Source organism: Furipterus horrens, unplaced genomic scaffold (genome assembly GCF_987537825.1).
Source record: "Furipterus horrens unplaced genomic scaffold, mFurHor1.1.pri manual_scaffold_5, whole genome shotgun sequence".
Taxonomy (NCBI): domain Eukaryota; kingdom Metazoa; phylum Chordata; class Mammalia; order Chiroptera; family Furipteridae; genus Furipterus; species Furipterus horrens.
This window is the reverse complement of record NW_028327175.1, coordinates 168,551,307-168,809,409: the sequence shown is the minus strand read 5'-3', so window position 1 is coordinate 168,809,409 and position 258,103 is coordinate 168,551,307. Positions and strand designations below refer to the sequence as shown.

Below are 258,103 nucleotides of genomic sequence, written 5' to 3'. Positions count from 1 at the left end.
ATTACATGATTAAAGAGCTCTCTACCCACCAGGGAAAATGTCTGTTATATATGTGTAACTTCAGTATTAAAATTGTTGATTAAAATCAACAACAATACAACAATAATATTGATGTCTCTATAGAAAACACACAGAGAAAATGATCAGGCAATTCATAAAATGCAAACAACAAATGGCCAGCAAGCCTAAGAAAAAGAATGTTCAAACTCACTGGAAGTGATGGAAAAAACATTCCTACAGGGTGTGGGATATTATTTTAGCTCCATCAGCTTTGTGCATTGTTCCATCATTTAATCCCTCACGCCTCATGCTTTTTTGTAGTTCTCCACTGTGGGCCAAGTCTCCCTTCCTGACTGCCCCAGTGTGGCAGCCACGAGAAATCATTGCTCAGATCTCTGCCTCCAAAGTGTAGAGTTGGCCCAGGCTGCTGCACTCTGAAATCCATCTTCACCTTTGCCCCTGAGCCATCCTCCCAGCCAATGACTGAGTGTGTGGCAGGCATACTAAGGCAGCCCCCACACTCCTGGGAGAGGCAGACACCTCTGATGGCTGATTTTGGCTAGAGGCTCTCCAAAGAGCTGTGCAAGAGGCTTCCATCCAACCAATCCTCTTTCCTCCCCCACCCTTCCCTTCCCTCTCTTCTTCAGTCAAGGTCAAACTTGCCTGACATTCTGACAGCTGTCCCAGCCTCCCCTTTCTCTCATTTATTTCCTTTCACAGGTATTTCCCTTAATATATTTCTTTCATATCTAATCTTGTCAGCATCTGCTTCCTGAAGATGCCCAACTAACACCTAACCAAGGCTCCTCCACACAGACTGGGCTCTTACCTCGTGGGCTGACTACTCCCAAATGTAACCTCCTCCCTCCCTGAACAGCAATGGTGTCACTGTGCTTTTACAGTAGAGTGTCTACCCCGACCTCACCCCGACCTCACCAGGGTGGCCATACCCAGAAGATTATACTATTGATGGTATCTCAGATTCTACCTGAGATAGGTACTGAGACCCGCTACAACTGCACTCCCTGCAAGCTGTCCTGCTCCAACCCCTCAGGGGAGGTTTCACATGTACCCCAAGCCAGTCTGCTCCTGCTGAGGGCTGGCCCTGCTCCAACAGGTGGCCTCCTCAATGGGTCAGGAAGACCTGCCTTTCACTTGTTTGGGGCCTTCATTTGTTTGCTAGAGCTGCCTTAGCTGCCATTACAAAGTACCACAAACAGAGGGCCTTCGACAACAGAAACTCATCCCACAGTTCTGGAGGCCACAAGAATCAAGGCATCAGCAGAGTTGGTTCTTCTGAGGGCTGTGAGGGAAGGGTCTGACCCAGGCCTCTCTCCTCAGCTTGTAGATGGCTATCTTCTCCCTGTGTCTCTTCACGATGTTTTCCCTCAATGCCTGTCTGTCTCTGTGTCTCAATGTTGCCATTATAAGGACTCCAGTCATATTGAATTAAGGTCCACCCCAATGACGTCATTTTAATTAATTACAACAGCAATGACAGTATTTCAAAATAAAGTCACCTTCTGCGGTACTGGCGGTTGACTTCAACACCTTCTGAGGGAACACAATTCAATCTGTAACAAGGCCTTACAACATGGTAACTTGCGCCTCAAGGTCTTACGAAGAGTTTGAGTGAAGTAGCTGTTTCCTCTCTTTCTTTTGTACTTGCAACTTCCCAAGACTCAGTCATGAGCCTGACAGAGGCAGGACTCGGGGACAAGTCCCATTTACAGATGCCAGAATGAATCTAGAATTGGCCCCTTCTCTCCTGACAGGTTTCTTACTGGTCCAAGGTGGTCCCAGTTTCCAAACAAGAGGTTCCTCCACCTCCTATGAGGAGGGCTTGTGTAGACCAGGGCTACCAGTTCACTAGACAGCTTCAGAAGTGGTCAAATCACATGGAGATTCCAGCTGGGAACCTAATTCCTAGATTTGTTTTACACACATAGGCCTAGCTGTAGCATGCAGAGAGACCTCTGCTTTCAACGTCAGGAATCATTAAGAGATAATGTCTGAAGGCACTTTGTCTGCTGCACTAAACACTCAGTGCATAGTAGTTATCACCATCCTGCTTCCAGTACCACTATTATTTGGTGATTTTCTCAGTGATAGGAACCATGTCTCCTTCGCTTCTCTACCCCTGCTGTGCATGGCATGTGTGTATGCTCAGCTGCACACATCAAAGAATTCGAGTCTGGAAACTCTCAGAGCATCCAGGGCCCCACTGAGTGATGCAGGGCACAGTGAGGGGGCCTCCCACGACTTGGAGACCTTGCACCCTTCTCTGACTTGATAACCCAGGCTATTATTAGAGGGATTGACAGAGAATTTGGCCCCTGTTGGTGCCTGTTCTAGAGAAATACCCACAGGCCTGGAATGTTCTGGGCTATGATTTCACAAACTGAAGAAGCTTTATGGTGGCTCTGCCATTGAAAGTTCAAGGTTTCCAGTCTGCAAGGCTCTAAGATGGCAACTGAGTTATTAGCATGCACCTCCTCCGCATCCTCACCTCTGCTCATCCCTCAGCTCATTGCCCTCTGGCTTTCACCCTCCCACCCACCCATTCTCTGCTCCTTGACAGGCTCCTCATGCATCCTTGCAGCCACTTGTCCACTTCAAAAGAGCCTCATCAGAGCTGCTCTCCTGGACACTAGGTTGTCCTAGTTTCCCACGGACCCCTCCAACCACCCTTTCTCACTGTTTTCTCAGTCCTCCCTCCACCTGCCCAACCCTTTTGTGTGCATTTCCCAGGCCTTTATCTTTCCCCCTGTCTCTTCTCCATCTGTGCTCTCACCTGGACCCAGGGCTTCTGAGCTCTTCCTCCCAACTTCTCAACCTCTCAAACTTAGGACTCCCAAATCTTCCATGCACACAAGGGTTAATCATGGAGGACCCTTGGGATGGGGCTGTGATGGAGGAAATCCAGCGAAGCTGAGCATCTCTGGATGGACAGGTATGTGAGAGTCCAAACAATAGCTGGCATCGGAGAAGGCCTTCCGGGGTGGAGGTCCTGAATAACCTGTGGTAGGGTCTTGCAGAAGACTTGACTGGAGTCTCCACTGGCAGGTGATGGTCATTCATAACAGGGTTTCTGACTGCAGGACCGCAAGCCTAGGGCTAGGGCCAGATTCCAGGCTAGTCTCTTAAATGACCCAGTATAGTTAGGATACAGAGTTAGCGAAGCCTGGGGGGCCAGGCATGCTCCTTTTTTATTTTAATTAATTAGTTTTTTTTTGTCTTTTATTGATTCTAGAGAGAGGGTAAGGGAGGGAGAAAAAGAAGGAGAGAAATATTGATATGAAAGAGAAACATCAATTAGTTGTCTTGCACGTGTCCCGACTGGGGACCAAACCCGCAACTCAGGCATGTGCCCTGACTGAGAATTGAGCCAGTGACCTTTCAGTTTGCAGGACGATGCCCAACCAACTGTGCCATACCGACCAGGGCCAGTCATGGTCCTAATTGTGAGAGCTGTCCAGCTGAGCCCAGGCAGTCCTAAGAATCATGAGAAAGGATCATAATAAATAGTTGCTATTGTTTCACACCACTAGCTTTGGGGTGGTTAGTCAAGCAGCTGGAGTTCAACAGAACAGCTGGTGGGAGGTGTGGTGGATACCTGGGAGCATGACAGGAGCCCTAGTGGGGCACCTGCCTGGTGGGTCAACAGGATTTTCAGATACCATCACCCTCTTGCCCCTTCCCTCCTCCTGACAGATGTTAGATAACAGCACCATCATCCACCTAGGCACCCCAGCAACAAAATGTGTGTCACCTTTGATCTTTCCCTCTCCTTGACCTGTTTCACCTAATTTGCTCCCATTAATTAATAAACCTTTATGGAACACCCACTCTGTGTCAAGCTTTGTGCTGGCTATGCTGGAGAGCAAGATTAACCTGGTCTCTGTCTTCAGAAGCTTCCAGTACAGCAAATTAATCACTACAAGTAAAATCTTATTACCTGTGCGCACTCATTAACCTAAGCACAGTGCTGAGTGCTTCGCACTCATCCAACCACTGAATCCCCATAATAACCCCGCGAGAAAGGGATTATTAGCTCCCAAGGTAATTAGCTCCATTTTTCAGATGAGGAAACCAGGGCACCCACACACAGGCTGATTGGGGTCCCCGAGGTGATGTGTTGGTAAGAAGCCCTGAGATGCAGTTTCTTTCCCATCCACCCCCTCTCCCTCCCTCCTACCGCTGCTGAGGTCCCATAGATCCTCTGGAAAGCAGAGGCTGAGAGAGGTTTCCTGGGGAAGAGGTGCCTGTGAGAGACAGAGGAGGGAAGCGGGATTGAGCAGGGACTGTCCCAGACTTTCATGCAGATGTGCCCCAACCTGGGCCCACTGAGTGGGAGCTCTGGGCCACAGGTGGCTGTTAGAGCAGCCTCACAGCGCTCCGAAGGCCAGGCCTTCCTATCCCCACTGTGTGCAGTTGCTTGGGCTGTTCAGAGGAGGTGGCCTCCGGGCTCACTCCACTCCTTGCTGCTGAACACAGATTTTTTTTTCCTAAAGGAGAGTCCAGGGTGCCTCCCCCCCCCCCCCATGGCTGCCACTTGGATTATCAAGACTGCTCTCTGGTCCCTCTCTCTGCCCAAACTGTGTCTCAAATGATCATTCTAAAACAACCTGTGTGAGGGGTGAAACTTGAGCAGAGAGGTGGAGAGAGGGAGAGGACACTATAGTGGGACCGCTGTTCTATGCCTGGCCCTGCCCCCACCCTGTAGGCTTCTGTATAGGAGACCTTGTTTGTAGAGGCTCCTGGTCCCAGCTGGCGCCAGCCTGGCCTGCTCATCGGAGTCCCTCCTTGGGGCATCCCCCCAAGCCATCTCTTCCAACAAAGGGCCAGTGTCCTCGGGTCAGTAGTTGCTGTGTAGGCAGGATGGCAGCCAAGCCTGCCAGGGATTCTGGGTGGTCAGATCACAGAGGAGGTGACTAGGGCCTGGCTAATTGGGGCCAAGGCCAGCGGGCTTTCAATTTATTTTTGTTGGTTTGAGCCAGTGTCCCTAAGAAGGGGTCAGGGGAGGAAGGCAGGCAGAGGCTCAGCCTGGGAGCGGAGGTACATTTGCCAAGTCAGTGTCTAGAGGCAAGATGAAGGCCCCCAGAAGAGATGCAGGCTCTCTACTTTCCCCACTGCTAGCCCCAGGTCTCTCCTCAAGCCCTAGGCCCTAGCTTGACCCAAGACCTAGCAACAGAGAGTTAGAATCCACTCCTTTTAGCCTGGAAGGAGACCACCATTTTGCATGGCAGCTTGAGCCTCTACCCCCACCCCAACCTTCATTTCCCTGCTGGCCAGTGCTACCAGACTATTGACACTCTTGCTCAGGCCCACTGCCTGCCTCTTTGTTTGCAGATTGGACCACCTGCTGGTCCCAAAGGCCTAGCTTTCAAACATCCACTGATGGCCAATCAGCCCTGGAAGTGGTGCCCTGTCCCCCCCCCCCCCCCCCCGCCACCAACTGGGGAATACTTCTCTTGAGTACAGGCGTTACAAGCAGGATTTAAGCCAATGTTGTGTCAGGGATGCCAACCATCTTGGGCTGTATCAATAAAAGCCTAGTATCTAAAATGAGGTAGGTGAGAATCGCCTTTGCTATTTGCAGCTTGGACTTGTGGCAGCAAGACTATCTTGAAGGAGTGTAACAGAACAAGGACAAATAAATGGAAGTTTCAGGAAGTAACAAATGAAAACTACAGATTTCAGGACAGTGTGAGTATAGACAGAAATCTGTCAAGGATTTTGTGTATGTTGTGTTTTTTCCCACTGATCAAAAGACCTTGGGGGTATTGTTCATTTCAGGAATTCTGCCACCATCTCAGTTTCTTACTACCTGTCCTCATTCAGCTTATAGTGATGGCAATAAATACTGGAGAGGTCAATGGGTAGATGGATGAATGAGTGTGGTGGCAGAGGATGAATTCGGGGTGAGTGCGTGCGTGAATGGATAGGTGGGTGGGCAAACTGATAAGCAGCTAGCCTCGCAGACAGCACTGGGTAAGTGAGTAACTGTGAATTCTGCATAGAAAGCAGGCCAGAATGGAAGCCAGCATGACTCTTACTAACAAAGCACTAAACATAAAAAAGAAAAGATGGGACTTCTGGTCAAGATGGAGGCATAGGGAGACACACTTCACCTTCTCGCATGATAGAAAAGATCACAACCAGATCTGAAAACTGATAACACTCAGAACTCTCAGAAAATTGAGCTGTATTGAAATTCTGACAACCAAGGATTTAAAGAAGACACATTCATCCAGATGGGTAGGAGGAGCAGAGTTGTGGAGATGGGGGGAAAGGCGGTGTGGTGTGGAAAGGCAGTGGCAGTGGCAGAACAGATGGGAGGGACATGTTGGGAGCTAGTGATCCCAGCTCCAGGCCAGATCGCATACCCCAGGGTTCCAGCACCAGGAAGATAGACCCATGTTACCTCTGGCTGTAAAAACCAGTGGAGGGTTGGGGCAGTGGAAAAAACTGCGGATTTTCACTGTTTAAAGAGCCAACGTGGTCTTAGAACATATGCAAACCCACCCACTCCTGGGTTCACCACCGGGCAGCACCTGGAAGGGTGCCAGTAACACATGGGAGGAGGGTGAAGTGACTGGAAATGGGGAGAGTGTCAGGTGAACCACCAGAAGTCAGGAGGGAGCATTGTCCCCTCTCTGAGCCTCGCCACACAGCCACAGAGCAGTGAAGTGGGTTGCCCCGCCCTGGCTCTGCCCAACACAATTTACAGGAGCCTTTTCTATATAGACCACACTGCTAAGACAGGGAGTAAAAGCAACTCTACCTAATACACAGAAACGGACACAGGGAGGCTGCTAAATTGAGGTGAAAAAGAAATATGGTCCAAATGAAAGAACAGGACAAAACCCCAGAAAAAGAACAAAGTGAAATGGAGAAAGCCAACCTATCAGATGCAGAGTTCAAAATGCTGGTGATCCAGGTGCTCAGAGAACTCCTCGAGTAAGGCAAAAAAATAAAGGAAAAAATGAAGCTTACAGTAAGTGAAATAAAGAATAATCTTCAGGAAACCAACAGAAAAGGGAAGGAATCCAGGATTCAAACCAATAATTTGGAACATAAAGAAGAGATAAACATTCAACCAGAGCAAAAAGAAAAAACAAGAATTCAAAAAAATGAGGATAGCCTTAGAAACCTGTGCGACATCTCCAAACATACCAACATCCAATCATAGGGATGCTAGAAGGAGAAGTGGAAGAGCAAGAAATTGAAAACTTACTTGAAAAAATAATGAAAGAAAACTTCCCTAATTTGGCAAAGGAAATAGACATACAAGCACAGGAAACACAGAAAGTCCCAAACAAGTTGGACCCAAAGAGGACCACACCAAGATACATCATAATTAAAATGTCAAAGGTTAAAGATAAAGAGAGAATATCAAAAGCAGCAAAAGAAAAGCAGAGAGTTACCTACAAAGGAGTTGCCATAAGACTACCAGGTGATTTCTCAAAAGAAACCTTGCTGGCAAGAAGGGACTGGCAAGAAGTATTCAAAGTGATGAAAAGCAAGGACCTGCAACCAAGATGACTCTATCCAGCAAAGCTGTCATTTAGAATGGAAGGGCAGATGAAGTGCTTCCTAGGCAAGGTAAAGCTAAAGGAGTTCATCACCACGAAGCCATTATTAAAGAAAATGTTAAAGGAAATTATTTTAAAAAAAGAAAAAGAAAAGAAAAAGAAGATCAGAACCATGAACACCAAAAAGGCAACAAATTCACAATTATGAACAACTGAATCTAATAAAAAACAAACTAAGTAAACAAGCAGAACAGGAATAGAATCATGGGTATGGGGATCATTTGGAGGGTTATCAGTGCAGGCGGGGAAGGGGGAGAAAGGGGGAAAAGATGCAGGGATTAAGAAGTATAATTGGTAGGAACAAAATAGACAGGGGAATGTTAAGAATAATATAGGAAATGGAGAAGCCGAAGAACTTACATGCATGGCCCATGGACATGAACTAAGAGGGGGGATTGCTGGAGGGAAAGAGGGTACCAGGTGGAGGGGGAAGAAGGGGTCAAAAGGGGAAAAACTGGGACAACTGTAATAGTATATTAATAAAATATGCTTAAAAATAAATGATGGATAACTTAGACTTCACTAATAACTTCCATTCATCAAATGACATCATTAAGAAATTGAAATAAAGAAGTGAATACAAAACTGGGAGAAGATATTCATAGTACGTACATCTTACAAAGTTCATATCCGGTACATATAAAGAACTCTAACAGATAAAGGCAAACAGCCCAGTAAACCGTGGTAAAAAGGCTTGAACAGGCATTTCACAAAAAGGGATGTAGAGGAGATATCCAAAAGACCCATAGCATATGAACATACACCCAGGCCCATTAGTCATCTAGGGAAAGCCAACTAAAGCCATGGTGAGATATCATTCATTACACAGCCAATAGAATGGCTAGAAATAAAAATGGTGTTGAGAGACTTCCAGCCAAGATGGAGGCTTAGACTGACACGCTCGGTCTCCCTCCACAACTAGAAAGAAATACAACTACCTCAAAACAAAAGATAACTAGGAATTCCAGAAAATAAGACTACACAGAAGCCCAAAGTATCAAGTTATAAACCAGCAGCGCTCGTTGGACAGGTAGGAAGAGCAGAAATTGGGCGGTGCTGTTTGCGGTAGCACCAGGGACAGCAGCAGGGAGAGCAATTCCGGCTGCAGTTGAGCCCCAGAAGCTCGTGACCCCAATGCTGGGAAAGGCAGCCACCGCATTGCCTCGGAGGGTGAGACCCAGAGGGCGGGAGGACGGATCCTGGTCTCCCAGTGGAGAATAACGGCAGGAATCCATCTTGGATCCCTGCTCCCACACAAAGCGCCACAGCCCTGCAAAATAGGTTGTGGATAGCCACCGGTCACTGGGTAGTGACGACAAAGTGCCACAGCGCGGCAAAAAAGGTTTCAGATCGCTGCCAGTCACCGGGTAGTGAGGACAAAGCGCCACAGTGCTGTGGAAAATGTTGTGGATTGCCGCCGGTCCCTGGGTAGTGATGACAAAGTGCCACAGTGGGGCAAAAAAGGTTGCAGATTGCCGCTGGTTGCTGGGTAGTGAGGACAAAGTGCCACAGCGCGGTGAAGAATGTTGCGGATTGCCACCGGTCACCGGGTTGTGATGAGTACATGGCCTCTGCCCCCTTTAGCCTGCTCAAAAAGCAAAGCAAAACACAAGTGTGTCAAAATGAGGCAGACAACTATAGAAATCCCGGTGGTACAGCTCACCAGGCAACAGATGAAGAATTTGACAGACGAACAAATAAGAAACCTTTCAGAGGCTCAATTCAGAGCTATAGTCATTAGGTGGCTTACAGAATTAACAAAGATTTGGAACAAGACGAGAAAGGATTGAAAGCCACTCATATGGAAAAGAACGAAAACACATACAAGTGGTGAGGAGATAAAATCCAGAGATTAAATCAACAAACCGAAACATAAGGAAGGAACAAACAGTCAATCAGTGCAGAAAGACGAAACACAAAGCAAGGAAAGTGAGGTGAGGATCAGAAACCTCTGAAACAGCTATAAGAGATCGAACATACGGATTATAGGATTGCCAGAGGGCGAAGATGAAGAACTAGAAATTGAAAAATTATGTGAAAAGGTAATAAAGCAGAACTTCCCAAACTTGGGGAAGGAAATAGACTTACAGGTCCAGGAAGCACAGAGAGTTCCAGAAAAACTGGACCCCGGGAGAAACACTCCAAGACACATTATAATCAAATTGTCAAAAATTAAAGATAATGAAAGAATCTTAAAAGCAGCAAGAGAGAAGAAAAGAATCATGTACAAAGGGGTCCCAATTAGACTATCAGTTGACTTCTCAAGGGAGACCCTGCAGGCAAGAAGGGACTGGCAAGAAATATTCAAAGTAATGAAAATCCAAAACCTACAGCCACGAATGCTCTATTCAGTGAAATTGTCATTCAGAATAGAAGGGCAGAGGAAGTGTTTCCAGGACAAAATAAAATGTAAGAGTTCATTAGGTCCAAACCACTATTATATGAGATGTTAAAAGGACTGACTGGTTTAGAGAAAGGAGGATCAAAACTACGAACATTAAAATGAACATTGCATCACAAGAATCAACAACAGAAGCTAGGGAATCGAAACAAAGGCAAACTAAATAGGCAACAAGAGTGGAAAAAGAACTATAGGTATGGGAAACATACTGGGGGGAAGTCATTAGGGAGGGCGGAGGGGGAGAGGGAGGGAGATAGTACAGCAATTAAGAAGCATAGTAGGAGGGAATGGAATAGACAAGAAGAGGTTGAGAAGAACTATATACACAACCAATGGACATGGACTAAAAGGGGGGGGGGGACAACTGGAGCGAGGGGGGCCACCGGGTAGAGGGGAGCAGAGGGAAGGGAAATTGGGACAACTGTAAGAGTATAATCAATAAAACATATTAAAAAATAAAATAAAACAAAAAATGGTTGTTGAGGATGTGGTTAGCTTCAACTTTCATATGTTGTGAGTAGGAGTGTAAATTGGTACAAGGACTTTAGAAAACTGTCAGTTATCCAGTAAAACTAAAAATATGCTTATCTATGACCCAGAAATTTCTCTCCAAGAGAAACAAATATACATGCCTGCATAAATACTTTATATGAATGTCTATAGAACCCCAAACTAGAAACAATCCAATGCCCATTAACAGTGAAATAGATACATATACTGTGGTATATCCATATAATGGAATACCACTCAGCCAGAAAAAAGAACAAACTGCTGATACATTATAAGTCAATATCACAGACATAATAAGCAAAAAAAATCAGAGTGTGTACTGTATGGTTCCATTTAGAGGAAGTGCAAGAGTAGATGAACCTAATCTTTGATGAGAGAAGTCAGACTAGTGATTACTTCTGGGGTGGGGTTGGTGAGAAAGGGGGTTTAAGGAGCCTTCTAGAATTCTAGAAATGCTCTCTATCTTGATCTGAGTGGTGATATGTGTGTAGAATTCATTCGACTCTGCATTGATGATGTGTGCAGTCATTATGTATATTTTATGGTATACCTCAATAAACCATTTTAAAAAGACATCCAAGTTTCATTTATTCTGAAAGAATTCAGCATGCTATAATGGAAGTGAGGTAAAGGAAGGAGCCCAAAGGAAGGGCTGCCATGTCCCTTGAGGGGCAGCAGAGTTTGTCACCCTAAAGTATGCCCCTTTGGGACATTGATTATTTCAGTCTGGGTCATTTTAAGAAACAGCCTGTATGGGAGAAGCTCTGAAAGCAAATAGAAGTTCCCCTTTGTAAAGAACATGTACATTTGTGAGGAACATTCCTTCTGTAAGGGTGTTCCCCTCACTGTACCTGGGCCTGCCTTCCATCAGGGGAGGAGTCTGCAGAACATGCTTAGCCTTGTGACTTCCTGTAACTGCTCCCCCCCCATCCCCACCAACGTCTTTTGTTATTAGTTGAAGGTGGTATTTCCTGTGAGAGCCTCTGCCATGTTGGCGAATTACTCAGTTTTCCTGTGTCTTTCCCATGTATACAGATGGTATACATCTTAATAAACTTGAATTGCTTTCTTCTCCTGCTAATTTGTTCATGCCAATTAGATTATTATACCAGCCAGAAGAAACTTATAGGGTAAAGGAATATGTTTCCCTCCATCACCCTCAAAAAGGCACACTCCTGGAAACTTGAGATAAAACATCTCAGCGGAATTGTTTGAGAAGAGGCTGAGTTCTTGCTGAGGTGAGGGGTTGGATCAGAGGAGAGGATGCTCCTAAGGGAAGTCCACAGGGCGGGGTAGATGTCAAAGTGACACACCACTGGGACTTTCCAGTCAATTCTGCCCAGGCCACTGCACAACTCACCTGCTGAGGCACAGAGGGAGCTGGCTTCTTCTGTGCCTCATTGCCCTACTGAGCTGTTTTCTGAGGGGCAGTGAAACTCCACATGAGCTTTCTGCCCACAGGTATCCAGGAGGGAAGGGTCTGTTTCGGCCACTGAATCAGCAGCTGCCCACTCAGCTAAAATCAGAGGTGTGTGGGAGGAGGTAGGAGAATGAGGGCCTTGAGCTAACCTCCTGCCCCATGAGGCCTTGCTCTTTTCCTCTCTTATGTGGGGAGGTTGGGCTACACCTCCCAAGTGGTTCTTACTGGAGGTTCTGATGGTTCTCTGGGTGTCCCAATCACCCACAAGCTGAGGTGGCTTGTCAGGCTCACACCTTCCTCCCCATAGTGCAACAAACACATCTGAAAAGCCTGAGGGCTATGCTCTGCTTACCTCACAGAGCTGAAGTCATCTGTGTGCTGCTTCTCCCATGAATCAGGGAACATCACACGATGCTGACAGATGACAGCTGGTGAAGCCTCCAGGCAGGGCTGGGTACTCTGTACAACCAGGAGTGCAGCAGCCCTGGCAGGAAGCTCATGGGATGGAGTGGGAACAGTCTGGGAGCTAACCTCATGACAAGTGCTGAGAAAGGAACCCACAAGTCACAGGTGCTTCCTTCTTCTCTCCACTGTTCCAACTCCTGCCTATCAGGAGTGCGCTCTCACCTTCTTAGCATCCCTCTCATCCATGCTCCCTCCTCATTCTGTTGCCCCTGTCCTAGGTTCAGGCCACAGCCCTTCACCTTAGCAACTGCAGGCGGGCCCTTTATGTGTTGTTCTAGCCTGAGCCTCCCAGTCCATCTTCCTAAGTGCTTCCAGGAGCCATTCTTCCACCAACTTTCAAGTAATATTTTCACTCAATAAAATGCACAGGCCTTAAGAGTAGAGTTTGAAGAGTTTTGACAAATATATATCCCTATGCCACCAACACCCCAAATAAAGGTACAGAACATTCTCATTACCCAGGAAAGTTCTCTTGTGTCCCCTTCCAGTCACCCACCCTGCACAAAAATAATTTCTGTTATCTCTTCTCTCCCCACAGATAAGTTTTGTAGGTTCTTGAATTTCACATAAAATGGAATTTCACAGTAATTATACTTTATGTCTGACATTTTTCACTGACATATTTTTCACCCTCATCTATCTTTTGTGACTTATTGAATAAGATTCCATTTTATGAACTTAATTTGTTTATTTTCAGGCTGATGGACAGGTAAGCTGTTTCTAGTTTTTACTAGTACCAAAAATGCTACAAGTGTTTGTGTGGACATATATTTTATTTCTCCTGAGGAAATACTGACAAGTTGAATTGCTAGTGTATGTAGTAGACATGTATTTATCTTTATAAGAAATTGTGAAACTTAGTCACATAGTTGTACCATTACAAACTTTCACCCCTAACATACGAAAGTTCTGGTTGCTCTACATCCACGTCAGCATTTGATATTGTCAGTCTTGTTCATTTTAGCCGTAAGAAGATCTTTTTAGAAAACCACATCTAAACAAATAATGCCCATAATAGATGAACAAAATGCAGTAAGTCCATACAATGGGATATTATTCATCAACAAAAAGAAATAAGGACCAAGACATGATACAACACAGATGAACCTTACAAACATGATGCTAAGTAAAAGAAGCCAGTAACAAATGACCACTTATTGTATAATTCCATTTATAGACCACATATTGTATAATCCACATGTTGTATAATTCACATATTGTATGTGTATAATTCACACATTATATAATTCCATTTATAGAAAATGTCCAGTATAGGCAAATTTATAGAGACAGAGAGTGTGTTAGTGCCTGCCTAGAGCTGATGGGATGGCAGGATCAAAGGCATAGCTAATCAGCACTGGGTTTCTTTTTGGGGTAATGAAAATTGTTCTAAAATTAATTGTAGTAATTCACAATTCTGTGAATATACTAAAAGCTATTGAATTGTATACTTTAAATAGGTGAATTACACTGCCTGTGAATTGCATTTCCATAAAACTATTTTAAGATCTCCACTGTGTTTAAGTGGCCAGTGACCCCCTATATCTCCCCTGAGTCCTTAGGTTTAAAGACTCAGGTTCTTCGACCCAGACTCATCCACATCATCTTCCTCTCCTACAGACACAGGGGAAATTCTATTCTTTCCAGATGAGCCATGAGCTGCATGCCTCTGAGTGTGTGCACATACTGTTTTTTCTTTCTAATTGTTGTTCACCCTCATTCTGACTCATTCTTTATGGCCCAGTTAACCTGGCCAGCCTTCGCTTACCCCTCTTCCCTTCCTTCCTTCAACAAGTCATTATTAGGCAGCTGCTACACACCAGGCTCTATTCTAGGAACTGGGGATACAGCAGCAAAAACAGACCAAAACACGGCATTGCCCTCATGGAATGTATGAGACCATCTGAGTGAACAAATGCTTACTGAGCATTCTGCAAATGTGAAGCCTGTGTCCCTGTCCCTGCCCTGGTGGGCTCCTCTGTGGTCAGTGTCAGCACTAACCCCTACGGACTTTCACAAGTCAATGGTGGGTGTGCCTCCTCCCATGAGGTTGGGGGCTCCAAGGGGTGGGGACCTAGGACTAGCTCTTCTGAGCATCAGATCAAGGCCTACTCCATGTTCATGTCCCTCCGCAGCCCATAGAACCCTCTCACAGCCCAGGTCTCATCGGCCTGCTCACCTCCCCTTCAGCAAGTGAGGAGCTGTGGATGAAGAGGAGATGAGAAGGAAGGATGCCCACTGCCCTGAAGGGGTAGCCCAGAGAGGCACAAGGTCACACCGTTATAGGGCTTCAACAGTAAGCTGGCTTCTCTCTCTGCCCTGGGCAGGTTTCTTGTGGCCTGGCCAGCTCTGAAGGCTGAGGATTGTTGTCCCCACACTGGGAAGTCATTCCAGATCCAGGAGGGACCAGGCCCAGGGGCTGGTGCTGTGGGCCACCTGTGGGCATTTCCATCACTCAGGCTGGCGCAGCATGTGGCAGGGTTGTCGGGGAGCAGAAGTGTGCCTCCTGATCCTCCTTCCTTGGCCTCAACCTGGCTCAGGTGAGCCACAAATACCTGAACAAGAAGTCAGCCTCTGGGCTTCCTCTCCCCAGGAGGTATGCAGTTTACAAGGGGAGCCACAGGAGAGGAACCTGAAAGCAGCCTCCTTAACGGAATGATTCATGCTCAGGTGGCTCAAAGCACCGTTTGCAGTGACATCTCCAGGGTCTCACACTCCTCTTTGTACACGTTCCTTCTGATCTGTTCTGGCAACAGCAGGGGCAGGACTGGGTCTTCAGGAAGCAGTGTGGGGGTAGCTGAGGCTTCCCTGTAACCTGCATTCTCAAGCCTCTCAGTCCATTTCTCTTTTGCTGCCTGGGGTTAGGCCCCCAAGGGCTGGTGGGATTGCTTGCCTGGGGTTCTGTCACTGTCTCCATTTCTCATGCTGTGGCAGGAGGGCAGGGAACTCCCATGGCACCAACTGCCCAGTAGTTCCTGGGGCTCTTCCCTCCTCTTGTGGGCACCAAGCCCTGGCCCCTTCGGATTGAAGCTGCCACCTCTCTGGACTGAGGAGATACTTCTCCTGGGTGTAGAGCTGCAGCCCCTCACCAGCTTTTCCCCTGAGTGTGAGGCCCCTGTGAAGGTGCCGAAGGGGGTTGAGTGAATGTTTCTAAGTCTCAGAGACCTTGAGGGTGGACTAGGAATCAGGCATTGTGCCCATCTTAGCACCAAAGTGGTGTCTTCACAGACAAGTTTCGGGCGGAGGGGGGTCCTCCCCAGCCTCTGAAAAGCTGCCTGCAGACACTTCCTGCCACTTTCTCCATCTCATTCCACCATCCTCTCACTCTTTCCCCTTCTCCTGGGACATCTCATCTTTTCCCAAAGCCACAGTGAAACCTGGGCCCTTTTTAAAAATACTCACCCAAGGACATGCTTATTGATTTTAGAGAGAGAAGGGAGGGAGAAAGAGAGGGAAAGAAACATCAGTGTGAGAGAAAAACATCGATTGGTTGCTTCTTCTACATGCCGTGACTGGGGACCAAACTGTGACCTTTCGGTCTGCAGAAAGATGCCCAACCAACTAAGCCACATGGGCCAGGGAAACTTGGGCCCTTCTGGAATCCTCGCACTATTGTGGATCCCAGGGGTCCTCTCTGTACTGGTCCTGGGGACGATATGTGGGAAGGATGGCAAGGGTTTACTTCTACCCCTCCATTCCCAGATCTTGTCTCTTCTTAGATAATAACAAGTCTAGCACATCTTGGATGGCAAAAATGAACTCTCTTTACTCTGATGGTTTGGTGACTTGTGGCCACATGACAAATCGGCCCAGAACAGCAATTTCAATCAATAACAATTGCTGATTCTGCTCATGGATCTGGAGGTCAACTGGACCCAGCTATGCAGTTCTGCCTTGGGGTCTCCTGGCCTCAGCCAGATGGTAGCTGGGCTGGGGTCATCTTGAAGGCTTCCTTACTCCCATGGCTAGTACTTAAGCTGAAAAGATGCAGACAGATGGCGCTGGAGTACCTGGGACTCCAAGGGCATCTATCACTTTCTCTGTAGTCTCTCCATGTGGTTTTTCCACATGGAGGATTCAGATAGATGGATTTAGTACATGGTGGCTGAAGGCTCCCAGATCTATAAGAAACATCTATGTTTGCGCATCTTACATAAACTTGACATTTTTCCAGACAACGACCTTTTTAAAAAATTATATCTTATTGATTAGGCTATCACAGTTGGCCCAGTTTTCCTTTCTGGGCCCCCCTCCACCCAGCAACCCCCATTCCCTCAGGCAATCCCAATCCCTTTTTTCATGTCCATGGGACATGCATGTAAATTTTTTGGCTACTCCGTTTCCTATGCTGTACTTTACATCCCCATGGCTATTCTGTAACTATCTATTTGTACTTCTTAATCTCCTCACCTCTTCACCCATTCCCCTACACCCTCTCCCGTCACGCAACCATCAAAACCCTCTCCATACCCATGATTCTGTCTCTCTTCTTGTTTCCTTAGTTTGTTTTTTAGATTCAATTGTTGATAGATATGTATTTTTTTTGCCATTTTATTGTTCATAGTTTTGATCTTCTTTTCCTTAAATAAGTCCCTTTAACATTTCATATAATAATGGTTTGTTGATGATAAACTTCTTTAGCTTTTTCTTGTTTGGGAATCTCTTTATCTGCCCTTCAATTCTAAATGATAACTTTGCTGGGTAGAGCAATCTTGGCTGTAGGTCCACACTTTTCATGACTTTAAATATTCCTTTCTAGCCTGCTATGTTTCTTTGGATATACTGTATCAGCTGACAGTCTTATGAGAACTCTCCTATAGGTAACTAACTGCCTTTCTCTTGCTGCTTTTAAAATTCTCTCTTTATCTTTAACCTTTGGCACTTTAATTAGATGGGTCTTTGAGTGGGCCTCTTTGCATCCATCTTGTTTGGGACTCTCTGTGCTTCTTGGACTTGTATGTCCATTTCCTTTGCCAAATTAGGGAAATTTTCTTTCACTATTTTTTTCAAATAGATTTCCAATTTCTTGCTCTTTCTCTTCTTCTTCTGGCACCCCAATAATGTGAATGTTGGAACATTTGAAGTTGTCTACACTATCCTCATTTTTTTTTTTAATTCTTTTTTCTTCTTCTTGTTCTGATTGGTTGTTTTTTGCTTCCTTATGTTCCAAATCATTGATTTGATTCTTGACTTCATTTACTCTATTGTTGTTTCCTTGTAAATTGTTCTTTATTTCAATTAGTTTATCCTTCATTTCTGACTGGGTCTAATTTATGCTGTTGAGGTCCTCTGCATCTGATAGATTTCTTATCTCCATTTTATTTTGTTCTTTTTCTGGAGTTCTGTTCTTTCATTTAGGTCATGTTTCTTTGTCTCCTCCTTTTGGAAGCCTCCCTGTGTTTGTTTCTATGTATTAGGTAGAGCTGCTATGACACCCTGTCTTGGTAACATGGCCTAATGTAGTAGGTGATCTATAGAGTCCAGTGGCACAGTCTCCCCTATCACCCAAGCTGGGTACTCAAGGTACACCCTTTGTGTGGGCTGAGTACACCCTCCTCTTGTAGTTGAACCTTGATTATTGCTGGCATGTCAATGGGAGAGATTTACCCATGCCAGTCAGCGGCAAGGACTGGCTGTGACCCCATTGACCACCAACCTCTACTCTGTGGAGGATTAGCTGTGCAGGGGCAAGGTGGTGGTGCTCCTATGTAGTCTATAGCCTTCCATTGGGTGCACTGGCCCTGGGGTTTCCTGGGTGGTGCAGGTCAAGGTCAGCCCCCCCACCTGTGTTCTGCCCAGAGCCACCCTGCATGAACTATAAAGCAATCTGCAGATGGCTTCTGCTTGTGTTGGGCTTGAATATTCCCACGCAAAGCTACGCTATAAAAATAGGTTAGCTTCCAGGTCTGGGGCCATTTAGCAAGAGGTGTGAAGGCTGGGGGTTCGCTAAAGCTGACTGTTGCTTGTTTGAGAATATTTAGAAAATTGTGAAGCATGAGACAAGACCAGCCACGCATATGGAAAAGCCATTGTTAACAGCTTGGGTGGGCCTGTAGTTGGATGGGATGGGGCCTCAGAGGATCTCTAGGGAGGCACAGAGATTGTTAGCCAGGTCGATGGAGTCTCAGATACGGTCCCTGCATGCCAGCTGTGTGGCTGTGTGGGTGAGGGTTCAGAAAAGGAACAATGGCCCCTTCAGGCCTCTCTGTCTGGGAGAAAGCTGTCCCCCAGCTCTCACCTTGATGTTAGGTACTTTAGTTCCTCCCTGTAAGCCACTGGTGCCTTTCAACCTGCAACCCCGGTGCTGGAGCTCAGAGGGAGTGAGTCTGAGTAAGTCCGCACATGGGTACTTTAAGAGGAACGGCTTGGAACTCCAGAAGTTTCTTCCATCAACTCAATCCCCACTGGTTTTTGCAGCCAGAAGTTATGAAGACTTATCTTCCCAGCACTGGACTTCTGGGCTAGGGAGTCTGGTGAGGGGTTAGGAATCCTCACTCTTGAGATATCCCTCCTGAATTTTTATCCACTGCATGTGGGTGTGGAATCAGCCCGTTCTGCATCTCTGTCCCTCCTACCAGTCTGGATGGGTGTGGTTTCTTTAACTCTGTAGTTGTCAGACTTCCATTCAAATCGATTTCTGATGGTTCAGAGTGATGGTTGTTCTATAGTTTAGTTTTAATTTTGAAATGGCTATGCAAAGAGGTGATCTGTGTTTACCTACACTGCCATCTTGACTAGAAGTCCTCATTAAGATCCTGACAATAACCTTGATGCTACTTGATGTTTAGAGAGTTCCTTGCTTTGAATTGCATTATGACACATCTCTTCTGTTAACAATGACAATGACAATGAAGGGCATCCTGTGCAAATCACTTCTCTTTAAGTCCTGAGTTTCTTCCTAGTCCACAGAACTGGTGGGGAGGCATCTCAGTTTGAAGACAGATACACAGAAACACACACATACACCTGGGATCTTTGTCATGTCTGGCTTCTCACTAGTCTCCCCCTTCCTAACAACACTCTGGAGACTTCTTTTGGAAGAAAACTTTCTCCCTCTACATCTATCTTTCTGGATCAATGTATCCAGATGCCTGAGCCCTACTGTGTAAGCCAGGGGTCTGTAAACTTTTTCTGAAAGGGCCAGGTAATAAATACTTCAGGTTTTGTGGGACAAGAGGCAAAATTGACGCTATGATGTAGGTACTTATATGATTTAAAATGTAATCAGTTAAAAAGATGAAGACTGTTCTCAGGCCCTAAAAACAATAGTAGCCTGGTTGGGTTTGGCCCACTGCTTGTCATTTGCAGGCCCTGGTATAAACAAATCAAAGGGGTCCCTAAGGCACCTTCTAGCAGACTCTTTCTCAGATGTCTGGGGTGGGGGGATGAGGTGGAGGACACTGTTCTGTGACCACAGCTTGACCAGTCAGTTGCTCTCTAGCAGGATGTGATACTAGGACAGGAAAAAAAAAACTTGGAATTCATTCATTTTTCCCTAGAGCTGTGCCTGATAAAGCTACTGTTTCTGCTCCCAAGCCAGTCTGGAGCAGTGCTTCTATGTGTTATAAGCTCCTTTTCCTTTCTTTCCTCTCAGCCTCTCAACTCACCCGCACCCTACCAACAAATGCCTTTTTCCTCCCTTTACAGCAATCAGAGATGCTTTCTGTTGCTGGCACCCAGAGCCCCTGGCTGACATACACATTAGTAGTGCAGCCACACCAGAATTTTCTGAGTATGCATTCTGGGTGCAGGGACTCAAAAAAGCCCACGGTGCCAAACCCTATGATCCCTAGCCCTGGGATGTTTGTTGTGGTACCAGGCCCAGAGGCTCTACCAAATTAGACCCTGGAGTCTACAAGTCCCCAGGTTTCCTCTCCTATGGGCCCTCAAGAAGAAGCGTGAGCTTTAAGAAGCTTTGTACATTTCTTTTTTTATCTCTCAGAACCTGGCACTACCATTTGAAGAAGCCCAGGTCAGTCTGATGGGTGATGAGACACATATGGCCCTGTTACCCCATCACCCCAGTTGACCACAAGCCAGCTACCAAACACATGAGTGAGACAATCCTAAACCAACCTCCCCTGACTGCAGAGAAATGGCAAGCCAACTGAGATAAGATGAGCCTGACCCAGATCCGCAGAACTGCTCACTCAACCCACAGACTCATGGGCAAAAACAAAATAGCCATTTTAAGTCATTAATAATAAATAGCTGTTTGTCATGCAGCAAAAGTTAACTGGCTAAGTAGCCATCAAATCCATTCAAACTGACACATTTCCTTCCAGTCCACAATGACTAGTCTAGGGAGCAGGTTCAGAATCCAGCTGGACCAACCAGAATCTTTCCCTAGGAGTCTCTCTTCTAGACTGCATTTCCCTTCTCTCTGAACTCCTTCCCTGTTACATTTGAACTTAGGTATAGCCATGTGATTGAGCTTCAGTCAATAGAATGTGAGCTTGGCCCACAGACATACTCCCTATGAAGCACCCTTTGTCTTTCTCTATGAGCCAAATATAGAGAGCTCTAGAACCTAGAAGAAGGCAGAGCTACAAGATGAGAAGAACTTGAGCTCAGAAATGACCACACAGATGATGTCCAACTGGGAACAGCCATATTGAGCTGTGATATGAGCATTGTATTAAGCCCCTGATAGTTCAGTGTTTATCTATTACAGAAGCATAAGACCAGCTCTCATATCAGAGAGGGGCAGAAAGAGGAGCAGATTAATTCCCAGGAAACAAGGTGCCTCTCCCTTCTTCTGTGGCCAGAAGAAAGGAGAGGTACTGGGCAGGCAGGACATTAAATATACACTCCAGGACCCAGGACCAGCCTTAAGTGTCAGACTATAAAATAAACCCAAAGACACAGTCTAGGGAGCTGCTAAGGACAGAAATTGTTATCACATGAGCAGTGCTCTGGCTGGGGCAGTCTTTCCTGCCTTGCAGGAACCACACTGGGTCCTGGACAGTGAGCAGTAGTAATGGAGAGAAAGGGCCGCTGGTGGGACCTCAGAGTCTCCCAAGTCCACTGAAGCTGGCACCTTATCTTTGACATGTATTCCCATTGTAACAGGCATCTTTCTTATTAAAAACAAGATGTCACCTTTTGGTCTAGTGATGGGTCAGAAGGCATGACTTTTGATATCAGAAAATTCATAAGAAGAAACAAGTAGACATGTAGTCTGGAGGGGAGGGAATAAGTCCCAAGAAAATAGGAGCCTAACAACAGCCTTTATGAGCAGGAAGAGTTCAGATAGGAGGCCCGACTTACAGCCCAACCGGGCCACAGGTGGCCATCCTGCAGTTTTTGCATCTCAAGCTAAATTTTCAAGTGAGGAAAATAATATGATTGGTCCCTGGCCAGCTAATCTTTTGGGTTAGGTGTCCATCCTGGTCTAGCTGACTGAGGGCAAGGGGAGTTTGGTCATGTGGACCAAACATGGCCACCCGTCAGCACAGGCAGGTGGCGGTTTCTAGGGAAGGACAGTAAGGGTGGGGCAGGAGCTTCCAGAAGTCTAGTGTGGCATTCCAGGACAGGGGGCAATCTATCCACATGCTTCCTTCCCAGTCCTCCTGTCCCTGATAGTCTAATATTGCTTCTTCCAGGCTTCTGACCAAGTAGCTAAGCCATTTGCCACTGTCTATAATTGCTGTGCACATATGTCCTTTTCTCAGGTCACTTCTCTTCCCATGCCAAGTGGATGACCAGGTGCACTGCCCACATATCTACTTATTGAAAGGATTCTCGCTCAGCAAGGCCTTTCAGGCCCTCCCCGGAGTGAGCTGCACTGCAGGCTCAGCCCACCTGTGGCTTGCACTTACATACCAAGTTGCCTCAGCCCTGAATAAAGCTTGGGAATTTTCCGTTGGTCAGCTGGTTATAATAAACCTTCCATGTGGGTGTTGGTATAACTGTCCCCATCCCAGGTCTTGAGGTCCCCTCCTTCTCTACCAGTGGCCTGCTTTGGGTCTAGGAGGCCTGTCTTAACAGAGCACTCAGCCCTTTCTGAGGTTCTGCCACTCTTACTTGAAGTTCTCATCTGATATTCACGCTGCCTTCTAGCTGTAGAAGATAAGTGTGTTTCAGTGCTTCCTGCAACAGTTTTTCTCAACCTCTCATACTTTGTTGTAAATCACCAATTGAGATCTGGGACTGTAGTTTCCTTACTTTAATGAACTCAGTGACACTTAGCCATAGCCACTCAATTCTGTGGTCTACTGTTATCCTTTCCTTTTATCTCCCAAATGCCAGAGACACTGTACCAGCTGGCATAGCCCCTTCATTTGTGTGCCATCCCTGTTAACTGCAGGTTAAAAGTCATAGCTGTTGCATGGCTACCCCACGCCCGTGACTGTCAACAGTGATGGGCCCTCATTCCTACCTGGTCAATGATCCACCTCCAGCATCCTATCAGAGGTCTTCCAGGCCCATGCCTGGCACCCACTGTTTTTGTCTGGTGTTCAGGAGCAGAGTCTGAGACAGGCCTTCCCAGGAGAAACCTGAGACTAGGGAGGGAGTGAGACAGAACAGGGAAGGAGAAAGATTTGAGCAAGCTGTAACCTCAGGTGAAGTCCTGCCCAACTTGATCCATAGGAAAGACTCTGGAACACTAAGCACACTGCAGCACAGAGCAGTCCTTTGGTGGCCTTTATTCTGTGGGCCTCCTGGCAAGGACATCTGTGTACATGTGCCTCTCTGTGTGCTGAGGGCAATTCTCTGGTGAAGAGAAACAGTGAGCTACTGGCAGCCAACACCCTTAGTAGCAGAGGGGACATTTGTCAACGAGTGAAGAAGAGCTTGAAGGATGTCCCCTGTACCTACAATAGCTACGACAGGAACCTGTAACAATGACAAAGAAGGCATGACCACAGAGACTCAAGCAGAACTGAAGACCCCAAAGATGGAGATGTCCTAGAACCTCAGAGAAGAAAATATCAAGGAAGAAATGGCAGCAGTCAAATGCAGCGGTGAGGCCTAGTCTCCAAAAGCAGCATGAACCTTAGTAACCAACAGGTCACAGGTGAGCTTGCAAGAGAACTTCAGAGACATAGGCTGCTGGGCATTGAAGATGATGGGTGATCAAGGAAAGACAACAGTAAGCATGGGCTGTTTCTTCAACTGAGAAGTCTTTGTAAGAAGAAGCAGAAAGGCTGGAGAGCAAAGAGTGGGGATGGAGGCTGTTAGACTTCATAATACCAGGGCCCAAAGCTTCAGACCTGGGAAGGGGTGAGGGGGAGGGTATAGGAAGGAAAGGGGCTGGCTGATGGAGTGAAGTCCCTTCTAAAAGAGAAGGAGGTGATGGTGTCAGGGGCTAGGGACGGGCTGGCCCTGACTGGGGAGAGGATACCACATCCTGTGGGCCTTGGCAGAAGAAGATAAGGCTGGGGGAGGACAGCAGTAGGTTTGTGGGTAGAGGGGAGTTAGTGGGGTTTGTGTGATGAGTGGGTAACCTGGTTAGAGTGAAGTGGGCATGGTTGAACAGGAGGCTGGAGCAGAGAACAAGGGAAATGGGTGGGTGGGCGAAGAGACCATACCCTAAGGTCTCAGTGGCGCTGCATATTCCAATTTGCCCTGGCATTCACCTGTAGGGCCAAATGACCTTCTCCAATAGCACCCTATGGCCTTATGTGGAGGTGCAGCCATTGGATTCAGGGTGGAAGCTTTGTGGGGTGGGGTGGGAAGAACAGAAACCCAAGAGGACCCATGAGCTGGAGGATGTGATGTGTGGTCCCAGGTTTGCGGGGGAGGGCAGTGGGGGGTGGGGTGGGGGAGCTGAACTCCAAGCAGCCCTGAGCTAGGCCCTCTGCTGGACTTTTCCCATGGACTTTTCTCATTCCAGGCCCACGGGAGGAAGTAATGGGTCTCAGTGGGCAGCGGGGCGGGCAGCCGGGTCTCCAGGCAGCCTTGAGTGGCAGCCACAGGTCTGTATTTAGTTGCATTGCTGGTTTCAGGCTCTGAAGCTAGAATCCAGGCAGCTTTGCTTATCTTGAAGTTAAGGGAGCACACTGCCCTGGCTCTCCCTCCCCACCCCTCTGCCTATTTCCTGTCTTTAAGGCGATGACACTCAAACATTTTGTTTTTAACCACAACTCATGAGGAAGAATTTTACATCATGATTCAGCAGACACACGCACACACCCACAACTGCAATGAGATTTCATGAAGCAATTCTCACCCTTATTTTTCAGGGTGCTCTTGATGTTTTTACTATTCTCAACTACCCATTAAAAAGTACTGGTCACAACCCACCAAACCGACTTCATGGTCACTCAGTGACCAGTGGAGAAGCACAGCTCCAAGGCAATGGGGAGCAGCGTGGGGACACAAAAGGGGCCACACACCAATCTGACCAGCTCAGGAGAGGCCCGCATGGCAGCCCCCCACACTCAGAGGCTGAAAGCAGCCACAATGGTTGGTCTGAAAATAAAATTCCTAAGTAAAAGTGAGTCATGGCAGGTAGTCATGTCCTAGACTGGTATCTTCCTTGACAGAGGTCAGTCTTTACTTTACCTGAGGCTGCCTATTGTCTTCTGGCATCTGCTATAACATACTTTTGAAATGTTAATCTTTTCCAGAGCCCCTCAGGGCACAGCCTTCCACCAGAGCACATGACCACTGAACCTCTCATTTTTATCTTGTCCCCTGAATGCCATCTTTATGTTCTGTATATGTTAGCTATCCTGTACCCACCCACATAAAAGAAATGCCTATCTAGTTTACTTTTTATCCAGTCTCAGAGATTTCCTTACTTTACGTTCTCCTGCCTATCTAATCTACCACCAACGGATTTCATGTAACTTATGTCTTCTCCTTTGATTCTGATGTATAAAATAGGTGGTAACACTGCCATTTTCTGGAGCATTTTCTCAATCTCAATCTGTTGTGATTTTGCTTCCCAGCAATTGTGGTCCAGTTGGCTTATATAAACTCACAAAAATTCTCTGCAGGGTTGGACGTTTCTTACAAAGCTCTCTGTTATGCCCCTGATCCCTCCTCTCTGAGGAGTGTCTGTTCTCAGAGAAAACGCTTCCTGCCCTGGAGACACTGGCAGAAGACATTGTCTGTAGTTAGCAGTGACCAGGATTCCCCTTGTAATGGAAATTATCCTTCTCCACTTCACCTTCTGTCTCCCACCAAAAGAGAAACTAGCCGCTTGGAGAAGCCCCAGAGATAAACATGGCAGTTCAGTAGCTGACGCGACCATGCACCCTACACCCTGCACCCCGGTTCACTCCTGCACAGACACACATATTTTGGGGTGCCCGCCAGCTCTCACTTCTATTTTTGGACCTGCCCTCATCCAGGCCCTGCAGAGGGAAGGCAACAGCAGCTCCGTTTTTCCCCGTCGCAGGAAGCCAGAGCCAAGTGGAGGAGGGGCGGCAATCGGCTGCTGGGCTCTGAGAATCAGATTCACTTCTCCAAACTGTTACAGAACCCCTGGGCTGCTCCAGTTGAAAACAAACCCGCGGGCTCTTTAGTTAGGGGCCCGATTGCCCGCCGCCAAAATTATAACTCTCAATACCAGAGTTTAGTGAAAAGAAAAAGAATAGTTTATTTAACAGTTATATAGATTTAGTTATTTGCGGATTTCTGTTAAGTCTTATGTTCTTTAAAACACCCATAAACACATATCCTTGCCTCCCCCCTACCAAACCAGGCTAGTTTTAGAAAAGTCAGAGAAACCCTTTCCCTACTTTCCAAACACAGTTCAGCTTTACCAGTAGCTGCCAATCATTCAATCCTGATTGGGGAGACCTCGTCTGTGTTATGGGATCCACCAGCTTTTAATCCAGAACCTCATGGATTCTCAGCCTCCTTGTAAACTGTATAGTTAGTCCTATTGTAATCCGCACAGTCCGCCTTAACCTTAGTTAAATCCGCACAGTCAGTTCGCCTAAAATGTCTGCCGCTTATTTTTAAATCCCTGACTACATCCTCTGATGCAGTGGGTGCGGTAACCAGTTCTGACCATTCACAGAACCTCACGCAGGCTCTGTGTGCTTTCTCCATACCATCCCCTGGTTCAAGACTCCTCCCATCTACCTGAGGCTTTGGATGCATTAAAGCCATTTTGCATAAAAAAGACACTAGCCACCGGCCTCAGGCATGTGGAGGCATTCTGAAAAGCTGCTTCCTTCTCCCCATCCCCCAGCTGCAAACTCTGGGGTTTTTTGGAACACCCCTGTTTCTGTAACAAAACCTTGACGGGAAGGGCAGTCCGTTTGTGTCGGGCACCCAGGCCATAAGGACAGTTAGAACCCTGGCCAGAGAAAGACAAACCCCAAGGAAAGCGCAGTCACAGGAAAAGAGAGAACCCAAGGTTCCCTTAGAGGAGAGGGGGAGGAGTGCAGAGAAGTTGAGTGGCCAGAGAAAGATGGTAGGGACAGTAGAGAGACAGTCAACAGAGCGGCTGAATCAACACTAGAGGCTCTGCAAAGCTGTGCTTCCAGTGTTTCATTTCTGACTGCTGTGGACAGCGCCCTCTGGCGCTTAACAGGAGGAATAGGTTCCTGCTCCTCAAACCCAGAAAACCCGCAAGGTTTCTTGCTGCCAAAGCCTGGCCGGCACCGACATAGAGCCTAGCCCTGTTTAGGCCTCTGCTCTTCACCCGCATGTCCCACCGCCAGAGGCAGGGCCTGCTGGAGACTGGGGCTGCCCCAGGAGGAGGCGAAAACCCTGGGCTCTAAATACTCTCATGTGGCCCCAGGTTTCAGTGCCTCTTCCATGGACACCCATGGCAGGGGCTCCCCAAACTCAACTCCCAAAGCACCTGCTTTCTTTCTTTTTTTCTTTGCAGAGTGATTGGGCAAGGGTAGTGGTTTAAAAGCAAAAACAAAAAACATCCAAACCACTCCTTAATGGTCACAAAATAGCTAATCCGCCAAACCTTCATTTTTGTCAATTTATTTAGAAAAAAATTAACATGGGCAAATGAGATAGATACCTCAGTGTTACAACAGAGTATAGAAATGTCTAGCAATAGTCAAATAATTTGATCTTTAAATACAAAATAACCACATGAACACCTAATATACAGGTTTCATCTGAATACATATTTATTAGATAAATATTAGAGGTTGTCACATCATCTAACTACATACAGCTTTGCAAGACTAGAAATCACAATTACTTTTCTGACCAGTTTAAAGTATGAAATGATTGCATTGTACATAGATGTACAAAGACGATGAAGATTTCTGTGGGAGTACTTCAGGCTGCACTGTGGGTGTGTTTATGTGTGTACGTGTGAATCACCTGTGATCATGATATCAAAAATTATACAAAGTATGAATTTGGTTACAATTTTCTTCTGAAATCCCCATTTCTTTTAATTATTTCCATAGCACCCTAAAAATACACAGGTGGCAGGACTAGTACACTGAAGCTAAATAGTACATGAAGGTAAAATAAAAACAAAACAACAAAAGTTCCTTTCCACACAGGGTCAGAGTATATTACATGAGTGAGACAGCTGCGGAGAGACCTCACAAATGCTAACAAACAGGATCTAGTTTTTCCACGTGAAGATGGAGTTCCAAGCCTTTTGTTTTGTAAAATAAAAACAATACACATTCCAAGGGAAATGAATGCATCTGTTAACATGTCTCTATTTCTCATTTACATATGTACACACGTCCCTTGAGTTGCTGCTGCTGACATCGTCCTATCTGGATGTGTCAGGCCAAGGGAGCAGATCTGTAGCTCTCAGGGCGTGGGGGGAGGGGGGAGCTTAGGGCTTCCATTAGGGAGAAAGTATTAGAAGTTTCATAAAAAATAAAATGGTTACAGGGAACATGATACATGGGTAAAGCTTCAAACCAAGAAGATGGGGTGATTGCCTGTATTTGGGCCTTCCCGCCTGCCAGCCAGCCCCTGTCCGTCGTGCAGAGTGGCAGCAGAAAGGTGCCTATGGCCTGGTGGGTGCCTGTCATGGAGAAGTGGCTTGCTGAGGCCTCGTTTTTGCTGAGGTTACTTATGGCTCCAAGTGGTCGTCCAAAAAGGATCAGGGTAGCGTCTCCTGAGTTCAGAACTGCCCCTGCTAGGGGAGGCTGCCATCCCCTGAATCTGTCACCAGCTGGGGCTTTTCTAGCCCAGATGCCTTTATGCCTCCCTCACTCCCTGGCCTGGCTCCAAACTCGCTCTGGAAGAGGATGCCCCCAGAGTGCAGCTTCAGGCTCCATGGGTCAGGAAAGTTCTTTGCTGAACTTGCTGGTGGAGGCTCACTTGAAAGGGGACCCGGAAACCTGCCTCAGGTTGAGACCACGGCTTCCTCACAAACGGCTGAGGGAGGTGTCTAGAGCCTAGGCTGTGGGGGGCACATCGGCCTTCCACACTAGAAAGCTGTGGACAGACAGGTCAGTGAGCAGAGTAGGGACACCCTGCTAAGAACCAGATTGAACCCCAGGCCTTCGGGGAAAAAGCACGGCATGAAGCAGGAACTTCTAAGGAAGGCATCTGTAAGTCTCTCTGGGGTGGAACATTCCCACATGGCCCAGCTGGGGCTATTGGCCATTGGGCAAAGATGGCCACGGGCTACCGGGTGCTGTCTCGTCCCCACCAGACGGCTGGGGATGGCTCTAAACAGTGGACAGCCTGGTCGTCCAACTCACAGTACAGCCACCCATGCATGCTCTTCGTCCCTTCATCGGTACAAATAGCCCTGGTTGCTTTTTTGTTTTTGTTGTTTTTTTAAAAAAAGGACTCGGTCTTTGTCGTTGAGTCAAGGTATTTTAAAAACACCAGCAAAGGCTATAACCAGGTCATGAAAATGTTGCATATTATCAAAGACAATACTAAAATATTCACAAAGATATTTACAAAAGCAATTCTTAAAATAATTGATTTGCATACTGAACACCACACTGTTTGAAAAAACTTCAACAACGGGACAAAGGAAAAAGGTGGGGGGACGGACAATGGCAGCTTTCCTTCAGAAAACCTGGTGCTGGCCGTCTGGTACAGTGACTGAAAGTCAGCAGCTGGGGCCACCGTTCCGGTCAAATCCAGAGGAGTGCTGGGGACCACCCGCCACAGAGGAGGAGATGGCGGCTGAGAACACAGACGGTGGACAGGAGAGTAGGAGAGGGCCCCAGGCAGCAGCAGGGACGGGTGCAAAGGATGTAGAGATGGGGCACAAGTGACCCAAGGCCCAGCAGCATCCCAGGCCATGTGGCTTAGGGGAGCAGAGGAGCCTGAAACAAAAACGGACACACAAGCTGCCTGGGAGACTTGGGGAGCAGTAAGCTGAACAGGGCAAAGTGGTGGAAAGAAAACCAGAGCTGCTTCTGTCTGAACCAGCAGGAGTGTGCGGGGAGCTTTCGATAGCAGAGGGACAGAGGGGAGAGGCTGGCGGTCAAGCTAGTGGCCGAGGCAGCCACAGAAACAGCCCTTGATGCTCATGGGTACATCCCGGCACACACGGGCAGCCCTGAGCACAGGGGCAGACATACTGTGGGGGCTGGAGATACCAACACAGGGGTTCCTGTTGCTAAGCCCACGCATGCGCCCAAGCCTGAGTCTCCCATCTCTTTCCACCATCCTGTCTTGCTGTCTGGGGGGACAAAGGGAAACCAGTACAGAGGGAAGTGGGTGTCCTGCGCAACAGTCTGGGAGAGGAGGCTGAGGAGCAGGAGGAAGGAAACAAAACGCATGGAGTTTTGCTGTCCAAGTCCATGTTCCTTTTCTCCAGATGACTTCGTAGCTTTAAATTGTTTAAAAGCAGGGAGTTGGCTTGGAGGAAAGTTTTAAGTTGCTGTTTCTATTGACCACCTGGTGGCACTCCCCCTACCCCGCCCCCCAGCTAAGGGCACAATAATATCCACTGGGTACTTGCTCTCTGTTCCCCCACAAGGCTTAGCCCAGGTCCGAGTCCAAAGGTCGTGGAGCCACGTGCTGCGTTGTCCTGGCTCTGAAGAGGCCCTGACCCTTTTCCCACCAGTCCCCAAGCAGGAATGGCACACTCTCTCTCAAACACAGAATCTTGTCCTTTATCTCTGCTTTCTGAGAGTGTTCACAGGGTATCTTGGCTTAGAGGTCAGGGGTCAAAGTGACAACCTTGGCCTCTAAGAGAGTTCTCTTTCCCAGAGGTTTGTGCTTTTCTGTGGTGGGTGGGCTGTTCTCACTGCAGCCACCGTCACTGCTCCTCCAGGACTCGGGCCACCTGGGTTCGGGAGGGAAGGGGGCTTCTTTCGGGCTCAGTCACATGAAGGACGCTCTGGGCCAGGAAGCAGAGAGGCAGGGTTACAGTTTAGAAACGGGAAGAAGGGCAGGGGTGGGGAGAGCGGCACTGAAGGGTCGTTTGGAATCAGCACACACAGAGGGACCAAGAAGCTGTTGTCAGCAGGTGCCCTCTCACTGGCTGGCTTCCCATCGTGAGGGTCATCTTCGGGGCCTGCTCTGGGCATTGAATTCAGACCCACACAGGCTTCACAGTGCGGCCTCCCGCCCCTGCTCTGCGAGAGCCGAAGCAGGGGTGGTCTGAGGACACGGCTCCCAGTGGGGAAGTGTGTGTGGGACAGACAGGGAAGGAGTGGAGTGGGAGGGATGGCCCCGAGGGAGGGTGGGCTTCAGTTGTTCTCAAAGAGAGACAGGAGGTCATCGTTACTATTGCTCGGCAGGTCGGGGGGGTCCAAGTATGAGAGGAGCTCGTCAGGATTTGTGAGTTCTGGAAGGAGCTGGAAAAGAAGTGCAGAAACCCAGATGAGGTGTTGGCTGAGGGGCTAGGTGAGGAACACAGGGCACCCCCAGGCCTGTTCGCATGTCATCTCTCTGCCTCCCAGGGTCCTGGCCCAAACAGGGGAAACTAACGGTGCTGGCTGTCCCCCAATGCATGTAGGCCACTGTGCTGGTCTGGGGCACAGCATGCTTATGTCAAGCCTAACAGCTGCAAAGGCCCATGGCAGGTCAAGAGGCTTCCTCATGATCAGTTCCCCTGGACCCCCTGACCCCTGACACCCTGTCCAAAGGAGCTGCAGGTCAAGTGGGCCTCACAGCACAGACCATGTTGCATGCAGGCGGGGCGGCCCCTGCAGCTCCCACCACCCTGGATCTCTCTCAGAAGCTCTCAGCTCCTTGGCAAACCTGCGGCTGGCTGACAGCACTGTCCCTCCCTGTGGCCCCTGGGCAGAGGCTGCAGACTGTCCCTACCCTCTACCATGAGGTCCCTGGAGCCTTCTTATCATATGGGGTACCCTCATAAATCTAAAGGCAGTCCCCCTCCCCCACCAGCAGGGTGTGTGGAGGAGAGCTGAGTGAGAATCCAAGGTGACCTCACAACTGAATGAGCCCCATTCACTACAAAGACTGCCACTGTGGGGGCCAGGGGTGACAGTGGGGCTGGGACAGGAAGGACAGGAAGAGTATTTGGGAGGGCAGGCTTCTTTCTAGAAATCTAGAGCCGAGGGGTTGGGATGGGAGGGGAGAGTTCTCTACTTTTTCCTGGCCAGCCGCCCAGCCCCCATCATCCAGAGCATCTCTTCCCATCTTCTAGGACATTCAGGTCTCCAGGCAGGAGACCTCTGAATCTCAACCACCCACTTCTGTCTCAGTGACCCGCAGGCGGCGGGAGGATGATGCTACTCCCTGCCCCCCACCATGTCCCGGGGCCTCTCTCATAGTAAGCGATGGAGCAAGCAGAAGCACAGGGCATGGATAACACATGGACAAGAAACTGGAGACAGACACACAGCAGTGAGACAGAGGGGCTCTGTCATCCCAGCTCCTCCCCTGCCTCGGGCTGGAGAGTGTGGCAGGCAAGGAGATGGCAAACTCAGTGTGGGGGGAGAGGAGGGGCCGGAAGAAGGGCAGGGAGCCTCCTACGCGGCGGGGCTCTGTGAGGGCCTTGGGGGGAGGTGGGGCGGGGCTGGGCTGCAGGGCTGTGGCCAAGGGGAGGAGGGGGCAGGGGCTGGCAGAGAGGGGTGGGGACACGGATCCCCTGAGGCTTCTCCGCTGTGGGGTTCTCTGGTTCTGGAGCCAGGGGAGGCCAGCTGCTAGGGCCCACACACCACCCGCCCGCCCCTCACAGCTACGCCTCCTCCACCCGGGCCTTGAGCCCTCAGCACCCACGCCTGCTCTTTGGGCAGGTTCCGGGCGCCGGGCCTAGCCCCAAGCCGAGGCAAGTGGGGACCCCAACTTACATCCAGCGAAGGCTCCGGCATGTCAGATGCTCCCTGCGCTCCGGCCTGACCCTCTAAGGCTGAGGAGGGGTTAAAGGTCAGGTCGCTGTGTGGATGGTTGCCGGGAGCGGCCTGTGGCGGTTGCCGGGGAGGCTGGGAAGGAGGAGGAGGAGCCCCACTGTGATGTAATGGAGGCCCTGACTGGCTGCTGGGGTGTGGGACGTGCAAACCTTGTTGTATGGAGGGATGGGGCTGGTCAGAACTGCCAGCGTGTGGCATCTGTGGAGGAGGAGAGAGCAGGAGAAAAGAAAGGTGAGGTGACGAGGCACAGCGACGAGATGCCTGGAGAAATGAAAACCAAACAAAACCAGGAAAATAACAAACCCCCAAAACAAAGCCACCCCTTTACAAAGCTGAGTGCTTTTTTTCTTCTTTTTTTTTTTGGTAGAGAAACAAAATCTTCCCCCAAAGCTGCCAGTCAGGGAGGCTGTGGAGAGCAAGGCTGGGGAAGGGCCTCTGAGGCTGCGTGAGTCTGGGGGGGTAGGGTGGCCAGCGCCTCTGAGGTGAGCAGACCCCTGCACGCGGGGCCAGGCCCCTTCGAGCCCCTCCGCCTCCCCAGCCTGGACACCACCACCACAATGAACAACAGTGAGGGCATGATGGAGAAGCAAAATGGGCATGTTTCCAGGAGTGGGAGGTGGGAGGGTGCTGCTGGCAGCATGGCGCAGGCCCCCAAGGGCCAGGGTGGCGGAGAGCAGACACGGACAGACAGAATGGGGCGGGCGTGCAGCTCAGGAGTGGGTCTGTGCCCCCCGTGGGCCCTGGGCAGGGGCAGCGGTGGGCACACAGGTTCCTTCCAAGAGTCTTGGTACAAGCCCTGCCTGATGCCCTAGGGCGGGGTAGAAGTGAGCCGAAGAGTGGGGGCCTCAGCACTGCCAGACTCTTCTTCCTGGCCACACAACCTAGGCAGCTACAGGCTGCACCCCCAGGGTGCTGAGGAAGACAGACACCTCCATACCTCCCAGGGCACCAGGGCTCACCAAGGGGCTGCCTTGCTTCAGTGGGGGCAGGTGGTGCTTCTCTGACAGATGAACTAGAGGACCCACACCCTCCCATGTGCATAAGCATGGGAACACGGGGGCTGTGGGTGGGCACGGGGCAGGTGGTGGGTGGGATTTAAACCTTCCTTGCTAGTCCTAGTCTGTTTCCTGTCCAAAGTACCCCTCCTTTAGAGCTGAGGTCTCAGAGGGAAAGGCGGAGTCCAGCCCTCACCACACTCCCAGACCTGACTGGCCCCCAGCCCCATTCACACTCTGCTGGTGAAGGGAGCTCACTGACTCACCAGGCTGCTGCTGGCTTGGAAAGGGCAGCCTGGAGACCAAATGTCTCCTTGGCCATTAGTATGCTCTCCCCTCCCCATCTTCTGGGCCACACGGAATCATTCCTTTTTCCCTTTGTGGGTTTGAAAATGGCAGTTGCAGCTTCCCTGATTTTCTCTAGATCCTAGTTTCTCCTCTTTGTTCTTCCTAAAAGCTGCTCCCCAGGCCTCTTCCCACGGTCCAGGTGGCCCCTGGTAGCACAGTGCCCTCCAGCCAGGGCCCTGAGATCAGGGGACGACCCGAGGGCCCTGAGGTGGGATGCACATGAGGTAAGAAGGACCAGGTGATGCTGGAGGGATGGCTACCACTGCTGTCAGTAGAAGGCCAGCTTCTGACTCTCACCCACGCCTGTGGATGCCCCACAGAACCCATGCTGAGGGGCAAAAGGGGCCCACACTCCTGGGGCACCCCAGCCCAGGACACAGTCTTCAGATGTGCTGACACAGCAGTCCCCTCTGGCCCTGGCATCTTGCTGGAGTCTCAGTACTCAGAAAGGCAGGCAGGTGCTCTCTGGAACCTGCTGATAACACCCGTCAACCTGGCACCTGGATGGCAGAATCCTTGAGCAAACCGGTGCCTGTTTGGAGCTATCCTGCCAATCCCTGCGTGTATGGGAACCTTTTCCAGCCGTGTGCTCAGCTAGGGGCAGGCTGCTCTGGTTGGGCAGGTGTGGGGGGAGTTTATCTGTGACTGCACCACCCCACCTTGCACAGCTGTATTTCTGGGTCCAGTTGTCATCTATAGAGAGCCCAGAAATGAGGAAGGACAGTGTATATCTGGGGGCACCATAGAGAGCAGTGAAGTCAACTCACAGGCTTAGGTACCTGTGAAGAACCCAGGTGCAGGGCTAACAAGGTAAGAGAAAGCCTGGTTGGACACTGGAGGTGTACAACATCCTGCTGCCATTTGCCAGCGCTGGGAGTTGTGGAATGGTGGGCATGGAATGCTAAGGTCCTGTGGAGCAGGTCTGGGAAAGGGGGCCCAGGAGAGAGCCCCCCAGAGATCAGAAGCGCCATAGGGCAGGAAGCAACTTGCAAAATGTGGCAGAAGCCCTGAGAAAGCAGCTATTTCTGACTTGGCATTCTGGGGTCCTGCAGGGAAGTTTCCGTAGTGCCCTCACCTAGATTCCTGATTGACTGCCACTAACTGCCCATAGGACAGCCCATCTCAGTGGCAGGGCCAACTCCATGTCAGGTGTGTGGAATACAGTCCAATCCAGACGCCCCTTCCTTCCGGGCCATGTGATGAAGGACTGGAGGGTCTGAGTGGCACCTTCTGGTGTAGGACCATCCAACCCTGCTGCCAAACAGGACCCTTCTATGGAAGCCCTGGGCCCTTCTCTCTAGCTGGTGTGGCCTGGGACCCACAGCCAGGCCCTCACTGACCCCTCCCGCTCCTCCTGCTCATCAGGAAAAGACAGAATCACTGAAGCCTCGGGCTTCAGTTTCCCCAAAACCCCAACTGTTCTTCCTCCCTCCAGGCCCTGCCAGAACTTTGGTTCCTTCAGTGCAAGGCCTGCGTCTGTTTCCTCAGGGACAAGGCCCAGCCCAGAGCACAGGCTGAGAGAGCGTGTGCTAAATCGAATGGATCCATCGAGTGCACACTGGCCTCCTCCCCTGCTACCAGGGCCACGGGAAGGGGAGGCCTCTGGGTGGCAATGGGTACCTTGCCTGCAAGGGGCATTCTCAGCAGTGCAGGGTATGTGTTAATAGGTGAAACAGGACAGGAAGTGAATACTCGCAGGATTAGTAGATTCCTGGCATTTCTTGTTGCAGGAGGTGGTGACAGCCCCAAGATTCAGACCCCTGTGGAGTAAGTGCCTGGGTCTGGGACAAAATTCTGCATGGCCGGGGCTACCATAAGATAGTGTAAGAGTATGTGTAAGTGGGGGAGAGAGAGGGTGGGAGATGCATGTGGGTGTGTGTGCAGGTGTGTGTGAGGTTGTACATGGAAGTGTGCATATCTGCATGCAGGAAAGAGCCTGTGGCTTCCATCTCCTGAGAATCTGATGTGCTGGGTGAAACAGTGGGGTCCCAGGACACCGAGGGGGCATGACCCAGCCTCAGTCGGGTCCCCCACTCCTTTCTGAGCCCCCAACCCAATTCTCAGTCCTTTTTGCCTGGGAGGGAACTAGGCAAACATTAGAAAGGTCCCGGGGAAGACCTCTGCCCCATTAGCCCTGTGCAGAGGCTGGGGGTGTGGAGAGGTGGGGATGAGGAAGAGGTACTCACAGTTTCCTGCATGGGGTGGCTGAGGGGTTTCTCGAGGGCAGCCATGTTGTTGGGCATGTCCGGGGGGTGGGAGAGCTGGGGGGGACCGTGCATGAAGTCGTTCATGGACGTCCCGCCGGGGTTCCCATGGGGGAAGTCAAAGTTGCCATGGCCCTGGTAGTTGTTGCCTGGGAGGTATAACACGCAAGGGGGTCACCCGGAGGGAACACAGCCACCCCTGGGGAGCAGGCAGCGTGTAAATTGAGAACCAAGTCCTGTCCTTCTCTGAGGCCTGAGATGGCTCTTGCAGTTTAGTGTCTGGGCTGTGCAACGGGCAGCAATGCAGCCTCGGCCCCCAGGGCATGAGGGGTGCAGTGGGAGAAGGGGGTGGGCAGGGGGATGTGGAATGAGGCCCAAGTCTCAGCCTTCCACAGGATGTGCTGAGCGAGCCCCCTAGACCTGTTTCTCTGCTGCCCCCTCCTGCTGGCACCTCATCACTGGGATGACCCAGGCCCAGAGGGGAGGTCAGGGTCTGCCCGGTTCATGAAGAAAGCGGCGTCAGAATCAAGATGACACCATTAGAAGCCAGCTGTCTGGCCTCCCCAGCTTCTGTTTCCTCTAGCACGTGACTTTGGTGAGAGGTCAGAGGATCAGCACGCTGGGAAGCTGGGGCCCTTGGCAAGCTGTGGGACCCAGATGGGTGAACTAACATCTCTGGGTCTCTGTTATCCAGGAACTCTGGGGACCCAAGAGCAGGATCCTACGGGGAAGCTGCCACCCACTGTGTTTGAGGGGGTGGGGAGTGGGTACTTTCTAGGAATGGCCATATGGTGAAGCTTGGTCTGGGCCGCAGAGAGTAAGAGGGCAGTGACGGTGACATTGGTGGCCAAAGGCTGGAGCTCCAAGCCCCTGGATTCTGTCTCTGACAGAATGGGAGAGCTGCAGAGATAGGGGCAATACAGATATCACAGAGAAATGGGAGGGCCGGGGGCAGGGCAAAGAACTCCAGGTGAGAGTATTCTGTTGGTCCCAGTGCACACTCAGGCTGCTGAAGAGGTGGCAGTGTGCCCACAGCAAAGCGGGCTCTGAAGCCCCTGAGCTTGGCGCCTGCTGCCTGGAGTCAAGGAGCCGATGTCTCTGGCAGCTCCAGGAGTCAGGAGAGCAGGCCAGGCAGGGTGGGGGTGGGGGAGGGAGGAGGCTGGCCACATGGGGACACAGGCCCATGGGGCAGCTCCTCACTCATGCTTCCCAGCTGGGTCCCAACCCTCAGGGCTGGATGGAGCGAGGCAGCTGGATGGAGATGGGAGGATGGTGGTGCATGGGCTGCCACACCCCCAAATCTAATGATGTGGGGAAGTTTTTGGAGGTGTTTGCCACCTCTGCCCCTTCACAACACCCCCTCCCCATCTGCCACCAACAGCAAAGAAGTCCTGTGCCCACACTGGGACCTTGGGGATGCCCTCCTTCAGCCCTCCTTGTCGAGTGTCACTCACCTTGGCCGCTATAGTCGTTGGAGTTGGTGGCCCCAGGTGGAGGCGGGAGTGGGTAGGGGGACGGGCCAGGGCCCAGGGCTGCGATCATCTCCATGACATTGGGCATGATCATCTGGCTAGGACTCATGGTCTTGAACCGCTTGGAGGGGATGCCGTCGGGGTCATCCTTAATGTGTAGGTCTGACTTGATGGGCACTGGCCGCCAGCTGCACGTGGGGTCAATGGTGACTTCTTCGAATTCGGAGCTGTGGGAGCAAGGGGGCAGAGCTGAGGCACCAGGGAGCTGAGCCTCTAGCTTGTTCAGACATTGAGGTGTCCTTGTCCAGGTCCCGTGCCCCTATTTCCCCGAGACTCTGCCTATGATAGAGGTATGGGGAATTTTTACATTTTGTGAGAGATAGGGAGACGGAAGCTAGAAAAAGCAAGTGGCTGGGCACAGGGCAGCTGGCCCCAGGATCTCCCACGCAGGATGTGGCTGTTGGGGGCACTGGCAGCTTCCTACTCTGGCTGAGTTTGGTGCTTTGTGGAAAGTGCATTTGCTCCCAGTACAGAAGCCCCAGAGGTCCAGTCACAGAAAGGTGAGAGTGTGGGTAAGTGGTTTTCCAGCCTTGGGGCAGTCTGGGATGTTCACATGCTCACCTCATTCAATCCAGGCTGACATTCCTGCCACCCTGTCCCACATGCCCCTGGCTGGGGAGGCCCACTTACTGTTGGATGGCATTCAGGATACCCCACATGTACTGATCCACCTCCAGGCCCTCGAGCAGAGCGGTTTTACTGGAAAAGGAGAGAACAGTGCTTGGCCATTGCTCCTGGACCCTAAGAGGTGGGGACACAGGCCAAACCCGCCCCACTGTGTCAGCAGCACCGCCCCTGCTGCTGGCGACCACTGAAGGACCTGACAGCAGAGGGCGGCATGGTGACCGCCTGATACAAAGGCATTATGATCATGTCAACTGAGCCCCTCTGCCTTATCTGCATTCTCTCTCATGCTTTTACAACAGGTAGAGGCGGCTGAACCCCGAAGAGCAGGGCCAGAGGGAGGCCAGAGGAGCTCCGCTGGGGTAGGCATCACTCACTTGCACACTGGACACCTCCAGGTCCCTCTCTCGCAATTCAGCTGCAGGTATGATTCCAGGTCAAAGCACTGCGGAGGCCGACAGACAGACAGATGAGATCAGGGCTCTCAGAAACTGCTTCGACACAAGTGCTGGTGTTTCTGAGACCCTTATGAAGACCTCCCACCAGGGAGGGAGACAGGCGAGGGGAGAGACCCAGGGCTGGTTGCTGTGTGGGCTCTTCCTGCAGGCCTCTACCCAGCCCTCCTCACACCACCCCTGTGCCCATGTGCTTGCTCTGAGAAGCCGTCCTGGTTCCCCCGCAGCTGCGCCTCACTGATCATGCCCATGACAGCCCCACAGGCTGGGGGCAGCGTGGGCCCAGGCCTTCCTATCGGCCTAGCCCAGGCACCAGGACACACGTGGTCCAGTTCACTGGAGTGCCAGATTAAGTGACCAGATGTCCATCTCGCCCACAACGTTCTCCCTGAGGCAGGGAGGGAGCCCTCTAGGAAGCCCTCGGGAGGGTGTGTGGGAGGGTGCGGCAGAGAGTGTCACTGACCTGGCCCTGAAGCCTTTTCTCCCTCCTGCCCACCCTTCAGGTGCATACCTAGGCCCCCTCTGAGAAGGCTGCTCACACCCCTCTTCTGGTATTCCTTCCCTGAGCAGGCCCAGCTCAGTGACTTGCTCACCCCAGACTGCCTGCATTTGCAGTGCTCTGTTGTAGCCACCTAGACCGTGACCATCACTCAGTCCACTCATTTTCTGAGCATGTGTTTGAGGTAGGGCCCTGGGACACAGCGGTGACAGGCAGAGGTGTGTCTGTTCTCAGGTCCTGAGCCAGCCATGGCCGTATGCGTGGTATTTCCAGCTGGCATCTGACATCTGTCAGGGCAGGACCTACCTAAACCCAGTTCTGTAGCCTCCTGGGTCCTAGCCCTGAGCATGCAGAGAAGATGCTCCAAGGATAAGCGATGGCCAAAGTGACTGAAATCAGCTGCTAATGGCTACTGTGCCCTTCAGGGTGCAGAAACAGGCCCCGCCGCACCCTCTGCCTGCCCCTCCCCATCCTAGCCAGACGCCAGTGGCTCCTGCAGGATAGCTCACCTGGACGTGCTTGCAATCGTGACCTCGAGCAGGCAGCTGGATGCGCCGGAATGTGATGGGGCACTTCAGAGATACTTTGATGGCTGTCTGCTCCACACCGTCCTCCCCATTGAGGGTTGTGTTTCCTGATGAGGCTGCCACGCTGCTGAAATTCCGCTTGACTGTGGGGTGGGAGGTACAGGTGGATGAGGAGGGCATTGCCCCATTCCCACATCCCCCGACTCCCTCATGCAGCTGAAACACTCTGGTTCTCTACCCCTACCCCTAAATTGGGAGGTCCTGTGAAGAACTATAGCGAAGGTGAGTTCAGCTTGCCAGGTGTCCCAGGCTGCCCAGCACTGAATGGCAGCCCCCACGTATAACACGTGTGGAGTGCACGTGCACCTGGAGGCGACCGCATCAGTTCCCCGGTCTCTGCAGAGCAAGTTCTGCCTTCCTAGGAAGGGGACTTTCTGCACAACTTGCAGAAACCCCATCTGGCGCTTCTCCACTGATTTTCTGGGTCAGCAGAGCCCCCTCAGGCACTTCTGCACTTAATTCTGCCAGTGTGGAAATGAGAATGGACAACTAACTACCTGGGGTGACAGGGAGCAGGAGGTAATGTGAAGAAGTAAAATCGAAGCGGGGAGCAACAGTGCACCTCCATGCGTGGCGCCCCCCCCCCCCCGAGTTGTCACATGGGGTCTCCTCCAAAGGAATAGACTCTGAGCCAAGTCCTTTCGTCTAGAGTTAGGCATGAGCTATTGGGGCTGGGAGGCCAGCCTTGAATCTACTCCATGCCTCTTCTCCAGTTCTTCCCATCCTTCCAAGTGATCACCTCCTCTAGGAAGCCTGCCTGGCCTGTCTACACCATGATGTTTTGCGTTAATCTGCCTCAGATCCTGTCATGGGAGCCAGGTGGGTCAGGATTCCCACTGGATCTTACAGTACCCTACTCATCTGATCATCCCCATGGCCCCAAAGGAAGGGCAGGAGTCTGGGCTGGGATTTGGTGCTAAGAAACACTCAGGACCCTGGGGTGTCGCACATGGAGCCAAAGGTCCCAAACGGATGGTGACCCTGGAAGGCTGGGATCTGGTTCTCATACTCACTTTTGGTGATGCAGTGCTCCGCAGGCAGGAGACGCTTCTTGAGGAGGCCTTGCAGCACGGAGCGCACGGACGGCCGGTGGACCAGCTGCAGCACGAAGAGGTGGGACTGCAAGGAAGAGTGCGTGTTCAGTCCCTGTCCCATGGCCCCCATGACCCACCCCACAGGCAGCCGCAGCAGTCCGAGGCTGCCCCTGTCTGAAGGCCCCTAGGAGGCCGTCTATGTCCACAGTGATGCACTACATTCTGGGTGCCCCAGAAATGTAGGGAAGAAAGCCCTCAAGGACCAGGACACATCCTGGTCCTATGAGCTGAGAGACTCAGGCTGGGGACACCACCTGGGAGCAGCTGCTAGAACAGACACTGTAATACCTCTGGGATGGGTTGCGGGGACACTGGGCATCAGGACTGGAGCCTACCACACTTCCTAACCCTGTCCACCACTGTACCCCACCATGTATCCTCCACCCTTTCTGGCTGAGAATGGTGTCCCTGTATTTACTCCTCCAGGAAGCCTTCCAGGACTGCACACCCCAACATGTCCCTACAGGCTCTTCACTCTGACAGCATTCCCAGTCCTGTGGCGCCTATCTCCAGGAGGCCTCAGAGCCCCAGTGCTCATAAGGGCAGAGCTTTTCCTTCTCCTATACTCCCAGAAAGGCTACCAGAACAAGGTAGGCAATCCACTTCCACGCAAGCCCTGTGTGCCAGGCCCTGATCTCTTGGCGACAGGGATGTGGCTCAGAGGTGGCCCTAGAGCAGTGAGTCACAGGTCAGAGACACATACACATGTGTGATTCTCAGATAGTGGGTTGACTGAAGATGGGAAGAAGTAACTCCAGACTTGGTGAAATTGGGTCTGGGGGAAAAGGGGATTAGAATATAGAAATTTCTTGCTGATGAGGCCAGAACAGAGCCTAGCTTTGAGGTGCACACAGAACTTCACCTGAAGAAGGCGGAAGAAGGTGTCCAGGAGAAGAGGCCTATGGGAGTAGGTGGAGGTGAGAGTGCAGACCAGATGGAGGTTGTGGTGAAAGGGGAAAAGGCCAGAGCACAGTGCCTTTGGAGGTTTTTATTTCATAGCCCTGGGGGACCACTGCACGTTTCTGGAGAGCGTTTCTGAAAGATTGCCTCGGTGGATGGGGGGCAGAGACCTGAGGACAAGGCTGCAGAAGGAAGGTCACGACCACGGTTCCCTGCACTGTGCCCTCAGCCTGCCCACACTCACACAGCAGCAGGCCGTGACGGTGATCTGGATGGTGTTGCGGCCCGGCTGGCACACGTGCTTGAGGTGCAGGGGCTTGTGGGAGGTCTTGTTGTCACCACGCTCGATGGTGAGGGGCGTGGCGTTCACGCTGACCTGCACTGAGGCCGGCCAGTTGGTGTTCATCTGCCGGTCCTCGTGGTGGTAGCACTTGAACTGTAGCTCCAGGTCAGACCTGGGGGCAGGGAGGGACAGGGAGAGACAGGGCTCAGGTTGGCTCTGCCAGGGGGCTGCTCGTGGCCTCCATGACACCTGGCCTGGCCACACATCCCTAACTCAACACAGTCCCATGAGTCTCTCAGGACCCCATTCTTGGCTTTTACTGCTTCATCAGCCTCCCCAGGCTCTCCTCTCTCACCTTGGATATTCCTCCTGCCCTTATCTCCATTCAAAACCCATCCTAACAACCCAATTTCCCCCCATAACTCCCACATACTCATTTACTCCAGCCACCCCAACGGCTCTGGCCACAATCTCCCCCAGCCCCCTGACCTATAACGGTGATGTCTACTCCCCCAGGGCAGGGACAGAGGGACAAAAAGACACTAATTTGACAAGACCACCTGAGAGTCTGATTATGCCCATCCCCAAGGCTCCTGCTGAGTCGGAGAAGCACCCCAGGCCAGGGCTGTGTCTGGTTCAGGCCCCTGAGTGGGCCTCGAAGACACAGCACTAAAGCGAACCAGCAGTGCTCACATTTGCATGAAACCCAAGCAGGGCCAGTGTCCAGGGCCACAGGAAGCCTCTTAGATGAGGGTACTCATGGGTAAGGAAGGGTGGGTGAGCAAGGTCTCTGCACAGGGGTCTCTCTGCCTTCCTGCCTTAGCATCTGAGCTCCCATCCTCTGGCACCCATCCCAGCTGTCTCTGGCCCTCACTGCAGCCTGCTCGAGGTAGCCAGCTGTGTATGCAGGTATGTGTGTGTGCATGTGTGCCATCTCAGACCCATCTCTTGCTCTCAAGGTGCTCACTGGGCAGCTGAGTGGCCCTGGTCACAGGCATGGCATAGCACCTGAGTCCTGCCTAAGGAGGAAGGATTGAGGGTGGAGACACCATCAGGTTCTGGTATCCAAGAGACCCAGGCCCATATCCCAGCTCTGTCCCTTGAGAGCTATGAGAAGTCCCCAACGCTAATCAGCTCCTCTAGCCTCAGTTTCCTCATTGTTAAGAAGCAAGCATTGCCCACTCAAAAGATCAAAGAAGATCAGGTATGGAAGGCACAGGAACACAGAACACGGGGCCTGGCCCAGCAGGGGACCACCTAACCTCTCCTAGTGTTTGAGCAGCAGCCCCCTTGGTGGCCAGCCCCCTGCAATCTGCAAGGTTAGTCGGTTCTGCCCAACCCAGGCCTGTTCCCACTCTAGTTCTTCTCTCCACTTTCCTGCTTGGCCACAACCAGCCATCTGAAGTTCCTCTTGCCAGCTCAGGGCCTCTGCTGGAACACCTCCCTGCTCAGTCCTTAGGTCTGAGATAGCCACCTTTTCCTCTGGGAAGTCACCCCTGACCACTCTCTTGGGACAGGTGTGAGTGATAGCTGTTCCCTGCCCTCGGGCCACTATGCGAAGTTTGCTTGTTTGTCTCTCCTGAACCTGCAAGTTCCCCATGACACCCCCAGGGCCTTGCACACAGAGTGCTCAGTCAATGTTGCTGTAACCTAAAGGTGGCAGGCAGATGCTGGTACCATGGGTCCAGAGTTGTCACCGTAAGGGCCTTCTGCAGCCAGCATAGGCCCGTGTCCCTGCCCTGACACTCACCTCCACATCAGCGTCTGGTGGACAGTGGGCCGCAGGTGAAAGACATGGTTGCTGACAGCCAGGTTGTGCTCAAGGCGGAAGGGCTCCAGCACCACGCCGTCCCGCACGGGGAACGTGAGCCGCAGCTCGTCATTGTGGGTGGCTGGGTGGGGGAGGAGCTGATGAGCGATGTGCCTCTGGCCACCATGGGCACACAGAAGCATGGGCTCTGGGGCCATGCATGGGGCTCACTCACCTACTTGACATGCACCCTTGGCTGCATGCTCAGAGGAACACACAGATGTGGGTGCAAATGGCCATAGCCGCTGGGCTGTGTGCCCTAGTACACATCAGGGAGCCCATGGCTTCTTCCAGTCTACCCGACCCCATCCCAACCATCCCTATGTCCCGTGTCCTACTCATCCTGGCTTTGCATCCCCTCTCGCCCACAGGGTCCCTGCTCTGGAAGCCCCAGCTTCCTCCTCCGAGGCCCTTTCCCAGCTGCTTTTCTTCCCAGCCTCCAGCTGCTCAGGCAGGGGATGAGGGCTCCTGGCAGTTCAGCCCCACCTCAGATTTCCCTTCTGGGTGTGGCTTACCTGCTCTCAAGCCTTCCTGCCCTTTCTATGTGCCCAGCCCCAACAGGTAGGCCAACTTCCACACACCCGGGCTCCTGGCCGAACACAGGGAGGGAGAATGGGGCACTCACCTGGGGGTGGTGGCAGAGCACTCATATTTGGCTTGATGTCAGGTGGGAAGGGTGGTTTAACATCTTGGCTGGGGGACAGGTATGGGGGGATGCTGCTCCCGGGGGTCATGGGGGGTGTGGGATTCCCTGGAACAGGTGAGTGGGGGTAATTTGCCACAGGAACTGGCCTGGGAGGCTAGAGGAAAAGAAACCACAAATAGGTTATGGGGTCACAGAAATAGAAGGAGCCACGGTTGTGGCCACATACCCCACCCAACCCAGGGTCCCAGGGTTATTGTCTCTGCTCCCCTTAGGGAGGAGAGCCCCCCCAACCCCACCCCAGGAAAACCACTCCCTCCCTCCTGGCTACACTCAGGCTTCTGTCCTCATCAGAAAACAGGTAGACCTGGGAAAGGACCTTCCCACACTTCACTTAGGGGGTGCAGGGTCCCACAGCCCATTTGACAAATGGGAACCCAGGCTCAGGGTGATGAGTGCTGTATCGCTAGGAGGAGAGAGCTGGATCAAACCAGGGTTCCTGCTGCCCACATCATGACTCTAGGCCACACTCTCCATTTCCACCCCAGCCCACTGGAGTCTCCACATGGAGTCAGGCGTGCGGCATCATGAGGCCATTGGCTAACCAGGAGCCCCTCTCCCTTTCTTAGTTCCCACCTTGCTTTCTTCCAGGACTGGCCAGGTCCACACTTGTCCCTGACCGACCCATCCACCCAGAGTTGTGCGGATTCTCCTACCGGGCATCTCTGTGCCCCAGAGAAGACAACCCGAGAGGGCACCCCCATACATGGGCCCTGCTAACTCCGGAGGCTGGGGTGGGAAGGGTACGTGGGTTATAGTTCCTCAGATGAGAACTGGAACGTACCCTGTTGACATTCCCTTGGCTGTAGTTACTGTAGCTGCTTCCCGAGAAGGTGTTATTTTGTCCATTAAACTGCTCTGGCTGTTAAAGCAAGATAAACAATGACATGAGTAGAAGACAGAAAAGCCCGCTCTCCCTCCTGTAATGAAAATCTGCTTGGAGTACAGGGCATGCTGAAGAGTCCCCCTGACACCCCAAGTGCCGGGGATGGGGGTGGGCGGAGCAGAGCAAGTTACCCCCTGGGGACAGCGTTTCACCCCTTTCTGTCCACAGTTATTAATTTAGCAACAGAGTTTCCAAAAATAGAAACACCTAGTGTGCTGAAGTTACAGCAAGAATAGTAATGCCACATGGAGGCAGTCATATAAGTTGGCATAATTCCTTGGCAAATAAATGTAAAATATTTCCAGTCTTCTTCACTCCTGAGAATGTACTTTATCACAATCCCAAAGAAGGAAAAAGCTATGTGCCTGAAGATATTCATCATAGTATTATTTCAAAAGTGAAAAATCAGAAAAAAATCCAATGTCCAACAGAAAGGGAAGGACAAAATATGGCACAGCTATCTCAGAGGAATGATACGTAGCCACTGAAAGTGGAATCCATGGCATCACTGTAGCAGCAGACAGCATGCTATGAGCTCAGGTCAAGTGAAAGAAACAGATTAAAAAAGTACAACCACAATAATTATATAGCATGTTAGTGTCCACGTGCATGTAGAGAAATGAGGTTTAGAATGAAATGTTAATATATTCAGGTGATTTTCCTTAAAAAATGTATTCCCTTTATTGTTATTATCTTGTGTGTTGCTGTAAATAGTAAACAGAGAAGGTGGTGATCTGAGCCCCTGAGAACAGAAACCAAGAGAAGCCAGAATGAAGTTCTGGTCACTATATGTACAGCTCTGGGCACAGAAGGACACATCCAGAAATCTCTGCATATCCCCTGGTGACTCAGGGAACATCCCCGGCCCAGCACAGTGAGGGGAAGGATGTGGGGTGTTGGGACTCACCTTGTAATACTGCCCCATGTTGACCGTGGGGGGCGGGTACTGCCCGGTGCTTGGCTGGCTGGGCATCCTTTGCCCGGGGTAGCTGGGCGAGGTGAGCGGCCGTGGGGGGTTGGGGGTGGGGTACTGGCCTGGCTGTGTGGGGAACTGGCTGTTTGGTCCATATTGCTGGTTTCCATAGTTGGGCTGTGGCAGCAGAGAAGGGGAGAAAGCTGTCAGTGTCTCGGAGGTGAGCCACTCACTGGAATGCCAGGACTACCCCATTGCCTCTCCTTTGTCCCCGCTGGCTTCCCCAACAAAATGCCCTTCCCACCTGGAAAAGGGAGAGGTGAAGCTGATGATGCTTGGGGCCCCTTCTTGCCTGGACATCCAGGGACATTGCATTCTGTCCATCTGACTCAGAGCTGTCTTTTTCAAAGCACCATGCCACCTGAACTTCGGGGGTACTTTTAAAGCCTCTTGTTCACACCATTATGGGGTTGGGGGGCTTGATACTAAAGCACCCTTTGTGTCTCTCCTAGTGCTTGGCATGTGAGGGAACACAGACAACAGGCTGCAACTGCAGAAAGGTGACGCCACCCTTGCATTCTGAGGCTGAGTCCGGAGGGCACTGTCTGCATACCCCACATTGTGCATAACACACTGATGTTCAGTTCTGAGCCATCTGTACCTGGTCCGGAGAACTAGGCTGGTGAAGGGCAAGAAAACCCCTCTCAGGAGAGGCACTTGAGAACAAAGGGGAGACAGCTCCAGGGAGGGGGAGGGACAGAGTCACTATCTATCCTCATAGGTCTACGAGGTGGCACATGCCACTTCTGACCATGCTGGTCTCTACCTTTCAGCCTCCTTCCCCATCTGTAAGATCAAGTGACCCTCAGGGCCACCTGCTGCTCAGACACCCAGGCCATTTTGTCCTGCAGAGTCAGTGGTTTCTTCTTCCCTGTGTGTTGAAATTCCTTGTCTATTAATCGTCTCTCTTGCCCTCTGGCCTCAGAGGTTCAGGGGACGGCTGCTTTGTCCCAGCATCCGGCACAAAATAGGCCCTCAATAAATACTTGCTCAACGAATGAAAGCAGGACCTGGGGACATATGTCTGTCAGTGCTGAAGAACTTTGTCTAACTCAGTGTTGTGACCCGGTGGCTGCTGTGTGATAGTGAGGTTCCCATCACATCACTGGCGGAGAGGAAATGGAGATTGCGGCCTGCCCACCAGGCTACAGAAGGGAATCCAGGATGGGACCAGGGGACCTGACTCCAGCCCCAGCCCAAGGGTCTGGCAATCCAAAGATTCTACGAGTATGTCATTGCAAAGTGAAGCCAGTCTTCCCAATCAGGGACAGGCTATGCAGGTTGTGACCACCCAGTGTGACAGCCCAGGGTCAGGCGTTTTGTACTGGGTAACATCAGCATCCTAGAGGAGGGTGATTTCATAAAAATAATCGAGAGCCTTTGGTGTGCCCTGCTGTGGCAGGCAACAGCCAAGGGGTCGGATGCTGGTGCAGGCACTGGGTTACATCGGGCTAATGACAGGGAGTCCCACTGCCTTTTCCACAAACACCTCCTTGGGCGCCAGCAGCCACACTGGCTGGGCTGCAAATGCATCTGTAGCCCAGACTGCAGGGATGATAGGCGTCTGGGCACAGAGAAGGCTGAGAGGGCTGTGCATGGGAATGAGGCCAACAGCTTGAGGTCCCCCAAGAACAGCCAGAATCTTGGGGGCCAGTTTCCTCCTTTGGACCCTCCCTGAGCTGGTGCCAACCTGAGGGTGTATCATGGCTTGACCTAGGTTCCTTGGTGTTTTCGGAGATCCCTGACCTCTCCTCTTGAGGACTCAGGACACCTCCACCAGTGGCCAAGCCACCTGCTAGCCCAAGCTAAGATGAATGCTGAGGGGAACCCCACAGACCTTCAAGTAACAAACATAAGGTCTTTGGGCTTTATTTTTTAATTTTTATTTATTGATTTTAAAGAGAGAGAGGAAGGGAAAGGGAGAAAGAGAAACATAAATTTGTTGTTTTACTTATCCATGCATTCACTGGTTGATTCCTGTATGTACCATGACCAGGGAGGGATGGAACCTGCAACCTTGGCATATAGAAATGACACTCTAACCAACTGACCTACCCAGCCAGGGCAAGGACTTTGGGCTTTAAACCATTGTGAGCTCAAGTTGGAGGCCACAGTTCTGAGACAAAGCGGGGTGAAGCCGGTCTGAGAATGGGCATACAAGCAGAGCTCTAGGGGAAATGCTCAGGAAGGAACTTTGTCCCGGGGAGGAATCGAGGCAGACTTCCTAAGGGAAGTACTCTGGGCCAGGACTCTGGGGCCTCTGTGTCTTCTGCAGCTGACCCAGACAGGCTACCTGCTACCAGCTCATTTTCTGAGTGCTGATGGAAGGCCATCCTTCTCCGACCTTATACAGAGTTCTGTACACTCCAATGTCCTGCATTTCATTGTGGGTTCTTGCTTAGACCTTATCTTTCCTGCTACAGTGTTGGTTCCCAGAGGGCAGGAGGTGTGGATTTTACTTCCCTAATCTTCACAGATACCTTGGCTGAACTGGGCAGCCTAAGAGGCAGCATTCCTCCCAACGGGGCAGCTGACTTAATGACAGAAACACGCCATGTGCCTTCCAATCACTTCTCAGCTATACCTAGCCTTTAGGTATTTATAGGGTTTTGTCTCATCTCTCACTCTTGGAGGGCAGTGGGGACGCCATCGTGTGGGTGTGAGGACTGTGGCCCTGTGGAAGGATGGTTCCTTACCCAAGTGACCCAGCTAGTGTCTGAACCTAGACAACAGTAAACACTGACAGAGGCAACTGCTTGCTAAGTGGCCGCCCACGCAGCCCAGGTCAATTCACTTCATGTGTCTCCTCACTCAAGTCCCCCAAGCAGTGCTAGGAGGTAAGTTGGAGTGCCATTGCCTTTTCCAAATGAAAAAGCTGAGCCTCTGAGAGGTGATGTGACTTGCTCAAGGTCCCCCAGCTGGGGAATGGTAGAGCTGGTCTTAAACCCAGGAGCACCTGACTCCTCAGGCTCTGTCTCTTGGCCCAGGTTTTCCACACCATTTCCAAGGTACTTCCCACAACCCGTTTCTTTGAGCCCCAGGATCCTCCCCCCCCCCCCCCCCCACCACTCACTTCTTGCCTGTTGTCACACTCACCTCTCCTGGGTATGGCCTCTTTATGCTCTGAATGGGAAGGGACTGGGGCCGGGGGCCCGGGTAGGTCTGCTGGGGCATCCGTTGCCCATGTGTGCCAAAGGGGCTGATGCCAGGTGGCCGGGGCTGGTTCATGCCCATGGGAGGGCCGCTCATCCCCGAGGGTGTCATGCCAGCCGCCATGCTTGCAGGGTTCATGCTGCCCCCCATGGAGGCAGGACCCCGCGGCCCGGGCTGGTTCATGAACTGGCTGTTATACGCCTGCGTGGGACCCATCTGGAAAGAGGAACAGACCTTCAACAGGAGAAGAAGAAAAAAAAAGAATAAAATGCCACATGCATTGAAAGTGCAGGGAGGGAAGTGTAGGGAGGTGGGGGGCTTGGGGTGGAGGGCACTTTCCTGTGTGGTTGCCGCTGGTGACCAGGCCCCTAGGAGCAGCAGTCTCCTGGGTTCCTGCTGCCCTCTGCAGGCCGCACAGGAAAGATGGAGCCCAAGGAGTGTTAGGGGGTGGGGCACGGTCACTCCAATGCACAGGCAGCATTTCCAGAGAGGCAGGCAGGGAATGGGTCAGAGGGTGCAGGGGCAGGGAGGGCATGGGAGGATGGAGAAGGATGAGAATGGAGGCAGGAGCCCCTTTCCTGGAAGCCCTGGCCCACCCCTGGCTATTAGCCAACGGAGACACACCCTCCATCCACAAAGTCTGATGTGGCCCCAGTTCCCACTTCTGCAGAGCTAGGTCCTGGGCAGAATTCACAGAAAAGCTGACTAGGAGAACACTGGCCTTTAGGCCACCCAGTGGACAGGCTGGTGACAAGGCTATTTTAGACACTGAGGCGCTCTTCACTGCACAGGAGGCCAGAGAGCAATTTGAAACCTCTTTGCCCGTATGCAGATACGTAGAAGCCTCTGACCCATGCAGAATAAACACAAGCACCAACCCCCCCACACACTATACCCAGACACATCCACATCCTAACACACAACCTCCATGTGCTTCCAGGAAAACCCAAATGTACCCTGACACCATCAGCTCCCTCAGCATCCACAGCCCCACAGACACCAACACCCCAACTCTGATTCCTGGGGTGGGGGGCTGTCTGCCAGGCTGGCTGGGTGAGGCTGGATGAGGACTAGAGGGGCCCTTACCGGTCCATATTGGTTTATATCCTTATTCTGTGTCTCCTGCAAGGCTGCCACAGTGGCAGTGGCTGTGGCCGTGGCCGTGGCTGCCGCTGCTGCCACTGCAGCTGCTGCGGCGGCAGCCGCCGGCTGACTGAAGTCAGCAGGCGGCCTGGTGTGCGGAGGGATGCCCATGCTTGCGGGGGCATTAGGACCCCCAGGGTAACTGTGAGGGAGAGAAGGGAAGAGTCAGATATGACCTGAGCTGGGAGGGAGAAGATGGGGCAGTTCCAGGCCCTCCTGCCCTCAGCTCATAGATGGGGGATGTGTCCAGACTCAGAGCCCAGAGTGGACAAGGGCCTTCTGCAAGTTGACAGCCATTCATGTCACTCGGTGACAACTAAGGTGCCGTGTTCCTGGAGCCCCGGCCAGGTGCCGACTGGCGCTGGCTCTCATGTGCATTAAATCACTGCACCTTGGTCGCTCTTCTGGGCCCATCTTCTGGAGGCGAACTCGGAACCTCAGTGCTGGGTGGTGGGCTAGGGATGCAGCTTTAGGTGTGGACGGTATGTGTGTTTAACTACCTACTTCGCTGATACCCAGCAGGCCTATGGTCAGCTCTGGGGGCTGGGAAGGGATGAGGCCAAGGAAGTGGTCTTGGACAGAGCAGGGTGGCATGAGGAGTAACGGGGTGCCTCTGCCCCACCTACGTCTCCAGAGCACCCTCCTGGGGCTCCTTGCCCTTCCTTCCTTCCTCTTGAACTGGGGGGTTCTTAGCCTCTGCATAGCTCGGCTTCTGTAACCAGCAAGACAGGGCTGTTCTCCCTGAAGCCCACCTACGAGATGCTCTTGAACCCCCCTGATCCAGGAGGAGGAGAATTATCTTGAGGAGTGTGATCCTCTATCACCACGGGCCTGAGGCTGTCACAATGCCACCCAGCTGCTACAGTGCCAGGGAGCAGTGGCCCCAGGAATGGGGGATGACTGTGTCCCTTCAACTGGTGGGACAGCTGAGGATGACAGAAGTGCCAGGGCTCGCCCACACTTTGTAGGTCAGGAAGCATGGCATTGGGATTTAAATCCAACTCTTCCACCTGGGTGGAAGGGAAGGCCAGGGCTGTCCACCGACTCTGAAGGATGTTGCCCTGAGCAGCCCTGCTCACCTGGCCCCGAAGCCCCCGCTGCCGGGGTAGTTGGGCCGGCCGTACATGCCCTGCTGGATGTAGGGCTGCGCAGGACCAGCCTTGGCTGAGAACTGCTGCTGCTGCCCGGCAAACTGGGGCGAGTTCAGGCCGGGGTTGCTGGTGGTCATGCCCGACGCCATGGGGTTGCCGCCTGGATTCATGGGGTTGTTGGCATTGGCCATAGGGTTCCCGAGGACCTGCGGGCAGAAAAGTGGTTGTCACCGAAGTGGGTAACCCCAGGTGACATGGAGATGAAACAGGAGAAAGTGGGGGGCATGGAGAAAATGAAGCACAGGGAGGGCAACAGAGGAAAAGGTGGAGAACAAAGGGGGACCTTTATTGTTCCCAGAGTGCACAATGATTAGAGAGGGCAACCCAGCCCAGAAGCAGGCGGCACGGAAGAGGAGACCCTGAGCCAGTGACTGATGAGGAATGGCTGGGCCTGTCTCAGGTGGCTGGTGGGAAAGCACTGACCTCTAGACCCTCCTGCCCTGCAAAGGGGTCTGGATGCCCAGAGGGTTGGCCACACAAGGCCCTGGGTAGCTACTCTGTGAGGGTATAGAGAAGCCCAACTTGCCAGCATTGGAGCACAGCAGAATCTTGGCTAAGGGGCTCCCGAGACCCAGGTAAGCTCAGTGGTTCCCTCCACGGCAACAAGCTGCCCTGAGCCTGCCTCATGGCCATGTCAGAGACAGAAGGGGGCGGAGGGGCAGAGAGGAAGGAGTAGAGGAAAGAGGAAGGCACAAGAGAGTGGGAGGCAGGGTTGACTAGGGGTTTCTCATAAGTTTAAGCTCAACATTTTGCTGAAATCTAACCCAGGTCATCCAGGTTCAAAGACCACAGATATTGGAGCCCCCTGAGCCATGAACATTCAGGAAGCTCTTCCGTTTATTCAAACAAAGTTAACATGGGTTAGGGAAGAACCCCTTGCTGTTTGTCTGTGAAATGAAAGCTACTCCCCCAGAAAGGCCCTAGGATAGGGCAGTGCCCAGGGGCCAGCTGCTGCCCTCCAAGGCAGGTTTGGGCTTATCCTGGGTGAAGGTGTGTCCACAGCTGGGTTTGCCCTCAACATTGGTCTTTCCAGCTGGGCAGAGCCTGGGAGAGCAAGGAGGACTGGCACAGCAAGGTGACCCGAGGGCCCCAGGGCTTGAGGGATGGTCTCACCTGGAAGTGCTATGGCTGGGGCAGGACAGGCTCTTACCTGGCTCTGGGATGTGTTGGTTACTCCCCAAACTGTGGTGACCACGGAGAGGGAGCCGGGAGGCTGGTTGGTGTTCTGCTGCCAAGGGACAGGGTCATAGGGGAATGACCCATCACTGCAAAGAGAGACAGAGGGGCGGTCCTCAGGGGCTATAGACACCACGCGGACAGAGGAGTGCCCTATCACCCCACCATGCTCTGTGGCTCCCAGCCAAGCCTAGGCAGCTCTGTATCCCCAGGGCCTGGCATGGTGTCTGGTGCAGAGTAGGTGCACCTTGAATGATGACAGACTGTGCAAGGGTGACCACCTTTCCTCTCCACTCCTGTCACTAAAGAGGTGCCGCCCCCATGGCTGTCTGTCTCACCCTAGCCTAAAGTCCACAGGCCACACTAAGGAGGAGGAAGAAGAGAGACTGCCAGCACAGTCTAGGCTCCTCCTTCAACCACACTCTGACTCTTAAGTGGCTCTCTAGAAAGAGTGCTTCCCCCACACCAGCTTCCCCTCGGAACTTCCCGGTCCCTTCTCAGAAAAGGTTGGAAGGTCCCCAGTCTGAGTGCTGGCTCTTCCCCATTCCTCCTAGCTGCCCAGCCCAGCTGAATTGGCCTTTGGAAGGAGCTTCCTTTTGTCACTCTTTCTTCCCAACCCCAGATCACAGGTACAGGCTTACCTGCTCCCACCCCAATTTCTTGTGCATACCCCCCACCAAGCTAATCTCCCCTCCAGCACCTAAGACACTGGGCACAATAAGAGATTTTTAATTGTTCTAGTGTTACAAGGCAAAGTCCCAATTGACACTGCAGAATGATTTACCCTGATCCCATCCCACCCTACTTCCCGCCTTGACCACCACCCCTCCCAGATCAGCCCCAGCCATTGCCCCGTCTCTCCAGTCACTTCGCTAGGCCCAGCAGTACCCGCCTTGTTTGGTGACATCTCCTGAGAAATCCCCAAACATCAGAAGCCAGGACTTAACTTTAGGCCCTGCCCTACACACAGTAAGAGTAAGTGCTCCATAATGGCTTCCTATTGGTTGCCATGGTGCAGGTGGAGAGGGACCCAGTGGGGAGGGCCAGGTTCACAGCTCCAGAGAGAGAGGCTGGGGCTGTCCCAGCCCCTGAGAGTGCCAGGCTGGGGCTGCCTCGTCCCTCAGCCAGTCCTGCGTTGACTCTCCGGCACCTTGCACTGACAAGAGAATCCCAGGCACGGCCCCAGAAAGGGCAAAAAAGCAGAGTGCACACTTATGTGGTCCCACTTCAGTGCACGGCATGCCGACAGGGTTGAGGTCTGCCAGACAGTGCTGTGGGGCATGGAAGGGTGGGGCCCTGGAGGAGGGTGGTGTGGCAGGAGAGCATCTCGTGCCTCTGTCTGGCTTGTGCCTTCATTTTCAGTAGGTCAGCAGAAAACAAAGACCTTCACTCACCCTGGCTGAGCAGGCAGGCCCAGCCCTTGAGGCCGGGAATACTGGGGGTAGAAGGTTAGCACTTCCAGGAGGGAGTGCCTGTACCATAGGCATGAAGGGTGCTGGGAGCCTGGGTTCTGCATCTGCTCCATGTGGGTAGTCAGGTGGGCACCCTGCAGAGGTGGTCAGACTGGAGGGCAGGACCGTGTCACTGTGTGCCCATGCTTGCTCCTCCTTTGTCTGGATTCCCTCCCTGCCTGGCCAGTCCCTGGCTTCCTTCTCGTCTCTGCTCACCAGTCACCTCATTGGTGGGGCCTGTCCTGACATCCTGGTACAACAGTAACCCCACTTCATTTACTTTTCCTCTTATTCTGGCTTTTTTTGGTACCCTGGCTACAAGTCCTGGCCCTAACTGCATGCAGTCTCCTCATCTGTAAAAATGAGCCTATGAGTGGCACCCTCCTCCCCTATCAACACCCACTCAATGTTTTCAAGATGCTGGTCATGAAACACGAGCGGGTCATGACATCAAACTGGCATAAGGGGACAAGAGAGGGAATAAAACAAAGCAATCAAGTGTGATCACGTAGTAAGGATGAATGTTATCCTTGAACTTAAGTCTTGATTTCACCTGCAAGTAAACGTGCATCCTGGGTCATGGTGTAAGATGTGCATTTACTGTGGGTCAAGTAGGTCTGAACGACACAGGCCTTGGATGCATACACCTGATGTGATTCAAAGAGGGGAATGCAGACAAAGAGGCTTTCTAAACTGGAAGGTGACACAGACAGACCTGAGCATTAATCATGACTTCGGGGGAAAAACAGCAGGCTGAGAATTGGGGTGAAGGAGCTGTTCTCAGGGAACCTGGCCCTCCTCCTGCCTGCTCCTTGCTGGCCAGATATGATATGGGTCATCAGAAAGGGGTTGAAGACCAGAGGCATAGGCGGAAGGTGACAGACAGCTCACAGTGTATCTGGGGGCGCCGAGTGGGAACCCAGAGAACATGGGCAGGGTGGAGATGCTCAGGAAAGTAAGCAAGGAGCCTGCTCCTCAGTGCAGCTGGGCTGGAAGAACCTCTGCTCTCCAGGGGAGGTCATCAGAGACCTGGGACACTGCTTTGTCCCAGGGCCGGCACATTAGAGTCTCAAAGGGAGGTCCTGTAGGTTACAGTTCTAAACAACAAAGAGGAAACCCCTGGACACCCTCTTTCCATGGGGCCTTCGTCCTGGGTGTGGCTGAATTGAATTCAGGTCCCTAGCAATTGCACAGAGCACAGGCCCGAGTCTGTCCTCTGTCCCCAGAAATCCTGCCCTACAAGCTCCCACATCAACCCTGCAGGCTGGCTGATGTCTGCTTCTGACACCTGGCAGGTTCAGGAAGTAAAGCCCCCTGGGAGTCCCCAGAACCCAGCAGGGCCCCTTCTGAGCCCCCCAGGGCCAGCAGCTGCTGCCTCACCACCTCAGGCGGGGAGGCCCCAGCTCACCAGGATACTTCACAGGCCCACAAACAAGCTCCAACTGCCTGCCACTCCGTGGGTGGGCCCTGTGGGCGGAAACCAGCTCCTTCCTGTTTCTCCCCCTCTACCCCAAACTCGATGAGAAGCAAACTTAACCCATGTTCCCGAACTGGGCATTCTGCCGTCTGGCTGGTAGGCTCACCCCACAGCCCAGGCACATATCAGTGTGCAAGCACGTGTGGTGGACATATGTGTGCATATAATGAGCCCCGCTGGCATGTTGCTGTGTACACCCGGGGGAAGACACAGGCACATATATATAGGGGTGGTCTCAGGGACTTGCTCGCCTCCACTCACACCTGCTGCAGAAGCAGAAGTGGCAGCCGCACCAACAGGGCTGTGACTCATCTCCTGGGCAGACAGCTCCTGCTGTCACAGTGAAGGTTCTCGCCCCCACAGGCGCGGCAGTCAGCCCTGCCTAGACTCAGAGGCTGTGTGCCCAAGGATCAGGACAAGCCAGGCTTCTGGGCTTCACCAGGGTAGGTGGGGGCCCAGCGTGATAAAGAGAAAACCTAGGGACTTCTTTGTGTGTGTGTGTGCATGGCGGGATGTGGTGTGTGCTGAGGCCCCTTCCCTCCTCTGGCAAGTGCTATTTAACCAGCAGACATGCTCAGCCCAGGCCAGAGGTTCCTGGCATTTCAGAGCTGTCCACTGGGAACTACTTCTCTCCTCTTGCCATACCTGGCTGCAGTTCAGAGGAGGGGCCAGAGCCCCTGGGAATCTGAGAATCCTGCTCTTAGTAATCCTGCCAGCTCTGTACATCCTCTCCAGCATGACCCGGCCTCAGGCCATGGGCTGCCCCAGCCCCAGCCCCAGTCCTGTCCAGCTACAACTGCCTCAAGAATCCTGTTTCACCTACAGAGGCACCTGTGCCAGGAGTCACTTGGAATCTCAGCAGCGTTCTCCTGCCAAGCACCTTCTGACACAGGGGGCAGCTAGATGCTTTCCCACCTCTGAGTCTTCTCAGTTTGGGATGCTCCATCCCCATCCCTGAAAATTGCCACAGATCCTTTCGAGGACCCTCCTGTGAAAGCCACTTTCACCAGGAAGCCCATGCCATGTCCAATGGCCTGAAGTCCACTTGCTCCTCACGTTTTTGGCGCCAGAACGAGCCCTCCTGACTCTTTCCTCCTGCCCAGGAGCCCTGAGTTCTCAGGCTCCCTGTGCCTGGCAAGATGCCCTCATATACCTACAGGACTCAGGAGCCTTTGTTAATCAGATTGCCAGGGAGGGACACCACCGATCTGTGCTCATCCTCAGAGGGCTGTCAGAGAATGAACGAACATGTCTGTATGTTAAGTCTGATTGCCGACCACCTACAGTGTGTTTGTGACCACAGGGGCACAGGGAAGTGGGAGGTCCTGCCCTCCAGAAAGAGGGACAGAGGGAAGCAACCAAAGCCACTATTCACTCTCTCTGTGCCTCAGTGTCATCTGCAAAATGGGGATGATAGTGGCCCCTCTCAGATGTTGTCATAAGGATTAAGTGAGCCACGTGTAAGGCACAATGACCGTGTCCGGCACACCTCGGGCACCTAAAAACTGTTGGCTGCTGTTATTGCTGCCCTTGTTATGATTTATTGAGTGGCTTCTAGACACAAGGAACAATGTGAAGTGACTTTCACTTAAGGACTCATTTAATCCCTTTAAGTGGGCTCAACAGAAGCATTTCTCAGAGGCTGAGGCTCCCTGGGTCCCAGAGCTCATCAAAGGCCAGCTCGCCAGTGGGCCTGCCCACGTCCCCCCACCTCAGGAGCTCAGGATGCAGCAGGGAGAGCTGTCCTATACAGAGATGGCTACAACGCAAGGAAGCCACACTATGAAGGGACAGAGGATATGTTAAGTTTGGCCTCAAAGTCTGGCTACAGAGAACACCTAAATAGTGTCCCAGGAAAAAAGTTTATACATCAAATCATTAGCTTTGGCCTGAACTCAGTATATTGGCAATATTCAGGGACTGTGACTTAACATTTTTAAGGGTAACATTCAAATGGCAAGTCAGTGCTGAGCGACCTGGGCTCTGAACTTAAGACTCTTCGGGGAGTCTTGGCTCTGTTATTGGTGATTTCTATGATCTGAGACATGCTACTTAAGTCATTCTCAACTTTCTCATCAGTAAAACAGGACTAACCCTCTCCTAGGATGAAACATATAGAGGTAAAGCTTAGCACGGTGCCTGGCAGACGGCCCCTGTTCAACTATACTTACACTTTACTCTCCATTTCTCCAGTCTCAATGCCACGTAAGTACTGTACCCATATTTACTTGATGGTAGATACAAGGAAGGTGCTTAGAAGTTTTGCAAAAATGCTATCTATCAATGGGAGGGGGTGTTATTATCATTCCTGACTGTTGAACATATCTCCCAAGCCTCTGAGGTTTTGCTCAGTGTTCCTCTGTCTTCCCTTTTGTATCTAGTGAACTCCTATCTATACATCAAAGCCCAGCCTGGATACTCCCTTTTGCGACTCTTCTAAAAAGAACTAAGGAAATTTTCCTCAGTTCCCTCAGCACATTTTTCATATATGTTATAAAGAGCTCTTCACACTACAGTTAGAGTAGATGGTTTCCATGTCTGTTCGCCAGCTCCATGGGCAGTGATCAGTGTTTGCTAAATGTGGGAAAATGAATCAAGCCTAGGAAGAGGGAGGGATGATTCCTGGTTCCTGGGTACCTCCTATGGCAGTGTCTGCAGACATTTAAGGAAGAAAGAGGAGGAAGGCTGAGTTATTTCTTCCCTTGCACTTCTAACAGCCACTTTATTTGGGAGAAATAACAAATTCCGATTAAGGGCATTGTCAGACCCTAATGAATTTCCCTGATCCAGCTATATTGGTCCTGTCTCTGTGCAAGGCTGTAGTGTTACCACTAATGAAACACAAGGCAGTGAGGAGCTGAAGCGCCCACCCTCTTTAATTTAGGGGAACCATTAACAGCGTTCTTCATCATCGCAATTACTGGAGCCTGCTTTCTTTCCTCCCTGCGGTGAAACTTAGAAGAGAGGAACTTGTGCAGCTAACTGCATATTAGAGGGCTTTAAATTTTTCCAATAGGAAGGAGGAAAGGAAAAGATCCTTGCATCTTGGCAATATAGAACTGATGCAGCAGGATATATGGATCCTTCAATCCCCTTCTCATTGTTTTTTAATTTTTTACATTTTCTGGGGGCAAGAAGAAGAGTTGGTTACAAACCAAGCTTTGGGTACAGCTGTGCAAAGAGCTAAACATGAAAGTGGTGTGATGTACCCAAGGCAAAAAGATGGGGGGGGGGGGCCGGTTCTGACCAACCCCTTCTTTGTCAGGTAATGGGAGATCAATGACTAGTTCATGGGGCTTTCTGTGAGCCAAGCCTGGGGACAAGTATGGAAGTCCTGTACTGCTGTTTTTTCTGCTTCTACAGATGAAGAAACTGAGGCACACAGAGGTTATGGAACTGCTCCAAAGTTACCGAGCTAGAAGATGGCAGAGCTGAAACTCGATGCCTGCAGCTAGGTTCCTGGGCTTGTGACCCAACCTGCTGCAGGGGAAGCACCAGCACCCTGCCCAGGAGCCTCACCTCTGGGGGTCGCCCACCCCTCACCTGGAAGAGGAAGGTTGGCACCCCTTGGCCTCAGAGTCTTCCCCAGCAATTTCAAGCTTTGATTGTAATCAAATTAAGAGTGTAAACAAGATTTATTAGGCTTTTAATTACCTTTGCAGCACTGATTTGCATATGGACAATGTGCTAATTGTAAATGGCGTTTTTAACCACTCATTACAAATCTGGGAGTGAAAGGCAGAAATATTTGTTGGTGTCAAGTCTGGGTCAGTGAAGGGACTGCAAAGGGGTTGTGCTGCCCGGTTGAAGGCCCGAGTCCCTGCCTGCCCTGACCTGGCCTCTCCAGGTTTCCCTTTTCCTGTACAGGGCTGTGTACCTCTGTGGTGGAGGACGGCGTCCACCTACAGCTCCGCGGTCAGGACCAGACAGGGAGTGAGTCCAAACACTGCTCTACCCAAGCATGTGGGTGCTCAGGATTCGTCCTGACCACTATCATCCTAAGGGATGCCTCAGGGCTGCAGTGGCCTGACCCTTTCCTGACACCTCCTCATGGTGCTGACTACTTTGTGCTCAGTTGCTCGATGGGTCATGGGCCTCACCTGGAGGCACAGGCCCCAACTCACGACCTCCATGATCTCCAGGGCCTGTAATAGACGTGACTGTAACACCTGAGGTACGGAAATCCAACAGTCACAGGGTCCCCGCAAAAACAACCTGAAGCTTCAAGCTTCCAGGGGTTCCTCACCCTCTCTCGTTTGCTTCTTCAGAGCCTTCAAACGGGACCTGAATCTTCAAAACAGCCAGGCACCTTCCAGCACCAAATCCTGAATATCCCAGTGTCTCCAAGCTCACTCCAGCCTACCATCTCCTTAGTGAAAAGGCAAAAGGAGCGTACTTCTTTCAAGTCGCTCAGTATGGTTATGGAGGATGATGGTCAGAATGGCTTCTTATCTGTGTAAGTGCAGGTGACCCTTGAACAACATGGGTTTGACTGCACAGGTCCACCTCTACACGGATTTTTAAACTCACCCATGCAGTTCAAACCTGCATTATTCAAGCTGTCTTCTGAGCAGCCTCCTGACAGTCAGCCTGGCCATCTTCTTCCGTCTGAACCTTGAGGCCTATCTGTCACCCAGTCCTAACTCTGCCTCAACCTCCCAGTTTTGCCTCACTGAGTCCTATTTCCCCAATGAGTAGGACTCAGCCCTTGAAGCACAGACACCCTTTGTCTGTTTAACCCCAAGACTAATAGTCTCGTGACTTTAGCTCAACTTGGCAAAGACCTGGCAAAGGGCTGGCCATGGTCCAGATCCATGGTACTCTGCAACCCCAGTGGTCATGGCCAAGCAGGTCTGAGGCAGGTTTCTAACGGGGCTGCAGGGACTTGGCCTGCCATCAGCAACATCTTTACTGAAATGACTTGGAGGCGAGAAGGTTGGGAAGGACATGAGGTGATGAGAAGCGGATGATTCTGGCAGGACAAAGAGTTACAGGGCTAAAACATCACAAGCTAAATGCAAAGCATGTAACTTGGGTTGCATTTAGCCATGGCCTGCACTCAGCAGCCGGGCAGCAGTTCAGATGGAGGAGACCTGAGACCAGGAGCAAAGGGTGGGAGGTGGGTGAGGATGTGTTTCACTTCTCTAAAGCAGAGGTTCCTAACCACCCCTACTAGAAGACATTAAAGGATCTGAAAAGCCCTGCACCTTGAAAAATTCACCTGCCCGAATGCCAAAAGTATTCCCCGAGAAACACCCACAGAAGTGGGGTCTGGTCTACGAGCTGGAGTTGTCCTAGGCCCGGCCAATGGTGTGGTGAGGCAGTGATCCTGGGTGGAGGCAGTGGGCTTGCTGCTGTGCAGAGTGTTTCTGACTGAGGCTGGGAGCCATGAGTCGGGGCCATTCTGCCTGGGCAGTGCTCTGGCCCAGGAGCTGTAAGGTCCTCTGGCATTGAGAGCCAACAGCCTCTACTTAAGATTTATAAAGCACGGCCAATACCCCACTTGCAGGTAGTGTGACTCTGGTCTCCTGCCGTGAGCTCCGGGCTTCAGGTGCCTTGGTCAGGCTGGGTAATGAGCTGAGCTCTGCTTGCAAATGCCCCTCCCGGTCATCAGTGGGCACCCCCATGGGGAGAACATCCCCAGCTCAGAAAGGGATTGGCAAGAAAATTAACTGGGGAACTTAAAGGCCTTGACCATGTGCTCCTTCTGAGGCTGGCGCAGGGCAGGCTGACCAGCCCCTCGGTGCCTGGTGGCCTCTGACAAGCCCATTCCTGCCTGGGACCCTGAGCTTCCGGTGGCCCAGCCCAACTCAGCTCCTGCCTGGTAGAGCCTGGACTGGCTCTGTCCCCATGTGGGAGTGGGACCAGCAGCCCTGTGACCTTTCTGAGCCCCTTCCTGCCCCAACACACTGCTCAGGAAAGAGAAAGTTGCTAGGTATGGGACTGCTAACTTTCTACCAGAAGTCTGGAGGCAAAGAAGAGACAGCCCTCCCCGCAAAGGGACAAAGCAGTCAGGCTGGGGAAGACCAGCTCTCCAACCTGTTTTTATGGGGGCGAGGGGAACAGTGCTCACCCATGAGGAGTTAAACAACAGCATTTTAGAAAATATACTGCTCCCACATCTGCTTAGAGACCCCCACTCAGTTCTCCACCTGTGAAGTGTTTCTAAGACGATCTGTGGCCTGAGAGGTGGCTGCCCTGCATCCACCCAAGCAGCCCCTGGCCCGGCCCTGGGGACACGGCCCGCTTACCTGTGCGACAGAGTGGGTTTCATGGAGCTCATGGAATTGAGGGGGGGCTGCATGGGGAGTTTCCCAGGGGGGTCGCTCTGGCGGCTCTTCTGATGTCGGAGCAGCAGCAGGCGGCCGAGCTCCTCGCACCAGGACGACAGCAGCGCTACGGGGAAGGAAGGAAGGGTGATTAGCAGGCGCCTTGGCCACCACGCCCTGACAGGCCCACCGTCGTCTCCCTCTCCCAGTGTTACCCACGCTGGCTTTGCCGCCCCCCTTTGTGTGACACCAGGAGAGTCACCAAGCCCACTCAGGAGGCTTCTGTGCTCTCACCTGTAAGGTGGGACCAACACCCCCGAAAAGCTTCAGCTGCTGTAGGAGCAGGTCAAAGGGCGGTTTTAACGCAAAGAGGAGAGTCAGGCTAGTGGAGGGGACAGTGGAGACGGTGCCGAGGGGAAACCAGGGGGTGCCAATCAAAAACCTCGTATGGGGCAAGTTTAGGAACTGCCAGGCGCCCCCACACTTCTCAGTGAAGTCCAACCCCCAGATTCTGGACAAGCAGCTTGACATGGCTTTTCTCCATGGGTGAAGTCAGAATCACAAGTGTGAAACAAAACCCTGCGCCTTCCTGGAGCCTGCGGACAACCCCAGGAGGGCAGGATTCTCCCTGAAACTCCTCCTACAAAGGGCACGTGTGCACCCGGCTCCCGGTCTGACTGAGCCTGGCCCTGCACCACTGGGCACAATGCTGGAGACGACAGAGGACTTCAGGGCAGAGGAACGCCCAGGGGTGGGGTGGGAGCTAAGCTACAATCTCCCAGGGGCACCAAAGGCAGGAACACACACGAACCCTCCACATCCAGGCTTAGAGAGGTTTTAAAAACCTAGAATTAACAAGGTGCTGGTAGAAACACGCAGATTTTCTTTCATCCTTCACTGTCTCAGTGTGGCCACCAGGGGCCCAAAGCACCCCTAGGGTCAGCATTTCTGGCCAGTCTTTCCAAAGTGCGAGAGGGAGCTGAGTTTGGGGAGGGAGTGAGGAGTCAGGAAGCGGTCATCAGCTTGCTGTGTGATCCTCCGGAGCTCACAGACCCTCTCTGGGCCTCAGTTTGCTTGCAGGGGAAGAGGAGTAACGATTCTTGCCCTGATTTCCTCCCAGGGCTGTGGCGAGGGGCAGATGGAGGAACTGCAGAGAGTGTGCAGAAGCTAAAGGGGGTGACCACACCCCAGCCAATGCCCCACTCCTGCTAGAAGTGCCTCAACCAGACTCATCTGAGAGTTCTGGAACTAGTCAACTAGATCAGGTGGCCAGGAGCCTTTTGAACCCATAAATGCTTCAGCCACTTAGCTGGACAGAGAGCTCACTGCCCCATTTCTGGGGTCTCCCATCTGAATGCTGTGCGACATGCTTCTACAACCTTTCTTTGAATCTGCCTCACACAACCCAGGACGTCCACTGTTATCCCCATTCTACAGATGAGGAGACTGAGGTGCAGGCAGGCAAAGTGACTTGCTCACGGTAACCAGAGAAGGGCAGAAGGCCAGCGACACAGATGGTGCCCCTGCCCCACACCCTGGTGATAGAGCCTAACGCTGGACCAGAATGTGGGGGAAGAGATGAAACCCTGCAGAAGGCAAACACCGAACAGCACGGTCTCTAGTCCCTCCAACTGAATCACAGGCCTCGTCTGAATCATACCCTCCACCACATTCAGGTGGCACTGGGGAAAGACGCCCAGACACACACTCCCGGGAGAGACTGGGCAGGGCTGCCACTTCAAACCACTCAGATCCTGAATAGTCCCCCCACCTCCCATCAGCAGTGCTGGAGACCCTCTGAGACCCTGCCAGGCTGTGCCCCTGCCTATGCCCAGAAAAGCTCTATCAGGAGTGAAGAACAAGTGGGGCCCAGCATCATGGAGCCCAGCATTTTCTTTCCCTCCCCTCACTGAGTGGGCAGGGGCCAGGAGGTGGCTTTTAGGACCAGCAGAAGAACCCCGCCCATCCAATCCTCCTGTGAGTTGCCTGGGAGAGGTGCCCACATTCCCATGTGCTGGCTGGGGGCCCAAGGGCAAGGGAAGGGCAGTGGTTCTTATGGTGGACAGGGTAGGATGGCGAGGGGTCCCAACAGGGCTGCTGGGTGTATCTGCGTGGCTTGTGTGGTACACAAACATGCCTGATGAAAGTGGTATGTGGGGGCCAAAATCCAGCCTGTGCCCTCTCCCAAGAGTACCTGTTCCTCTCTCTAGGCTGGGCTGCCAATGGGCAAGCTGTGTCTTAAAAGATGGGTCCTGCCCCTGACTGGGGGGCTCGCCTTGCCATCACTGCACAGGGAGTGCTGGAGAGAAGCCCCCACCCTGGCATGTGTCTGCCAGAAACCACGGCCAAACGCCCCTGCAGTGGGTGCCCAGCACACATCTGCTGCAGCTGGAGGGAGAAGCAGCCTATTCAAAGAGGTTGGAACGAACAGAAATGAATTTCTAGATTGCTCCATTCTTCTCCCAGGCCCCTAGTTACTGTGTCTTTTGCGGGGGGCACTGGGCATCTGGAAACTCATTTGCACGCCAAGCACGAGGTGCTGGATCACAGCAATGCAGGGACTGCTCGGCTGCCAGCACAAAGGACGGCCACAGATGGTGCGCCTGCTGCCTGCGCCAACCCCAGCCCTCGTTCCTCCCTGGGCCACCACGCCACGCAGGAGGGATGGGGGGCACCAGGGGGCAATCAGAGCTTCCCTCCAATGGCACAGGCCCACCCCCTGCTTGGTCAGGGATAGCTGTCATCTTCCTATCACTACTGGAGTGTTTTTCCTTAAAGGGAATAAAATAAAGGGAGGCCGGTGGTGTAGCAGGGCCCAGGATGCTAAGCAGATGGGGTGTGTGTTCTGGGCAGCCAGTGTGCAGCACAGATGCCAGGACAGCTACGCTTCTACAACAAGAAGGGACGGGGTGGGAAGCGAGGCGGCACCACCCTCGCCCCTCACCCTGAGCACAGAGGCCACGCGGGCAGACACGGTGGGAAGATACATGGCAGACAGACCCAGTGTGTGCTGTCATCGCAGCTTAAACCAACACAGGCTGTTCTGCAGCAAATGCGAGTTAATGACATGTGGGAATTGGCAGCCAGAGAGGGAGTCTGGGCATTGTCAAGAACCAGGAGGACCAACAGACAGAGAGAAGCAGGTAGGGGGTTACACAAGCACAGAAAGACAGCCCAGTGGGGTGTGTGTCTGTGTGTGTGCCCGGGTCTGGCTGTCACGGCAGAGCTGAGTGTGCCTGCTCTGATGAAGCAAGTCCTGCCTGCGTGCCTCTCTGGTCTGGTGTGGCTTTGCTCTGGGCACTCCTTGGGGCGGGGCATGAAAAGGGGCCACTGAGCACAGACTCTGGGACTGTGGAGGAGTAGTACCAGGCATGAAGAGTTCCGGGATGCGGTGGGAGGCAGGGGAAGCACACACAGCCGTGGGAACAATTTCAGGGAGACAGTAGCCATCCTAAACTGTGCAGGCAGGTCAGGCGTGTCCTTTCTACTACCTGGGGAGCCACTGAGGCACCACTCACCCTGACAGTCTGGGTTCCACCACCTAGAAATACGTGACCTCAGGCAAATGACAGAAGCCCTGTGGGCTTCAGTTTCTTGATCTGTTTAATGGGCATAATAAGAATGCTCACTCCTTAGGATTACTCTGATGTTTAAATGACACCAACACCCACAAAGTGCCGAAAACAGTGTCTGGGGCAGTAAGCACAGAGTCCTTGAAAGCACTGTGTGTGGTCTCTGGAGAGCAGAGAGCACATGAGAGGGCACATGTGCAAAGGCCTCTGTTCTCTGCAGGCAGCAAAGTGCCTCATGAGTGGGAGGAAGCCATCTCCGGTCCCTCCAGAGGTGTCAAGGAAGCACTGATGGGCACCAGCGCCACCACCCAGGAGCAGGGAGATGAGGGACAACAGAGTGCAGGCTGTGGGGAGCAGGAGCTGAGCCCTGGCTCTGGAGCCCCAGAGACAGGACTTAAAAGTTGTGTCCTGCCGCCCTGGCTCTGAGACTTCACACAGGCTGCTGCTTCACGATTTGGAGCTCCAATTCCCCACCTGTGAAATGGGCTTAACAGAAGCTGCCCACCTCAGTGAGTGGACCTGAGCAATAAATGACTGTTATCAATCAATTAGGAGGTATCCAAGAAAGGGAAGAAAGATGGGCAGAGACCAAGGGACCCTGTAACCCACAGCAGCCCCAGAAAAGCAGCCCCTCAATCCCATGCCCCCCACTGCACTGCATAACACCAGGAGAGCTGGTGAGGCATCGACTCTGGAATGAAACTGCAAGACCAGATCCCAGCTCTGTCTCTTCCATGCATGTGAAACCTTCAGCAACCCCTTTATTGTTCCTGTGCCTCAGTTTCCTCACCTCTAAAATGGGACAGTTGTAATTCTACTCCACACTCATAGCTGTAAGGCTGAACCAAGGTACCACAATGAGGTGCAGGAACAGTGCCAGGCGACATAGTAGGTGCTATATGCGTGTTTGTTATGTTAAAATGACAATTAGTGCTGTGATCTTGCTGGTAGATGAGTGACCACCAGGGGCCTTGGCATCTCTGTGCACTCAGACCACATGGCAGAGCACAGAGACAAATGAACTGGCTAAGTGTGCAGCTTTGAAATTCACAGGGTGGGTGGGGGGCTGAGTGTGTGTAAGTCCCAAGCCCCTGAGCAGTGACTGGGACCATCTGCCCCCCTCAGCTATAGGCTTCGCAGAGATGCCCCTTCTAAGCCACCAAGGTGAGCAGCAAGGGGCACAGTGAGGACCACTCTGCAGCACTGTGAATGGGGGTGGGGTGGGGCAGCTTCCTTAGGATCCAGAACAGCCCAAGACCCAGGCCCAGGTTTCTCCCTTGGAACCAAGTAGAGAGCCCTGGCCTTTAGCAGCCAAATTCCAGAAGGCCATGTCCACAGGGGAAGCAGCAGTTCTGAGGGGCCAGTGGAAGGGGAGAGGAGACTCCAGCTAAGGAGAAGACACACAGGGTGACCTGTCATCCTCCCCTTGCCTGCTCTTATCTCTCCAGCTTATCCAGGAAGCCGCAAGGGACACTGGGGCTTCCATTCTTGTTGGCCATGGACTTAACCAAGGTCATCTGCCAGCAGCATGTGTCTTACAGTAGATACTGTGTCTTGGTGTGGTATGAGCTAGAGGTACACAAAACAGTGGTGTGAATGACAAAGGGGGTGGGACATCTTTTATTAAGGGGATCCAGTAGACATGTCTTGGGGTCCCTGCACCAGAGGATGCCACTGCTAAGGCACCATGAACTCCCCTGGAAGAGAAATGGAAGTGAATGCTGGGTCTGAGCATTAGAGGGGTGCAGGATGCAGGCCTGAGGGAAGGCACCAGGGAGAGCCAACTGCCCACAGATGCTCCCAAGACCATCCTGGCTCCTCCCCCACTGCAGCCAGCAGCCACTACAGTGTCCTTTAAGGACAAGAAGACCAAACAATTGAACAAACAAAAAGAACAAATATAAGAGTGAGGGCAGGTCTGCAATGGAGCCCTGGGGTGTCTTAGACCTGGCTTGTCCCAGATGTGCCCTCCTTGGGGACAGTGGCCAGCCCTGCATTTGCCTCTGTACCGGCAGCTTCCAGCAGAGCAGGCGCACAGGAAGGGCTGACCAGATGGATAGCACCAGGGCGCCAGTCTTATCTGAGAAGCAGTGGAAGGAAGAGCCTGCATTCATGATGTGGGAGTTGCCTGGGCTCCAGGTAGGGTGGGTGGAGCTGCATTTTCCAGAACAGCCTTTTAGCAGAGGCAGAGGCTGGGATCTGAAAGCTGGAGGGCCGAAGGGCAGACCACCTCACTGGCACGTGTGAGAGGCTGCCCCTCCCAGGCTGGACTCAGCTTCAGAAGGGGCCAGAAACCAGAGGCAGCCATCGTGGCCACAGGAAAAATAGGCAGTTTTCCCTGTGGAGGCGAGCAGGGGGATGTTTAGACAGTGAGTGGCCTGGAATGCTCATTCCCAGGAAGGTCTGGGAATCAGGAAGGGATGGGAGCAGCAGTGGGCCACCCAGGAGGAGAGTACAAAGACCTGGATGCAAGGGCCAAACAGGAGAAATATCAAACGCACTGCAGCCTGGGGATGCCTCACGCAAATGAAACAAAAGCATATTAAGTACCAGAGAGCATCTCAGCTGCTAAAAGGCTGCTGGAGAACAGAGAAACTCAGTGTGTTTGAGTGTGTGACAGTGTGTGTGAATGTGAGTGTGTGAGAGACAGGGAGGGAGGGAAGAGGGTCTTCTGAGACCCAGGGATGGACCCCGAGTGACCAGGAGGTGGTCTGCCAGGAACTGCCTTCTCAAGTCATGCCTTGGAGGAGTGGGGAGGAGAGTGGGGCAGAGAGGTGCAAAGAGGTCCTAGGAGCATGCAAGTGGGGTTCACTGTCAATGAAAAATACTAACAACACATTCCAAATGCTTCAATATCATCTGCTTACTAAATCCACACAAGACCCTCTGAAGTGGCAGCAGAGGATGGTGGTCCCATTTCCCAGAGGGAAAGTCTGGCCTGGGCCGCTGGAGCACCTCACCTGGGGAGTCAGAATGATAGAACCAGGCATCCACGCTGGGCTCTTCCCCTCCTCCTCCCTCCGTGACGCAGGTGCCTGTGCCCATATCCACCTGATTCTCCAGGAGCACCTCAAGCCACCTTGGGAAGACAGCCCTCCACTGCCCTGCCTGCCCCAGCCTCAGAGCATCATGGCCTGATTGTCTCTGCAGTCCATCCCTCTGCTTCTCACGTGTTCCAATCACCTTCTGCAGCTATGTCTGTTCTCCCCTGAATTATGAGAAGCGTGTCCTATCATTTATCTCAATCTCCCAACCCGCCTCCCAGCAACCCACACTTGCAAGACAGCCAGAGGAATTCTTCCACCAGTGCATTCTGATCATCTCTTTCCAATCGTGTCCCCTGAGGCTGTACAGGTGGACAACAGGTGCTCAGCGGCTACCTTGGGGAAAGCTGTGGTGTTCTATAGTGAGAGCAGGCGCTCCAAGGATCATGATAGGATTTGAGGGGTTCACTTCTGCCACTCTAGCACCCAGCACAATGTTTGTGGCACAGGCTATGCAGCCAACACATGACTAAGAGGCTGAAATGAATCACCATTAGATAACCCAATATGCAAAAGACAGAAGAGTGGGACAGACACTGAGCACTCTGTGTCTGAGACGCAGACTATCAGGGTAATACCTGGGACCTGCTGCTATGACATTTAAACTTGCCAGTAGCTCCCCATTCCTTGGGGGCAGGGACCTAGTCTCAGGAGCGTTAGCCCCAAAAGAAACCCTATCACGGATGTATACAGAGATTGGTGCTGTCATATGAAATCTATAACCAAGTCACAGGTGACACCTGTTTTGTGACATGCAGAGCCATTGGTGAGCCATGCCAAAATGGGGAATGAAAGGTAAGCAGTTCACAGAAACAACATCAAGTTCATACACTTGGGAGGCCAGCTGCAACCCTGGGTTTTCTCTGATCATGAGCTGGCATCAGTGTTCATATTAATGGTGTCTGTCCACGGGGAAGGCAGAGGGCCTCTGCACAGCCGCTCACCCAGGGCTCCTAGAAACGCTGCTGCTGCTTCTCCTGCCTCCCTGACTCAGGCCACACTCTCCTTCCCTCTGATCTTCCTCTTCCATCTCCCAAACATGGAGTCCTGGGACCACTGTCCAGGGAAGTTTGGGGGTCAGGACAGTGGGGACCCCTGCTTGTGCCTGGGGACTAGGGTTCCAGACTCCAGACCTGTGCAGAGGAGAGGTGAGGGCCCAGGAGGGGAGGGTGAAAGGGGAGGACATGGGGGCTTGAGATGACAGGCCTGGGATAGTCTCTCTGTCTCATCTATAAAAAGCAAGGAAACAACAGGCGAAACCTCTAGACTTAGGCCCGGTGTGAGGAGTCCCCAGATGAGGGAAGGGCCCAAGCTTCAAACCACGTGTGAGAAATGGCTAATTTCATGCCAAAGAATCTCAACGTGGAGGGTATCAGATGCTGACTACCTCCTGCCTCTAGAATACCCAGTGGCTAAGAAACAAACTCTAGAGCCAGGAGTGCTGGGTTCCAATCCCAGCTCAACCACTTAGCAGATGTGTGACCCTGGGTGAGTCACTACCCTCTCTGTGCTTTAGTTTTCCCTTTTGTAAAATGGGGATAATAAACATTAACTCTCTCCTAAAGTGTCATGAGGATTAAACAAGCTAATACACATAATATGCTAGTGCAATGCCTGACACATAGGAATGATTATATAAAAATTAATTGTTATTTTTTTGTTGTTATTGAGCACATATTCCTTTAGGATTAAGAGGCTTCCCTGTCTCCTATCTACATGCTGTTGCTCAGATAAAATACAATTTCCTACACCCATCTCCAAGAGGATCACAATGCTTGCACACCTGGGGCCCAGCCTTGCACTACCTTCTTTATATTGGGCAGGCAGTGTTGCTTCCCTGTGCCCAGCTGCATCTATACTCAATGTTTTCCCTGCCAGACACTCAGCACTGAATGGACCCCAGGCCCCCACAGAACTGAGCCCTGATAGCTGCTCACTTGACTCAGCTCTCAGGTGACGCAGTGCAGGTGGCCAGTTTGGGCCAACTCCTTCTCCTCAGGAGCCCCTGGGTGTGGGCCCTGGGGGGGACTTTGCAGTAGTCCTCTCTAGACTGGCCAATGGTGGCCAGCAACAAGGGGCAGGTCACTGAGAGGCCTCGGCCCTCCTCAGCCTGCATCCCGTGTCCAGCAGGAAGTGAACTGGGACCAGAGCCAAGGGCAGGATTCTGCTCTCACCCCTATACTCCCAGCAGGAACGGGTGATCTGAACACCAACCTCCCGCTCCCTGGACCACAGCTATACAGGGAACTGTTACTTAGCTGTCCTCCTCTGTAGGCCTCTGCTGGGCGCCCCCCCAGGAATAGGAAAAGGGCCCCCTCCCTGCCAGTTCTCTTGGGTCATCTCCTCCCAGGAGGAAACAGCACAGGATGCACATGACCACAGAGGTGGGGAGCCAGGGGCAATGACTCGGAGCCTTTGGACTAGGGACAGTGGCTGCGGGGCCTCAGGAAATCAGGTGTCTGCCCTGTCATGACCACTGACCTAGGGGGCAGCCTGGGGCCACATGTGCATGTCTGTGGAATAGAGTGGCACCTCCCACTGTGGACAGTGAGGACCTAATGGGATCCCGAGAGTACACAGACGGCCCTTTAGTTTGCCCAGCTGCCTGGCGCTCTCTGCTTCAATGGAGCCCCACAAACACCCAGGGAGGGGCAGGCCAAAGATGAGGTCTGTGTTTTACGAAGCAGAAATCAAAGCCCAAGAGGGGGTGACTCACTCACAATCACACCACAGGACAGAGGCTCTGCCACTGGTTCAGGATGGTTTTCTTTCACCCCCCCAAATCTGTGATGTCACAGATCTGAGAGCAGGCACAAGCCCAAGAAGACAGCTCTGCACCTCCACCCACCTTCCACTCCCACGATTAGGCACCATCCCAGCTTCTTGTTCCAGTTTGCTAGCAACTTCCTGTGGGACCTCGGGCAACTTCCCCCTCTCTCTGGGACGTATGTAAAAGAGTGAGTAGGTGCTGGGCTCTCTAAAGTCTGATGGCCTGTGAATCAGCCCTGGCCTCTCCATGGGATCACATCTCTTGGAGCTGAGGCCAGCCTCAACCCCTTCTCAGTCCTGCAGATGCGGTGGGCTGAGCTGCCCATCTTCATACCTGGCCTGGACACTCCCCCCACAACCAGTGTGGGCTATGGATGGAAGGGGCTCAAGAGATCTTACCTTGCCCAGGTGCCCTATTTACTAAGGCTGTGAGCCCAGAGTGGGGAGTGTACCTGCTGAGGTCTGACAGCTGGTGTGTGCAGGAGCCAGGGTGACGGGGACTGCTGAGCAGTTAGGACTTGCCCCTGGTTATAGGAAATGTTTTCTGCAGGGTTGTAGGTTGGACCTGGGGGCCCCTGACAGCTGACAGAGATGTTTTCCTTGGGGGAAAATCTTGCTCTCCTACAAAACGGCCGTATCATTGCACTACCAGCAGCACACTATCCTGAGTTTCAACTGCTTCTAGTTTTTCCAGATGATTCCCCCATTCTGTTCCCTGTTCTGTCATCTCCCATCACTGCGCAGGAAACCAAGTCAACACAAGGAGGAATCATCTACTGGCCCTTTGGCTATGAGTGACCCTGTCCCTCTCCTGCCTGCCCCTCAACTGCGCAGGCTCAGGGCCCCACATGCAGGGAAGACCAACCAGGCTGAAGGTGTGGCCAGCCCAGGATATACCTGGAGCTCATGGCCCACCTGCTCTGCTGGGCCCTACCTGCTTCCCAACGGTTGGCAGGTCCTGCCACCTCAGGTCCTGAGGTACAGCCTAGCCCAAGAGGGCCTCTGGGCCTCTCCCTCCCTCCAGGAATACTAGTATGTTCCCACCCCCTCTCCCCCAGGGATGCCCAAGTTGGCAGGAGCTGGGAGTCTCAAGGCGTGTGAACTCACCCTGGGAACTGAACTCCAGGGACCTCGGAGCTGGCAGGGCTGATTCCCAAACCGGTTTGGCTGTCCCTCAACCAGGGCAGGCTGGGCCTGCTGGGCAGGCTACTCAGGCTCAAGAGGAGACTTTGGTTGGGCTGAGCCTCTCCGTGGGCTTAGGAAAATCCCAGCCTGGAAAACTCCCTGCCCACCTCACACCACCATCTGAACCTTCCTGGATAACTCAGGATCAATGAAAAAACACCCCAAACAAGATCCAGGCGAGCATTTTCATCAGAAAGAGATGCTACTTTCCTCTTATAGCTGCACCTCAGTCCTTCAGTCTAAGAGATGGGCTTGGGGAGGGTCTTGGCTGAAGTGTTGCTATTCTGGGAGACCAGCTGGCAGGGAGATACCACTGAGCACTCTGTTCCCTTGAGAGGGGTGACTCACACACCCTCTGCCCCTGGACTCTCACAAGCTACCCGGTGGTGGGGGTATCACAGCCCCCATTTTAGAGATGAGGGGTGAGCACAGAGAAGCTAGGTAGCCTGACTCAGGGCACACCTGAGCTTGCAGTAGGCCGGGACCAAGGTGGGCTCATCTTACCCTGGGATATATCTGCAGGCAGTGGGACAAGGTGGGGATCCAGGCCACCTCCATTGAAAATTACATAGCATTAATAGCAAAGCAAGTGTGCTGGAGAGGGGCTGGGGGCACTGAGCCACCCCAACAGATTGAGGCCAAGAGGCCTCTGTGTACCCACTGCCCCATATTCTGAGAGGATGTGGATTGCAACAGGACAAGTCCCTTTGTCTTCCCAAGGATTGACCAGAATATCCATAGGGAAGGGGGCAGTGGTGCTGAGAGCCACGAGTCTCCCCACCTCCAACTCACTCCAAGGCAGCACCTGAGCAGAACAGAGAGGACAGGGCCCAGGACAGCAAGGGTGCTCTCCCTACACCATGGACACAGATACGTGCCCAGCACCTTTGCAAGATAAGACCTGAGCACACCTGCCCTGCTTCTGCAGGCCTGAAGCTATGCCCCCAAGGAAGCCACAGAGCTCCATGCCCTTCATTCTAGCAGGCGCTACCTGAAGAACGGATTTTCTGTTCTGTATGTATAGTTTCACCAGGGGGCTAAACACCACTGCCCTACTTGCTCTCAGGGAGCCAGAGGGGGAAAGAGGGGTTGCAAGAATCAATTTCTTCCCTGGGCAATTGACTTTTCTGAGGCTTCCCAGCTGGGTGCTTGCTGTTTGGCCCTCAGCATAATAGGTCGGAGAGAGATCAGTGCCTTCCCAGGGTCATCGAGACCCCAGAGTCTTAACACTATGGCAGTCCACCCTCGTGGAAGGCAAGGGGGCCAGAGTCTGAGTGCTGAGAGGCCTTGCTGCGTGCTCCCTCCATTCTCTCCACCCCCACGTACAACCCCACTCCCTCGGCTCTTCCCGTGGGAGCCAGGAGCCAGCCAGTCACTGGACTCTCGAATGGTTGTTTCCTTCCACCTAGCCTGGGCTAATAAGGTCAGCATTGAGACCTTCTTGGGGTCCTGGACCTGAAACCAAGGCCAGGTACCTGTGTTTTTATAGAGGAACCACCTGAAAAACTTCTCAGCACTAGAGTGACTGAAGGGCTGTGTGCTGTAGTGACTGAGGCAGGACAGAGGTTTGGGGCAGGCAGCATGTTGTCAGGTGAGCTTTGACTACTGAGAGTTGGGTTCAGGTCACTGCTCATTGAAAAAGAGCAGATTCAGGAAGAACCTGCTGACTGGACTCCCAGCTCTCCTGCGGCCCACCATTTGCACCCCTCACACTACCCCTCCTTCCCTGCTTCCTGCCCCTGGCTGAGGGTCCTGGGTAACCTCCAAGAATCTCAGATTCTGGTACAAGAAGCACAGACAGTGATTCCCTCCTCCCCACTGCAGGCTTGTGAGGGTGAGGCCTGAGGCACAAGCAGCTGGCTTAGAGGTGGCAGCAGGGCTGCCCCTCCAGATGCAGTCACTCTGGACAGGTGTTGTAGTTCAGGGGCACTTGACCTGACCATGAGGGCATTCAGTAGCAGATTCAGACGCTCCTTCCTGATCCTGCAGTGTGGGAGATGACAACTTCCAGTGGGTTCTCTACCCTAAACCATGTGGCAGACAGGGTTTCCCTACCGTTTATTTATCCAGCAAGAGCAGTGGAGCCCCTGAACATTTCATGTTTCCAAGTAACCCTGAGTGTGAATGTTGGAAGGAGCCCCAGAAACCAGCCATGCCTGGCTGTTCCGACCTCTCCATGTGCCCATACCAGACTGGCCTTCATTCATCTCACTGAGCCCTCCTAAAACGCAGGGGTTCCTGTGCATTTTGAGGCTACTTGGCATTCTTTTCATCTTTTATTTCATTTATTTATTTTTACTTGTCATTCTTTTAGCACATTATGTACTTGTTTTAGCTATGCACAGGTAGACACCACGCAAAGAAAACCTGACACAGAGACTGAATTTATAGAACACTTGCAGGGGGTGGGGGCAGGAAATGAGGCAGAGCTTTCTCTTTGCAGAAGCTCCTTTATATGATAAAATGATTCTCTGTGAGGTTTCTTTAAATATCCAGCTGTCTTGTTGCAATGAAAATAAGAATCATTTATAAGAATTCCATTTACATCTAGTGCTTCCTGGCTGCACCTGTTACTCAGAATGTAACACACCTGGGTGACGTCTGGGTGAATCTAGGTCCTGATGGTAATGTCTCTGGGCAGGACTGAACCACCTGAGTCTCTAGGTCAGGGGTTCCCAGCTTTACCTGTGCATCAGAATCATCTGGAAGCTCGTTAAAATAGGGTGCTGTGCCTCCTATCCAGTAGGGTGTCTGAATCGGTGGGTCTGGGATTGGGCATAATATTATACTTGACATTTCCAACCAGTTCCCAGTTGATGCTGGTGCCGCTGGTCTGGAGACCCCACTTTGAGAACCACTGGTCTAGAATGATGGATGAGCTCAGTGGTCATTTGTTGCATGAACGGCGGCGGTGGGGTGGTGGTGAGGGGGTGGGGAGGAACCATTCTTCCCTCTCCCCTTCTGGGTTCAGAATGCACACAGTTCTCAGGCCAGGAGAGCCGTGTGCTTGGCAATGGTCTCAGAAACTGCCGCTTACCTCCCCTGATGTCTACACTCAAGGCCCTAGAGGTTTGACCTTGGACTCTCTCCCTGCCCTTGGTACAAGAGAAAGAACATTGGACAGGGAACAAGAGTGGGTATGCCTGGCTTTTATCTACTAGCTATGAACTGTGTGGTCTTGGGCAAGACTCTGGCAGTGCTGTGCATCTATGTATCTTCACCTGCATGTAAACCTATCTCAGCCAGTTGCTCTAAAGGTATAATGGGGTAATCTTGACAGTGGCTGCTACAGATGGAGACCTTGATTCAGGCCAGGCACTGTTCTGAGCACTTGACATGCATCGTGTCATTCAAGCCTACATTCTGTGAGGTCACTACTATTCTCTCCCTAAGACATTCTCAGCTCCACCCCTTGCCTGAGTCTCGGCTGTGTGGCCCTGCACCCCCCCTGTCTTGGCGTCAGTCTCACAGTGCTAAAGGGCTGACTTAGGTCCCGCAGGGCTCACTCAGCACGCTGAGGCTCTCAGGAAGCAGTCCTGGGGCAGCTGTCATCGCAAGGGGGCGGGGGGAAAGGACAGCAGCCTGGGCCATCTGCAGTTCAGGCTAACTCCCCATTTCTCTCCTAGAGCAGCTGGGGGAGGGAGCATCATTTGTTTAGGTCTCTGCAGTGTTTAATCACCATGAAGCTCTCCCACCCTTCTCCCCCCTCCAGCGCCTGTTCTCTGCCTGCAGTAAACAGCTCTCTGCCTTCTGCCTCTGATGGAGGCAATGAAAAATGAACACAGTACCCAGACAGAAGAAAATACTGGGCAGGGAGGGTGGACAGAGCCAGATGATCAGGTGTCCCCAGCCCAGCAAGAACCAGCCGGGCAACCAGGAACCTGGGGGCCCTGAAGGGCCTGGTGGTCACACAAATGACCACTTAGCAGGGCCACAGGGTTTTTGGATGGCTGTCAGCCTGGGGGTGTCCATAGCAAAACTGACTGCCTCTAGAGCCTAGGCCTTCCTGGGCCCTTGAGCCCTTGGAGATCTGAGGCCAGGAACCCATTCTCTGCTGCTGCCCTGAGAAGAGACAAAGCCATGCAGGGACATGCCCCTAGAAAAGTCGGCTGCAGGAGTGGAGATCACTATCCCCATTTCACAGGAGGAAACTGGCGCTCAGAGAGATTAAGGAACCTACCCAAGAACCACCAGCCAAAACAATAGGCAGAGTGGGATCTATTTATTTTTGCTTAATAAAATCACTTTTTATTTAAATACACAAAGCCATTACCCTTAGAAAACAATTTCAGAAAGAAACCGGAAGGATTAAGACCCCCCTTTTCTGTTACATGTGATGGTTCCACCTCACTATACAGTTCACCACCCTCCCTCCTTAACTTTTAAGTGTTAATTTGAAGAAGTAATTTGTGAAAGTGATTAAAAATGTATAGACGTAGGAAAAAGGCGTGCACTGAAAAGCCATCTCCCCCTCCCAATCTTGTTGCTCAGCTCCTCTCACCAGGGGAATCACGATGGCGGCTTTGGTTTCTCCTTCCAGAGTTACTCTGTTTACGTGTATCATGGCCTGTGCAAAGTCTGCCTGGAAGGTCCTTGCCCCGGACACCCATGAGGCTCACCCCTCATAGGCCTGTCCTTACTCTTTACTCAACAAGGGCTTTCCTGACCTTTCCGGTTTACAGATTGCAACACCTCCCCCGCCACCTGCCTCCCTCTATTTCTTTCCCCTGTTTAATCGTTCTCCACCGCACTTATCACCTTCTACTTTTTATCTTATTTATCATCTGACGCCCCATGCCCCGCACTGGAGCAAAGGCTCTCCCAGTGAAGCGGTTTCCATGTGCTGCGTTCACTGACACATCCTCAGTGCCTAGAACAATGCTTGACAGGGTAACAGTCAACATCAGGGGAGGGCTGGGCACTGGCACTGAACGTCCGGGCAGACCCCCACCCTGGCACAAAGGGTGGCATGTTATACATGCTGTTTTCAACCTCCTTTTTAAGAACACATGTTTCAGCTCAAAGAGATGGTCACTCTTGGAAGACAGGATTGAGCCTTTCTATTCTGTCTCACCCCAGGAGCCAGACTGGTCTGAGGCACACAGCACATGCTCAGAACAACTGGACTGGATGCCTGACCCCTACTTCACACCACAGACCAAAAACAAAACAAGCAAACAAACAAAAGAAACAATATATTGTCTAGAAGATGATATAGGAGATTATCTCTGTGACCTTGGAATTGGGGAAAATTTCTAACATTAAAGTAAACAACTTCTGACATACCAAAACACCCTATTAAGAGAATGAAAAGGCCCCAACTGGTGTAGCTCAGTTGGTTGAGTGTCGTCCTAGTCAGGGCCCATGCCTAGGTTGCAGGTCAGGTCCCTGGTTGGAGTATGTGGAAGAGGCAACTGATCGATGTTTCTCTCTTTATGGTTAGCCCAGGGTGGTGGGAGAGTCCAAAAGAGACAGAAGCCACAGAGGGCATGGTGAAGCCCAGGTCAAGGATGCTAGGGAGCCAGGCTCCTCAAAACTCTGCAGCCCCCTAGGAAGGATACTCAGAAGAGGTGGAAGTTAACTCCTTCTCACTCGTCCCCCAGCCCAGGCCTCTTCCTCCTCCATGAAAAATCAGAGACTTAAGACAGACAGAGAGCAACAAGCCCTGCCCCTGCCCCACACAGAGATAACCAAGCAAGAAAAAACAAATTAAAGAGCCCAGGAGTCTGGCAGGGCCTTGGGAAGTTTGGCTTGACAGGGCAAGAGCATTTAACAAAGCTCACATCATCCATCACTGGGGCCCAGTCATTTAGATACTGGACATTTGATTAAACTAATATGGGCGGCTGGGGCGAGGCATGGCTGGGCGCTTCCTACCCTCGCCTACAAATTAGACCGTCACACACAATCCGATTACCTTGACTGCCACATTTATCTCGGGAGAGGGGCCATCCATCACTCCTCAGCAGCTGGCTCTGTGCCTCCTCCTGCAGGAGGGGGGTTAAGGGTGCCCCCACATTTCAGCAGGCAGTGCTCACTCAGTCGCTTATTGCATCATCTACTTAACGAATGCTGCCCACCCTGGGGTGGGCCTTGGGCTGGGCACTGGGGGACAGGGCAAACATAGTCCTTGCCCTTGAGGAGCCCACAGAGGACATAGGAAAGGCTAAGTAATTGAGTTGGCAGTAAAGAAGAGCCCAGCGTGTCACAGAGCTGACAGGCCCAGGTCTGTGACCTGGCCCCCTTTTCCAGCTGTGGCTGAGCGTGACTTGCCACTCCATCCTCAATTATGCACCCAAGAAATGGGATAGCATGGTGCAGCACTGTCCAGCAGAACTTTGCAATGATGGACATTTCCTCTATCTGTGGCTGGTGGCTCCTCTATCAAATCGGGAGCCACCAGTCACATGTGACTACTGAGCACTTGGAATGTGGCTAGTGTGACCGAGGAGCTGAGTTTTACATTTTATTTAACTGTACTTCATTACATTTAAGTGTAAATGGCCACATGGGGCTTTAGCTTCGCTGTTGGACATGGCAGATACAATGGTTGCTGCCTTTTCGGGGTTGTAGTGAAGGGTCAACTAGGCAGCTTTAAAATGCCCAGTGCAAAGCTCTGCACGTGATAACTGCACACCAAAGGCCAGGCCCCTTTCTTCTTGAAGGGAGGGCTGGATTCTGAGACCAAGGATAACAGGAGCTATTATCAGAAAACCCTGAACTAATAATATGATCACCTTTGCCGTCTCAGAGTCCAGCAGCAGGCTCCTGTTTTAAAGAAAAAGCAGCGAGGTGCCTAGGTAAAGATGGCACACACCAAAAAGTGGCAGAGACAGAACTCAAGTCGTTGTGGCTTTGAACCCATCTTCCCACTGGACAGCTACCTCGGAGGCACACAGCAGGAGCCAGGCTCAAGGTAAGGCACGTGAGGGCAGGTCTGCTGGGTAGATGTGGAGGGTGGGGGGTGGTGGTCTCTCCCTGACCACCATAGTCTGTGGACACTGCTCTGGTCAGCTTCTCCTCTGGACTGGTATCCTCTCAATGACAGTGCTGAGGAGGTGGGTGCCAGGTACAGGGGTACCCCAGACTACTCTGCAAGCCAGGCCCAGCCTAGCGAGCCCCAGCCCGACAAGCCAAGCCCAGGGCAACACTCAGGCCCTTCCCAGCACAAGGCAGAACCAGAGCAAACAACAGAAGTTTGGGTTCTAAATATACCAGCTCTAGATGGGCTGGGCCTCAGGCTTTTGCAGTGACCGGGCAACTGGACAGGGAGCCTCAGGGACACTTGGACCAGTGAGAGCTCAGGGACATCAGGTTTCCTCCTGCTTTACAGGCTGCTAGTGAGCACGGGCTAGAATAGAAGGCTGGCAGACGTGGGTCCAAACTAGCTTCTGGAACCAGAATGAATCTGAGCGCTCTGGTGGGTCAAGTCCCCTTTCAGGGCTGCAGTGGGGATAACAGGTGTGAATGAATATGAGACCAGAACGCCACACCCTACAAGTGCTTGTTCAAATTACTGCTATTGCCTGAAGTCTCGGGGCAGGCCAGGGGTCAGGTGAGCCCCCCAACCCCAGCATGCGCTGCATCCTGCGGGCCTGGGAAGGCTGGTGAGGTGAGGAGCATCACTCCAGTCGGGGTCTGAGACTTCCTTCCTCAGGATCAACTGTGTGACCTGGCATGAGCTGCGTCACCCTTGGGGTCTCCTTTCTTTATCAAAAACAAGCATAAAATCATAAACATGGGCACACCCTTTGGTGAGGATCAGATGAGATATGCGAAAGCACTTATAACCTAGATGTGAACAAATCTGATAGAATCTAAGTGTGCCAGTGGGCAGGCTTCCCAGGAACTTCACAGCAGCCTGGCCCTGGAGAGAAACAGCCTCCCTGCAGGAGACGAGGAGTCCGGGTTTCAGACACTTGAGAGAGGTCCTGCTGGCAGGGGACTTCGCATAAAACCAGCAGCTGGAAAGAAGCAGGCCCAGGTCACTGACAGCTCGCCTTGGGAGCCCCTCTTGGAACTTGCTGCAGCTGTGGCAGGCAAGCTCCCAGGGGTGGACTGACCTGGCCCACTGGGCTAGTCACTGAGGCTGCAGCTGGGTGCAACTGCTGGAGGGAGTAGGCTGCCCTGGACGGAATGTAGGAGGTTCCTGGCAGGAGATCACCACCAGGCTGGGAGATGGGGGAGGGAAGGCATCAGGGTGGGAGCTGGACTAGGAGAAGAGCCTTCAGGGACAAGGTGACCTGGAAGAGCCAGAGATGACATGGGAGTTGGGGAGAGAAGTAAACCAGGGGAGCTGAGGAGGCCTCCCTGGAACACCCCCTACCCTCAGATGCACGCTTCTCCACCATCTCAGTTGAAGGTGTACTTAGTCACTCACACATTAGTATAAATGAATTTATAACAAACTGTGCCAAGACATGCAAGGAGAAGTAACTGAAGGAAAAAGAATGGGGTGGGGGGAGGCAGCTCTCCCTAGCAAGCCACTTCCTAAAAGGCAAGACTCAGAGAGCCCCCCAACAGGGACCCTCTGCTGCCAGGATCATCAGCATTCCCCATCCCTCCCCAAAATGCCAAAATGCCAACACTCTTTTGTTGCCACTTAAACCAATTTGGGGGTAATTCTGAAGGCAATTGTCTTCCGATTTACAATGGGACTTGGTGATTGCATAGAGGCTGACGGTTCAGGCTGTAATTGTATGGTAATCACTTCTGTTTATGATCGATGCGGAAATCACTATTGTTTTCCAGCAGGCTTGTTAAATCAAAAGAGTGCAGGGGTGGGGAGGGAGGGTTTATTTTTGTGAGTTGGAGCCCCGAGAAAATGAAATTAAGTACAGCAATCCAATGTGGGGTGTGTGTGTGTGTGTGTGGCTCTGATGATAAAAGCACTCTCACCAGCTCAGTACTGAATCAGAGACAGGCAGGGACACAGGGACACAGAAACAGGGAGAGAGACACGGAAAGTATGGGTGGAGAGGCACAGAGAAACAAACGGGAGGCAGGCAGGAACATCAGAGCACTGGCGAGACTAGGGACAGAGATGGTCAGATGCACAGATCCAGAGATGCCCAGACAGACCTCACTGCTCATACATGCAGCGCCAAGAGATACTAGATCCCTTTAACACACACCCATACTTGACCAGACCTGCTCTCACCCACTCTTGGAGAGGTGGAGACAACCAAGGTGCCAGGTGGCAGGCCGGGCTCTACCTGCCCCTCAGGACGGGGTGCCCTACCTGCCCCTTTGGGATCTGCTTGCCTTCTCCTTGCCCCTACCCCAAGACTGCCTGAATACAGGGTGGCAGATGGCACCTAGGGGGCTCAGGTGGCAGGAGCAGGGCAGTGTTGTGAGCTGAGCTGCCGCTGTGGGGAACAGGGAGCTGCCCACCTGGCGGGCAGAAACCTGAACCTCCCAGAGGCTGCAGGAAACAGGCTTGGGCTGGGTGAGGGGCAACAGGTCCCAGGGCAGCCATGGTCACTCTGTGGCACCACAGGACTAAGCCAGCCCAGGCTGGAGGCCAAGGCCTGTAGGGAGCAAGCAGACACCAGCTGTTATGTGCAGCTCAGACAAACCTCTGGGTTGCAGGCTGAGTTTGGCTACAAGGCATGTTTTTTTTTTTTTTTTTCCCAACTATACATGCTTCTTCCCAAGCAGAAGTGCATGGAGACCACTGAGCAAGTACTGAAAATTAGAACTGTGGTGAAAATACGAGGTGTTTGGTTTCCGAAATCTGCAGGCTGATGCCCTTCACCTCCACTAGCTCTCCCTGCGTTGCCTGCCCCTTTCTGTCTAAATCGTCCTCCAGATGTCATGGTTCTGTATCTCCTCTCCAGGGCATCTCCTTTCCCCACCTAACTGGACGTTCCTCTCCCGGGCCCTGTGGTACCGAATATCTTGCTGACTGTGATGTAGCACAGTCAGCCCACAGACCTGGCTCAGTGACTTGGGCAGCCTGCTTCAGCTTCCTGAGCCGTTTTCTTCAACAGTTAGCAGGGACTGGGCAGGCTACAACTTATCCCAATGACCTCCCTACAGCTAGAGCAAGAACAGCAACCTTCCCATCAATGTTAGCACTAGCTAGAAGGCCACCCTGACCTGAGATGCAGCTTCTCCCCAGCCCAGAGCACCCTGACTCTGCTGTCATGCTCTGTATGTTGCTTCAAAGGTGGCCAGGCCCTGAGATGGTGGGTAGTGAGCCAGGCCCGCCTTGAATTAAGGAGAGGACTCTCCCCTGCCCCTGTGAGCCCTCCTGAGGGCCTGGCTTTAGGCCCTGAACCTGCCCTGGGTCTCCATCCAACAGGCTACCCCCTCCAAGCTAGCCCCTGAACTGGGTGCTCCAGCTACCTAATGAGAGGCTCAGCAGGGCTTCTCAGGCAGCCGCTGGAAAACCTTAGAAGTGAAACAATCAATCCTAATCGTAGTTCCAGGATTCAGCTTAAGAAAACAGATGATTTTTTCCACCAGTGATAGTTGTTAACATTCATAACAAAGTTGGCTAAAGTGAGAATTTATGCTATGCCGAAGCTGTCTCAACAGAGAGGGACATGCCAGGGTAAGACCGCATGTGTGCATATGCGTTTGTGAGTGGCCATGTGTGCAGCCTGCGTGACCATACAGGGCATGGTGGGTCCCTTTAGGGGTCAAAGTCTTATCCTTGCTCTGCTCAGGGGTCCCTAACTAAGTCCCAAAAGCTGTGGTCTGGGCCCCATACCCACTCAAGACACAGCCAGGGAGGTGGGAGGAGGTCTCCTGTGGGCAGTAAAGACACTGCAGGTGAAGGCCAGAGTTGGAGCTTGAACTTCACCCTGAAGCTCCCACATCCCGCACCCTCAGTTCTCCTATCTGCCCTGTGTTGATAATGACTGTGTCTCCCATCTCAGGAGACTCTGAAGAGCTCTACAAACATCAAATATTTTTACTTCCTGCTCCAACATGTAACCCTGACTTCTGTTGACTGAGCACCCTGAAGTCAGGTCCCTGGGTAAGGAGTTTAGGGTATTTTTCCTCCCTGCACCAGCCCCCTCCCCCGCTAAAGAGAAAGAGTAGCCCAGTGAGTTCGCAGGGCTGGAGCAGAATATGGAGGCTCTGTGGGAAGAGGCCGGGGCCGGGTGGAAATGGAGCCAGGCCACCAAGGCAGCTGTTCCCTGTCCAGGAGACCAAGCTGTGAGGGCTGAGTTGTAGCCTACACCAGGCCCTTTAATCCTGGTGCTAAGGAGGATAGGAATCAACAATCCCATTTTTCATATGGGAAAAGTAGGGGCCCTGAGAGGTGAGGGACTTCCTGAGAGGGGTGGAACACAGATGTCCTCTGACTCTGCCGTGTTCTGACATACCAATGGCCCGAAAGTCTCTGTCTGCAGGATGCTCTGAGAATGCACACAGCATTTTTCTGCCATCCCTGACACAGACAGAGAAGAAGCTGTGGCTGGCCAGGGCCGAGTTCCCAAGGAAGCCATGGAACGCCCTTTCCTGGAGGTCTAGGAGGATCTAGTCATCTTCCCAAGGATGGGGTGGGCCTTCTGGGGTCAGCACAGCAAGCCACTCCTGGCCCTTCCCCTAGGCCCTGGAATGGTGCAGTGAGCAATGCCGCTGGGCCAGATGCTTTTGGCCACTTAGAGGCTGGGGGCATGTGACTAGAAATGTCCAGGCCTCAGGGTAAGCCCCCTCTCAGAGCTCCAGGTCTGCCCTCTGGTGTGAGTGGCTAAGAGCCTGCCTGCACTGGGGAAGGCACAGGACAGGCCAGTCCCCAGTGGCTGCTTTTGTTCTGGTGCCCTTTCTCAGAGTCCTGGGTCCCCAGACCAGTCAGGGAACCATCCCTGATGGTAATAACTAGCATGAAATGCACCCTTTGTGCTAGGCACATAGTCTTGATGGGTCCTCACAGCAATCTCGAGGTCGCTGCTATTACCATCCCTGTTTCTGGATGTGGAGGCTGAGGCACCACAGACCTGCTTGAGTTCACTCAGCCTGGCCCTTTCCTTTACATGGTAGGGAGGAAAGATCTGGGCACCTGCTTGCCCCAGAGGAATCAGGACGTGTTCACTTACACACATATATTATGCAGTTCCCATGTAACAGACACACACTCCAAACACCCCATGTTCACAAATCTGCACCAACCCATGAGAACACCTCCATATACACTCATCCAACAATCATTCAACTTAGAAATGTCCTGCACATGTCCACATGCATGTTCAGTTACATGGGTACACGATATACATATGCAGATGCAAACTGCATGTAACATTTTCAAAAGTTCCATCTTATATTAGTATTCTCCAGCAAACATCCCTTATAATAGGCTTGCCCCACTTCACTCCCAGGAACATGTGCAGCCCTGCACACCCAATACCTTCATTCTAGCTGATATCTTCACTTGGGGCTTTAAGCTCCAAGAGGGCAGGAACTGTGTCTTTTCTCAGAGTCCCCACAAGGCCCCACAAGGCCCCAACAGGCCCCACCCAGAGCCAACTCATTTGTGGAACATTCAAACTTGAATGAGCTGTAGCCATGAACTTGAAGAAATACAATGTTCCTGCACAACCGAGGGCTGTGCCAAGTCTATAATGACTGCACAGTGAACCATGAGGGGCAGAGGCAGATATCAGTGAGCACACAGCACGGAGGGTGCACTGTGGTGCCCTCAGTGGGACACCTGCACACACTCAGCAGGTCCTGTGGTGATAACATCCTGCAAGGTCAGGCTTCCCATTTTATGGAAGAGGCAACTCAAGTGTCAAACTCTAGGTTTACTGGGTGGGGTGCCAGCAAGTCTGCAGGTAACAGGTGTCTGAAAATGCACACCGAATTCTGCCATCCCTGAGACAGAGAGGAAGCTGTGGCTAGCCAAGGCTGAGTGTCTAAGACCAGGAGGGCATCCAGAGGAGCCGGCCTGGGCCAGGCCGGCTGTCCAGAGGTGACGACAGGGAGCATTCCACACTCCTGTGAGAGAGGACGGGGCAATTGAAAAGCCACACACAGCCTGGAGAGAAATCTCCACTGCAGAGGACAAAGATCTCATCCAGGTCATCGGATGTACTTCTCAAAGGTACAAAGCTGAGAGGATTATCTGCCTGACGGGTCCAATCCTGGGGAGGCATAATTCCATGGTGGGATGGGGGTGCTCGGTCAGTAGGGGCCTTCCCAGCAGAAGTCTGCCCCCGGGGGCTGCCAGCTGCAGACAGGGACACAGAAAATGGAAGACCCATCCCTGTTTCAAGGGTCAGAGTGGCCTGGACAGAAGCCAGAGCCTGTGCTCTCAAAGGAAAGCACATGCTGGACACTCAACCCTTTTCCGGACCTGATGCTGACCTCTGGGCAGCCTCCTCCCTGGGTTGCCACCCAGAAGTTACTAGAGACCCAGTGGTTAAGGCGGCCCTGAGTCCAGCAAGGGGTGTATGCGTGTGGCAGGAGTTTGCTGCTCTGGGTGCTGTTGCCCTGAGCTCGCAGCACAGTGGAGTTTGTGCTCCATCCAGGGCTACTCTGGGCCTGCCCAGGAGCTTTCCAGGCCTTTTGTGAGCCAATGAGAAGCAGACACACCTCAGAGTTACACAAGTTGTCCTCACGCCCTGCAGAGAAGCCAGAAGTTTCTCTTAGCAAATACTGAGGGAGCCCTGAGCCTCGGCCAAGCTCAGGGGTGTGGGGGAGAGAGAGACGAGCATTCCTTGTGTTGTACCGGAGTAAAGGCATCCCACACAGGCTTGTGGGCGGGTGGAGCTGGAGGGCGTTCTGACAAGTTCCAGCTTCGATGGAGGATTATATGGCAGGAAAGCAGGAGGGCAAGTCCCAGAGGAACGGGCCTTGCCCAAATGCAAGGAGACCCATGACAGAGCAGCAAGCTCAGCTAGTGTTTCCTTAGCACTGACTAAACCCTAGCAGTGTATTTAAAACCCTAGCTGGAATATATTCTTTAATGCTCCCACAAACCTGTGAGATAGGTACTATTCCATTTTACAGATGAGGAAACTTAGGCTTGGAGAGGGTTAGAGGTCCCCAGTGAATGATAAGAGAGGAGGGGGAGAGATAATGGTAAGCAAGGCTCAGGAGGAGAAGCCTCTAAGGGTCCAGCTACTAATAGGGGGAACCACAGGAAGGCCATGTCCTCCCTACCTGGAACCCCCTCATACCCACTCGAGGGGAAGCCTCTCTGAATGCCCAGCCCCCCACCCAGCTTCCCCTGTACTGTTTTTGCAAGCTGTCTGTTCCCCCAGGCCTGGGCTAAGCACTCTCCACCTCCCGGAGTCCAGCACCAAGCGCAGCACCAAGTCCAGCACCAAGTACACAGTGGGTGTCAAGGCCAAGAGTGAGAGAGGAAGCAGCGCACTGGCTTCTGGGACCTCCCTGCAATTTCTAGAATTTCCTGTCAATGGATTCCTTTCCTGGAGCCCTCTGGACAACTGGAAAGCAAGCTTGGCCCCAAGGGGCCTTACCCCAAGAGCACCTCAACATGGCACAGCTCATGGATCCTCTATCCAGAAAATGCACCCCGCACAATTTGGGGGCTCAGAGACCCCAACAAACTATAAATTTCGGAGGAAAGAAGTTCTTGTGCGAGTCACCAGAGGGCTTCGGAAGTCCAAAGTGCAGACTTCCTCAGGAGGGAAATGAAAGTGGGTGTGTGTGCTGGCCCATGCATACTTCCTTCAGTGCTAGGACTCACACTGGGACCTCCAAGACAGCTGCCACTGGGGACAGACCTGCAGCTTCTTATCAGGACAGAACAAGAGACACTTGCTCCCCTCTCTCCCCTATAGGCCTTCTCAGGCTCTCTGGTTACAGCAGTGATGGTCACACTGAAAGAAAAACAAGCCTCTGAGTGACCTGCCTTCCACACTACACAGCAAGGTCTGTCTGGTCACAACACACAGTGTGAGGAGCATCTTACAGACAAGGAAATGGAGGCTTGAAATGGAGCTGGAACAAGGAAAAACCAGTCTCTAGGGCTTGGGAACTCAAGAGAAACCAAAAGCCCAGCTGGTTTGGGAGCTAAATGTTTGCTGTGCAGAATCCAGTCAACCCGATTAGTAATGGGAGCTGCCATGTGCTGCGCAATTACTATGTGCCAGACACTGAACTAAGCACTCTCAGTCCCATCCCATTTACACCCTATTGCAACTGTGCCAGGCAGAGGCAGGTATAGGCAGCTCTATTTTATCAACTAGGAGAAAGAAGCTTAGAGAAGTGAAGTGACTTACCAGTCACCCAGTAAACGACAGATGTGGGTTTCATAATTACTCCCAACACTGTCTTGGGAAAGACACTGGGTGGCCCCATTTTAAGAACCCCAGGGGATGGGGGCAGGGAGGTCCTTTAGGGCCCCGTGCTTCAGAAAGGACAGGAGGAAGGTCCAGGCCCTGTGCAGTGCATGAAGGTAGGGGTAGGAGCAGCTACTGGAGCTGCAAACAGGGAGGCAGGCAGAGCGCTCCATCTTTCAGGCCCAGGGACCCACCTCTATATACGAGCATACTGACAGAGCTCCAAGGACCCTTATTCAGACCCTCAGGCACAGCACTGTCTAACAGAACTTTCTGTGATGACAGGTGTTCAGCCACTGCACTGTCTCATGGGGCTACTGAAAACCTGAAGTGTGGCTAGTGTGATATCGAGGAACTGGAATTTTAATTTCATTTAATTTTTACTAATATACATTTCAACAGCCACATGAGGCTAGTGGTTATACAGGACAGCACAGTGAAGCCAGTGCTTCTTCCTGTAGGTGGAGTCCTGACGAGGGCTTCCGCATGTCACATGGCCAACTTGGAAAGCCAGAGCTGGCCAAGAACTTGGGCCTCTTCATTTCTTCCTGGGTGACTGCCTTTGCTGTGACCCACCTATGTCCTGGGGTGGTCATTTAAGAGACATTTATGGAGCACCCAGCGCTAAGACAAGTCATGGACATCCCATCCCACTCCTCACAATCTAATGGGGCCAACACCTGGGTGGGCAAGTAACCACATAAAATAAGACTGATGCAAGATTGTAGATCCTACAAAGGAGTGAAAAGGAATGCCGGGAGCCAGGGCCCTGCGTCTGTGTGTGTGCCGGGGCTGGGGGGCCAGGGAAGGCCCCTGGGTGGTGACACTGGAGCAGGGCCTGGAAGCAGGTGGGCAGAGAGGAACAAAAGGAAGGGTTCCTTTTTCCCTCATCTCTGAAGCACTACCCCCCCCCCCAAAGACTTCACAGTCCTCCTTCCTACATAGAGGGGCTGAAACAGACCCTGTTAAATATGTGCACACTGTGAATCCACCAACAACATTACACCCTTAGGAGCTGGAGGGGGTGCTTATAAATCTCCAGCCATCCCATGCTCTGACCAAGGAAGCACTGAGAGAGCGTGAGGCCAGACTCTACAAGCCCAGAGGCTGTCCCGGGCTACCTGTCCCCTCCAATCCCAGCCCCGACTGACCACACTGATTTAAAACCTCCTGGGCCCAGCTGTAACCCCAAAGAGACTGGGGATAGACTCCACAAATATGGCCCTTTTTCCTAGGAGAGAGCAGAGGGCGCCAAGGGGAGGTCTGGACAAGTTCCACCAAGTTCCCGGAGCTCCTCAGAAGAGCTGGCTGCTCTTGCCTCCCACCATGGGCAACCGCAAAACAGGAACCCTGCAACAAGACAGGCTTTCCATTGCGTCAGCAGAGGCAGGGGCATTCCCGCAGCAGGACTCCAACCTCGCACAGCTCCTGCACTTCCCTGCGTGGATTCCTGCCTACAGTTGAGCAGCATTCCACTCCTGGAAGCCCTGGGAGGCCAGTGGCCTCTGTGGCTCCCACTGCCCCTGGGATAAAATCTGCTCCCCAGCCAGCTTTCAGCAATGGCTCCACTTCCCACATTCCCCTCTGCACCGTCATCTGGAGGGACATCCTCCCTTCTCCCGAAGTGCCACACCTCTCCCGATTTCAGAGCCTTTGTATCTACAGGTCCTGGCACCCCAATCCTACCCATTTCCAAAATCAAGGTCCTCCTGGGAAAAGCTGCAGGCAACTCTAGCCCGAAAGGCACCATTCCCCCCTTTTCTTTCTATAGGTCTTAGAGTGTAGAGCGTGGGTCTCTGCTCATTCAAGGAGACTTGCCCTGCTGCACATTAGTACTTCCCACCAGATCCTCAGATGCTGGTGGTAGCACACCAAGGCAGGGCCAAGTCTTTTGTGCCCCCTCTACCACACACTTTCTCTGGCATGAGATGAGTAGCTGAACTCCTGGAGTGCAGTCTCCCTTTTATATATGAGAACACAGCAACGCTCTTAGTACAGAGATTAGAACAGAGGCCCCCAAAGGGGAAGTGACTTGCCAAAGGTCACACACTCATTTGGTACCAGATCACAGATGTGATCACTTGAAGGCTAGGCCCTGAGAGCCATGTTTCCATGAAGAGTGTCAGAATTATCCAGGCAAGTTTTATAAAACCAAAGCAAAAGCACAGGGCTGGGCTTCACCCCAGAACTACCTAATCCTTGAGGTGTTTGGGGAGCCTTGGCCTCCTGAAATGTGTGTGTCCTGGCTAAAACCCCCAATTCATCACATATGCATGAAGTACCCAGTATTGCCCCAGGCTGGGCACTCATAAGGCCTGGCCTTCCCCAATGGGTGTGTGGGGGCCGTGGGAGAGCCCAGCAGGGCTGTCAGGGCTTGGAGAGGCCCCTGCAGTTGGCTCCGGGAAGGAGTCGGTGCCCTGCTGGGGCTACTGAGAGGGAGGTAAGGGCCCAATTCCTGAGCCTGCTCAGGCAAGAGGGTGGCAGACTGCCTGGCACGCCCAGCCTAATGCTCTGGGCGGCAGGGGTCAGTCCGTTTTGAAGGGCACACAGGACAAATCAGACTCAGGGGAACAAGAGGGCTGTGGGCATCCCCAGGGGGACCCGCCCTGACTCCAGGGAAAGGCACAGTGAGCAGGGGCCTTGAACACCACCCTTATCACACTGGAGCCTGGGAACCTGGGAATGTCATCAAAGTCCTCTAGTCCCTCAAGCTCCATTGGACAGGCATTGAGACCCACATTCCGGTGTGCTGGGATTCTTGGTAGAGAGCCACCCCCTAGTCAGCTCTCCCCCTTCAGTCAGCTCAGGGCCGTGGGGAGCTAGCAGCAATGGCGAGGCCTGACACTGGGCGGAGGTGGGCACCTCAGGACACAAAGGCCAGGCCAGAGACAGAGCGGGCTCACCTTGTGCTGGAGCAGGAAAGTGAAGCAAGGCACAGTTAAATCTTATATGAACCTCAAGTTCAAAACGGCAGATTAAAGAACGGAACTTGCAGTGCACCATGAGAGGACATTGGCTTCATTCAGGCCTGTGCTGCTGTGTGACCTTAGGGCCGGAAGTCCCTTCACCCTTCTAGGCAGTGGGCTGACTGTCCTTCCCTGCCTGTGGTTAGTGACCCAGGAGATAGCTCCCTGAGAAGCCGGAAGTGTTTCGAGGGTAGGGGCCTTGTTTTTCCCTCAGCAGGCTCCCTTGTGAGGCTGCTGCTTCCCTGCCAGGCCCTGGAGAGTTTCCTCCTGCCACTGAGGTTTCTGGGGGAAGTGTGGCACAGCAAAGGCCTATGACACGAGGGGCAGCAGGTCCTGGCAGGGTGGGAGCAAATGTCCCCAAATTCTTCTCCTGCTTGGGCTGGGGCTTGCACACCCCTCTCTGGGGTGGTGTTTATGAACCTGGCCATAGGCCCACTGATTCGGTGCTTCCCTGTGGGGAAGAGCCAGTCAATCTCTCCCTCAGGGCCAAAGCTGCGTTGATCAAGGTAAACACCTCCCTCGCCCAGAGAATGCCCAGAGAACCTCCCTCCCTCTCCTTCCAGCTCTGTCAGCATAGAACTCTCTGTTCCCAGGGACCTGGGGCTGAGCTGGCTCTCCCGCCCAATCGATGGATGACTTCACAAAGACTGACGCCTACCAGGCACCAAGACAGTCCTGAGGGAGGTCTGAGGCTGCTCTCGGGACGGCTGCCCACCCTTGCCCCCTGGCTGACCTTGGCTGGGCGGCAGAACCCTGGCAGAGGAGTTGGAAACCTGGGCCTGATGCCACTTCCTGGGTGACCTTGGGCAAAACTGAACCTCAGCTTGCTCCTGGGCTAAATGGGAGCGCCTGGCTTATCTATACTCCCCTCACTGGGAAGCTGTCAAAAAATAATGTGCTAAGAAAATGGAAGATTCCTTAATCCAATGGACTCATCCTGCACGGTCACACCTGTGGGCTCTTGGACTAGTGTCCTCAGCTCACTTCTGTCCTAAATCTCCATTTGTCTATGCCAAAGCTGTCCAGTGGAACTTTCTGCCAGAGTAGAAACATTTTATAATCTGAGCTGCCCAGTCTGGTAGCCACTAGCCACATGTAGCTGTTGAACATTTGAAAGGTGGCTAGTGGCTACCACACTGGACTGCATAGTTCTAGACAGAGTTCTGTCATCCTTACTCTCTGAGGTGTGACCCAGAAAGAGTCTCCAGGAAGCTCCCAGGCAGAACTTTGGTTGAACATCTGTGGGAGCAACTCAGTCTGACTGGCTGACACCAAAGTAGGGGCTCACCTTAGAGTTCCCAGGGACGGAACACGGCCTGAGCTCTTACTTCTCAGCCAACACTGACTTAAATCCAGAAGCTCTGTTTTAATCTCCCCATCACCTCCCCACTCCAATAGGGAAAACAGCACTAGACCTGCTTTCTGCTCAGCCAGTCACTCAGTAGTCACTTAGTATCTACCACCTACCAGGCACTGTGGCTGGCACTGGGGTAGACAGTGATGAGTAACATATGGCATCCACCTTCATGGAGCTCACAGTCAAGGTCTTGCTCCAGTCGCAGTGATAACTGGCTTCCTCCTTCCCCCACTGGGTGATTAGTTTTCCCATCTGAAACTGGGGCTCCCAAGTCCTGAGGGCACAGGCTGTGGTGAGAACCAAGAGGTAAGAGACGGGTGAAGCGGCTCTGGTGGCTGGGGAGGCTGTGTAGGGGATGGCATTACAAAGCAAGTCTCAAACTCTGTGCAGGCTGCTGCTTCCGGTAGAGACCCAGATTCTCACCAAAGCGTAGCTGTTCGGTGGTTTCTCACTAAGGAAGTTCAGGTTAAAAATAGCTCAAGAGGGGACTTGAATCCAGCTAGTTGGGGAGTAGTCACTGCCTGGCTAATACATACAAAAAGGGAAGAGGAATATTAGCAGCCACGTGGACCCCAAGACTCACTGCACCCCTGCCCTCCCTCACTCTGTGGGACTGGGTCTTTTTCTCTGTATTGGATGAAGAGTAGCTTCATGTGCAGAACCCCAGAACTGGAGGGACCTAAGCCCCTATACATCATCTAGGGTCACCCTGATTTCAGGGTGGTACCACCTTGCCCACTCCAACTCACTCCATGGCCAGATTTCTGGCCCACTCTGCAGCCAACTCTCAAGAATGGACCATTAAGACACACTCTGGCACCAAGTGCTTGCTACCTGCCCCACAAAACCCTCTTGCTAGAGGAGCCACCAGCCATGCCCACTGCCCATCTGGCAGTTCAGCCTGATAGTCAAGTGCCAAAGAACCAGCCTCCCACCCTGAGAATGAAGGTCTCCTGAAGCTCATCTATGGAGGTGCCACCTCACTCTGTTGATGCAAAGGGTAAGGGCAGGGACAGATCAGATCCCTGACCTCTCCTAATTGTCCCCAACCTGGTTCCCAGTTAGATCCACGAATTGGGATCTAACTAGTGCCAGGGCAACAAGGTTTATAAGATCCCATCACTAAAACCATGTGTTAAAATAAAGCCTTTTAGCTCCAGGGCAGTGCTCTGAGAAACCCACTCTCCAAGGTCTTAAAGATGTTTACAGCTTGGTGTCAAGCACTCCAGAAAGGCCCCTTCCTGCTCACTAGTGCAGACCGATCTTTCTCCTCCTCCTCCAGCTGGCCTCCTAGCAAACACTTGTCAGAAGTCTGGTTTGCACCTACCACCTCTCCAAAGAGCGCCCTGCTGCAATGGTGGCATCACGAGCCCCCCTGCGCGGGGTGCCTCTGGATGCTTTTAGCACTAGGGCTGCATCCTGACAAAGGAGCAGCTTTAAGTTAAGGATACTCAGCCGCTGCCTCCGTGGAAGGCTTTCTGGCCATTCTTATTTTTGCAATAGGAGCCTATTGAGGACTGAGCCTTGTAAAAATGTCTGCGGGAGAGCCAACACTTGACCTTCGGGGAGAGGGTATGCGGAGCACCCTGGCCACGGGCCCCGAGGAGAAACGAGAGCCCCTTCTGTTGGGTGCACAAAACGGTCCGGTGCACGCCTGTGCCACTCTTGCGGCCAAGCCCCGGGCTGACACCATGCAGCACACGGCGCTACCCACAATGCACCGGCCCTCCTCTGTCACACACAGACACGCACACTCACCCCGGCTCCCGGAGGGAGCCTGGCCCCGGCCCACAGGAGACCCGGAGTCGACCCCTTCAGCTAGGCACTTACCTGGAAGTTGCACTGGCCGCAGTCCCGCCCCAGCGCCCGCAGGGGGGCTGGGGCCCTGCCAGGGGCGGCCGCAGCTAGCGACTCGGGGCAGGGTTCAGCCAGCGCCGAACAAAGGCTGCACGCAGGCGGCAGGCGCCGCCTGCATCCCCGCTCCGCGCCGGGGCGGCGGCGGCAGCGGCGCGGGGGGCCCCCCGGCAGCCGCGGAGCCCGCTCGCTCGGCGCTGCCCGCTCCGAGGGCGCTTCGGCTCCCGCGCTCCCGCTCACTGCTGCCCGCCACCGCCACCACCGTCCGGCTACCGCACCGCACACATCAATTATTCATCGCCCGTCTCCAGCTTCCCGGGCAAAGCCAATCACAGGCGGAGGCTCCGCTAATGGGGCCGCCGCCGCCGAGCAGGCAGCCAGCCGCGCGCCCGGGCACAAGCGACAGCCCTCCGGGGACGGGGATGGGCCGGGGGCGCGCAGGGGGCGAGGGCGCATGGGATGCACCAGGGAAACTTCCCACGGCCTGCGCCCTGCGGCCCGGACACCGCCGACGCGACCACCCACCCTGCGTGCGCCCGCGTGGGGCTTAGGGGCTCGAGGGAGGCCCGGCGCGCCGCGGCGCGGGGAGGGGAGGGAGGAGGAGCGCGGAAGGAAGATGAAAGGCTAGCAGACCTGCCTTGGCGTCTCCAGGGAGCCCCGGCTCGCGCGCGCCCTACCCACCCCACGAGCCTCGCCGCCCGCACCCCCGCCCCCAGCCCGCGGCCCGCACTCACTCGCGCTCAGACCGCCAGCCCAGCTACTTTGCTGCGAGGGAGCAAGAGCGAGTATGAATCCGAGGCAGCTCACATTTCAAACTTGCACGCAGGGGTGGTGCTGGTGCACGCCGCCGCCAGCGAACGCACTGCCCGACCAGCGGCGCTCCAGCCTCCGGGTGGGGGCGGTGACCAGGCCCCCTTCCCTCCCCCACCTAGGCAATTAATTGGAAGTAGCACTGGTGTAAGTGGGGCTCCCGGAGCGCTGTCCTCCGAGGGGACCGCCGGGTAGGCGCTGGTGGGGGTGACTTCAGGTGTCTCCCTCGTCCCCAGCCAATCTTTTTAAGTGGTCATGCTAATGAGGGTTCCCCGCGGGTAGAGGCGGAGGAGGGAGTTGGCCTGGAGGCTGTAGTGGCCTTGGGGTAAGGTAGGGAGGGGAGGGGGCGGGGCACGACTGGGGGTGTCCAGATTGAGACCTCGGTTTAAAGGATTTTAGGAATGGGTTAGGGGCGGAGAAGGCAGGCAGCATGGCATCTTCTCAGGCATAGGGGCACCTACCACCCCTGGGATTCCCCCCGAGCCTGGAGCCTGGGGCAGGGTGAGCAGGCGCATGTACTCTTGAGCTCCTCGACTTCGGGGAGTTCCTGTGCCCTGGAGCCAGTGGCGATAGGGAAGCCGGGTACAGCAACTGCGCGCGGCCCCGCCCCGCCCCAGGAGTTGCTGCCTTCCTGACATTGCATTCTGTGGTGACCGCGGCCTCTTCCTTCCAGCATTGGTGCTGAGCTGAGCTTACCCCATGTATACCGTTCCGCACCTCGGACACCCATGGGAGCCTACCCGCTGCCCTATCCGAAACGGTTCTTCGTCCGTCACTCTTTACTGGGCACTTCCTAATCACTACTATCCTCTTGGAAAAAACTGTCTTTTATAGCCCCCTCCCCCAACCCCGCCCACCTGACAGTGAAAGTTTCTTGAATGGTGACCTAACTACCCCAAACGATTACGAAGGTAAAAGGGGGGGCGCCCTTCATCCTAAAGGTAGCCAGAACCATCCTTAAATCTTCATGTTGGAGTGCCCAGCACAATTCCACCACGGGGAATTGATTGGGTCCACTAGCCGTTGACATTGCTTCTGACTTCATTCCAGGATTACCCCACCCCTGCCCTTTTCAGTCTGAGCCTCTAGCTGGCCCCTAAACTGTCCTGTCTTTCTTCCTGCCCTCTCTGGAAGTGGCCGAGACAAATCACTTATCTAGAAATTGTTCTTGCTCCTTATTTGACATAAATGGTTAGCAGGCTCTAATCCCACCCACTGACACTTGAAATATCACTTCTGGGGTTGGCATTTGGCAATGCAGTTGTCATGGGGCTTCCCCTCAGAGGAGCTGGTTAAATGGATTAATTCAGACTTTATAACTTGCTGCCTTTTGGACAAGAACTAGCTTCCTGCAAGAGAGATTAATTGGCATCCCCTTCCTGTGGGGCCAAGCTCAGGGCCTCTAGGGGAAGGACTTCTCTGCTCTGGCTTTGCTCATCTCACCTTATCCAAGGACTTCCACATCTTGGGTTAGAATGGCTTCCTTGAGGACAATCATTTGTTCACTGAGACATTCATTGGGGCCTTGCCCTCCCAAGCAGCCCCACAGGGACTTGGGATCCCATGAGGGAAAAGCCCTGTGGCCCAGGGAGGACTTTCCCATCTTTCTCTCTTTGGTTGGCCCAGTCCCCATTGCAGAGCCCCAAGACAACACATTCCAAAGCCCAGTGCTCTGCCGAGACACCCAGAAACACATGGGAATAACAGTTTGGCCCAGCTTTCAGAAGAAAACACTGAGATGGACGTCTCTCAGTCCCAGTTTCTAACATTAATTCACTTTCAACTAGTGTCAGGGCTCCAACATCGATTACAGAATCCAAAGAGCCAAGACCTCAAGTAATTAGATCACTTTTCTCCTGGATCCTCCCCTCCCAGAAGTTCTGGGAAGTGATAGTTCACAATGGTAACCTGATTCTTAGTGTCTTCTCAGCCACCAAAGACCCAAATGTTTGGAACTCCCAGGTTCATTCTTGAAATACCATGTAAATGTTGGTACTTTGTGGGCAGCCCCAGACACTGAGTTCAGAAAAACCACTCCAACAGGCTGAGGCAGAATTTACACTGGAACTAAGTAGAGGTTTACACCTGAGGAACACCAACCTGGTGGCGCTGCCTGGGAAACTAAGAAGACCAGTCCCCTCCCCCACCTTCCAGTGACCACTCAGAGAGAAGCTCTAGGGTGTGGTAGGAGAATAGCATTGATATGTTAATATTTAAACTTCGAGGGACTAGGATTTACAGTTTTTTACTTTCCCCAGGAACACCCCCCCCCCAAAAAAAAAACACTCCACTAGGAGGTTTACATAATTAGGAAAACAAATTGTTTTCAAGCATCCATTAGCTAGCCAAAGGTAGGGTTTTCACATGCTAATTTCAAGCCCGGCTCGGGCCCTCTTCAAGGCTCTCTCCTGCAAGTCCTCATTAATACTTCACTCCCGAGCCTAAGGAAATCCGGGTGCACCAACCAGTTCCTGCTTCAGAATGGCTTCTCCCTACAGACCTCACGTTCCAACTCCACTTCTCTAACTTCCAAAAATATGCTCAAAGGCCTGAGGCCCAAAGTGGCCCGTTCCACCCTCTGGGAGCCTGTCTTGATAAGGATCTACAGGAAAGGGGCGGCAGACAAAGGAGGGCTCCACCTCTGCACGCAGTCACTCTGGGAGCTCTCCCAGTGACCTCGGTAGGGGGGTGCCCAGCCTGGGGGGAATGACTTGGGAGGCAGAAGAAAGGAAAGAAAAAGGGAGCGCTGCGGCCTCAGTCCTGACTCCCTGATGAATGCCTGCGAGCACTTGGGAAGCCTGACTCTGGGATCAATAGCGGGTGGTTTTTCTTGCGGGTGTCTGAACTCCTGCCACAGGCCCTGGTGAGGAGGGGCTGCCAATAAATCACAACACTGCAGTCAGGAAGGCAGGAGAGTTTGGGAGGAAGGATGCTTCCCCCAGCTGGGGAAGCCTGTCGTGTGGAATCCACCTCTGAAGGACCAACCAGGCCATGGGGAGAGGGGACTGCTATGGTTGGGTCTCGGGTGGAAGAAGTCTCCTTCAGGACCCCCAGCTCACTTACAGAAGGATGGAGCTCCCAGACCCTGAACAAGCAACCCAGGTCAGTAAGGAGAAAAAGAGCAAAGCCACCTAGTATATAGCTCAACCTGAAGTTGAAAGTAGCTCTGGGTTGGGTCGCCCCCAGAGCTTTCTGTGGTGGGAGGCCTAGGGACATACTAAAGCCAACCTCCCTCCCCTGAGACTGAGGAGAGGCAGAACAATGAACTCAAGAGGTGGCTCTTCTGGCACCCTGTCTTCTTGATTCAGGCCTTGCTGATTTAGTAGGTCTCAAGAAAGGTCCCAAGGACTCAGAGATGTCACCCATGAGGACTCAAGCACTCAGAGGGAGAGTGTGGTAGACAGAAGGCCCCGGGCTGGTCTGCAGATGAGTGTGACAGGCATGAGCTCAGGCCCTGGGCCATTTACCTTCATCCAACTGGTCCTTTTCAGGATGCCTGGAAGGGAGTGCAGGGCAGGTGTGTGTCAATTAAGGGACACACACATACTGAGGGTAACAGGCCCTGGAGCAACTGTCTCACTGCCAACTCACGCAGCTGTACTGGGTGTGTGTGTTGACTCAGGGCTCTGCCTTCAGGGACCTTTTTCTAGGGCTTCTGTCTTCTCACCTCTGAAGGGACCCTGTATAAATTCCTGTGTCTTTTGATAACGATGTTCCTTTTGCTCCTTTCCTTTCCACTGCCCTGATCAACCTCCTTAATTTCTACATGTACAGTCTTGAAGAAGGAAGGCACAGCTGCTGTTCAGCTCCTCGCTGGTGCAAGTATCCCCACCAGTACTCAAAACCCTGTCCACACGCAAGGATGATAAGAGAGAAACAGAGCTGGGGCCACAAGTTGGATCCAGGCCTCTCTGTAATAATGCAGAGCTCACAGTGACAGAGCTTGCTGGTTGTCCAGCACAGGTACAGGCACTTTCCAAATATCAATACACCATCCTCACCAACAGTCCTCTCTGATAAGGTGTGATTATTGTTTCTGCCCCAGAGACGGTAACAGCGAGGAAAAGAGGTTTAGACAACATGCTGAAGGACTTAAACTGCCCAGCAATCTGACTGCAAGTGCACCGGTAACCATCATGCTATATTTCCAAGATGGGACTCCAAGGTCTGGAGGAGAGAGACCCTCAAAGTCACATAGAGAGTTAGAGCTGTGATGAAAGCTGGGTCCCATGACTCTTGTTTTATATTCTTTCTAGCATACCATATTACATACCCTGAAATCATTTCTTTCTTTATGTTTCTTTTTTATGTTTAACAGCCACCTGACATTTTGGGTTGGCCAGGGCTCCACCAGAGGTGGGCTCAAGGACATGGCAGAGGAGACATTCCTGGAATTATCCACCAGCAGGGCCCTCATGCCAAACTCAGACTGCATTCCCAGAGGTCTGCATTTGGCTTCTGCCCAAATCTTACAATCATTTCATTAAGAAAACAAAACCTATTCCTGCCCCACACCTCCTTTTGGCCCCTTCAAGAAACCCTACAATTGCGAGGTTACTGGGGATCCAGGGAAGCCTTCTACCAGGCTGAAGGGGAGAGGATGGGGGAGGGAAACCATGAACCAGGCACAAAATGGTCACTAAGGTGTCTTCAGTCTTCAGGAGCTGCCTGCCCGTCTACGCGCTCAGCTGGGAAGGTGGCCAGCCCAAGGCTGCTGCTCATGCCACTGGGATGCCCCCAGCCACCACGGTAGGGTGTCTTGTGGGCAGAGAAGCCAGCAGGTAGGGGCCAGAGTGGATCAGGAAGGAACTGTCCATGTCCCCTGTCGCTAAAGAACTGTGGAGGGAGGGGACGTGCCTGGTTGGAGACTGGGCCTCAGGAAACGAGTACCGACTAGCTGGTGGTCCTGGACAAGTCACTTAGGCTTCCTGGGCCTCTGCCTCCTCATTTGGAACATGGGACTGAAGACACCTACCTAACATCGGGTCCTAGGGAGAATGAAAGGAGATAATAACAGTGATGACTCTCAAGAGGTTGGGAGGCTGTGGTGTTGTGGGTTGAACTGTGTCCCCCAAAAGATGTTAAAATCCTAACACTCAGTGTCTGTGAATATGACATTATTTGGAAATAGGATATGGTCATTAGGGTGAGCCCTAATCCCATATGACTGGTGGACTTAAAAAAAGCAGAAATTTGGACAGAGAGGCAGACATGCATACAGGGAAAATGTCATGTGAAGACGGGAGCAACATGCCAGGGAACTACCAGAAGTTGGGAAAGGGGCCTGAAACAGACCCTTCGCTAGAGCCTTCAGAGGGAGCATGTTCGTGCAATATGACACCTCGATCTTGGACTTCCGGCCCCCAGAACTGTGAGACAATACACTTCTGTGGCTTAAGCCTCCAGGTCTGTGATTCTTTGTTATGGTATCCCTAGCACTAATTAATACAGATGGTGATGCTGTTAAAACAGAAGTTGCAGCACATTCTCCTCTGCTTACATCCTTTCCGCCAGTGGCTCTGGTTCAGTCAGCGCAAATACCCAAGTACTTATTATGTTCCTCAAGACCCTGTGTGACCTGGCCTGTGTCCTCTCCCTGACTGCACTTCCTCCCCTTGGTTCACTCTGCTCCAGCCTTGTTGCCTTTCTGGCTTCCAATGCCTCAGATGCACCCTCAGGGGTTTGCCAGGTAGCTCTTCTCCACATAACCAGGCTGCTTCCCACCTCCCGCAGGCTTTCACTCAGATGACACTTCTCAGGGAAGCCTTGTCAGCCACACTGCCCCCAACTGCAGCCTCTCCTGACACTTCCTGCAACTCTCCTGACTTGGCTCTCCCCTTCACATTTCCCCGCCCCCTCATTAAACTTTGTTTTAATGGGTCTCAAAAATTCTGTGACAGATTTTGGTCAAGTTGTTTCCATCCCCTTCACATTTTTGACTGCTGTCTGTCAATCATCTCTCTTGTTCACTCTGTCTTCCTTCCTGGAAGGCAAGCTCCATGTCAACAGTGACTTTTGTCCCTTCTGTATAGGCTATATTGACAGTATCTAAAATACGCCAAGCAAACATGTGATATTTGCTCTATGAATGAAACAACGACCAACTATCTGAATGAGCGAGGGAGTCAAGGAATGAATGAATGAGTAGTAGGGTCTGTGTGCCTGTCTCCCCCTGCCTGCCCACCCAGAGACAAGGTCCCCAACCTGCTGTCTGGAAGAACATGTGTTGTTTCTCAGTGGAGGCAGCCTGCTCAGACAGGAAGCTTAGGCTGGCTAACAAAGGGGCTGCCGGGGTGGTGCAGAGCTCACCACCCAGGCCTCTAATGAATCTTTTCCCATTGATTTCTGGAGTCAGCTTTGAAGGCAAGGGACAGGCAAGGCAGCTCGAATGTCCATGCCTCAGCAGTCCTGGGGTTTTATTGCTGCTCCCAGGACACAACTTTGACAGGGGCCTTCCGGACAGCCCCTGGGTTGGACCTGACATAAGCTCTCTGCAGTAGGAAAGGCAATTTCCTTTCCTGTTGAAGCTGTCTGTCTATCTGGCTCATTGTCTGTCTGTGTCTCTCATTGTCTGCCTGTCTGTGCAGCACACTGCCTGTCTGGGCTGGGGCAGCTGAATTCCACTCCTGACATTCCCCAGACAGAAGCTCACACAGGCCCCAGGCGGATAATGTCCACTTTGCAGAGGAAGACTTGGAGCTCAGATGTGGGGAAGATTTAAGGTCACACACACTCTGGCCCAAGGCCAAATGCAGGCTTGGGAGCACACTGGGGTTGGATGGCTGCTGGGGGCTGGCAGGGCTGAAGGCAGGCTGTCCCAGCAACCATCTGACCCCAGTGTGCCCCCAGTCTTGTAAGGGTTGTTATGTCCAGCCCTCTTCCCTAGAGAGCCTCTACTTGCCATGTGGAACCATCAACTCATTTAGCACTGGCACAATGAGGCCCTAGTCATACTTTTCAAGTGAGGAAACTGAGGCTCAGAGAGGCACCAGGGCTCCCTCCAGTCACACAGCAAATCAATGATAGAGCCAGGACTAGACCCAGGACTCCTGGCTTGTTCCAGAGCCTCAAGCCATCTCTTCCAGGGCTATGTTCCAAGTCTCAAGAGCATGCTCTCCAAACTGTAAAGTGCTAGACGGATATGAAGGCTTACTATTCTAAAGAACTCGTGTCCATCAAGTACCTCTTTCTATGAGAAGGTGGGATTCAGATGGGGAGGATCTGCTCTACTCAGTTCCTCCTCCTCCTCACGGGGAGGTTGGGGGTAAGACCCTGGACCTTTCTGCTTCCTCCTGATCCACAGTGGGAGTCACACACATCAGGATGGATGGAGGCATCTGATTTGGGCTCAAAAGAAGAAGAGAGCTTCTGATAGTCAGGGCTGTCCAGGGGTAGTGGTAAGCACCTTGTCACCCGAGGTGTGTAAGCTGAGAATGGAGAGTTGCAGAAGGAGTCCCACACTGGTAGACTTTTGGCTTCTCAGGCCCTTTCTCCTTCGGGATGCTATGATAGGTAAGAGCAGAGGAAGTGTGGCTGAGAACCATGCCTAAGCACCTCAGTATGTTCTGGGCAGCAGTAGAGCAGTTTTATGAACTCCCCAAGCCCATTACAGTTCACCAGAAATTCTTCATCATCTGATGCACTCTTCTTCCCGCTTTCCTGAAAGCCCTGTGTGAGATGCCTGCTCCCTTCCAGCCTCTTGCTCCCATCCCATGGCAGCCCAGGGACTCAGTCGCTTCCTTCACTCCCCAGTGTCGTCCCAAGTGTCCCCTGGGGATTTGGATTTGAGCAGACAGGACACACAGGAATGTCTGGGGAAGATCCAAAGTGGCCACTAGGGCAGGGCAAGGACTGGGAGGCTGAATGTTGAAATTAGGATCTGAAGAGCTTAACTTGGCAGGTGGGAATAGCACACTCCTCTGCCCGACAATGCCAAGTTCCCAACTGAGATAGATATTGCTTGGGAGAGAGACTCGAGGGCTTGTTGTGTGACCAAGAGAAGAGCACTGTTTCTCTCTGGACCAAAGCTTCCCACCCAGTGAAGACACCTAGTGCAGATGCGGATCTCTCTCTGCTGCTGGGGCCACTGGTCTCCCCAAGTCTGGCTGAGAAGGCCCCAAGAAGTTTCACTACTGAGCTGACTCCACTGACTTCCTATAGAGGCCAGAGCAGGCCAGACAAGATGCCTATAATACACGCAATCCTCTTAAGACAAAGAAGCCCACTATGGCCCCATTCTTGTGAATTTATTGGCAGTTTACTGTAGGCATATCATTTTTGATACACTGAGCTCCAAAAGGGCAGGCATTTGTCTGTTTTGATCACTGCCATATCCCTGGTGGCTCTGTGCCTGACACATAGTAAGTACTCAACAAATATTTGTTGACCAATGGGTTATTCACCAAGTTGTTATCCCATGGTAGGGGGATTTCAGCTATTCTTTACTTTCTTTACAATATTCTTTAAAAAAACCTTCCCGTGAGGATATATTTATTGATTTTAGAGAGGGAGAAAGGGTGATGTAGAGAGAGAGAGAGAAGACACACAGAGAGAGAAACATCGATTGATTACCTTTTGCATGTGCCCCCAACTGGGGATCAAACCTACAATCTTGGTATGTACCTTGACCATGGATTGAAACTGCAACCTTTTGGTGTATGAGACTATGCTCCAACCAACTGAGCCATTCAGCCAGGACTATAATATTCTTAATTGTTTATAAGAAGTATATATTATTTTTGTGATTAGAAATAAACACCCTATAAAACCACTTTCATTTTCAAATTAAATGAATCCAAAGTTAAGACTTCCCCCCCCAGAAAGATGCTGAGCACCAACTTCGGAACCAATAACTCAAGAGTAAAACATAAAAAACTCTACGTCACTAAGTGAGCTTCTGAGGCCCAGCCTGTGGGTGGCCTGAGCCAGGCATGGGCAATGGGCATCACCAGAGAGTCATCATCCATCCCTTTCCCTCTACACACGGCACAATTCCACCCCATCAGTCTTGTTTGGACACCTGAAATAGCCTCCAAACTGTTTTCTCTGCCTCTGACCCTGGTGCTTCCTCTATTTGCTGAGGCTTTTCTAAAAGACAAATCTGACCATGTCACTCCCTTGTCTAAAACCATTCATGGGCTCCTCAGTGCTGTCAGAATCAAGTTTTAAATTCAAGTTTGAGTTTCTCATGTTGGCATTCAAGGCCCTGGAATTCTCATGCATGGTCTCTGAAAGTGTCCTGCTACCCTCGACCTGGGTTGCTGCTGTCTAGATGCCTTCAGCAAGTTCCTTAAAGGCATTTATAATCCCTAGTTTGCCCAGCTTTCCTGGAGACATGTTCTTCCCTAGAACCCACATGCCAATCATAGTTAAACAGTGGCTAGGGGTCAGCCTGCAGCTGGGAAGGGAAGCTGCCATATATCCAAGGGTAGCAGGCAAGTTGAACCCCATCACGCCACCAATCTGGGGGCCTTTCTGGGGAATGAGGAGCCAGAAACCTTTGATGAATCGAAACACGAGGCGAGCCATGGGCAACAGCTGGGGCTGGGGCTCTTAAGGAGGAAAATTAAAAAAATCAGTTCTGGGGATCTCAGCCTTTAGGATGCTATGGTTTGGGGTCAAGCAGCACTGCCTTTTCCCTGCCTCAGTTTCCCCACTTGGGATACAGGCAGTATTCTGGGATGCATGGTAGAAAGTTGCAGCCCTGGGAATGCTGGTCCCCCTCAGCAAGGGGAGCCCATGCCCCCTTGGGCCCCAGACAGACCCGGGAGTGTGGTGTGTAATTGCATTTGGCCTAATTACCTAATTGCACTGAGGAACAACCAGTACTGACAGATACCTCGGATGCTGGTGTGGTTGGAAGCCAGGGCCAGGAGGCAATCTCCAGAGTGCCCAGGCATTCAGGGAAGCTGTGCTAGGCACCAGCACCTTCCTACCCCTTAGCCTCCTGTTGCTTGCCACCCTGGTGTCACTGTTCCCATTCTGAAGGTGAGGAAATAGGTTCAGAGAGAAGAATCTTGCACAGGGACACCAAGTCAGAAGTAAAGAGGAAATCTGAGCCCACATTCCTTCTGCACCTAGGGCCTTTGCACATGTTCTCTCTGCCTGGAATACCTTTCTCCACCTTCTCCTCAGGGCATATTTCTCCTTCGAGAGCCTTCCTAAGGTCATTTCCTCCAAAAAACCTTTTCTAAGCTCCTAGGCTCAGGGCCCCCTCCTCCCCTGTCCTTTGTAGCTAGTACCTGTCACCGTGATTACATCATCGGGGAGGGCACTTATTCCAAGTCTGTGCTCACTACCAAGCCTGGAGCTCCTGGAGGGCAAGGGCTACATCCGCCTCACTCACACTGTCTGGCATCCAGCACAGCCCCAGGACACTGCGGTGCTGAATGAGTGGCTGAATAACCTTTAAATCCTGGGTCTTTTCCAGACACAGTCTGTTGGTTTCCTGCCATGACTGGCCCAAGCCTTGGCAGGGCTGGGGGGAGGGGGGGTGTCTCATCTACAACAAGTATCGTACCTGGGGCTGTGCTGGGAGCCCCTCAGTGTCACAGGGGAACCAGAGTGATGCCGCAGGGCAGACATATCCTTTAGACATACTGGCCTCCAGGGTGGACAGACAGGGGGTCCACTGTGAGGCCCTGAGCTGGGACCGCAGATACAAGATCCCACTGTTGGGAGATGAAGGGACAGGCCCAGGGTCACCCAGCTTGCAAAGAGCCAGAGCTCGAAGCCAGGCCTGTCCAAATTGGGACCTGGCCTTACTGCCCCTCACTGTGCTGTCCTCAAATGACCAAGTGAATGAACAAGGCTAACATAACCCATAGAAGGAAAAATACTTTAATCCAAAGAAAATCATGTGAATAGTGGGACTTCAGGCCTCATGAGACAAGGCAGGACAGAGACGATTAGATCCCTTCACAAAGGCAGCTGCCAATTGGGCCAATTCACAAGGCAGCCTTGCTCCTGGAATGCGCTGGGCCTCCATTCTCCAGGACTCGGGGCTTGGAGCAGGACTGCATGGGTCTACTTCTAGCCCTGACACTACTAGCTGTGTGGCCTTAAGCAAGTAATTAACCTGTCTGAGTCTCAGATTTTTCTTACTATTTTTATAAAGATAAAAGGAGAGGATGTATATACAGTATTTTACCCAGCATTTGAAACAGGGTCAAGATTCAATACAAGTTAACTCCTTAATCGATTAGGTGTACATAGTAGTAGAACGATGGAGGAAGGATTAGAAATTTAGCATGTAGTATTAATAATGGTAGTATTAGAGTAATAGGAGCTATTCTGGAGAACCAGAACTAATAGTAGTAATGGGAAGAGTATTAGAGGTGAGGATCTTATCATGCCAGCCCTACCATGGTACAATGCCAGGATGACTGCTCCCTCTCTCTGGGCCAGAATCCTCTCATGAAATTAGGGTGTTGTGCCAGGTAATCCCAAAAGCCCTCTGTACTCTAACATCCATATCAGAGAGCAATAGTTGCAATAAAAACAATACAACTCTAGATATTTACTATGTATACTTATTATATACCTCATGTCCGGGTCTGCTGCATGGGCAACAGCAGACCCTCCATATCACCCTGCCCAGGCTCTGTAGCTTCAGCTTCACTGGAGAGGACACTCCAGCGTCATCGCAAGATGTCGATTCAACACAGGAGGAGACAGATACCGTGTCACTCCCGAGTCGGACTGCACAGCCATTCTCGGCGGTGCAGATAGACTCTTAAGAAGCTACACCATCGTCTCTCGAGACGGACGGCTGCCGACAACCTCATGTCCTCCGAAAGAGCACTGTCTTCCTGTTTCTACTTTTCTCTCCAGCACATAATATCCGCCCTCTGCCCCTAACAGCCTTTTTCCTTACACAGTTGATGCTTTTGGTGGGAGGGTACTCTCTACCTACTAGTTTTGCCTCAGTGACCAGCATGTGGCATCACAACACACAGGGCATGGCTTCCCCCACATCATCCCATCTAATCCTCAGCACCAACAACCCTAGGAGGGAGGTGTGGTTAGCCCCATTTCCTGCCACAGCTAAAGCTCAGAGAGGTGATGTCAATTACCTAAAGTCACACAGCTTGAAAGCAGGGGAGCAGGATGCCAGCCCAGTGTGGTCTACCTCCATGGCTAGACACTTGCCATGCAGGTGATTTCTATACCCCAAAGGGTCCTGTCCCCTTACCCCAACCCCAGCGCTACTGGGTGTTCTTCAGTACCGGGCTCCCCCCACTGAGATGACATGAGGCCTCTTTTTGTATTCAATGAAGATGACACAGTCCCACATACTCTTACAGATGGACCCTTCCTCCTTCTGGCAGGCATGAGTCTATCTGTCTCTGTCCTGGTCCTCAATGATTGAAGTCTCATGCTTCCACTGCCACCTGAGAGCCAGTGGCAGTCATAACTGGATTGGCCAGCCCTGGGTCTTAAACAAGAAGTGGTCAACAACATAAAAAAACCTCAGGAGTTACCTTGCAGAATTGGAAGCCCTGGTAGTTCTGGGCATGTGTCTCACGTGGTCTCATGTGGTCCCCTGCACAATGGCTGTCCTGTTGGGGGCGCTGGGTTCTCTGATCCTCCAGACCCACCCAATATCTTCCTCTAGGATGCCTCTGCTCTTTGGATCAGCTCCTGGCTGTGTGCATGTGGGGGTTTGTGACACTGAGCTGAGGCGGCCTTTTCTGCACAAGGAGAGCCCCCAGGACCCCAAAGCCTAGCCCTGAGTGGACCAGGACACCAGTGCCTTGGAGGAAACAAACCCTGACCTGCGAGGCCACCTCCACACTCCCTGCTCTCTCTCTTTAGTGGGGAGGCGTCTTTCTCCTCTTCCCGTGTTTTTCTCCTCTCACAGTTCTTTCTCCATTTGGGGTGGGAGGAGAGGAACCAAATGCAAAACTCCTGTCTCCAGGGGGTGGGCACACCAACCTCTCCCTGGAGAACACCCAAGAGCCTCACTTCCACAGCAGCTCACAGCCAAGCAGACAGGATATCTGGCCACACTTTCCAGCCACTCGGCTTCCCCACGGAGCACAACAGCACACCCATTTCCTCCTGCTGTCTGAGCACGGGGAGGGTGAGTTCTCATTTTCTCTCTCCAGAGCCCTGTCTGCACAGACGTGAGCCCTTTATACACAGGGCCCCTTGGCTCCTGGCCGCCCCGGCAGACGCTTAATTGGGAGGAAGTGATTCTAAACATCTGGGGTGCACATCTGAGAGTGGGCTCAAGACCACACGGGGCCTGGAGAAAATGGCAATACATGCAATTATGTCACTTCCTCAGCTGAGGGTGCTCAGGAGGGGGCAGCACAAAACAGCAGCAGGCACTTCTGGGGCACAGCCCAGGCCTGAGCTTGGGCAGAAGGGGGGCATCCGTGGACAGTGAGCCTAGGGCCTAGGGCAAGAGGATGCAGGCAACTCCAGGGCAGAGCTGAGCTGCACCCAGTGGGACCAATGGTTTGTGGAGCTGCAGTTCCAGGAGGAAATGGGAGACAAAGGCAATGAAGGAGAGAGAAGGAAAGAGAGGGAGGGAGGGAGGGGGGAGGGGAGAGGGAGGAGGGAGGGGGAGAGATAGGGAGAGAAGGGAAGAAAGAGAGAAAGACCGAAGAACAGAGGCAGAGGACTATTCCACTCAGTTTACAGAGACCTCCGGCTTTCAGAAAATGGAGGTGCTGCTGGCTGCCTGCCCACCAGGAGAGCAGCACTGTGGAGGTGGGGAGACCCATTCTTACCCTGGACCGGCTGACATCCTGTGCATGGACTCCACTTTTCTAAGCCTCAGTTTCCCTATCTGGAAAAGGGGACAGAGCTCTCCCGTGTGGGCTGCTTGAAGAGTCAAGGGGCTCTCCTATGTGAAGTGATGGCAGGCGGCGGGCTATCCATGAATTGTCCCTCATTTTCCTAGCCCTGTCTGAGTTCGGAGCTTCCTGTTGGAAGTGGCTGGACCCAGGAGGTTCCCTTCTCCTGCTCCCTGCTTTGCTGATGTGGGTCTGTTGACTTTGTGTTTTCTCCTAAACACATCCAGGTCTGTGAGCCCCTTGAGGGCACAAACAATCTCTAGGGTTACTTACGTGCCAATCACCACCGTCTGCATATAAACAAGTACCCATGCATCACTGTTGAAGGGGTGAATTAGTTTATTCTTTGCACCAAATTTCTGCTGTCATTATAATTATGTGCCTGTTTCAAAGGCAGACGCCTAATCCCCTGTCCCCCTCACCCATCATCCCCCCCTCCCCGGAGTAATTCCTGTTTCCTGCTAGAGACAATAGTGGCTCTTCATCCCAAACAGGTGAAACTAGGTCCTCTGGAATTACCTACAGGAGTCCAGCCCCAGGCACCATTTCCCACCTGGCCAGCCTCAACAAGTCAGGAAATGTGCCTAGGAATATAATGAATCAACTGTTAATAGCTTCTCAAGGAAAATCATTGGCCAGAGTTCCCAAGCTCTGGGGTCTGTTTCTCTCCAGGAACAGCAAGAGCAGACACAGCCTAAGGCTTGGCCTAGGTGACCAATCTTCCTTCTAGCCACCTGCCTAGCCACCACCCTATCCCCAGTGAGGGGAATTACATTGTGCAGAGCTTCCTCTGCAAAACAAAAACACCTGGTTGCCTGGGCAGCACCTTGGCAGGGTGACGTGATCCAGATAGTCCCGAGAGGCAGCTGGGTTGCCACGGAAACGGAATTGCTGCCTCTCCAGCCAGGAGACTTGGATTCTAGGTGCACTGGACCCCAAGCTTAGAGAAGTCATTTGCATAAAGCCACACAGCAAGCAGGTCTCAGGGCTTGTATGGTCAGGCAGAGCTTAATAATCAGAACAATTAGGTACAAAGCCCTTTTGAGATGCCAGGTGGTGTTAAGTACTTTGTACCCATCATTTTGCAAGAGGCTGGAAGGCGTGGCCATGGTCACCTGTGGCATGGAAGTGGTGGAGCTAAGCTGAGACCAGGTTGGCCTGATTCTGAAGCCTGAGCTTGGACCCCTTTCCCCCACTGTCCCCACTCCGGTTTCCAGATCTTGGATGTGCATGCACTGAGACCAGCCCTATCCTAATGGACCAGTGTGGAGGTCAGCAAAGCTGGGAGCCTGCAGGCTGAGACCCATAGCACCCAGAAGAAGGAGCAAGTCGTTGGAGTTGGGGCAGGGCCTTCCATCCTGGTCCACAACCTTCCTCCCTCAGTCTCTTGCTTCTTGCCTTTTCCTCTTCAGTCCCAGCCATGCATAATGTCATCATTCAGAGCCATCTATTCACTCATCCCTCACCTTATTACACAAAGAATTTGAGTTCCTTTTGGCAAGTTAATAAGTCTCTTTGTGAGTCAGTTTTTCAATCTGTAAAATGGGTTGGCTGTTGTGTCAATGCTGATGTTCATAACATATCCAGCACGTGCCTGGCATGGAGAAGGAGCTCAATAAACAGCACTTTTAAACATTACTTGCTCTCTTGAATGAATTTTGGGAAGGGTTGCTGGGAGACCAGGTCAGAGAGTGGCCCTTAAACTTCCCCAGTCCAAGGCACAGACAGGATGCTGCTTACCAGCTTCCCTCAGATCTCAACTCTCCACTCCTGCAGGCCTCCTGCCTACTTTTCTCGTGGGAAAGGAGATGCGCTCCTAACCTCATGTAAGCCTCTGCTGTCTTGGAGGCAGCCTTGGGCTTCTGACCCTGGAGCCTCAGGAAGAAGCCGTGCCCTGCCTGAGTTAATAGGATCCCAGTCATCTCCTATTCAGAGGTGAATGTGGCTGGTATTTACGTTGGCCCTACCTACACACACAGGTTCCCTATTTTCCAAACCCCAAACCACGACACAGCATCAGACTCAGCATTTTCAGCTGCCTCTAGGTATGACAGGCATCCTAAGGAAGTCTGAATGCCAATAAGTGGGAATAAGATTACTATCATGTATATAGCACTTACTATAGACCAGGCCTTATTCTAGGTCTGCATATATGTTAACTCACTTATGCCTATGTTGTAGGCATTATTATCATCACCTTTTATCAAATGAAGCAATTGTAAGGGAGAAGTTAAGTGACTTTTCCAAGGTCACACAGATGGCAAGTGGAGGGCTGAATGAGATTCACACCTAGGCAAGCTGCTCCAGAGACTATGCTTTTAATTACCAATAGAACTCCTCTCTGTGAAATAGCTGAATGGTTTTTGGAAAATATATTTGCAATTGGGGCCGACTAGGAAATTATGGCAATAGCAGCTGACATGTACTGAATGCTTTACTTTGTGCCAGGCTCTGCTATTCACCATCCATGAGTATGGAGTGGGCTCAGAGATGGGTGGGCGTTTAACCTACCAACAAGGACGAATCATCATCAAATGCTGTATTTAATATCTCCACCTGCAAGCAATTCACATGATCATGACAGATTCTCTTGAGCCATTAACATGCCTTTCCCAGGACTTCATTTCAACCTGCTCATTAAGGGGCAGCTTATGGTTTCAGGGTCAGATATTCTTGTTTGAATCACAATTTGGGCTCTTTGTAGCCAAGCTGCCTTGATCAAATTACTCAGTCTTCCTAAAACCTGGTTTCCTCATCTGTGAAAAGGGAAGACATGGATCTGGGATCATCAGGTAGAATAAGTGAGTTCACAGATGCTCCACACAGTGCCTGGTGCTGAGAAAATGCTGATCAAATATCTGCTGTCATCATCAGATTTTTTCCTAACCCAGAGGCCCTTGGCCCTATAAATCTAAATAGGCAAGACTGATGATACCTGCACCACCGTTAATTCCTATCTGTCTGTCTAACCCTGAAGGCATTTACAAGGCTACGGCTTGCAGTGCTTGCTTAAAAGGCTCCAACAGCCCCCCCCCCCCCCATACACACACGCACACTTTCTGCCAAGCCCCTGCTCCATTTCACTTTCACACCCTCGAATCCCATGAAATCCCTCCTCTGGGGGTGAGAATGCTAAGCTCCATCTTAAAACCAAAGCTCTGGCTTCCTTAATCCTCTTACCTGGCTCTTTGCTCTGCAGAATTAATTGCTGCCGATGGCTTTATTAACTTCTCAGGGGCAGCCGTGGCATCTGTATGGCACCCTGGGTTGGAGGGGGCTGTTTTGGCTGGACCTCTGTCCCGGAGGCACCTGTGGGTTGGGTGGCCCAAGGCAGCACTGCGGCTGCAGGGTGACAATCTGGGCACCTGTAGGGTGATAACCCTGTGGCCGTGCATCACCCCAGAGGCTGTCAGCTCCTGGGGGATACCCGCAGAAAAGCAGGGAGAGCCAGAGTTCTGGTCCCACTTTTGCCTCTCCTGGGACCACCTCCCCACCTCTCAGAGCCTCAGTCGCCTCCTCTTTAAATGGGAATCAGCCTGCCTTGGGGATCTCATGAGATTGGACAAGAAAGGCCATAGAAAAGGCTATACTGTGTGGAGGTTGATTGTTATTTCTCCCCTATAGAATGGGGGTATTCATTAATTTAAAACCTAGAGAGCAGGGACTGTGTGCGGTGCATTTGTAACCCTGTGCTCAACAGGGAGTTGGCCTGGCATAAGGCACTAATCATTTCTTGCTCTAAAAATTATATATATAATTTTGAGAGGCATTCTCATGCCTGCAACCTCATCATTCTTCCTATTGCTGTGAAGGTAGAGAAAAGGGGTCGATGCATTGGACTGTAGAAAAATTGATGCTGGGCAGGGTGCAGCCTGCTCAGGGGGCATGGCGGTGGAGGGTGGCCCCAGGCTCTCATCAGGTCCATCCTCTCTGAGTGAGGCATCTGAAGTGTGGGCTAAGGGATGTGGCCCTGAGATGGCGTGGGTGGTTGTGGGACCGAGTGAGAAAACCACTGCCACGCCAACGCTCGTCCCATGCCTGGGACGCTGCTATTTCAAGGAAGGGAGTCTTAGTCTCCTAAAGCCCCATCACCCTTTAACTGGCAGAGAGCTGGCCCAGGTTGCAGCTGTGGAACAGGCACCTGAAGCCCAACCCAACACAGGGTGGTCTCTATTGTCTTTGTTTTGACAGTTTCTAAATGTGGCAAGGGAGACTGGTCAGCCAGTTATGGTAGTGATATAAGATATAGAGTTCCTTTTTAAAGTTACCATCTTGAGGTCAAAATGTGCGAGTAACAATAGGAAGAACACGACCATAGTACGAATGGGACTAGAAAATGGCAGGATGAGGAGGATGGGAGGCAAATGACTGCTATTGGGGGAGCGCCTTGTTGCTGGCACGCCCTCTGTTTACTTGTGTGTCGTGGCTGCCGGTGTCTTAGCCAAGGCAAGGTGAATGCGATGGGTACATTCACACGCTGACCCCAAGCAGCCCTCAACCAATGCCGAGTGCCAGGTGCTGGACAGGTACCCGCTGGGTCTTGCCTCTCAGGTTCACCGAGAATGACACGTTCTATTCAGTCTCCCAGAGCTCCTTGCAGTGCCCACAACAGATGGCTTGGGCCTTTTCTCGACCCCCTTCCCTTCCGTGTCTCATCTCCCTGCCGCTACCAGTGTTTTCTGGGATCCTCCTAAATAAATAACTTACACTGGAGTCTTCATCTAGTGGAACCCAAATCCAGACACATCACTTCTGCAGCCTTGCCTTTACCTACCACATGCCTCATCAATCTCCCCCCCACCCCGCCCCTCGAAGACCCCTGTCCCAATCACGTGGCCAAGGGCAAGGGGCCCCAGGGTCCAGGTAAGAGAAGCAGCCCCATCTTGAGAAGGTTCTGCATTGCCTGTCAGGGGCCTGGCCCCCAGGACCTCCTGTCATGGGCCGATGCCTAATTCTCCCTTCATTCTCATTTTGGACAGGCCTGGAAAGCAGATATCCACCCACTGGGCCTTGGGCAGCAATGTCCCTGCACAGCCTGGCTCTGTGGGGGAGCCAGCGATGAGCTAATCCTGCAGAAGACAGGGCAACGGGAAGAGTGGCCTCCCCAAGAGCAGAGGCCTGGCCCCTGGGGCTCTCGGGGAACCAGAGAGGGCTGCACTGGGAAAAGTGCTGAGCCGGCCTAGAGACAAGGACGCTCTGGTCTCACCCCACCCGTAACCCCAGCCAAACTCCAAAAGGACCCACAGTGACCTTTGCTGCTTCTGCTTAAAAACAAACCAATGCTCCCTGAAGAAAATGTGGGAAACAAAATCACCCCCACCCGACCCAGACAGATTCATTATTTATAAAAGTTGACATTTTGGTACATCCTCTCTGTTTTCTGTTTCCTGTGCCTAAATAAATATATGTTTTACATGTATTTGTACCTGGTTGAGGTCATACTGAACCCTTCTAAAAAAATTAATGTCATAAGCATTCCTTGGGAATGCTCATTTTCAATAGCTGTGCAGTGGCCACTGAAATACTCAGCCACCTCTTCCGGGGCCAAGAAGCTATTTCTAAATATGCCCTCTGTCATTCTTCCATGGCACTGTGCCCTCCTCACTGTTCACGCCAGACACCCCAGGGACCATCACACCACCCCTCCCCCACAATTCCTTAGCCTGGGAACGATGTGTCCACAAACTTTCTGTCACGTTCTTTTTCTCCAAGAGTAAAGTGAGGCCACCGGATCCAAGACCTCAGCCCTCAGGAAGCTGGGGGAGGAGACAGGGGCCAGGGGCTAAGGGACGGGGACCAGGAGCTACTGGCCCAGGACCACCTACCCGCCCCTGCTCACTCAGGGTCACTAAGAAAGGAGATGGCTCCGTGCTCTAGATCATACCATCTAGAGGTCTAAGTCCTGCTTCCAGCCCCAGAAGCCATGTCACCTGGATCTGTCTCTTCCCCGTTTGGAGCCTCAGTTTCCTCCTCTATAAAATGGGCATGCTGTTAAGAGCCCCAGTGGCCCCGCCAACGGTACTGAATTGGCAGGAGGTGAAAACGTGAACAGGTTTCATCCATTAAACTGGGCTGAGCTCAAGTCAGTTCCCAGGGGCCTGGTGATGAAATCCAGAATTCTTTCCTGAGCAGATCTGACCTCAGTGCAGAGGCCAGAAGAGGAGGAAGGAAGGCAAGTCCCTCCCCCACATCCCAGCTCTGTTGAGCTCCCATGAGGGGGTGGGGGCTGGTATGCAGGAGGAGTTCCTGGCCTTGACCAGGCAACCAACCAGGTGGCCTGGCATTTCAAGGGCAAGGGCCCGCCTGCCCACTGTTTCTGCCCACTGTCTCTGGGGGAGCTGGCAGGCATTAACAAATCCCCTGCAATTTGCACCCACCAATCCCGCCTGCTCACTGGGCAGCTGCAAGCCATTTTTCACGCAGAGCTGCGCACAGCTTTGTCTTAGGGAGACAGATCTGGCAGGGTGTCCCTGAATGAGGCCATTTGTCCTCCCCAGTGATGGTGATGGGAAGGCGGCTCGCTGTGCGCTACGGGGTGGGCAGAGGCAGAGCGGGGCTGGGAGAGGCCATAGGGGATGTGTGAAGGTGGAGATAGGAGAGGTCAGGAATATCCCCACCACTGTGGGGATCTGAAAGCTCCCATTCAGCCAGGTGAGAGCAAGAAGGATTGTTTTCAAAGACAGAGGGACATGGTTTATGACCTGCCTTCTCCTGCTTAAGGAGGACTGGGGGGCAGGCGGGGGGAGTGGTGAAATGACCTGGCTGGCCCCTGATGCCCATGTTCCATCCCAGCCCTCTGAGGGATGTGGGTCACTTGCCACGGGGCCCAGGGCAGGGTCTGTCTCTGCTCCCTGGGACTGTTGCATGTGTTGCTGTAGAAATCCCCTGGGGCTGAGGGTTCCAAAGATGGACAGAGCCCTTCCTGAGCCCTTCTGCTGGCTCCCCAGAGCAAGAGGAGCAAGGCAGGTGCCTCATCACATTCCTGATTCTTCACCTCCCTGGCCGGCTAGGGGCCCAGGCATGTGTCAGCCCCCGTCCCAGGGTCTGCGGTCAGCTCCTCCAGGGGCTGTTGGCACATCACAGCAACCAGACCAAGCCGATGTTGGTCAACATAAAGCAAGTGATCCACTTTTGTCGGGCTTCGACTCCTAGTCCTGGGGCTCAGGCTGCTGTGTTGGGAGGGGAGGGTGTGCTCGGAATAGAGCCTGGAAACACACATGCCCACAGGGCCCGGGGCATTTCAGCTGTGGGAAATGCTCAGGTGTGAGACAATGGGGGGTGGGGTGGGGTGGGGGAGCACAACACTTGTCCAAGGGGTCAGCCACCACCAAGTCAATCACAGGTTCAAGAAGCCAGGCATGTGACCTGACAGGGCAATCTTCTGAAAAGCAAATGTTGGCAACTAATCTGCATTTTTAAAAACCAGCAAGTAGTCAGTCCCCGGACATCCATGGGCCACATCCAGCACATAGTGGGTAATTGGCAAGCCTCTCCACTTATCACTGAGGAAGGCTGGTCTCCTTTTCCTCAGAGGTTTCAGGGGCTGCCTCTTTTAGCCCTGACCTCTCTCCTTAAGTTCTCTGGTCCCTTCTCCAGATGCCTACAGGTCGCCTCTCCCAGGATAGCCCTGGGACACCCTGGCACCTCCCATACATGCTGCTCTCTCCATACTTTCTACTCTGCCGACAGGACAGTCCCCTGCCTCTCATCTCCCAGACAAGAGAGCTGAGGGCCATCACTGACCTGCCTCAAGGAGGTAAGAGGGCCATGAGGACAACCCCCAGGCACCCTAAGCTCTTATCCTGTCTTATTTGACCTGGGGGCAGGTCCCCCTGTTCTCTGGATCCGGGGCTCCCCATCCCTTGGGTTATGGCATTCCCTACTCTATTATTTTTACACACTGCTGGGCCGATAACAGAGGTCAGCTGAAAGGACACAGAGGCATTCAAGCATGGACAGTAGCTGAGGTACACACAGGGTTCTTGGGGACCTTGGATATGGCGACTGCCTGGTGTTTGGCACCCACGTAGCCAGGAGGCATGGGCTTGCTCAGTTCCGAGGAGGCTGACATTTCAGTGCTGCCTGCCAAGGTGCTGCAGGCCGGCGTACAGTGGCAGTGGGGGTGGGTGGGTATGCTGCGGTCCTGGGGGACAAGGCAGGTGACCGTCTGTACTGAGGCAGAGGAGGGAGCAGATTGGCCCCCAAGGACCTTCACAATGAGGAGGCTCCTGCTTGCTGCGTGTGCACGTGCTCCCGTGTGCGAGCATTGGGCTAAAGGCTGCACCAGAACAAAGAGCTGGGGGCTGGGTATCTGAGGGGCCCACGTGGAGACGCCTGACTTGGCGGCTTGCTGCAGTGTCTGCTCTGCGCGCGCACTCTCTCTCTGTCTCTCTCGCTCTCTCTCTGTCTCTCTCTCTCTCTCTCTCACACACACACACACACACACTGAAGAGCACTGCCCCCAGGCCTGAGCTCCTGCTCCAGAGCCCACCAATGCTGGAGAGCACAGCCCAGCCCAGCTTACCGCCATTTCTCCTGACAATGCACTGCTCCTTACTGCATGATCTCATCCCACCGGACCTCATCTGTCCTCAGTCTGATCTCCTGACAAGAGAGACAGTCTAGGAGATGCAGCAGAAAAAGAGGCGGGGGAGGCAGGTGGGTAGAGAAGGGGAGAGACACACATAGACATGCACACAAGCCCCCCCCAGTGTAACCCCCAGACATACTCATCACCATATACACAGACATGCATGCACACGTACACACCAAGGACAAAGTCTGAGAGGAAGCAGGGAAGGGACATACAGACAGAGAGAGAGAGGGAGAGAGAGGAGTCAGAGGCCGAAAGACTGGAGGGTGGAGAGGCAGCACAGGCTGGCTGTAAGAGCTTTGAGGACAGAGGATGTTTTAGAATTGCAGAGGCCTGGCTAGGAAAGGCCTGGGCAGGCTCAGCTGTGGTCAGTGTGGGCACTACACACACATACCTGAAGCCACGGAGACTCCTACAGCTGTACCCAGAGGTGGGTTACAGCAGGTCTTGCACCCCCTGAGCCTCAGGGAAGGAGAGCAAAGGGAAGCTGTGTGACAACAGGCAAGTCATAAGACCTCTCTGAGCTTTCCTCATCCGTAAACGTAGATAACAACCCCGTGACTCACAAAGCTAGGTATTGCAGCAAGATACAAGAGGAGCATGAGAGACCCATGAGGGAGAGAGAGGCTGCATGGGGCCCTGGGCTTTTCTCCTCCCTCACTGGGGAAAAGCTGGGGCTTCCTTCAGGGATAGCCCACTTTCCTGTTTTCCCCCTAACCCTCTGGTCATGCGTTCCTGTCTCGGTTTTGCATCTTACCTACCCTTTAGATTCATCCCTTTGTTTCCACTCAACTCCACAGGAAGTGGAGCCTTCCTGGTCCAGCCATTGGCATCCTCATCCTAATGCCCCCTAGCAGTCTGCTAACCAGTTCCCTGCATCAACACTGCCCCCCGCCCTACCCCTGAAATCTGCTCTTTTATAGCTGAAACTGTCTTTGCAAAATGAGAATTTAGCCATGTTCTCGTTACTTTTAGGACCAAGACATAACCCTCAAGATAGGACCGACGTGTATAACTGTTGCTGACTTCTGTTTCTGGGCTCTGGAACCCCGGCCCTTCTTTTAGTTCTGCCAACAGTCATGCGTCCTTCTACCTCAGGCCCTTTGCACAGGCTGTTCCCTTTACCTGGAAAGAAGCTCTTCCTCTTTGTCACCTAAACAACTCTTACACAGCCCTCCCCACCCCCTAGAGGTCTCACAGCATCCCTCAATTTTCTTTCATGGCACTTATCACATACACACTCATAAACAAATGCACTCACATGTATACCTATGAGTATCTGATCACTGTTTTTCTCTCTCTAGACAAGAAGTCAGAAAACTATAGCCTATACCTGCTTTCATAAAAGTTTTTTTTTTTGGATTAGCTATACTCATTTGTTTACGTAATGTCTATGGTTGCTTTTATATGGACTGCAAGGCTTGAACTGTTTACTACCAGCCCTTTAGAGAAAAAGTTTGCCAACCCCTGGTCCAGACTATGAGTTTCCCAAGGTGGGACCATGTCTGCTTTATTTCTCACTGTAACCTAGTCCTGGCCAGGTGCCTGCACATGGCAGGTGCTTAACAGAGACATGGATATATATGTTTCTTGGATAAGTAGCGATTTTTACCTTATCAAAATTATATTGACTTAAGTTATTATTAAAACTGCAGATTTCATCAGGAATAGACCTCACTTACGAGATTCCAAGACCAAGTTCTGGCAAGCAGTTCAATACAATGACAATATCTCAACCCAGCCTGGCACGTCAAGGATCCCACAGTAGCTACCGGCTAATGAGACCCTGACACACCCTTTAGAAGCACCCCACAACCCCTGTGCATGAACTGTCACATGGGAGGGAGCATACACCCACATTCAAGAAATTAGGACTTATGAAAACACATTGTGAGGTGTCCTTCAAATGTTTTCATTAAGACTCTTTCTATATATACTCCAAAGAACTGAGTGACGAATTCAGAAAGCATGTCTCCTTTATTGTTATACAGAGGAAATAATAGATTGTTTTTATTTTTCAGTGAATTGTTTTGACTTGATTAGGATGTTAAGAACATTTAGACACTGTGCTTGGCATTGTACCTATTTCTAGAGCTTATAGTGATCCCTACAAAGGTAGGTCACATTGACATTCCTGACTTCCTGGGAAGATAAACTGAGGCTCAGAGAGCACACACTCAGCAAGTGACAGGTCTGGTGGAGTTTTTGAAGCTTACATTGCACCCCCAGCTTCATTAATGAGGATGGTAGAAAATGTACATCTGTATCTATCTAGTGGGCTTAAAGCCCTCCCTCACAGACAGAATGCCACCTGGCTCCTTCCCTGGCCTCCGTTTAATATGGGGTCACGAGGTCCCACTCAATGACAAATTTGCAATGAAGAATACTATGCAGAGAGCAGACTATTAGAACCCTGAATATACTGATTTGTTTTTACTTTAATTTGTGTTTTATTTTAAATAAAAAAATGTTTGAATGAAAATAGTGGAGTGTCAGTGCTGACTCTGGAGTACAGGCCTGGGGTTAAATCCCAGCTCTGCCACTTTCTAGCTATGTGACCTGGGGAAATCTTCAGCTTTTTTGGGCCTCAGTTTCTTCATCTATAAAATGGGAATGATCACAGTGCTTATGCCCAGGGGTCATTATGGTGATGAAATGAGACAATGTTTGGCTCCCTTTAGCCTGTTGTTGGAGTGGCTCTGAAGTGCCCTAAAGGTAAGAATACTTTTCCAGACGAGGGACAAGCTCCACCCATGGACTCTGAAGCCTGGTGGGTGAGCTGCTGCTCCTGGAAGCTCACACCACACCTGGATATACCCAGGCACCAGCCAACAGTCATGGCAAAGAGCCCTGGATTAGAGTCCTGTTCCCCTCCCATCTCCTGATGATATCTGTGGAGCCCCCAGTGGTCACCTACCTGCAGACTTTGGAGTGAACTTGTCTCGGTTTGCAGCACACACAGCCAGCAGTCTGTAGCCGAGGTCCAGGTCGAACCCTTGCTGAGCTGCCACCCGACTGACCACCTGCCAACAAGAAGGAGAGGAAGGGCAGGGGTGAGTCACTGCCTACACCAGGCCTCTGCGACCAGAGAGCAGACGTGTCCATTTTATGGATGAGGTGGGCAGGCTAAGGCAGGTCCCCAAGATCAGACAGAGCTGGGACTCAGACTGTGCCTCATTTTGGTCAGTCAGCAAACACTGACAAGCACCTATTCTACACCAGGCCCTGGGATCCCGGACTCCACTCTCAGGTGTTTCCAGGCTGGTGGTGTGCCTGACCCCAAAGCCCAGGCCCTACTGTTTTTGAGAGCTAGAATGTGGCCACATTCTGGCAGTTGGCTGGGGATGCTGGACATGTTCTGGACACCCCAGACGAGGATCTCTGCTCCCCCAGTGCAGATCTTCAAACTCCAAGTCCCTGGACTCCAGGAAGTCTCCCATGCCTACCACCTCTCTGTCATCTTGTCACCATTGTGGAGTGCTTGTTACCCTCACTACTCCATGCGAGGTACTCACCCAGAGCACTGACCTCCCGCCCCTCAGTTCAAATGTGCACATAAGGAGAAACACCGGCTCCCACGGAGCTCCAGCTTGGAGTTGCTCAACTGCTGAGGCTTCCCCGATGGACATACCTAACACTCCTCATTGCTCAGCACTGGGCCAGGTGCCCTTACCGCTGAGCTCTCATGCTTGGCCTGGGGTCTGTCTCTAGTGCCAAGCACCCACCTGGCACACAAGTGGCTTCCACAGAGTGTCAGTGACAGTTTGCCAATAGCTGTGAATCTGGATCCTGGAGGTCCCACCCGTCTCCTTGTGAACCTCAAACGTTTGGGCCCGAAGAGGGAGAGATGAGGGCCTGAGAGGGCTGGCAGTGCCCGGGGGGAGCAGTGTGGGATGGGGTGTTCCTGGGGCCCCTCGAATGGTTCCACAGGCTCACTCCGATCAGGCCTCCCTCCCTCCCCGCCCATCCCCAGGTGTCCCACAACTGCCAGCTCTGCTCCCCCTTGCCCGCCTTCCTCATTAACAGCAGGCAAATTAGGTTTCCTTATTAAGAAGGAAGGACCTTGGAAAATGGAGTCATTTCAGGAAGCATCTGGGGCGGCTATGGCTGACTGGGAAAGGAGTGCTCCCAGATGGGGGGTTTGTTCTTTTGAGAAAGGGGAGACTCCATCCTCAAGCCTCTAGAGACTACCTATTCCAGAGGCACCACAGGTTCTCAGAAGGGTTCAGGGTGCCGTGGGGCTGGGCCTGAACCCTGTAGCTGTTGGCATACTTCCCCATAATCTGCTTTATAGTTAGGGATTCATTACAAGGGCTCTAGAGCTAAAAAGGCGGACCCTTTCATTTAAAAAATACAGACACTTGAGGCCTGAAGAGTGTTCGTGGTGAATCAGAGAGGAGCCAGTAGCGCCCCCTTCCCTGGACCACCTGAGCCTCTTGGAACGGAGCTCTGCCGCCCCATCCCCCATCTCCTGGGAATCCCCTGTGCAGGGAGGAAAAATAACTTTCTCAGGTTAGAATGTTTGCTCTGCTTCTATGCTACAAACAGAAGCCCCTGACGCAGAAGTCTTCCACCCCCCTGGGCCTCTTTCCCATGGGCTCTATTTGCCCCTGCACTGTGGTGCTTATTCCACTCTTCCCCAGCCACCACATTCCAGAGACTCTTGGGCACCCCAGGGCATGTGGGGGGAGGGGGGGTCCTCACTGTTATTCTCAACGTTCAAGCAGAAAAACCAAGGCCCCTAACTCTTTATGGCAGACAGACAAGTCTGCAGACAGTCTGCAGAGCCGGGAGAAGGGTTCTGGAAGGGTCCTTTCAGCACAGTTGCTGACTATGATGCCCTCCATCTTTGGTAGGAAAGCCTGGGGTAGGTGCAAATGAGCACAGACAGTTAACACAGACAGTTCGTTTGAACTGTGCATCAGTGAGGCTGTTGTTGGAGGGAAGCATCAATACGGTTAAGGAGCGTAGTGAGGAAGTTGGCTCCTAGGTGCTGAGGGTGGAGCCAATCAATGTTTTATAAGCAGTGAAGCACCAAATTCTTATAACAGCTCCACAAGGGAGTGTTATATCTCTTTACAGACAAGGAAACTGAGGATAAGTAACAATGCAAGGTTCCGAAGCCTGTCCATGAGAGAGCCAGAATGTGATCCCAGGCAGCCAGGCCACAAGGTCTGGGCTCTTTCCACAAGAGGACCTCTTTTTCAGCCCACAAAGGGTTAAGGCCATAACTCCCAACTCACCTGGGAACCCTCAGGCCCTAGGGTGAGGGCAGGGAGGCAAAGGTCCCACTATTTGGCCAACACTGGCTAATCCTGTTGCTCTAGTTTGAAAAGAAACTAGCGAAATTGAGCAAGAGGGGCCTGGTACTGGTACAAGGGCTGTCCTGCAGCCTGGGCTGGGGCCTTCAGAGGAGCAGGGAGTGTCTGTCACCAAGTCCCTTGAGCCTCAGTATTTATTATAGAGGGATCATTGGCTCCAGCAGCCTCCTTTCACTGACAAGGAAGCTAAAGCTCAGAGAAGGCAGGGGCTTGCTGAAGGTCATGCAACATAGATGTGGCCGAGTGGGCTGAGCTGGATTCTGTGACCCTAGAGTGCCTCATGTGCGCCCCTGGCTTCCTCTGGCCCTCCCTGAGGACCCCCAGGGAAGTCCTATGAGGTGGGCTCAGCTGAGCAGCCTGTTGTGTTTCTGAGAGGCCTGCTCCCACTGAAATGAGGGTCCTGCTGGTAGGAAGACCCCTCTTCCACAAAGGCTGGTGGTAAGCAGCCTTGGCACTGCTGCCCTCTGCTGGCTGACAGGCCCAGCCCACTCGCCCAGGCCCAGGAGGATCTCCTCAGGATTGACTGTTTGAGACTTGGACACCAAGGCCCAGGGGGATCTACAGGCCACTCTTGCCACAGAGAGGAAACTAAAACCCGGACAGAGATGGGGTGTGCTCAAGGTCACGTGGCAAGTATGTTAATCCCATGAAGGGAGCGCGTTGCTTTGGAAAGTGGTGAGCCTTCTGGATAGGAAGCAGGACAGGGTGCCTGGGAGATGGTAGAGAAGGGATTTCGGCTCCTGGCAGCGGCGGCTGGGGCCAGGCGGGCTGGACTCACAGCCCTTTCTGACTCTTAACAGTCAGGGGACCTGGAGGCATGCTGGGCCTGTGTTCCAATCCTGCTGTACCTTATGCTGTGCAACCTAAGGCTAAGTTGCTTAACCTCTCTGAACCTCAGGTTCCTCTCCTATAAAGGTCTGAGGATGTCCTCCATGTCCAGTGTTCTGTGTAATGGGCTCTGACTGTCCATTGTCCCAATTCTATCACATGGTTGTGCCCGGACCCCTCAGAGCAAAGCCCTCATTTCCCACTTTGCTATCATTCTCAACACAGGGCTGGGCTGCTGCTGCTTCACTCAAGTGACTTAACTTCTCTGGGTATCAGTGCCCTTATATGTGAAATGGGTACAAAATGCCCTCCTTGCACGGGTGACAGACAGGACTGGGCACACAGCTCAATGAATGCTGTATGTGAACGTATGCCCAGGGCTTCAGCAGTGAAGACTTTGAGGCTGTTGGGAGCTCCTCACTGGAGAAATGAGGCCCCTGTTAATACGCTAACTGGTCTCTGTTTCCCTCTTCCACCTCCTACCTGCCTCTCCTCTCCTGTGCTCTGGCCACCTGAGCTCTTTCACAGGAGGCAGAAGGAGCAAGTCCAGAGAGGCCTGACTGTGAGGCGGACACCCAGAGAGAAATCTCAGCTCTGCTGCTAAGAGAGGGGCTGGGGGAGTGAGCAGCCAACACCATCAGGAAAATCCTGGTCCTGAGAAGTGGTGTCCCAGGCTCCTGCACTTCTGCATCCTGGGGTCAGAGGGCGTGAAAGGGAGGGTGGGGCAGGGGCCCAATGGGCTCTTTACCCCAGGGCCTGGCTCAGGGTCAGAGCCTTTTGCTTGAATCGTGCCTAAGCTGCTTATAGGTACTATGGCACAACTGTGTCCATTTTTTTGCCAAGGCTAAGTGGTTTTTAATTTATATCCTCCAAGTAAGCCGGATCCAGAGGAATTTGCTCCCAGAAGTCACCCAGGGGATTGAGGCAACCTGGAAAGCTCAGGCTGCCACCTGATTGGGGAGGGGTACATGTGTATGGCAGGGGCTCGACAGCCTTGCCTGCTAGGCCCCTGGGGACCTCTGGCATCCCCAGTGTCCATCTCTCTCTGGGGGCAGGGTGGGGACTGAGGATGCCTGAAGGAGGAGAGGGCTGGCGGCATGGCCCTGGGGCTCCTGGGGGGCGGTCAGTGGTACCAGCCTGGGACTACAGCAAGCTGCTGGCTCTCTCTCAGTTGCCATGTTTATAAAACAGGAGTGACCATCCCTCCTCTGCCCACCTTGAAGGGTCTGCATTAAGGATGCAAGGGGACAGTGCCCAGGAAAGTGCTTTGGGCACCGGGAGTGTCTTCTATGACCCTCTACCCCACCTTTTTCTCCCACTGGTCCTACTGAGCTCTAAGGGACAGTCAGACTCAGGTCTCTGCAGCTGTGGCTGGTGGACCAAGGGCCCCTTTCTGACTAAGCAGCAGGCCAGAGTGGGTGGGGGGGGGGGCAGAGCTGGCTGTTCAACCAGGTATATGCCTTAAGCTAGGGTGCAATGAGGAGAGGCCCAGAAGAGCTGGAACTGTGCTTTTGTCCACAGTTTCCCTGCCTAGGAAGCCACAGCCTCTCCCCTATCCAGTCAGACCCTACAGGGTCCTCCCTGATTTCCTCCTCCAGGAAGCCCTCCACAATCCCTCTTCCCACCCTCTAAGGATGCTCCTCTTCAGAGCTCCTATCATTATAAAATCATATCCCATCACTCATCTGCTTAAGATCTTTTAAGGGTTCCTCATTGCTCTTCTACCCAAACCCTTCTTGCTTGGCCCGCAGGCCCTGTGTTAGCTGCTTTTTCTTTCCCTCTTCAGTACCATCTCCTATCCCTGTCCCTTTCCTCTGCTCTGTTCCTTGAACAAATCAAGCCTTGGGGCCTTTGCACTAGCAGTTCCCTCTGTCTGAAGGACACTTCCCTCTCAACCCTAGCTGACTCCTTGCCACTCCAGTCTCAGCTGGAGGTGTCACCTCCTCAGAAGACTTTTCCTGATCACCAGCCTGCCCCCTCTCACGGGGTATGTCCTTCCTTACTCCTTTATGTGCTTCGTGTGAGCCTCCCCACTGGGAAGTAAGCTGCTTGAGAGAGGCCCATTGTACTCATTGCACTCCCTCTGGTGCCCAGCACAAGGCCTGGCCCACTGCAGGGACTTGATGAATGTTTACTGAGTGAATGGATGAATGACAGAGCCAGGGCAGAGCCAGTTACTGGTCATCACATGTCTGATTCAGCCTCAAACCCCCACGTTCTAGGAAGGGCCAGGCTCAGTCTAGGGTGCTGGGGAAACAGGGCAGCCTGTCCGGCCACACATTACGGGTGATGCCCCCTCTTCCTTCACTTCTGGCGGCCTGTAGTTGGGGGGCGGGGGAGCGAAGGGGTCTCTGGTAACATCTGTCCCTGACCATGCATGGGGTTTAGCCTGAACCAGGATCCCCACAAAGAGGATTAAGGGAGCTAGGGAGGGAGAGCCAGTGGGCTGAAGGATAAGAAGGGCTGGGCAACACAGGTGGCTGCCTAATTTGGCCTGGTGTTCCCCATGGGGGCCAGATGGTGTCAGCTTTGGATAAACAGAGGAGTCTGGGAGGGTCTTGGCTATCTCCCTGCCTGGCATCCTTAATGGCCAGGAGCATCCACTCTAGAGGCAGATGGGTCTCAGCTTGAATCCTGGGTCCACTTCTCAGGGGCTGCGGAACCTTGGGAAGTCAGTTTCCTCCTCTGTGAAGTGAGGAAGGTAGCAGGACCAACTGCATAAAGTGGGTCTGAGGATGTGGCGAAAAGGCATGTCCAGTGGACCAAACTCAGTGTCAGGCGCAGCTGAGGTGCTTGTTAATGATGGCCCCTGTTATTGTTGCTATTCTTTCCACTCCAGGCCAGGGACATCCTGGGCCTTTTGTCTCCTTCCTTTCTGCAGCTCTAGAGGAAACACGGTGCCCTCAGGCTTCACCCATTGCTTCTGCCTGGCCAGGCATCCATGTTAGCCTGCCCTGTCCAAGCCTTGTAGTAGCTCCCCCCCACCCCGCAGCAATCTGTTTACCCACATTCTCTTCAAAGCTGACTGACTCAGGACCCTCTGAACAGCTGCCCTCACAATTACTGGTACAGGTCATGTGGCTAGGGCTCCTTCCATGCGGCTGTCAGCTGGCAAGCTCTTAAACTTGGCAAATCATGCCACCAGCTCCAGGCATGGCCTCTGTTGTGCTTGTAGCCTGGATCCTTACCGAGCCAAGTTAATTTCAGTTCTCTGGGTTCTGGTGTACATCTGGGCCTTTGCACGTACCATTTCATGTGCCTAGAATACTGGCTACCCTCAGCTGCTTGTGCAGATGGATCAAACTCCTGTAGATGTTTAAGTGACTCCTTTTCTCAGTTTTCTGTGACCCACCCCAGCTCCCAGGCAGTTAATGTTTCCTTTCTCTATGCTGCCTCTACCTTGCACATGATTTTCTCAACCACCTCTTTCCACATCTGTCTCCCCTACTAAAGAGGAAATTGGGCTCAGCAGAGTTTTGTTCATCATTAGTTTCACAGGACTTAGCACAGGGGGGCTGTACATGATAAATGAGGGGATCAATCAGTGTTTATTTAGATAGGTGAATGGGTGTAATAGGAGCTCAATAAATGCTTATATGAATGGGTAAGTGGATAGATGACCATAAAAAGAGCTCAATAGATGTTTACCTAAGTGAATAAATAAATGAGTAGATGGCTGCAAACCCTTCAAGAGTCTCTCTGCTTTGCTTATGATGGAACATTTACCCCACCAGACTTGCAACTCTCCGAAGTAGGCCTGGGCTTTCTTATTGAGTATGGGGAACCCTCCATGGGCACTACATCTGCCTGTCAGACCAGTTTCCTATGGTGTGTGCACGTTCAGGGTGAGCACAGAGGGCTATCCTCTCCAGCCAGTGGTACCTTCCTATCTCTCATCCCCATCATGTGCGGCCTCCCTGACACCTGGCCAGGTATCAGTCCCCAGCTGTCTTCTCTGGGTGTGTGCAGAGGAGGGGAAGGAGGGGGTGAGGGTGTGGACTCACAGTCAGACAGCCCATCAGGCTCTGCTCGAAAGGTCGCTGGAAGGCTCTTGGGTCTCCACACCAGTCCAGCAGCTCCGTGGCGGCATTGTGGAAATTGGCAGGGTTCTGTAAGTGCTGTGGGAGAAGAAAAAGAGGAAGCATGAGGTCCTCAGGTTTGAGCCAGCATGGGTAGCAGGGAAGACTCTGGGCCTTTTGGGGAGGAGACTTGAAGGTGTGATTAATGAGCTTTCTCCAACTTCCCCTCATACATCTTCCCTTTGCATCTTCTCCCCCGCCCAATCCATGGCAGGATGGGGATGAGCAGCCCCATTGTAAAGACAGGAAAACCAAGGTCTAGAGAAAGGTGATGATAGTAGATACTTAATATCTCTAGACCTTGGTTCAGGAGGGTGGCATCTGGCTTCCATACTTGGGGGCTGGCTTTTCCTGAGCCAAGATAGGCTGGCCCTGGAGATTCCTTCTTGATGATTTGCCCACCACACCCCCACCAAACAACCTCTGGCTTCAGAGCAAACTCTGCCACAGCCAAACAGGACTGGAGCAGGGGCCTTAAAAAAAGAGGCCTCCAGGCCACACACAGCTGGGAAGGTGGACAAAAACACAGCACCCAGGTTATTATCACACTGTGGCTTGGTGTATGTGGCTTATGGACCCCTGGTCTCCTGTGCCCAGTCTGGCTTGGCTTATGGGGCGCTACTGGCATTGTCGGGAGGGGTCCTGGCCAGAGCTCAGGCCCCTCCCAGTCAGGGGGTCTGAATTCTGGTGCCAAGGCCTCTAGATCCCACTTCAGACTCAGACCACTCCTCCCTTATTTAACACTTCATGTCTTCCCAGGCCATGCTGAGTTAGGCTCTGAGCCCCGGGTCATGGAGACGGTTAGGATGAAGCTGGGATTCCAGTGCTGGGTGTGCCTGCATGTGGGTCCTCCTGTGGGACATCTAGTGTCCAGAGGGTTGGGGTGTAAGCAGCTGCAAAGGGGAAGGTAGTACCTTCTGAGGTTCCTGTGGCCTTGGTGCTGGGAGCAACAGGGAACAATAGCTGCCCCTGGGAACTGCAACATCCCTACCTGCAGCATGAGTCAGCCTCAGAGCTGTGGGAGCCTCTGTGAAGCAGGGGCCCTGAGAGTCACACTCTGCCTTCACCTCCTACTAGCTGTTGACCTAGGGTGGGTCCCTCACCTCTCCAAGCTTTAGTTGCTCTGTCTGTAAAATAGGGATGGCAGGTCATGGGATAGCAGTGGGAATGTTTCTTTCACTTAGGGTTTCATGACTGTTGTTATGATGTAGTTAGTGTGAGGCAAGATTTAAAAATGACTGGAAGAAAGTGGAATAAATTAGAATATCCTCCTTCTGTAGAACGAGGAGAAGTGGAGATGAAGGAGAGAAAGAGGGCGAGCATGCAGCAACAGAGCCCTCTGTCACTGGGCCGGGGTGAGAATTAAACAAGATGAGGCTTATACAGGCCCTGGCAAAGCGCCTGGTGTGTGGGGTGCTCCCACATGGGGCTGCCCTTGGCCCTGACCCTGTCTCCCAGAGGCTCTCCTGAAAGCACAGCTGCGCTTAGCAGCTTGAAGTCCTGGCTTCACTCAGTGCTCTTTCTGCAAAGGCAGAGCTCCTGCACTTGATTTGCAGAAGACAGGAGAAACTTCCACATATAGAAACATGCCATCTGAGAGGGCAGCAGTGGGGCCTCACCTCTGTCCTTGTGCACTCTCTCTAAAACGGGTCTCCTTCAAGGCCATGAGCTATACCTGGGCTCCATGTGGAAAGCCAAGCAAACCAGCAAGTTCCCTGCCCGGCAACCTCCCTCTGCTAACTGAGTTATTCCATTTATTTACATGATGTCACACTCAATTAGTACGGTCAGCAGCCACCACAGGCTGCTCTCTGAGCTGCCTGCCCACAGCACCCCATCCTCGGCACCCTCCTTTGGGGATCTGGGTTTGCAAGTTGCCTCTGAGGCCAGGTTCAGGGATCCAGTTTTGTTCTGGCACCTGAGAACCTTCCATATCTTGCCATCCCACTTCTCCATCCTCACTCCTGCCAGCTCTTGTGGCCATCAGCTTGGACTCCGGGTGGTCACCTTTGGGCACAACTCATTGGCAGGAAGAATGTCAGGCATCCCATGTAGTGGCTGTTGCTCAGCAGCTTGTGGCCTTGACCAAGCCACGTCCTCCCGCCCTTCCTGGTGCTTTGGTTACCCATTTTCTCTATGAGGTGGATGGAGTGCACAGAGAGGCTGAGTGCTGTACTAAATGAGGGGGACAGACCTGGACCAAACCCCATCTCAGCCACCGAGCCACAATGCCCTGAGTGTGTGCCCAAGCTTCAGATCCCTCATCTGTAAAATGGGGTGATGACAGCTTGCAAGGCTGCTGCAAGGTTTAGAAACAATATACCTAATGATGTTCCCATTACAGAGGAGGGGTCAGGTAAAGACTAATATTGCTCTGCATACTGGGACCTTTGTACTATCTCTGGTTTCTTCTACAAGCTTCTTGAGCATAGAAAGAGTGCTCTGTTCACTTCTGGAACTGTAGATGGCCCAAGGCCAGGCCCACACAGAAATGGTCAGTGAGCAGTTAACTTTCCAAAGGATGGTCCACCTGTGGTACAAGCCAGCAAGCTGACCACTTCATAACAGATCCCCAGTGGCACACAGAGAGGCCAGGGCTGCGTGGGTGAGCTTGGCCAGCCTTTGATGGTCTGTGGATGGGAGCACAGATCTGAATCATAGGCAGAGGCCTCCCTGGCTGTGGATATTACTGGACACTAATACTCTATTCCCCATCAAAAAGCCTGCCCATCTCCACAATTGCTCAGAAGATCAGGGCCATATCTACCAGCCACTGATTCTGTTGGGGCAGGAGTAGGAGACATCAATGCCCAGATCAGGGACTGACTACACAGACCAAGTGATGAATGCATCTTCCTGTCAATCCATCTGTAAATCAACTGATCTATCCATGCATCCATCCACCCATCCATCCACCAAAATATGAATCAGTTCATCACCATCTATCCACTTGCCCACTCACCCACTCATCCATTCACTGCTTTATCCCGCACTCATCCATCCATTCATCTACCTACCTATCTGCCTGTCAATCCAGAATTTATCCAACCACCCACTCATCCATTCATTCATCCATTTATCCATCCATCATCTAAATCCACCCACCTAACTGTCCATGCATATGTCTATCCAGCCACCCATTTATTCATTCCCTTACCTATCCATTTATAAGTCTACCCCTGCTCCTTTTCCCCAGCATACTTGGGCCTCACCCTGACCTGGGCACCGTGCTAGACTGCTGACTTAGAGATGAATAAGGCACATCCTTTGCCTCCAAGGAACTTAGTAGCCTTGTGAGGGGCTTGATATATGCCCTGCAGGGCCTACAGCTCAAGGGAGAAAGAACAGGAGGGGTAAGGTAGCTGAGTTGCCCAGGCAGCACTGGAGCCCAGAGCTGGGTGGTATAGATGCTTAAAAGAGTATCTGGGGTTTGGGGAGGCTGCTATGCAGGAATCAGCTGCTTTGTAAGGCTTTGCATGTGGAGCCCATATGTGCCTATGACCTCTGAGTGGGGCACATTGTAGAGGGCATTGGTTCTCCCGGTGCCGAGGTTGAAAAAGGGGAAAGGCAGCTGAGCCAGAGGCCTGGAGGGAAGAGATGGGTAGCAGGCGTGCTGCAGGACAGCGAGTGCAGCAATGGCTAGAACCAGAGTGGGTCGGGGGGAGGGAAGGCTACGTTGTAGAGGAGAGGCAGGGCTGAGTCTGAGGCTGTGAGGCCCCTATGGGAGCCATAGCCTTCCCAGCCGCCACATCCGTCATCCTCAGAGCATGCAGACCTGCCTGCCTTTCTCTGCTGATTAGGATACAGGATGTCTGAGAATCAACAGCCTGCAGCCACCCTCTGTGGTAGCTGGGCAGCAGACAGACATCAGTGCTGAGCTGTGTCTGACCGGAGGTACGGGAGGGGGGCGTGGAGGATGCAGGGAGCTCTGGATGGCCTGGAGGGCATCTGGACAGCTTGCTCACCCTCACGAATGTGCCACTGTCTGGCCCAAATGCAGAGCTCTGTGTGTATGTGTGTGTGTGTGTGTACATGGTGTATGGGGCAGACTGGGAAGAGCAGCTGAGGCGATCCCTGGCTTTCCAGCTGCTCTGCACTCGATGGCTGGGCGTGCATTACCATGCCCATTCCACAGGCAAAGCGAGATAAAGTGGCAACTTAATCAAGGTCAGGTAGCTAATGAGTGCCATACTTAGAGAGGGCTAGACCCCTGGGAATAAAGGGCACCCTGATTCCTGGTGATGCAGAGCCAGGCATGGGGAGAAAGGTCAAGTTGTGATCAGGTCTCAGGAGCAGCTGTGTGTCTGGCACACATAGAGTCTCATGCACAGGGGGCATGACTGTATTGTTGGGGGGTGGAGGGCATTGACAGTGATCCCTCATGGGCTGGAGAAACTGGGTCAAAGGCAGAGCTAGGAGAGCCCCGCAGAGGAGGAGGAGGGAGGGCAGGGGAAGAGAGAGCGCACGTCTGGTTTCTATTCTGCAACCGTGAACAGAGGCGTAATTGGCATTTGGGAGAGCTGTTCGGGCTGAGTTCAATCTGTAACAAGTCTTCTTCAATTTCCTCTCCTAAGACTCCACACAGGCTTCCGAGATTGCTCTGCTTGATGCTAATGAGAGGACACACATCCCTCATTCCTGGGGACTAGCCTCAGCTCCACTGGGCCGTGGCATTCAGGAGGACAAGCTATGTTGGGGGTGGGGCTGTGGCTGGGGTCCTGGGACCAGTGGCCCATGCTAGTTACCTGAGCTCCCTGCTAAATGTGCTGAAGCCAGGGGACATGCCACAGAATTCCTCACCCTGTCACTGAGACACTGAGGACAACAGCCTTGCCACCATTAGCTGATCACCTGCCACGTGCCAGGGCCAGCTCTGTGTTTCACTGACAATATCCTCCTCACAGCATCATCCTACAAGGCTGGTCTGACAGGTGGAGAAACTGAGACTCAGATAAACAAAAGGACTGCACATTGTGGGTACATGGAGCAGTGCGGATTTGACCCCATGTCTGTTTAATGTCAAAGCCCACACCCCTTCTGCCATATCTGCTCCTTCCTGGAGTAAAATAAGACTCTGGACTCTGTGCACAGATGCTGCCACATGGCGCTGCAGAGAGGCTGAGCTCAGAGGGTGAGCGCATCCCTCCTGGCCACCACTGGGGTTGGGGGCTGCCTGTCCAGGCTCAGTCAGGCTTCTTAAAGTGGTGGTCTCTGAGCCCACTGTGAACATTCCCCACCTCTGAACAATCCAGAGAGGTTGCTGGCGGGTAAGTCACCTCTTGAGTTTGGTGTGAACACTGGCAGGAGGGGTAACTTACCATCCTCAGGGAGAAAGCCCTCCCAGCACCAGTGGGGCTGAGTTGTGTGACTTCAGGGGACCCCCTTCCCCTCTCTGTGCCTCAGCTTCTTTTTCTGTAACATGATCTAATTTCCCAAGACCTTTTCTTTTCCTGTTTCTTTATAGTAAAATCATTGGAGCAGAGGGGTGGGAACTTAGGTCTGAGAAAGCTATCAAGCACTTTACTGCATCCTCAGAGAGCGCTCAGCAGAGCCCAGAGAGGGCATGACACTGGCCCAAGTGACACAGTTGGGAAGAGAAGAGAAGGGACAAGGCAGAGCTGGCTCTTGAACCCAGGTGTGTGTGATTCCAGTGTTAGGATTGTCCATGCCAGCAATACTCTCCCGAGGTGGGTGGTCAGGGAGCCCCAGGCAGTCGACCCATGCCCACCATCCCCTTCACCAGAGGCACAGGGCAGGCCAGCACCCCTACTGCCTGGGCAGCAGAGGAGGAGTGAAGTCGGGCCACACACGCACCTGCTTGATGCACTGCAGCCGGTCATTGGTCTGCTGGATGTGCCTGTCCATAGAATTCATTCTGGCCGTTTCGCTGGGTTCTACCCGAGAGCCATGAACGTTGTCCAGCCTGTGAAGAGAGAAGCAGTGGGTGTCACTGGGGTTGTGCCAGGCCTAGCAGCCTTCCAGCCACCTTCCAACCCTAACACCGATGTGCTGGCCCCAGTGGCTCCCAGGAGGTTCCTGGGCCCTTTGTGAGCCATGGTGGCCTCTGCCCAGGTAGCCCTGCACTGCAGGGAGGAACCATGGCTCCAGCTGCCCAGCCAGCCCTTGCCCATGCTTGGCTCTGGGAAGCCCCACTGGGGCTGAAGGCAGGAAGCGCTCCTGGGTGTTCTCTGTGGTGACTAATACGAGCACTGGGCAGGCATGTCCACTATGGGACATGGAACTGCATACTTAGATACATGCATTTCTATGCACATGTGTGTGCTAGGTGGTGGCGGTGGGATGGCAACTCATCTTCAGATTCCTGGGTCAGGGCTCAGCTCACTCGACGTGGCTGTGTGTGTGTAAGCATGTGTGTGGGGGATCTTCCCACGTGACGACCTTCAGTGCTTATGTGGTATAATTGCAGCAATCCTGTCCTGTGCCTCCTCAAAACCCCCATGTTTAGAGCTCTTTACACTTTAAAAACCACTCCCAATGCCATTTTTTCCCTTTTGTCCTTCGGGAAAAAGGGAGAGAAGCAATTAGCACCACCTCCATTTTCCTGATAAGGAAACTGAGGCTCACCGAGAGGAAGGGCATTACTCAGGGTAGCACAGTGAGTCAGTATCAGAGTCCAGCCAGGAACCAGGGCTCTGACTGTCAGCCCTTGGCTGAGTGGTCTGGGTACATGGATATCCTGGTCACCAGGCGCGCTCATTCTGAGTGGGCAGTGGGCTCGGAAACATCAACATGAATGCCACTTCCCCCCGGGGCATGAAGCTAAGTGGGGGAGGTTCCCTCAGCTCCAGAAAGACCTCAGAGACTCCAGGCCTCTCCACAGAGGCCACAATGGTAAAGGCAGAGATGGAGATAGAGACAGAGCGTTCAGCTCTAGTGTACACACTGCTCAGGGGTCCCTGGGCCAGGGCAGAAGCCTGATCACTGCTGGGTGGGTTGCGCCTCCCATGACCCAGGGGGCATTTCAGACCGCAGACACATGGGTCAGACACGGGGTACTGAACAGAGGCTCCTGGCCTCGGGCCTTCTCTGCCACCCTGCAGTTCCTCATCTCTGGCCGTGTCGTCCAAGCCCCATTGAATAGGCACTTTCTATATGTTGGGCCTCTGAATTCTTTCCTTTTCTCCTCATGCTCACTCTGTAAGATTACAATCACCTCCATTTTACAGACAAAGAAACTGAGGTCCCAAGACCTGCCAATCCCCATGGCTACAAGGTGCTTGGACTGCGTCCATACGCCTGTCTGCTTCCACGTCCTAGACTCTGTCCCCCAGCACAAGCACCCTCCCAGCACGCCTGGTGCCAGCCTTGGGAAGAAAGCCTTTTTCCTCCTCCAAGGAGCTCGTGACTGCACGGCTCCTGTTGAGTGCTCCTTATTGTGCCATTTGTGCTTGAGAAGGCACCTCACTTGCGTGGTTCAAAACTGACCAAGTCCACAAGGGGATTCTAGCAAAGTGCTGGTCCAATCCCCAGCCCCCAGGTGCCCTTCCTGGGAGGCCTGGTCATCAGTCTCCTTCTGAGGGGCTCATCTTAGGGAAGTAAGTATCTATATGTACCCTCTCTCGCCACCCCTTGAAATAAAAAACATAAAATGAAAGCATTGTATACGCACTATCTGTACCTTGATTTTTTCCTCTTAATAATATCTCAAAGTTTACTTCACATCAAGACATAAAGAAACTTTTTCATTTTTTAATGGTTGTGCAGTGCTCCAAGATACAGATGAATCATCTAACCTCACCAGCTGCTGTTGGAAGGTCTGAGGCCCTAGGAAGGTGCTTCTGCTCATGGGACTCACACGCCAGCCTGGTAATAAAGCCTGAAGCCGTCTCCAAACTTCATTATTGCAAATAGTGCCCCAAGATCACCTTTTATAATGGTCACTTCATCCATGTATGAATTAATCTGAGAACATACTCTTAGAAGTGGAGTTACTGGGTCACTTGGGCATTGTACTTTTGATAAGTGCTTTCTGGGTTCACTTTATCTTGGAGCTCTCCAGCACAGAGATAAAAATGGGGGTGGTGCCCCATATTTATTTCTTTTGCCCTCAACCCACTAATCATCCCTCTACTCATCCCACTTATCACACATTTATACACCCAGATGTCCAACTTCTCCATCCATATCATTTATCCAGCTAAATGCCTGTCTGTCCAACCCAAGCATGCATCCATCCAATCATCTTCAGCCTCCACTTGCCCATCCATGCACGCTTCCAATTCACCCAGGAAATGCTTTTTGGCATCTCTACTGTGCCAGTCCTATGCTAGATTATGGGGCATGTGAAGATTAAAATGAATTTTCTTATGTTCAACAAACTCTTGGTCTAAGCCTATATTCACTCCAGGTCACCTTTCAGGTCACTATTGTTGAGCTCCTCCTAGTAAGTCAGGTGCTGGTTCAGGCACTGGGCACAGAGAGACACTGTCAACATACCACCCTTCCACTTTACAGATGAGGTAACTGAGGCTTAGAGGTTATAGTAACAACTAGCTTCAGCATCCTGGCTTTTCCATCACAGCCTAAATGTTCGTACAGGTACTGGGGAGGCTCTAGGGGTCCCTGCAGGATGCTTCTCTGATGTTGTAAACATGTGTGCCAGAAGTGGTGAGGGGGTCCCCCAAGCAGGGGCGGAGTTTACATGCACAGAGTCTCAGCCAGTGCTCACATGGCAAGTGCTCCTGGGCCAGAGACAAACCATGGTGGCGTCAGCAGGAAGGAACACGGGGGAGCCCTGAGTAGGAAAAAAACAGTGCCACCTTCAGTGAGGCCACCATGGTTCCTGGTGTCAAATCCCCTCTGAGTCGAAGGGACCCTGGTGGTGTCCCAGGCACCACATGGCACACAGCCCGCACTGTGGGCACGGGCAACATTGGCTTCTAGGGTCCCAATTAAAGAGTGCAGTTTCCATAGCCAGCTGACAGGAACCATTAAACAAAGGCCGGGTTAGCTCCATGGGAGCACAAAGACACCCCAGGTCTAAGCAGGCTTCAATCCCCTGTCTTCAGGACGCAGCCAGCCAGGACAAAGGGCCTGCAGTGACCCAAGCGGCCAGCAGGGTGTACTGTTGATGAGCCTAAGTGCCCAGGGGGGCTGTGAGAAGGCTTTTCTGACTTTCTAGGCCTTGGTTTCCCCATTTGTAGAGCAGGATGGTGAAGGGTAGGGAATTAGAGGCTCTGTCTCTAAGTAGGAACTTTTCCCAGGGTAGGCAAGACATTTTGTCTAGGGTCAGAAATCTAGTGGGGCCTTGATAAAATACTTGTTAAATGACTGACAGATCATTTTTGGAGCCTGGGGGTGCTCAGCCCACCCAGGAAAGCCCCTAGCAGGCATAAGAAGTACAGACCCACCCAGGCAATCACCTTTGGGCCCACAGGCAGTGGGGCCACAGGTCTCATTTTAGGAAGCAAACAGAAAAGGTGGGATTAGGGGGAGGGAACAGTACTGTCCAAGTTCAGGTCAGTCCCTATGAGCTAGCACTCATGACAATCCTGTCTGCAAGCCAGTGGCTGGACTGAATTGGCTTCTGGATTCAAAGATTCTCAAAATACCCATAGCCAAAGACACTTTAAGGTCTCACACCAGCCTAAGCATTTGGCTGGTTTCATCTGGGGGAGCCTGATGCCCATAGTAGTTTGTCCAAGGCTACACAGCACATCCGGGCTGGGTCCAGGACCCAGAGCACTTTACTTCTGGGCCGGGCTCCATGTTATAGATGCCAGGAAATGAACAGAGGGCCCTGGGACACCTGGGAGACTCAGAGGGTGGGTGGCAGCCAGCAGGAGAGACATCGCAGATCACAACTGTGTGTCATGTGTGTCTTAACCTATAATAAAAGAACAAAATATCTGGCGATTAAGGAGGCACTCACAGGTGAGGTAACGTTTTTAAACTGCTGAGATCAATGGAAAGTCAGGGTTATTAACATCAGGAATGGATGGGACTGGAAGCTCCAGCCCCTGCAGAATAGGGGTCAGGACCTGGAAGGTTAAGGGTCATAGGCGTAGAGAGAGAAGGGGTGGGCTAAAGTGGGCATGAGAGACGTAGCTCACTAAGGGGCAGTCTGAGATCTTCCATTTGTTCTGCACCTGCTACGTGCAGGCACCAGTCCTGGACCTGTGCAATGCTAATTTACTGAGTCCTAAAAGGCTCACAGAGGTTGCATGACTTGCCCAGGGTCACCCAGCTAGAAGACGCTGGGCTGAGATTCAAATTCTCTGCCTTTCTAACTGTTTATATGTTGTTCTTTCCATTCCACCAAGACTGGAGCCTCCTGGAAGTTCACATCCCAGGATGTGACTGGGCCCCAAAAGATGTGCCCTTGGTTCCACCCAAACTGTCCAAATCCATCCACTTGCTTCCAAGGCCACTGGGCTCTAGGCATGCTGGCTGGTGCAGCAAAGTGACCAGTGTTCAGTAGCCAGCAGAGGTCGCCCTCCGCCACGGGAGTGCTACTGGGCCACTGCTTCCTCCCTCCTCAGAGCCTGGATTCCTATAAGCCTTTACAAGTAGCTACAAATCCTCTGGGGCTGCAGTTCCTGCGCCCACCACAGCATTCCCTCCCAACTGGAGATAGTGCCTTGGACCTGGCCCCGGGTGCACCCATGGCCTCAGTCCTTCCACACGCTGGTCTGCCTCTGAATGGGGAGTGGGCTCAAGCAGTCAAGCCCCCGACTCCTCTGGCTCTTGGCCCTCTCTCCTGGCCTGAGCAAAGTGGAGCCTGTAGGAAGTGCAAAGCTAGTCAGCTCGGGAGCCTGGCGGGGACTCTGTTGTGCCACTTCTTCTAGGCCTCAGTTTCCCCATCTGTAAAATGAAGGCTAGCTAGCCTTTGGCAGCCCTTCAAACTCCAACATTTTAGGATTTCTGTGTCAGGAGCTCCAGCTGTTTGAAAACGCCATCTCAAAAAGTGCAGAATGCTTAGATTTCAAACAGCACAGCGAGCCTGTCCCAAGGCAGGCCCAGGAAACTGCTGGAGAGCCGCTGTTCTAGTGGAGCCTGAGTATAGGCGCTACACACTTGACTCTGCACCTCATGCTCAGCTTGGCTTCATTGCACATATGTAAGTTTTCTGATTGATGGTGACATCTGGTTGGCCAGTCTTCCCAACTCCTAGTTGAGCTCTTGAAGGGCCAAGGTTCCATTTTACACTTCTCAGTACCTAGCATAGTGCTGACCAAGTTCACCTTAGTGGTTCCTAGCACAGAAGACATGCCCCAGAAAAGTTAGCTGCTATTAAGCACACAGGGCTGCTCAGAGAGTAGAATGCTGAGAGCTGAAAGGGCACTTGGGGGCCACCTGGTCCTGTGCCCTTAAGGCAGGAACTGAGAGAGGGGAAGGACACAGAGGGAGACGAGGGCTGAGTAGGACTGGAACCCAGATGGCTGTTCTAAGATGGGCCCCGGGTCATCTCTGAGCTCCCTGGAAGCATGTCTCCCAGTTTGAAGGTTGGGGAAAGCACATGGCCCTTGGTGGGCTCCTCTTAGGACCTGGAAAACAGGGTGTTTTTAGCTGCCCAACAGAAATGTTGATGGAGCCCTGGAGGCCTCTCCCTAGGATGATAGACTAACATCAGCTATATTAACACTAGTGTGTTTTATTTTTCACTTTTGAGGCCAGACGAGTTAACCAGTTCACTTAACACACATGCACATGGGGTAGATGTTTTGCTTGGGTGTGTGCACACTCACAAACATAGGTACCCCTTTGCATACTTAAGACTAGGTGCATGCACACACTCGAGTGCTGGCACAGATGCACTTGAGCACACACATCTCATGACAGCTTGCACAGGCAAGTGGTGGGGCCCCCAGGGAGCTGTGTGAGCAGTGGTGTGCAGAAATGATTCAATCGCCCTGCACATCTGCAGCTCAGGTCCCCCAGGGCGAATGGTGCTGGTAGTGGGGGTGGAGGGCCTGTACCCGCAGCTTGCAGAGCAGAGGCTGCATTCCAAGACATTGCCAGGGCCAGTGAGTGTGGGACCTACTCTCTACTTAGCCTGGTGGGAGATCATGGGGGTCCAGGGGACCTATTTTGGCCAGCCCCTTTACTGGCTCTCAAACTCCAAGAGGGGCAGATATCATGGGCCCTGGGTTCATCAGTGACCTGCCAACCCTGCATGTGACAGCATCAGTCTAGGTCCTCCTCAGCTTGTCCTCCACCTTTCACCACTTCTAGTCGCACGCACCCTGTGTCCTTCATGTGGGGTTCCTCCCTGTCTCCTGGACTGTGCTGAAGAGCACATCTCCGTGTCTTTGCCTCTGCCCCTAAGCCCAAAACGCCTGGCCCCTTCATCCGTCAAGGACTGCTCTAACTGGCACCCTCTGGTTTCCTCCAGCAGAGCCACTCACTCCTACTCCTGTCTCCAGTGTCTCTGTCACACACCCCATCTTGGTGGTACCAGACAGTGGCATACGTCTCCCCCATCAGCTGGGATGTAATCTAGTTACGAATTCCCAGAGCCTAGCCCAGGGTCTGGTACCCAGCACATGCTCAACAGTGCTCATTAGATGGATGGATGGATGAGTGGGTGGATGGACAGCCATTGTGATCTAGAGTGGCAAGAGCTGAATACCCAATGGCCCAGACCTGATCAGAGGGTCTTGGGACTGGGAGAGACTCCAATAATCCAGTCCAGGGTTCCCATAGTGATGCCTGTACCACCGGCAGAAGAATGACTTTAGGTGGTCCATGGGCAAACTGAAGTATTTGGACTAGAATGATTATCAATGCTGAGTTTGTGGATATTATTATTTAGAATGAGGTTAAATTAGGGAGCAAGGCAGACCTAAGTGGATTAAAGAACAATTAATTAGTATAAATGAGAGGAAAGTGACTGAGGGTAGGGAAGCACTGGCATAGTCCAATGTGCTCCTCACCTTAAAGGTGAAGGAGAATTTCAGAGAGGTGCAGGGCCGCCTGTGGTCACATGTACGTGACTCTTCCACTCCCAATCCTCAGAGCACTGCATGCTGCCTGGAGTCAGAAAAAGAGGGTGGTGGTGAAGCAAACAGAGGGAGAAGAGGGTGACATTGTGCCCTATCCCAGGAAAGTCAGGGAAGGGCAGACGGGCAGGAGATGAGAAGGAGACAGGGAGGCAAGAGGCAGCTCCGGGCAGCTGTCCAGGACCAGCTGCTTCCCACTCTTGGCCAGGCAGCTGGAGCTGGCTCTCGGGCCAGCTTGAGGCCTTGAGCAGGGTGAGGCTCCTGGGCCAGGGGTGGGCCCTGAGTCAATCCTTCCTGGCTGTGTGAGGTTGTAAGAAGCTGCTTTATCTCCCTGAGTCTGTGTCCTCAACTGTCACACAGGAAGGTGCCTTGCCTCACTGCCCCACTAGACTGAGGAGCTAGGTGCAATCACTTAGGGACAATGTTCTGAAAAGAGAAATTCTGGTTTGGACACCAGCTCTTCCAAATCCAGTTCCTCCCTCCTCAACTTCAGGAGTGCTCCACACCTCCTGCCCAGAGTTCAGACACTTTGGCTCGGCACTTGGGGCTCCTGGAAGGGTGGACCCACTTCTCTCCACGACCCAATTTCCCAGCACCCACCCTCATCTACGGGAGCACGTTTTGTCAGTGGTGGTCAATGGGGTAACACAGTCTACCCCTGGTGTTTCAGAGTGGGGGCTTCTTGAGGGCCAGTTCCACACTGCCACATCTGACAACCTGTTCTGGGACACAAAAGTTAAAGCTGAGGGAGGACAACTTACTCGGCAGCACACATGCCGATGTTGCCCTGACAAAAGTGGCGGCGCACTGGTCAGACCCACACTGTGCTGGGAACCCGGCTGTGTTCTTGGGGTGTGCCCCATCCCTCCGGGAACATGAGGCTGAGCAGGCGAGGGCCATGCCCTTGAGGCCAAACCCTCCTGCCCCCTCTGGCAGCACTCTGAATCTCTGACCTCAGAGTGAGTTTTCTTTTGCAGCTCCCCTCCCCAAGGTGAAGGAGGGCCAGATTCAGCCCTGGACAAGGTCCTGAACCCATGGCAGCCCTGGGCAAGGTCACCAAATTTAGCCCTATAGTGTGTCTAGTCATTTCTAGTGCTATACCCTGCCTTTTGTTTTCTAAAGAAATGAAACAACTACTGAACCTATACGTGTCAGCCACTAGGTTATTCATATCATCTCCCCTGAAGCCTCAGAATTCTACTATAATTGATGTTCTACTTACTATTACAAAACTGAGGTTCAGGGGGGGTCTAATGGCTTGCTCAAGGTCACAGTGCAGAGAAGTGGCAGTGCCAGGACTTGAACTCCTGTCTGACTACAAAGCTCAGGATTTTTTCCTGTGTTGTGCTATTTATGGTAAGATGGCAGGCCTTCCTCAACTAGACACTCTCTTCCCTGGCCCCAAATGCCCTGCATGCCAGGCCAGTGACTGTCAATGCCATGGAGTGCTGAGCATGGTGCAGAGATGAGGAGACAAGAGTCCTGCCTAGTTCTGTCTGATGCTGCTGGGTGCTGGGCCTGGGCCACCAGCCTTCTTCAGGTTAGCCGTGCCCATGCGATGCCCTTGACCTGGCTTGTCTATAGGCTCTTGTCTGTGATTCCAAGGGCTCAGCTGCTATGTAGTAGGGAAGAAGGAGGGTGGGAACTGTTCCCTGAGGGCCCTTGGAGGACATATGGTAGAATGAGGCTGGCAATGGAGCCAGGACCCCTAACCACCAGCTGGTGCCCTCTAGAAGGTTGTAGATGCTCTGCAAATGTCCTTACAGCTCTATCTCCAGGATGAAAGAGGTGTTCCCCATTGCGCCTTCCCTAACCTCAGCTCCTCAAGGCTCCAAATCTACCCTCCTGGTATTTGCAGGGAGGTGCAGACAGGTGCAGGGCCAATGACATGCCAGAGAAAGCCAGACAGAGCTAGATGAGCCCTTAAGGACCACCTGGCACAGGGATGGCAGGGCTGTGGCATGCTGACACCACCCCCACCTCTTTCACCCATGGCAGGTGTGGCTAATCAATCGCCACACTTCCTGCTGAGTCTGGACATGCCTTGCCCATCCTCCACACATACTTCTGCCCAGCCATTCTTAATCACCTGTTATGGACACATGAGAAGAAAACTTCTGGGCAGCTCTTCTTTGGAAGGGGAGTAAATAAAGGCCCAGAGAGGAGAGGGCTTAGCCTCAGGTCATCAGCCAGTCAAGGTGTAAGCAGAGATTCGCATGCAGACTTCCCAACTTCTGACTTTGTGCTCATTCCCCTAAATGTCACTCAGAGCCAGTTTCCTCGAGTTGAGAGCCCACATATGGACCACTCAGGCGAGCCAGCCATGCCGTAACAACGTTATGTCACAGCCTGACAGCAGCTTGCAGACAAGTACTATCCCATTTTGCAGATGAGAAAACAGGCTCAGAGTGGGTGGCGCTTTCTTTATGTGGAACCTAGGGCAGCAGCTGTTTCCCTGAGTCTGGGCTTTTATTTTTGCTAACTGGGTTTTTGCCTTCTCCTTTAGTTAATTGCTATGAACTGTCAGATCTTTAAGAAATTTCTCAAAAACAATAAAAAATTAGAGAAACAAACAAAAAAAAATCAGAAAGTAGACGAGCTAAAAGTGGAAGATGAAAATACACAGTTTTCATGGCTTCGATCTGGAAGGGACCTGAGGATGTGCTTAGGTCTATTTACAGGTGAGGAAACAGAGAATCAGGGCAAGAGTGGGGTGGCTGGAGACCAGAGTGCTGAAGGCCCCATTGTCGGTCAGAGGTTGGGGGAAGGGTACGGGGTAGGCAGTGAGGTGGGGGGACGTGAGGGTCCACACTCCAGCTGCCTTGAACTTCTCTGTTCTCTCTGCCGCTAATTGCATCTAGACACACAGTGCAGATGCCTGCCCAGGCTAGCCTGTGGCCACAGACAGCAAGATGCAGCGGGCCTGCCCTGGGGAGCTCCCAGAAGCCTGGAGGTCGGGGTGGGGGTGTAGCACAGGGTGACTGTGGCAAGTGTGCCAAGCATGATAGGTGTAGGGGCTCTGCTCCCACTGGGAAACCTCTGCCATTGCCCTTGTAGAAGTCTTATGAGGTCCCCGTGGATGTGTGCGGAGATTTTCACCATCTCAGCTGGGCTCAGGCAGGCGCACTGACCCCACTAGCCTCACCATCCTTTCTCCAGAAGCTCCTCTGTGCAGGGGTGGGGTGGGGGGGTGTTCAGGTGGATCTGTTGCTCATCACCCTGCCTATCATCTGGTCTGCACTGGGGGAGTCTCTGGATGTGAGGTTACCCGGAGACTGAGTTATCCCTATTCCAGGCTCAGAGTGGAGGTCTCATTCCTGAAAACCTCCAGGGACAGCTAGGTACCCCATAGGCAACCTGAAAATACTTCCTGATGTCTAGGAAGACAAAAGTTCACACTAGGTGCTCCAGAGCCACATGCTGACTCGGTGCTCTAACTGTGCAAAGCATTTCACAGTTTACAAAGCACATAACCTCATTTGACCCTTTATCACCTCATTTTACACAGGCAGTATGGCTTAGCGGTTAAGGATACCAGGCTCCCTGGGTTCAAATTCTGACTCTGCTACTTGCTAGCTTCTGTACTTGGGATAAAACGCTGCCCTCTGCATGCCTCAGGCCCTGCATCTGTAAACCATTAAGTGAGGCAGTGAATGGGAAGTATTCGTTGGCTCTATACAGGACCCAGGTGGGCCTTATCAATCTCCATCACAGGCAGGAGGAAACTGGGCAGAGAGGAACTGGTGCTTGTTGAAGGGAGAGGAAGGGAGTTAAAAGCAACCATCTAGACACTAAGATCTTTAACCTTTTAAAGAAAAAAAGAGTATATCTAAAACTTATTTTTTTAAACAGTGCAACAACATCTTAGGCAGAAGCTCCATTTATCAACAATGAAAGGGGCCATGAGGCTGCCTATTCCACTCACCCTCACACAGGTGCCTCTGGGCTCAATGCCAGGCCTCCGAGGCCTTGGGTGGCTGAGACAGGGCTTCTGTACCGACCAGCCAGAGTGCCAGGTTGAGGAGCTGGAGGGAGTTGTCCTGATGGCAAAGGACTACCGTGGAAAGTTCCAGAAGGAAGGAGGGCTAAGGTTGGAGCTTCAGGATATGTGATCTGAGCTATGCTCCTCCAGTGCAGCAGCCTGGATGCCCAGTGATGTCTATCCAGGCGGGCAGTGTCACTGATGAAGGCTGGGAGACCAGACAGGAACCATTGCCCCTTGTGGGCAAAAGGACGGCAATGGCCGGGACACCCCAGAAGAGGCTGCCTGAGGTTAGAGCCTCCCTGAACAAAGGAGTCTCTGGTCAGATCTGTTGGGGGAAAGCTGCAGATTCTACTCTCCTCCTGGAGATTACTAAAGTACCCTCACCTGTGACGGGCCTTAAAGAATCCAGTTTTCCCTCCAAAGTTAATGGATCGCAAAACACTTTTTTTCCCCCACTCAACACATTTTAAATCCCATGGAACTAGTTTTCCCGAAACGCATTTGGAGAAATTCAGATCTAAGGGGAGCGGCTCCAGGGTAGAGAGGCTGGACATCAGGGAGAGAGGCGCAGAGGAAGCTGGGCTGGCTGGCAGGCTGGGGCAGGGCTCCCAGGCAGGGTGGGGGGCCAGACACTGAAGTGTCTGCAGGGAGAGAAGCCACAGGGCACCCTCACTAACATCTGAAAACCCTTCCCACCAGGACTGGGGCTCTGGATTCTGAATCCAATATCATGGCCAGCTTCATGAAGCCACCTAGATATACCTACCCAGCCAGGAACCTACCTGCCTGAGGGCCCCCTCAGCTCTGGCCCAGGCCACTTGCTGAAAAGGCAAAGACCAGCGTTGGAAGGTCAAATGAGCTGCTTGAGGCACAGACTGGGTTAGAGTCACTTCAAAGGCCCACCCAGCTTGAGGCAGGACTAGAAGAGGCTGCAGGGGAGGGGCTCCTGCCAGACTCAGGTCACTGAGTGATCATGGCACTCAGCCCCTCTACTCTCTGGCCCTGGTGAAATGAGAGGCTGGGTCAGATGATTCCTAAGGCACTTTCTAGCTTTAATGCTCTGGCAGGAGGCTGGGGGAGAAAGGATTAAACAAAAAAAGTAAGATGACAACCCTGACTTCCAGAAGCCTGAAATCCAGGTGACAAGCTGTTTCAATGCACCTGCTGGCAGTGTCCACCACGGGGCTAGACCAGGGCTGGGCTGAGGACATCCCCACAGACTTTCTGGAGGAGGAGGGGTGGAGTCAGGCCCTGAACCAGGAGGTTTGGCCCCGGGGACAGTGTGGCTGGGCAGAGGGCCAACACTTGGGAATGGTCTGGGATGGGGCAGGGAAGGTCAGGCTTATTTTGGAAATAAAACCACATGCCCAGGGCCCTTCTGACCAGGCCTGGCCAATCAGCCTGGCAGGGTGGCATTAGGGTCTTTCTTAAGGGAGAAGGTATTGAAATGAAGCAGAATGTTCACAATCCATCTGCTTTTTAATTAACTCGCCCTGCTGCCTTAAGTGATTCCCTGCTTACGCTCATTCTTTTGAAAATTCCAAAGTGCTATTTCTGACCTGTGATTTACTATTGCCGTACGTCTCTATAAGCAGTGTTTTAGCTTAAGTGGCAGTTGCATATTAATTACAAAGTTAATTATGTGCTGTGTAATCATGCTGTAATTCATTAGTTTACTCTACACTCTGAGAGCCTCATGCTAATAACAAGATCTGACAGAGGGTTTCAGGAATCACCAAGAAATTTCCATTAACAATCCAGAATGAGGTTGAAAAGGACTTGAGACCCCATCAAGATACTTCCTTGGAACCCATTTGCTTGACCTGAGGCCAGGTCCTTGGCCCCTCAGGCTGTCAGGGTGCTGGACCCCAGCTGCCTGGGGCTCTAACAGCACACAGCCTGGAGCACAAGCTGCCTGCAAACCCTGGTCTGCTGAGGACAGTGGAAAACCCAGCTGGGTCTTGTTTTTTCCCCGCACGGAAGTTCAGGGACAGGAACAGAATTTGTTTAAAATTACTTACGGAACAGAGAGTCAGTTCTAGGTGAAAAATAACTGCTCATATCACTAACATGGATGGCCCCAGGAACACTGACCGAGTGGCAGACCTGGAAGGGGCCTCACTCAAGAGGACGCAGGTCTGAGGTAGTTCAGATGAGGAGACCCAGGCCCAAGGGAGGGGGAGGTGCATATCTAGGATTTGGATCAAAGTCTCTTTACATCCTTTTCCTTCTCTATTTCGTCCCCCGAAGCATCCAGGGATCTGAAAGTGAACACTGGTCATGTTTCTCTCCCGACTTTCCTGTTTTGTTTTGTCTCCTAACAAAATAACCCATGGGACAATCTTTAGATTAACTCCTTAGATTAAATACAGTACCTCCTTAGACAATCTCAACCCCACTGAGGCCAAGCGGCCTGGTCTGTGAACTGAGGTGAGAGCTCCCTACCTCCTTGCACAGCATCAGATGATGGATGGGAAGGAAATGCAGGTGCTCCAGACTCTGCCCACACCTGGAGTGCCCAGGGGATTCTTTCCTAGAATCATCTCTTCCCAGGCTATATGTTGTCAGCCACTGAAGAATCCCCTATGAGCCTCCAATGGCATTTAAAAGTCAGTGTGAGTCCAGACAGGCTTCCTGCAATCTCCCTCCTGTCACTCTGCAAATCTGTGGGTCCAATTTCAAGCCTTCGTTGTGTGAGGGGATGCAAAGGCTGTAACCTATTCCTGGACGTAACGATCTGGTGGCTGAGACCCTCTGCTTTCCAAATATAAACCTGCTTGTTTTATTTCTGCTGACAGCTGAATGAAAAAAAAAAAAAAATTGTGGAAGTCCTTCCCCTTCTGGCTCTAGTCAACAAGAGGAGAGAAGGACTCAGAGCCCCAGCTGGCATGGGAGGAAGATAAATAAGAAAAAAACAAAACATGTCCTTGTGCTACAGTGGAATGTTTAAAAAAGAGGTGAAAAGCACAAGGTCAGGGGCAGATTTCATTTTCTATAATTTCAGCAGGCTCAGGGAGGAGGCAGGATGCTGCCGACTCAACAGTTTCAGGGGAATCACTTTTGGAGGGAACTCATTTTGGGGGGAGGGGGTGCTTCTTAACAGCCAAACACTGTGGTTTCTTTCCTGGGAACACTTCGGTTTCCCTGGCAACAGAGAAGTATAGCCTCCAAAGTTCTGCTCAAAGACCAAGGCCTGGCCTGGGATGCTCCCAACAATTAACCACGGCCAAGGCTTCACCATCCTGCTCGCACAGGCAGTGAGCTGGGGGGAAGAGGCGCAAAAATGTCGGCTCTGCAAAAATATGGGCACCAGTCCCTGTCTCTCTTCCCCCTCACCCCCCTGCCCCCCACCCCGCCCCACTTGTGCAAGCAGCTACTCATTCCCAGATCACCACTTTGCAGGGCTTTATGGCTGAGCAGGTAAAAATGCCAGACAACACCTTGGAAGCAAGTCTGTGTCTGACAGCACCTGAGGACCCTAAGGGAGCAGGAAAGGCTCTGGCTCAGGGAGCTGATGGACTAGCAAGGCCCGGCCTCATGTCCAGTATGCTTCAGCCTCGTGTGGCTAGCATAGGAGAACTGTATCGGGTGAGAGCAGGTCTGAATTTCTGAAGTCATCTTCCTCCATCCAGTCTCGCTCCAGAAGTGCCTTTTTAGAGCCCATTTAAAAAAAAAAAAGATCTTATTTATTTTTAGAGAGCAAGAAAGTGAGGGAGAAAGACAGGAGAGAGACACTGATGTGTGAGACACCTAGATCGGTTGCCTCTAGTGAGCCCCCAACTGGGGATCTGGCCCATAACCCAGGCAAGTGCCCTGACTGGGAATTAAACCGAAGAACTTTCTGTTTGCAGGTCAGCACTCAATCCACTGAGCCACACTAGCCAGGGCTTGAGCCCATTTTTCCAAAGAGAAATATTTAAATGTCTGGGAAGATACCTTTTATGCATCAGGTGTGGGAGGAAATGGGAAAAAGAGAGCAGGGGGGGACAAAGAGCAGACTGGTGATGGCATTTGCAGAGCACTTACCTGGCCACTGGGAACTGTGCTACATGCTCTGCAAACATTATCTCATTTAACTTGCTCTCTAGTTGCCAGCTGCAGCAGGGGCAATTATCCCTTGCTGGATGGAGTTGAGGGGTTAAGTGACCCGCCCAAGGCTATCCAGTAAGGGAGTGGCAGAGCTGTGAGCCACACTTGCCAGTCTCAGAGCCCTGTTCTCAGGAGAGGGGTAAAAGGAGTGACAGAGGCAAGAAGAGGAGAAATGGACTGGAAAGTCGTTTACTTCCCTAGTAGCAAAAGGGAGACTGAGGTTCCCAGAAATTCCTCTCCACAGAGCTCCCCATCTAAACATTCCCGAGGAAGACAGGCTGTAGAGCAGAGCTACCTGGAGGCTCCCAACCAGAGGCAGATGGAGCACTGGCTGATGTGTCCTGGGGGCCTGATACTGCATCCTTTATGAGCTTTATCTCCTTTAAAGCCCAGAACAGCCCTCCAAAGTAGGTAGTAATAATACATTTTACAGATGAACAACTGGGGGCTCAGCAGCATGTCCAAGTTCGCACAACTAGCAAGAGGCAGAGCTGGACCTCAGTCTTATGCCAAAATCTGCATAGTCTTAAATAATGATGATGATAGGCAAACCTGCCTGAGCTCTAAGTGCCTGTATTATTTTAAGCACACTTTGCATATTAACTTACTTTGTTCTCTCAACCACTCTATGATGTAATGCTATAATTAACTCCATTTTACAAATGGGGAAACTGAGGCACAGAGCTCTGTAAGCAACATGGCCAAGGGCACACAGCTAGTATACTATAGGGCCAACTTTGGGCCAGGCAGGCAGGCACTTGAGCCATACTTATAACCTGTAGGATGAGCTACTTCTCTAATTACTAGGACAGCCTGCCTCCCAGGCTTCAGTCCTTGATTCCGGATGGCTCTGGGGTCCCATCAGTTGGGTTTTTCCCTTTCTTGAGCTCAGGAAGAGCCCTGGAGAGCTCCCTCTCCCTCCATGGAAAACATCATGTAGGCCCTAGACTGCATTTCCTTGGGTGTGTGTGTGTGAGTGTGCCAGTGTGCATGCCTTAGGCCTATGCTGCATCCAGAGTGTGTGTGCAGCTGATTTATAACCCTTAGAGAAAACAGAATTGCAAATCTCACCCACAAATCTTCCCTGTCGAGGTACTTGTGACAGGCAGACATGCTGTGAATTCCCACGAGCAGGCAGGCCTCCACTCAGCCTTGGCTTCCTCACGCTCCTGCCTCCAGGACTGAGCTGTGGGGACCAGGCCACCCATGGCTCTGCTGAGGTCCTCTGGTGACCAGCAGTCTGGCCAGCTCAGTCCAGGAAGTGGCTACCAACTTAGAGGTCCTGTTCATCAGAAATGCTGGCTCCTGAGTGACCGGGCCCTAGGGAAGTTCATGAGACACAGGTAACCCATCCCTCCCCAAGTGTCCCACCACACTGCTAGCCCCACACTTTGGTCCTCACTGCTCAGCTGGTAGGGAGCAGGGCCCGTTGCCATCTACAGAACTGAACAGGAGGACACTAGCAAATATCTATTGCATATGTACAGTGTACTGCGTCTATATTCAATATTTTAGTTTGTCTCATGTTACCAGCATGTCAGTGCTCAGAAGCAAGACTTAAGAAAGATTATGTTCCTGGGGCCCTGGATCTGAACATGGGCAGCATGATTATAGAGCCCGGCCTGGGGACTACTCTACCCTTAAATCCTCAAACTCCACCGAGGGACCTTCAGCCCTGTTCCTCACACACACACACACACACACACACACACACACACACACACACACACACACTAACTCCCTTTCCCTGAGAAGGCACAATAGGAAGGCCCTTTTGGGTGTGGTTGGGGCCATTCCATCTCAATTTCCACAGCTGTGAACATGAGAGATGTTTCTGGCTTCTGAAGACCTAGAACCACTGCTGCCATGCTGAGTCTGGTTCACACCATCCCCGCCAAACTCAGCCTCAGGGGGTGCTGTGATGGCAGAGCAGGAAAGGGACATGTGCTCTCTCCCCCAAACCTCACCCTGAAGGGCCTTCCCAGCACCTGGTGTAGTGGCTGTACCACACCCTCTGGAAAGTGGCACCCAGCACCGAGGTCCTCTTGGAGGTCTGTGATAGCCAAGCCAATTCCTCTGCTGCCTCATTTCTTTAGGTGGGAGGGTGGGTGAGGGCAGGGCAAGAAGGAGGCTGACACTCTGGGAACTGACAAGGGCAGCAGTAGGCCACAGTTTAGGCTCTGCCCTAACCTGCTGTGTGAGCCAGGCCAGTCCACTGCCCTTCCTGGGTTGTCTTTTCTTTCTAGAAAATAGATTGGGCTTGACGGCAGGATTATTGAGAGGATTAAGTTAAATGAGCACAAGAGAGCCCTCAACCCTTCTGAGAGGTGTGCACATGCACTCACATGTGCACACACACACACATACACAGCATGTGTACACATGCACACACAGAGCTGGGACGGCATCAGGTTACAGGAGACCCCCAGAGCACTCGGCACCATGCTGCACTTCCCACGAGGTATCTCTCTGGCCTGGCATCAGGGTCAGAGTCCTGGTTCCCCCTCCTCCAGCTCAGACTCCCTCAGCCCCAAACCTATAATCACAGGCAGGGAAAATGACAGCCTTGTCCAGCAGCCACCCCCAGCTGATGGGCGGGGAGCTGGGCGGTGGCTATGGTGGTGGCTGGAAGTCAGGCCTGGGACACAGAGCTGCCGAGTCAGGGGAGGTCAATGGCGGGGGACAGAAGCCATGAGGACTGTGGGCTTTGGGGTGGGCAGACGATGAATGAGAGGGAAGAGGGGAGGGGTGGGCACGAGGCCCAGGGCTGGTCTGAGGCTGGCTCTCTGCAGGACAAGGCCCAGAGAGGGTCAGCAAGGGGTCATGACCCTAGACCCAGAAGCACAGGGCCCGAGACCCTGAGACAGGCTGGCCTGGCCCCTGGAGGAAATAGGACAAGCACCGCCCTCAGTTTGCGGTTTGGGAAGCTGCAAATACACTGAGTCCAGGGAGACTGGGGCAAGGCCTGGGCCTCTGCATTTTATTTTATTTTAGTTCTTTAATTTTAGAGAGAGGGGAAGGGAGGGAGAAAGAGGGAGAGAAACATCAATGTGAGAGAAACATCGATTGGTTGCTTCTTGTACGTACCCTGGTGACGGGCTGAAGCAGCAACCCAGGCATGAGCCCTGGCCGGGGGTTGAACAGGGCAGGGCAGGGACTCTGTACTTTAGAATGAGCCCAGGGCTGCCTGGGATGGCAGGAAGGTGCTGGGGTTTCTCCCACCTGTGCTGCCATCCCCTCAGCCCCACCTCCATTTGGCATGAGGGCAAGGCCATGGCAGTGCCATGGACACTCTGACCACATCTGCCAAGCTCTGCTGCTCACTGTTGGTCTCCTCAGAGGCACATGGCCCATTGGTTGGTGGGGCTGAAGGTCTGCCCCTGTTTACGAAGGCCCAGTCAGCAAGGCTAGGGTTAGCCTGTGAGCACTCCTCCTGGGCCCTCCCCACCAAGGGCAGCTGAGTAGGAGCTAAAACCCATCCCTAAACTTCCTGGGCTCTCCATCCAGGGCCACGTGGACCCTCGGCCCATCTCAGTGGGGAACTGAAGGCATGGTCTCCTGGCAAAGGGACATCCCGCTCCAGGCCCTGCTGCCCTGACTCTCCATGGCCTTGGGACAAGTCACATGCACTCTCTTGGCCTGGCTTTCCTCATCTGAAACAAGAAACAAGAGGAGACTGAATTGTGGTGATGTGCAGACAGCGAGGGAGGAACATTCAGGGTAGGCGGAGTGGCTTCAACAGAAGCTATAGGGTGAGAAAGCAGCTGTGCCCGTGCCTGGTGGGCTGGGCCAGGAGGATGGGCTTGAGGCTGGGTCTGGAGTTAGGGTTGGGTCAAGGTTGAAATTATAGTTGGGGACAGTGCTGGGTTTCTCTGACTGGCACCGTTTAGAAGTAATGTCTCCTGTGGGCACTGAGCAGGGGCCCTTGGCTGCTGCCTCAATGTCTCTGGATCACACACAGGGACCACTCAGATGGAGGCAGCAGTGTTTGCTTGGGGCCGCCATTGGATAGGTGGACAAAGAGCCAGTCAGTGGAAGTTGGGGCTTGCCTATTTCTCTCTGCTCAAGGATGGTGATCTGAAGCCAGGGGGCCTGGCGTGAGGGCAGGTGGCATGAGTGGCAATTGTTCCAGAGGCTTGTCTGCTCAGTGTGCCTGCTCACCCGCTGCCCAGTCCCCACTTGCCATGGCCTCACCAGCCCCTTCCCTGCCCCCCTCATGGGCCAGAGATGGCTGTCACCATGGCAACCCTGCTCATTCAGTCCAGGATAATGAAGCCAATGTGTTTTTCATTTCCATGAGCTGGAGAGTGAGCAGAGTGGGGGAGGGGGCTCTTCCCTCTCTGCCCCGCCTCTGGAGGAAGAGGCAGGCTGGAGAGAGAGTGTGGGATCTGGCCAGTGGAGCCACACACACTAGTGGAAAAGGGGTGAGACCTAAAGCCACCAAGCTCTTGCCCCACCACAGCAACGATGTGGCTAGACAATGCCGGTTAAAACAGCCAACACCCAGACCAGGAGAGGCAAATGGGGCTCCATTTCTAGCTGTGTGACATTGGGTTAGTGACTTCATCTCTCTGGTCTCACATCAATACAACCAAGTTCACCAAGCATTTATTGGGTCTCTTCTGAGTGTCTGGCCTTCTGCCGTCTCTGGAGATCTAGACCAGATCCAGACAGAGCCCCTGTTTTCCAGAAGCCCACAGGTTATCAGGAGAAGGAGCTTGTACTCAGTACATTTCCCAGCTATAAAAAAATGAGGTCAGTAACTCTTACCTGTTGCTGCCTATCTTTGAATTACTATCGGAAGGTTTATATGAAAGTATGCATGTGAACGTGCCTGGTGCACACAGTAGGTGCTTTATAAGTGCTAGCTAGCCTTTCTTTTCTTCATTCTGGGTGTATGGCTTGTAGCACAGAGAAAGCAAATGTCTCAGAAGTTCTCACATGTGAGTGAGCAGTCACTGCTGCCCTAACGTCTGTCGTTCCTCCCTGTGTCTGGATAGAGACATGCCCATTTGGCTGGAGGTGAAACTGAGGCCTAAGCAGGGCTGGGCTGGGCTGGGCTGGGCAGAGGCAGGGTGACAGGGTGGTGGCCTTCGGCCAGCCTATCTGTGGCAGGGTTTATCTTCAGCCCAGACAGGGAAGAGCAGGCCCGTCTGGGAAACCCAGGGCCCACAGTCGCTGCCCTCACACCCCCTCCCCCAACCCTTCTCCAAGGGCAGGAAGCCAAAAGCACTCACGCAGAAAACCCTGGCCTGTCTCTCCCCAATAATTCAATCACCTTGGAGGCCAGTGGCCCTCTCTCCTGGCTGGGCTGACAGATGAGAGGCGGAGGGAGGGGAGACATGCAAGGGAGAGGGGGTGGGAGACCAGGGAAGCCGACATGGAAAAATCAGAGCAGGGTTTGAAAAATGAAGAAATAAACCTGCCAGGAGGGAGACAGCCTCGATCCGTCCTCCATAAAGCTGTCTTAGGGCCACCAAGGACGTTGGCAGGTGGGGGAGGCCGGAGATGGCTCCTCCTGGGACCCCAGTCGCCCCCACCCAGCTGAGATCCAGTCTCTGCCTGGTGAGGGGTTGGGGAGGAGGGAGGCTTAGAGGGCTTGTGGGTTAAAAGGGGGCAGGACTGTGGGAGGTGCAACCACGGGGCAAATAGGGCCAGGAGAGGCCTCTTGTCCCAGTGACACACTGAAACCCGCACACAGTAGGCACTCAGTGTTGGACTGACCGACAAAGGAATACATCACAGTGTCTGCAGGCAGTGAGCAGGACCTCTGGAGCAGGTTGACTAGACATAAGGACTCAGATAGAGCCCATTCACCTACCTGACCATTTCCCAAAGGGAAGACAGGCCAGACAGGTCCAAAGTCATGGGGCAAATCAGAGCCGCCTGAGTTGTCCAGCTAGGGGTCCAGGCAAGACCATCTTCACCATGAACTATAGGGTTGGGCTCCTCTCCCCTCAAGTCCCTAACCTAACAGTGCCACATCACAATCAGCCCAGGCCAGGGGCCAATAAGAATTATGTTTTCTAGGAACACTGACTGACTCTGAAACCTGCTCATAACCTAAGACCGAAAGAGAAGGACAGAAAATTATAAAGTGACCAGAAAGAAATACATCAGAATGTTGACCAGGATGACCTCTGGGTTGGAGGATTCTGGGCAGATGTTATTTTTCTTCTTTCAACTTTCCTGTGACTTCCAGACTTCCTACAATAAGCATGCATTTACTATTACAGTAAGGACAAAGGGACATTATCAGAGTTTAAAATAAATAAGTCACTCTCACCAAATGCTACTTGTGCTAGATTCTCTACTCACAGGACACAGTCAAAGAAACAGGTTGGATTATGAAGCCGTTTCACTGAGGCACAAATGCCCACCCACAAGAACCTCCCTCTGTGGCCTACAGAACCTGTGAGGTCACTCCAGGCGGGAAGGAGGGGACCAGGGCTCCCCTGACTTTGCTGTGTGACTTTAGGTGAGTCCTGCACCTCTCTGTGCACTGATATTCTTCTCTTGCCCTTCTCACCTCACAAGATGGGTGCTGAGGACTCACGGGTCTGGGCTTCAACTAAACTTGGAAAACTACATGAATTAGGGTTCAGGGCTTCTCTGGAGGGACACTGTCTGGGAAGAGGGGGCAGCTGAGGTACCTCCAAAGACCAGGCAGGCTAAGGCAGGGTGGGGGAGTGGCTGAACAGCGCCAGGAGGCCAGGGGCCAGCTTTCATCCCCTGTTTACAGTGGAAACACAAATTTGAAAAGGTTTCACTTTTCCACTGTTTTTGTGGCGGTGCTGTGGGGAGCAGGGCTTCCTGAGAGTGAGGCCAGCTTTCCAAGGCCACACCGAGTCCAGCCCTGCACTGGCCTCCGACAGGAAACACCATGTTTTCAATTTACGGGTCCCTGCCAGGCATATTGAGCAGCCCGAGCTCCACCAGCCTGGCTGTGCAGGGAGAGAGCAGTTCCAGGTCTGGCTGCAGCTGGGAACCTGAGGCAGGCCTGGTGGACCTCCAGGACCCCAGAGGGACCCTGTAGGATACTGAGGAGACTTGGCCCTGGGCAGTGGTGCCTGGCGCAGCCTATATGGTTTTGCAGCAGCTGAAGCACTTGGTGACTCCTCTCTACAAACTCCAATTCCTTGCCTCCTGGCTCCCATATCAGCGAGTCCTACTCTCTTTCTGGACAGAAGGGAAACTAAGGCCCACAGAGAGAAGAGGCTTCCAATGCCATCAAATTATTAGTGAATAAAGAACAATCTCAACCCAGATTGACGGGTCCCAGCTGAGCCCCCTAGCAAAGTGGGCCTCCCCTGCCTTCCCCATGGTAGTGATAACAGCTGACCTCCACCGCACACCTACGGCCCAGGCACCACCCTTGCACTGAAGCCACAGAACAAGCCCATGAACTGTCTGATCTTCATCTTACAGATGACTGAAAGTGATACCCAGAGGTTTAAGAAATTCACTAGGGTCATTTGGCTGGTGACCATGGAGCTGGGAGTCCTGGACTGTACCACAAAGCTGCCCCTCTCCAATCCCCCTTCCTGGTGCTGCTCTTGGCTCTGTTCCTTGGTGTTTGGAGCTGCCCTTGTCCAGGCTGGCAGAAAGCCTCGCTACCATGCAGGCTCTGCCAGCAACTCCCACCATTGGGTGCTTCTGGAAATTCCCAGTGAACTGAGTGATGCCTGCAGCAGGGTGTTCATTCAGCCAGTGGGCACTGAAGGACTTGGGCTACGCTGATGGGCTGTGCTCTGGCACTGAGGAGAAGCTCGGGCTGTTGCCGCACCTCCCCGCTGTACAAAGGGTGAGGCCTTGTAGTTCTAATGACCTGTGCTTCTCTTGCCCACTGCTAGAACATCAGCTCCACGAGGACAGACCTGGTCTCCTGCTCACTGAGGTATCCCAAACACTTGGAAACATGCCAGTAGCCAGTAGGTGCTAAGCAAACATCTGCGAATGACTAAGGGGTGGTGGTTGGGAAGGGGTGCTGTCTTCACACGGTGGGTTTGAAGAGACCTGGAATCCCTTCCCATTAGCCACATTACTACCATGTTTCCAGGGGAAGAGACGGCCCCATTCCATGGCCCCATCATGGCTTCCAGCCCAGGCCCCATCTGCACAGAGCTCTCCTGATGCCCCGCTTCTCCCTTTCTGGGACTCACTGAGGTCCAGCACTAAACAAAGGATGCATTTTCAGGGATCAAAATCCCTTGCTTGTTTGTTTGTTTTTCCATGCACTGTCCCCTCCCTGCTTTTTCCTGTCCAGGGCATTCCTGTTTCCAAATGGGAGCCACTTTCTAGGTGGGGGATGGCTGGGCTCACACTGGCTCCCTGCAGTCCTGTGAGCCGGGCCAGTGCAGACATGGACACAGAGTCCTCTCATCACAGACAACACCAGGGTTGCCAAGGAGGTGGGTGCTCAGGGCTCCAGCCCCAGGCTGCCCTCCTGCTGGCTGGCCTGCGGGGAGCCACACTATGTCCTCAGAATTGGGAGGAGCCTGTGCCCTGCCTAGTCCACAGATGGGCAGAGACGCTGTGTATGCATGTGTGTACATGTAGGGGAATGGGAAGAGGGACACACATACTCACCTACAGGCACGCAAACACATATGCACACACCCTAGAGAGGGAAAATAAGGGATTGGGGGGCAGGGAGGGAAAAGAAAGAGCATAGGAGACAAACTAGCACTGAGATGGACTTAGAAGAAGGCTCAGAGACAGAGAGGATCTGTGAAAAGGGCACCCCCTGGAGTGGTGCAGTGCACTTGCCCTGGGTGGGACAAATACAAGAGAGTTGCAGAAGGGGACAGACCAAAGAGATCCATGAAAGAGACCCAGAGAGTGAAAGGATGAGCATGAGAGGGAGGACCACAAGGACAGGCAGGTGAGCCAGAGAGCAAGACAGAGGAAGACAGGCAGACAGCGTGAAGGTGGCAGCAGGGCAGACAGAGCACACTGCAGGTGTGGCAGCTCGTGGACCCGGTGGGCTTTTCTGGGAAGACTTGCTGCTACCAGCAGTCTCCTTCCTTGTCTGGATGCTGCGAGGACCGCATGTAGGAACAGAGAAAGATGGGCTGCTGGGTCTCACGAAGCACCCCTCCCTTGCCCTTTGCCCTCCAAGCCCTAGCAAGGTATCCCAGGTGGAGCCCAGGAGCCCTTCCCCTCTCATTCCCCTCCTTCCCTTGCCTCCAGCTCAAGCTTGGAGAGAGGCCAGGGGAGGGGAGTCAGACAGAGCAGGAGGTGGTCAGGTGCACAGAAGCTGCTGCTCCATCCCTCCAATGGATGAGCCCTTCCCATTTCTGGGCCTCAGTTCACTCCCTCAAGGGGAGGTGGGGTGTGATGGTTCCTTAGTTCTCCCAACCCCTAACACCCTGTGTCTCCAGAATTTCACATTCAGCCAGGGTCTTGTGTGTGCTCTGTGCTTTTTGTGTCCTCTCTACCTGCCCCCACTTCTGAATGACCTCTTTGAACTCTTCCAAACCCCAGGTCCATTGGGCTTGCATTTGAAAGCCCATATTTATAAAAAGTCATCTCAGCTACAAAGGGGCTCCCTGAGAGGAGCACCCCTTCCCTGACAGCACCCAGGGGATGGGCCCCTACCTGCCCACATTCAGCCTCTCCTCTGACATGCTGATTTCAATGAAAGCCCAGTGAGAGATGAAGCGGCTGCGTCTTTCTATAGGTCAAAATCTTCACTGGCTCCCATCAAATAGAGGTGCAATCCACCATGGGACCTCATCACACGCTCTTCCTCCTACTTGCCTCTCTGGGGCCAATAGCTGGGTGGCTGGGGATTGCCCTGTGTTCACTCATGCTCTTCCATCCACTTTATCCCAACCTTTCCCTGCCCCTCCCAGTGGGAGCTCTGTGTCCCAGGCAGCCCTGCAGCCCAGCCCACCTGCCCTTGAAAACTGTGCACACCGGGAAAAGCTCTGGGACACATCCTGATACGGGCAGGCTTAACCCATGATTGTGCTGGTCACTTCAACGCCACCAGCTGAATCTGGAGAATGCTCCTACTACACGCCTAATCCTCTTAGGCTCCAGAGAGGAGGCTCTATTCTCTTCATTTTAGGATAAAGAGGAAGAGCATTTGAGAAGTCAGGTGACCTGGTGTTACCCAGCTCAGAACCTAAAAAGTACAGACCAGGTCTTTGGGAGACAAAGCTAATGTACTTCCAGGAAACCTCTTCTGATCTCCCTGGTTAGTAAGAAGGTTCTCTCCCTGCAACAGCTGAAGTGTGTGCTCGGTGCCTTAGGTCTGGAGGAGGACTAAAGCTTGAAAGCCAGAAGAATCTGGGTTTAAATTTTGGCCCCACCTCTCAGCAGCTGTGTGACCGTGGGCTTGCTACTTAACTTCTCTGTTCCACAGTTAACTTACTTGCAAAATAGGCTCTATGAAGATTAAATTATATGATGCATATAAAGTACATTAACACAGGCATGCATCCAAGGGTCCTGGTCTAGGTCACACTCTGCCCTAAGGCTGTGACTTTTCCTCTCTCACCCTGGCCCCACTCAAATCTTGAAATCCTCTGTGTGCCAATCTTCTATCAGCCTCCTCCAGGAAGTTTTCCATAATCCCCCTCCCCAGGGACTCCTCCTGAATCTCAACACCTCCTCTGGCCCCAGAGGCACTGGGTACCACTAATCCTGTTCCCTGCATGCAAGTCTTGGCATAGAATGTGCACTACCTAAGGGCTGGCAAAGAATCTTCTGCTTCCTTGTTTCCCCAACAGCCGAGCACAGACCCAGACAAACAGTGGGTGCTTACTAAATACTGCCTTACTGATGGCAGATAGAGTGTGGGGAGGAGGAACTGGCTTGTGCAGAGGCCTGGGCCCTGTATCAGGTGCTAAGGATGCACGAAAGACTCAGCTGGGCTTCCCGCCCAGGGAAGAGAGAGAGCTGCCCACCCTTAGGCTTGCTGTGCAAGAAGGATGCCAGTGGTCGGAGGAGATCTGGTCCCTTGTGGGAGTGAGGGTGCAGCCCAGGCTGAGAGCCCCAGGCCCTGATAATCATCCCAGGTCAGGGTTGAAGGCCCCGGCAGTGAAGAGTTCCTTCCCTGTCACCTGCCAGGGCCCAGCCGCCTCAAGCGAGGTCTTATTAGGACAGGGCCGCTTTTTCACCTCTGCTTATTAACTCCCTTGAGTGCCAGTAAGTGGAAAATGGGAGGGAGCCAGGGAGTGAGAGCCTTTTCATTTTGGGAGCACGTTGCCCTCTGTGTGGATATTCCTGGAAAACTTCCATGGGGGCAGACCTGGCTGGGGCAGGAGGACCTGGGAGCCTAGCGGTGTCTGCTGATTTTGGCTGAGAGTTTGGGTCAAAAGGCCCCTGAGTTCAGGGGCAGGTGGCCCCTTGGTCCCTGTCCTGAGGGTGCCCTGTCTCTTCTCAGGGGCTGCAGAGGCTGGTTTAAGGCTCAGGTCGGGGGTGGGAGTGGGGGGACTACCCGTCCCAGATGGACTGTCCAAGGAGAGAAGTGGCACAGCCCAGAGGCCAGACTGTAAGCCAAGAGGCATGGGCTCTAGGCCTGTGCCCCGCTGTCTCCATGAGTGACCTGGCAAGGCATGTTCCACCCTGGGCCTCAGTTTCCCCATCCCAGGGCCATCCTCCAGTTCCGACATGCCAGGCTTCTGACAGGCCAGTGTGTTAACTAATAAGGCTCCATGGCCCCTCAGAAGAGTCAGTCGAGTGCACTCCACCCTGCCTCCCCTGGCTGGCTCCAGGTTAGTGCTCCACCTCAACTTGCAGAGGCAACCTCAGATCTGAGTGGACCTGGAAGATGCCTGCTGATCTCAGGCCTCCTGGAAGGCCCAGGGGAACCACCACTAAATGCCGAGTCACACACAAGGAACAACTTTTCTGTCCCTGGGGCTCTCTGCCTGGCAGGCGCTGCTGGCCTGAATGCTCTGTGGCCAGAAGGGAGGGGGCTGAACCTACAGATCTGCCTCAGGGGGCCTGGCAAAGGAGACACCAGGGAATGTCCTGCTGATATTCATGGTATTTTAAAAGTGATTTTTATTATTTTTATGTTCCATTATTATTATAGCATTAACTGAACTCCATGGGAATGAAGATAAATATCATGGAGTTTTAAGAGCAGAAGAGACCTTACAGATCATCTAAACCCCCGGTTTACTGATGAGGAAACTGAGCCACAGAGAGTGACAGGCTTTTCCAAATTCACCCCAAGAGGTTATGACCCAGTACATGGCCCTGTCTCCAGGCCAGCTCCCTGTTGCAGGCCCCAGGGTGTCCCAGGCTGGCCCAAGCACAGGTATCATAGGGAGCATGGTTAAACATTCAGAGCCTTGGGCTTGACTCCAGACCCAGAGAGTCAGCCTCTAGGGAAGGGTCCTGGGAACCTGCATTTAGGTGTGTGCCCAGGTGGCCTGTGCATATTGTGTCTCTATCTTGAAGTGCCATCCAGGAAATTCCCACATAAGAGCTGCAAAGAGGACCCAAGAGGCCAGAATCTGCGGGAGGGAAGTATCTGGGTACCAGAGCTAAGGATGCCACCTTCAAGAAGATGCCCCAGGGCTGAGGGCACTGATCTACTGTTAAGACAGAAGACTGGCACAGCTAGTGCCACATTCCATCCCCACAGCACCCCTTACAGGCGGGCAGGCTTCCTCCCACTTTACAGATGAGGAAACTGAGGGTATCAGAGATGAAGTCAGTTATCTAGACTTGCCCTGTTGATAAGATGGCAGAGTGGGCATTTGAACCCCAAACGGACTATCCCTAAACCCATGCCTTAACCACATATCACCCTGTATCCTTTACCACACTGAAATTTACACCAGTGACCTGTGGTGGTGAGCTCTCCAGCTGGGGAGGTGAGCAAGCAGCAGTAAGAGGAGTCTTGGTGGGCACGAGGTGACCTTGATCAGCCCTCCTGGAGCTGTGACTGAGGACAGGCTGAGCTGGCTAAGGGATACAAGGGTGCTCTTTGTGTTTCTTCTGCACACAGAGAAAAATGTTCCAGATTATTTACAGGTTCTAGTTCATCAAAGTCTTCTGGGTTCAATCCTTGGCCACCCTGGAGCTGTGGGCCAGAGGATGGCTCAGCTACTCAGCTAAGAGGGCAGGGGCTCAAGGGTCTGCCCCCCACCCCCGGTTACAAGGGCCTGGGGGGTGGGGGTGGGGGCAGGGCTGAGCAAGCTCACCAGGCCACCCAGCAAGAGCTGTCATAGGTTAGACTGTCCCGCTGGAGTATGGGCCAGATGAAGGGGAACCACGAGAGCATTCCACAGGGTTAAGAAGCAGAGATGTTCCCACAGGCTCCAAAAGAGGTCCCCAAAGATGCCTCAGGGAAGTGGTGGAGGGTCTCCAACAGCTGGAAGGCAAGATGTGCTGCTTCCCAAATTGGAACTGAAGAATGGTGGGAAGCACTTAACAGGGAAGACAGATGTGAGGGAAGGGCTTCCACAGATTCCCATTAACCAGCTCTGGGGGCAGGGGCGGGTGTGTGTGGTGTGGTCGTGGTGGTGGTGCATGTGCAGTTCCCATAACCCAGGGGGCTCTAGAGCATTCCTTGGGGGCACAGTCTGCCCAATAGTCAGGATGGACTGACCCCTGTGGGACCACACTGAGGTCACTGTCTCCTCCCTACGCCCACAATGGCCATAGCCCAGAACTGAGACACCTGACAAGTGGACCTGATGACTAGGGAGTGGGGGCTGAGATAGCAGATTGTGCCATGCAATGCTTGACACTTTCTCACAGAGCCTGTGTATGGCCTCAGATTTCTTCTTAAAACAGTCTGCTCAGCACATTAAGAACCGACATACCACATAGAACCCTGCCATCCCCAGGGAAAGCTGAGGGCACATGCCATTAGCACCAGCATGCCAGGCACTATGCTGAGGACATGGTTCAGAGCCTGCCTGAACCTTCAAGAGGCTTACAGTCTATCCAGGGAGAGAGCAGGCAGCTGGCTGAGAGGAGCAGAGACAAAGAAAGGCTGAAGGAGGGGATGGCTGGGTCTCACTGGGCTAGCTCAGTGCATACAAGCTCTGCAGCCCCCATACGTTGGGAGGAGGCAGCCCCTTGGAGGGGGCTCCTCCTGAGGCTGTGGCACTAGCCCTGCCTGTGGCGGGCATTCGTGGAGTGAGGACAAGGCCAGCACCAGCGCCTTCTGTGACTTCCCACTGTCCTGCCTGAGCAGAGGCAAATGAGTCAATAGGGAGGCAGCAAAGGGCGCAGAAGGGGCTGTGGAGAACAGAGAGGAAAACTGGCTCTGGGGGGTGTGGTGGTGGGGGGTGTCTCTGGAGGGGCTGTTCCACTGCTGGCCTGACTCCCGAGAAGCACTTCGTCTCTGGGAGCCCCTTCAGGCAGCCCCCCACCTCTGCAATCTAGACTGCATCCTGGATGATGTGAGGGGAGTGGAGGCCATGGGCCCACCCTTCATGGGAGGGGCTGGGCACTGCCATCCTCAGAGCCTCTGTATCCTAGGCGGTTTGCTGGCTGTTAGGAAGCTGAGAGTGACCAGGGGCAGGAATGATTCCGTGTGGCACAGCCGGTGACAGCCACCTTGGTCTGGGCGATTTGGGGATTGGGTGGAGAAGCCCTGGAGCACGGGAATCCACTGTGGGGTAGGGGGTGGGGGCAATGGAGGTTTGTTTGCTTTGGTACTAGCTACAGTCCTGCCTGCCTTGATTTGCCTTTCTGACCAGTGGGGTATGCCTCCGTTCCTTATTTTGGAGTGCAGCGCAGAAGCAGCCTTGCCTACAAAGAGCGTACCCACTCTGCAAACTCTCATCTGCGAGATCGCCTCCCCAGCCTCCGTGTCCCCACCTGCAAAGGAGAACCCTGGGCCCTCCAAGGCTGTGCTGCCCAATGCAGCAGCCAGGAGCCACATGTGATGACCGAACACCAGTCTGCCATGTGGTGACCATGTCAAATTAACACCAAGTTTCTAAGACTCAGTAGGAGAAGAGCTTGTAAAGTAGCCAATATATTATCATTCCAATACATAATACAAACTATAAGATGATACGGCTGTCTGATGAGCACTTTGAAGGGCATGAGGACATAGGGAAGGGCTGGGTTCAGAAGACTTCAGGGAGGAAACAACCGGGGCCTCTGAGAGGTGGAGGCCGTGGGTGTGCTGTGGGGACCCATGGGGACAGAGGCCATGGCTGACCTTGTGGAGGAGGTGCGGCTTGAGGAAGGCTCCAGAGGTCCAAGGCATGCGGCAGCAGCAGCAGGGTGGGGAGCTTTTCAGGCAGGAGGAAGTGCAGGAGCAAAGGTGCACCAGTGGGGACATGTGCTAAAGACAGGGGTGGGGCCAGAGTGCCGCTGTAGCCTAGGTCAGTGACAGATGCTAGTGTGTGATCTGGCCATGGAAGGAGGTGGGCCCAGATGGTGGCAGCTTCAATGCCAGGCTGAGGTGGCTGGGTACACAGCAGGCACTCCAGGAAGACGGGTTGGCCAGGGACTGGGACCCGGGGAGCTCCCGAAACAGCAACCAGGTGAATGGCGTGGTGCTTGGCTGCCAGTGCCCACCAGCCCCCCTCACAGATCACCGAGACTTCCTGCCTGCTGTTCTCCAGGAGCCGCACCCCTACCACTGTCTACTTCTCCCCCAGGGAGGACAATTCATTTATTCATGAGCATACACCCATTCCCGTCAGGCAGCCAGTTTCTGGACACCTCACTTCTAATTATAGCAGGAATTTCATTAGTGCTGGAGGGAAACCGGGTTTCCAAACCCTGGTTAGTGGATGCTGTCCCCTCATCCTCCCCTGCTCCAGCCCATGGCCAGTGGCCCACATACCCAGGACAGCATGGGGCAACAACAAAAGCAGGTGTCTGGTAGCCCCATCCTGAGCCGTCGGTGTGGTGGGTCCATGGGGATGAGATGGTGCCCATCCCCAGCACTTGGCAACACCTAGTACACAGTTTCCAAGCAGCTCAAAGTGTGGGGTGCTGCCTTGAACACATCCAAAAAGCTGGGTGGGAGGAGCTGTGTGTTGGCCAGAGCTGAATAAACAAGTGAAGGGTGGCAGGTTGGGAGCTTAGCAGGTCTCAGTTTTGCTGAGTCCTGGTCACGATGGAGGTGATGACAGAGCAGATATGCTGCTTGGACACCTGGCAAGAAGTGACTCCAAGGGAAAGGAGAGAGGAAGTGAGAAGATCCCAGGACTCAGGAAGACATTCCAGGGAGGGGTGTGAGAGGAGCCTCAGGCATGACAGGACAGGGAGAGGTGGCTGAGCTGAGAGGAGGCAGAGCAGTGGGCCCACCCAGACACTTAGGCCAGGCACTCGGGGGTTGGGCGTCCAGGGCAGGAGGCATGGGCCTCTAAGTGCTATCTCCTTCCATGACTGTGGGAAGCTGCCAAAATGGCCAGCGCTCTTGACCTAGGCATGCTTCGCCTCCGGGGTCCCTCAGGAGCTTATCTTGTCCCACCACAGTCAACTCTGCCATGGTCAGTGGAGTGACAGGGCCCCACTGGCCAGTCTGAATGTGAGGTCTGAGCCAAGCCTTGTGTAGAGATAGACTGAAGTGCTAGGGTCTTGATGGGAGCTGCACATGGGGTATGGGAAGGGTGGCACTCACATATAGGTGGACACTCTCCTTCCCTTGCATACTCACATATATTTACACTCACATCTTCACAATCATTGATGGCACATACCAGCACATATACACATCCTTGCCCACTCTCCTTGTCTCCAAGGAAACAAGCACCAAAGCATCTGACTCCTGCCCCGGCAAACTCACATTTCAGCCGCTTCCTCTAGGCTAACGAGGGGGGCCTTTGGGAAGGGGCTCTGAAGTGGAGAGGCTCCCCTCTCTGCCAGGCCAGCCTTTCAAGGTCCATCTTAGAGAGCCTCATGCACTCTCCCGGGCTCGGGAAATCCCTGAACCCCTCAAATCTGCTGCCTGAGTGCCCTACGCAGTCCCAGACCTGGCTTGCATACTTTTTAGTGATGAGGAACTCACTACCTGTCCAGAAAACAGCTTTAAAAAAAAATCCCCCGACAGCTCAGACACTTGGAAAGTTAAACCTGAGGATGTAGGGGAGACAGCGTGGTTGCCACTGAGGGGCTTGAGTTGTTGGCCAGTCCACCGGGCAAGACTGCCCTTTCATCATTAGTTTGGAAAGTGACAGAGCTGACCCATCATCACCTTGATTGTCACTCCGAATTATAACAGAACTAGAGAAAAGATGCCCTTCAGCCAAATACCACCTTCTTGGCGTTTGACAGCTAACTAGGATCCATGATAATCTTTCATTCACTCACTCAATTAATAAATATCAATTAGGCACTTACCATGTGCCAGACACTAGTATGTGGTAGCAAACAAGCATAATCATATAATATTCTGTTCTAGTCTGACGTCTGCCCTTCACCCATTTAACAAGTGGCAAAACTGAGTCCAGGGAAAGGCAGTGAGTTGCTCAAAGCCTCCTAGGGACCCAGTGGTCCTGCGTGGAGCCTCAAGGGTGCTGCTGCAGGCGCTGACCATCTGCCAGCCTCAGGGAAAAAGGGAGAAGGCCACTCACTTGCCAGTCTCGTTCCCAGCGTTTCTAAGACACCAAGGTATTGATTACCAGCCTCGCCTTTTCTTTTCTTTTTCTACCAAGGCTTTCTGTTTCTTTCTTTCTTTCTTTTTTTAAAGAATACACTCCAAGCCACTCGTATGATTAATTACCAGCTGCCTAATGCTCCACCACTGGCAATTTCTGGAAAGGGAATGAGTTACCTTGAAAAACATCCGAAAAGAGAACCCACCATGAAGGAGAATTTCAAAGGTTACCTCACAATTAGCAGTGGGTTCCCACAGCCTTATTGAGTTGCCAGCAGGCCCTCTGGGGAGAGGCAGGCTGCCAGCTTTCAGGGGCCACCCTCTGGCTCTGAGGGCAGCCCAGCCTGAAGGTCTGGGCAAAGGCTACAAGGCAGAAATGGACGTGGTTTCCTGAGCACCTGCTGAGAATCTGCCCCGTGGTTGCATCCCTGGCCTCTCAGGCATCCTGTGATGCTTAATTCCAAGGGACCATGGTTCAAACCCCCACTCCACCACTTACAGCTCTATGGGTTTCTTAACCACCTTGGGCCTCTGGAGAATGAGGCATTAAACACACCTCCTCAGGGTAACTGTGGGGAGAAATGTGTATTTAAGATGCATAGTGCCTAGTACACAATAGACTCTCACTAAGCTGTAACATTTAAAAATATACCAGTCTTCTAAGCATCCTCACAACAGGCCTCTCGGCTATGTTGGTATAATTATCCTCATTTTAAGGTGATAACTGACTGTCCTAGAAGGGAAAGGACTAACCCAAGGACACGCAGCTGACAGCAGAAAGGAAGACCAAGTCCTGTTGCCTGGTTCCAGAGCCAGAGTGAAGCAAGGAGAATGCCCAGGGACTGCCTGGCCCTGCCTCTCAGCACCTGGGAGCAGTTGGGGCTGAGGAGAGAAGCTGAGGGCAGCACGGAGAATAATAGGCAAGGCCTCGTGCCACGGCAAAGACTCTGGCTCCCCCAGCTGGGCCCCAGAACCTTGGTACAGAGGGCCCTGGCCCAAGTGAGTATCTTTGTGAAGGCTTGTCATTTCTGGGTTGGAAGTCACAGAGAGGGATCACACAAGTCACCCTCTGGCACAAGGCCACATGTGATCAGCCCAGAAATGCCACTTCGTGATAAGACACATTGGTGTCTAGGCCCAGGGCCTGCCTGCGAGGCTCAGCCTCAGGACCTCAAGAGCTCCCTGGGGCCCATGCCCCCACCTCAGACTAGAGGGCCAGTGTGTGTCCATCTTGGCATCTGTTGGTCCTCAGGAAGGAGGGGATAATGGAAATAGACATGTGGGAAGAAGGGAGGCCCAGCATCCTTGAGGAAAACAATGACATACCCGGAGAATTTATTGTGTGCTAGCTGTGCCTGTGCACCTGTGGGAGCAGGTGCTGCGATCCCAATCCTTCTTTTGTAGACAGGAAACGGAGGCACAGAGAAATGGCACAAGGTCATGGGTAAGTGGCAGAGCTAGGATCTGAATGCAGGTACTCCAGAGATGTGCCAGTGCTCATGTGCACACCTCAGTATGTTTGTGGGAGAGGAGAGCACGGGGCAGCCACAGCACCCTTTCTATGAACAGGCTTCTGCTCGCCCAGGTCGCCTCCTGCGTGGCTGCCACGTTGCTCAGTGCATGAGGCCCAAGCGCCATGGGGTTCAGGGTGGTACAGACAGGGCTGCTGTGCTAAGGCGGGGAACACCAAACCGGCCCCTCTCCCTGGGTGTATCCCCTCACCGCCTGCCCTGGCAGCCTCTCTAGAGAAAGACTAGGCCTATGAGGCCCCTAGGGGCCCTTTCAGGGGCAGACAAGGTCTTAGCAGGATGGCTGCACCCGATTCTGCCTGTGAGGGCTGAGGCCCCAGTCAAAGGCGCAGTGTGCTAGGGTCAGTATGTATCCCCGACTCAGGACACAACTGTCCCTTCCCCAAGCATCAGGCCAAGCCTCCCCTGCCAGCTCAGCTGCACACCTACCTCAGTGACCTGAGAATCACCAGCGTCCCACGTGCCGGTCAGCAGCTTGCGGTGCCTCTGCCTCACTCCAGCTCCATCCTGCTGCAAGGAGAATGGGTGGTCAGCAGGTCCACTCTTGGCTCAGGCCCTGGAATGGGGCATGCTGCCACAGCCCACCCACCCACCTGCTGGACAGTTCACACTGCTGGAAAAACTGAATCATCCCCATTTCACAGATGGGGAATCTGAAGGACCAAGAGGAAAAGGGTTATAATGATGGGGTGCCCAGATGCAAACAGGCCCTTGACACCCTGGATCTGTCAGTTATTGGCTATGTGATTGTGAATATGGTCCTGACCACTCTGGGTTTCAGTTTCCTCACCTGTCAAATGGGATCACAATATCTCTCTCAGGGATCCTGGGAAGATGTAAGGATACATGGTGACAGAAGCACTAGGCATTCATTCATTCACTCAAGAAACACTTAACAAACACCAGAGCTGTGAACAGGATAGTGGTACCTCCCCGATAATGAGTAAAGAATCAAATAATACATAATAAGAGTGGTGTATGCCAGAAATAATGAGTACAGGGACTAAGGTTCAGGGGGGCCTCTATGGGGAAGTCAAGTTGAAGGATCAGCCAAAGAAAGGCAGGTCAAGATGCATGGGATAGCATTTCAGGAAGAGGGAACAGTATATGTGGAGACTCCAGGGGAAAAAGTGTGGTCTGGCGGAGGACGACTTGAGAGTAGGTGGTGTGGTGGGTGCACAGGGTATGAAGAGGCACAGGCACCCTTTTTCCCCTAATGGCTTGGGCTTCAAGGAGGTAATGGGGCTGTAGGGATATGGTTATCTTTGCTATATGGGGTCCAGCTGGCCCGTCTTCTCCATAGGCCCCTATTACTCTCCCTCCCCCCACTACCCACAGGGTCCCCTGGCAATCTAGGAGGAGCAGACCCAAAGGCCTGGCTATAGGGTGGGAGCTGCAGAGCCCTCATTTGAGTCCCAATTGTGAAGGTGCCCTACTGGGCGACTCCAGCCAGTCACCATGTTCCTCATACCTTCGTGCCCTCTAGAAATGGGAAACCTGACAGCTCAGAATGAGGCCCGTGGCCAGTAGTGGGAGAGGGAGTACGTACACCACGTTAAACGTGGGTTCCCACATGTCCCAGGGGGCTGGTGGAGGCCTCAGACCTAGGCCACACCTCACTGTGCAGCAGGCAGGGCTGCCAGGGAGAGAAGCGGGCTCCCCTCTGTAAGAGGCACCACAGCCTGGCATTGGGGATGTGAGCTCAGGAGTAAAAATGATCTGGTTCAAATCTTGGTTTCATCTTCTTACCAAGTGGGTGGCTTTGGGCAAGTTTCTGAAACCATTCTGTGCCTCAGTTTCCTCATCTGTGGGAAGGGATGTAGGGATGATAAGGGACCTCCTTCAGAGTAGTATACACTGTATTAGGTATATGGCTGCAGGACATGCAGGTAGCTTTCCAGAGATGCCAGCTGAAGCATGAATTACCTGGCCGGGGCTGGCACTGGGCTCTACGGCGTGCTGGGTCCCTGAGCCCCAAGCTCCCAAAGCTGCCATCCTCACCTCAGCCCAGAAAAGTTGTTTCCATGTCTTGACCCTTTGGCCCTGGCAGTCCCCAAACTCTGCTCACAGTGGGAACACAAGTGGCCCTTGGGTTCACCAACTCCTGTCTCCCATTTCACAGAGGAGGAAATTGAGGCCTGGAGAGGGGCAGTGACTACAGCATCACACAGCAAGTCAGAGCCTGGGGCAGAGATAGAATCTGCCTCCTGTTTCCCTTCTGCCCCCAGCTCAGGGCTTTCCTAAAGGCAAGCTGGCCGGCAGACGTTGACAAAGAGAAAATAATTATTTTGGCAGCTGAGACAGAAGCCAGAGCCGGAAAGTGCTCACTCACTCCGTGAGCATTGTCCAGGCCTCAAGGAATGACGCCCGCCCATCCTGCCTCTCAGAGATGATCCAGCTCACGGCATACACGTGCGCCTTGCTGTTCCCAGCCGCCCAGCTCTTTGGTGTGGGCTTGTGCAAAGGGACAAACAGACCTGGCCAAGGTCACATAGTGAGGGCACCAAGATATGAGTTTGGGCCCTGGTGGGGGACTGACCCCCTTTTTTATGGGCCTGCACTGGATCCCCACCTGGGAAAGACAGCAGAGTAGGATGCTGGCTTTTTTTTTGAGTTATATAGTAGGTTATGCCTAGGATGTTTCTTTAACCATTGGTAAAATGCTATGAGGCAGAAACTAAGCTAGATTCTCCAAAATATGCTTGAGACCCAGAGAGGTCCCATAATTTCCTAAGGAAGCTGAAAGGTAATAAGAACAGAGACCTGACATAAGCAGGTAGGCTGTCCCTACTCATACTTTGCCCACTAAGACGACCGGTGAGGAAGCCCACACCCTGCCCACACCCTGCCCAACCCTGGAGCTGCTCAACAGTGCTGCTCAGAACCAGTGCTAGGGACCCAGGCTTCCCTGTCCCCATGCTGGAAACCCCCTCACACTGGGTGCCCAGTCAGGTGGGAGTGGCAGTGGGGGACTCAGGCCTGGTTCAAGCCGTGAACACAAGAGGCAATATTTTCCAATCCTACCCTCAGTAACCACACCTCGTGCGGCTTTGCCACCCGGTGAGACCAAGAAGAGACAGTGGGATGAACCAGGTATCCTGCTCAGAGCCTGACCAGACAGACCACAGCTATAAGCAATGCGGATCCACTGTAGGGAAGTGTTCTCTGCTTAAAAGACACTTGGTGCCATGAAGTGGGTGTAGCCTGAGCCTCAGGGCCTAGTGGGGGTGGTGGGGCCACCCAGTTTCCCCTTGGGATGGTGCCCCGCTGAGCAGAAGGTCTTGTGGGCATCCTCATCTCAGGATTCTCACTTTGGGAGTGGGTGGAGGAGTGAGGCCCTGACTGCAAGGCAGCTTCTGACTGAGGGCAGGACAAGCAGCGTGCAGACCGCAGGCTGAAACCTGCTTTCACTCTCACTGCGTGTCTGGAGCGCCCAGGGCAGGGCAAGGCAGTGATGGGTACCCACTCTGCAAAGCAAGACGGGGTCTGGGACATGGCAGAGGTCCCTTTGATTAGAGACTGTTGTACCGCCCAACCACACCCACCCTCCAATCCCCTCCAGATCCAGGGATCCCTAGGGAAGAGCAGAGTATGGGCTTGGGTGGAGGCACCAGGCCAAGCCGACTGGGGCTGGGGCTGGCCCAGAGAGAGGCAGGGCTGATCCCAGATTCCTGAAGGACAGCAGTGCTTACATCACCGGGTGCCCAGGATGTGGGCACCATGAAGGCTCTGTGCCTGTGACTCTAACCTCCAGCTAAGTGACTAGTTTTGCTCTGCAGCTGCCAAGAGCTGGGAGCCCACATTCTGGGCTGGAGCCCTGGCCCTGTCTTCAGTGGTGAGGTCGAGGGAAAGGGTGGGTGGGTAGAGCTGGGTTGGAATCCCTACTTGCCCTTTATTGCTTGGTGATCTTGAACAAGTCATCAGCATCTCTGAGTCCCCATTTTTGCTCTAAACAAGGACTAGTCGTTCCCCCAACTATTCACCCGCTAGGGGAGCCTCTAGGCTGCCTTATAGAGCCTGACCTTGACCTACCCACAGACAACTGGGGGCAGGGCTTAGACTACCCCAGTGTGGTCCATATGGCATGGGGCTACACTGATGGCACCTGTCAGAGTTCAGGGCTCCTGTCACCTCCTGCTAAATCATACAGATGTGCCCCTCGTGCTGTGGTGGCTGTGAGGGCTTAACAAGACTTTGGGTGTGTAGACACAGTGCCACGGATTAAGGAACAGGTCAGGGAATGGTGACTGTTAAAGTTTGGGGGAGGGGTAACTGCTCAAGGTCATCAGTGGCCAACTATGGGCCAGAACCCAGGTCATGTGAGCACCCAAACCAGATCTAACCTGCCACTCCACTGGCTGAGCTGACCTGAACCAGCTCCTGCCACTCTGACCCTCCTCACTGAGCTGGAGCGGCAGCTGTTCTGACTCCCATCTTACAGATGGGCCAGGCAGCTGCTGGTCAGGGTCACACAGCGAGGAGCCCTGTCGCTGGCCCTGCACAGCAAGGGTGGCCTCAGACCCAGCTCCCAAGCTCTCTGGGGTGACATGGCCTCCCCCACCTGAGACCCACCCAAGGAAGCCTCCCCTTACATGACCCTGGAGCAGGCCCTGTCCTCCCCTGGCGGCCAGTGCTGGCTCCAGGAGCAAGGCAAATATTTACTCCGATGGTTATCCAGACCGCGCTGGCCGCCCTGCCTCCCGCATTCCTGGAATACATGTTCCCTGACCTCACCATGCTAGGGAGGTGGGGGGAGGCATCCAGACGGGGGTCAGAGCCAGACCGAGGAGTGTCCTGGGCCTGGTGGAAGCCGGTGTGGCAGTGGGGAAGAGGCAACACTGATGCTACCTATGGGCCTCCTTTAGGCAGCTCCTCGCACCTGCTACTATTCAATCACACACACAGACACAGCTCTTGTGCCCACGGAGTGACCAGCTCAGCCTGCCACACACTCGGCAATTCTTCCACTTGCCAGGGCTCTTCCTCCTCAACCCCAGCCTTGCTCCACACTCAGCACAACCCTGTCACCAGGGAGCTGTCAAGTCCACTTTACAGATGAAGAAACTGTCCAGCAAAGACCAGAGATCACAGAGCCGGAAGTGGTAGAAAGTGCACTGCCTCACCCCAAACTGCACTATCAACAGCGCTGTGGTACTCATCACGTCCAACTTTCCATGCCCAAAGGACCTCTTCCTCCAGGCTGCCTTCCTGGATAGCTGCCTATGCCGAGTGATTTTTCTCTTTTCTGAATTTACAGAATATTTGATAGTGTTTCTTTCATTCTCCTTGCATAATCAAAATTGAGTGTCTGGTTATCTCTCCGGCTGTGAGACACTGTCATACTCACTCCAGGCACAGCCGAATTGAGCTCAGGGGCTTGGGTAGCACTGAATGCTCAGGGGAGGACTGAAATCTCGAGTCTTTCCAACAAAAAACAGTAGCTGCAGTTGGCCTCAAGGAACAGATAAGAAAAGATCCCCCGTGAGTTGGTTGTTTGGGGTTGAAGGACCCTCCTGGGCAGAACTGCATGAGAATCATGAGGTGCCCTTGGTTCAGTGATCATGTCTGAACACTTGCCCACTCCCAGGCCCAGGGAAGCCCAGTACGTCAGGGCCCAGCCCCCTGCTATATGCCCCTGGGTTTCCCTCCTGCCTCTCTCTTCAGAAAGGCAGACTAACAGGGTTTGGCTGAGCTGTTGGGGACACATGGAATGCCAGGCTGAAGTGTGGGCCCGGCACCTCTGCTGCTGGGTCCTCAGGGATGCCTCCAGGTGGAAAAAGCAAGCCAGTGCAAACCAGGGCCATACCCGGACACAAGGAGGTACCCAGAGAGCAGGTGTTGGGGAAGGGTAGGGGCACCCAGAACTGTCCTCTCTATCCACCTAACATCTCTGAGACTTTGTTTCCTCATTCTGAAAACAGGGGCTATAAACTAATTTCTAGGGGGTCATGTCTTCATTTGTTCATTCCCTCCCTCCCTTCCTCCCTCCCTCCATCCATTCATTTCCTTCTTTCAACAACTAATGACAGTGCCTACTATCTGCCAGACGAGGGAAAGAAGGAGAAGAAAGAAACTGAGGATGGGTAGGTGAAGAAAATGAAGGCAGGAACCAAAGGCCAACCTGAACACTTGCCCAGCCTGTGTGCGGGTGGGTAATTCTAGGAGTGAGTGCTGGAGGGTGTGCCTAGTTCAGCCTGGCAGCAAAACAGGGGCCAGGGGCATCATCGTCTTGGGCAGAGTCTCTCATGCAGGAGGGCAACCCTCCTGGGCAAAGGTCCAAAGACTTGGCAGGAGAAAGCTTTGGGCTGAAAAAAGAATTATATGTGGCATTAGTGAGCAGGGGACAGCTGCATTTACAAGCCAGGGACACATGCAGACATATCCCTGGGGCCCCTCCAAGGCTTCACCCCATGCCCAATCATGATTTGCTGTATTTTCAAGGCCATGTTGGAGTGGTACCTGCTCCAGAGACCCTGTCAGGCCTAAAAGTCCTTGTTTACTCAGTGGGCATCACCCACCCAAGAAATCATGCCCACCCATCCTGCCTCTCAGGTGCTCAGGCTCATGGTGCATACTTGTGTGCCTTACCCCACCTAGCCATCTCAGCCCCTTGGTATTGGGCTTGTGGAAAGGGGAAAATGAGATCAGAGAAAGGAAGTGTCCTACCTAAGCTCACAGGGCAGTAAGTAGTGGCATCAGGATTTGAACTCAGCCCCAGCTGGGGATTAGATCTCCTTTGCTGTGAATCTGTATCATATTCCCACACAGGAAAGGGAGATGGGCCAGGAGGCTCACTTCTTCCTGGAAGCCTTCCCTGACTGCCCTAGTCAACACCTCCTAACCAGAAGACTTTGTGGCTCAGGCTTGTGGGCCACTCACATTAGAGGAAGAGAAAAGGGTCTCCCCTTTCTCCAAATTATCAAATGAACAATTTCTCCTCTAATCAAGGGTGAGGGCACACATGGATTGATGGTGCACAGTGTGGCTTCAGGTTCTTATATACCAGAGTTGGGGCCTCAGCTCTGTCACTTACTGATGTATGTCATGCTGGGCAATAAACTTAGTCTCTCTGGGCCTCAGTGTCCTCATTTGTAAAATGAATATAGCAAGAGGCCCTACTGTCCAGAATTGTAAGGACTTAACAGTATTATCCCTACACTGCACTTGCACAGGAATTGCTCAATAAATAAGGACTATCATTATTATCCCTGGCTTAGGTTTGCTACCAAGTGCAAACTTGGGGTTTATGTGGGGTAGAGGCACTGGAACCCTTACAACAGATATGAAGAAAGATCTAGGACTCTGGGAAGATGAGTCCTGGCTTCAGGCCCCTTCTGGAGCCAACTTAGTAGCAGGCTGAGTGGATCTGCTTCCAGAGATGGGCTTCATGAGGGCCACCTACTCCCAGAAGAGGGGCCCCCAGTCCCTTCCCACAGAAAGGCCAAGGGACTGAGTACCCTCTAGGTGCAAGCTCTGTGCTAGGTGATCCTTTCCACACCCACCCTCTCATCAGGCCCCATGGGGTGGGCAAGGCTGCCCTTTACCTGGGGCCAGCGTCATGCTCAGAGGGGCATGTAGCTGGAGTTGGCCAAACCAAGGCCACTAGCACCCACCTGGGCATTTGCCATTCCCAATGACAATGATCGAAACTGAATTTTCTGCCAATGGCCCCATGCTAGGGGCCTTGTCTCTCACCTCTGGCCATTCTGATTGCGGTCCCTAGCGCCTGTCACCTGGCCCTGCACTGCCCATCTGAAGGCTGCCCTGTAGAAATAGCCCTGATCCCAGGTCTCCTGCAGCATTAATGGGGCCTGGCAGAGGATCTCAGGTGAGTCCTTGAAGGTACTGAGTCTAATTCTGCCACCTTACAGAGGGGGGGGGGGGGACATAAGTCTGGAGAAGGACAGGGATGGGCCCAAGGCTGGGATGAGAGCCCAAGTTGGCTCTGGTGTTGGAGGTTGGGCTGAAGAGCAAGTCACCTGTCCCTCCGGGTCTGTTTCCTCATCTGGGGCTACACTGGCTGGAGAATTGCCTGAGTTGACAATGTGTGATCCAATGACTGGTACAGGGCTGGGTACCACCATCAGCTGCCAGCTCCATGGGGCTGCATGGACTCTGGGCCCTGTGCTCCCTCCACATGAGGAGGCAGGCGGGACAGTCGAGAGGCTGAAGGGCACAGCACTCCCCATGGCACATGCAAACCACCTAGCACCAAGTGTTCCCAATGACCCCATTCCTCAGCCAGTGGCCAGTCCCCTGGCGGTCACCCTCTCCAAACAGGCAGCCCCCTGGGATTCTGGCCACAGTGGGCCAGGCCAGTCTGCAGTGATAGCCAAGGCCCAGATTTACAAATGCTGGACAAAGGAAAGTACTGTTCTTGCTAGCGGGAGGTGGTGGGTCTGAGCACGGCACTAATGTCACCCAGGCCTGAATGAAATCCTGATTCTGCTGTTGCAAACTGTGTGACCTTAGCCAGGTCCCTGTGCTTCCCCCACTGCAGTTTACTCATTGGTGCAACTGGGAGGGAGAAGGTCCAATTGGGGCAAGTGCCCTGGAGAAGCCAGAACACGGGAGCTCTTCTTGTTGGAAGGAAAGCCAGCTCTCCCGCCACAGCCAGCCCCCTGATGGACAGCTGCCTGTTGTCCGCAGCACCCAGCACAGGGCTTGCAGATACGAGTCCCTGGAATGTTTGCTGGATGAACGAATGAGCAGTGATGGGAGGTGTGGTATGGAAACAGATTTAGATTGGTGGATACAGCAGCTGACACTTGTACAGGGCTTACCACCTCTGTACCAGGCCCAGCTCTGACAAACACTATTTTTAGAGTTAACCCATTTAGTCTCCACAGCAGTTCTAAAGTAACAATGTTACCCGTTTCACAGGTGAGAAAACAGAGGCTCAGAGCCATGAAGTCACTTGACCAGTGTGAGAAAGTGGCAGAGCTGGATTGTGTCCAGGCCTTGGGCTCCAGAACCCATTTGCTGGTACAAAGGGGGACCCCCTGGAGAGCAGCCCCTCAGAGGCCATCTAGACCTGAGGGTTCCCACAGGGCTGCAGGCCCTGCCCCCAGGGTCTGATTTAGCTGGTCTGGGTGGGCTCCCTTTCAAAGCTGCCCTGGCTCCCATGTGCAGCAGGGGCTGAGAACCCCTGGCCAGCCCATCTTCACTTTCAATGAGGAAACTGTGGTTCAGAGTGGGAGGGCACATGCTCAAGGTCTCCCTGCATGTTTGGGGGTGGGGCTTGAGACCTGAAGTCCAGTCCCCTGACTTGTCTGTCCTGGGCTTTAAGCTCTTGGAAACTGCACTGTCACCCTAGCCCAGAAGCCCACAGGCGCAGATGTGGGCAGGAAGACTGAGGCAGACAGGCACAGGGAAGCTAGAACAGCACGTAGCCAGATGACACAGAGGCCCAGCAATTCCTGACTCACAGCCACCCATCCTGTGACTCCACCTACCACCAATGTCTCCACCCTGGCTCACACCCCACAGCCCACTGCAGCCACTAGTCACTCCCATTTAGAACCAGAAAGCCACAGAGGGAGGAAAAAGCAGTGGGGCCCCACCCAGGGCGGTGTGGGAAACCCAGACAACCCTGATCCAGGGGGTGGGGGAGGGGGACAACTCCAGGACACACAGAGGAAGTGACATTAGTGCTGACCCCTGCCCCTCCCTATAGTATCTACACACTCCCAGCCTGTGCTAGCTACCTACCCTGTGGACCACCAGTCTACAGGAGGAAAACTGAGGCCTGCTGACACTATCTGGGCCCCACACCTGGATGAGCATGCCAGGCTTCCCTGTTTCCAGTTCATCTCCCTGAGGACGTATTACTCCTCTGTCCAAGAACCTTCGATGGTTCCCACTGTCTATGAGGTCTAGTTCTAACTCTTCAGCCTCACATTTAAGGACCCAGGCTGACTCCAACCTATAATCTTTCCCTCCATGTCTGGGTCTCAACCTCTGTATCCCTGCTGTGTGGAACGCCTCCGTCCTTGTGGCCTGATACACTGGAAGGGAAATGAACATCCACTGAGCGGCCACAGGGGTTTAGACACTGTTCTCAGGATCTCAGAGACTCCTCACAGATCCTTATACACTGGAGGGAAATGAACATCCACTGAGCGGCCACAGGGGTTTAGACACTGTTCTCAGGATCTCAGAGACTCCTCACAGATCCTTATACACTGGAAGGGAAATGAACATCCACTGAGCGGCCACAGGGGTTTAGACACTGTTCTCAGGATCTCAGAGACTCCTCACAGATCCTTATGACAGTAGCTCGAAAGGCCCATAGGACCGATGCAGAAGCTGAAGCTCAGATGGGTGATATGTGCAAGGCCCCTGGAGGCTGAGCTGACGTCCCTGAGCTCAGGGTGGCACTGACTCTATGTTAACCATCCAATGTCACAGCGACTTGAGTGTACTCATCTTGGTGTCCAGGCTCTCCCTTTGGCCCCTTTTGGTAAGCAGCTGATACCCTGAACTTTGGCCCCTTAGCTGACACGAAGCTGAGTTTGGGCTGGGGGCCACCCAGCTAGGGGAGGTCTCATGAAACAGAGAAGCAGTGCAGGGTGGGGGCGAAGAGCACTGACTCTGGGGCCAGCTGGTCAGTGCAAAACCCAGTGTAACCACCTGGGGCAGGCTGAGTCACCTCTCTATACCTCAGTTTTCTCCCCTGGAATGGGGACAACAGGAGCAGTGATCTGTTGGGGTTGCTGCAATGACGACCATGAACTTCTGTAGACAAAGTACGGGAGCAGCACTTCTACAGGGTGCAACGGAAGCATTTGTTGGATTATGTATTATTACCCTGTTCCTCCCTGCACCTTAGGCTCAACACCACAACTAAAGGAACATGCAAGGCCTCAGAGCACCTACTAGGAGGGAGGAGGGGGAGTTGAGGATGACAGAAGAGCCTGCCCTTCAGCATTGCCCCCTCTCCGTGTCCAGACCACAGGGCTGCAAACCTGACCACACACCTGATCAGAGCAAAAGATCTACAATGCTCTATTTCCCAGCTCCTGGGAGGAGGGAGCAGGGAGGAAGGAGAAGGGAGGGCTCCTTCCTGCCAGCTTTGTGCCTGTGTTGTCAGAGATGGGATGACCCAGAGAGGGGCCATGCCAGCATCATCCCGTCCCCCATGGGAAAGCCACCAATGTCTCTCTCCCTGCTTGGGGTTTCATCATAGACAAAGTGCCCTTGGCTGGGCTGGAGACAAATATGTCTGAGATATGTGACAGGAGTCTGGGCAGTTAATTCTAAACCTGGTTGTCTTGATAGGGTACAAAATTCATCTCCCCTAAACCCTTTTTCCCAGGGGATGCTCACAGCTGGGCAGAGCTTCTTCTCCTGCCCTTTCTTTCTATAGGTGAGGCCCAGAGTGGATGAGTCACTTGCCCAAGGGACCAGTGAGCTTGTGGTGGATGCTAGACCAAAAACCCTGGTTTCTGGGCTCCCAGGCCTAGCCTCACTATGAGGTTTCTCTTTTCAGGCCCCTAAAGGTGACTGACTGTCTGGGAGAAGATAAGTCACCAGTATGTGTGCGGTGAGGAATGGGTGTGGGCCCAGAGCTTCCACCTACGGAGGGGGTCAGAACAGGTCAGAGCCAGGGCAGCCCAGAGCTGAGGTCCAGCTTCCTCTCTCAAGAGGGCATGATTCCTGGCAGCAGATCCCACGGGAAATAGTAGAAGCACCACCCTTGGGGACATAGGGTGGGACAGGGGTGCCTGGGCAGGGTTTCCTGTTGTGGGGGCGGTGGCCACTTACTGAGGCTGAGTGACCTGTGTGGCTGTGGCCCTGGGGTCAGGCCAGCATTGGGTTTCACCTCATCCCTGGCTCGGACCCAGGCCACCCTGAGTCCCATCCTCCAGGCCCGCCCTGGCTTCCTGTCCCACAGGCTCCACCCAGCCCAGAAGATAGGGAGGGCCCTGTGGAGGCTGCCTCAGAAGTGCCAAAGTTTTCTGGAGCAGGAGTGGGCAGGCTGCCCTGGCCTGCTTGGTGACCTTTGGCCTCTGACCTCTAGACCTCCAGCTATTTGTTTTCCAGCAAGAGGCCTTGACAGAAGTACCACTGGCATTTTTTCCTAGGAGCTCACAACTCTAGCCATGGCTGAGCAGGGTTCAGCCCTCCACCCTCCACGATCAGTCGGATCACCGCCTCCCCAACTCTGGTCAGAGGGGCAGTATCATTTCTGAACCATGCCGACGGGACTAGGACAAGGGGAGAAGCTGACGTGGAACAAAATTCAGGCCTCCAAGGCAGAACTCGCTAGGGATCAAAGATGAGCGGCAGCTTGGCATCGCATGCAAGGTGTTGCATCCTAGCCAAGCAGCACAACCCCCATTCTACGGACAAGCTGATATCAAGCACTCAGAGCAAGACCCCTTCAGCCCACCCCAGCTTTGCATGACTGGATCCTTAAAGTGCCAGGGGTTTGAGTGAGGTGGAAGCTCGGCCCAACGTGCTGTGGGGCCACCCATGGTCCCCAGGTGAACTGAACTCATTCTCTGTGCCTCGGGAACTGGGGGTTCACCTGACCGTCAGTGGGGATACGCTGGGAGTGGAGAGTTTGGTGTTCTGGTCCAGTGAGGGGGAGAGGTTCAAACAGAGGCCCTGAGTCCCCTCTCCCACCCCTCCTGGCTTCCTAGGGCACAGGCTATAGGAGGCTGTGGCATCTCAGGTCTCCCTGAAGGCTGCTCTGCAAACAGGTACCTCAGAAAGCCAATAGGCCAATAGCCCAGGGAGAGGAGGACCCTTTCAGCCGTCAGTGTGCCCACCATGGACAAAGCCTCTTATAGCTCAGTCTGGGGGAGGAGTGCAGATGGGAGGTGGTTTGGGGCTGAATGGGCTGGCCTTGCCTGAGATCACCCCAGGGACAGTGTTGGAATCTAGGTCTCCTGCCTGTACCATGGGCAGTTCAAGGTCCTCCCCTGAAGGCTATCAGCCAAGCTCACTGCAGTCCCTGGGCAGTCACAGGGCACACCTGTCCATACCTGTCCATAATACACCAATCAAACAGGCCCTACTGGGGCTGTCTGCAGATCCAGCTTGATGCTCTGCCTGGAGGCAGCGAAGCTTGAGAGGGATGCAGTCAGCAAGGCCAAATGCCTAAGGTCTGTGGGTCCGCAGTGAGCAGAGTGGAAGACAGAAGCCAGACTTCAGCCCTGCTGCGCAGCCAGGGCACCTGTTACCAAGAAGAGTTTCTAAGACAGTCATGTGTGGTATTGAGTCTCTTGACCCTGGGGCCATGCAAACCAAGTCCAGGACACAGAAGCCTAGGCCCCATTCTGGGACTCTCACCTAGTAGCTTTTTAGCCACCCCAGGCCAGAATCCACATTTAGTTCTGAGTGGCAGGATGGCTGGCCTATGTCACCAGCTCAGCAACTGGCCACTCTATCTCCATCCCTTTTCTGTATAGGAGTTTCCCAGCTCTAAGAGCCTCGAGCTCATGAGCTCATAGGGCCCTTCCAGGTTGAACACCCTCAAATTCTATCACAAGAGCGAAAAGGCCTTTCAATGCTCTGTGTGGCCCTGATGCTATCTCTCTGTACCCCTCACCCTGGGTATCTGGTGTGCTCAGACACCAGCCCATCTGGGGAAAAGTATGCCTAAGCCTCCCAAGAACCCAGGGCAGCCTGTGGGGCTTGTTGAAACCTGATCCCCACCCAATGGCTGCCCGTCTCCTGGGTCTCACCTAAGCCTGGACCCTCAGCCCACCTGGAGATGCTGTTTGATGTCGGCTTGGCGGTGAGCATCTCCAGGGCCAGGGATGTGTCTTTTACTGAGCACAGGCTTGGCTCAGACTTGGCTGCCGAGAAGTGTTTGTCAAAGAAGGGGAGAGGGAAGAAGCGTGAAGGGAGGGGGACAAACAGACACATGGATGCACACGGGCTCTCAGAAGCATGACCCGCAAAGGCCACTACAGCCATCCTCCTCCTCCAGGCCCCAGGGGCCACTGTGCCCTGTATAGCTAAGCCATCTCATACAGGCCAGGTAAACCTGGAGGAAGGCGGAAGGAAGCCCTACCTTTTCCGCTGAGGTTCTGCTGCTCAGATGGGCTTCGAGAAGGCCCCTAACCCCCAGATGTCTCTGCACTCTGCCCATATCTGCTTTGGAAGGCTGGCTGCGGCCCCCACCTCTCTGGAGAAAGGGGACTGTAGCCCCAGCTGCTTAGTCTACAGTGGACTCACCCTTGCCTGTTGTCCCCTGTCCAGTTCGGAGGCTTCACCCTCCTGGAATGCTTTATGACTAGGGTCTTTGCTCTGTGAAAAATGGTCATGCCCATCCAACAGGAGGAAATTACGTCACAGGTATGGGGGTTCCACAGAAGTTCTGGAAGCACTGTGTTCTGACTACTCCCCTGCCCACCTCAGGTCCTGGCACACAGTAGGTAGGTGCTGGATCTGTTGAATTAACCAGTGGCTTGCCGGATGCACTTGGGGAGGCCTGACTTGGGCTCTGCCGCTGAGGGGCCAGGACTCAGCAGCCACTCTAGGGGACACGACAGACAGTGACCATGTCCACACATGCCCCTCTCTCTGGCCAGGGCTCTGCCTCTTCGAGCTTCTCCTGGACAGAGAGTGCCTGCCCTCTCTGTTTCAGGGCTGGGAGGGTTCTCTGTAGTCAGCAAGTCTAATACCTTTTCTTGACAGATGGAGGTGGGGGAAACTGAGGGCGGGCAGAGGATCAGAGCAGGGCCATTCCCAGGCTAGGCCTCCTCACACCAAACCCAGAGGCCTAAAAACTGCAGTACCTGGCTCAGGGCTGTCCTCTGTCCCGGGGATCCTTATGTCCACCACCCACACAAGTGCAGCCCCTTGCCCTGGATCCATGTCTTTGCCACCTGGCTGCAGCCAGCCTGAACTGCTTACTTAAAAACAAACAGGGAGTCAAAGAACCCATATAAAAGACTCATGGACATGGACAAAGGGGAGGGATATGATTGCGGGAGAGGGGGTGGGTTGGGTGGGGGAGAGAAATTAGGGGAAAAGGGGACAACTGTAATTGAAAAACCAAAAAAAAAACAAACAAACAAACAGGGAAAGTGGCCACATGACTGGCTAAGGTTTCCTAGACCAGGGACACACAGATACACACACACACACACACACACACACACACACACACACACACACACACACAACCACTTGCAGCCACTCACTGCAGGTCAGGCCGTCATGTGGCCCAGAAGGGCAGGGACTGGGCCAGCTCAGGTTTCATGTCTCTGAAGGACAAGTGACGGGCCTGCCTTTCCTCACCCAAAAGAATGCCTTCTCCAAACACTTGTTTTCTGCTTCCTGGATGTGCCAGGGACATGCTGGATGGGAATCGAAGGGAGTGGGGGAGAAGCAGACACCTCCTGGACCTCTGTCCAGTGCTTTCCTTCCGCCCGCCCGCCCTCCCAACCCAGAGGGCAGTTACCTGCTGGGAAACTGTGGAGGCCCAGCGGCTGTGACGGCAGGGAGAGTCACAGAGCCCGGTGCTTGGATGTGGGGCAGGAGGGGAGCTGAGGCTTTGTCTCTGAGTGAGACAGGGACAGACCTGTCAAGACCTTGTACCTGGAGCAGGGGTTTTGCAGCTGAACAACACGGCCCAGCCCTGGGGTCGTCCAGGGGATGAGAAAGGGTGGGGAAGGGGGCTTCATCCAACTTCGCAGGAACAGGTTTGCCTTTGGTCTGATGTTTGAGAAAGGTCTGTGGGTCAGGGTCTTGAGGACTCTTCTAGCTTTGGGGGGCAGGGGAAGGGTTGTGCCTCAGATGCTTCCACAAAATGGCAGGCCTGTCATCACAGCCTGGACTGAGACTGGCCCACTCAGGGAGAAGGAGGCCACATATCGTGACAGGCATTTGTGACCTGCCCGGTTCCAGGGGACCACTGCCACCAGTTCTATGGGGGTCTGAACCGGCTTCCATCCTGCCCTGGCTTCAGGCCTGATCCCTAGGACCCTAGCAGCACAGCGATTCACTGCAGACGCACCTCGGGCAGTCCTCAGAGAAATGAGGGGCATGGCCAAGAGTTCTCAAATAAAAACCAATTCCAGCCAGGCCTCTGCTAGGTCCTTCTTCTTATGTTATTTCATTAAATTCTCACCACAACCCAACGAGGTAGGTAGTGTTGTCACCCCATTTTATGGATGAGAGATCAGCAACCTGAAGGCCACAGGGTCGGTGAGGGGTGGGTCAGGATCTGCACCCACAAAGTCCACCTCATCCACATTCGTAACCAGTTCCCAGTGTGCAGGCCCCGGCGCAGGCCCGTCCTCTACAGAGCTCTCGGCCAGGCTTCCAAAGGCTAGACCCAGGTTCTCCAGGGACACACACACACAGCAACCCCACCTCCCATCCTCCATCTGTCCCATGTAGCCCATGCACACTGGGAAGCCCCTGCATGTGGTTTCTGTGAAGGGCTCTAGGGTGGAAGAGGAAGAGGTGGAGAAATAAGGGAGAAGAAAATGTGGGAAAGGGGCGAGCATAGGGTACAAACAAAGAGAGAGAGAGAGAGAGCTATGGTGGGGTGAGAGAGGGTGGAGAGACAGGAAAAAAACAGAAATAGAAGAGCAAGAGAGAAGGAGAAATAGAGAAAGATGGGAGATGACCCTGGGAAAAAGGGAAGGAAAGAAGGAGGGAGGAGAGGAGGAAGGGAAGAAGCAAAGCCAGAGAGCAGAGGCAAACAGAAGGGGAAGAAGGAGCAACTGGGTGAGAGAAGGAAGGGGAGGAAGGAAGGAAGGAGAGGAGACAGGAGAGGAGAAGGGGAATGATCTATAGGGAAGGGGCAGGGGATGTAGGAAGCAGGATCGAAGGAGAAAGACAGACAGGCAGGGGGTGGTAAGGGAAGGAGAGGGCCTTGAAAAACCGAGAGAGATAGAGACAGACAGACAGACAGAGACAGACAGAGACCGAGACAGACAGAGAGAAAGGCATACCCGCCCACCGAATATTAAATACCTAACAGGAGATGACAAATCAAATGGGAATTACTGCGGTAAAAACATAATTAGAAACTTGATTGAAGTTAAACAGAATTTACATAACACTGCAAATTAACTTTACACGGAAACTATTCACTGGGAAGGCAATGAAAAGCCATTTCATTAGTAATCTATATTTAAACAATAGGCACAATGGAGCCTTCTGATGAGGAACTTGGTGCCTTCAACCTAAGGGAACCCCAAAGGCCAGGGGAGAACAGCAGGCAGTGGCTGCTCCAAGAGGAAGTGGGCAGGGTCCAGGACAGGACCTCTGGGCCTGCTAATGGGAGGTGGGGGTGGGTAGACACAGGAAGCCAGATCAGATTCTGGAATAGGTTTCACCCTTGACTTGCTGTGTGGCCACGGCCAAGTGTCTTACCTTCTGTGGCCCTCTGTTTCTTCATCTACAAAATGAGGAAGCTGGAGAGGTGTTTTACATGAAGGTGCCTGCGAGTGTGGGTCCTGCAGAAGAGCCCAGGAGATGGTGCAGGGCAGTGGTAAGAGTGCTTGGGATTCGGACCTGGTTCACAGCTCTACCTTGCCACTTATTAGCTGTGGCATCATGCCAGCTTCTTCCTCTCTGGCCCTGATTTACCCATCTGTTCAGTGGGGATAAGTCCACTCCTGCCCAGGCAGTGGGAGGATTTAGAGAGAGATTGGGTGGGGACAGGCTTAAGGAAAAGGGAGTCTCAGCCATAGGATTACTTGTCTCATCTGCCTGGCACACTAATTAGATTACCCATGGCAGCCTGCCATGGAGCCACGCATCATCAGAGTGGTTTCCCATGGCTCCCCAGTCCCTGAAGCAGAGTCAGAGGCACATATCCTGGAGGGACTGGAGGGTCAGAAAGCCCCTGCTGGGCTCCACGCTGTTCTCAGTGTGGAAAAGTCCCCCAAGCCTTTGCCACATCCCAGCCCCATCAGGCCGCTTGGGCAGTGGGGCTGAACTGTGCCTACAAGCCCCTGGCGGTCTGCCTGCTCTTCTCCACCTCCCATCCCACCTACAGCACCACGTTGAGCACCTGCCCATCTTAAAGGCTCATTCAGGGACAGCGGTTCCTCTCTGCAGCCTCCCCTGACTGAGCCGCGGCCACTCTCTCCACTGAGAGCTGAGTGCTATGTACGAAACACCACAGACACACAAGGATGGATGCCTCCCCCCAATACACACACCAAAGGCAGTGAGCTTGGCTGCTCTTCATGGTGAATGCTAGCAGGCAGCTCTGACACACACTCATAGTCCGTAAGTTTCTAGTTTCTTTAAGATAAAGGATATCCAGGCAGTGCCTGGAGATTCAATAGGAAGGTGTTGGGTGCCCTTCCCCCTGCAGGCAGCTACCCTTTGGAACCCAGTGTTTTTAACAAGCACTCCAGACAAGGAGGAGGTCTCAGGGACCCATGAGCTCCAGAGGGGAGGAAGGAGGTCAGGAGGGGTAGGTGAAGCTTCTCAAAAGAAAGTGCAAAGTATGTGGACATTGGGGCAAGAAGTTCATTCAGTTCAGCCCGAGGAGCGCCCACCAGCGTGGGCATGGGAAAATACACAGCTCAGCCAGGCACCCATGGGCCTTGGTCTCTGTGTGGCCAGGTGCAGAGGGGGAAGTTGGTCTGGCCCCTTCTCCCTCTCTACCACCTCTCTCCACACGCGCCTCATTTAGTGAGGCTTCTGAGCTTTCGTCGATGCTGTTCCCTCTGCCGGACACGTGGTCTTCCCTCTTTGCCAGCAAAATCTTCCTCATCCACAAAGAGCCCGCTGTCTCAGCTCTCCTCCTCCCTCCCTGGCTGCCGCTTTCCATCTGCTTACTGCCCCCACCGCATCTTCTCTCCCTCCAGGGTCTGTATGTTGGTGACACAGACTCAGGCTGTGATCTGTTCCATCTCCACTGCCTCCTGAGGTGACCTCATGGCTTGCAACACCATCTATACATGACAGCTACCCCATATATATCTCCAGTTGGGACACACTCTGCCTCCCAGACACCCTCATCTATCCAACAGCCGACTCAACCTTTTTACTTGAAAGTCTCAAAGCCACCTCAAACTTAACTCGTCCGAAAACAACTCCTCGGCTTCCTTCAGCCCTCCCCTGCTGTCATCCTCGGCTGAGTAAATGACCATCTCTGCTCTTCCAGTGGTTCCTGTCTCAAACCCAAGAGCCTCCCTCGACTCTCCCACTCCTCTCTCATCGTCTGCCTCTGATTGACCCACAAGCTTGTCTGCAAGGCCTTTATAATATGTTCAGACTTCGATGGATTCCCATCTCTTCCCCTACTGCGCCTAGTCACCACCAGCCCTCCCTGGGTGTGATCCATAGCTTTCAAGCCACCTCCGGGCTCCACTCTACATGAGTGGGTCCCCCAGGATCCTTCTGCCTTCTCCTCCTACCCCTCACTTCACTCTGGCCACATGACTTCTCTGCTACATCCTTGAACACCCCAAGTACATTCCAGCTCCCTCCCTTCTTGCATCCAGGTCTCTGTTCAAATGCCACCTTGTCAGAGGCCTTCCTTGACCATCCTTTGTCAAAGAACACTTTAGTCCACACTGTAGACTTGTTATTTTACTTGCCTAATTTCCCCTCTTAAAATTTAGCATCACTTGACATCACTTGACAAATATCATATTTGGGGTATTTACTGTCCATGCCTCCTCAGGAGAATGTAAGCGCCACGAGGAAAGGGAATTTTGTCAGTTTTACTTCCTGCTGTGTCTCCAAAACATCAAGCAGCTCCCAGCAAGGAGATTTTCTCAGTAAACATTTGGGGCATGAATAAATGAACAATGCCACTTCCCCTGGGAAGTCTTCCCTGAATGCCTGCCTGCAAAGCCAGCACATGGCCCCTCCCCTGTGCAGGCAAAGACACTTACACAAGCCTTGAGCACTGAACTCGTGGAACTGGGTCTGGCTCTGGAATCATGTGTCTCCCTCCATCGCAGATTGCACCTTTTCAGGGCAGGGCTGGGTCTGATCCCTCTTTAAAATCCAGCCCTTAGGGTAGGCCTGGCCTGGTGTTAAGAGCAGTGAGTGTTTGATGAGTGAATTTGTGAGTAAATGGATGGTTAGAAGAATGGGCGGATGGGTAGATGAGTAGATGAATGAATGAGTGAGTAAATGGAAGAGTGACTGAATGGGAGGATTGGACAGATGGCTAGATGGGTAGGTGAGTGGATAAATGATGAGTGGATGGACAGGTCCACCACAGGCACAAAATAAAGACCAGTGGTTGCTTGGGATCAATAGCTGGAGGATGGGCCAGCCCAGTGTAGTGTCGTGAAAGCATAGAAGCTGATATGGCAGATGGGAGACAGCTGAGCTGCTCTGATGTGGCCAGAGCTTGCTGTAGACCCCTGGCGAGCCCATTAACGTCCCCGAGCCTTGGTCGTATGATCTAAAAATATAGATAATAATTCTTACGCAGAGCTGCCAGGGAAATCACTTTGGAGTTTCAAAAACTGCCTCAGCGACATCTCCAGTGAGACACCTCTCCAGCCAAGTCTGCTTTAGAAAGTCCTCTCTTCCCAAGCCCTGACTGGTCCTGCTGACCTGGTGGCCTTAATGCTATACTCACAAGGGTGAGGATCCCTGGCTGTGCCCCCAGAGTTCAAACCGGGCCAGGCTGCTAATAAGACTTAACTCCAAATAAAAATGAGGCCAAACTGATTTACAGAATCTTTGAGAATTGGGGGTACCCATTTTAGAGATGGACAAACTGAAGCACAGAAGCATTTTGTGCTAGCTGCACACATGGAATTACAGAGAAACCCTGCAGCCTGGGTCAGGAAGGGCTTGGAGGACAGGCTGACACCCTTGCCCCTGGCCAGAGCTCAGGGGAAGATGGCAGTGTAGCCTGGGCATCAGGCTGTCGGGGGTCTGGTGTTACCTTTCTAGGACTGGCAGCTGACAGATGGACCACGGCTCTTCTCACACCCCTCCCAGCATCAGTCTGATGCCAACGGCGTCCTCCTTGTCCTGGGTACACGGGGAGAGAGACAGACATGTGTGAGCGGCCAGGACGCAGACAGCAGTCCACTGTCTCCCAAACCTGTCCCCCACTGCTAGGCTAATCTTGCTGGCCTCTTGGGCCACTTAAGCGCTCCCTGGGATGCCTGATTTATCGCAGTTTGCAGTACTCCAACAAGCAAGCCAACTCCTTCTAGGAGGAGTCTTAAAATTTTTAAAAATATGTCTAAGTTTTGTTTCTTCTGGGGCTCAGGGACTTTGTGTTGTCTTTTTCTTCCTGGTGAGAAAAGCAGAAAGCCATGGCCTTCCTGTGTGGCCCCCAGGCAGGGGGACAAGGAGAAGTTGTAGGGGTATTTTTAGCTGGGCCTGTGAGCCCCTGGCCATGTTCTCCTCTCTGGGCCATGCTTGGCTCCTGGGAATTATCTTTCACAAACGGCAGCCACTTCCAAAGCCACTCTTTGACCTCTGCCTGAATTCTTTCCTCATTATGAATTGCTCACCAGACCTCTGACCAACACTTGGAGCCATTTTATATATGTGCACACCTCCTTGGCAAAACCAGCTTGCATTCCCCCCTTGTCTCTTCCTGCATGCAGGGATAGACTTTTTGCTGACAACTGACAGAGGAGACCCAGAAACAGAGTTTAAAGCAGAGAAGAGCCCCAGTCATTATTTATTTTGTTTTCGTCAAACTTTAGGCCTCTCCTGTGCCCTTCGTGACTCTTGGTCCTAGCTGAGTTCTAGCTGAGTCCTATCTGTATGATGACTTAATATTTATCTTTATGTCAACTCACTTTTTTTTTTTAGCTCCAATAAACCTGGTCTTGTCCAAAGCAGTCATGTCCATGAAATAATAGGTTTGATATGCTAGCTATATATTTCTAATCTACCTTAATAAAAATTTAACTAAGGAAACAAAAATATATGTTCATTCAGGTACTAATTTTAGAATCTTTTCACAGGTTACCAGAGTTATGAAGGCAGAGCTCTGGCAAACTCACTATTGTTTATCGATCCTTTCCTTGTATAGAAGGAGAAGGAGAGTCATGGGGAGGGGCAGTTGGCTGACAGGACCCAAGAACTGGTTAGCAAATAAGGCCAAGGGAGCCCAGGGGGGTCAGAGCCATGGCGTACTGGAGGTTTTTAACACGGTCCTTTCTTGCCAACACTGGGCAAGACCATTCCTTTCCCCAGCATGAACTTTGCTGTGGGGATCTGGGCAAATGGGCACGGCCTTGTGAAGAATTTGGTTCCAGGATGGGGTGTCCCAGTGCAGGGCTGCAGGCCATGCCGAGGCCTGGGGTCTAAGATGGCACCTCTCCCCAGTGTTCTCTGAGGCTTCTGGTGCCCCTCTGCCCCTTGCCAGGCTGGAGTTGGTCAGCAGGGGCTAGAAGTATAATCCCCTCTAGTTAGATTTGGAAGCACAGGACACATCACGGGGCTCCACAATCTGAGCTCTTGGTCCTCAGCTCCTGAGGGCTCTCGAGCGGCCTCTGGCTCTCTGTGTGCCTGGGTGTTGCTGGGTGTGCCTTGGGGGGTAGATCCTGGTGATCCCAGAGGCCCACCTCGAAAGTCTCAGGCCTTACTTGGCTTCTCTGACCTCTCCAACTCTGCCCACAGGTTGCAGACCCCTACTGGGCCCCTGGCTGAGTACCGGGGCTGCTTGCCCCTCCTGCTGAGAACAGGATGTGGGTATCAGGAGGTGAAGGAGAGTGTGGGGTCGGGGTGGGGAGTGGCCTCAGGAAGAGACTTCCTGAAGCCAGATCGGTTTACCACAGTCAGTTGGGCCCAGGACGGCACAGCTGTGAGTTATAAATGTCCCTGTCAGAGCCCAGGGCAAGAGGCCTGCTGCCAGTGGAGGCGCCAGGGCCCAAGGCGCCCACTCCTCTAGGAGCCTCCCCAGACGAGGGCCCCCTGCCTTCCCAAGTGTCCAACCCTCACGATCTCGGGGCTCTCTTGACTCCTCTCTCTGAGTTTTGAGGCAGAGAGGCCAACACCACAACCCCCTACCCACTCCTCACCCTTCCAGGTGCGAATGTTGTGGTTCCAGCTACCTCGAGAGCTCTGAGGGCAAGGGCCATCCTGGGCCTCTACCTGGCACCAAACCCAGGGCTTGGCGCACAGCCAGCCACCCTGGTGACAGCCTCAGGGGCAACTGTTCCAACTCAGCAACCTGCTTCCCACGGCCCCAACAGCCCCCTGTGCCTGCCCACTGGGGCACACACAGGTTAGGGTAGTGGGCAGGAGGAGGGCGACAGAGCTCTAGCTCACAGCGCAGGGGCAGGGACACCTGCACATCTGGGGTCTCCTTCAGGAGGTCTTCTCTGAGAGTCCCACTCTCCTTGCCTGCCCTCCTCCGAGGTTCCTCAACCTGTGCTGTGGGGTGTGGACTGCAGTATGGGGTGCTCAGAGGCAGGCCTGCACATAACATGGCTGTCTACAGGGAGAGAAGTTAGGCCCCTCCAGCCCCCAGGCCCAGGCCCTCCTTCTTCTGGGGCAAAAAGCAGGCAGGAAAGAGCCAGCCTGCAAATACACTGATGGTAACAGAAAATAAGCAAGGGGCGGTCCAGGTTGGCAGGGCCTGAAGCTCACACTACTTTGGAGGTCCTCTTTAGAACTATATATAAAATTACAAACACATATTTAGAATGAGAAAATAAATGACAACAAATTCCCAGAGCCTTAGCAATCCAGGCCCCTTTAAACTGTTACCAGAAATGCTTACAGAGATGTACCTCATAGCAACCTGGTGCCCTCCCACCTAGAACCCTCTACAGCTGCCAGAGAAATTCCCACCTTGACTGGCACAGTGCAGGGGAGGGGCTTGGAGGCTGAAGCTCCATGGGTGCCCCAATACGCCCACCTCTAATCAATAAGAGTTTTAAAACTGCTGACAAGAATAGTACCTAACACTAATGGATCTTTATCTGGTACCATCTGAAGCACTTTACGTGAATCAACTCATTTAATCTAACCACAACCTATCAGGTAGATACTATACCCATTTTAACAGATGAGAATACAGACACAGAAAGGTTAAGAAAGCAGCCCAAGGTCACACAGCTAGGATATGAACCCAGGTAGCCTGGCCTTGGTGCCGTTGGGGGCTCAGCCATTGCTCCTTGCTACTGCTCTGGAGGGCCCAGGAGAGCTTTCCCTCCCTTGGAGGCTCCAACAGCAGCAGCCACCAAGGGCAGACACACAGGTAAGCCCTGTTCTGATTAAACCATTCCTCAATTCCACACGAATGCTTACACACTACACTGGCACCAAGATCCTGATAGTATACGGCCTTCTGCTTGCCTTACTCTGCACAGGGCATGCTGGGGTCCTCTCTACGGGCAGAAATAGGCATCAACTGGGCCAGCCCAAAAGGGACCACAGGTGGGGGGAGGGGCTTGATGAAGGTCATGCAGCTTGCTGTCCAATTCTCATTTTACAGATAAGAAAAGGGTGGTTTGGAGAAGTGACTTGTCAAGGGTCACCAGCAAGTGGTGACACCATGTGAGGTCTGAGGCTGGCCTCTGTAGGGGTGGGGCAGGTCACCAGCAGCCTGGGTGGGACCAAGGCCAGGTGCTGGTGGGCCAGGCTGGCCAGACCTCAGAGGGAGGAGGCACCCTGCCTTTTGGCCTCCTCGGAACAGTGCCTTTGTTTTCTCTCTTTGTTTTCCATCTGCCCAGCCCCCGCGGCCTTCCAGGCTTCCCCTGATTGTGTGCAGGGCGATAAAAGGGCAAATGAGCGGGAGATCTCTGGCGGCAGTGGGGTCACCTCGCACAGACACGGTGGCGGCGGGTGGGTGGCCGAGGGGGGCCCTGGGCGGGTTATCAGTTCACCACCAGCTGCATTGAGTGCTTCTCTGAGGGGCGCTTTGCACAAGGCCCTTAGACTCCTTCCAGGGTTGCATGACAGTCTCCCATTTACAGAGAAGGAGTCTGAAGTTCCAGAAAGTGCAGCCAGGCCCAGGACCCTAACCTCTGATCTCTCTGGCTGTTTAGGTGACACCTGGCCTAGTCAAAGCCATTTTCCCTCTACATCTAGAACTGGCTGTTTTCAGACTGTTCAGGAAAAGAGAGAGAAAAGGGTCAGCTAGGGTCTCGACCACCAATGCCTGGGGAGTTGGGCCAGCCAGGGAGTCGCCGTGAAGTCATTCATCTGCACCTCATCACGTGGGGTGAGATGGAACAGTCTGACCTCCTGGATTCCCTAAAACACAGACCCATTTAAATGGTTTCTGAAGGCAAATGATTCCCTTGTGGTGGGCTAATTCCTACTGATTGCAGGGCTGGGGAGAGAAGGGCATGATCAGGGGCACTGTTGGCTTGGGTATGGGATGGTGCAGTGGTGACCTACAGGCCAGGCCAGGGACTGGCCAATCCTGCCCTCAGGTCCCTGCTGCCGACGCCTGGTCTCCTGACCTGATGTTCTCTGACCTTCCCTAAGTGTGTCCCCAACTTCAGTTACTAGATACTGTAAGCCACATCCTGTGTTCCATCTAAATTATTTACACATTGTTATCTAAATCACTTTGAACCAATCACTTTCTTTTTACTTAACCAAAGCAATATTGTCTGCAAAATTGCAGATTTGAGGTATTAATTACATATTTTTTCCAATTTAGATGAAAATACATAGCATTAAGATCTGGAATTCACATCCTTGTGCATGTCCTCACAGTCCACAGTGCACAAGGCCCGGGGCTGGGTGCAGGCTGGTCCTGGGGAAGCTGGCCTAAGCTGTGGGATCGAAGCTTGGTGAGTGGGGTCAGGGGGCTGTGGAAGCAGAGCCCTGGGCTGGATGGGAAAGTGGGAGGAGACTCCGGTTCCTAGAAGGGTACAAGAGGGTTTGGTTTTTGCCAAAGGCTCAGACTGGGCTACCTCTTTCCTTCACTTGGGCTGGGATTTGGTCCAGATATTTCTCTTGCTGCAGATAAAGCTATTACCCTGAACATTCCCCCTGACAACAGCTCCATACATTGAGAACCAGCACTGGAGGAGTAGCCCAGATGCATGGGTTAGGGGTCTGTCTCTTCCACTGTCTTACTGGGGGGTGGGGTGGGGGGATGCTGGATGTCTCTGAGCCTCAGTTTCTACATCTGTACAAAAACAGAGAATGAGCCAAAGGTTCCTCCCATATCTGTCAGTCAGACTGCAGTCCTCCAAACCTCAGTGACATGCAGTGCTCCTGGTGACCCCTGAGTCTCAGAAAGACCCTCTAACAACCCAGGGGGACCTCCCTTGACCCTTCCCTCCGACACCTGATTGGGGGCCTTGAGCAGCATCTGAAGGTGAGAAGGGGAGACAGGACCATCCTGTGTGACAGCTATAAAATTAGATAATCAGCTAATCACCAGCAAATTAGCATCCCATCTTAACACAGAACAAATATAGTATTTATGTAAAAGTTGTTAGGAGTTTCTCTCTTTTTAATTAGCAGAAATAAATGCAAAATGAATGGTAATTAGGCAGATGATGGATTCGGTAGTACAATTATGCCTGCAGCAGTGCCCCAGTCCTTAAACGTTGCAGTACTCCGAGGAATCAGAGAAGCCTATTTATATAGTTTATTTATAAAACAAAGTTAGCAGGAACAGAGGGGCGAGGCCTGGGCAGTGCTGGGGGAGGGGTCTGAGCTGCAGGGGCAGGGCCCTGGGAAGAGAGGGATCTTCAGTGGCCAATAAGTCAGGGGCGTTGCTTAGCACTGGGCTGTGACACTGTACCACCAAGGCCCCCACATGTCTATTTCAGGCCCCGCATGTGTCGCTGAGAATGACCTCCTGGGCAGGAAGTAGGCTGGAGTGGTGCGGAGGGGCTGGAGCAGCTGTTCCAAACACTCCTGTCTTTCTCTTTCCCTCTCCTGGTCCCCATTCCTCTCTTCTCTGCTGGCCCTGTTTCTTCACTGAGCGGTTCTCTATGCTGCACTCAGAGGCATATTCTTCTAGAATATTCTCCCTTCCCTCTAGGAACTCAAAGGGAACCAGGTCTAGGAACAGCGCACCCAAACAGTGGGATTAATGGTTAAGTTCCAGACCAGTGGAGCACCTAGTGCAAGTATAGGGGCAGGAGTCCTGAGAGGAGGCGGCCCAAGAGTTGGGTTTTGAAGGATGCGTAGAAGTTTTCTGAGGTGGAAGCAGCAAAAGGACCTGCATGTGCAAAGGCAGGGAGGTGGCAAATAGCATCCTGAGACTGCAGGAATGACAGCATCTGGGGTGTGGAGGCTGAAGAAATAAGCAGGGTCTCATTTCAATGGGTCCTGGATGCCAGGGTTAGGGTTTGGACTTGATCCTAGAAGCCGTGGAAAGGTCTAAACTGAGGGAATGGGGCACCCTTCCCACCCACAGCTCTTTTCTCAGCTTCCCCTCCCCCGGCCCCAGAACCAGGGAAAGGGCCTGGTGGACAGGCTGTTAGAGGCAGCTGGTGCAGCTCAGCAGAGCTTCAAGCGTGGAGCAGGGGGCTAACCTGATTAGGAGGGACAAGAGGTTTGTCTGTGGGGAAGGGAGGCAGGGTAACGGCTCCGAGGGTAAAGGGAAGAGGGGGCTCACTGGGACCTCTTGGGTCTCTTGAGTGAGGGGCCTATCTCCCCTAGACCAGCGCCCCCTACCCTGCCCTGCCCTGCTCCCGACTCTGACTGCTGGGGAAGCTTCACCAAGCCTGGGGGGAAGGGAGGCAGCAGTGACTGATTGACCCCTCCCTGCCCCCCCTTTCGGCTCAAACCCCAGTTCTACCACTGCCAAGTGCTGTGACCTTGAAGAGCCACTCCCAACTCCAGGCCACACATTCTTGTCTCCAAAACAAAGGCTTGAAGGAGAATTCTTGAGAGGCAGGGGCAAATTCAGCCCACAGTCCTGTCCCCAGCCCGTATAGTTTTAAGGACATGGGTTATTAAAACCTCTGTGACTTTTAGGGGTTCAGGTGAGGCAGGCACTCTCCCGTTTGCCACAGCCCCTGCCCAGCCCCCCTGCCTCACTCCAGCCTCCTTCCCAGGCTGTGTGGTGTGCTGCAGGCAGTGAGTCAAGACCCCTACGTGATGACCACTTAGGTCCTTCCACGTGACCATCTGGGCATAGCAGACAAAGCTCAGGGGTGGGTCAAGGGGAGCAAAAATGCTGGTTGGTAGTAAGAGGAGCTTCCTTCCCTGTCAGACAGACAGGAACACAAAGGCTGCACCCCGGGTCTGGAGAGCTTCTGGTCTCAGAACCAGCAGCTCTACTGAGCCCTTGACTCAGGCTGCCCATCTCTAAACTGGGAACAAATACGCCTGCCCACCCAAGCCCTGGGGTCATTAGAAAGGTCAAACAAGACCTTGCTCCTGACAGTGATCTGAAAGGCAAAGCACTGCCTAGTGGTTTAGCTAGTCTTGCCTTTGATCCCGGAGGCTGTAAGGATTTCACAAAGGGAACTTTTTCCCACTCCCCAGTGTGGAAGGCTCTAACCTTCTGAACCACCCCTTTAAAAGAACAGTGTGACAGGCAGCCCCATCAAGGCCTAGAAATGCGAGCGGCTGTCACGCTCAGGGTGTGCTCTGAACTTGTAAGGAAGACAAGGATCACACCGCACCACTGCTCTGTTCTGTAAGTTGTGCTCCTGCCTTAGGCCAGAATCAATAAAAATCTCCACTATGATTGTTTCACCAGCGCAAGGGGCTGGGCCTCTTGCGATGACATTCCACCGCTGGCGGGCACTGCGGGTCTCCCTTTGTCACGCAGTCTCGGCCCCACTGCAGGCGGTGGTGACATGTGGGGTGAGGGTGGGGGATGGGTGGTGATGGGGCAGTGCATGGCTGGTAAAAGAGGCTCTGCAGAAATGTTCTAAGTACCTCTCCAAAGACAACCCTGGTGCTGTTCATCAACTGGTTTTCAGGGCTGTGAAAAATCAATGGCATTTGTGCTGAAAACTCATCATTAGGACAGGAAAAACTCTGCAATGGAATTGATTTGTTTAAATATAATAACACAATTTAACAGAGAACTGTGGGGGTGGGGAAAGGACTGGGTCAAACAAAAGAGGGAGCAACAGCTCAAAGGACAGGGAGGCCCAACCCCAGTGCTGCCCTCTGCCCTTCCCAGCCTCATGCACCTCCCCCAAACCTGCTGTGACCCCGGTGCAAGGTGGCTCAGGTCTGGTTTCAAAATGTCCCTCAACAGCCTTCAGATGGGCCCACAGACCTGGCTAGTCATTGCTGTGTTGTTCTTGGAAGCGACTTTGGCTCGGTGAACATTGTTTCAACCCAACAAACTCATTAGGCACCTACTGTTCTCTAGGGACCTGTGAGAGGTCATGGGGGAAACGATAAATCCCAGCCCCAGCTCCAAAGGCATTCCATGGGAACAGGGTGGATAAGGTAGGTGATAATCAGAGGCAAGGGAGGGCTGGCCTTCCTGGGGATTTCAGAAATATGGGAGAGGAGTGCTGGGAAAGGACAAAGGACAGAGAGGGGACACAGAGGGGCAGAAGTGGAGGGTCTGAATAGCCAGGAGGTGCCCATGTGGAGGAGAGGGTCCTCATTTTTTGGATATGGTACCAGCCTCCCTGATGATGATGATGATGATGATGAGAGCTGACTTTATTAATCCTCAAAATGTTCCAGGACCCTGGGAACACTAAACATGTGTCACTTCATTGAACCTCACCATCCTGTGAAGAGTGAACTGTTATTACCCACACTTCACAAATGATACCACTGAGGCTCAGAGGGGTTAAGTGACTGTCTGAGGTCACACAGCTAGTAAAGTGATGAAGCTAGGGTCAGATCCCAGAGTTTGTGCTCCCTGTAAGCTGGGGAGACAGCCAGCTCCTGCCTTCCCCTCCAGGAGCTGGTATTGAGATGCACCAGACAGTTCAAGGGCAAGTCTGAGGAATGGCATAGAGTGGTCAGTGCATCGGGCTGGCATCCTGCTCACAGTGAGCACAGTGCTGAAGCCTAGGTGAGGATGGCACATGGGGCAGGGCTGGGTGGGCACTCAGGATGCACAGCTACCTCACACACGACCTCTTCCATCCCTACCCCCACCTCTCCTGCCCCCAGGTAGGGGCGCCTGTGGAGAAAAGTGATGGAGTAGGTCCTAGAAAGGCATTCCTAGAGGGAAGAGACGCCCAGGCAAGGAGCAAGGGCCAGGAGAAGCCAGCCCTTGTGTGGGGGTAGGGACAGCAGACCCGAGTTCTGGGGCAGGACCGGCAGCTTTGGGCTGCCCCACTGAACTCAGGCACGCATTAACACCAGCCTCAGAATTCAGACTTTATTCCTGATGACAGTGGGAAGCCCGGGAGGGTAGTGGAGGGCTGGGAAGGGCTTAGTCATTGAGAGGCAAGAAGATGGTAAGACCTAAATGCCAGGAGAGGGTGTGGGTGCTAAGCGGGACACAGAGCCAGAGATGGTTAAAGGCGTCGAGCCAACTGCCAGATGTGGGGGTGAGGGAGACAGAGGCCTCAAGCCCGACTCAGGCACCTACCCAGCTGCTACACTGACCCAGCCGTTGCCTGAGTCATTATGAATTGAGCAGAGCCCCAAGGAACACTGGGCCCCTCCCCCTAGGAAGTCCTGACCTGGGGGAGGGCACTGCTGGCTAGTAGGCCGCCACTAAGTCCCTCTGTCCCTCTGCTGACCTTTTCCCTTTGTCAGCATTGCTTTCCATCGATGCACCAATGCACCGGAAGGGCCAGTGCAATCTCCCCAGGCTGCCTGAGCCAGGGCTGGGGGCGGGGCTCACGCTGCCTTCCCTCCTTTAAGGACGTTTTCCAGAGTGTCTCTAGAAAGCAGGGAGCAGAGGTGCCAAAGCCCTCAGAGCAAATGAGGAGACTGAGGGCTGGTGAGGGGCAGCCTGGGACCCACCGGGCATGACCCATGCCCCTCGAGCTGGCAGAGGGGAAGGAGAAGGGAAAAGAGGCTGAGCAAAGATGATGGGGCTGGAAAAGGAATCGATAGGATGTGGGAGGGGGCCCAGTCCAGAGTGCAGCAGCCAGCTCTGGAGCCAAGGAGGGGTCAGGGTGTCCAGCGGGATTAGGAGCGGAGCACGTCAATTGTCCTGGTGGGCCTGGAACCAAGAGGATTCTGCGATGTGGAACTTTCAGCGCTAAAACCGGACAGTCCCAGGCAAACCTGAATGGCTGGTCACCCTGGCAGGGCTGACGCTGAGATCTGGTTTTAGTTCTACCACTTTCAGACTGTGTGCGACTTCTCTGTGCCTCAGTTCCCTCATCTGGAACGCAGAGCTTATAGGAGGACCTTGTGTATCGTTGCCATAAAGATTAAACAATGTATGTAAAGTGCTTAGCATCTGACACAGCATCTGATCCTAATCATTCAGCAATCGGCAGGTGGTGGCTGTTACTGCCACCGACTGCTGCTGTTACTGCTACACACACCCCGAGCGCTCACCCCGTGCCAGGCCCATTCTAAGTACTGCATGCACGCACCTAATTTAATCTCACAATGCTTTTGGGTCAGGGGTCATTATTACCCTCACTTTCAGATGGAGAAACCGAGGTGTGGAAGAGCTGAGCCTCTGGCTCTGGTTCTGAGAGTGGGCAAGTCTAGAAAACAACTTTCACTTCCTCTGGGCTAATGACCCCACAGCCAGGGGCATGTAGGCCAATGTCGACAGGATTCTGGTCACACTGCCCAGGGCAGGAACTGGACAAACACAGTGGGGCAGGGGTTGCAGGCCTCTCTGGGCAGACCTCCCCCTTCTAGTCCCAATACACCAACCAAATGTATTAGACTTTTAGGGTCTATTTATACAGCAAGAGAAAGGAAAGCCCCCAGAGATGCTCATGCCTCCTACTGCCCCATGGCACTTTCTGCACATGACCTCATGTAATCCCTGCAATAACACCACAAGGTCAGTTGTGCTGCTCATCTCAAAGATTAGGATATAGAGGCTAAGATCGCACAGCTAGATCTCAACCTATCCAGCTCTAAAGTCTGGGTTCCTCTTGGCTGTGACAGGTGAACACGCAGTGCGAGGGCATGAGCCATGACTTTACATCTGTGTTGGGTCTGGTACTGGACTCAAGGTGAGCACTAGGTAGCTCTGAGGATGAGAAGCACAGTTCCCTGTCCACTTAAGAGTCCAGGTAGCCCCAGAGAAACTCCGGCAGCTCAAGGGAGGGGCCCAAGTGCCCAGGGATAGGATGGCCAGCCTGGCAGGTGCTGCACCCAGGGAGAAAAGAGGTGGGTGCCAGTGTTCAGACAGTGGCCCATCACCCCATACCTCAGGAGCAGATAAGCCTTGCAGGGACCCTTCTCCAGTCTCAGGAGCTGAGCATGCAATGCCATCACTGTCCCAACCTCTAGGAAGTCCTCAGCACAGGAATTGCACATTCACAAAGTAATCAGCTTTCAGCACCCAGGAGAAAGGTCGCTGAGGCAGGTGGGCTGGTGTTGGCTGGGCAGCGGCCCCAGGAAGCTGGGCCCAGTTATTTTTAGCACCTTGATTCAAGAGGGAGGAGGCCCTCCTCCACACCAGGTAAATGTCAGTGCCACTGGCGGACCCAGCTAATTAAGGTAGTTGGAGCTGAGGAGAAGAGACAGTGATTTGGCCATCTGCCCTCCAGATCCTCGACCCCTTGCATTCTCTTCCCCCAACTCCTCTTCCCAAGTCCTGGCCCCACCTGTCTGGGGGCCCCGGACAAGAAACACTGGCTCAGTTTCAAAAGGAGCTTGACTAGCAGCCTGGAATCCTGGGCTTGAGTCCTGGCTTGGCTGTGTGAACCTGGCCAAGTCTCCTATCTCCCTTCTCTGACTCTAGTTTCCTTCTCTGGAAAACGGGCCCCTGCTAAGCCACTGATATGAGGGTCGTGACAGGAGCTGGAGTCACAAAGAAGCTCTGCATGTGTGCAGCTTGCCCTTCGTGCCGTGGGGGAGGCTGCAGTGTTGTTCAAAAAAGAATCCTGGGCGTCCCGAGTGTCTCCTGGTCCAGCCTGGAGCAGACAGCGCTTGAGCTGGCTGCTGGGAGAATTTGCACAATCCTAGATACTGGAAATCCAAGAGCTTGTGGCTTCCTGAAAGGAGAGAGTGATGGAGAGGCTGCCACGGGTTAGTGGAGGGAGGCTCAGCGAATACAATCTGGGCTAAGCCCAGAGCCAAGCGAGGGGCTACATCCCCAGGGGTACTTGGCACCCACAGGGCCCACAGCAGATCACAGGGTTCAAAGAGACACCTCCTCTCCATTGGTCTCTGAGTCCACCCACGTCCTTCCCTAGAAGCAGGACAGAGAGGGGAAGCCTACCCCAAACTCTCAGCTCTGAAGTCCACTCTGGGAGCTGGATCCTTAGCCCATAGGTGGGTGTGCCCTGGGGGCCTAAAATCCCTCCACCCTTGTTGGTGAGACTGCTGGCAGACCAATGAGTTTGCGGTTACCCCTCCCCAGCCAGAGAGAAGCCCTGGGTCTAGCAGTGGTGTCCTGAGCCAGCTGCCTGACTCCTGGGGGAGAAAAACCTAGAATCCTGGCACGTGCCCCACACTCTTTCCAAAGGCAGACTTTCCACTGAGGCACTGCTCTGTTGGGGCTGCCGGGTGCCTGAAGCTCCAGGGAGATCCAAGGGAAACTGAAACACGGAAGTAGGGCAGGGATCGACTACGGGACTTTCAGCAAGTCAGAAGCAAAGTATATACTTCCTCCTTCTGCCATTTGGCCTCTAGGGGGCATCTCCAGCCTCATTCCTTCACTGTCCAGCCTCAGCCCCACTGATCTGTCCCAGGTATGCCTGCCTCTGGGCCTTGGCCCTGAAGGTCCCTTTGCTTGGAATGTGTTTCAGTTCAAAGTCATGTTGATTCTTCAGGGTCAGCTGAAGCTCCAACTCCTCCAGGAAGCCCTCCCTGCCCTCTAGTCACTTGGAGCATCTACACACTTGTCCCTGGTACCAAAGATTGAATGTGGATCGCCCCTGGTTTCCCAGGTCCGCTTTCCTTCTTCATTCCCTTGCATCTTGTCAGCATTCAAATTGGGCCCTGACTCTGGAGCATTCTCTCTGCTGTGGCCTCACTCAGCTCTCTGGGTAAACAGATGGGAAGAGAAGCCCTAATGGTAGTAGGCTCTGCAGGAGGTGGTGATTGTAGGAGGTGGAATACAAACCAGGACAAACAGAGCCAGGTCTGAGCCTGCCTTGCCCTACGCAGTTCTCAGTCCCGGTTCTGGGCAGATCTCCAAAGACTCCCAGAGCTTCCCTGGCCATACTCTCTGAGGTCCCTGCCCCTCTGGGGTCAGTCCTGCCTTTTTGCAAACATCATGTCCCAAGGCTAGGTCACTACTGCTGCAAGTCTTGCACCCCGCCAGCAGCTACACCTGTCATGCATCCAAAGTAGTTTCAGTAGCAGTGAGCTCAGCTGAAATCCTGGAGTACCACACTGGGAGGCACTGGGGTGTATCCTCCTATCTCTGGGCTTCAGTTTCCCCATCTTTACCAGGAGGGGTTGGGTCACATAATTTCTAAAGACCATTCCTCCTAAAGGTGGCCAGGATGCTGTGATTCAAATAAAGATGCCGCCCTTGTAGCCCCACTCAATGTCTGCTCCCTCCCTGCAACTTCACTGGGGCTTTGGACCCAGGGACATAGGGTATGGGCGTGGCTGTCCTCAGACTCCAGCGCTCAGTGAGTGCCTGTTGAGCAAGCAGGGAGAAGCACCTGGAGGTGAGTAACACTGGCAGAACCCTTCAAGGTGTAGTTCACCAACCCCAGCTTGTCCTGGGAAAGACCCTTTGGTAGCCTGGAGTGCATATGCAGCCCTGCACACCTACACGGGTGATCACATACTATTGGCGAGGATCCCCTTGGACCTCGGGAGACCCAGGGGAGGGACCCAGACCTGCCCCCCACCATGGGAAGGATTCCCCCTGCCTGGCCTGCTCTCCTCCTACACCTGCCATGATGATACTCTGTCCTTGAGCTGGATTCTGGGCCTTTCTGTCCCAATCACATCACTGAACAGATTCATCCATGTCTCCCTTCCAACCCAGGCAGGGGCACAAACGGTGGCAACAGAAGGTGGCACCTGAGCTCCACCCTAGGTAGCTTCACAGCTCAGCATTGTGGAAGGCTGGCTTTTCTTCTGATAGAGCTCCAGCCCCTGGTCCACAACAGACTCCAGAAGAGCCATGGTGCTGAAGAGGTGAGGGGAGGCCAGCTCTCTCCCCCTAGCCTTCACAGAGGAGCTATTGCTGCTGCACAGCTCGTTTTGGCTCTCTACTCTCTGTAGGATCAAGGTAAAGCTCTGAAGCACAGCCTCTGAGGCCCTCGGGAGCTACTTCAGCACCTGCGTCCAGCTGTGGCTGAACAAATCTTTCTCTCCAGCTAGACTCTTGATCCACCCCACCAACTTGTACAGAGACCCCAAGAAGACCCTACACCTCCACTCTACTGTGTAGGGAGCTAGCCCCCTCCTCCAGGCAGTCTCCCTTGCTTGCATCCTCCAGCATCAGGGAGAAGCTGATCCTCCCAGCTCCTCCCTTTCACCTACTGATGGCATCCACCTAACATGTTCTACACTGGAGACTCTGTTACCTCTGTGTGAGCCTGGGGCTTTGCTCACCCAGGTCCTCAAATGCAGATTTACTGCCAGATGTCTAGCATAACAAATTCTGGCTGAGGAGGTGAATGGATCGCCCAGCAAACTCTGGTAGGTACTAAAGTGCTTGCCACAGACGATTCGATGTAGTGGGGAAAACACATATTTATAATGGTGTCAGATAAAATTAGGCTGAATTCCAACTGCACCAATAGCTCTGTGACCCTGCATACATTTCTTAACCTCTCTGTGCTTTGAGTTTCCTCACCTGCACAGTGGGGATACACCCCCCCAAGCTTCTGAGTTGGTGGGGCCCTTGAGATCATTGTAGTTTGTGACCCCTAACCTGTCCCACCCCCTTGACCAATGAACAACTGCTCAAAGAGGGGCAGTGACTTGTCCAATGTCATAAGGCAGGTCTGTAGCAGAACTGAGGCTTGAAAGAAAGTCCTGCTCAGAGGGTCTGCCAGGACAGCAGCCTCATCCTGCTCACCCAGGCAGCGTTCTACCTCGGGCAGGAATGACCGGTGGGCTGTAGACTATTTTCAGCTCCAGGCTGTGGTAGGGGTTTCAAGGTCAGGGCAGGCTGCAAAGCTTGGGGGTGGAGGGGCTATAAGCAACAAATTCCAGGCAGGGAGAGGGGGATGTACATTCTCAGCTGGTGCTGAAGACTGATAGGCATGCAGCATGGGAACCGTGGAATCCCAGCTCTGCATAGCCAGGGCCAGGCTGTGAGCTGGGCTTGACATTCAAGGTCTTTGTAGCCAGCCCCAAACCTGCCTTGTGCCCGTGTAACCCTGGAAGTCTGCTGACTGACAGCTGATGGCACATGCTGGCAGCATGAAGCCACCAACCAGGGGCTGGCCGGGCTGGCCAGAGAGTGTGGCCTTCACCTCATGTCCTGCCCACGGAGCTCTAATCACCAGCTGTTTGGGATTGCCTCAGATGAAACCCAAATCCAGCCTACCCCCAATCCCTGTTGTCCCCCACACCCTTTTAAAAATGACAATCCAACCATGTCACTTCCCCTGTGTGGCCACAGCCTTTGGAACCAGCTCTATCACTCACCTTTGCCTGCTGGCCCACCATCAATCCATTCGCATGGAGCACTAACCACGTTTCAGGCTCTGTGTGAGGATTTATATGGCATACTTCACAGAATTCCTCATCTCTTAGTGAGGTAAGTTCTATTGTCCCTACTTTACAGATGAGGAAATGAGGCACAGAGAGGTTAAGCCACTATTCTGAAGTCACAAAGAAAGGAATGGCAGAGGTGGGAAACCACAAAGCCAGGGTGCAGAGTCGATACCCTGAGTCACGTCAGTGCCCTCAACGAGATACCCTTTCACTATGTCCAGGCTTTGCTGAGGCCCTCTCACCTCTGCCTGACGTGGGACTCGCCCGAGTTCTGGAACCACATACACTTGGCTCCTGTCCGCCTGGCTGGGGAAGCCGAGCCAAGTCACCTGCAGGGAGGAGTGGGCTGGGGGTTTATCTACTCCAGCCGGCCAGGCTTCTGGTTCCACCAGGCCCTCTTCTGCACCCCAGGCACCTCTGGGACCTCTCCTGGGCCAGTCGCTGGGGCCCTTTACCAGGAGAAAAGCCAGTCTTCCACAGTCACTGGGGCTTCAGTTAGGGTGGAAGTGCAGCCCCTCTGGGAAGGATGTCCAGGAGGTGACAGGTGAGTTGGGCACAGGAAGGTGAGGAGACATTTGCTAGGTTGACGTAGAAGGAAAAGAAGCACCAAGAGGAGGGCCTGCCTCCTGTGAAATCCCAGAGAAGTGAAAGTTCATTCCCTGGCCCTTCCCCCTACCCGCAACAGTGGCCATTGGAAGCTCCTAGAATCTTAACTGGCTACATAATTTGCACTGCTTACCCCCAAAGACTCCTGCTGCCCAGGTTTCCAAAAGACCACACAAAGGACATTTAACAAATGGGTTTCAGAGAAGAAGTTACTAGATCTTGCCTAGATAGTGGGTCCCAGAGAACAACCCACCTTTTTATGAAGAAAAAAAAAAAAAGGACACTCTTGCCTGTGAATTCTGGGTCAGGCTAAAACCCAGGTAAGCCAAGGAGCACTCTTGGGAACACCCTCCATGGAGGGGCCCTGCGGGGAAGAGAGAAAGAAGGGAAGTGGAAGTCTTGAATCTGGGGTGCAGTTGACACATCCCAGCTGTGAGGCCCACCCACTAAGAGCCTCTGTTTCCTCCCCTATAAAGTAGGCATGAAATGACCTATCCCTGAAGGAAGCCCAGTGGAGAAAGGAGCACAAAGTTAGGTTTCCAATGACCTGGACAGGAGCTCAGCTCCAACATGAGTGAGCCGACATGCTTGAGGACCTTACCAACCGTCCCCGTGCCTCGGTTTCCTCATCTGGAAATTGTCTGGGGAGGCCTCCCTCTCAGGGTTCTCGGGGGTATTTAGTGAGCTCATGTAGGTAATGTGCCAGTCCCCACGCAGGGACTCTGGTGCAGTTGGTGTAACAAAACTGGTGCCACAGACCCCAACTCGCCAGCAACCAACGGGGAAAGTGCAGATAACGTCGGTATGACACAGACACCACCAACTGGCTGTGTTCAAGACTCTGAGGGTGCCCAGGCTCCAGGGAGCTTGGATGGAGTCCCCAGGGGATGAGGAGCAGGGACCCATGGACATCCCCCCAGCAACACGAAGAGTGCCCCCACCCCACCCATAACCTGCTTTCTTCTTGTAAAAATAATGGTTCCAATCTGTTAAAGCCCTGAAGAGCCCAGGAACTTTTCTTGGCACTACACATTGGTGGTTACTAGTCCTCACCACCACCCTGTCCAGGAGGTGGGGGCAGGTGGTGACTGTTCCTGTTTTCAGATGAGGAAGCTGAGGCCTGGAAAGGACAAGAGCTTGTCCATGGTCACACAGCTGCCTCTCAAACACCCTCCCTGACATACATACAGAGGTAAGGCTCAACCTTGGCTCAGAGCTGCCCAGAGACCACGAGAGCTGCTGAAAGCTTTTGCAGGTGAGAAGCCAGCGATCCTGAACAGTTGCTTCTCCTTGGAACACATCACTCCTTGTGTGTGCAGGTGAGCATGTCCCTGTGTGTGTAGGCAGGCCATGTATTATGAGAACTTGTGCCTGTATATCTGTGTGAAGCATCAAAAATAAGTTAACGAATGTGTGTAAGCCTGTATGTGCATGCAAATCTATCTGTGTGCAAATGTGACTGTTTGTAACATGCCCGAGTGATGTCTGTGTATATATGCACATGAGGGAGTGTCTTTTTGTACACATGACCGCTCATGTGTGTGTGTGCATGCACATCTGTTTACTCTTGGCATGCACAGACAGGTTTACAAGCACACATGTGTCTGTGTGCTTAAGTATGCTGTGTACATGTATTCACAGACACAGGTATGACTGTGGGTTTGGCGAAGCCTTGGGACTTGTACGTGTGTCTGTACTTCTAGATGGGAACATCATGCCCATGTATAACTATGCCATCCATATCATCCTCTTCCTCTCAGAGATGTTCTAGACGACAACCTGGCCCACCTCCTCCAAGAAACCTTCCCGGATTTTAGACTTCCACACTCACTCACAACTCAAGCATTTATCCCATTCCTCATGTCCCCACCCTGCCCCGAAACTAGCCAATTGCAAATCCTGCCAACTTTCCTGCCTTGGTCTCTTGTGATTCTCATTCCTTATCCATGACAATTTCTCTGGCCCTAGCTGAGGCCTCTGACCTCTCACTGGGAACTTGGGACAGTTCCACTAGTATCCCTGCTTCCAGCTGGGGACTTGCCAATGGCTTTTTCAATGCAGGCACCTTCAGTAGGTCACTACCTAACTTAGAACCCTCCATGGCTCCCCACTGCCCTCAGGATTTAATTCCCCAGCCTGGCACTTGTGTCCCTTTACAATCCTCCCATCACCTTGCCAACCTCATCCCCCACCCTGCAAGGCTCTCCCACCCATCCCCAGTCCTGTCTCTCCACAATGCTACTTACTTTTGGGTCACCTCCCACAGAGAGCCCCCCTCTGACCTCTGAACACTGTCCACTCCACATATGTTGTAATCTCCCTGCTTCTCCCCTAGAACACATAATGGAACACCAGGGCCTGCACCCCAGGGCCTGACATCAGGCCTGGCATGCAGCAAGTGCTTAATGCAAGCTTGGGAAACTGAACTTGGGAGGCAGAGGGAGAGAGAGTCTCATCCCGCCAACATAACCCTTCTCTAGAAGGATCCCTGGTACCGCTTCAGGGTCCCAAAGCCAGGCCTGGTTCATGTCACACCACACCCTTATCCAGGCAACCATAGCCACTGTCACGTCATAAAAGCCCCTTCCTTTTGCCTTGAGTTGGGTCAGGATCCAGAACTTCTGAAGACACCCATAATCACCTTGATCCTTACCCCCAGAAGAGGCCAGCAAAGGCAAAGTCCAGGGACAGAATAGTCCAGGGGTTAGGGACTGGTGCACTGGAGCCACATAGACCTGGAATTGACCCCCATGGGGTCTCAGCCAGGTGTGTGACCTTGGGTAAGTCATTTCCCCACCACAAGCCTCAGTTTTCCTGCCTATACAATGGGGATGATAACGGCACCTAATTCACAAGGTTGTTCAGAAGAAGAAAAAGTCAATAACCATACAGTATCTAGCACAGGACCTTGCATAGCATTATATGCTCAGAATGTTAGAGAATGTCACGATTAATATACTCATGTATGAGAGGAGAGAACTGAGGCTCCCAGCTGTGGAGGGAGAGTGCTGCCTGAGGCTACACTGGGAGTTGGCAACAGAATCTAACAAAATATCCAGGTCTGAGCCAGGCACACTCCCCTTCACTGTCTGGCTCCCTCTGAGAGGAGGAGACCAAGGAAGAAGTGAAAACAGAAATAAGACCCTTCCCCTAATTCCTCAGTGATGACAGTCTAGCTCCTGCATTTCTGTGCCCCGAAATGGCACCAGCCGCCCAGCTGGGCCCCCCACCAGCAGACACACGATGTGAGGGACCAGCGCATGATGCTTACCTGCTAAGGCCTCTTCCAACGGTCAGGACTTGAGACTGCTGAGAGTGTCAAGAAAAGGAGGCAGGGGTGTAGAGGCAGCGGCCCCAGCAGTCCAACTTGGTCAAGCACAGCAAAGTCCTGCGGAGACAGGAAAGGGCACAGTGAGCTCTAAGTCTGACCCTGCGGGTGGCCTCCACCCCCCTTCAAAGACCTCTAGGTCCCACCCATACAGGCCCCTTCTGGCCATCTCCTGGAAGGCCGAGCTGGGTCACAGAAGTGGAGTCACCCTAGAAACTGGATGCTGCTCCCCAAGCCCCCAAATGAAGGCCCATCTCCAGAACTTTGTGTTAAAGCCCGGAACCAGCCCAGCAGTGAGGCCAGCCCCTCTGTACCCTGTACCCCAAGCAGCAGCCAAGCCAGCACAACCCAGCACAATGCTGCAGTGAGCCCAGCCACATAGGCCTTCAGCCCTGGGATGGGGCTCTGCCCGGAGCCCTTTCCCCACACTTGTGTCTTTCAAAGCCCCCCTGGCATTTGAGACTGCTCAGACACCTCTGTGGAACCCCCTCTGACCTGCCCCTCCTTTCCTGTTCATCCCGCAGCAGCTTGGGGCCTGGCTGATCACGTCTCCTCCAGCTTTCTAGAGGTCGGTGTCCTCCCTGGGCAAGCTGCTGGACAGCAGTAATGAAGCCTAGTTTCTCTCTCTATCTTCTGAGGCCATATAAACTGCTTGATGTTATGGATGAATGAATGAATGAATGAATGAGTGACTGATAAATGGTGCAGCAAAGCTATTCAGTGGACAAGCTGAACAAAGTTGGCTGACACGTGCCTTGAAATCAGGAAGCCTGGTGAGCTTTCCAAGGGCCTCCTGGTGCCATTTCCCATTAGGTTCTGAAATACGGGGTCAGGTTAGTGAAAGGAAGGAGACTTGATGAAGTTGATACTCTTGTCTGTCATTCTACAAATGAGGAAACTGAAGCCCTGAGAGGGGAAGGGTTTCCTCCCATGATCCTGCAGCAAGAGAGTGGCAAGGTTGGAAGTAGAACCCAAGTCTCCTGGCTTTGCCCACTGCCCAGAGCTGTCATGGATACAGGCTGCTATGGCAATCCTCTAGCTCCTGCGTCCTCATGTGTCAGCTCCTGTAGGCACCTAGCTTCCCTGACTGTTGGCAGATCAGGCCAGCCATGGAAGGCAGCTTCTGGGTAAAAGAGAGAAGGCAGTGGGAGGGCTCTGGGGTAGGATAAAGTACATAGGCGAGCTCACACTGAGAATAGGGCCATCTGATCCGATGGCCCTACTTCCCCCAGCTTGGAGGAAGGAGGCTAGGGAGGGCCAAGAGGGGACATTACAGGGGGCGCCAAGGTTAGAGATATCCCTCCGCCCATCTTCAGCTTGGGGACTTTTATAAAACCCCCACTGACCACCTCACTCCCCTCCAAGAAGCCCTCTTGGACCTTCCAAACACTGCTGGTGGGGCGCACACCACTCACCACCTTGGAGAAGTTTGGAAGTATCTCCCACCCTGCGGTCTATCACTGACCCAGCAGTTCCACCTCCACAGAAACATGGGTATGCGGTCAACCGAACAGGTGCGCCAGTATGTTCACAGCAGGGCTATTCATAAGGGCCTAAAAAATGAAGCCTTCCCAAATAACCATCCACTATGGAATTAGATAAACTGATGTATGCATGCAATGGAATACCACACAGCAGTACGAATGAACAATTTGCAACTCTATCCAACAACAGAGATATATCTTACGAACCTAATGTTGATCAAAAAACACACATGCAGTGGAGTCTATTCATCACCCATGGATTGGGGCTGGCCTCAAGACTTGTTCTGACCAATGGGATCTGATAAAAGTGGCATTTTGTGACTTACAGAGACTAGGCCTAAGAGGTCCTGCTGTTTCTGGCCTTGGCCCTCTTGGAACGCTGCTTGGCCACAGCAGGAAGCAGGTCCACCTTACTGGAGGGGCAAAGGAGAACTGAGGCCACCCAGCCGACAGCCAGCACCAACTGCCAGATGTGACTAAGGCCTTCTTCAACCTTCCAGTCTAGCCAGCCCTTCAGGTCACATGAGCCCAAGGGAAACCAGAGGACTGACCAGGCAAACCACAGAATCATAAGACATAGTATATAGTGGTTCTTTGTTTTAAGCCACTAAGTTTTTGGGGTGGTTTGGGGCAGCAATAGATAACTGATAGTAGGCTGTTGGAAGTCAGGATACTCATTATCCTTGAGGGGGTAGCAGAGACTGGAAGGGAGTACATAAGGGGGTCTAGGGGACCTGGAATGTTCTATTTCTTGATATGTGTGATAAATACGTGAGTGTGCTCACTGCATGACAATTTGTCAAACTGCACTCAAGATATGCACACTTTTCTGAATGGAGGTAATACTTTAATAGACACTAAAAACAAACAAATCTTCTGTGGCTCTGCCTGCCTAGTATACCAGATTCAGCTCCACCTTGGCCTTCCTGCTTCACTTAACTCTTCTCTGCACACTTATAGTGCTGCTTCACACCTCTGCACCTGGGGTGCTCTTCTCCTTCCTATTGTGCTTCAAGACTGAGGGCAGGTGGTGCCTCCTCCTGGAAGCCTTCCCTGAGCAACTCAGGCCTTGCCCAGGTGTCCGTATTCATAGAGCTCTCCTTCTGAGGCTGGGTCTTCCTGAGTATGGGGTTCAGTCTTTCCCTTCTGTCTCCCCAGCTCTTGGAGCTCTCAAAACAGGGGCTCTGTCAGGGATAGATGGCACTCCTCTTCCTCTTCCCTAAGTGTTGAAACTGATGATCATAGTAGGATTGGGGGTGTGAAGGAGGGTGCCGGTCATCATAAGTCTCATTCATAGGCCAGCACTTCCCTGGATCCGGGCTTCTCCCAAATAGATCGAGGGTAGGGATAAATTTCAGGTTTCAAAGAGGGTCTACAGAGTGGGGAAGGACTTCAGGGTCCTCTATTGTACAATGGACCATGACATTCATAAAATGTGTCCCATGCCTTTCCTCTTAATTATTAAAATAAAACAGCAAGCCTGACTAGCAGTCAGCACTGCAGCTCTGCCAAAGCAAAGCAAATGGCCAGGCAAAGCAAAAGAGAGCTATGATTCCAGGCAGACGGGCATCGGCTCTGCCTGAAACCCTCCAACCTCCATCAGTGCCTCCAACCTCCATCAGCACCGAGCCAGAAGGAGGGGGCCCTCCCTTGCCCCACTCCTGCATCTCTCATGTGACTCGGGTGGGGGCTCAACTGACCCCCTGCACCAGGGCCTTGGGCCTGGATACCCTTCTCTGGGCCCCCTGTCCCATATTTGTAGTGCCAGCTCTGTCCTCAATGGATGTGTGACCTTGGGGGAGCCCCCTGTCGCCTTAGTTCCCCCACTGTCATCTGAGAGATTTGGCTTAGTTAACAGTCTCTGATGAGGAACATGTTACTGTCCTGTGGCAGGACTGGCCCCGTAGGCCAAGGCAGTTCTGAGGCCCAGCGCTCTTTCTGCCTCCCTCAGGGTCCTCACTGTGCTGCCATGGTGCCTAATAACAAACAGTGCGCCGATATGCCCACTGCAGTCCACTGGGGTAGGGGTGGGTGGGAAAGGCCACAGCACCATGTCACCTGCCTGCTGCTGGGAAGGGGTGCCTAGGCCTGGAGAGAACAGTCCCTCCCCACACCCTGAGGCATTTTCTGTTACTCAGAGCCCTTTGCTAAGAAAGGAAGCTCCTTGCCCAACAAAGAGGCACAGATAACCCAGGAGAGGCAGTCTATCCCGTAGGAGAGGTAACTCCATGTACATAAGGGCAGCTGGATGGGTCCAGTCTTCTGCAAGTGGGTGTGCTGTCTCACAGGTTATGAGCACTCCTTCCCCAGAGGCATGCAAACACAGGGGATCGGCTACGTGGTGCTGTAAGCATCAAAACTGGAGCTGGCCTCTAGATCTCCCCAACTCCTCTGATGATAAGAATCACCTGGGCTGCTTGTTAAACCCACAGCTTCCCAGGCCTCTCCCCTGAGAATGGAAGTCTGTGGGTCTGGAATGTAGCCCAGAAATTTAAATTTTTAATAAGTCCTCCCAGGTGATCCTTTGCATCTGGAAAGTTAGGGGAAGCACTGGCAGATGACCTTCCAGGTCCCTTTGGGGCTGGAGATCAGGGATTCTGAGACCCCACTGCACACCACCCCTGCCACATTGGGAAGAGACACCAGCAGCAAACTAACTGCATCATTAAAATAAAAACGATTTGAAAGCCTTAGAAGGGGCAAAGACGTCAGGCGGAGGAGGATTCTCTGCCCATGGTGGTACCAGCAGCAGCTCCTTCCTAGCCCCCCACCCCCACCCTAGGCCCCCCAGAGTCATCCAGAAAAGCTCAGCATTGGGGGGAGGGGGGATGTGAGCTGACAGCTGTTCAGCTGCTGCTCAGTGAGACCCGGAAAAGCAATTATCTTGCTCTTAGCAGAAAGGCACTGGCTTTTACCCGCCCCCTCTCCCTCCCTCCTCCCTCCCCCCTTCAGATACACACACACACACACACACACACACACACGCACACACACACACACACGCACGCACACACACGCACGCATACACACACACACACACATACACCCCAGCCAACATACTGCTGGCTGGCTCTGAACCGGCCTGCCCCCACCCCCAGCCTCCAGATTCCTCTGACTCACTCAGCTTCCATCCTCAGAGCACATTTCCAACACTTAAATCATTTAGCCCGCTAAACCGGAGACGGCAAAATGGGTGCTATTTCTTAAAAACATACAGAGAGCGTATTAAATTATTGATAGCCATTAAACAGGGGGAAAAAATTAAACAGCTCTCAGCTCTTATCAATCATTCATGCAGTTTCCACTGGGGTGTTTTCTGGAGAGTGATCACACGGCAACCCAGGGAGCTGGCTCCAGTGGCTAGGAAGGCACTGGCTGGATGAACTGGGGAGGGGGCCGCCGCAGCCCCCAGCGATTACCCAGGCCACCAAGGCTGAGAAGGGGCTCTGGTGCAGGGAGGTCAGCCTCTCTGTTTGCAGACTCCCCCCTTCCCCACATAATTAACGAATGGACATCAACACTGCCTTTGGGAACCCACCCACCCCCGCCTTAATTAAATCCAGCCCGCTTTTATTGAGTATCTACTATGTATCAGGCACGCAGGATACCAAGCACTCACACAAGGTAAATGCGGGAGCCCTTTGCAGGAAAATGTGATTACACACATTGTAACAGGAGTCCTAATGAAAATCCAGAGGCTGGCTCAAAGGAAAAGGGGATGGCAGGAGGAGGGGCTTCCAAGGAAGGCTTCACAAAAGAGGTAATTCTTGGGTAAATTCTTGTCCAGAGGACAAGTCTGGAAGGGCACTCCAGCAAGTGGTCCAGGTTCAGCCCCAGAAAAGGCACAGCAGCCTAGCTGTGCGGTGGGTCCCAACACTCCTTCTTGTCCACGTCAGTCACTGACCGTGTGGGGTTAGGAGCAGGGTATAGTAAATGGAGCAGGGAGCTGACTGTCACCTCAGCCTCTCCTCCAGGCACTGGTCAAATCCAGGCCAGGGCAGGGGTGCACTCCAGTGTGGACAAGCAGGAGACTGGGGTTCACCCCAGCTGCCCAGGGCAGCCGTACCTCCACCCTCCGCACAGCAGATCTATTTCCTGGCTCTGACTCAGGACACCTAAGCCAGCATGACGCAGACCATGGAGGCTGCAGGGCTGGGACACTGCTGGTCTCCTGGCCACAGACAGGCCTGGCAGAGCTGCCGTAGGGGGACGGGCTCTCTCCTGCCCTGAACTGTGCCAAGGACCCGAAAACCAGGGCTGCGGGAGCCAGAGGACATCCGATCCCACCCCACCCTCCACTTGGGGACTGTCCACAACCAGGGGCCATCTGAGGCTCTGAGGCCAGGTTGAGGCCAGGCTGAGGGGCTGGCTGCTGAGGGGAACAAAGAGACTGAGCCCATGCCTGCCCCAGCCCCCTCACCCCCACCCCCACCAGCACACAGGGAGAGTGCCACATTCTTGAATGTCTTTCAGAAGCTCTAGCTTCTCAGGAGCAGGGAGCTGGGAAGAGGCCCTGCCAAGTGTTGATAGCACCCTCAGCAGAGAAAGCTGCTGTCACAGGGAAACATTCTGGGGAGAGTAGTTGTTTACCACCAACGCCTGGGACTGTCAAGAAATAATCAGAAGAAATTAAATTTGCAAAGTGGAAGATATAACAGAAGCCCTATCCCCAAGCCCCTGGACATTTTGACCTGGAGGATCAGGCTGCTCTATTTTGCCTGGTTTGAAGAAATGTTCTTACATTTTCAGGGGTGGGGGGTGGGGGGATATGTATGTCACCAGCCAGGTCTGGGAGATTGGGGCCCTGGGCTGTGCCTCTCTGAGCCTCGTCTGCTCACTTGCAAATGGTAAGACCAGGCTTACCTTACAGCAGAGGGGTAACCTCCAGGGGTGTGTGGCCACAGTCTGCCAGGAACATGCAGTTCCTCAAGGCTGCCTCAACACCCCTGCCAGTCACCCAAGGACTTGGACCTGGGTAAGTGTGAAAATCGTCAGCCATCCTGCTGCTTCTGCAGAGCCCTGTGCTCCCCCCAGGGCACTGGGCTCTGCTGAGTACCTGTCAACCCTCACCTGGATTGCTGCCGGGACCCTTTCCCTGTAGTCCACCTCCACTCAGGTACAGGGACCTGTGCAGGGCTTGGGCCTGTGCTGGCACAGAGAAGGCTGTCAGGGAAGGCGTGCTGACCCAGAGAATCAAGACAAAAATGGACAATGACCCAAAAACCCAAATCGAACACTCCTGCTGAGGTACCAGCCCTGACTCCCCACTGGCAGCACCTCCCACTGTCAAATTTTCTAGGCCTCTAAACCCTTCACCTGTGAGTTGTGTCCATACTCCTGGAAGTCTCTCACACCCTCTAGACTCCAGCCACACCACAACGAACTCAACGTTCCTGAACAACCTCCTCTGGACTTTCTTTCATGCCCCAGAGCCTTTGCAGGTGTGACTGCTTTTTCTAACCAGCCAAGTCCCGCTCTGGGTCAATCTCTATTCCCTACCCCGCTTTGTAACTGCTGCCATCCTTTTCACATTATACTAGACTGGACTCTGCTCACATCTGCTCTGAACTAAATGAGGGCAGGGGGCGGAGGCATCCCAGACATGAACAGGGTTCCTTCCCTCAGCACTTGGTACACAGGGTCAGAGAGGGGCCTCTAACTTTACTACACTCAAACCAAGCACCCCAGCCCCCTGGCCTGTAGCCCAGAATTAGTTCCTCTTAACGGCTAACCTGCGTTGCTCCTGCTTTAATTTTAAAAACCATTCCTTGGAGAGTGGGTGAGATGTTCTCAGCCAAGTGAAATTGAGACTATACTCTTGGAGTTCCTGGAACTGAGGGAAGGGGCAGGCTTAGGAATTTCCAGGCAAAGGCTAGCAGAAATTGGCCACAAATGAATCATTAACTCTCGAGTCGAGGGCTCCGAGGGGCTAGTGCCAAGGTCTCAGGCTCTGGCCTGTGTGGGCCACTTGGCCTCGCTTGGCTCAGGCAGAGGGTGGCCCCGCCCTCCGCAGGCCATCTGCTTCACCCCACAGCCACTGGGCATGGAGAGGCAAGGCTGTCTGGGCCAGAAGAGCCCAGATGTCTTACGGGAGAGGACATGCCTTTCCCTAGGAATGACTCCAAACCTTTGCCTGCACACTTCTGTCCTGGAATGCTGTCCCTTCCAGCAACCTAAATCCCCTCGTCCTTCCAGCCCAGCCTGCCTCTCTTCCCTGCCCATCTGGGCCCCCACTGGCCCCCACACTTCTGAGCCCTTACAGCCTAGACTGTGTCTGCCTGCCCTGGCTTGGGCACCAGGGGTTCACTTCTTCAGCGAAGCCCCTGCCAGGATGGGAACTTGGCACGTCTTCTGGACCCCGACAGTCGGCATGAGGCAGGGCACAGACCAGAGAGCACACAAGTGATGGGGTTGCTCTTGGGCTCAGTCTGCAGCCTGCAGGAGGAAGCACCTAGGCTTGTAGTGGGGTCTCTGTAAGTCCTCACCTTCTCAGATGACACATCACATTCCCTTCTGGGGCTCATTTTGGGCCTCAGGCCAGCTGGAATGCAGTTGCGGCGGGGGCAGAGGTGACTGCTGGCTGGCCTCCTACTGGGTGACCAGGTGGCTTTGGTGGGGCCTGGCACCCTGATTCCCAGGAACTAGCAGAGGTCAGCACTGACCACCTCCTTCCCCAGGGTGCCATCCTGCAGGTGGGAGTGCAATTTCCCCACAGCCCCTCTGTACTGCCCCAAAGATTCTTCTTGGGAAGGGACTGATGGAAACGAGGTCTGGAAACAGGTAATATTGTCATGTGATGTTAATACAGTATAGACTGTGCAGTCACCTGTGTTGCACACAGTGTCCACCTGCATGACAATAAGATTGGCAAAACCACTAGCAAATACTGCTGACTTGAATGGTTGCTTTGTGTCGAATGCTGTGCTAAATGCAATACATACGTCCCGTGAACCCTTCTGCCACACCACAAGGCACATTCTATTGGTATGCTCTCTTGAAGGATGAGGAATCCACAGTTCCTAAAGGTGCAGAGGAAGACGAAGTGACCCACCCACGTCCCAAGGCAGCTGGGGCTTCAGGTGAAAGTCTCTGACCTGGGTCCCCACCCGCCACCCACTCCCACGTGCCTAGAGCCCCTTGTCTCATGTTCTCAGAGCTGAAACAGGCACGGTGGGCAGCTCCCTTCCGCTTTCACAGAGCCCTTTTCTCATCTGACCCTCAAAAGAGCCCAGTGAGGATCATTATTACCATTTTCGAGATAGGAAACTATGGCCTGATGGAGAAAGAGCCTTGATTTATCTAGCAGCTTATATACTCCTTTCAGAGAAGGAAAACTCTGACTCCAAAAAACCTCCGCTGCCTTGCGGCATACCTCTTCGGGGGAAAGGCTAAGGGAGTAAACCCCGACAGAAAATCCGGAGCCGGAGTCCCTAAGGCGGTTTGACGTTGTAGTCAACACCGGCAACTCCTGCGGCGCACCTGAAGCCAAGCTGTATTGACTCCGTCTTTCCCTTGGACCCTTCAGCTGCGAAGAGAGGGGGGGTCTGCTGCATGGGCAACAGCAGACCCTCCATATCACCCTGCCCAGGCTCTGTAGCTTCAGCTTCACTGGAGAGGACACTCCAGCGTCATCGCAAGATGTCGATTCAACACGGGAGGAGACAGATACCGTGTCACTCCCGAGTCGGACTGCACAGCCATTCTCGGCGGTGCAGATAGACTCTTAGGAAGCTACACCATCGTCTCTCGAGACGGACGGCTGCCGACATATACTCCTTTATTGCTCACCAACCCCACAAGGCGGCCACTGTTAAAAACATTGTGCAGGTGGAAAAGCACTGAGAATGGGAGAGGCAGAGGGAGCTGCCACACGCTGGCGACAGAGCCTGGGTTTGTGCCCGAATCTGCCTGACTCTCGATGGGGCCTTCCCCCATAATACAGGGCTGTCCCCAAGGCTGGGTACATTAAGTACAGGCTTGTGGACATGGTGAGGAGAAATGGCTCAGGAGCAGAGCACTGGGCTGGGCCGGGCACTGTGTCCCTCCATCCCAGCCTCCCCCTGTGGGGATGGGCCAGAGATGTTCTGAGGACGAACCCACCACCCCACTTCCCTGCAGGACTCCTGGGCCAGGGAACTCTGTGCTCAATTACCATAGCAAACTCCTACTGATGAGCTTACTACTGATCAGGCCAGGATGTCTCAGCCAGCCACACAGGTCACCATGTGTGAGTGTATGGGCGTGTGAGTGGACAGCATCCATCTGAGAACAAGATGAGGTGGTGGCTGCCTGCATGTACCTGTTACACCCTGACACAGACACTCACATGCACACACACTCACACAGATGCATGCATGCCCCTCACCAGTGTATGCAGGCACACGCATGTGGTTTATCAGGCACGCGTGCTCATCGGCACACGTGCTTATACCCAGAACAGCACACACCTGCATTTGGGGTACTTGGGGACCGCTGAGCAGGGAAGGGACGTGGACAGCTCTGATGCACACACACACACACACACACACACACACACACACACACACACACACACACGGGGCCCGGGAGAGTGGGCAAGGGCAGCAGGTGGGCAAGCAGCCATCTGCAGAACTGTGCATGGCTGTGCTCACAGAGTCAGGTCTGTCCAGAACAGACCCATCAATCAGGAAGCTGACTGCTGCAAGCATTAAATCAGCCCTAGGATGTAGCGCTTAGAACGGAGAAGGAGCCAGCATCCGGTCCAGGCCCACGGTCTGGGTGGGGGTGGAAGGGTACCTGGTAATTAGCAGCCACTCCACACAAAGCTACCTCCCTTTCCTCAGCCCCCAATCAGATCCCTCTCCTGCTCTCTCACTAGTTCCTGCTTCCCTCTGGCCTTTCCAATCTACTTCCCTCTGTTCTCACCTGAGACCCCTGAGTTCAGCCACACGCTGGGTGCTGCCCTCCTACCCCCAGTGCTGAAGGGTTCTCCTGGCAAGCAGAACCCTAGGACTGGGGCTGAAGATGGGTGTTGCGGAGAGTCCACTTCTGGGCAGAACAATAGGGTGCTGCCACCAGACCTGGGATCTGGGCCTGGGGCCACACCCAGCTTCATCTCCTGTGAGTCACCTCTGTTCCTGTCTCCCATCCCCCGACTGTAAGTGGGGACTACAAAGGGACCTCCTGGGGCTGCTTCTCCTGAGGATCTGCTGCCCAGGGGAAAGATCTTCCACGGATGCTGATTAATTATGACTATTAATAATACAACCATCTGCATCTTGTGGTGCAGCGAGGCGGATTACACGTGGGCCCCATGCCCCAGCAGCAGAATAAATGGACTCCGGGTGGGCTGGCGTGTTAAGGTCAGGCCTGCGAGCAGATTCATGGTGGCTGTGTGTTAAGGAGGCGGCTGTTTATACTGCACTGCACAAAGAGACACAGAGAGGAAAGACAGACAGACAGGCAGACAGACAGATGGCAGGGAGCTGGCTTCACCCGATGAACAATAGACAAACACCGGTTCTAAAGCTCTCGGGCAAGATCTCACTGCCTACCACTGGGACAAACCAACTGGCCTTCCCACTTCTCAGCCCTCTCTCCACCCCACAGTGGATCCCAGAGGACTCAGCTGCAGGGGCTGACAGAGGGTGGCGATGAGAGCGATCTATCCTCTGTCCAGAGAAGTCCTGGATGCTGGTATCTGCCAGCGCCAGGCCAGCCCCCTGCACCAGCACGCTAGGACTAGACCGCGGGGTCACCCCATTTCAAGCTCTGTACCCCTGTACATCCAGCCTGGCAGGCCCCCTGCCTTCAGCAAGCCCAGTTCCAATGCCCCTGCCCCTGCCCCCAGGAGGGGTAAGCCTTTCTCAATGCCCATCCGTGCAGTGGGAGTGACACATGCTGTCCCCCCTCCCACCACCCCATGGCGACCGGGGCTCACTGCTGACTCTCCCGTGCATCCGAAATGCTCTCTCTTGGTGTGCACGTCTCCCTCTCACCACCCAGTCACCGGTCCATGAGCTGCTCTTGTCGGCCCACTTCTACAATTCCTCAGCGCTCAGCATGGGCTGGAGCCCCTGCACTGTCCCTCCCCCCAGACCAAGCTGAATTCAACCCTCACGCTGAGCCAGGCAGTTAACATGTTATTTGTTACAACAGCTCCAGATGATATTTATGCCCATTTCATAGATGGAGAAACTGAGGCACGGGGGTGGGGGCGGGGGTGGATTTGCCAAAGTCACATGGCCAGGAAGTGGTTGAAATGCAAAGCAGGCTATCTGACCCAGAGATAAATGTCATGGGGCTTAGGCCAGGTCTTTGCATTGCCTGGCTGTGTGACCTCAAACAAGTCACTTGTCGATCCCAGGACTCAGTTTCTTCACCTGTAAAATAAGGGCAAATAGGGCTGCCTGGTCTGCAGGTCCGATATGAAGACAATGGTAGAGTGAGCACTCTGAGGGTAATGGCAGAGCACGATCTGCATATATATGGCAGCCAGAATTTCCAAACCGAACGCCTGCATGCCTACTCTGACAGGAACCCCAGGAATAGTGGACGAGGGATCTGAAACCCTGGCGGCACATCCACTGTCCTCGGGTCTAACCAGCACACTTCTTGGGCAGCTACCCTGTGTGCAGCCCTGGGCCAGCCATGGTGGGGAGGGGGCACAAATGCTCATGGGCTTCGTGAGCACAGGGCCAGGTGCTGATCATCTGGGGCCTGTACTTGGTTGGGGGACATCCCCTGCATCACGGGCAAGGGCCGCTCAAGGAGCTCTGGCTCCATCACTGGCTGAACACCATGCCTGGCACTGGTGGTGCAAAGCAGTCAGGATTCAGCCGCAGGCTTAGGGGAGCACCCGAGTGACAGAAAGGCAGGTCTGTCACCCAGCTTCCTTCCCACACCTATGGTAGACATTACCAATCAATCCCCGTACCCTCTTTTAGCGCTCACACGTGACCATGGGATTACTTCTCTGAACAGCACTCCAGGTTGTCAATCCAAAACTCACAGTCTGACATCCATCTTAGTGGAGCAACTACTACACCCCACCAGGGATCAACCGCACTGGGCAGAAGTGAGGCTGGATCCTGTCAGAGGGATGCCCACACCCCCTTGTGTTATGGGGTGTAGTGGTCACCTCTGAGTATTGCGATGTTGGAAGACAATGGACCAAAATGTCCTTCCAGTAGCCCCTCCCTGTCCACTCCTTCATGGGGAGATAAAAGGTGAAGGAGAGAAAAGTTCACAGTGGTGAACAGGAGAGAAAAGGACAACCCAGTTTGCACAGTCCCACATGTTCCCTAACCGGCTTCCTGGTTTTGTGATTTCCTCCTGCTATCTAGACTGTCATTTATTTAATATTTTTCTTGAAATCAATTCAGAGTTTTTGCTAAAATATTTATTTTTAAAAAACTTTCTCCTATTACCTTAAATACAAAATTAGACTCACTCGCCATGAATAGAAGTTAACTGTGAAAACAAACAAATGCAGGAGAGTAAACAGTGGTATTTCTCTGCTGCCTGCCTGCTGGAGGCTCCAAGGGCTCTCTCTGTTGAAAAGGAGACCAGCAAGTGTCCCAGGCTCTGGATGCTGTCCTCAACACAGCCAGAGGGCAGAGGGGACTGGGGCAGAGGTCTTTGCTCAGTCACGATTAATACAGGGCAAGAACCTCTGAGTCACTTTGTGTACTTTTAAGTAACACAGCACAGTTCAGTGATACTCGCTGTCTCCCAGGGGTAGCAGGTGACATGTTTCTGTTATGCAGATGAGGAAACAAGAGACTCAGAGAGGTAAGCCCACCAGCCTGAGATCACACAGCAGTGAGTGGCAGAGCTAGGCTTCTGACTAGGGCCTTCTGACTAAGCAAAAGGTTCTTCCCTTTGCGGCTCGGCTGCCACACAGAGTCACTTAAGAGTGGAGTTTCTCTCTGACCCACGGCTGGCATGGTAACGGTTTTTACACCTGAGGTTAACAACTGTGATTTAAGAGGTTATTTGTCTTAATTTTAAAGAATCACTTTCTCAGGGAGGAGGTAACTAACACGCCAGGCTGGGGAAGCTTGTCTTTATAGAAAATATTTATAGCATTTCAAGACAGTTTGGTGGCAAATGGATAGAGCATCTGCTATTTTCCTCACTTTCCACCACAGCTCTAAAGCCCAGAGCAGTTATAAAACACACACACACACACACACACACACACACACACACACACACACACACACACACCCCAGCAGCAACAACAACAGCAACACAACCACAACCACAACAACCACATCACTGCTGATAGGAAGTCAAAGCCAGCTCTCCTTTGAGAAAAATAAAGCACAAAACTTGTGTGATTTCAGAGTGCTCATTACTGCCGCTGCTATTCGTACCTGAGGCTGGGGCTCAGAAAGCCACGGCCAATGGGCCAGTCCCCAAGACCACGGCGAGGTTCACTGCCTCCAGAGTGGGGTTTGGCAGGACTCCCAGCTCCAAGACTGTGGCTCTCTCAGGAAGCCCCAACAGCAAAAGAGCCCTGCCCTGAAATTTGGATTCCAGCTGCAAACTGGAGAGGGACAAGCAGAAGGCAGCCTCCAGAAAGCGATGACATTCTACGAGCTAGAGTGGAGCCAGTCACGCTCCTCTGGCTACTAACCTCACCCCTCTGAGGTTAGTGATGCTTATTACTGCCATTTTGCAGATGGCAAAACTGAGGCTTTAATAAACAAAGAGATTTTTTCGAGGGCACAGCTGCTTGTATGGTAAGCTGGCCCCTTTGACCCCACCAAGGCAGGCTGGAATTCCCACCTCATTTCCTGTGGCCATCCTTTGAGTGGTCCTTATGCCATCTGCTCCCCAGGGCCCTGCAAGGTGCCTCCACCGCCCAGCCTCCAGGACTCTTCTCACACCTGACCCTCAATATCAAACCTCTGTCATCAGAATGCAGTGTTTCAAGCTGGAGGTACAGTAACTGCAGGGCCCCAAGGACCTTCTGCTTCACCCAGGTGTTTCAGGTGGGAATTCCAAGGCTCAGGGAGGGGAGAGGATATATGTTCTGGATCACAAAGCTGGCTGATGACAAAATGAAGGGAACCAGGTTTGTTGTTTAAAATCCCAAAGATATTGCAACCCCCTCTATCCTTGGCATCCTGGTCCAGACACACGAAAAGCCATCATTGCTACTTCACAATTAAGAAGTTGATCTTGGTGGTGGCTCCCAGGACTAGGGTATACCAACAGCATATGGTGTTCCAACATTCCCCAGCAGGATGCCTCTGGTCTAGTCAGCCCAGCCTTTCTGGCAGAGCCTTCAATGCCCTCTGCACCCAGGCTGCAGGCACTGCCCACCACGCCTGCCTACAAGCCAGGAACCAGCAGGTGCTCATCCATGATGCACTGGGACAAACCCCAGACCAGGCCTGGAGGGAGTACCTGTCCACACAGCCTGGCTTGAGGCTGGCAGGGAGTCCCTGGAGGAGAGCTGTGCTAGACTGGTGCCTGGCACCACCCCATGTGGCCACTCCCCTCAGAACCCTCTCCATTTGAATTTTGACAGATATCACAACTACATGTGTCCAGAATAGCCTCTGCCCCCCAGATCCTGGTCTCCATCCACCCTTCAATGGACCCTTCTGAATTAAGTTCTCTCTGCACACCCCTCCCCACTGCACACCGCCCACACCGCAACCCAAGTCTCAAATCCAAAAGTCAAGAAGCCATCCTTGATTCTGACGCTCCCTCTTAGCCAAGCCATCTGCCACTTCCACGGTTGGTTCAACTTCCTGTGTTTGGTCTGCCCACCTCTTGCCAGCTCCTTTGCCTGGGCAAAAGCAACAGCCCCTCACTGGCCTCCCGCTCTCATTTCCTTCTTGTTCTTCTCTGTAGCTGTAAAGTACATCTTTTCTTGTTTATATCGCTCCCCAAGGCACCCCTCACAGCCCACATGCCCGGTGCATCTGGACCCTGCTCACCTCACCCAGTACACTGCTTGCCCCACCACCATCACTGCCTTCCTGCCCCACTGGTTTCCCTGCCCCAGGGCCTTTGCATCTTACCATCTCCTCGCCGCACCACACTGGCTCTGTTTTATTTAAGTCTCTCAGTGGATCCTTCCATATTGTCCTTGTCTAAAATACATGCCCCCTTCTCACCGCAGTCACTCCATAACACATCACTCCATACTATTCCTGTATGGCATGTACTTACTGTAAGATGATTATTGTTTTTGTAGATACTTATCTGTCTCTCGCCCCCACTCTGATGACGTTAGGCTGGCTCCTTGCTTTCTATCCACTGGTTAGAATAGTGTCTGGCACAAAATCAATGCTCATAAGTGTTTGTTGAATGAACAAATGAGTGAACATCCATGATCTCATTAGCTTGCCCCTGCCCCCACCAGCCAGGGTGGGAATTATCCCACTTCATGGGTGAGGGCTCGGATGAGATGCTGAGGGGTGCCCTACACACCCAGGAGCACACAGTGGTGAATGTGGCAGCACATTCATGTGGATCCAACCTCCTAATGCTTAGACCAGGGAAGTTACAAGGATTAAGAGACTAAAAGTCCATGGAAAATGCATGAAATTGTGTGGCTCCAATATTTCTCTTGCAGCTTGAAATGTCGCCTCTCTGAAAACCACATCCTGCCCCTTGTGATCTGGTCTTGGCCTCAGCTTTCAGCCACCGGCAGCCTTGCTGAGATCCCCCACCGGGCTCCTTCTCCTAGAGGGTCCTGGAACTCCCTGTCCCAGCCCCGAGACTGACGGGGGAGGGGTGGGGAGCAAGGCGCCAAAGGAGGCCTCCTCTCTCTGATGGGGTAGAAAGAAGGGGCTGAGCCAAAAGCGGGTCACGCTGCTGCGCCCACAGCCCTCCAAGGGCTAAAAATAACCATGTTTACACACTTCCAGAGCTGGGGTTTCTGCCTCTCTGTCAGGAGGGGTTCAGGGCTACACCAAGGCCACATTCCCATCATGTATCTTCTACTTGGCTGAGTAATGCCTGGCCCAACATGGATGAGGACCAAGATTTCTGGGTTTGTTTCCTTGGGAGGTTTTAGGTGGAGGGAAGCAAAGAAAGCTGCCTGAGCTGTGATTCCATGAGATCCCTCACTGCTGGCAGACAGCTCCTCCTCCCGGGGAGCAGAGATGCCAGTAAGGCAGGAGCTACAGGGAAGACAGCCAGATCTTGAGCCATGAGGGGGCCCAGCCAGTTCATCCCAAAGCTTTAAGGTGCCATGAGGAACCCTGGGAGCCAGTTGCTGGTCCAATTCCCTCTGTGTATAACCTGGAGCAAGCCTCTTTCCCTCTCTGGTCCTCAGTTACCTCTCTGTGTTGTGGTAACTGGCAGTCAATAACTGACACCTTGTTCTTTACATCATGTCCCCTCAGTGTGTGTGTTTGGGGGTGGAACAGTGCTGGCCACTGGGGCCTTATGGCTTGTCTTTGTTTGGGATGACAGGACACACCTGCTAGGTCGGTGTCACCTGGCCCCCTCTCCCCGCTCCCTGCCCTGGTTCACTCAGATGGACTTTAACATTGGAGGGGCAGGTGCCAGTCACCTGCCTGGAGATAGCCCCTCCTCCTGGACAAACAGGCTGTTCTCTAACCCCACGGCTCCCGTCAACGTGGCCATGCCAGGAAGAAACATGCAGGCTGCCAGAGAGCTGGCTCCTCAGTCAGTCACCCTCCCTGGGCAGGTAGCGCCTGGCAAGCACTGGCTTCTCTCCCTTACCTACAATGGCCAACATGGTGAGGACCTCAGGCTTCCCGGGATCCAGCCACCACTGGCTTTCCCTCTCTGACTCAAGAGGCCTGGCTGACTTGCTGCCCCTGGATGGGAACGAAGTCCATGCCTGCTGGCCCGATTTAAGGGCTCTGCCCCTTTGACAACAGTTCTCTGGTATGATGAGCCTTGGTAGGGGCTGTTTTCCCTGCCTCGGATGCCCTTCTCTCACTTCTTGGCCTGGGAATTCCCACTCATCTCAGAGGCTGACTCTGTTGCCTCTTTCTCCTGAAGTGAGCTCAGCACTTTGACAGTGCAATGCACCCCCCTTCATTAGGCGGTCAGTGGCTCCCCCAGGGCAAGAGCCATGCCCTGATCACCCACAGAGCCAGCAAAGGAAGGGGGCTCTGTAACTGTCTGCTGAATTAACTCTCAGGCTAACAGCTCTGTCTTCCCTCCTCTGTCTGACCAAGTCCACCCCCTGCAGTACCCTCACATATCCCTTCATGATTCTGCAATCTGTAATCAGTTCCACTGTCTTCCTACAGAGGTATCTGCCCTCTCGGGACCCTTGATGTTCTCCTCTGTGAGTCTCATTGGGCCTGTACTGCTCAAATGGCTTTCTAAATACACCTGCTCAGATATTCTGGGGAGAGACCTCGCATTTTCATGGTTAAACAAAAGCTCTGGGGGGTTCTGTGTGCAGAAACATGGAGGGTCAAGGACACCCTATAGCACTTGGAACTACCTCCCCTAGGATATCACAGTACCCCATGCCCCTTTAGACTACTCTCACCTCTGTTGCACCCCCTGCACCCATGCCCAGGTCCCTGCCAGTCTTGCCCCTCATGCCCTCCCTCCTGAACTGTGGCAGGAATCCTCAGGGCTCTGTGAGAACATTCTTCAAGTGGCCACCACGGCGATCATTCTACAAATCTGATCTGGCTACCACTCATCCCCCAATCTTTTCTTGCTGACCTTGTGTCAAGGATAAACTCATAGGCATAATGACTTTTAAGGCCCTTTAAGATGTGATCAGGCCGTCACTAAGTTCCCTGGCTTTGTCTCCTACTTACCCAGGCCTGATGCCCTCTGCTATCCCCTTTATGCTGAGCATTCCCTGACTTTTCCTTTGGGGTACAGCCCGAGCCAGGGTAGGGGGTGGGGTTATGGAAAGAGATACCTCCCAGGCAAGTCACGTGTGAAATGTACCAGCCACCCTCCCTAACCAAGAACAAGTACCAGTGTCCCAGGCTCAGGACCTGGAGATCTTCTAGGGATCCCAGAGGCTTCGAGAGGCTCGGAGGGAGCCTGGGGTAGGCCTGGACCCAGACTCCACTTCTGCTTGCTCCAAGGGCAGGCCCCTGTGTCTTTTCCACAAGCCCAGTTTAACAAGATTGCTTCCTCTTTCCTGAGGCCCCAGGGGACCTTGCAACCCTGCCTTCCTTTCAAAACAAACACAGATAAAGAACCAATGAGTAAATCCTGGGATTCCCATAAAGCCATGGGAGGGAGGGACACGTTAAAGGCAAACTGGTGGGACCCCTTCTCCAGTGGGGTGGGGGGACCCTGTGCCCAGGAGACCCCAAGGAGCACTGGCCTCCAAGCATGGGCATAGCCAACTCCTGAGGCCTTTAGGGCAGGCTCCCAGCAGGCCCACTTCCATGGCAGCCATGGCTGCATCAGAATGCACCCCTACCTCCCTCCCCCGCCCCACCCTGCTAGTCCTCCAAACAGCCCAGGGGTCCTCTCACTGTTTCCAAAGCCATGGCTCTGGGGTGGGTGTCAAGGAGCCCTCAGGGCCTGCGCCCTGGCAGGGGGCAATAGCAGCATTTGAAACCCAGCATACCATTGGGAGTTGCTAACAAAGTGGTTCCCATCTGCTCATCTGCCACGGGGAACCCACCTACTGCCAAACCTCAGGAGCCAACTGATGTTCCACACTCAAGTCCTGAGTCTCAGAATTTTTCCAGCCCTCAGAAGTCACCAACAAAACCTAGGCCTGCCTATTGCCCACGTGCTGATTACTCTCCCTGCTAATGACATGGCATCGCAGCCCAGCCGTCCAAAGGCTGTTGGACGGGGCTTGTCTGCCCGCCACTTCCTCTCCCCGGGCACCTGAGGCCCAGTGTGCATGGCCGCGGCCTCAGCAGCAGTTGGGCTCAAACCCCGGCTCTGCTTCCTACCAGCTGTGTGTTGGACGTCCCGTGCGTTCACCTCTCTGCATCTCGTCCGTATGGTTCTCAAGTCACTGGAGGGTTAACTGAGATAACTGCAAAAGTAATTCCAATATAGGCCAGGTGCTCCTAGCAGGTAAGATCCTGGTCTGAGCTCTGTGCCAGCATTAATTCCTGTATTCTCACAAGATCCCCCTGAGGTAAGTGTTTGTGCCACTAACCCCCCATTTTACAGATGAAGAAGCTGAATTGCTTCTCTGAGGTTGTCCAGCTGGTAAGCACGGGAGCTTGGTTTTGGCTGCGGCAGTCGGACTCCAGAGCCCACACCCGAAGCACCACGCTCTGCTGCCTCCATGGGACCCTACCTGCTCTCCACTGCTGTTGGGGTCTAGCCCTGCCGAACGCCTCATTTCCCCATGAACTACAGGATCCTCGTGCTTCTGGACCTGTGAGAACCCCTAAAGGCGCTCCTCCCTGGTCTACCTGGCCAACACTGACTGCTACATTAGTTCAGGAACTCCTTCCACTTTCCTTTGACCCTTGATCCTCAGGTAGAAATGACCCCTTGACCACTCCCCGTGCCCCTAGAACCCACAGAAGCAGGGCCCAGTGGGGTCCTGGACCCAGCAAGGACTCAGTAAATGCTTATGGAGTAGCTGAGGGACCCATGGGGTAAGGTCCAAAGGCCTCTGGCTTTGCCCATCAACCCGACCACATTGCCTGGGAAGTTCTTGGTAACAAACCCCAGAGAAGGCTGAATGTCGAGGGCTCTCCAGTGGCTCTTTTTCTTCACACTATCGGGGGGGGGGGGGGCAGTTAGCATCTGGGGAGCCACAGAGAGGTGCCATGAAGACCACATATGTAGTGAGTACAAAAGCCCAAAGTGACAGAAATTGATAAAAACTTCACCACGCTGCTGACACCCCATATATCAAAGGCCCCAAATCTCATTCTCTGCTTGCCTCCAATTTCTATCAGAGCTTGCCAGCTGCACATTTATTGAGAAGTTTGTGATCTGACAGGCACTGTATTACCAACATTAATGATGCATCAGTCTCTAGAATTACTGAGGAAACAGTCCAATTGATTTTATTATTATCTTGAGTTCTTCACATTTCATTTCAGGCAGCTTGCTACCAGAGTTTTTGAGCAAGAACCAAAGTAAATAAAGGTTGTGGGACCAGGGCTGACCTCAGGTGGAAGAACCTGTGCTTGTCCTGGGACGCTCGGTGATAGCCCTTCCACCCCTCTACTACCTTCTCTCTCTGTGACAGCAGGAGGGTTGCTGAAATACCAGGTGGTACAGAGTGCCACGCATGGTATCCCTGTGGAGAGATGGGCCGGGGCCAGATCGAGGGCTCAGGCCAGGCCTCCCATTCATGCTGCAAAGATGGAGGTGGCTGGCAGGAGGCAGAAATAGCCACTGATGCCATCTGCCCCTTGCCTGGGGCAGGGGATTGGCCTGCATGGAACTCACAAGCAGATATGAGCCTGTGCCCGCATAAGCCTGGCAGCCCTGCCAGCTGCCCTGGGGCAAGTGGAAGACCCAAGAAGAGATGGAAGATGTGGGTGGTGCCCATCTCGTCGTCTCGGGTCTCTTGGCCTCTTATCCACTGCCTCCCAGCCACACAAGACCCCTTTCCATTTCTAGAACATTCCTGGCTCTGTCCAGCATCAGGGCCTTCCTGTGCACAGACTGCTCTCTCTGCCCGCGGGCGCTCCTCTCCACCGCCATCATCTCACGCCCTCCTCAGAAGGGCATCCTGCCTAATGCCCCGACCCCCACCCTCATGCCTGCCCCTTGGTATTCCCCATCCAGTGCCCCCATTTGTTTCTTTCTGAACACTTATCATAATTTATAAAAGGGGGCACTGATCTTCTTGTTGACCCATCTGCCCCCTTTGGCTCCCTGCAGACAGGGAGCTTACCTGTTCTGGTCACCATCATGGCCCCAGAGCCCCTCAGGGTGCTGCCTCCCTCCCTGCAGGCCCCCCTACCCATGTGAGGGTGAATGCTCAAGTCTGGCAGCAGGCAGGGACTGAAGGAGCCAGTTTCTATCAGTCCCTGAAGGCAGCGTTTAGGTCAAGAGGTTCTCAAGAACATGGCCTGTTGTTTCAGTGCTGACTTTCTTCTTCCTATCTGTGACCTCCACATTAGAGGTTTGGCGTAGCCCTCTCCCTTCTAGCTCCTTGTACAAACACTTGTCCGTCAGGACTCATTTCCTTCCCTTCCTCTTCCAGCCCATCCTCCACCCTCAGCTTCTTCCAGAAACTCTTCGCAGCAGGGCCAGTGGGAAGTGGAGGGCTTGAGGGCAGGCCAGAAGCCAGGTTCAAATCCCTACCTCACCATTTAAGCAGAGCATGTAATTAACTGTGCCAAGTTCTGTCCAATTACCTCCCTACAAAATGGGGACAAGAAGGCTCTGGCCCCTCCTGTCTCACAGGGATCTCAGGAGATGTCAGTTTCAGCAACCAAAGTAGATGTCTCCCTAAGTGGCCATGCACAGTATAAACCTAAGGTGCCTCTAGTGCGTTTGTCTGCCTCGCTCAAACTGACCACGAGGACTGAGGTGCAGGGACCCCTGGAGGCAATGAGACATGGATTCCCAAAAGGTTTGGAACATTGAAGACTGGACTTTAAGGAGAACAGATCTACCTCACCCTGTAGAATAAGTGGGCACCTCACGGGGGTCTCTAGGCGTCCAGCGGGTGCCTCTGGGCAGACAGGTCCCAAAAGCCCTCATGCAGTGCAATTTGTTAGGTGTGGCCCATTACCAAGGCAACAAACAGGTGTGAAGAGAGGACAGGGGACGCAACACATGTGCCCTCAAAGCACTCTGATAAGAAAGGCGTGATGATTCTTATCTGAACAGAGAGGTGAGTTGAACTCCTCAAAAGATAAAACACTAGGGGAGAACCAGTTAATTTTGGGGAGTGGGATTAGCAGTGAACAAGGAAGTTCCGGAAGCATGCCGGATGGACAGACGAGCCTTGCAGGGGCAGTCTTCTAATTATTGGCATTATGGTTATTATTTTTATTATCTGGAATCCAATCAGAATATTTGACTTAATAGTGTTCTGATTTGAAAACGGATTCTTCCCCCGAAATAGGTATTTCAGCCATAATTTATTAATGAGCATTTATCATGTGCCTGGCTCTATGCTAAGCACTGACCATACGTTATCATCATACATTCCATCCTCCTAACAAGCTCCATTATCCCCACTTCACACCGAGGGGAACAGAGCTGTTGAGAGGGGACGTGGAATGTCTGAGTCCCGTAGGTGAAATGCAGGATTTGAATTCAGCGGAACGGGGAGCCGGAGCAGCAGCCCCTGGCCTGAGGGTCCCAAGGCCTCTGACCAGCACCCAGCCCATTGCTTTCCCAAGTAGCAAGTGAGGCCCAGGGAGGCACTGAACATGCCCCACTTCACCCAGTTGTCATAGGGCAGGGCAAGGACAACTGGTAAGTCTACCGTTGACTTAGTCTCACTTAATTCTCAAATTAACCTGGGGAGTAAGTACTACCCATTTCATGGGCAAGGCATCTAGTCTCCAGAAAGTAAAAAGGACTGCTGGTGGCAAAACGAGGGTTTGGACCCAGGCTGCCTGGTCACCACTGTGCAACTAATCCTAACTTTTGGAACCTGGCTCAGGCTGTGGGAAGAGCAGAGGCTGCCGGGCCCCAGCACTCACGGCCTTCTGAGTCCTCACGTGTCATCGCTGGTGGACTCGGCACCTGGCACACAATGCTAGCAGCCACAGCACCCAGGCCCAGTTGCAGCCGGACTCACCCGGCTTGCCTGTGCCGGGGAAGCCAGGTCGGAGGACGGTTCCTTGGCATTTCTAGTAGCGAGCGTGCTCTTACTCAATTAGGCCCTTTCTGTCCAAAGGGCAGCCGTGACGTGTGGAACGGGCCTGTGGTGTCAATATGAGCCGAGCCTTGTACAGCTGGGGACACACAATGCCCTCGGTCAACTGTTTATTTATAAATCCACCCAGCGCTCACCACAGCCTTTACACTCAACTCTTTCCCAAAATGCAAATTGGCTTCTTCCTGTAAGTCAAACCGGCTTACTAAGCTGATAAAATCATCCCAAACGGGCTCTTTTATCTCCCCAATACAGAAAGCCCTCTGCACCCACACCTCCTAGAAAGAGGAAGCCGTCTTCAGAGCATTTGACGGGGGCTGGCACAGGGAGAGGCCCTTCTCAAGGCATCCAGGGGCATGTGAGGAGGTCTACAGAGGGCAGTGGGAGAAAATGTTCTAGAATCAGAGACTTGTGTTCAAATCCTGCCTCCGACACGCTCTAGCTTCCTGGCCTTAATCTCTCTGAGCACTACTCCATTTGTGCAAATATGTTAAATGAGGATAAAAATCATCGCTTCCTCTTGAGGGTTCTTTGGAGAATTAAATGAGATAATAATGTACACAGATAATTAAATGAGATAATGGCACAGTATGGAAAACCTAGTAAGTCACTCTTGCTCAGTGACTTTAGAACAGTCCCTTTTGCTTTCTGAGCCTTAGTCTCCCCCACTGGGGAGCCTTTGTCTTACTGGCTGGTAGCTTAGCTCCTCAACTGCCTGCATCACATTCAAACAGCTTTGGGGGTGCTGTTTCCTGTACCCTGTCTCTTCACTCTCTCAGCAGCTCTTTTATCAGAAAAACAAAATCTGTTCTAAAAAAAGAATCCGCTCCATCTTATAGAAAAGGGAGCTACCTGGACAGCTGGTGCTGGGATTTCTAAACAGCCACGAGCATCACTTAAAGGCACAAACGTTGTGCAAGACTTGTGAGGGGTGGGAGGCAGGGTGGAGGGAATCTGATAAAGGTTCACTGCTCACTTGACTAATAAGGGGCTTCCAGGGAGTAGGCAGAAGTGCAAGGAAATGCAAAATGGACCTAGAAGTCACTGGAGACCATGAAATATGCATTGGAACCTCTCAGTGGAGGTTCCAAGGTTTACAAGGAGGCATCAAGATGCTGCCGTGACAACCAGGCTTGTCAGGCAGTATGGAGCCCTGCCCACGGAAGGACGCCCAAGCCTCGGTCTCCTAGCAGGGACCACTGGCAATTGTGCGTGGCACGCTTTCACCACGACTCTAAGCACCTCAGGAGGCAGGGATATCCATGATGGACCCATGCGCAGAAGGCTGAGGCCTGAAGGAGGGAAGTGACCAGCACAGGATTTGTTGGTAACAGAGCTCAGGTCCCCAGGTTCCCTCCAATATGGGTGAATGAGGAGGGTGGTAGCCGTGAAAAATGGCCATACCACTGTGGCCACTAATTTTCCAGAATGCAATGAACCACCTGAGCATGGCAGCTCACAAAGACCTTCCCCTCCGTGTGCCCCACTTACTCCTTGCAGCAGCCGAGAAGACAGGCTGGGACACGTAGTGTTAAATCTCCCTATCTTGTAGGGTGAGCACCAAGGCTCAGGGCCATATCACCTTGTGAGGGAGTAGTCAGGTCAAGCTTGCACCCAGACCCTCAGAACCACCTGCTGCTTCCACCTCCTCTTCACCCTCTCAGCATGGAGGGGCAGGGCTGGAGGAGCAGCCAGCCCGCAAGGCACCACCTGTACTGGCCCCCTTACCCAGCACAGGCTGGTTGGTCCTGAAGTACACCTGAGGATGTACTCCACTCACCTGTATAATTAACAGAGCTCTAGTCTGCCCCTCCAATCCAGGCAGCCCTGACACCTGATTAACATCCTAAAACACTGTCCTTCCTAAATCTAGTATAGGGTCTCCTCCTAACCCCGCCTTGTCTCTGGGGTCCCAGCTATCCCTGGAGACTGGGTCCAGATTACGTCCTTGAAGATATAACCACAGGCTGAACTCCCCCAGGCCCCCAAATGGGCACACTTCCCTTTCTTTCTTCAGGCCTTTCCACATCTGTCCCAGAAGTGCCTTTCCTCCACCTTCTCTTTGCCTAATTGTAGCAAAAGCCTCTTCCTCCAGGAGGCTCTCCCTGACCTCTCTAGTCCATTCTCATCTCTCACTTGTTCCAAGTTCTCCTTGGAACTTCTCAGCCAATTTCTCTGGCACTTTCAGTATGTATTGTTGCTGTTTTGCCAAGTAGCCAAGACTTAATTTCCAATTTATGCTGTGAAACTCCTCGAAGTCAAGGTCTCAGGGCATTTGTTTAGCCATCCTCCCACTCAAGAAATTTTGTCTTAGCCTGTGCCCCCATGTTCTTACTGCCAGGCTAGGGGACACAAGAGGCAAGGTTCTGGCCTTCCAGAAGGAGCTCAAGTCTAGAAACGAGAAAAACAAAACAAAACAGGCAGTTGCCACCCAGCATCATGGGGGCTGCAACAGAGAAGGCAGGAGGCAGTTGGAATATTGCCCAGTCAGGTTCTTGGTCTCCATTGGGAGCCCTTGCCGTGCCAAGCACAGGGCACACCCCAAGGAGCCGCTCCGGTGGGTCTCCTGGTGGACTGGAATTGCAGGCAAGTGATTAATCCGTCAGGTTTCAAGACAAAGGAGGTCTGGGAGCAGTGGAAGCAGCTTGGGCAAGCATTGGCCTCCAAGGCCAGGGCCTTTCCTTACAAGCAGACAGGCAGGAGGAAGTGTTGGAATCCCGTGGCCTGGGGGGAGGCTAGTCCACCCTGATGGAAAAGGCAGTGAGAAATAAGGCTCAGCCCAACCTGGCAGGGTTTGAGGGAGAGCAGGGGACACATCCAACCCTGGCTCCCTCGGAGTGAGTGCCCCTTGAGCCTCAGCTCCCAAAATGTGTGTCAGCCTCGAGGGTGGGCGCCTTTTTTTTTTTTCTGTTTTTCTGAGCAGGCCTCTCCAGATGGGCCGGCGATGGGAAACGCACCAGTGCACGCTGCTGGCGCTTGGCCTAGCGGGCCCTGGGCATTGTCTGCAACTCTGAACATCTCAGCAAATGGCTCCATTGTTCTGGCATCCTGAAGCCTTCTCTGGAGAAGGGCAAGGGTTTCTAGAGAAATAAATAATAAGATCCCACATGCCAGTGTGGCCCCTGACCACAGCTCCACTTTCAACTCCCTGTCACCCCAGCTTGTGTCCTCAGCCCTGCACCCTTGGAGGGAGCCGAAGGCCCTTCACTGGCTATGAGCACATCTGGGCTGCCCACCTTGACCCTGTCCTTCAAAAATCTCTTTGGAGCTGGAGCTGTCCTTGGGTTTTGAGCAATTGCCAGAGTCATGGGATGGAGAGAGAGGTCTAGGAGGTCTAGGCTACCTTGGGTGACAAGGGAGAACCTTCCCCCCGCAGTACCCATATCACTGTCAGCAGACCTCACCCCACCCCCGACCCCGCCACTTTAGGGGCCTCAGAAAAAAATCAAGCATCTTGTGCACTAGGTCAGGAAGTCCCTGCCCCTCTTGAGCTTGTTTTTCCATCAGTAAAATGCAAAAATGGATGAGCTGATGGGTAAGCTGTCTCCCAGGTCCCCACTTTTGTGCTAACTGATCAGGCCTAAACAAACAGCAATGAGGCCAGCGCCAGAGCAGCGAAGGACGTTCAGAAGGCAGGACGGGAAAGAGCTGGGGTTGTTGATGGCTCCAGAAGCCTTAAAGGCTGGTAAAAAGGCTTAATCCTGCATAATGATTTACAAAGTGACAAGTAAAATAGATTTACTGTGACAGTTTGAAAGGAGAACCATAGAAATAAAATTACTCAGGCTCATCCTGTCTCTCTACACCCTGTCCCCCTCCCTTCCAAAAACCAGGGACTCATGTGTACACACATGGACACATTCATGTGGGCAAAAGGGAGCAGGTGGCTGGGTTGGGGTTGGGGGACTGGGAGAGGGACAAAGGAGGAGGGAGGTCTGGACCTTATCTTGGCAATGGCCAATTGGTCCCCCATTCCAGGTGCAGCCCGTGCAGGTGACACTCCCAGAAGCCCTCTGAAGTCAGGGGTTATCCCCATGGACAGATGAAGAACACATCTGTCTGACATGCCCTACATGGGATTCCACCTTCGGGAAGCACGCAGAAGGCACCCCGAATTTCTGGCTCCCGTCTGATCCAACATTGGAGTCCTAGGTTTTCAGGGCCCACAGAGAGACCACTGCTTCCTCTCAGTGAGGCAGGGACTCCAACAGCACTGCGCCCAAACCAGCTGAGAGGAAATCAGAGAAGACAAGAAACCCTCAACCAAGTTCATCTCAGAGAAAGAAAGTGAGCGATGCTCCTGCCTGCAGTGCTGGGCTCACAGGTGGCATCTCCAGTTCTCTGTCAGGGCTGCGGCCCTCATTCTGTGCTTACACAAGTGCACAGGGAACACTGCCCTCCACTGCAGGGGGCCCATAGGCTACAGCTGTGTGTGGGAGAAGGACACAACATGCCGATGTTCTAGCCATGGACCGGAGATGCTCTCCTCAGTAGCTATGAACTCCGTCAGCTGCTCCGGGCTCCGTGGCCACTGTCAATCACCTCCAGTGCAGCCCTGGCCTGGGGCTGGTAACTATGAACAGAGGGTTACTCATTTGTACCAAAGGGCATGAATTTAAAAAAAAAAATTTGAGAAGGGGTCACATGTAGGGAGAAAAGAGACCAGATTTCCCCTTAGTGGCTGTAGGGCCTAAAGCCACTTCACCCCTCTGAACTTCAGCTTCCTCTTGGTTAAAATGGGGTAACACCACCCACTCTGAAGGCTGTTGTGACAACCCTGAGACACCAGAGAACCTTGCCAGTGGATGTTCTCAGGGATGTGAGCTTGAACTCAAATGATGTGGAATGATATGCATTTGCAGTGGGACAGCAAAAATAGAAGTTTTAATCTCAGCCAGACCGGCCCACTTTCCCCAGGTCCTGGAGGGTTGCCAAGGTTGAGGTGGAGAAAAGATAATCAGGGATAGGTGGGACAGCAGTCAGGTAAGCCTGGGGACCCCCAAGCCTCCTGTAGCCTGTGCTCTAGCAAAGACTAGAGGGGTTGAGTCTCAGGCAAGGTCTGTGGAGACTCTCAAGCATCCCTCCTTGTCATCCTCTGGCTGACAAACGGCAACTCCCAGTTCAGCGAAATGTTGTTCTGTGCCTCTAACCAATGTAGCCCAAAGATGTGCCTAGGCAGGTCTGAACACCCATGTTTACCCAGAGGAAGGGGGCCCTCCCTCCCACCCTCCCCTAGCACCACGGCAAGCTGGAGCCCATTTGCCTGCAGACTTGTCTGGTGCGTAGGCCGTGTGTATAAGGCTCCAGCTCCTGGCCCTGCCCAGAGAGTCTTGCCCAAGAGGCTTTGCACCTGCACCTTGGCCAGGCTCTTGCCGCTGAGCCAATTCTCCCAGGAAGTCAACCTAAGGAGGGCACAGCAAATGCCCAAGTGGCCTCAGACTTTGGCAGTTTTAGGCAAAACAACCCAGGCTAGGAGGTGCTCCTGGGAACCAGGCCTGGCCCAAATACCCCTCTGGCTCTGGCTTGAAAGGAGGAGGACAAAAGAAGGGGCCAAGGGCTCAGATCATGTACATGCGCAGCTGAGAGTCTGGGGCTGAAGTTATTCAATTCTTTCTCAAACAAAGTGTGCAAGTCACTTCCAAAGCACCCACCTAGAATGCAAAGATAGATAGATATAGATTTCCAAACCACAAAACCTAGCAGCTCTATGTAAAGCGTAGCTGTCATTTATTCATTCACCTATTAGGCAAGCATTATGGAATGTTTGCTAGGTGCCAAATGTAGTGGCTGGGGTACCCTGAAGGGAGCTGTGATCCTGTCCGATGAGGGCTTCGACAATGGTCAGAAAACAGTGCTGGGGGAGCTGGGGCAGGAACTACTCCACTTGATCTGGCTGGTGCACAAGCATAAGCCAAGGCCTGAACAGGGCTTTGCAGGATGTGTAGGAGTTCACCAAGCAGACAGAGCAGAGAACAGAATGTGCAAAGCACACACTAGTGAAAGTTCAGCTGGGGCCAGAGAATGAGGGGCCCCGAATGCCGGACTGTAGGTAGTAGGAAGTCACGAAAGAGCTTTAAGTAGAGCAGAGGAGGTAACAGGATCATAGGTGCTCTTCATTAAGGTCACACTGGTGGCCAAGTGCAGGGAGGACAGAAGAGAAGAGGCGGGAGGCAGACGCCTGAAGGAGAAGGCCACAGCAGGGGGTGGAGAGGAAGGATGGCTTTGAAATATTTGGAAGGTGGAGTCTAGAGGCATCAGTTCTCTGACTACATATTCCCACAGGCCAGGATCTGGGCAGGGCAGTGAGGACGTGGAAACCCAATGTCACAGGCTGCAGTCCTGAGGAGGAGTCAAGGGTGACTCCCAGTTTCAGCTGGGGCAGCAGAGCAACGGCAGTCCCTACTTGGCTTTGTAAGAATTAGAGCAAGGCTCCCCTTCCTCAAAACACTTTGCAATCATCCACTAGAAACCTGTATATGCCCCCCAAGTTGTACAGTGTGTGACCGACAGTATTGCACTTGGTGGTCCTGGCAGACACAATGTCACTGAGCAAGCTCTGGGAGGACAGAGGGCTGGGGTTCAGGCAGGAAGAAAAGGCAGATAAGAATCTAATACACAAAGCTAAAAACCCAACAAAGCAGAGAACAAGCAAAGCAGAATGTCTACTAACTCTAGCTGCCCTTTGGGTATAAGAAATCTAAATAAAATGAGAGGTAGCATTATTTATTCTATGGAATCCAAAAAGAAAAAAGGAGCTGCTCAAACCAGGTAAACAAAGGAAATGTAAAAATACAAGTCAGAAGGCATTTGTTTGGAAAGATGAGGACTGACCAAAAGTATAGAAAACCAGTTCTGTCCTTAGAGCTTACTAAAAACATTGATTTAAAAAACAAATAAACAGACAAACATCCTATCCAGGAAGTGATACCCACGTTTTGAGAAAACTGGAATGATCTGGATGGCTGAGGATTTCCATTTCATCATTTGGCTATCAGAACTTTAAAGAACAGCTTCTCTGCTCTGCTGTCTGGATACAGGCATAAGATCTAGCTGGTACTTTTGTGGAGGAGAGAGTCCCGCGGGGGAGAATACAGAGGCCTGGGGACTATAGAGGGGGATGGATACCTGAGAGACTCCAGGCAGAGGCAATGACAAAACTGAGGCATGCCAATAAGGAGGAGCCGGGAGACTCAGGCCACCATCCACATGATGAAGGCTAAAGCCCTGGTGACAGCTGGCAGGCCCTTGTGTAATGAAAGTGAGAACTTTGTGAGCAAAGGTGAGACAGACAACATTCGATCTTGGGGGACTGGAGTAGGAAGCTTCGCCTGGCCTGGAGGTAAAATTGCTCAAACAGGCTTCTATGAGAGAGTCCCAGCTAGATGGGGCCTCAATGCACAGATGGGGAAACTGAGGGCAGAGAGATCAGAAACCTGATCCATATTCCCATGCCCAGAGCTTCCCCAGGGGTGTTATTCAGCCCAACACCAGACACACTGGGAGCGGTGACAGCCAGGGAAGGCACAAATGGATGGCTAGCCGGGTCCCTGGCCACTGGGAACTGCTTAGAAACAGAGGGCAGGTATTTCTCATACACAGAGTCAGATTCTCATTCTTAACAGGCACAGGCTTTTGTTTCTCGAAAAAGGTGTTTGCTGGGGCATCCTTCTGGCTGAGGCCCACGCTTGCCTCCAGCTGGCAGTCCTGACTAGTGTTTCATTAGGCGCAAACTGCCTTCCCAGCCTCCATTGCTGCAGCCCTGAAAGGACGGCACTCCCCACCCATTTTACAGATGAGCAAGCAGGCCCAGAGAGCCCCAGAGGCCCTCTCATCCCAGGTCACTCTTTCCAGGCCTGATGGGGAAGGCTCAACACTCCTAAGCATCACATGGGACCCAGGTAGGGTATTATCAGGCTGAGGCTTCTGCACACTGAGGGTGGGGACCCAGCTGAGGGTCTGGCCCCATGCTGGGCATCTCAGACCCTTGGGCTCACCAGTTTGAGCCCTGCATGGCTGGCATGAGTCCTCAGAACTGCCCTGCCTGCCCAGGTGCTGCAGGGCTCTGGAGGGTGCTGGCAGCCAGGCTGCGGTTTTGTGTTTGGCCAACTCTTGGCTTCTGAGCAATGAAGTGGAGAGAGAAGAGACATGGCAACAGGCACTGCCCACCCACTCAGCTCCACTGCCTGCCTTGGGCAGCCTTCAGGGCTGAGTGGGCAGCATCCAGAGGAGGCAAGGCCCATCCGACAAACACTGGCTCCAGCCACCTTCAAGGTGAGGGAAGGAGAGACGCAGGGGCTTGTGCAGGCTCAGACCAGAGCGAGCTGGCCTGGCTTCTCCCCCAACTCACCTTCCTGCTTCCCCTGTGCCACCCTGGAAAGCAGAACTTCCCCCTTTGTGCTTCTGCAGGTCATAAGAATGCCAGTTTAGTTGTCAAGGGCCACCTGGCTGCTGAAACTCTGGGATTCTGGAGTGGCCTGACTCGGGCAGGTTATCTTATTGGAGAAGAGAGATGAACAAAATGGGAGAGGGAGACACAAAGAGGGCAGCGGGCCCGCCAGAGGTTATGTAGAAGGTTTAAAGACTCGGGAGTATGGGATCCTAGAACTGGAAATGACCTTAGTGAGCCAAGCAATTCTCATGCCCTCCATGTTACTAATGGGTAAACTGAGGCCCAGGGATAGCAAAGGACCTGCTTATGATGACTTTAAATCAATAAGAACCCTAGGATGGTCATCCTGGGTTGATCCAGTAGGGCCAAGATAGAGCTGCCTTGTGTGACCCCAACCTCAAAAGTTAGGGAAGCTGTATCACTTCCTTGTTTCCATAGTAACTAACTACTGCTCCAGGAATACACTAAATGTTTTCGTTCCCTCCTCTGTGCCTGCCCTGGGCCAGGCTGTGAGGACACAGGGAGGAAAGAAAAAGAGGGTGTGAAGGGAGGCACAGACCAATCCACAGTTCTGGTTCCAGTTGATCCCAGGCAGTGGAGGGCAAGAGGGAGAGAAACCAGATAATTTTCAGTAGACAAAGAAATCCCCAGTGTAAAGTGATAGGGAAGAGAGTTCAGAGCTGGCAGCTTTTTTGAGCTGGGTTCTCAGGGATGCACAGGAGTTTACCAGATGAAATTGTGGGGGTGAAGAAACTGACACAGGCAAAGGCCCCAGGGTTTGCGAGTGTGTCAGCATATTAGAAAGCAACAGTGCATGAAGGAGAGGATATGCGAGTGCAGGAGATGAATGGAAGAGACTCACGATGGAGACCAAATGTAAAATGGCAAAATTACAAGTGTACTAGGAACACCTCACCATGCCTGTATTTTTCCAGCTGTTAAACAGGCATCTGGCTACATGGGAAGTGTCAGGCATACAAGGAAAAGTGCTTGGACCCGCAAGACTCAGAGACCTGGGCCAGCTCTCCAACCCCATCTCCTCAGTTTGCTTTTTGGAGGTAGACAGGCACTCCCAGTGGGCTCCTGGGTATAACCTTGCTCAACCTTCAAAATACATGCAGGATCTGATCACCAGCATCCTCACCTCAGTCACTGTAAAAACTGCCAGCTAGTTCCTTGTTTCCACCCTTGTCCCTTATAGTCTGTTCTCAAGGGCCCACTAGCCAGAGGGACCTTCTTAGAGGGCATGTCAGATAGTCTCAGCCCTTTCAATAAATCCTCCAGTGGCTTCCAAATCACTGAGCATGAATTCAGAAGCATTTCCCATGCCCCATAAGGCCTTCTGTGACCTGGTCCCTGACCACCTTGCTCACTTCCTCTCCTGTCTTCCTCCTTCTCTCCCTCCATCCAGCCACACTAGCCTCCCGGCCTTTCTTAGAGCATGCCCGGCATGATCCTGCCACTGGGCCTTTGCACATGCTGTGCTCTCTTGCCTGGAGTGTTCTCCCAAATGCTCATGGTTTCACCCCATTACCTCCCTGAGGTATCTATCTTCTCAAATGCAGCCTCTTCAGAGAAGCCTTCCCTGATCACTCCATCTAAGGAAGCCCAACCTGCCACCCATCTCCCTATATCACCTTATCCTGATGTATTTTTCTTTAAAACACTTAATATAACTCAGCATAACATCATACATTAACTTGTAGACTTGTTGACTTTCTGTCTCACCTATAAGAATATAAGCAGGACCTCCGTATCCCCACACAAGTTCACCACTATATCCCGGGGCCTGGAATAGTACTTGGCACATAATAAGTGCAGGGAGAGAACCTTATTCTTCGGCTGGCAGGAGGACCCAGCAGCAGGAAACATGTACTGCCCTTCTGGACACTGCCCCACCCCACCCCCAGCCCCCAGATCTGGAAGGGAAGGAGGGAGGGCCCGTGGGCCTGGAGGAGCCCTGAGGAGAAAGCAGCAGTGGATGTCTGCCCGTTGTCCCTGTTCCATACATGCTAGACCTGGGTAGCACAAGGAATCAAGCTCAGGGAGCAGGACATGGGAGATGGCCAGGCTGGCTAGGGTGGGAGAATCTGGTATTGTGTTGGCTTTGGAGCCAGACTCCTTCCCTCCTCTGGACCTCAGTTCCCTAATCTGGAAAATGGGGATAAGAAGAGGATGAGAAAACCTGGTTGCCCAGGTTCCTATGGATACAACAGTATGGGCATCTTTGGGTCTTCAAAGCCCTAGGAGGGGCTCATACCAGGTTGAAACTAGGGCCACAAATTCAAGCCATGGTCCCATGCCAGGGTAACATCCTGCAGCCAGCTGGGCCAGACACCTGGGCAAGGGGTCTCAGGTGGTCTCCTGGAAATCCTGTTTCCATCACAGGTGACAGCTGGCAGAGTACAATGCAGTCTAGCCTGAGGTAAAGGGGAGTGCCCTATCATAGGGCAGGGGCCCCAGGCTGGGGGAGCCAGATGTCTCATGGGGACCCCAGGGAACACCTGCCTGCCCCTGAGCTCAGTGCTTTAGTGAGCACAGCCAGAGGCATAAGGTTCAGAGCTTTGTGAGATGTGGATAGTTAAGTCCCAGGCCAGCCAAGTGCCACAGCCACAGGGGGACTTCCCTGTGTCCCACTCCAGCAAAGGGTTTCTGTCAAACAATAAGGCAGGGGCTGGGCATGGCTGATAGGTCAGGACGCCTGGGTTTTAGCTCCAGCTTTTCTATGGACTTGCCCCGTGACCTTGGGGAGGCCTCTGTCCCTCCTGGAGTCAGACTCAGCAGCTAAATGAGAGGGTTGGCCTGGATGATCTCCAAGGCCTTTCTGTGCTGACATTGTCATCACTGCGCAAGGTAATAAAACATTACACTCCCCGCCGCTGGGACACTGCACAGCATGCAAAGTATTGGTCCTCCCCTTTGACTCCGTAGCCCCAAGAGAGACCGTCGGGAGGAGGCAGTGCCATCAGTTCAGACTCCAAATCCAGTGCTCTGTACAGACACCCTAGGTGTTTAGAACCTCAGGACACATGGTCAGGATGTTCCCTGTCTGACAGAGTGGCAGGGAGCAGAGCTGGACAGAACGGGGCTTTTAGTAAGAAGGTGGGTGGAGGCAGACAAGGAGGGAGCACTTAGTCAGAGCTCCCTGGTTCCCCTCCAAGCAAGGGGCCCCAGCTCCAGTGGCAGGTGAGCACGATGGGAGAGGGTAGGAAGATGACAGCCTCCCTGAACCATCTGGCAGATACCAGGCCACATTCATTCCCTTGGGCCCCAATGAGCTACTGTTGGGACCTCCCTGGACTACTCCCATGTTTCAAAGCCTGGGTTAGACTATTTCCAGGTCAGGCCCAAGGTCTCAAAACTGCCCAGGCTCTTAGCAGAGGCAAAGATAATAAGGGGAGAGAAGAATGCCAGCTCCTCCACATAGCCCACTCTGCCCACTCCAGCCTTGGACTCTGTGTGGAAAGGAGAAGCCTCTGGGGATATACCTCTGATGCAGAGTATGGAAGGGAGTTCCCAAGTCCGGAGCTCACCATATTCCACATGGTCCTGAGATGAAAAATAATGGGAGGCATCCTTCCAGCCTCCATAAAAGGTGGAACTTCCTAGGTAGAGGGGGCTGCTGGGAGGGAGGGAGCAGCCTGTCCCTGGAGGTGTGGAAGGTACTCTGGTATGCTGCGTAACAGGCATCAGATGAGGTAGCCACCAAGCTCCCTTGCGATCCCATGACTATCAGGAACAGTAGTATCTGGAACCCTTGGGTGGGGGGCAAGGGCAGGAGGACTATTGATAACATGCTGAGCCAGACACCTCTAGGGAGCTGCCTTTTAAAAGAGCAGCCATCCACAAGGCAGTAAGCTTCAAGAATTCTGGGGCCCACAAGGATTCCAATCCCCCAAAGCAGCTTCGCTCCTTCTGCCCGAAGGGATCAACCCTGCAGATGAAGCACACGCAAAAATGAAGGTGTCAACCGGGCTGCAGTCGGAGGAATCAGAGTCCTTTTGCAGAAAATAAATCAATGCTGAACTCACAGCTTCAAGGAAGCTCCCTTTGCATACACGGCACCATCTCCAAACACCAGAGAAGAATTAACAGCTGAGGTTTCCTCTCTTTTTCCAGGATCAGAAGCACAAGGGGGTCCTGGAGCTCAGGGGGCTGAGCAAAGCAGGGAGACTAGGGGCCAAAGCAGTCCTCTAACCTCGCTCTGCCAGCCACAAAGCCCACTGCTCAGAATCCCAGAAAGTCAGGGACATGAGGACTGGGAACCAGGGAGGTGAAGTGACTCCTCTATGATCACCCAGTGGGCTGGCCAGCAGCCCAGTCTCCCCAGCCAGAGCTCTCCCCAGAGCCCAGACTGCCTCTCCCTACTAACAGCAGCACGATACGCCCAGCTAAGGGTTCACAGCTGATTCGTAGCAGCACCCTCGAGCGCTTCCCTGTGTGTAAATGTCAGTGGGCCCATGGCCCATGAGGAGGAAACACTGACCGGAGCAGGATAAACAAGCAGTGCAGTCATCAGGGTGGAAATCAGCCTTCTGATACAGGAGTCAGCCCTAAGCCAGTCCTGCCTAGTCTTCCTAGAAGAGGGAGTGGGCGTGAACTTCCTCCCTTCACCCTAATCCTTACCTAGCTCTTTGGGGGGATGTTTGAACCTGATACTCTGGTGCACCTCATAGAGGACCAGCTGAGTTGTTTCGGCAGTGAGGTTGGCCAGCACAGGCGGCCATCCCCTGGGGCCACCCCAACCCCAGTGCCAGATCTGCGTCCCAGGGGCCTACCACTGTTAGGGACCTTGCTTAGGTCCCTTCCCCTCCGCAGCCTCAGTTTCCTGACTAGTGCACGCTGGAGGAGTTATATGCACGATGCCTCCGTGGCTCAGGAGGTGGCACGAATGAGTTGGAATGAAAGGGTTTGTGGGCAGGAAGGAGGTGGGGAAAGACAACACAACAGTCCTGTTCCACTCAAGGGCCAGGGTAATTTTAGACCCTCGGATGAAGGTCAATGTTCTTACACTGCTTTCAGGCATTCAAACTGATTGAAGGATCTGAACAAGCTGTGGACCATCTCTGCAGAAAAATACATAATTGTAAAGGCGTGTATGCAAGTTTAGGGGTTCACAACCCTTGCAGGCCGGGTTCAAGGCCCTTCCTGCTGACAGCTGGAAGTCTTTGAGGCCCCTCTCTAGGGGCGTGGCGGGGTGCCACCCCTCTGTCAGGCTGGCCTTGCTTTCAGGACTGCCCAGTGACAAACAGATCTGTGGTCTGGTAACAATAAAAGAAACGGAGGGCAGTGAAAGTGACAGAGACCTGCAGGCTTGAGGGGAGTAGGATCAAGAAGCAGTGCCAAGAAAGCAGACTCAGGGAGACGTCTGTCCATGAGGAAGCTGTCCTCATCCTCGCCAGCATGAGCAGCGCCCCCGAGGAAGGGGGTCCTTAGGCAGGGGGGCCCTCCTCTGGACAGCACCATAGATGCCAGAGCTGGAAGGGACCATCTAGCTTGGCATCTCCCAAGATGTTCCACTGCTATCTTCAATAATTGTTTTGCATTAAAAAGGGAGATGGGAGGAGTATACTCGAGTTTGGGAAACCCTGGGTGAGGCAAAGGGTTGTCGATTTCCGGGAAGAAGGAGGGTGTGATCCGATAGACTTCCTTTTGTGGACTGGTGTCCCTGAGAACCTGCTTTGGGAAACCTTGATGTGGTCTCAGCTCATGGTTTTCAGACCAGGAAACCGAGGCCCAGGATGGAGTCTGTGACCAGCTTAAGTTCCCACAGTTAGTTCCAGTCCACAGTGATTCTGCACAGTAGTTTATGGTTGACAAGGCCCGGTCCCTCCATGCCCTCCTCTGCTCCACAAAGGAAAAGATGGAGAGGGAGGGAGGTACTATCACTAGCTTTAACTGAGAGGTAGGAAAGAAAGGTTCTGAGGCAGGAACCCAGATATGCAAATCTCCACCTTTGGAAGACCTCTCTAAGCTCTCTAAGGGAAGTGGGCTTCACAGGTAGGCTTAATTAAAATGAACCTGGATTTTCAGGGGGCGAGGGAAGGTAGCAGTTGGGGAGTGGGTTTCAGCTCTCAGAGATAACCTCCCAGCCTTTTCTACTACAAAGGGGAAAGAAACTGTGAATAATGGCTGGGGCTGAGGGTCAGAAAGCCTGTATGCCAGGCCTGGCTTTTTAGTTGGTGCTGAGATACCAGGTGACCTTGGGCAATCTACCTGACCTAAGTCTCTGCATCTGTAAGTTGGAGATAATACCATGATAACAGCTGCATGGGAGCAATGGTCATGACAATGACTAAGGCTATCATTTCTTGAATATCTACTATGTGAGAGGCTCTGTCTGTGCTCCATCGTCTCAACCTGTGGGGAAGACAGTATGTTATTTTTATATTATTAGCAAGCCTGTTTTGCAGATGTGGAGACCAGAGTTGGAGAAGCTAAACATGACTTGCTCACTGTCACAGAAATCACAAAGGGTGAAGCTGAGAGTTGAAGAGGAGCCTAAAACAAATTAGTTGCCCAAGAAATTCTGGCTATTGTGATATTTATGGTAGACTTTGGCAAGTTGTTTTAAAGAGGCAAATAACAACAGGACCCCTGAAGTACATTAATAGGAACTTTAATCCCTCCCCACCCAGACCACTCAGCACCCCCTAGCTGAGATACCCAGGTGCAGGGGAGCTCTCTCACTGTGTGACCTGGGGACCAGTCCCTCCGTCTCTTTGGGCTTTTCCCTACCTGCAAAACAAGGTTGGACAGAGACCCTAGAAGGGCCCTCCCTACTTGCAAAGGCCAAGTAAGAGTTTCAGAACCCTTCCCGAGGTCTTTGAGCCCCGTTTGCCCCTCTGCCAGGGTGCTTGCTGGTCAGAGCCGTCTGCCTTGTTTCCCAGCTTCAGTCAGATTCACCAGGGAGCTCGGTAGGAGTTTAGGCTAGAACCAGCAGACAGGGCAAGGTCCAGGTACCTGGCATCTCCTCTCTTGTCCTGTCGTGAGCCCACTGGCTCTTCCTCACATGCTGCCATGTGGGCCTCATGCAGGTGACTCCCAGGGTGGAGCAAGAGGGCTCCTTCCCTGCTTTTCCACCCACGGAGGAAATGACAGCAGGAACAAGGCAGCAGGGGCCACTAGCCCTGCAGAGGATGAAAAACAGCACTGGGAGGGTAGGGGGTGGGGGTGGGGGACAGGCGAGGAAAAGGCCTGGGCAGATGAGACACCTTGTACCCTCCCTAGAGGGTTTAAGTTTTACTTCCCTTAAATCTGCAATGCAATCAATCTACTATTATCTTTCAAAAACACTCTGAGATACTGTGTAGGATCGGGGGTGGGGGTGGGGTGCTGCTGAAAAACATCCCTTATTTTTTACCCTGAGAGTTCAGAAATGAGACCTGTCCTCCGCAGGTTCAGCTGGCCCTTTCCAAGTCAAAGATGAACAGCATTTATTTATGAGCTCTGAAGGGTGGCTAACAGAGCTATGCCTGGCCAACAGTACATGCTCAATAAATGTTTAATAAACTAAATGGGCTGAAGAGATGGGGTTCCGGGCCTGGCTCTGTCACTAATTTGCTGCTATCCTTGGATATCACCAATTGTTTCCATAGTTGAGTGCCTTGGGTTAGAAAAGGAAAGGTCAGAGTAGGTAACCCTGTATCCCCCAATTCTATACTACATGCTTAGAGATGCAACACAGAGTTAGAGCTTCCAAAGTGGAAGGAGGTTTCAAGCATCTTTCCCTAATGCTCCAAAGCAAAAAGGAGGACAGTATGTAACTGTTGAGTGGGACCCTCCAGGGCAGGGGGTTCTGAAGGCGGCACAGCCATCCCCCCTCCCCCCACCATTACCACAAGTGCCAGCCTCTGTGGGTAGATACTGGAGTTGTTGGGAAATGAGAATGGAGGAAGGGCAAGAAAAAGGATGGCAGTGGGTGCAGTTTCCATCAAAGCCAGACACAAAAAAATTTTTGGAAGAGCCACTGAAAAGTACAAAGAGACTGTATTTTAACAGACACCACCCCCCCAACCCCAATCAGAATAGCTTTGCCATTTTTTGGCAAAGCAATCATCTGCATGGAATTGGACCCTCCAAGACATCAAGAATCTGGAAAGAATGGTGGGAGAGGAGGGAGAAAGCCCACATATCTGCGAGCCCCGGGAGAGGCAAGTGTCTGTCCTCTGTAGACACCCTGGCCAGCAGACACTAGAATCTCAGGGGCCCCAGAATTCGTGTGTGTGTGTGTGTGTGTGTGGTGGTGGGGGGGGATAGGTAATGCCAGCTAGGGAACAGGCTTTAGGACAAATGATGCCCCCAACCCCTATTTCTGGGAGAAAACACATCTGGAGGTTCACTAAGCCCCTGGGCAATTCCAGGCCTGTGCTGAAGTCTCCAGAGACAAGGATCACAAAGTCAGACCACCGCAAATCCCTGATACTCTCCCACTACCAGTCACTGAGGCCCTGGGCCAGGTAGGCCTTAGTTTCCCCATCTGTCCAGTGAAGGATTGAAGCCGATGATGTCTAAGGGCCGCGCCTGCTCTGATAGCCCATGATGCTAAGATTCTACAGAAAAGCACACGACCTACCATCACTCAGGCCCCACCCCAGAGACCTGGGAAGGGAGTCCCCAGTCCCCACACCGTCTGTCCTCAACAGCCTGCTATGGCTGAAACCTTCAAGTGGTTACAATTACAGCCAGGCTAACAGGATTAGGGGCGCATTGAAATCTAAGAAATCTAATTAGCTCAGACACCCTGGCCTCCCCCAGCATGATCCTGCAGTAACCCCAGCAGCTGGGCTGACAGGTGGGGCCTGGGGCCCTCCCAGGCTACAGTCATTACCTGTGCAGGTGTGCCAAACTGGGCCAGGCTTCCTGGGGATATGCCAGCTCAGTCTGCCCAGCTGCTCCCTGCTCTGGACCCTACCTGATCACCCCTCATCCTGGGGTGATGCTCAGATGAGCTTCAGAAAACCAGGCACAGGTTCTGGGCAGCAGGCGGGCTGTGTCAGGGTGCAGAAGGAACCCAAGGGCTTCCACAGGGCAGCTACCCCACTGGGCGCAGGCACTGACTCAGCCAGAGGAGAGGCAGGCTGAGTCAATGTCTGTATCTATAGAAACCATCACAGCTCAGGGAAAAGCCTTGGGCCACACAGGAACCTGGGGCCTAGAAACATTTCACTTCCTGCTCGAGGGTCAGGGCTGAGGGTGAAAGCCCATGCTCAAACATGTGTACCCAGGAAGTCATGGCAGGATTTGGGGCTCAAAGAAAGCTCAGGGGTACAGCTGCTGATGGGGTAAGCTGTGTGCTGCCAAAAGTGAGAGGAGGGATAGGTGAGGCTCACCTGCACCCTTCCTGGGGGCAGCTCCTCCTTAGCCTCAGGCCCCTATCCCTATTCTCAGGGTCCATACCAGCTCCTGCATCATGTCCAGTCTGGTGGGTGGCTGGGAAGGGGACAGAAGAGTGTGTTGGTTGGCACCCATAAAGCCTGAAGCTGAGTCACGGCTTAGCCACAGTCATGTCACCTCTGTGAATCTCAGTTTTCTTCTCTGTGAAATGGGGGGAACTGCAAATAGAACCTAGCTTACACTGTTATTATTGGGGTTAATCAAAGTTGGAAAGTGCTTCCAAATCCACCAAGTGCCACACAAAGGTGAGGGGCTGTGGTTATTACTGTCATCATGCGCCCCATGGCAGGCAGCCAGCTCGTAGTGGTTAATTATTTATTTGGACTGATCTTCCTGCCCTGAGTGGACTGTAAACTCTGAAGGAACAGGAACTGTCTTACACATTTCTGGGTCTCTCACTGGCCATGGTCCTCACACTGTGGACTCTCAGGAAATATCTGTGGCATCAATGCTAGGCCCCTGACCAAACCACCCCCTGCTACGTATCTCCTTCCTTCTCTTCATAATACCTGATCTAAGGAGAGAAGTGCCAAGAGGCAAACCAAGCACACAAACACAAAGGACAGTAAGCAGACCTTTCCCCACACCCCACAGGTCACTCCCAATAAGGCTGGAAGCAGCCACTTGAAGGGTGTTCCCCCATCTCACATCAGTATGGCTTGCCTGGACAGTGATTTTGAATTTGTGATCATTCAGGAAAGAATGAATCTGTGGACTGGAGGGCCCCCAGCACCTCAAAACCAGAGTGAGAGTCAGGAGAGACTGATTTCCAGAAGGTACACCATGCAGCAGAGCATGCTAACAGCCAGAGCTGTCCATTAAAGGCAGGGGCTGCCTATAGGTGGTGAGTGCCCTGTCATGGGGGCATGCAAGCCAAGGCTAGACAGTAAGTTGTCAGGAAGTTAGGCTTGGATGGGAGAGCAGCATCTGGAAAATGCTTCTAGTACCCCAATCTAACCCCTTGTGCTCCATCCATTCTGTGCCTAGAGCCTACCTGGCCTTTGGAGGATACATGCCAGGGCTCTTGTGATATCTGTCTCATCCTTACAGCAACCAAATAGGTGAGATTCTGCTTTTGGATCCATGTTACAAATGAGACTGAGGCCCAGCAGAGTGAGACTACTGGCCCAAAGGAATCAGCCAGCTACAGCCTCCGGATACCTCTCCCCCATTTCCTCAGATAATTGGAAGACCCACAAAATCATGATGGATTTTTGGACTCTTTTTCCAAAGCCTGTGCCTGGGACTGGTTTTTTTCAGCCTCCCTTTATCCTCCCTGATAGCAGGGCCCAACCTCAGAATCATCCCTAGAGCTTACAGCCCAGTCAGGCTCTGCCTCCCTTCATCTTTAGGGGTTCTAGGGACAAAGAGCCCCTGCCCCCCAAGGCATGGGCTGAGGCCACTGTGTCCTGCTGAGAGGCCAGAGTAGTCACAGGCAAGACTATAGCAGTGTCCAGGGTAATTACAGCAGCCTGGCCTTTGTTGTCCACACAAAACCTAAGGAACCTCATAAAGATGAGGTAGTGATAGGAGCCAGGCAAGGGCTCCCGGGAGCAAAGTTATGAATGAAAACGTATGGGACCCAGTCATGGCCTGGCAGGCTCTGCTTCCTGGTTCCATGACACAGTGCCCAGAGAAGCTTCCGGAAATTAACTTGTTGGTTCCCGAATTTCTTACAGCAATGTTTCTCCTTGAGGCTGGAATCACAGCTGCCTATTGGACCCTGGCCAAGGCCAGAGAAATTAGTATAAGCGGCCGCACACATGGGTACTCTTAAGAAAAAACTCTCAGGACACAGCAGGCCTCAAAGTGTCTTCCGGCCTTATCCACCACCATCTCTGTCAATCAGGAAAAAAAGTGAAGTCTGCAGCTCTTCTTAGTGGGCTCCTTCCCTCTGCAATCTTCCAGGGTGAATTGACTATGGACACCTGGCCAGTTGGGCACATCTCTCAGAGCCGGGAGTGGAGATAATGTTGTGTGACTATTGCTATGGAAGTGAGGGAAGTGAGTGAGTGAGTGTGGGGTGGGGGGGAGGAGAGAGAGAGAGAGAGATGGAGAAAGAGAGGGGAACCATGGTTTTATGGCCAAACTCCACAGTCTCTGGACCTTTCTTCACTTTGCTCTTGGCTGTGAAGAGGAGGATCCGCCTTCCCTCTTTCCTTAGGAAGAAGAAAAGGACATTTTGTCCTCACGAAGAAGCCAGCAATCTTTTTCTGCATAGACAGGGCTCATTATCAAAATTTCTTATAAGTCCAGCAATTTCTTATTCCCAACTCCTCTGTGAGCCATACACTGAGTGCCTCAAAACTCAATCCAAAAACCATTTGAAACTTTCGAAATCTCCCTACTGCTTCTCCCTCCCCAAGTCACTGCCACCAGCTCTCAGAAGTCTAAAGTTTGGAGATTTACATGTGAAAACAGCATTTCATAATCTCGTGACTTGGGACAAGGAGATGCCTCTGTCCTTTTGGAAAAAACAAAACACAACCGAAATCATAAAACCCAGAAGAAAACACCATCTCCCTCCAAATGCATTCCCTTGGCCCCAAGTTACACGTGCTCTGTGGCAGACACAGCTTCAATGTGTCTTTTGTTTGATGCTGGTGTTTCAACATCCTCAACTTGAATTAAGAAAGGTCAGCACAAGGCTTGGGGCATTCACAAACCACACCAGCAGGACCAGGCAGCGAGCAAGCAAGGGGCCAGGAATTCCCCCTACTCTAGGCCCCCTCCAAAAGCAGCCAGGACAGAGAAAGTTAGGGGCTTGCTCCCTCTTCTAAACTTCACAGAGAGCTTACAAGCAACTTTTAAACTCCCGAGACCATATAAATGCCAGTGAAGGCAAGTTGGAGTTCATCACCAGCTAACCTGCCCATTCTGCAGCCACAGTGCCTGCCTCTTCATCTCCACCTTCAAAAAAGGAAAAATAAGCAAAGCCAGGCACCCCTGGGAACAGCCTCTGGCCTCCTGCCCTGACCTGTGTAACCAGCCTGTCCTCACACCCACAGGGAGGAGGAGACAGCACTGGTTAGCAACCAGGCTATGTCCCAGGTTGCAGGAGAGAGACAAACTTGCTCAAGAAAGTCCTCCAGAAAACCCTTGGCACCAAAAGGCAGCTCTGTGTGGCTCCTACCCAGCACCAAGCCCGTGGCTTCCACAGGAGGCTTCCCACTGGCCTTTTAAATCTGTAAGGTTGGGTCTTACTCTCCCTTGCCCTGGGCAGTCTACCCAGGGGGCTCCAAATGACCACGGCATAGCAGAGAGGAGGAAAAGGCTGGCGGAGCAGTGCCCTCACCCTGCCAGCGCAGCCGCCAGCTTCTTGGAGGACCTCTGAGAGAACATTTGTTTGGGCTGCCAAGTTAAATCTTCCTCCCTCATGTCAGGGCATTGGAAAAGCAGTCAGGGGAGAGAAGAAGGGGGAGAGCGGGGGAAGGAGCAGCGGGAGGGAGGGAGGGAGGGAGAAAGGGAGGCAGGCGAGCAAGCTCTCAGAGCCCCAGTAACTCGGGCACTGCCTGCCCTGGAAGCTGGCGACTCCCAGGAAGGCGCAGCCGAGCCTCAGGACACCCAAACTGGGGCCGGGCCGCCAAGCCTCCGGGGTCCGGCACCGGGTGCCGGACGCCCTGGGCCTGCGCCCGGGGAGTGGCTCTCGCTCTGTGCCCCGCCGGAGGGGCGAGGTGGTAAGGGAAGCAGAGGAAGAAAAAGTTTGCTGCAGGTTGAGAGGGAAGGCCGGGCGGCCCCGCCGTACGCCTGTCCCTCGGGGACGGCTGGGGGGCACCGGCCGGCTGCCCTGGCGCGCTCCCGCCCGTGTTGTTTACATTCCTGGAGTGTCTTTTAAACCCGGGACTGAGGCCGGCTCCCGGCCTTCTCCGGCGGCTCCGGGGCAGTCTCCCGTGAAAATCTGCTGGCGCACAATGGCCGGGAAGGCTGCCGCCCCTCGCCCGCGCCCTCGCTGCTCCGGGGCGGGGAGCCTGCCCTCCGCAATGGTACCTCTCCCTGCCCGGCTGGCTTCCTGGACAGATGTCCCCGGCGAGGGGCGACGTGCGCCCGCTGCCCGCGCCCCAGACGCCGAGGCCGCGTTTCCCACTTTTCTCCCCAGCCTAGACGCCTGGAATGTGAAACAAGCTTCCAAAGCCCGACTTCCACCCCAGCTCCAGCCCCGACCCGACCCGGCCCGGCCCCCCAACCTCCGCCCCTGCCGACCTCCCACTCCCCCGGGGCTGCAGCCGGAGACGAAGAGGAAGAAAGAACACGGAGAAATTACTTTCGTATTTGCAACGCGCGCGCGCGCACACACACGAATATCTTCCCTCCGGGCTCAGCTCCTGGCCGGGGCACCCCGGTCCAGGCGTTGCCCTTAATGCCCCTCCGCTTCCTAAAGACCTACAGGAAGCGCCTACACACACCCCTCGACGTTCCCCGCTCTTACAGTGCGCCGAGTCTCCCCGGGAAATTCACATACAAACAACTTAACCGCACCCCCACCTCCCATTTACAAAAGTGTGTGTTTTCCCTGGAAATTCGGATACACAACTTAACACCACCACCCCTTGCTACCCTGAAAACCAGCGCCGTGCCTTCCTGGCAGTTCTCATACACACGGGCGCACAACTTCGAGTCTTCCCCAAAGGAGGAGAGAGAGACGCAGGGGGTCTTAGCCCGGTCTTTTCCTCCCTCCCTCCTCTAGGAATACCGATCCTGCCCGGCCCCTGGTGTACAGAACCAGGGCTGGAGGCTCACCGGCAGGAGGCGGGCACCAGGTCCGCGTGCGCACAGCCTTACTCAAGCCCCGCACACCCGACTAGCCCCGGCCCCCGAGCGCAGTCCAAGCCGGCTTCGCGCAGCCTGACGTTCGCCGGTCGCCTGGGCCTCGGCTCCCGGCCGCCACGGTGAGCGCAGCGGAGCCAGGTGCCGGCCGCTCATCCGGCTCTTCTAACCCCAGCGAACCCTTAAAAGGAAAAGCCCCAAGCACCCGGCGCCCCACGCTCGCACCCCAAGAGTACACGGGGAGCGGGAGGAAGGCCCGGGGCCAGCGGGAGCCTTGGTCTGCCTTTCAAACTTACCAGGCACTGCGAGCGCCGCTGCTGCCGCTGGAGGACGCGCCGCTGCCGCCGCCGCCACCGGCAGGCAGGGCCGGTTCGGGCCGGGAGGAGCGCTGCGAGGGCGCCGAGATGGGCTCCGCTTCGGCTCCTGCTCCGCGCGGACCCGGGCTGGGGTCACCGCGCTGCGCCGGCGCTGCTCGATAGCTCGACCGCCCGATCGCTGATCGCCCGCCCGCTGCCCGGCCGCTCGCTCTCCCAGGCGCCTGCCGCCGCTCGCTTTTTTAATGTCCACAGACAGTGAAAAGGAACTCGGCGTTAGGGGGTGAGTAAGTGAATCAACTCGCCCGGAGCCGAGCAAGTTGAAGTGTCAGATTACATTGGCTATTCTATTTCCAAAGGGCCCCGCGCCGCCGGCCTCCCGCAAAAGCCGGTGCGGAGTTGCAGACGGAGCGGAGCGCCGAGCCGCTGATGCCGCTGGCGCTCGGATCTGCTCGCGCGCTCTCTGCGCACTCGCCGCTCTCTCCCTTTCCTTTTCTCCTTTCCCCCCTCGGCTTTCCTTTCCCTTCTTTTGCTTTCTTTCTTCCCCGCTCCTCGGGTCTGAGCCCTCGAGCGATTCCCCTCTTTGGCTCTGAAGGGCTTTGCGTGACACCCCCTACCCCTGCCACTCACCTCCTTTTTCTCTCCTCCCACCTCTTCTACTCCCTGACCGCCCCCACCTCCACCACAGCAAGTTTTGAGTAGCAGTGAAATGTTGAGCCTAGGTAGGGACCACGTTGGGAATGAGGCTAATATCAACCGGTTCACTGGAGTGCCCCCCTTCGCTCGAGCGGCCACGACTGGAATGCACACGGGGCTGAGAACACGGTCAGGTCCCGGAATTGGGGATGAGCGAGTTGCTAACACAATCGCCAAAGCCTTCCTCTGGAGGGGGCGTTGGGGTTCTTCCCAAAGCGTGGGGACAGGCGGGTGGGGCGGTCAAAGGATACCCCACAACTGCCAGCAAGGGCGATGTTGCGGGAGGCTGGAGCGCGACGTCCCCACGGCTGGGAAGGAGCGGTGCGCCTGGTCTGTCTGGGGTACCCAACTCATCTAGAGGCGTATTGATTCTCCGAAGGCCCTGTGGAGCACCTTGGGCCCAATAGGCACGGGCAAGGTGGGGGCATTCGGACCTGGGCCCATCACCCAGTCCCGAGCTGGGCACTGTCCCAGGGTCCTCAGAGAGCGATGGCATTCACAGTACGCAGTTGGGTGCTCCCAACTCGAGTCATTCCGCTCACAGTCCCACCCCTGAAAGCCTGCATCTAAGTGCGCACCCCACCTTGGCTCCTGTCCACTGCCACTCATACGGAAACTCCTACACAAATGGTACACACATTAGCGCCCACGCTCAGTAGTACAAACACGCTTCCTCGCGCATACACACACGCAAACACTTTCCTTCACAAGTATGCGTGTACACGGCCATAGGAAGCACATTCACATGCGCAAGCAATTGCACATTCACACACACACGGGGTACAAGCCCGCATACACTCAACAAAACACGAAACATTACCCTGTGCACTAAATCCTCACGTTCACATACAAACACACATCTTCCTCCCTTCCTCTTCCACATCCCCTCCTCAAGCCCACCACTCATGATTTGCAGTACCCTCAGTCTCAAGTCATAGTCAGCGCTCGAGCAGCACGGGTTAGACACAGACACACACATTCGAGCGCCCGCACGCCCTCCCCACACAAGCCGGGGAGGCTGCGGCTCGGCGACCGCTGTGGATTCCAGGTGTGGAGGTAATTCCGCTCTCCATGTTTTGTGGTCCGCCGCAGTATTGGAGGCGAGGCGAGGAAGGGAGCTGGAATAACAAAGGCAAGTTGGGGAGAGCGCAAGGGGGCGCAGCCCAGGCCGGGCCAAGGGGGGAGCCCTGTTCAGCCGGGGCTTGGGAGGCTGGAGGGTCTCGGGCGCCAGGAGCTGGAGGTGGAGGGCAGGGGGCGGGGGGGGGGGGGGAGTGGGTGTCGAGGGGCGTGGCCGCTGCGTGACGTCAGAGAACAATGACACCGCCGGGGGGCGGACACCAGGAGGCAGCCGGGCGGGGGTCTCCCCGGGGTTCTGAGGCTGGCGGAAGACTTTGTGTCTCGGTCAGGGCCGCTGCCTGATTGACAAGGCCCGCTTGGGAGTGCGGACGTGCCACGAAGACTCGGGGGTCGTCCTCGGCCTCCTGGGCAGTCATCAGCACGGACCTTGGGCCACTGCGGGTAGCAGGCCCAGATTACCATCCTCACCCCCATTTTAGACATCTTTCAGAAAGCTTCTCTGACCTCGGCTTGAACTCCTTCAGGGCCCGCGAGATCACTCCTTTTACCACTGAGGGAGAGGAGGCAAAATGAATTTGCCAGCCCTGAATTCATGCTTGAAGCTGCACTAGTCTGACAGCCAGCCAGCGAACTCAGCCTGGATTCCTGAGGGCTCAGAGGACTGCAGCTCAGGTCCATGGGGGCTTGGGGGGCGTGGGGATGTCGGGAACCTGCTTGATTTTCCCAGGGGAAATGATGCCTCCCAGTGCCATTAGTGCAAGGGAAGGTACTTTTTTCTGGGCCTCAGTCTTTCGAACTGTCACATGGACTGCTTTCTCGCTGCTCTGGCACAGTTGGCCGCTCAACATCCCCGGGGAGGATGGATGGTACGAAAGCACTTCCAGACCTCGAGGACCACCAGGGAGGTACGGTCCCAGCACATTCCTGTGTGAGGGAGCCCCTCCCCCTCCCCTCCCCCTCCCCCTCTGGATGGCCCACTTTCCTAAGTATGGACTTGGTTGGTGTGGGGTTTGGGGGTGCGGGAGGCAACCTGAGAAACCCTTGGCCTGACCCAGGGCTCGAAGGTGGGAATTCTGCTTGCTAAATGGTGGAGCCACAGCTGCCCTCCACTCTTGGCAATTCATAGCATTTCAACAGCCACAATGCCACCCCCACCTCAGGTCCAAAATCTCAGGGCAGAGTTTCTGATATTTAAGGACCTGAAGGGCAAAACTCCAACCTCAGCCAAGAACTAGAGCAGTTCCTCTTGACTCGATGACCATCTAGGTCAGGATGCTCAGTCCTCTGAACATTTCTCAGTGAGTGATGGGCTTGCCACCTCCAGGGAGTGGAAGATGCAGGTGACCTTGGGGATGACCACTCATATTTAAAAGCTCTTGTCTAGAAGACCCCCACTCCCACCCAGTTCCCTTTACATCTGAAAACTAGGAAACTACTGAAGAGGACAAAGGAGCCAAACTCATCACACAGAGTAAGTTCAACTCTGTAGCATGGAGCCTGGGGGAATTTCAGCTCTTCCCAGTTGGGCGAACATGGCACTTGGTGGCAGCAAGTCAAAGAAATCATACCAGGACCCAGGCCTCCTGGGGACCCTGGGTGCTAGTCCTTGGGACTCAGGCCCTTCCTGTCTCTATTCATCCTTCTGGGAAATAAAGCAGATTATATCCCTTTGGGGTATTGGAAGAAGCTATGACTTATTTAGTACCTACTGGGAGCTGGGTACTCTGATGAGGGCCTCTTAGCATTAGCTTATTGAATTTTCACATTGCCTGAAATTAGGTGCTATTGTACTACTACCACCTTCCCCTTTGGAGAAACCTGTACTGTGAGTGACTTGCCCAAGGTCAATCAGGATTCAACCTCAGGCTCTCATTCCTGAAGTTTCCTGCTGGCCTCTCAG

The 258,103-nt window shown here is 53.1% G+C and overlaps 1 protein-coding gene and 3 long non-coding RNA genes across 10 annotated transcripts; 2 read left to right on the top strand and 2 right to left on the bottom strand.

Moving 5' to 3' along the window:
* Positions 1-30,400: 30,400 nt before the first annotated feature.
* On the bottom strand, positions 30,401-140,737 carry ZMIZ1 (zinc finger MIZ-type containing 1). Of its 6 annotated transcripts, XM_090278289.1 has the most exons (22): positions 140,645-140,737; positions 133,563-133,671; positions 127,674-127,787; positions 120,438-120,543; positions 62,285-62,429; positions 53,080-53,194; positions 51,858-52,075; positions 50,722-50,920; positions 49,579-49,851; positions 46,417-46,599; positions 45,408-45,485; positions 44,546-44,720; positions 43,861-44,002; positions 42,072-42,282; positions 40,847-40,952; positions 39,756-39,916; positions 38,670-38,737; positions 38,299-38,367; positions 37,591-37,835; positions 36,119-36,285; positions 32,530-32,787; positions 30,401-31,068 (listed from the first exon to the last, which is right to left on the bottom strand). In XM_090278289.1, the coding sequence occupies exons 2-22, from the start codon at positions 133,620-133,622 to the stop codon at positions 30,961-30,963; spliced, it is 3,201 nt and encodes a 1,066-aa protein (XP_090134415.1). In that variant the 5' UTR covers positions 133,623-133,671; positions 140,645-140,737; the 3' UTR covers positions 30,401-30,960. The 6 variants fall into 6 exon arrangements, with proteins under 6 accessions (XP_090134415.1, XP_090134413.1, XP_090134414.1 ...); XM_090278287.1 differs by lacking the exons at positions 127,674-127,787; positions 133,563-133,671; positions 140,645-140,737 and having other exon boundaries at positions 49,579-49,869; positions 120,438-120,538; XM_090278288.1 differs by lacking the exons at positions 127,674-127,787; positions 133,563-133,671; positions 140,645-140,737 and having other exon boundaries at positions 120,438-120,538.
* LOC150010341 (uncharacterized) lies at positions 56,314-59,716 on the top strand. Its single transcript, XR_016511401.1, has 3 exons — positions 56,314-56,476; positions 58,113-58,238; positions 59,397-59,716. It is a non-coding gene; the product is annotated as an uncharacterized LOC150010341 (long non-coding RNA).
* Positions 140,738-168,286: 27,549 nt separating the features above from the next.
* On the bottom strand, positions 168,287-254,744 carry LOC150010339 (uncharacterized). The gene is made up of 4 exons (XR_016511400.1): positions 254,413-254,744; positions 208,291-208,407; positions 188,698-188,786; positions 168,287-168,362 (listed from the first exon to the last, which is right to left on the bottom strand). It is a non-coding gene; the product is annotated as an uncharacterized LOC150010339 (long non-coding RNA).
* Positions 254,745-254,858: 114 nt separating this feature from the next.
* On the top strand, positions 254,859-257,889 carry LOC150010338 (uncharacterized). Of its 2 annotated transcripts, none has more exons than XR_016511399.1 (4): positions 254,859-256,258; positions 256,728-256,875; positions 257,037-257,501; positions 257,609-257,889. It is a non-coding gene; the product is annotated as an uncharacterized LOC150010338 (long non-coding RNA). The 2 variants fall into 2 exon arrangements; XR_016511398.1 differs by having other exon boundaries at positions 254,861-256,258; positions 257,632-257,889.
* Positions 257,890-258,103: the final 214 nt, after the last annotated feature.

Excerpts from the sequence above, each read along its gene's own strand:
- ZMIZ1 (XM_090278289.1), bottom strand. The coding sequence starts at position 133,622 with ATGAATTCTATGGACAGGCACATCCAGCAGACCAATGACCGGCTGCAG. Across the intron at positions 52,076-53,079 it reads CCAACACATCCCAGAGCCAG|GTCCTCGGGAACCCTATGGC; the intron begins GTAAGAGCCTGT and ends TTCTGCCCGCAG. Across the intron at positions 39,917-40,846 it reads GGAGCACTGCATCACCAAAA|TCAAGCGGAATTTCAGCAGC; the intron begins GTGAGTATGAGA and ends CCCACCCCACAG.